The sequence below is a fragment of the Heterodontus francisci genome, chromosome 33, assembly GCF_036365525.1.
Source record: "Heterodontus francisci isolate sHetFra1 chromosome 33, sHetFra1.hap1, whole genome shotgun sequence".
NCBI classification, from domain to species: domain Eukaryota; kingdom Metazoa; phylum Chordata; class Chondrichthyes; order Heterodontiformes; family Heterodontidae; genus Heterodontus; species Heterodontus francisci.
The window spans coordinates 45,655,737-45,891,484 of record NC_090403.1 but is presented as its reverse complement, the minus strand read 5'-3'; the positions used below and the strand labels follow the sequence as shown (position 1 = coordinate 45,891,484).

The 235,748-nt window shown below is 43.8% G+C and overlaps 4 protein-coding genes and 1 long non-coding RNA gene across 11 annotated transcripts; 4 read left to right on the top strand and 1 right to left on the bottom strand.

The window, feature by feature from the left end:
• The first annotated feature begins 819 nt into the window (after nt 1–819).
• LOC137348167 (collagen alpha-1(XVIII) chain-like) lies at nt 820–81,461 on the top strand. 3 transcript variants are annotated; one of them, XM_068013459.1, is made up of 29 exons: nt 820–2,018; nt 16,986–17,533; nt 20,568–20,681; nt 22,336–22,392; nt 26,098–26,209; nt 28,871–28,935; nt 30,464–30,517; nt 32,125–32,286; nt 35,913–35,981; nt 40,389–40,451; nt 42,095–42,130; nt 42,791–42,841; nt 47,657–47,746; nt 49,281–49,316; nt 54,061–54,123; nt 55,827–55,937; nt 57,009–57,053; nt 58,191–58,259; nt 59,553–59,633; nt 59,716–59,757; nt 64,860–64,905; nt 68,619–68,668; nt 70,819–70,947; nt 72,267–72,314; nt 73,599–73,637; nt 74,659–74,697; nt 78,243–78,440; nt 79,814–79,929; nt 81,020–81,461. In XM_068013459.1, exons 1-29 carry the CDS (start codon nt 1,037–1,039, stop codon nt 81,234–81,236), a joined length of 3,732 nt encoding a protein of 1,243 aa, XP_067869560.1. In that variant the 5' UTR covers nt 820–1,036; the 3' UTR covers nt 81,237–81,461. The 3 variants fall into 3 exon arrangements, with proteins under 3 accessions (XP_067869560.1, XP_067869562.1, XP_067869561.1); XM_068013461.1 differs by lacking the exon at nt 47,657–47,746; XM_068013460.1 differs by lacking the exon at nt 74,659–74,697.
• Nucleotides 81,462–88,702: 7,241 nt separating this feature from the next.
• On the top strand, nt 88,703–126,328 carry LOC137348166 (ORM1-like protein 3). The gene is made up of 4 exons (XM_068013458.1): nt 88,703–88,875; nt 113,335–113,526; nt 121,741–121,892; nt 122,644–126,328. The coding sequence occupies exons 2-4, from the start codon at nt 113,353–113,355 to the stop codon at nt 122,777–122,779; spliced, it is 462 nt and encodes a 153-aa protein (XP_067869559.1). The 5' UTR covers nt 88,703–88,875; nt 113,335–113,352; the 3' UTR covers nt 122,780–126,328.
• Nucleotides 126,329–137,855: 11,527 nt separating this feature from the next.
• On the top strand, nt 137,856–165,055 carry psmd3 (proteasome 26S subunit, non-ATPase 3). Its single transcript, XM_068013457.1, has 12 exons — nt 137,856–138,260; nt 143,957–144,147; nt 145,489–145,626; nt 148,666–148,802; nt 150,459–150,649; nt 153,002–153,105; nt 153,266–153,380; nt 158,633–158,752; nt 160,431–160,534; nt 161,393–161,548; nt 162,773–162,823; nt 164,683–165,055. The coding sequence occupies exons 1-12, from the start codon at nt 138,071–138,073 to the stop codon at nt 164,758–164,760; spliced, it is 1,575 nt and encodes a 524-aa protein (XP_067869558.1). The 5' UTR covers nt 137,856–138,070; the 3' UTR covers nt 164,761–165,055.
• On the bottom strand, nt 148,766–178,625 carry LOC137348165 (uncharacterized). Of its 3 annotated transcripts, XR_010969082.1 has the most exons (4): nt 178,314–178,625; nt 177,973–178,206; nt 157,385–158,055; nt 148,766–149,111 (listed from the first exon to the last, which is right to left on the bottom strand). It is a non-coding gene; the product is annotated as an uncharacterized lncRNA (long non-coding RNA). The 3 variants fall into 3 exon arrangements; XR_010969083.1 differs by lacking the exon at nt 157,385–158,055; XR_010969084.1 differs by lacking the exons at nt 148,766–149,111; nt 157,385–158,055 and adding an exon at nt 168,672–169,692.
• A 5,677-nt stretch (nt 178,626–184,302) lies between these two features.
• Nucleotides 184,303–232,695, top strand: LOC137348163 (NGFI-A-binding protein 1-like). Of its 3 annotated transcripts, none has more exons than XM_068013454.1 (8): nt 184,303–184,707; nt 197,161–197,992; nt 214,405–214,538; nt 220,076–220,196; nt 223,619–223,738; nt 224,231–224,408; nt 229,804–230,019; nt 232,276–232,695. In XM_068013454.1, the coding sequence occupies exons 2-8, from the start codon at nt 197,198–197,200 to the stop codon at nt 232,329–232,331; spliced, it is 1,620 nt and encodes a 539-aa protein (XP_067869555.1). In that variant the 5' UTR covers nt 184,303–184,707; nt 197,161–197,197; the 3' UTR covers nt 232,332–232,695. The 3 variants fall into 3 exon arrangements, with proteins under 3 accessions (XP_067869555.1, XP_067869557.1, XP_067869556.1); XM_068013456.1 differs by having other exon boundaries at nt 184,310–184,707; nt 214,405–214,529; XM_068013455.1 differs by lacking the exon at nt 184,303–184,707 and adding an exon at nt 192,018–192,043.
• The last annotated feature ends 3,053 nt before the right edge of the window (nt 232,696–235,748 follow it).

Below are 235,748 nucleotides of genomic sequence, written 5' to 3'. Positions count from 1 at the left end.
GATAGGGCGGAGGGCAGGAGAAATTATATAATAAAGATGTCATGGAATAAAAAGCAAAGGGAGTAGTAATAGCCATAGTAAAAGACAAAGCATTTGTCCATAGAGAGTGTTAATGGCAGAATGATGAACAATTCTATCTGAAAGCAAAAAAAAAACAAGTTAAAGACTGGTACATGGTTAAAAAAAAACAATCAAAATGGCAATCATGGTCTGAAATGGTTGGACTCAATGCGTAATCTCAAGATGAGGTGCAGTTCCTTGAGTTTGCGTTGAGGTTCACTGGAACACTGCAGCAGGCTGAGGACAGGAATGTGGGCGTGAGAGCAGGGTGTTGAATTAAAATGGCAAGCAACCGGAAGCTCGGGGTCATGCTTGCGGACTGAGCATTTCTAGCATTTCTATGTTTCTAGCTTTTGCCAGCTCTCTTTAAAGGTCACGACCTGAAACGTTAACTCTGTTTCTCTCTCCACAGATGCTGCCAGACCTGCTGAGTATTTCCAGCATTTTCTGTTCTTATTTCAGATTTCCAGTATCGGCAGTATTTTGCTTTTATCTCTAAAAGCAGTGTCTGGTAGGTCAGTGATTTTATGTTTGCGTTTCTGTAGAATTCCTGTACTTGCAAATGGTTAATAAACAAACTCTTTGAACCGCTTGGCAGTGATTGGGAAGCATGTCCAACCAGAATATCCAAATTGCAATAATGGTTTTTCCTGTTTTGCACAACCAATTAAAACTCAAATTCAGGCTGTCCAAGATTTCTGTCATTGGTCCGAGTAAACACCAGCTAATCTGCTCAAGAGTACAAAACTGATAGTGAAAGGGTGTGTCTAAACACTCAGGTTTCAAGTATCAAAGGTTAATCTATTCGGCACAAACTAGTGGCTCAATTTGAATCAAAATTGTGACAGACGTCCCTCAACAAGGTCCCCCGATCTTCCTTTCAACCTGGTTACAAGTATATGTGCGTGAAGAGGAGACTGAATTTGTAGTTTGGACCTACCTTGTTTATTTCTGAAGCATCATTTGAAATTTAGGAATGGCTTTGGGGCTCTCAAAAGCCTTGCATTTTCTTGTGCTGTGTGCTTTGCTATCTCTGGGAAGCTCCCAGTGGTGGTGGGATGGAATATTTCAGGGTGGAAATAAGGCAACAACTACAACAACTCGACCCACAGAAATTGCAACAACGCAACCCGCAGAAATTGCAGCAATGCAACCCGCAGAAATTGCAGCAACGCAACCCGCAGAAATTGCAGCAACGCAACCCGCAGAAATTACAGCAATGCAACCCACAGAAATTGCAGCAATGCAACTCGCAGAAATTGCAGCAACTCAACCCACAGAAAGTGTAGCAACGCAACCCACAGATATTGCAGCAATGCAACCTGCAGATATTGGAACAACGCAACCCACAGAAACTGCAGCAATGCAACCCACAGAAACTGCAGCAACGCAACCCGCAGAAATTGCAGCAACTCAACCCACAGAAAGTGCAGCAACTCAACCCACAGATATTGCAGCAACACAACCTGCAGATATTGGAACAATGCAACCCACAGAAACTGCAGCAACGCAACCCGCAGAAACTGCAGCAATGCAACCCGCAGAAATTGGAACAACTCAACTCATAGAAATTGGAAAAACTCAACCCGCAGAAATTGCAGCAACGGAACCTGCAGAAATTGCAGCAACGCAACCTGCAGATATTGGAACAACGCAACCCGCAGAAATTGTAGCAACTCAACCTGCAGACATTACTATAACTGTGGAGCAAATTGGTAGAGTTACTGAACCTACCATATTCTTCACCAACTCTGTGACAAAAACCACCCAGCACATCCCTGGGACCTTAAAGATTCCCAAGTACACCAAAGATGATATGAGCAAAGAAGAAAGTGATCATGATTTGAGAAGTGAAGAAGAGAAAGAAAAAGTGGAACTTGAATCTCTCAGCTCTGTTTCACCATTAACTGGAAATGTCACAAACCCAGCACCAAGAGATAAAGCATCAACTCTACCAGGTCAGTGATATATCACACAAACCTTTCTCTTTTCCCCCTTTCTTGTCCACTTTCTTTACTCCAGATGCAGCAAGCTGCTTTCTGTTTGGATCATTCTATTTTGATATTATTGGGCTGAACAGGAATTTTAACTTTTCCCGGGATACTGCAGAAAACAGAACATATGACATTATTCTTGACATGATGTTAACCTCTTACTCCTCCCTTTCGGTGCCTTGTTTTGCAGCCAGGAGGTCATGCCCCAAACCCCACATTCACCCCGCCACCCCACCCAACTCCCAATGAATCTGACCTCTTTTCTTGTGTCCCGTCTTCTTTATTCACCTGGACATTTTCCTTTGGCCTCTTACCTGCTCTTGATCCTTTCATTGTGAACTGTCTATTTCTTTTCTTCCCTTACCCACTCTTATCTATTTTCCTCTGCAGCTGTAGCTCTAATTTACAAACTTAACATTATTACAAAGATGAGACCGTTATTTGGCAGACAGAACTTTAGCTGGATGAGGCTAAGTGCCAATTATTTAACAACTCTTTTCATTTCTCTCTGGATCACAGCAGGTTGTGGCTCAGATGGAACACTCTTGCTGCTGAGTTAGAAGGTTGTGTGGGTTTAAGTTCCACTCCAGAGCCTAAGTGCAAAAAAAACTACAATGATACAATCTACAAATCTACAATGGGGTAGAGTATTCACTAGAGTTTAGAAGAATGAGAGGGGATCTCATAGAAACCTACAAAATTCTAACAGGGTTGGACAGACTAGATACAGGAAGGATGTTCCCGATGGCGCGGGAGTCCAGGACCAGGGGTCACGGTCTAAGGATAAGGGGTAAGCCATTTAGGACTGAGATGAGGAGAGATTTCTTCACCCAGAGAGTGGTGAACCTGTGGAATTTTCTACCACGGAAAGCAGTTGAGGCCAAATCATTAAATATATCCAAGAAAGAGTTAGATATAGTTCTTAGGGCTAATGGGATCAAGGGATACAGGGAGAAAGCGGGAACAGGTTACTGAGTTTGGATGATCAGCCATGATCATATTGAATGGCAGAGCAGACTCGGAGGGCTAAATGGCCTACTCCTGCTCCTATTTTTTTCTATGTTGCACTGTCAGAGATGCTGTCATTTTGATGAGCTGTTGAACTGATGCCCCGTCTGCTCTTTCAGGTGAATGTAAAAGATCCCATGGCATTATTTTGAAGAAGAGCAGGGGAGTTCTCCTCAGTGTCCTGGTCAATATTTATCCCTCAATTAACATCAGGAAAACGCAGATTATCTGGTCATTATCACATTGTTGTTTTTGGGAGCTTGCTGTGTGCAAATTGGTGTTTCTTACATTACAACAGTGACTACACTTCAAAAGTACTTAATTGGCTGTAAAACACTTTGAGACGTCTGGTGATCGTGATAGGTGCAAAATGTAAGTCTTTTTTTCCACGACTGAACATCAAATTATTATTTTCCAAACTGTTACCATTCTTATATCTGCCCGGCACTTGTGTGGCATGAATGATACTTGTCAGCCCAAGCGGGAATGTTAGCCAGGTCTTGCTGCGTGTGGACACGCCTTCTTCAGTATCTGAGGAGTCGCGAATGGTACTGAACACTGTGCAATCATCAGCAAACATCCCTATTTCTAACCTTATGATGGAGGGAAGATCACTGATGAAGCAGCTGAAGATGGTTAGGCCTCAGACACTACCCTGAGGAGCTCCTGCAGCAATGTCCTGTGGCTGAAATGTTTGGCCTCCAACAACTGCAAACATCTTCCTTTGTGCCAGATATGACTCCAACCAGTTGAGAGATTTCCCTCGATTCCCATTGACTTCAGTTTTGCTAGGGCTCTTTGATGTCACACTCAATCAAATGCTGCCTTGATGTCAAGAGCAGTCACTCTCACCTCACCTCTGAATTTCATCTCTTTTGTCCATGTTTGGACAAAGGTTGTAATAAGGTGAGGAGTTGAGAGGCCCCTGCGGTACCCAAACTGAGTGTCAGTGAGCAGGTTATTGCTGAATAATTGCCGCTTGATTGCACTGTCGACGACACCTTCCATCACTTTGTTGATGATTGAGAGTAGACTGATGGGGTGGTAATTGGCTGGATTGGATTTGTCCTGTTTTTTGTGTACAGGACATACCTGGGCAATTTTCTGCGTTGTCAGGTAGATGCCAATGTTGTAGCTGTATTGGAACAGCTTGGCTAGGGGCGCGGCAAGTTCCGGAGAACAGGTCTTCAGTACTATTGCCGGAATATTGTCAGAGTGAATCGAATTGGCTGAAGACTGGCATCTGTGATGCTGGAGACCTCAGGATGAGGCCAAAATGGATCATCCACTCGGCACTTCTGGCTACAGATGGTTGCAAATGCTTCAGCCTTGTCTTTTGCACTGATGTGTTCGGCTCTCCCATCATTGAGGATGGGGATATTTATGGAGCCACCTCCTCCAGTTAGTTGTTTAATTGTCCACCACCATTCATGACTGGATGTGATATGACTGCAGAACTTTGATCTGATCCATTGGTTGTGGGATTGCTTAGCTCTGTCTATCACATGCTGCTTCTGCTGTTTTGGCATGCACATAGTCCTATGTTGTAGCTTTACCAGGTTGGCACCTCATTTTTAGGTATGCCTGGTGGTGCTCCCGGCATGCTCTCCTGCACTCTTCATTGAACCAGGGTTAATCCCCTGGCTTGTTGATAATGGTAGAGTGAGGGGTTTACTGGACATGAGGTTACAGATTGTGGTTGAATACAAATCTGCAGCTGCTGATGGCCCACAGTGCCTCATGGATGCCCAGTTTTGAGCTGCGAGATCTGTCCTGAATTTATCCCATTTAGCACAGTCATAATGCACACATCATGGCATAACATGGCCTAACCATCAGCCTCAAGAAAAGAAAAGGACATCAGAAATGATCCATTAACGACCACACTCTGGAAGTGGTTCAAGTGTTCACCTACCTAGGCTCAGCTATCATCAGTAACCTGTCTCTTGATGCAGAAATCAACAAGTGCATGGGAAAGGCGTCCGCTGCTATGTCCAGACTGGCCAAGAGGGTGTGGGAAAATGGCGCACTGACACGGAACACAAAAGTCCGAGTGCATCAAGCCTGTGTCCTCAGTACCTTGCTCTATGGCAGCGAGGCCTGGACAACGTATGTCAGCCAAGAGTGACATCTCAACTCATTCCATCTTCGCTGCCTCTGGAGAATCCTTGGCATCAGGTGGCAGGACCGTATCTCCAATGCAGAAGTCCTCGAGGCAGCCAACAGCCCCAGCATATACACCCTACTGAGTCAGTGGTGCTTGAGATAGCTTGGCCATGTGAGCCGCATGGAAGATGGCAGGATCCCCAAGGACACATTGTACAGCGAGCTCGCCACTGGTATCAGACCCACCGGCCGTCCATGTCTCCGCTTTAAAAATGTCTGCAAATGCGACATGAAGTCCTGTGACATTGACCACAAGTTGTGGGAGTCCGTTGCCAGTGATCACCAGAGCTGGCGGGCAGCTATAAAGGCGGTGCTAAAGTGTGGCGAGTCGAAGAGACTTAGCAGTTGGCAGGAAAAAAGACAGAAGCGCAAGGGGAGAGCCAACTGTGTAACAGCCCCGACAACCAATTTTTACTGCAGCGCCTGTGGAAGAGTCTGTCACTCTAGAATTGGCCTTTATAGTCACTCCAGGCGCTGCTTCACAAACCACTGACCACCTCCAGGCGCTTACCCATTGTCTCTCGAGACAAGGAGGCCAAAGAGAAGAGAGAGAACACACACACAACACGATGGACTGTATCCTCAGTTGGAAGATGGGACTTGTCTTCACAAGGACTGTGCAGTGGTCACTCCTACCAAGACTGTCTTGGATAGATTCATCTGCCACAGATAGATTGGTGAGGGTGAGGTCAAGGAGGTTTTTCCCTCTTGTTGGTTTCCTCATCACCTGCCACAGGTTCAGTCTGACAGGTATGTCCTTCAGGACTCGGGCAGCAGTGGTGCTACCAGGCAACTCTGGGCATTGAAGTCCCCCTCCCAGAGTACATTCTGTGTTTTGCTACGTTCAGTGCTTCTTCCAAGTGGAGGAGTACTGATTCATCATGAGGGGCGCGATAGGTGGTAATCAGCAGGAGGTTTCCTTGCTCATGTTTGACCTGATGCCATGAGATTTCATGGGGTCTGGAGTCAATTTTGAGGACTCCCAGGGCAACTCCCACCCAACTGTATACCACTGTGCCGCCACCTCTCGTGGGACAGGACATACCCATGGATGGTGATGGAGGAATCTGGGACATTGTCTGTACGTTATGATTCCATAAGTATGACTATGTCAGGTTGTTGCTTGACTAGTCTGTGGGACAGCTTTCCCAATTTTGGCACGAGGCCTCAGATATTCATAAGGAGAACTTTGCAGGATCAACTGGGCAGGTTTTGCCATTGGTTGTTTCTGGTGCTGAATGATACATCTGGTTTTATTTTTTTTTTCCAAAATACACTTTATTCATAAAAATCTGTAAAAAATGCATTACAAAACAGTTCAAAACAGCACCAAGTTGACATTACAAAGAGTGCAAAGGAAAATCAGTTTTCTTCGATACAGGAGTGAGTTGCCTCACAACCCTTCCATTCCATTTTGTATGCCATGTACATTTTACAGCAAAACCATATTTAGCCGAGGGGTTTCCCATGGATCCAGGCCCTCAGTTCAGCTTGGTGGGAGGACCTTACACAGTGGTTTCTTTCCCATTGAGCCTTTGCAGTGGCTGCCCCAAGCTTTAGTGCGTTCCTCAGCACTTGGTCCTGGTCCTTGAAATATGCCAGTCTGCAACACTTGGTCGTGGACAACTCTTTGCACTGGAACACCAGCAAGTTTCAGGCAGACCAAAGAGCGTCTTTCACTGAATTGATGGTCCTCCAGCAGCAGTTGATGTTTATTTCAGTGTGCGTCCCTGGGAACAGCCCGTAGAGCACAGACTCCTGTGTTACGGAGCTGCTTGGGATGAACCTCGACAAAAACCACTGCATCTCTTTCCACACCTGCTTTGCAAAGACACATTCCAGGAGGAGGTGGGCAACTGTTTCTTCACCACAGCCACCTCGAGGGCAGCATGCGGAGCGGGTGAGACTCCGGGCATGCAGGAAGGATCTGACGGGGAGGGCCCTTCTCACCATCAGCCAAGCTACGTCTTGGTGCTTGTTTGAAAGTTCTGGTGATGAGGCATTCTGCCAAATGACTTTGGCGGTCTGCTCATGAAACCATCTGACCGGATCCACCATCTCCTTTTCCTGTAGGGCCTTGAGGACATTCCGTGCAGACCACTGCCTGATGGATTGGTGGTCATAGGTGTTTTCCTGCAGAAACTTTCCCACGAAGGATAGGTGGTACGGCACAGTCCAACTGGATGGAGCGTTCCGCGGCAATGTGACCAGGCCCATCCTTCGCAACACCGGGGACAGATCGAACCTCAGCACATAGTGACACTTGGTGTTTGCGTACTGGGGCTCTACACACGTTTCTGGTGCTGAGTGATTCCTCTGGTTTTATTTTTTTTAATATTTCCAAAATATACTTTATTCATAAAAATCTGTAAAAAATACATTGCCAAACAGTTTCAAACAGCACCAAAAAATACAAACATTGCAAGGGAGATCAGTTTCCTTCAATACAATCATGAGTTGCCTCACAATCCTTCCATTTCATTTGTCATTCCATTAACATTTTTACATTTTACAGCAAATGAAAATTTTTCCGATACAGTTCGAGGGGTTTTCCATGGATCCAGCCCCTCTGTTCAGCTTGGTGGGGGGACCTTACACTGTGGTCTTTCCCCATTGAGCCTTCGCTGCGGCTGCCCCAAGCTTTAGTGCGTCCCTCAGCACGTAGTCCTGGACCTTGGAATGTGCCAGTCTGCAACATTTGGTGGTGGACAACTTTTTGTGCTGGAAGACCAGCAAGTTTCGGGCAGACCAAAGGGCGTCTTTCACCGAATTGATAGTCCTCCAGCAGCAGTTGATGTTTGTCTTGGTGTGTGTCCCTGGGAACAGCCCGTAGAGCACAGACTCCTGTGTTACAGAGCTGCTTGGGATGAACCTCGACAAAAACCACTGCATCTCTTTGGTTTTATTTTAAAACCAGAGATCCCTCTGGTTTTATTCCTTTTCAACTTTTTTGTAGCAGTTTGTTACAAATGAGAGTAGCTTGCTCAGCCATTTCTGAATCCAGTTAAGAGTCAACCACATTGTGGTGGGTTTGGAGTCACATGGTCAGGATAATGATGGCACATTTCCTTCCCTAAAGGGCATTAGTGAACCAGATGGGTTTTTATGGCAATCCGGTAGTTTCATGGTTACCATTAGTGAGGCTATCTTTTAATTCCAGATGAATGAATGAATTAATTGAATTTAAATTCCTTAGCTGCCGAGATGGGATTGGAACCTATGTCCCCACTATATTAGTCAGGGCCTCTGGATTACTAGTCCAGTAACATTACCACCACGTCACCATCCTCCTTGTAAAATCTACTGTCAATGTGCGTCATCTTATTATGAAGTGGATTTTATATATAAATAATGATAAGCGTCAAATAAACTAATGGGGTAGGGGTGATCATGGGCTTACTTCCTCTCTGACTGCACACCGCCAACAAGCTTCTTAAACAGAGCAAACTGCTGCGATGTTGTTGGGAGTGAGCCAGACAGTCATCCTTGACAAGTTATCAGGACTTGGGGACGATAACAAAATGTTTGCAAGGCGAATCTGAATTTGCTGCTGACATCAGAAAGCATTCCCAGCTTGAGCCACATTAGCAAGAGTATGTCGTGAAGAATAGGCTGACACGGACTCGTCTGAGTGATCCCCAGCAAGTTTTTTAAGCGGTAACGTTCCAGTTTCAAATCCTCCCTAAAGGGAGCCTTGACCCTACGATGGGTCTCTTGGGTTTCTTGCTTCTCTGTGGCCTCTTCCATCCGGCAAGATCGTGGTGGTGGGGCCCATCTGAGGATGGCACCTCGCCAACCACTCCGTCAACTGAACAGCCCCAAGTGACCACAGCCTCTTCGGCTGTAAGAAAAGATGACGTGGAGTTAATTCAAACTTCTGCGAAGACAGTTGGCAGGAGCAATGTACAAGGTACAGAGATTTCTATATCTCTTTTGTCAAGATCAGGATTAAAATTCTAATTGTGCAAAGATAGGGAAAAAACAGGCAGAACACAATTGCAAGTGGGTGGGATGCCAGACTTCAGGTCAATGCGCCTGGGCTGGGGAGGGCAAATTCAGCCAGCGTTCCTGAAATCCAATGTTCATTGCTGGAAAAATGCACTGTGTGTACGTCCATTGAGGAGAAGATTAGACTTGGCTGTGATGCCTCAGTGGCTTAATAGTCATCTGATGTTCACTGTTCCAGGCTCAAACATGAACAAAGGTCATTTTGGGTAAGTACTGGAGGGATGCTGGTGGTAGATGCCTTCAAAATGGGGAAAAAATGACACGGAGAGATAAATATAGGTATTCCATTAACTTAGTCTTGTTTTCCTTAAATATCTCAAGGATTCTGCTTCTGTTGAAAAAAAAAATTTTACTTGTTGCTTTTTCCAACAATGGGAATGATTGTGTAATCCAGTCAGTACAGTAATCAGGGAAGTAACATGTATACGATAGTCTGTCTATTGAGCCTATTACTGTTAGAAATGCTCTCCAGGAAACAAGATTCTTTGCGTCGAAGGTTTGCTTGCAGCCTGCTGGCATATCTCCCAGGAAACAATATGGGAGCTTTGAGAGGTCAAGAGATGGTGCACTTTGTAATTCATTTTGTTAATGGTTTTCATTTTTTTTAAAAACTGACCATTGGTATTATAGCAGCGTTAGTGATTTTCATTAATTTTTTGGGACTTTTTTGGTTGCTGCTCCTCAGTCTGAGGGATGGTGGTGCTTAAAGAATGTGGTGCTTTTGCACCCTTCCATGGTGGTCAGGTGTAGTATGGGGGTCAACCGCAGAGGAGGGCGCTCCGACACTGTCCAATTCAGTGTCAGTGGTTTGTGGTAAATCAGTCAGAGTTTTGTGATGCAGCTGACCAATTCAGCCTTGGTTTGAATCCAACCTAGACTGCTGGCTGGAAGTGTCACAAGAAATCATCTGTATGGAGTTTCAACACAGTCACTGGGTAACAACATTTCAACACTCCTGATCTGGTTAAATGTCTATAATGCATTAATTACTCTTTTACTATTTTCCTAATGCCTGCGATTCACAGAGCGAGTGACTAGGATTGGGAACTCAGGACCATTTCTTTCTTTCTTTCCTCCAGGGACACTGCAATTAGTTGTAACACCGATAATGTCCCTCCTCCTTGAACCTGGGTCCGTTCTGATCTCTAAGAAGTGTAGCTGGCTACAGAGTTCATCTAATCACTGAGCCATTGAGAGCATTAGCAGAGGCTCCTTAATGGAAGCAGTCCTACAGAGAATAAAAATTCTATTTGTTGATGTGCTCTTCGCGATCTAACATTATAATATTATATCTGAAATGACAATATCTGAGTAGGAGTTCCAACAGATCTCCCCATTATGATGTACAGAGTGTTTATGAAATCCTTGTGCAACATTATACTTTAATAAATGTGGAGGTGGACATGATAGATGCTAACTGTAAATGCTGTATGAAAGCACAATTCATCAAGTTTTTTAATGTTAATGGTGTTAATCTTGCCATGTTAATGATGTTGAAACTGATTGAAAATGGTGACAGTTGAAGAAAAGGTGAACCACTGGAAAATTGGATTGAACAATGTTATATAAGATGGCGGTTATGTTGAAGCCTAGAAATTTGTTCTCTATTGTGTTAGAACCTTATTAATTATGCTTTGATATGCTGTTTACAGTTTGTTTCTAGCATGTGTTACCCTAAGTTATTACAGTTTCAAGTTGCACAAGATCTTTATAAACACATTTATTGATTCACATTCATTATATCACGAGGATCTTCTTCCCCATGTTATTTTGTATTTTCTGTCTTTCCTTTTCTCCATTTGCACCCATTTCACACTGTTCCTGAGAGGAGAAACTAGTGGTTCACTTTCTTTCAGGTTTCTGCTAATGCTTTAAACAAAAAAATCATCCTATTATGTAGTATGCTAGAGTGGCTAAGAGTGACCCATGTCCCAAACCTTCCTCCCAGTCCACATGTGCCACTCAAAGTTGTCAACAGAGTTGAGGAGGTCTCTTTGGAGATTAGGGATTGATAAGATAATGTTTTTGAATTCCCAGTCTTCAGTTTTCAGTCCTCAGTTTACTTCTAGTTCTTGTTCTGTCAGTGGTTTTGTAGAAGGTGTAGGAGTTTTTTGCCTGGTAAAATCAGAAGTGCATCTTGGCAGAGGAAGTTACAGAAGTTAAGGTTATACAACTATACCAGGTAGCTGTGAGTGTGTCACTTAGATGTACAAGTTCCCCTGAGATCAAGGGAGGTGAGAATTAGATGTATTCAGATATAGCTACCTGTGCAGGAGCAGAGGGCCAAGAGAGAATGGACGGCACCTCTACAGAGAGAGGTTTATCACTCTGACCTGTCAGGAGGCGAACAGCATCCTCCTCGAGAAAGACAAAGAGACCAGTTCATCCACACATAAGGATGAGGCTTCCCAAATCCTGGAAATATTGCTAACTACAAGAGTATAGACTTTCCATACACTGGCTGTCTAAAGCTATTTAAGGAGTTTAACGCTAAATGAATCTCACCAATTTATATAATCTCAACTGTAAATTTATAATTAGCAAGAGGTTAATACTGAATTACTATGACATAACTGAATTTCCTTTGTAACCTCTTATTTATTTCATAATTAACCCCATTGACTAATTATTTGCACATTCAATGTTTAAGTGCTGCTACCTTTGATGGTTCACGATTTTGTTGTCTAACTTCTTTGATAATTGGCAAATAGGGGTTAACTCATTCACCCAGTAGCTTGTGTGAATCCTGATAGGAAGTTAGTAATGTAAAGGTGAACTGGTTGGTGCAAGACAGTTTTTTCAGACAAATTTAGACATCACCCACTCCGCGGCATAGACAGGATTTTTTTCTGTGCTTTCCTCAGCATTTCGAACTCTCTGGTCCTTCCCAGCAAACACCTGTGCTGGCCTCTCACAAATGAAAACTAAAAATAACAGATTTTTATCCCCAATTTCCTCCCTTTCCTTCCTCCCCTAAAGCCTTCGACTTTCTTGCTCAGGACCTGTTCTTTCATGAGGCGTTAATGTGAAGGGTTAATGGTTCACCTGGTGCCTTTGATGAATATTATTGTCAGGGTATCAATCCCAGTATTCCTACAGGTGCTGGAGGATGAGTGGGTGCCTGTGATCGTATGTAAGCAAACAACTGTACCGTAAGAACCTAGAAACAGCAAATACGATAAATGATGAGTTATTCTGTTTTGGTGCTATTGCTTGAGGGGTCAATTTTGTCTAGAACACCAGGAGAACTCCATGTTTTACCTGTAAAAGTGCCGTTCCACATCCACCTGAACAGGCAGACAGCCTCATTGATCCAAAAGGCAGCACTGAACTATCAGTCTAGATCGTGCATTCAAGTGAGACTTGAACCCAGAAGCTTCTGGCTCAGATATGAAAATGCTATCACTGAGCTAAGCTGACTTAAAACAGGGATGGAATTTGCAAGCAACACAAAATGAAAGAATCCCAAAGAAAATAACTTAGCTAGGAGGAAACAGAACATGCAATGTGTTGCAAGTTGAAATGAGCAATATTTTTACTCCATGAATTATGTTGAACTAGCTCGGGGTGAAGTTGAAAGAAACCTAAGAGGGTTAGCTTAATGCGCTGAAGCAATTCTCCAGAGTATGGATCCATGGCGGGCCTACCACGCACAAGTGGTCATTATTTATTTATTGTTTGTCGTTGGCTAGGCCAGCATTTATTGCCCATCCATAATTGCCTTTGAGGAGGTGGTGGTGAACCGCCTTCTTGAATTGTTGCAGTCCATCTGGTGCGGGTACACCCACAGTGCTGTTAGGAAGGGGGTTCCAGGATTTTGACCCAACGACAGTGAAGGAACGGCGATATAGTTCCCAGCCAGGATGGTGTGTGGCTTGGAGGGGGCATGCAGGTGGCGGTGTTCCCACGCATCCGCTGCCTTTGTCCTTCTAGGTGGTAGAGGTCGCAGGTTTGGAAGGTGCTGTCGAAGGAGGCTTGGCAAGTTGCTGCAGTGCATCTCTTAGATGGTACACACTGCTGCCAGTGTGCATGGATGGAGTGCCAATCATGTGGGCTGCTTTGTTCTGGATGGTGTTGAGCTTCTTGAGTGTTGGAGGAACTTCACTCATCCAGGCACATACTACAGAGTACATGTGAGAGCAGGCTATTTGATGTTTTCATCTGACACTTACAGTATACACTCCTCCCAGAGGTTGCTCAATAGTGTTGGGGATTTAATGATTTTCCCCCTCCTTATTGTGGGGACACCACCAATACTTTGTATTTAACAGTAAGCAGAGCAGTAATCAACAATGTAATTTTAAATCAGTGGAGAATAAATTAGAGGATGCCATGTTAAATCTATAGAGTGCTGTGGTCAGAGTACCGTGTTCGTCATAAAGATACAAGAGAAACATTTAAACTCTGGAGGTGGTATAAAGGAGAGGCATGCGATTTGCCACTAGTATCAGGAGGTGAGCTTAGTTTTTAAAGGTGGCCACTGAGAGGGGACCTTAGAGGAAGACATAACATATTAAACAGTATAGAATGTGAATCTGAGGCTCAGCTGCACCATAAATCACATTAGGATGAAGAGACAAATAGCTTCAAATTGGTTAAAGGTAAAATTTATCTGAAATCAGGAAACGAGTTTGTGTAGTGAGTGATCAATCATTGGAGGTATAGTTGCATTTATTTAACCAACAATCTGATGGGAATGTGGTCTGGAGAAGTGTGGAGGTTTTCCTGGATGGATGAGCCAATCTAGGCCAAATCGTTTTCTATCTCAATATTCATCTTGTGATCTGGGATGTAGCGTCTGGCTCCTGTCTCTCTTTTATCTTCATTTTCTTCCTAATCATTTGAGCCAGACAAACTATCTGGGACTGTTATCAGTTTTGCCTCTTCTTGCACTTTCAAGACATGGATTATTATTGTGACTCATTCAGTTTCTTTAATGTCAACTAACTTCTTGTTATTGCCAGATTTCCCCTTGAATTCACTTTTGTTTCCAGTTTATAGGCCCTGCTGTGCCCAGATAAATACTTGGTTGGTTTGTTGAAAAAAAATCGTGCTTGATTCAGGACCTTTAGAAGCCTTCAGATGGAAAGGCCAACTTGAAAATTTCAGCACCACATCTCAGTTAACCATTCAGACAAGAACAGCAATATTTGCTTAAGCAGATACTTGTCCACAAAGCTGCCTCTACCGATATGGCAGCACCCGTAACGCAGGCATGGGACATCGTGCCTGCAACTGGTCCTCTTTGCTGCAATTTTCCATCTTGAAATTGGGCATAATGAGGACCCTTGACTTATTTCTTCATTCAGCTGAACACTAAGATTGGGGTAAGACTCCAGTTAGTAGCCAGCACATTGAATCTTCAGCAGAAAAATGGGCTAATGATTCAGGATAATCACAAAGACTGTCCAGACATTTCTGGAATGTTCCCTTCAGGGAATCTTACTCTGCCTTGTTCCGGAATTAGGTTAACCCTTAATTAACGCTACGACCAGAGTGGAGGTGCAAAACTAAACCACCTTTTACCAATGGTATTATTGCAAAGTTATTGTGCCCTCAGATACACACATACATCTAACTTTAACCATAATGAACTGGCAGATGCTCAGAATGGTTCAGCAATAAGCTTTCTAAGCTTTCCCTTCAGAATTCTTTTTACTCTGGTGCAGTCGCCCTTTCTAATGCATCTGGTTTCTTCTTGTAGTAAAAAATGTTGCTCTGTGTACACAACAGAAAACCAAACATCAAAGACTGTGTTTATCTCCTTATACAAGGTCATTGGCAGGGATTAACCGCAACACCTCCAGTAAACTTTAGAACATTGTCCTGTCCTCTGACTGAGTACATTAAAGAAATGTGGTATTTTAAATCCTAAATCTCCATCTTATCCAGATAGGCTTTTAAAGCTTTTGAAAAGCTTGCTGTCCTTACCTGGTCTGGCCTCTATGTAACTCCAGTCCCAGACCACTTAAATGACTTCTGAGGTGACCCAGGAAGCCACTCAGGTGTCAGTGCAACTAGGGATGGGGATGGGAATGGGAATAAATGTTCGCATTGCCATTGGCAGCTGTGCCTTCAGCTACCCAGGTCCTAAGGTATAGACTCCCTCCCTAAACCTCTCCACCTCTCTATTCCTCTCTCTTTCTTTAAGATACTACCTCTTTGTCCCAAGCTTTTTGGTCACCTGTCCTAATATCTCCTTACGCCGCTCGATGTCAAATTTTTGTCTGAAACTCAGTCCTGTGAAGTGACTTGGGACGTTTAACTACGCCAAAAGTGCTATATAAATGCAAGTTGTTGTTGTTGCCAATGACGCTCACATCCGAATCCTTTTTTTAAAAGGTTGATTTTTGTTCATGTTGAGCTGTCTGGGATATTATTACTTTTTATTACATTTTTCCAAATTGGATAACTTAAATCTAACTTACATGTTGTAACTGCAGAGCCAGATCTTCATATAGTGCAGCTTCAGAAGTGAAAAAAACAACATAGAGAGTACACAGTAGGTCTGTGGAGGTCATGTGACCTTGTGTTCATGCCCTCCAGAAATGGATAACCTGCTGGCACTCATTGTCCCACACAGATCATGACCACTTGGGTGGCAAATGGGTTTGAAAACGTGCACTGTTAAGGTGCTTTTATATTCCAGTTCCGAATTCAGGAGAGCAGGGCTATTCCCGGCCTATGAGTGGGCAGTGGGGAGGAGGGAGAACATGTTTGCCTATTTCCATTTATATCAGTTGCTGTAGAGAAATGGAGCTAAGGAACATGGCGGCAGCTCGCAAGGTCAACACGAAATTGGGGTTACAATACCACGGGAACCAGGTAGATCAGGGCAGTTTACTTTTCCAACTGCAGCCCATGATGAAAGAAATGGGTGCCTTGGTGATGCCACACCTGGAGTACTGTGTACAGGTTTGGTCTCCTTACCTGAGGAAGGACATACTTGTCCAGGAGGGAGTGCAAGGAAGCTTCACTGGACTTATTCCTGGGGTGAGGGGATTGTCCTATTAGGAGAGATTGAGTAGGCTGAGCCTGTATTCCCTAGAGTTTTGAAGAATGAAAGGTGATCTTATCCAAAACATATAAAATTCATAAGGGACTTGCGAGGGTAGACGCTGGGAAGATGGTTCCCCTGTCTGGGAAATCAAGAACTAGTGGCCACTGTCTCAGAATAAGGGATCGGCCATTAAGGACTGAGATGAGGAGAAATGTCTTCACCCAAAGGATTATGAATCTTTGGAATTCTCTACCCCAGGGAGCTGTGGATGCTCAGTGGTTGAGTATATTCAAGGTACAGAGCGATAGATTTTTGGGTTCTAAGGGAATTGAGGGATAGGGAGATCATGTGGAAATGTGGAGTTGACGTAGAAGATCCACCATGATCTATTGACTGGCAGAGCAGGGCAGAATGGCCTACTCCCGCTCCTATTTTATATGTTTGTATGTTTGTCTGAAGTTTCTATAAAAAATATATAGAAATTGGAAGGTTAAGGAAATAAAAAAAGCCACAGTACAGGCAATGGTGAATTTTTTTTTACTAATTGAAAGGTAACTATGAGGTGATCTGTTTAATCCGCGTTCCTTTAAAATTAGAACATGGTGTTTCGTGCTACTCACTTGTAAGCCTCACCTCTTATTCTTCTGCTTTTACTATATTGCGTTGCATTGCTCGGGGCAATAACCATAAAATCTGCTTCATTCCCCAGGTCAACAGTTCCCTCACTAAAAGTCATGTTTACCTTGCAGGCATTGGATCACAGGAGAACATCAATCTGCTCCGTCTGGTTTCGGAAGACTCTCCATATGTATCCACAGTTAAAGCATTGGATGGAGAAACTGCATTTAATTTTCACCCGGGTTTCACCCCCACACCACATCCAATTGGAACCCTCTTTCCAGACCCATTTTATGAAGATTTTGCTGTCCTAGCCAGATTGAAGCAAACCAATTTGAAGGGTGGGGTGATCTTTGCTGTTGTGAATTCTGCGGAGGAGATCATTTCCCTCGGGGTTAAGCTGTCCCCAATAGAGAATGGCATGCAGACAATCGACTTTTACTACACTCCCCCTTACGCTGAGGTGTCCAGAAAAGCGGTTTCCTTCAAAGTGCCAGCCAGGATCAAACGATGGACAGGTTTTGGGCTCCGTGTCGAGGGAAACACAGTGATTCTGCATCAGCAGTGCCAGAGACCCCAGCGACTTAAGTTCAAAAGGTCATGGGAGCCTCTGGAGTTTGAGCCAGATTCTAAAATATTCATCGCTAATGCTGAAAAAACAGACAGGGACAAATTAACTGTGAGTTCTCCTGATGTGCAGATAGAGTTCATTTGATTTTAAGGTCTAGTTTAAAGTTTTCAAAATATCGGCAGATTATCTATAATTTTTTTTCATGTATTTAACTTGTTTAAGGTATTATTGTTAGATAAATAGATACTGTAATTCAAAAGATTGTCGACTAAGAATGCCAGATTAAATTAATTTAACCGTCATAATCTGTCAATCCAGCTGCTAGTAGACATTTGACACTTCTCTCAAATCCTATGATTTCAGCTCAGAAGTCTTGCTCAGGGATCCTAATAAGGATTGAGAGTACGGGAGCAATGGTTATGTGATCATGGAAGAGGTGCTTAGCGCCTGGAATCCATCTCCATTGCTTCCGCCAGAGATCACCGAGAGAGGAATGCTGGATGGCATCATTAACTGCAGAGTTAAAACATTAACTATTTCACAATTTTTATGTTGAAGAGCAGCTACTACACAAATAAAATAAAAGACACAGAGTCAATAGAGAGAAACCAGAGGACACCGATTTAATGTGCTGAGAGTGTGGTGGAGGTCGACTCAATTGGGGCTTTCAAAAGGAAATTGGATAAGCAACTGAAGGAAAAAAACAATCGCAAGGCGAAAGGAAGGGGGCAGGGGAGTGGGTCTGAGCTCCTCTTGCAGAAAGCTGGCATGGGCTGAATGGGCTGAATGGCCTCCTCCCGTGCTGTAACCAACCTATGATTCTGTAAAGGAGGTTATTTCTGGTTAACTGGGAATGGTTTTAAATCATAAGTCCTTAGGGAAATTACTTGAGGGACTTGAGCTTCTGACTGCAAAATTGTCCTGAAGCTATGAGGGTCATTTTAACTTGTCCACCCCTTATTTCCCACACAATTTTTCTATTGCCCTCAACGGTAAGGAAGATCAGGCAGAAGGGATAACAGGCGGTCAATTTGATTTTACCCGTTTTAATCCATCAGCCAAAGTTAAAGTGACCCTCCCCCCACCTATGAGTTTATTGTGACACTTCTATCAGACTGTGTGCAATTTATTTCATTATTTTGTCTGCTCCTGATTGTTCTGGTGTGAGGCTGCCATTTCAAAATCTTGTGGGTGCTTTGCAAAATGTGTTTTATAACTGGCCCCATTCGATTGAGAAAATATATTTAAAACCTTTATGATGGAAATTTTACAAAATGGTGTCAGTCTTACTTTAGAATTTTAAATATTTAAACTCTCTTTTGCTAAAGCTACAGAGAGCCCCACTTCTTTGTTAATGTCTGTGTATGATTGTTCCAGAATGAGGTGGACTCTGTCCCCCATGAATCCCCTGGTTTTGCAAAGGGTCCCATAAAGTAATTCAGCTTAAAGCTGACGAAACCCATTACACAAAGGACTGGAGGATTGGCTTGTAAAACAAGGCTGGAACCCAGATTCATAGTGAATGTGGCTGAGCAATCGGGGGCGTCAGGCAATGTTAGAATAGTGTCTGCTTTTTTTATATTCGTTTATGGGATGTGGGCGTCGCTGGCTAGGCCAGCATTTATTGCCCATTCCTAATTGCCCTTCATCTGAGTGGCATTTTTTAAGAGTCAACCACATTGCTGTGGGTCTGGAGTCACATGTAGGCCAGACCAGGTAAGGACGGCAGATTTCTTTCCCTAAAGGACATTAGTGAACCAGATGGGTTTTTACAACAATCGACAATGGTTTCATGGTCACCATGAGACTAGCTTACCTGCTTGGCTAAGGAATTGGCATGTTAACAATGCTGAGACTTACAATCACTACATCCATACTTGGGGGAATAGGGTGTCAGGCAATACTGGAACTCATATTTGCTGGTAGGTTATCAGGTAGGAACGGGATTGTAACTAGTGACACTGGCAGTGTGAAGCAAGTATATTACCAGTTACCTAGCTCATTCAGTTGGGTTTTACATCAATTTTAAAGGTTGAGAGAGTGATTCGGTTTGCAAGTACGATGACAGTAGAAACAATAACAGCCCTGTCCATCACTGCGTTAGAGATCATCGAAACTTTTAGTTCCAGGTTCAGCTTTGCAGACAACGTGAAATCAAAATTAAAAGTTTGACTTTTGGAAACTACAAGATAGCCGAGGAGACAAAAACAAAAGACTTTGTAATCTGTATGTTTAGACTTTCAGGAAATGGAAAATTAAATTCTAGGAAATATTTAGGACAACTTGTATCTTCTTGTGGTGATGTGGAGCAGGAATAATACACTGCTGGGACATTCAAGGTTGGTCCAAACATACAATAAATGTTTCACATTTTTCAAACCATTTTCCTTAAAAGTGGCCGTATCCAATATGCTGTCTAATGTGATACAAACTTAGAAAATAAGCACAGCAATAATGTTACAATTTGGGGCTTTTGTAGAAATGTTTTATTTCTCAACAGTGTCCAAAGGAGAGATCTGAAGCACAAAATGTTTGGCAAATACTAGAGTACCCATTAAAAAAATTATGCTCCTTAAGAACAGTCATTGTGGTTGAACAACAAATTTCTGAAAGGCAAATTGCTCCCACTTTTGTCTTTTTGTAACTCCCTTATTGTCATGCTTTGATTTTAATGTGCAGAACTGGAAAAGACTGTGATCCATCTGGCCAGTCCTAGTCCCACCATGCCTCTCAAACCTGTTGTGTGATTGCCTTTAAAAGTGATGTCTCTTTAAGATCTTAGTATGTTAATAAACCTTCAATCAACTGAATTCCAAGCATCTCATTTATGTTGCTTCAGACAACATAAAAAGCTTCTCATTACAACACCCTGCTTTCAGATTTTCTGCCAGGTACTTATCCAATTTTCTCTTGAATTTGCTGCAGGACTCAGTCGTTACTGCCTCCCTTGATGGTCCATTCCATTCATAAATGTCCCTTGCAGATTGCTTCCTTCTTCACCAATGAGATATTAAAATTCAGACTCTGAATTCAGATTCAAGAATGCCAGAATCTCTGAGGCCAAACACAATTAAACTTTATCTGCATACATCATCCTTACTTGTCTGTCCTGCCGCTAATGCCACGTTTTTGTTTTTCTCAGGGGGCCATTCAGCATTTGTCCATCACATCAAACCTTGAGGATGTAGAGAAGCTGGAATACATGAAGTGTGATGATAGCCCGGTTAATGAAGGTGATGATGAAGATGACCTAGAGGTATGAATTGCAGAATTATCACGACTGAGTGGTGCAGAGGGTTAGAACAATACTCTCTGATATACCAGATGGCAGGTCAAGAGGGCCTGGTTCTGGGATGTGAAAGTTCTTTTTTTAAAACGGTGGTTGATCAACAGCTGGAATGCATTGCCAAGAAGGATGGTTTAGTCCGGGTACTGGGCTCACTTAAGAAATAGATGCTAAAATGGAAAGTTGGCTGGGTTCATAATCCTGATGGGTGAAATCACATGGGCTGGAGGGATTTCTTCATCTGAACTTATCTCTTTGATCTTGCTGTTTTGTAAACACTATCCCTCCAGCTATGGATCTTGACTTCATTCCAGAATGGTTGAGTGAAAGCCTGCTCTTTGACAAAAGTTGGCACAGAACTGACAGTGGAACCAACACCAGAATAGTGTTAGAAAAGGAAGATTCACTCTGGTGTGGTTGTCCAAGTAACCCCCTCCTGAGGTTGAGGTTAAAGCTTACGAAAATCCCAGCAAAGCAGAAGGACCTTAACTGTCTATCTGACATGAATTACACCTAACCTCAAAATGCTTGTTGCTGGCATTGGTTGTTCTTTATCCTTCACCCTAACTAGCACTAAAAAAACATTAACTTGTTCCTCAAACAACAGCAAGCATTTCACAATTGTAGAATGATATGAAGTGCATCACATTACTTTTTCTTTTTATTTTTAACTGGTGAACCATGTATTGCCTCATGTCTATCAATTCTCTCCCTCAACTTCTGCACCTCTCTACTTTGCTATCTGCCTTTAAGAGGCTCCTTAGAACCTACCTCTTTGACCAAGCTTTTGGTCATCAAGCCTAATATCTCCTTATGTGACTTGGCATTATATCTTGTCTTATAAAGCCCCCATGATGCACCTTGGGGTGTTTTATTAAGTTAAATGCACTAAATAAATACAAGTAGTTGTGAAAACTAACTGAGCTTTGAAACAGTGCCATAGAAGTATAAACTCACTACAAATATAATGTTAGATATGGATGGTAGCCCTGTTGCACAGGTCATTGGCATACCTGTGAGTTTCTAAGGGGTGAGTTCCTGATCACAGCTAAGCCACAGGAGGAAGTGGTGCTGAAACCAATTTCTCTAGCAACAGGGGAAATCAGACGAAGAGCCACCCCAGGCCATCCCTATAGCACTCAGCTCATGACCATTGGAGTGGACCAACTCTTGTCTAAGGAATGGTGAGTTACATTGGGTAACCTGCAGTCACATAGACCTTACTACAAACAAACTATAAAGCAGCTTGCTTTCGTCTGTATTGGAGCTTTCTTCCTATCGTTTCCTGTGCTCAACTCGCATGAGGCAACTCATCACCAAACGTGACAAGGCACAACTGCGCAGGCAGCTGAAATTGACCACTCTGGGCCCGGGAACCAGCTTGTATTTTTTTCACATCATCTTGGCATTTAGTGTAACACTGTAGAACATTTATATAAGACATAATACTGTTATCAGTCGATGTAAATAAAGCGTATTGTTATAATAAACATTTGGGTTGGAGTCATGAACGGATTTATTGTCACCAGATTAAGAATCCTTTGTTGAGACATGTGCCGTAGGGAAATCTACAAACAGTGTATCTTTTTAGTATTTGACTAATTGGTGTCTTTTCCTACCATAGTTTTCTGGTGTGCTCGAGGTCACGGAGCCCAACATTCAGGTTACTACATTGCAACCGGTAAGTGGAGAATACGTAATGTAATCGACATATTTTGAAAGCCTTGTTTTACAGTGGGGTGTTGTTCAACCTTTTTCAGTTGATTATAGTTCTTGGACGTTGCTTGATAGGATCTGAATGAAAGCTCCTGTAATTTTAATGTAAACACAGCTTGAATAAAATAGCAGCCAACATATTGATCTAGAAAAGGAAGATTCTAGCAAATCAACCCGCTTGCCATCTTTGAGGAACTGACACCCTAATAAACAATGGAAACTCCAGCAATGTAATGTACTTTTAAAAGGCAAAGCTCAGCAGAAACGGCTACCAGTTAAGATCAAAGTGGCAGGTCATTCGGGTAAATCTTGGGAATGAGCAAGAAATTGATTCAAGGATAGATCTGACAGGAGTATTTTGAGGGCAGCACTGTGTGTGGATCGCTGTTGGAACCATTGATATTTGGAATTTACATCAGAGACTTGCATTCAGAAACTCAACACTAATTAGCAAAGTTTGTAGATTATATCAGACTATGAGGGGCGAGTTTATTATGAGGAGGTAGCTCAGGAACTACAAAATAAATTGGACAAAATGGGTGGAAAAATGGCAGATGTCTGTAAATGTGGATATCTGTAAAGCATTGCATATAGGAAGAAAAATAATGGATTCTGAGTGCAGGATGAATGGTGTCAGAATAACAAAGGATGAAGCTGAAAGCAAGTTAGGCATTTTAGTATACTCAGCATTTAGTATTTCCAATCACTGTTGAGCAACAGTCAACAAAGGAAATAGAGTGTCAAACTATATAATCAAAACAGGAGAACATAAGAAGAAGCCATGCTCAAATTGTGCAGCTGTCTAGCCAGAACTGACTACTGAGTCTAGTTCTGGCCACTTTGACATAAGGGAGACATTCAAACATTAGAAGCAGTGCAGAACAGTGACACAAATCCAATCTACAGTGACAAAGGAAAGATTGGACTTCTTGCATCTTTAGATAACATGGCAGTGGATACCTTACCAGATACCAGAATATAAAATAATTGACTGTTTAGAAATGTAAAACCAGATCAACACTTCAAATTAGACTGTGAAATGGGACAAGGGACAGAGGTTCAAACTAGTAAAAGGCAAATTGAGGACTTTAGTTCCTATGTTGATCACTTATTGAATGTGGAATGGGTCGAACAGTGAAGGCAAAAAAGCTAAATCATTTATGAAACAATTGGATGCCAGGTTAGGAAGACCCCAGGATGGACAGCTGGAGGTGGATCAAAATGTGTATTTATCTTGTGATCTGGTAAATTAAAAGGATCACTAAAGGCTAGAAGCAGAATTTGCTGTCCATGAAACCTGAATGAGGAAGCACCTGGTTCAGTAACATAAAAGAGTGAGAATTATAAGGACTACTCGGAGAATATATAGAGATCATTCAGATATGAAAGCTATGGTAATATAAAAGAGGCATACAAGCCAGCCAATTATGATTTTACTATCTGTTTTCACACTTGGGTGCTAATGGAATTCAGGCCAAGAAGTTCACTTTATGCAGCTGTGCAGTTCAACACTGCTTTCTTTATAATCTGCCATAAAGTTATGGAGGGCAGATAATCACAGCATACTCGGTACATAGTTCCAAGGTGTTGGATCAGATCAGTTGGATGATTAATTTACTGAAATATTCATAAGCTGGGAGGAATTGCTGTGTTTTAGCAGCAGGAAGAATTCCTTGTCATCACCATTTTTTACGCAATGGCAGATCTTTTTTGTTAACTGTTTTTACAAGTTTGCCTGTCAAAGTGATCAGCGGAAAGCTTTCCACTGGGTTGGCAATGCACTGACTCAGAGACCAAAGGGAACACCCTCTCCCCTGTACCCTCTCACCCACCAGCCCCCCAGGCCAGAGCTGAGCAGATGGGCTCTGAAGTGATATCACTGAGATTTTTAGATTTCCACAGTGCCTCCTAGTTTGCATAATTTGTATCTGTGAGAAATAATTAAATTTCTCTTTGACTTTAATTGTAGGCTTGGAACTCGGAACAAGGTCATTACAGATATACGGAGCTATGCTTAATGTCTAGATACCATTTATTTTCTTCTCCTACAATTCCACTCTTGCAGCCTCTTCATTGCTCTATTGAAGGTAGTCACTCCTGCTGAAGTATAGTCCTATGGTTCTCCAATGTCATCCATATGGCCTTTCGTCATGTATGAGCTCCAACTTCAACTGTTTGATCAAGAGGGGGAAATCATAGCTGAGCCTAATCCTACTCTCCTGGCTTGCATACACATTATACAAGAGCAATCAGGAGCAAGGAACACAGAGCTATTTTTCTACTTGCAACTAGGGCACCACAGCCAGTTGTAGCAACCCCACTGCCAGACCAGCCTTCGAACTGAAACCTTACTGTTCTGTATAACTTTGTTCCTTACGGGCAGTTTATTTATCCACTGAGCCGCTAGTAATCGACAATTTCTTCAGGAGTTTGAGGGTGTCTACTGCTTTGGCTTTCTAAATGCCTCAGATTGTTCTGCTGTTTTGAACCATTGATAAGTTATCTGTGTCTGATTACATTGCAACCTTTGTAATTATGCCTGTTTGCTCTCGGTTATTAATGTGAACAAGGTTGACTGGCAAATTACTGTAGTCAACAGCAACATGGCTGCCCTTCCCCCACCTTATTCCCAACAGAAGGTTTAATAAATTACCATTTACACTGACGAAACTAAATCTCCCATTTGTAAATTCGTGACAAGATCTCTTATCACAAAGCTTCTAATTAAGATTTATTTCTCAAGAGAAGCTACACTTTCAGGTTCAGATGTCATAAAACAATCCAGATAGAAATTCAGACAATTTGAGCTCTGAGGGAGGATACACACCCCTTCTCCATTATCGTTTTATTATGCTGTGGATTTTCTGTCACAAATTGGTATTCTTAACTGGAACTATTAACCCTCTGAGGGGTAAGGGAGATTTCACCAGCATTATAAAGAGGATTACAGGGTTGCCAATACCTCCGTTCAAAAAGGGAGAAAAGGGTCAACTAGGTAACTGTAGAACAGTCAATGTAATATTGTTTAGGGTAGGCTTCTAAAGGCCATAAATATGGAATAAAGTAAATATGCACTTCGAAAGACATGCATTAATGAAGGCCAGCTGCATGGATTTGTTAAAAACAAGTCATGTCTGACAAATGTAATTAACATCTTTGAGGAAAATGGGAGCAAGCATGAAGGATTGAATGGCCTCTCTCTATACTGTAAGATACAATAATTCTCAAATACCGAGAATGCTACGTGACGCAAAAATACATCAGTCGATACTCATCATCTCACTCCGTAGGTGTGAAATTTCATTAGGAGATTAAATGAATAGGATAAGATCCTGTTAAGGCAAATTGGAAGTGGTCTGTGCAAGAAACAAAGCTTGGTGGGTCAATAATGTTTGCAATTTGTATTGCAATTGTTGCTCAGTTACAACATGTAGTCATGCACATGACCCAGGAGGCTGAGATTAGTGGGTGGTAGACAGACATGCATTCATATAACTCCTGATTACATCACTCAGAAACATCTAAAATCACATCACGTGCAAGAAACTATTGAAGTGCAATGCGTGCTGTTGTGTAAGCAATTTTCATTTGCCATTTAACCACGCCTCAGTTGTATGTTGAAGTCCCTATTGCTGCTTCATGTACCTAAAGGATTTACTTTCTTTTATAGAAACCCTTCCATCCGTCAGAAGCGACTTCCGATCAGAAATCCATGCCAGGCTCTGGGGAGGAGGCTATCACAAGCCTGCCCACAAAGGTGGACACTTTAGATACTGGAACAGGTGAACACAGAATCCCTATAATGTATCAGAACCACTGGTGGTACCCACATGAATGACGTCTCATGTGAGATCAAGGCTGTAGCCACAAACAACAGTAATGGTAGCAGGAGAGAAGAAATGTACTGAACCAGAGGAGACTGTGGTGCCTTAACCGAGAGGAGCTTACCATCAAGGTGATAGTGAGCATGGGGCCCATTAGTGGTAGGGGATAGGAAGCCTCCATGAGGATGACATTCCCTGCTGGGACTCACATAGCTTACCATTCCTAGTGTCAGCTATGACTCAGTTGGTAGCATTCTTGCCTCTGAATCAGAAGATTGTAGGTTCAAGTACCATCTGGGGCTTGAGCACAAAAATCAAGGTTGACACTCCAGTGTTGCACTGTCAGAGGTGTCATCTTTCAGATGAGATATTAAACCAAGGCCCCATCTGTTTGCTTGGTTGAATGTAAAAGATCCCATGGCACTATTTGGAAGAAGAGCAGGGGAGTTCTCCCTGGTGTCTTGGCCAATATTTATCCCTCAATAAACATCACAGAAACAGATTATCACATTGTTGTTTGTGGAAGCTTGCTGTGTGCAAATTGGTTGCTGCGTTTTCTACATTACAACAGTGACTACACGTCAAAAGCACTTCATTGGCTGTAAAGAACTTTGATACGTCTGGTGGTCTTGAAAGGCGCTATATAAATGCAAGTCTTTCTTTATTTCATGTATATCAGTTTATCTTTAAGAATCACCCATCCTAATCTCTTGCATTTAAACAGGAAGCAGCGTTAAACAGGCCAACTTATTCTATTTGAGATACTGCTCCTTTGAACGAGCTGAAGTTGTCTCAAGATCAGGGCAGGACTGTAGACCCCAATGTAACTAGCTTGTGCTTCAGTAAGTTTGCAAAAAGGTGTTTTCTGCTGCTTTTTAGGTCCAGTCACCTTGGCTGTAAGCAAGCTGGAAGTCTTGCAGCAGAGAGTACAAACACCAGGCATCGGTCCATCTTACTCATCAGAAACATACACAATAGGAAATTCCTGTACATAGCAGGTGCACACAACAAAAAATTCGTACACACAGGAAGTATCCACAACAGAGAGTTCTTCGGGTGCCCTGCTCAACATTCTCATCTCAACCATCAACTGGTGATAATTGGTCATTTATCTCATTAACGTTTGTGGTAATTTCCTGCACACAAAATGCCAGTCAAAACCACCCACTTAAAAATAGTGACTGCACTTCAAACATAAATTATTTGCTATTAAGCACATTGAGGGGTTTGGAGGTATCGCATGTCTTCCTTTGTGACATCGGCTGAAAATACAATGTCAGGTTCCACATATACGCTGGTGGAACCCAGCTTGACTTCATCACCATCTCCCTCGGCCCCTCTGATTTGCCACGCTGCTTGAGTGACATCCAGCATTGGATGAGCATAAATTTGCTCCAATTAAATATTGGGAAGACCGAAGCCATCATAATTAGTCACTGCCACAAACGTTGTTCCCTAGCCATCCTTCTCCCTGGCCACTGTCTGACATTGAACTTTGGTGTGCTATTTGACCCTGAGCTGAGCTTCCAACCCCATAGACTCTCCAACACCCAGACTATCTACTTCCACCTCCATAACATCGGCCATCTCCATCCCTACCTCAGGTCATCTGCTGCTGAAACACTCATCCATGCCTTTGTTATCTCTAGATTTGGCTATTCCAATACACTTCTGGCTTACTTCCCACCTTGCACCCTCTGTAAATTTCAGCTTGACTAAATCTCTGCTGCTGCAACTCACACCAAGTCCCAATCACCCTTCACTCCTGTGCTTGCTGACTGACACTGGCTTCCGATCCTGTAACACTTTGATTTTAAAATTCTCATCCTCGTTTCCAAATTCCTCCATGGCCTCGCCCCTCCCACCTCCCTATCTCCGTAACCTCCTTCAGCCCCTACAATCCTCCGAGATCCCTTCACTCCTCCAATTCTGACCCTCTTGTGCATCCCCAATTATCATCGCTCCACCATTGGTAGTTGTACCTTTGGTCGTCTGGACCCTGAGCTCTGGAATTCCATCCCTAAACCTCTCCGTGAAGTTATTAGATTCTTTAGAGAAGGATACCTGCTATCCTTAGCTGGACTGGGCATCTATGATTCCAGTTCCACACCAGCAATGTTAACACTTAAGTGCTGTGTGAAATGTCTCGCAAGCACTCTGTTGTATCAAAGTGCTACGATCGCTACCGAACAACATTGTGGGAGCACCTTTACCACACAGACTGTAGTGACTCAAAAAGAAGACCTACTGCCACCATTTCTGGCAACCCCGAGATGGGCAATAAATGCCAACAACACCCACATCCTGTGAACGAATAATTAAAAAAAGGTATGTTACATTCAGTTCTGATGAGAGGCCACTGACCTGAAACGTTAACTCTGCTTCTCTCTCCACCGATGCTGCCAGACCTGCTGAGTATTTCCAGCACTTTTTGGTTTTATTTCAGATTTCCAGCATCTGCAGTAGTTTGCTTTTATGTTACATTCGTTGTTGCTTTAGAAATATGACAGTGAGATAAACACAGAGTGTTTGTAAAATAGAGACAAGTGGATTGTCTACAAAATTATTGATTGATAACCGTGAACAAAACTTATGCCAAAATGATTTATTTGTTGCTAGATGACGAAGGCATGCACATCAAATCTGAGGATGGAGAGAAGTCGCCATTGTCAAAAGGAGACAAGGTGAATTGAAGTAGAGAATTGTATAGAATGTTCAACAGTGGCAAAGGACCCCCTCAGATCATTAATTTTAAAAGGTCAACCGACAAGCAGGTTAACCTGCTACTGGGTAGAGACTTATTTTTTCCCTCCAAATTCTCTCATTTCCTTTCAGCCATAGGTCTTTTGCCACCATTAATCCTGCTCCAGAAGAGATTGTGGATAATGTTGTTCAGTGTCCAACTGGTAGAAGCAATGGTCCAAGTTGGAACTTGCCAGGCTTTTTTGATACCTTTGAGTTGGGACAACTCATTTTATTTCGCCAGGCTGCCTTCGTGAGCAGGAATGGATCTCACCAACAGAGGAAAGTGAATCAAACTCTATAGACTGCTACTGAGCTCAAGCTCACCACATTCAGATACATGAGCCAGTGTATCACTGCTATACAGGAGCATTGGCTCAAAGGTGAATAGCCATCGCTGTGGTTGTATTCATTCCCCCATCCCCAGCCGTGGCCACCATGTCCATTTCCAGTGCCACACCTGCTGCCCGGCTAAAGTTTGCCAACTCAACATCTTCCCGCTCTGTATGGCTGAGTATCATGGTGGGCAGTACATTTGCCTTCTGAGCTCAGGATTGCTACATTGGCCCAGATTTTGCAGTCAGCAGCAAAGCAAGGGCACTGCCCTTGAAGAAAGCTCCCAGAAAGATCAAGCAACCTCAATGGCGCAGACATCTCCTTCCCCAACATCAGTTTAAATCTGGTGCCAAGGCAAATGGATGTCTTAGCATGCAGCACAGTGATGAGAGCAAGCAGGTAAGTAGCCAATCCCATTTAAGTAGTCACAGACAGCCAATCAGGAAATTACAAGGGCTTAATATTTTAATTTACATTTTCAGATAGCAAAATAATTGATTCTGATTAGATTATGATAGAAGCTAAAATAAAGATAAACAAACAACTTTTTTTTGTAAAATGTGGAATTTTTTTTTATCACAATGGAAAAATTTGACATTCCACAAATACAAAACTAGCATTTCAGGGCCAGTGAGGGTGTTCAGCAGTAAGTATGAAGTTAGTATGCTGTTAAAAAAAAAAGTTACACTTCATTCAACAAGGTGTAACTTTATCAACATAAGAGTGCAAGTTGTTAACTATTCAGTTGATTTCCATTGATTGCAGTCTGGGGGAATCGCGACAGCGAACACTCTGGTGGAGTATAGAATCACTGACAGTAACTTCTGGATTTCTGCTTTATTCTGGGCAAGTGCGGACTCCCGAAGTTGCTGTCAGTCTCAGTGGAGTAATGATGGCGAATGCTAACAGTTTCACCATCATTACCACAGCAAAATCTGGGCCATTTATTCATGAAGATAATGTCCATTTAACTATTACCATTATAAAGGTGATTAATATTGGTGTAGTCAGAGATAACCAACAGAGTTATTGGTTGATATTCACTGCCATTGAGTTCTATATTTCTTTCTGTGAGACAAAGTAAAGTGAAAAATTCCAAATTCCAAACACCAATCAATTGTTATTGCTTTCCAGGATGAAGTTGGTCCATGTATCTGTCCTGTGTCCCCTGGACCTCCAGGGCCAAAGGTATGGAAATGATTTATGGCAGAATTTTCATCAATCAGAACTGGAAAATCAGTCAGTGGTAACTGTCAGTGTCTTGTATTCAGGGTAAAATGTCGATGACGGTTCTTCCCACTATGTAGTTTTGTTCAAGATTCGGCCATTTTAAAGTTGTGATTAACAGGAGGCACTGATTGGTCAGGTTTTTCTTATTCCAGAATCACATTAATCCTGCCATTTGAATTCTGCAAAATTCTGTAGCAATTGACAATGCACTTTGTGGATTTCTACTGAACTGATGATAGCCAATATTTGATGATCTGTGCATAGGGTTTTGTTTAAATAAGAGTCGCTTTCACTTTTGGAATGCTCATCTTGTAGGGATAAAGTGAAAAAGGTTGACTTGCATTAGTCCTGGAAAAGCTGATGACTGAAGTGAACAGAACAACTGAAAGAAATGTTGAAAGGGGCTAAGCAACATGGAGCTACACAGGTCAATGGAAGGGATTGCCTGATTGCCATTGTCTTCCTGCACTGTCTGGAATTGCAATGGTTCTTTGGGGACCATGGGTCTTTTTTTATGCACTCATGGGATGTGGACCAGCATTTATTGACCACCCCGAATTGCCCTTGAGAAGGTGGTGGTGAGCAGCCTTCTTGAATACAGCTGAGTGGCTTGCTAGGCCACTTCAGAGGGCAGTTAAGAGTCAACCACATTGCTGTGGAACTGGAATCACACGTAGGCCAGACTGGGTAAGGACGGCAGATTTCCTTCCCTAAAGGACGTTTGTGAACCAGATGGTGTTTTTACAATAATCCAGTCATTTCATGGTCGATCACCTAAACTGATACTAGCTTTTTAATCCAGTTTTATTTAATTGAATTTAAATTCCCCCAGCTGCCATGGTGGGACTTGAACTCATGTCTCTGCATCATGGTCCAGAGGTCCAAACCTCTGGATTGCCAGTCCAGTAACTTAATCACTATGTTACCATATCTACATGGCTGATGCTGCTGAATTGGAATTTTACAAATTTTTGTAAGTTGGTACTACCTTGGTTTCAGTGCCTTTAACTGGACTGGGGGTACAAATTCAGATCAAATTGAGCCAGGTTTGAACAAATTCTTCTTTAAGCCATTGTAGAAGACATATATAGTCATATAATTATTACTGATACTTTCCGGTCAATGCTAAGCAGTTTCAGGTATGCATGTTAACGTGAAGTGGCAGTATAATCCAAATGTGAGACACTGATCTGGCGTCCAATTGTTCTAAAACAAAATAGTCAGAGTCCTGGTTTGAATTTGCACTGGGTACAGTATAACTCCAATCCAGTATGAATCCAGGATTTTAAAAATGCCTAGGTCATTTGATGTCTCCTGTTTTATCTCCTATTGTCCCCGTGGTGGGCAGTAGAGCTGTTCCTGTGTATCTAAGTATATCCGCGCAGAGATCGGTTGTTACCGCAACTCAGCTTAAGGTTGACCTGGGGGCTGCTAACTGTATCTTACAGCACTCAGATTAGTAGCTTCACCAGATCTGTAGCATTCCACAGGTCTCTGGGATTTGGACACATAAATATCATCAAGGTGGGCTCTTCTTTCATTGAATTGATATATTTTTCTGGCAGGGAGATACTGGGCGTCCAGGCAGTCCTGGTCTACTTGGAGAAAACGGTCGACCAGGTCAAGCAGGTCCACCTGGCCCAGGGGGACCACCGGGGCCACCAGGGCCACCGGGACTACCGGGAGCACCAGGGTCTAAAAGAGGAACAGGCTGGTTTGGAACTGAGGTGAGTTCCTTTTATATTTACATGAATGTGGAGACATGGGTTTGTTACATTTGCATTTGATGTGTTGTTTATAACTTTCATTTAGTTTAAACCTATTTTTAGGGTACATTTTTATGAAGCATGTGGGCTATGGGGAATGGGAAAGATCCCTACGTTTACACCAAGTATTTCACCAAGCGCATGTGAATTAGGTGTGGGATAGAGGCACAGAATCAGTGCTGTAACACAGCAGGCATGGAGCCAGTGCTGTAACGCAGCAGGCGCGGAGCCAGTGCTGTAACGCAGCAGGCGCGGAGCCAGTGCTGTAACGCAGGAGGCGCGGAGCCAGTGCTGTAACGCAGGAGGCACGGAGCCAGTGCTGTAACGCAGGATGGATGGAGCCAGTGCTGTAACGCAGGAGGCACGGAGCCAGTGCTGTAACGCAGGAGGCACGGAGCCAGTGCTGTAACGCAGCAGGCGCGGAGCCAGTGCTGTAACACAGAAGGCACGGAGCCAGTGCTGTAACGCAGCAGGCGCGGAGCCAGTGCTGTAACACAGGAGGCACGGAGCCAGTGCTGTAACACAGGAGGCACGGAGCCAGTGCTGTAACACAGGATGGATGGAGCCAGTGTTGTAACACAGGAGGCACGGAGCCAGTGCTGTAACACAGAAGGCACGGAGCCAGTGCTGTAACGCAGGATGGATGGAGCCAGTGTTGTAACACAGGAGGCACGGAGCCAGTGCTGTAACACAGGAGGCACGGATGTGGTGCTGTAACACAGGAGGCACGGAGTCAGTGCTGTAACGCAGAAGGCACGGAGACGGTGCTGTAACGCAGAAGGCACGGAGTCAGTGCTGTAACACAGAAGGCTCGGAGCCAGTGTTGTAACACAGGAGGCACGGAGCCAGTGCTGTAACACAGGATGGATGGAGCCAGTGTTGTAACACAGGAGGCACGGAGCCAGTGCTGTAACACAGAAGGCACGGAGCCAGTGCTGTAACGCAGGATGGATGGAGCCAGTGTTGTAACACAGGAGGCACGGAGCCAGTGCTGTAACACAGGAGGCACGGATGTGGTGCTGTAACACAGGAGGCACGGAGTCAGTGCTGTAACGCAGAAGGCACGGAGACGGTGCTGTAACGCAGAAGGCACGGAGTCAGTGCTGTAACACAGAAGGCACGGAGATGGTGCTGTAACACAGGAGGCACGGAGTCAGTGCTGTAACGCAGAAGGCACGGAGATGGTGCTGTAACACAGGAGGCACGGATGTGGTGCTGTAACACAGGAGGCACGGAGTCAGTGCTGTAACGCAGAAGGCACGGAGATGGTGCTGTAACACAGGAGGCACGGAGTCAGTGCTGTAACGCAGAAGACACGGAGCCGGTGCTGTAACGCAGAAGGCACGGAGCCGGTGCTGTAACGCAGAAGGCACGGAGCCAGTGCTGTAACACAGAAGGCTCGGAGCCAGTGCTATAACACAGGAGGCATGGAGCCAGTGCTGTAACACAGAAGGCTCGGAGCCAGTGCTGTAACGCAGAAGGCATGGAGCCAGTGCTGTAACGCAGAAGGCACGGAGCCAGTGCTGTAACACAGAAGGCTCGGAGCCAGTGCTGTAACGCAGAAGGCATGGAGCCAGTGCTGTAACGCAGAAGGCACGGAGCCAGTGCTGTAACGCAGAAGGCACGGAGCCAGTGCTGTAACACAGGAGGCTCGGAGCCAGTGCTGTAACACAGAAGGCACGGAGCCAGTGCTGTAACACAGAAGGCTCGGAGCATGTGCTATAACACAGAAGGCACGGAGCCAGTGCTGTAACACAGGAGGCTCGGAGCCAGTGCTGTAACACAGAAGGCACGGAGCCAGTGCTATAACACAGAAGGCACGGAGCCAGTGCTGTAACACAGAAGGCTCGGAGCATGTGCTATAACACAGAAGGCACGGAGCCAGTGCTGTAACACAGGAGGCTCGGAGCCAGTGCTGTAACACAGAAGGCACGGAGCCAGTGCTGTAACACAGAAGGCTCGGAGCCAGTGCTGTAACACAGAAGGCTCGGAGCCAGTGCTATAACACAGAAGGCACGGAGCCAGTGCTATAACACAGAAGGCACGGAGCCAGTGCTGTAACACAGAAGGCTCGGAGCCAGTGCTGTAACACAGGAGGCTCGGAGCCAGTGCTGTAACACAGAAGGCTCGGAGCCAGTGCTGTAACACAGGAGGCACGGAGCCAGTGCTGTAACGCAGAAGGCTCGGAACCAGTGCTGTAACACAGAAGGCTCGGAGCCAGTGCTGTAACGCTGAAGGCTCGGAGCCAGTGCTATAACACAGGAGGCACGGAGCCAGTGCTGTAACACAGAAGGCACGGAGTCAGTGCTGTAACACAGGAGGCACGGAGCCAGTGCTGTAACACAGAAGGCACGGAGCCAGTGCTGTAACACAGGAGGCACGGAGCCAGTGCTGTAACACAGAAGGCACGGAGTCAGTGCTGTAACACAGGAGGCACGGAGCCAGTGCTGTAACACAGGAGGCACGGAGCCAGTGCTGTAACACAGGAGGCACGGAGCCAGTGCTGTAACGCAGAAGGCACGGAGCCAGTGCTGTTACACAGAAGGCTCGGAGCCAGTGCTGTAACGCAGGAGGCACGGAGCCAGTGCTGTAACACAGAAGGCTCGGAGCCAGTGCTATAACACAGGAGGCACGGAGCCAGTGCTGTAACACAGAAGGCACGGAGTCAGTGCTATAACACAGGAGGCACGGAGCCAGTGCTGTAACACAGAAGGCACGGAGCCAGTGCTGTTACACAGAAGGCTCGGAGCCAGTGCTGTAACGCAGGAGGCACGGAGCCAGTGCTGTAACACAGAAGGCTCGGAGCCAGTGCTATAACACAGGAGGCACGGAGCCAGTGCTGTAACACAGAAGGCACGGAGTCAGTGCTGTAACACAGAAGGCTCGGAGCCAGTGTTGTAACACAGAAGGCTCGGAGACGGTGCTGTAACGCAGCGGGCACCATGCCATTATTGTAATAAAATTAGGGCTAAACGTGTTATGTAGTTTACAATTAAAATTAAAATAAAGTTTGAAATAGAGGCAGAAGTAAAACTAAAAGTTATCTGTGACTACCAGTGTTGCTCACAACTTTTGGGAGAGACAAATAAAGGGAGATAAATTTGTCTTGTGCAGTGGTGCAAACGAGCAACATTGGATCAGCCTCCACTTATATGCAGTTGACGACAATGGAACTGAATATCTGACTGAGGATAATGGACAGTCTCTCTGATATCGCCCATTTTGCATCATTCCCTGAGACAAATTTTTACTCCGAAGTGTCCCAGTTTATTATTTCTGAACATTTCTTGTGATCTCACAAGTTGTGTGAGAAATAAAACAATTCAATTATTTCTAAAATACAAATTTTCAGTAATTTCAGAAAAGTCTCCAGCTAAAATGAAATTATTTTCGAGATTAGAAGTCACATATAACTAAAGAATGGCACTTCCTAAAGGGACTATAGGGCTGATGTTACCAAGTTCTTCTCCTGGAGTGTAACAACATTTGCTTTATTTGTCGATTTCTGCTGTGGGAAAGAACAGGAAGAGCTAGGAATCATTTTTTGTTTTCTTAGATATACAATAATATCCATTTTTCTTTTTCAGAGTGAAGAAGTTTCTGGAGCCCCTGGCAAACCTGGTAAACCTGGTTTAAATGGACCTCCAGGCCCAAGAGTAAGAGTTTGGCTTAATAACCCTTAAAATCTGTTTGTTTGTATAACAAAAGAACTTGCATTAATATAACTCATTATCAGGTCTCTCAGGAAGTTCCAAAGCTCTTCTCACGAGTTATTTTTGAACTGTGATGTCAGCAAAAGTGGCCATTTTGTGCACAGTATAGTCCTACAAACAGGAGTAAGTTGATTGTGCAGTTAGTCTGTTTTTGGTGGTGTTGATGGAGGAATGAATGTTGGCCACAGCACCAGGAGAATTCCTCTACACTTTGTATACATTGTGCCTTGACAATCACTAGATCCTTGGGATCCATAACTATCGCTGGACAGGCAGGGCTGTGGCCTACTATTTCATCCAAAGCCCTCCCCCACTACAGCTCTGAAGTATCAGCAAGATTCTAGCGCTTAGGTCCTGGGACAGGTTTGGGGACGTTTGACCCCACAACTTTCTGACTCATAGGCTGGGGTGTTACCAATTTGCTTTAAGGTGACATTTAAACCTGCAGGAGGAATTAAATGGGAAACTTCTCATGTCACCAAGCTCAATTATTGGATACTTAACCCTCAGGACGGTTGGATGGTACAGTGGGTCATCCTTATGTCAGCCTGTGGCTCAGTTGGTGACATTCTTGCCCCTGAGTCATAGGGTTGTGGGTTCAAGTCCCACTCCAGAGACCTGAACACATCATCTCGTCTGACACTCCCAGTGCAGTACTGCGGGACAGCTGCAAAGTCGGAGGTGCTGTCTGTCGGATGAGACGTTAAACTGAGGCCCCGACTGTCCTCTCAGGTAGATGTAAAAGATCCCATGGCACTATTCGAAGAAGAGCAGGGGAGTTCTCTCCGGTGTCCTGACCAATATTTATCCCTCAACCAACGTCACCAAACCAGATGATCTGGTCATTATCACACTGCTGCTTGCGGGAGCTTGCTGTGTGCCAATTGGCTGCAGCGTTTCCCATGTTACAACAGTGACTACACTTCCAATATAATTAATTGGCTGCAAATCGCTTTGGGACATCCTGAGGTTACAAAAAGTGTTATATAAATGGAAGTGATACACCATCCCTGTCTTTGGTCACTGTTTGAAGCTGAACTGTTTGCAATCTTGGCATCCTATTTGACCCAGAGATGAGCTTTCAACCATATATCAGCGTTATCCCTAAAGGCACCTACTTCCACCTCCATCACATTGCATGATCCTGCCCTGCCTCAGCTCATCTGCCGCTCAAATCCATAATCCATGCCTTTGTATCCTTTAAACTTGACTCTTCCTATGCTCCCCTGACTGGTCTCCTATCTTCCACAAATTTGAGCTCATCCAAAACTCGTACTGCTGGTATTCTGACTCACACCAACTCCCATTCACTCATCACCCCTGTGCTCATCGATCTACATTGACTCAGAGGGCTGAATTAATGGAGGCGGCAGTGACGAAGATTATTGATGAAGGAAGGGCAGTGGATGTTATCTATATGGACTTTAGTAAAGCCTTTGACAAGGTCCCGCATGGCAGACTGGTACAAAAGGTGAAGTCACACGGGATCAGAGGTGAGCTGGCAAGATGGATACAGAACTGGCTCAGTCATAGAAGACAGAGGGTAGCAGTGGATGGGTGTTTTTCTGAATGGAGGGATGTGACTAGTGGTGTTCCGCAGGGATCAGTGCTGGGATCTTTGCTGTTTGTAGTATATATAAATGATTTGGAGGAAAATGTAGCTGGTCTGATTAGTAAGTTTGAGGACGACACAAAGGTTGGTGGAGTTGCGGATAATGTTGAGGATTGTCAGAGGATACAGCAGGATATAGATCGGTTGGAGACTTGGGCGGAGAAATGGCAGATGGAGTTTAATCCGGACAAATGTGAGGTAATGCATTTTGGAAGGTCTAATGCAGGTGGGAGGTATACAGTAAATGGCAGAACCCTTAGGAGTATTGACAGGCAGAGAGATCTGGGCGTACAGGTCCACAGGTCACTGAAAGTGGCAACGCAGGTGGATAAGGTTGTCAAGAAGGCATACGGCATGCTTGCCTTCATCGGTCGGGGCATAGAGTATAAAAATTGGCAAGTCATGTTGCAGCTGTACAGAACCTTAGTTAGGCCACACTTAGAATATTGCGTGCAATTCTGGTTGCCACACTACCAGAAGGACGTGGAGGCTTTGGAAAGGGTACAGAGGAGGTTTACCAGGATGTTGCCAGGTCTGGAGGGCATTAGCTATGAGGAGAGGTTGGAAAAACTCGGATTGTTTTCACTGGAACGACGGAGGTGGAGGGGCGACATGATAGAGGTTTACAAAGTTATGAGCGGCATGGACAGAGTGGATAGTCAGAAGCTTTTTCCCAGGGTGGAAGAGTCAGTTACTAGGGGACATAGGCTTAAGGTGCGAGGGGCAAAGTTTAGAGGGGATGTGCGAGGCAAGTTTTTTACACAGAGGGTGGTGAGTGCCTGGAACTTGTTGCCGGGGGAGGTGATGGAAGCAGATACGATAGCGACGTTTAAGAGACATCTTGACAAATACATGAATAGGAAGGGAATAGAGGGATATGGGCCCCGGAAGTGCAGAAGGTGTTAGTTTAGGTAGGCATCAAGATTGGCGCAGGCTTGGAGGGCCGAATGGCCTGTTCCTGTGCTGTACTGTTCTTTGTTCTTTGTCCCAAAAATACCAGCGCCAGCAGGTGTGCCAGTTTCCCAACCCTGTTCCCGGTGCTGGCCATTTTTGCCGAGGCAGGTTTGGAGCCGGCAGCATTATCCGACCCCATGAGGCAGCTAGCCAATTAGGCTCATTAAGAGCCTTTGTAACCAGGTGTAAAGGAGGCCGAATGGGATTTTCCAGTTGGCCTCCAGTTTCCTGATGCGACAGGGCGACGGTTTTACTGCCTGGAAGCGGGCGCCCGGTGGCAGGTCAGAAGGCCATTGCTCCAGGTAAGCCTACAGGTCCTCCCTGCCTACCTGGGTGTGGATGCAGTTAAAGGCTGTCTTTTAGAGGGATTTCTCTGCACCCCCAACCCCTCCCCACAGTGGTGGCCTGGCTGCTTTTTCTGTTTGTTAATTAAATTTTTTAAAGTGTTGGTGAGAGGGTGCCTCCATGTTGAAGCCCCCTCTCAATTACTTACCCTTTACTGCAGCCTGCTGCTCCTCTCAAGCTACAAGGCCTCTGATTGGTCCTTCAGCTTCAAGACCCTTCCCATCGTCCTTAATTGGGGAGGGAACCTGGCCCCATGTTAATTAATGGTGAACCCTGGTCAAAATTCCAAAGAGTGACTGTTTCTCCCCCCAGGGCAGTTTCGGGACCTGGAAATAATCGCGACTCCTGTTTCCTGCCCCTGAAGCAAAAATTCAGACCCCAGTCTCGCAATGCCTCTCGTTTAAAATTCTCAACCTTGTTTTCAATTCTCTCCATGGCCTCGCCCCTCACTTACTCTGTAATCTCCTCCAGTCCTACAACCCTCTGAGATCCCTGCACTCTTCCAATTCTGGCTTGTTACGCATCTCTGATTTTCATTGGTCCACCATAGGCAGCCAAAACATTAGCTGCCTTGTCCTTGCATTCTGGACCCTTGACCTCCCTCCTAAACCTCTCTGCCTTTCTACCTCTCTTGTCCTTTAAGATGCTCCTTAAAACCTACTTCCTGTCCTATTATCTCCTTATGTGCTCGGTCAAGTTTTTTTTAATAAAGCCCCTGTGAAGTGCCGTGCGGCGTTTTACTACGTTAAAAGTGATTGCTTATGATAAATACATTCACTACAACATGCTGCTCAAACAGAGCAAGAAGCTGCTTTAATTGCCAGTCTGTACTGAGATGGCTGATCTCAGCTGGAGTGGGAATAGAGAAATTACAATCAGCCTCTGAAAATTGGAGGGGGTAGTACTATAAGTAATATTGTCCACTAACAGTTTTAATTACACTTCATTTTTAGCCCTGATTTTATACGAAATTAAATAATTTCTCAACAAAAACCTATGGACAGACCTGACCTGACGTGCAGTGAACTCAATTCCAGGAATTTAGACAACACACTCAGTAACAGCCGAATCTACATCGTTAGATAGTGCCATCTACTGGGTTTAGTCAATAACTAGTACCATTGTAATTCACCACGCGACAGTCCTTATATCCAATTAGCTTCTTAAATTCTTAAACTACCCTGTTTTGAAGCTCAAGATCCTGGAATTACACCTGACACATTAATCTCCAGATGATTAATGTGTCTGAAATTCCTCTCTCTGCTATTGTAGCACCAATATTAACTGGGTCACACTGTCGGATTAGATACCAGCCTTTCTTCTTTTTCTGCTGAGTTCAAATACAGCCCAGATATAGTTTTCCTCTGTCTGCTAGCTGCCATGGTGCTATGTCGAATGGTGTTGGGCAGTCTTAATTGTTTTCTGTTCCTCTGTTCTAGGGCTTACCAGGTGAGACTGGTTTAACAGGAAATCCAGGGCCCCGTGGACCAGTAGGACCTCTGGTCAGTATCACATGATATAACATTGAGTGATTAGACATTGATGTTTAACGGTGCTTTTCCCTCCCTAGTGTGTTAGTGCAGAAGTCAATAACGTTCACCAAATCACAGATTCCAATGCAGCACAATATCAGCATCAAATGTGCCGGCACACACATGCACACTCAAACAAGTAGGTACACATAGGTACGCAGAGGCACATACAAACACAATGGGTATTATCTCTAGATATCACCACTATTAGTTATACAGAGCCAAAATAAACAGACTATTCAACTGCAACAGCCATCATGTACATTGCCCACAGGATTCGCTGGAGGATGACCAGGCACAGGATATTCCGAAGAAGGGTCACTGACCCGAAACGTTAACTCTGCTTCTCTTTCCACAGATGCTGCCAGACCTGCTGAGTGAATCCAGCATTTCTTGTTTTTGTTACAGGATATTCCTCGCCATGGTCCATGACATTGAAGCCAATTGGAATGCTCTCTCAGCACAGAATTGCCTGATATGTACTCAGGAGCACATTACTGGCTGTATTTACCTTCGGTTAAAGGGCTGCTATTAAAGACCTGCTCGGGTATAAAATTGAAACCCGACCCGACCATAACCAACCCGGACCCGACTCGGGCCCGAGTCCTTTAATTTTTTTCACGCCCGACCGACCCGACCCGACACGAATATCGTTCATCCGTTCGGGCAGCAGGTTTCCCTGCAGAGGAGTTGTAGAGAATCATGGGTGAGGTTGATCACATGAATTCCCACAGGCAGCACTGTCCAGCCCGACCTGACCCGAGCCCGAATGCTGGACTCAAACATGTTGACGGGTCTCGTCGGGTTTGGGTCGGGTGCAGCCAAGCTTTAGCTCCTATCTCAGTTTCTATCTAGATTGTATAAAGGATTTTGACAATTAAGACTACACTTAATCGCTCCACCATTGGTAGCCGTGCCTTCAGTTGCCTAGGCCCCAAACTCAGGAATTCCAGCTCTAAACCTCTCTGCCTCTCTAACTCTCTCTCTTCCATTAAGACGCTCCATAAAAACTGCCTTAATATCATCTTATGGAGCTTGGTGTCAGATTTTGTTAAAGAACAGTCCTGTGAAAAGCCTTGGGGCATTTTACTGCATTAAAGGCACCTCCATATCATCGCCCAACTTTGCCCCTGTCTCAGCTCATCTGCTGCTGAAACCCTCATTCATGCCTTTGTTACCTCTAGACTTGACTATTCCAACACACTCATGGCTGGTCTCCCACAGTCTACCCTCCGTAAACTTGAGGTTATCCAAAACCCTGCTGCCCGTGTCTTAACTCGCACCAAGTCCCATTCCCCTATCACCCCTGTGCTCGCTGACCTATACTGGCTCCCGGTCAAGAAATGTCTTAATTTTAAAATTCTCATCCATCCTCCCTACACCTCTGCACCTCACTTTCCTCCTTCAAGACACTCCTTAAAACCTACCTCTTTGACCAAGTATTGGTCATCTGACCTAATATCTCCTTTTATAGCTCAGTGTCATACTTTGTTTTATAATACTCCTGTAGAGCACCTTGGGACATTTTATTACGTTAAAGGAGCTATGTAAATATAAGATGTTGTTGTGTTTAATATTATGCTGGTTAACTCACATTTACGTTACTTTGGTAGGGACAAAAAGGAGACAATGGGGATCCAGGGCCCAAGGTCAGTATCTGATTCATTCAGAGATTTAAACCATTCAATGGAAAGTTATACAATGGAAATTAGGATGCTGAGCATCAGTGCCTATAAATAGCAGCTTGATCTGGCTAAAAGAATGATTAAATTAAATATGAATTTCTGGAGCTGGAGTCTTGGTACTCGTGGAACATGGCCTGTGCAACAATTGGTATATTTTTTGTGTCTTATTACACTCCTGTGAAGCACCTTGGAATGTTTTACTATGTTAAAGATGCTATATAAGTGCAAATTGTTTCTAGTAATTGATTTCTTTATGGTGGGGGTGATGTTATAGAGGGCACACCTCACAATGCAATAACCCCATGTTTCGTGGGCCCAATTTACACCAAGGCCTGACAGTGACGTGTTTTTTAAAGAAAGTATCAGAGAACGCAGACTAAGGTTGGATATTGGACCAAATTCCCTCTGAACCAGGCACAACACTGGCTCCAGCAAAAGAAAAATGATCACCAGCAAAGTTGCTGCAGTCAACCCTCTACTTGTGTCCATTCCTGGGGTCAATTATATTGCTGTCGAATATGCACTTCCTGCCAACTAAAACGTTTCCCTTTTGTGTTTTACTTTTTACTCCCTCAGAAACACTGGATTAAAAAAAATATTTATCGGACCTTTCTATTTGTCTAGGGTGAAGCAGGACAGCAAGGACATCCAGGGGTTGGCTATCCTGGAGCAAAGGTAATGCTGACTGTTTACACGGAGAGCAATAATGGATATTGTTGTTGTTCTAGCCGTTGCCATAAGATTCTTTGTGTTATTTTAAGCAAAACAATGAGGTACGTGGATTCCAGGTCCTTGAAGATCTCTAAAGGGTTTAATAAAAGCTAAACTAGTATACACAATAGAGAGCAAACTATATACAGAACCTTTGTCCAGAGTGTTACAGTGCAGAGTGAACATGAGTACTAGTCACATGACTACATCATGGTACTTAGCACATTAACATACTGAGTTCTTAAAGGGACATCACTCTTGAAGCAATCATACAACAGCCATGGTCCCAAAGGCCCATAGGCGTCTCTCTACATTAGAGCGAGAAAGTTGGTGATATATAGCTTGAGGGGCACCACTCCTGAAATGTGGGGCAAGGCAAGGAGGCAGGCCTCCATGAACTACCACAGCTGGTAGGGGGATTGAACCCGCGCTGTTGGCAAATGGATATTTAGCGATGATTAACAAGGAATACTGGCGAGTGGTTTATTCAGAGAATAGTGGCTACTGGGGAGTGATTATAGTGAAAATGTCTGGGAATGATAATACTGATGACACTAGGGAATGATGATACTGAGGACACTGGTGAGTGATTATACAGAGAATAGTGTATATTGGGGAGTGATTATACAAGGAATAATAGATACTCAGAATGATTACATAGCTAAAGTAAATAACTCATCCTTTATTACAAATATACTCTTGATGGTTTTCTTGTTATGGAATAATAATCAATCTAACTGATAAAGTTGCAGTGCTTACTTCACAATCATTAATCTTCAGTCTTCACTGAGAACAACATATCAACATCCTGATATGGTCATATAGTTACATGACAACTGAAAGCGGTTGTTCCAGGAGCTGAGATACTGAAAAGTTTTTGAACTAAGCCATGAGAGGCCTGACAACCCATTCCCATTTTGGTTTCTGCAAAGGAATCTGCTGCTCATTTATCATCAAATAATTCACTACACTTCACATTCCTATCCAGTAACCAGCTTAAAGTAATAGTTGCTGCAACTGGAGAAGCAGCAGGTTAGTTTGGTGTGGAAAATTTCTGGATTATAGACAGATATCCCCTACAGCTGCTGCTAAACAACAGTCAGACTTTAGAAATGAGATCTTGATTATCAGACAGTGGCCACTCAGATGGAACCCTCTGTTGTCTGGAGGTTCACAGATGTTTCAACGGAGAACACGTTGACTTTTGTTGAACAATTGTTATGACATCAGTGAGACCGTTAACGTTAAAACATGCGTAATGAGCTCCCCAGACGAATTTAAAGAATTACACAAGATTTCATGTTTTAAGACTTTTATTATAACAACTAAATTTTAAAAAAACATTAACAAAATAGTACTTTGTAAGTAGTTGATACCCCAAATTACAGAGAAAGGTATTTTCTTCCCTTATTAAAACACTTGAAAACCTCACACCACACTTATACGTTACACAGTCCTCCTTGATGGCAAAACCGTTGCAGCTAAAAGTCTCAAACTGTTCCCAATTGCAATGGGTTGGATCTCCCAGCCTTTCTCAGAGTCAGTGTCCTCTCTTCTCACTTCCTCCGAGCACTTTTGACCTGGACATCTGTGAATAAGGGATCTCTGATGATCCCATTGGTCTTTTCTTCTCCACAAACCTTGACTTTCAAAACAGGTTCAAGTCTTCACAGCCTTTCACTGTATCAGTCTTCTGAGAACAGGTATTCCCTCTCTCTCTCCTCTCCGAGACTGCCACTCCTGGTCTTCTCCTGGTCTTCCTTACACCCTGTCTGTCTTTGGTAAATCTGTTGAATTTATCCGGAATCAAAAGTCAATAGCCTATTGTCTTTTCCAATATGCAAAGTCCACAAGTCTGGCTACAGCAAAGCCACCTGGGCACGTATTCGTAATGGCAATTCACACTTACATATCAGAATCACTGACTCCTTGTTTATGATCTGAATGTCTGGGAGGGATAAAACCATTGTTCTTCAGGTGTTATACCCCTGCAGTCTCTACTTTTCAATAAGATCTTTGATCTGGGTTCTTTGTGGTCCTGGTAACCAAGATTCCTGTCTCATCTTTAAGGTGATGAGGTCATAAGAACTAGCAGCACGAGTAGGCAATTCAGCCCCTCGAGCCTGCTCCACCATTCAATACGATCATGGCTGATCTCATCTCAGCTTCAACTTCTCTTTTCTGCCTGTTCTCCATAACCCTTCAACCCTTTATGAATTAAAAATCTGTCTATCGCCTCCTTAAGTTTACTCAATGTCCCAGCATCCACCGCACTCTGGGGTAGTGAATCCCACAGACTCACAACCCTTTGTTAAAGTAATTTCTCTTCATCTCTGTTTTAAATCTGCTACCCCTTATCTCAAAACTATGACCTCTCATTCTAGATTGCCCCACAAGAGGAAACATCCTCTCTACATCTACTTTGTCAATCCCCTTAATCATCTTATATACCTCAATTAGATCTCCTCTCATTCTTCTAAACTCTAGAGAGTAAAGGCCTAAACTGCTCACTCTCTCTTCATAAGACAAACCCCTCAACCCTGGAATCAATCTATTGAACTTCCTTTGAACTGCCTCCAATGCAACTACATCCCTCTTCAAGTAAAGGGACCAAAAATGTACGCAATACTTTAGGTGCGGTCTCACTAATGCCTTGTACAGTTGCAGCAACACTTCCCTACTTTTATACTCTATTCCTTTCACAATAAATGCAAAAATTCCATTTGCCTTCCTTATTACCTGCTGTACCTGCATACTAGCTTTCTGCGATTCATGCACAAGGACACCCAGATCCCTCTGCACTGAAGCATTCTGAAATTTCTCTCCATTTAGATAATAATTTGCCTTTCTATTCTTCCAACCAAAGTGGATAGCCTCACACTTATCCACTTTAACTCCATCTGCCAAATTTTGGCCCATTCACCTAACCTATCCATATCCATTTGTAAATTTCTTATTTCTTTACTATCCCACCTATTTTAGTGTCATCTGCAAATTTGGCTATAGTACCTTCTATCCCTGCATCCAAGTCATTAATATATATTGTAAGTAGTAGGGCCCAAGGACCGAACACTGTGGCACCCCACTAGTTACATCTTGCCAAGCAAAATTGATGTGCGATCACATGACTTCACTGACTCCATCTTAAACTACATTAAAAAATCACAGTTTTTAAAAAAAGCATAATCATGTTACAAAGTCCAGCATTCCTAACACAATGGAGACTTGTTAAAAGCGTCATACTGTGATTATTTTGCTTCTATTTGAAATTCTGTCACTTGTTCTCCCCTTCTGTCTTGAAAACATAGTTCCACAGAGGGCCCTGAGTTTCTCCAGGTGTAAGCTAAGACAGTGAATGATATTGGGCTGTTTGGCTGAGATTAGATAACTTTGCAAAGACAAGGAATTTATCCTGAGCCCGTTCTCGTCAGAATGGCTTAAGTTATACCACAGGGAAACTTTACCCACTAGACCACTCGGAGAGCTATGATGGAGTTTTTCTCACTCGGAGGCCCAAACATGTTTTTTCTCCACTTTTGATCTTTCTCCCTTTTCTGAGTTTGTCCGTGTCACTCCCCTCATCCAACACTGGCGGAAATCTCAGAGAGGCGCAGGAGCAGTTGGTTGGGCTCTCTGCCTATTTTTCACATCCGGTAGCTTCCTTTCTCAAATAATTCTGTTAACTGTCTCCATGCTGGTGAATGAGACACTCTTTTCACTTTTGGCATCCCATATCAGCATGAGCAGTCCCAGCGTACAAACAACATGAACATGTTTCAGACCAAATGTCCCTGTACACTGCCATCCCAACGTACCTTAATCCCGACCTCAGAAGAACATCCTTACTTACATAGTAAATATTTCTCCCCCGGGCTACCTGTAGCGTCACTGAGCAGGCTTGTCAATTTTGGTGCTGAATTATGTGCAGTTTTGTGCTGTGACTTCATGCCCACTAGAAAGAAAGATTTGCACTTAGAGTCTCTTTCATGACCCTCAGGGCATTCAAAAGTAACACAGCCATCATATTGCGCACAGCAAGCTCCCACAAACAGAATTAGGAACTGGATTGAGACTGACCAAAGCTCAGACATTTAACAGGGAGCAAGAGAGGGAGAGAAGATGTGCGTCCATTAGTATAAGCTGGACTTCAACTTGGGTCCCTGAGAAGAAGGGGACTATTGCAACTCACAGTCTCCTGTTTCATCCCTGATGCAATTACTTTGCTATGAGAATTCCCATTTTCATTTGCCATATAGAAAGCCTTGCATTTGTATAGCACCTTCATCTCCAGATGTCCCAACGTGCTTTACAACCAATTTGGAGTGTAGCCATTGTTGTAATGTAGGAAATGCAGCAATCAAATTGTACACAGCAAGGTCCCACAAACATCAATGAGATATATAACCAGATAATCGCTTCTGGAGATGTTGGTTGAGGGATAAATATTAGCCAGTTCATCAGGCAGAACTTCACTGCTCTTCTTTGAAATAGTGCCATGGGATCTTTTACGTCTACTTGAGAGGGAAGATGTAGCATCGGTTTAACGCCTGATCCAAAAGACGGCACCTCCGACAGTGCAGCACCCTCTCAGCACCACACTGGAATGTCAGCTTAGATCTCAACATAAAGAAACATAGTCATTATAGCACTGACGTTTCTTGAGTAGGATTTGAAGCCAGAACCTTCATGACTTAGAGGCAAGAGTGCTACCCACTGGGTCACAGTTCAGATTTGGATTGTCGTAAATTATCTGACTGAATTTTTTTTAAATTTTGATAGGGTGCAAAAGGTGACATTGGACCTCCAGGGCCTGTAGGTCCAGCAGCAGTATGTCCTGATGGTTCAGAATATCCCTGCCAAGGTTACAGAGTAAGTGATAGAAAGGAAAGTTTAGATCACTTTCTTTTAATAACATTTTCCCACCAAGTCATTTATTATTTTATTCCTCATCCAGTAGATCCCCCTCTCCCTCTCCTAGCAAAATAGACCATTCGCTGGTCAAGATGCCAGTCGTCAACCTGCTGCTAGGGATGCTACCCACATTAATCTGTAATCGCCAGCTAGGCAAAGCACAAACACTCTCCAATGTAGCTTTTCCGCAGATCTTTTTCTCGTCCTGTCTTAGCCTCCACAGTTTTATCTTACTCCACTAATTCTGGACTCACCAAGTGGGGGGGGCTTTTCAGTTTTGAAGGCACATCAAACAGATGTGGAGCAATCGCACCGCCTGCTCAATTCTGGGGAGAGGCCTGAGCTATTTCCATGGTTGGCCCTCATTACAATATCTTTGGAGAGCGGCCAACGATCACTGAGTTTGGAGCGGGGTGGGGGCAGGAAATCCAGCACCTTCTCTGCAGAGCCAAGCAAGAAGTAGACCCTTAAAGCAGGAATGGCGGGGGTTGGGGGGGGGGTGGCGGTGGGTAGGGGGGAGCTGGAGGAACCAGAACCAGGTGGGGAAATCAGTGCCACTGCTGCTTTATTTTGCCATTTTAAGGGTTACCTGCAGCCATTCCATTAAGATCAGGCCACTCTATGGCCAGTCAGTTCATGCAACGCCCATTGATACTTAAAAATTGAATTGGGCTCCCACATACAGCTTTGAACCCCATCTGTATGTTCAAGTGGACTCCCACCTGTTTTGACTGCTCACCTGTTTCCCAGCCTTGGCAGGGACAGGCTGGTAAGTAGGACATCACAATTTTTGGCCCACTGTCATGTCATTCTTGCCCAATATCTGGCATAAATCACCCACATTTTTTATCTAGATGGGAAGTCAGAACATGTTGGGAGACATCTTCCCAACTTTCACATTGCTCCAAGCCCATTGAACAGGAATCACACATGATGTGGTTATTCACACAGTTTGGGGCAATAAAGGAATCCTCAGCACTCATTGTACTGATTCATATCCCAGCTCCCGGCCTAATGCGGTATTGAAGCCTGAGGCCTGATCAGGACCCCATTCGGCCAGGACACTGTAATGTTCTCCGAGAGCCCCTGTAGCACTTAGAACCAGCGCAGCAACTGTGTGCTAATCTCACTACTACCCTGGCTTTCATTTCAATCAAGAGGTCATCCCCATAATGCAGCTGGTGGACTCAAACAGGATCCCAGATGCACCACTGCCCCTTTAGAACCAGAGACGCCAGTACAAAAAAACCTGAACCTTTTCCTGTCTGGCAGCTCTTGCACGTTACCCGTGGGATTGTGGCTGGCATTTAGATAGAGAGAAAGTGAACCAAGTAGTATAGACTGCAGATGAAGTAACCGGAGAAAAGAATCTCTTGTTTCCATTGGGATGGGTCACTGGTTCCAAGTAAACTAAGATTACCAGATAGGAGGAGTCTCTCAATTATGTTGGGTCTGTTGAGTTGTAATTATATCTCTTTTTCTTTGGCTATAGGCTGAAAAAGGTGACACAGGTCCGCCAGGTGAACAGGTAAATGTCCTTTTGTTACTCTTTCAGATTTTTTAAATTAAAACTTTTAACAGATGACTTGTATGTTTTGTTTCACCCGTTGCACATACACAACAAGTTATTTTTTTTGATTCAAGGACCAGGCCAAACACCATAACCTTGGCAAATAACACATGCCTTGGCTACCTGGTAATGAAGATACTGTTGTGTTGACTCGCAGGTAGATTATACAAAGATCAGCTTCCAGTCTTAGTTAATTATTACTTGTCCATGGATGCTATCACTTCATGGTGAACCCATCAATAGCTTGGCATGTAGAAGAGACAACGTCTTGGCTTTCTTTCTTCAGTTGGCCTATCCAACTGTTAACCACCTATCTGCGATGAAGGTAATCCAGATTGGATGTGTCTTTGGAGCTTCAGTGCTGAATTTTCTTGGCCATCAGGTTGCCATGTTTTATGTTATTTTTGAATAATGCAGTGAAACCAGCTCTACTACGCCAACAAATCCTACTAAATGGACATAGTGGTCCGCCAACCCCAAGTGCCGTGGAGCAGTAGAATGCTGCTTTTTGCTTGCAGTTGAAGATCTTGATCGTGCATTCCCGCTGAAAATGGCTGGACAACTGTTCCATTTTTAAAAAAAAGGACTGTAAGACTACTGAGAAAACACAATTCTTATTGTACAAGCCAAAAACGCAACAGAAAATTATAGAGCAATGGCTGATCTGATTTTTAACTCCATCCATGTGCCTTGGCTCCATGTCCTATTATACGGTTGGCTTGAAAAAAATCTATCAATCTTAGATTTTATTTATTAATTGAGCTAGTATCTACTGCTTTTTGAGGGAGGGAGTTCCACACTTCTACCAATCTTTACCTGAACTATTTCCTCTCCTGAATTCCCAGGCTCTGATTTTAAGGGTACGTCCCCTTGTCCTAGACCCGCCCACCAAGACAAAAGGTTTCTCATTATCTACCTTATTTATTTCTTTCAAAATCTAAAGAATCGCAATCAAATCACCCCATAGCCTTCTACATTCCAGGGAATGGAGTCTTAAGGGGGACTTTTATGCTCTCCCTTGCGGCAAGTTTGGAGGTGGAGAGGGCATAAAATTGGGTGGGATGGTGGCGGGGAACCCCTCCCCCCCACCAGCATCCCACCTCCGCCAAAATTTAGTCCGGGGCGAGAAGGCCTGTGAACGGCCTTCCTGCTCCACTGCCAATTGAGGCCCTTAACTGGGCAATTAACTCCTAATTAAGGGCCTTTTCCTGCCACAGCCACAATTAGGTGGCCCTGTTGCTGCACGGGAAGCACAGCACGTGAAATCATGTGGGCTACTTCCCGACACCAGGATGCGGGGGGGGGGGGGAGGTTCCCTTGTTAAAAGGGGGGAGCCCCGCTGAGAACCACCCTCCCTTTGCTGACGACCCCCCTCCAACACCCTTGCCCGCAACCTCCACCCCGCGAGACCCCTCCTGCCGTGACCTGCCTGTGGCCTGGGTCCAGTGATACTCCCGGACATATGGTAGGTGCTCCTCCAACAGCAGCCTCTGCAGTGGTGCTGCAGCTTCTGGCCTCTGAGTCCATTCAGAAGAATGCGGGCATAAGAGGGGTGACAATCCCAGGCAGCGGAGGCACTCAGGTTAAAACCTCCCTGTACATGGACGATGTCGCCGTCTTCTGCTCGGATCCGCTGTCCGTTCGCAGACTGATGAGCATCTGTGACCAGTTCGAACTGGCCTCGGGAGCCAAAGTCAACCACGGCAAGAGTGAGGCCATGTTCTTTGGGAACTGGGCTGACGGATCCTTTGTCCCCTTCACCGTCAGGTCAGACTACCTGAAGGTGCTGGGGATATGGTTCGGAAGGGCCGGGGCATGCACCAAAACCTGGAAGGAGCGAGTAGCCAGGGTACACCATACACTGAGCATGTGGGAGCAGCGATCTCTCTCCATTGTGGGTAAAAACCTGGTCATCAGGTGCGAGGTGCTCACGTTGCTGCTGTACATGGCGCAGGTCTGGCCCATACCCCACTCCTGCACCGTGGCAGTTACCCGAGCCATTTTCCGCTTCATCTGGGGATCTAAAATGGACCGGGTCCGGAGGGACACGATGTCCAAACCTCTGGATAAGGGCAGAAAAAATGTACCCAACGTCGCCCTCATCCTGATAACCACTTTCATGTGCAGCTGCATCAAGCTGTGCATAGATCCCCAGTACGCAAACATCAAGTGTCATTACATGCTGAGGTTCTATCTGTCCCTGGTGTTACAAAGGATGGGCCTGGTCACATTGCCATGGAACGCTCCATCCAGTTGGACCGTGCGCACCACCTATCCTTCGTGGGAAAGTTCCTGCGGGAAAACACCTTTGACCACCAATCCATCAGGCAGTGGTCTGCACGGAATGTCCTCAAGGCCCTATGGGGAAAGGAGATGGTGGATCTGGTCAGATGGTTCCCCGAGCAGACTGCCAAAGTCATTTGGCAGAATGCCTCATCACCAGAACTTTCAAACAAGCACCAAGATGTAGCTTGGCTGGTGGTGAGAAGAGCCCTCCCCGTCAGATCCTTCCTGCATGCCCAAAGTCTCACCCCCTCCGCACAATGCCCTTGAGGTGGCTGTGGTGGGGAAGAGACGGTTGCCCACCTCCTTCTGGAATGTGTCTTTGCAAAGCAGGTGTGGAAAGAGATGCAGTGGTTTTTGTCGAGGTTCATCCCAAGCAGCTCTGTAACACAGGAGTCTGTGCTCTACGGGCTGTTCCCAGGGACGCACACCAAGATAAACATCAATTGCTGCTGGAGGACCATCAATTCTTTGAAAGACGCTCTTTGGTCTGCCCGAAACTTGCTGGTCTTCCAGCGAAAAGAGTTGTCCACAACCGAATGTTGCAGACTGGCACATTCCAAGGTCCAGGACTACATGCTGAGGGACGCACTAAAGCTTGGGGCAGACGCCGCAAAGGCTCAATGGGGAAAGACCACAGTGTAAGGTCCTCCCAAAGTGAACTGAGGGGCTGGACCCATGGGAAATCCCTCGTGCTGTATACACCAAATATGGGTTTGCTGTAAAATGTACATGGCAGGTAAAATGGAATGGAAGGGTTGTGAGGCAACTCACTCCTGTATCAAAGAAAACTGATTTCCTTTGCACTTTTTGTAATGTCAACTTGGTGCTGTATTGAACTGTTTTGTAATGCATTTTTTACAGATTTTTATGAATAAAGTATATTTTTGAGAAAAAAAACTCCCGGCCTGTGGTTAGCCAGCAGCTCTACAAGGGCGGGACTTCTGGCGACAGGTTCCTTGATCTGTGGAAGGCCCACCGCTATCCACTTAAGTGCCTGATTGGCACTAGATTTGGCTGGCCTTCTGGAGAAGAGGTGACGCGGGGGATCTCAGCATCGCTCTTTCCAGACTTCGAGACCCCCGCCACCAGAATAAAACCCAACCTTAGTTCATGTAATCACCTCATAAACTAATCCTTGGAGCCCTTGGTAACATTCTAGTAAATCTGCACTGCACTCTTTCTGAGGCCAATCTATCCTTTCCAAAGTGCGTGCTCAGAGCTGTACACAGTACTCCATAGTATTTACAACACAGAAATAGGCCATTCAGCCCATCTGTCCCATGCCAGCATTTATGCTCCACTTGAGCCTCCTTCCACCCTTCTTCATCTCACCCTATCAACATAAAATCATGAAGGGTTTTGATAAGGCAAATGGGGCAAGACTGTTTGCTCTGTTTGAGGGATTAGTGACAAAAGGGTCATCAAGTAAGCAGAGAGCTGAGAAATTTCTTTCTGCAGAAATTTGCCAAGGATGGATGCTTTGCCACAGGCAGTATTTGAGGTGGACACCACTACTTTTTAAAGTTAATAAGTATTTGAAGTGGAGGAGGATAAAGGGATATATAGAGAGAGCAGGCAGTGGGATTACTTGTAGATTGCTCTAGCAAAGAGCTAGCACAACCACAATGGGCTGAATGGCCTTTCTCTGCTGCAAACGTCTCTGATTCTATATTCCTACCCTTCTAGAGCATTTCTTATGTTATATTAGAAATGATTCATAAGCACTCTGTGCACCATTGGAACAAATCGGTTAATGCTTCCAACAGCAACTTGCATTTATGTAGTGCCTTTAGCCTCCTATGGTACGTCACAGTAATTAGCGTAATTAGACAAAAATTAATGCTGAGCCAAAGAAGGAGAAGTTAAGAGGGGTGATTAAAAGCTTGAAAAGTGACAGTCGTCTGTTCAATTTTTTTTTAAAATAGCCCCTTAAAGAAAAGCTTGCATTTATGTAGGGTCTGACCACATCCTCCGAATGTTTTAAATTGCGTCCCTGCCAATGAATTACTTTTGAAGTGTAGTTATTATTGTTACAATAGGCAAATGCAGCAGTCAGTTTCTGCACAGCAAGGCCCCACAAACAGCAATGAAACGAATGACTCAGTGGTGTTTATTGGAGGATGGATATTGCCTCAGATACCAGGAAAACCTCTTTGAGTGGTGCCATTGGATTGTTTAGAGGACATTGATTTAATGTTCCCTCAGGACTGCACTGAAGTGTGAGCCTAGATTATTTGTTCAGGTCCTGCAGCGCGGCTTGAATTCACAACCTTCTGACTCAGAGGCAAGGGTGCTATCACTGAGCTGAGCTACACTGAATTGCACGTGACAATGATGTACAGCAATTATTTTAATAGGTGGAAAGATTTTGCCCTCAGACAAGTCATAATCTCTTCTTTCTGTCTCTCAACTCTAGGGTTTCCCTGGACCGATTGGTCCTCCAGGAATACCAGGCTCCATTGGACCACCGGGGCTCATGGTCAGTATGAATCTTCCAATTCTTTTTTCTTTACTTCAGTGCTCTGATTCATGGCTTAATCTTCTAAACTGTTGAGTTTAAATCTAACCCAGTGAATAGCTGGTGAACTTTTGGCTTGCACCAACAATGAATTATAGCATCCCATAGAGTTGGAACAGGTCTCAGCACTCAGCAGTATAATCCTCATTGGCTAAGGCACCCTGATATTGCATCATTTCTCCTGAGCCTGTTTGGTCAGTCTACACAACAATGACCAAGTGTCACCAATGCAGTAAAGTCCAGACAGTTCACATAGTGAAGACAAGAACTTTTATTTTCACTTGTGAGTGCTGTTGATGGGTCAGTACTTTCTTAATCTTCATTCCCCTAGGGAAATATTGTATCCAGTGCACCATTCCAGTAATGGTCAATATAGAGATCTTGTTTTACGTTTATTTATTTAGAGATACAGCACTGAAACAGGCCCTTCAGCCCACCGACCATCAACCACCCATTTATACTAATCCTACATTAATCCCATTCCCCTCTCACATCCCCACCTTCCCCCTATCACCTACCTACACTAGGGGCAATTTACAATGGCCAATTTACCTATCAACCTGCAAATCTTTGGCTGTGGGAGGAAACCTGAGCACTCGGCGAAAACCCACGCGGTCACAGGGAGAACTTGCAAACTCCGCACAGGCAGTACCCAGAATCGAACTCGGGTCGCTGGAGCTGTGAGGCTGCGGTGCTAACCACTGTGCCACTGTTTATAGTTTAAACTATAATTACACCCAATCATACTGGTTTTCCCTCTTAACTAAGATAAAGGGCTCCATATAGCACTCCATCTATCCAGGGGTCTGATCAAGAGCCCAAGGAACATACCCAACCAAGATAAGAGGCAGGGAGACCTGGTGCTCACACTATGTTCAGGGGTCTGAACTCATCATTAATAATCCAAGTGAGTTGGATTGATAGAACTCAAACCTGTGAGCCTCCTTAATAGGAGTCAAACAATTCTTACTCTTAGTTGACAAACTTCAACTTTTCCCATTGACTTTAGCATAGGGTATGGAGAGGCCAGTCTTATTTGTGCAAGAGCCTGCTACCCTCACCCTTATTCCCTAATGAACTAGATTGGTGCATGTTGAAAGTGACTGTAAGAGATTCCCTATGTTTAACAGGGGGGGTATAGCATTTTGGTGGTGTGAACACTCTTGGTCCTCCATGAGGTTAATCTTGCTCACACTGCTGTGGGGCCATGCCAAGCTAAAGTTAAGTATATTCCTAAAGGAAAGAGGAGAAATCAGAAGGAAAACCAAACCTACCTCCTTATGACTGAGTCAACATGGCATTGGCAAACACTGATGAGAAGTAGAAGCCTTTCGAGGGATGGATGGGAGACGTAACAATACTGGGGACAACAAAGAGATTTAATATCCTCATTAAAAAATAGAAACCACTTGTTATTGATATTGTCGATAATAAATCTGTGCCTGTTTTAAGACAATCTTTTTGTTTTCTTCTGACTGGCACTCAAAGGCTTGAGAAGCATCCTTGACCCAAGATGATTATTGTAAATATTTAAAGAGATTAAATATAGACTGACCACGAAAGCTGGTTTGAGTATCGTTTTCAAGGGCAACATTAGTCTACTGTCCCTTATATGCTATATATGTATTACCTTTTCTGTTTTTTTTTCATGATCCATGGAACAGGGTATCTGTGACCATGAATGTATCTGTATGCCAGGACCCCATGGACCACCAGGATCTCCAGGACCCCCAGGACCACCTAGTTCCCAGTTGTTTGACATTTCTACCAGCAAGGTAAATGTTATCATAAATTGGACTCACTTCAGGAACTATGGCATTTACTTTTATGCTCCATGCTTGGTTCAAGATCAGTCAGATTGATGGAATGAAAGCCTGCATTCTTTGTAAACGTTTTACATGAAATAAGTTTAGGCAACTTAGGCAGTGGACATGAGTCAACAGCACAGAGCTGGCTTTAATTGGCCAGTCTCATTCAGAGAGGCCATAGGTGGGGAACGGGAAAATGTCTCGATGATGCACTTGGGGGTGCTCTTCTGAACTTGCAACCGAGGTGCACAGTTGAGACGCGAGTTGCGGGAGTTTTACCCTGCCTTTAACTCATGTTATACTTAAACAGGAGTGCAGTTGGTAATAGTGCAATGGCAAGTGTCAAATTCCCAGTATTAACACCCTCCACCTTGGTGTAACAAATGACATCAATAAAAATGCAGTTTATGTACACATAATATGTTGAAAATTAAGTGTATTTTATCATAGGCTTTTGGTAGACATATATTACATCTAGTAATATATTAAAAATCTTATATCCGCATGCAGTTCTTAATCATTTTTTCCATTATAATGCTCACATTTGTAATGTAAGCTGCCCGTGTAAATTCGCCACAATGTAACTGCACCTCCCACATTGAAGGGGCTGCAGCACCACCAGTGGCGAAAAGATATAATTACAGTGTGACAAGTTTACATAGTTAATTTTCATTATAAATGTGGACATAAGAATTTATAATGGAAATATTAAAATAAGAACAGAAAGCATGACTTTAGAGACTGAATTATTTAAATCACCTAGCCTTTAACCTTCATTTATCTGAAGTATATAATTATATTTGCAATGACACGAGATCAAAAGGGATCCCTGAAGGAGTCTTAACTCTGGTCATCTGCAAGTAAATAGAAATTAGCACTCAACTCACTGATGCAAAACAGTCATTAATACACTCACAGGACAGAAGTATAACCACTGTATGCAGGAGGGTTGATTGGATGCTTAGCTGTTTTTTTTTTAGATGAATTAAATCAGTTTGGAAAATATTAATAGTGATTTTTGTTTTGCTTTTGACACAGGAGCTGGAGAGACTGAGAGGAGAAATTGGCCCACCTGGGAGACCGGTAAGAGATCCATCACCCATGCAATTAATTTCTCATATATTAATATAAAATTATGGTATAGGGTCTTATCTAAGAAGTTCCTAATAAGGACTATTTGATGTGGTGTTACACTATACAGATTAAGAAAGGTTCCAAGTTCAATCCCTAATACGTGAAGCACTTTGGGTTGTTTATCTCAGTTAAAGGCATTGGATAAATGCAATAATAATAAAAACAAGAAATGCTGGAAATACTCAGCAGGTCTGGCAGCATCTGTGGAGAGAGAAGCAGAGTTAATGTTTCAGGTCAGTGACCATTCTTCAGGTCAGTGACCCTTCTTCACTGACCTGAAACGTTAACTCTGCTTCTCTCTCCACAGATGCTGCCAGACCTGCTGAGTATGTCCAGCATTTTTTGATTTTATTTCAGATTTCCAGCATCTGCAGTATTTTGATTTTATTATATTGGACAAATGCAAGTTGCTGTGGTGGTGGATGAAAAAACACAGCCAGGAATCTGTCAAAGCATTGGCCTAGATTTACCTCGGAGCCAGTATCAATAGCAGCAATGGGTTGGTGTGTGGAGTGGAATCTCAGCAGTATCTCTGCTCTTCAGATCGATTTCATCACTGCTGGAGAGGGAATTATCTTGTTCCCTTGCTCCCTTGTTGCACCTCAGAAGAAAAAGACAAGGCTAAAGTTGGCAGAAACCTTAAATATTCAAGGGGCTTTGAGTGAAGCATTAATTGAAGAGCCATTTGGACAGTTCGGGAGATGGAGCAGTACTCCTTGGCTAAGTCTTGTGCTGCCACTGTAACTTTGCCTATCCCCCCCATCATCTCTCCTGTTCCCACTCTGAGATGTTGGAGAAAGCAATTATAATCTGAGAGTAAGTTAGTGTGGGCTGTGATCCAAGGCTCAACTGTTGATTTTGTTTATTCCAAAATGTTTCCTATTTTTGATTTAACTTTTCAGGTCTGTGACCTTTCATCAATTCTGACGAAGGGTCGCAGACCTGAAACATTAACTCTGTTTCTCTCTCCACAGATGCTGCCAGACCTGTTGAGTATTTCCAGCATTTTCAGTTTTTATTTCAGATTTCCAGCATCCACAGTATTTTGCTTTTCTATTTCTGATTGCTACTCTTCCTTGTTGACAGGGCCGTCCAGGACTGAAAGGAGAGAAGGGAGAGCCTGGTGATGCGGGAGGACATGGAGCAGTCCCTTGTGTAAGTCAATGTACAATAACATAAGGGAAGTTAGAGAGGAGTAAAGGCTTTTTAGACCTAACTTTGAAATTCCTATAGAGCATCCAGCTGCGTTTCAAAAGTCTGCACCAAGTCTGACAGGCCAGGAAGGCACTAGGTTCAATCCCTGTTCTGTATTGAGTGAAGTAATCTCAGTAAGCATAGCAATTAATGCATCACTGTTGACCTTTGGATTAAGAAAAGCCAGTTAAGTTTCTCTGGTCTCTATCTATTGTAATTTTATGGATAAGAATTTGGGTACATCTTTGTTTCATAGAGAAAAGTTATGTAGTTTTCATGTTCATGATATTTGTCATTGTGTTCCACACTTTACTCCCATCCAATCTGACTCAATGACTCTTGGCATGTCTTTATCAGAGACCAATGTGATGGCCATACCACCACAGATGGTGCAGTCAGGGCAGCATCATCTGAATTATGTTGCGCTTATTTTTTTCAACCCATGCTAGAAAGTGCACATCTTTGGGTGTTGGATAATCGGGCTTGAGGATGGCTACACTTCCTCCTATAGCTGAATACCCTTGACACACACACACACAGCCAAGTGTTATATGTACAAGCATAAATTCAGTGATGGTGGGTATTCAGCGGGGAACCTCAGTGGACAGAAGCACAGGTCAGAGACCTGTTGGAAGTAAATGAACCCGATTAAATGGGCACTTGGGCAAGATACCAGCCAGTGCTTTTGCAAAAGCCATTGGAAAAAAAATTGAATAAAAAGATCCATACATTGCCAGAATGTTGACTTCATCCCAAGCTGCTGGGGCAGAGATCTCTAGGAAAAAGCATTTCGCAATCAGTGGTAGATTATAATGCTGGCTCTGCATTTTATATCCAAATATCCATTAGAACAATTACTAATGCCAAGAAACAGGTTGAAAGCACCAAGATTTCTGAGATTGAAGGCCAGAGTGTGGGATAAGTCACGTGTTCAGCAGAGTTTACTGCAATTGAGGCAAAATGTCAGAACAGTTTGAGGGAGCTCTGTATGCATCTGACTTATGCTGGATTTGAGCTGGGAGATATTGAGTGCTATCAGAACATAGAGTCATTATGACACAAAAGGAGGCCATTTGGCCTATCAAGTCTATGCTGGCTCTCTGTAGAGCAATCCAATTTCCTTTTGAAATCGTTGATTGTCTCTGTGAGGAGGGCAAAAATGATTAATCCTCAAGCACTTTATTGACTTCAACTGTAAGGCTTGTTTCTTCTTAAATAAATTAACACCTTTTTTTTCTCAACGTTACATTTTAGGGCGTTCCAGGCACACCAGGCGTTCCTGGTATTCCGGGACCTCCAGGCCCACCAGGAATTCCAGGATCACTTTACTATAATGTAGGCCCATTCATTAATTGAATCATTTCCAGTCATAATTGTGTTTCTATTTTACTGAGGTTTGCTCTTTTTGTGCTTGCAGAGATTTTTCCCTGTTCCTCCAAGACCTCACTGCAAAATACCTGCAAGTATATGTTTGTATCATTTTCAATATCTAAGCGAATGACGCAAGTTGACTTTTATTTCACACTTAAACATTTTTTAAAGTAATGTTTCCATATATAGCAACAAGGACTTTCAATGCATGAGGGGCCATTGCAACTTTTCCTGTCTATTTTATTGATACCACGGTCTTTGAAACACAGGAACAGGAGGAGGCCATTCAGCCCCTTGAACCTGTTCCGCCATTCAATTATATCATGGCTGATCTGTACCTCATCACTAATTGCCAGCCTTATCTCCAGATCCCTTGATACCCTTTGGTCCTCTGAACTTTCCTCTCTTGTTCCTAATAAGGTCAATATGCCATCCTATCTGTTCTTCTCCTCCTGCATCTTTACTGCTTTCGGAACAAGACTCATTGCCCCGCCTCCTACCCCAGCTCATTCTCTCTCAGGACCTCAAAGTTGTCGTCAGTCTTTTCACCCTCCTACAAAGTAATGCCCTTCAAAACCCACATTCGGCATTATTTGTACTTGTTGATTGGCCTCGTCTTCTCTGCAGCTCTTTTCGTGATTGGTTGGTCATTGTCACTCTTCGCCTTGCTTTCTGAATTAGAATAAAACGCCATTAAAACATAGACCAAGGGATAGATAGAGTAAGAATGAAGAGAATGATCTCACATTTATATAGGGCCTTGGTTTTGTCCTTAAGCAATCCCAAAGTACCTTACAACCATTGGGTTACTTTTGAATGGTCATCACTGGTGTTATGTAGGCATTGGTGAGGCCATATCCAGAGTTTTGGTCTCCTTACCTAAGGAAGGACATATATGCCTTAGAGCGGGTGCAACAAAAATACACAAGGCTGATTCCTGGGATGAGAAGATTGTCTTATGAGGAGAGATTGAGTAGACTAGGTCTATATCCCTTGGAGTTTAGAAGAAAGAGACTTTATGTCATTGAAACATTTAACATTTCTTAAGGGGTGTGACAGGGTAGATGCTGGAAAAATGTTTCCCCGGCTCAGGAATTCAGAACATGGGATCACAGTCTCAGAATAAGGGGTTGCCCATTTAGAACTGAGATGATTACATAGGATATATGGCACAGAAATAGGCCAGTCAGCCCAACCAGTCCTGGGATTTATGCTCCATTCAAGCCTCCTCCCATCTTTCCCCATCTAAATCTATCATCGTAACCCTCTATTCCCTTCTCCCTCGTGTGCTTATCTAGCTTACCCTTAAATGCATCCAAACTATTCACCTCAGCCGTTCCCTGTGGTAGCGAGTTCCACATTTCCAGCATTCTTGGGGTAACAAATTTTCTTCTGAATTCCCTATTGGATTTCTTGTTGACCATCTTATATTGATGACCTCTGGTTATGCTCTTCCCCACAACTGGAAACATTCTCTATCAAAACATTTCATAATTGTAAAGATCTATATTAGGTCACCCCTCAGCCTTCCTTTTTCAAGAGTAAGTGTGGTCTAACCAATGTTCGATACAGGTTTAGCATCACAATCTTACTTTTCAATTCTATCCCTCTATAAATAAAGCCTTGCTAACTTGCGGTGCAACTTATAGTGATTGGTGTATTTGAAAAGTAAGATAGTGATGCTAAACCTGTATCGAACATTGGTTAGACCACACTTACTCTTCAAAAAAGGAAGGATGAGGGGTGACCTAATATAGATCTTTAAAATTATGAAATGTTTTGTACTCTGAGATCTCTTTGTTCCTCTACCCCACCCTTGACTCACACCTTCCAAATAATAAGTGACCTCCCTATTCTTCCAACCAAGATGTACCACTGCACATTTATCTGTATTGAACTTCATTTGCCAATTCTTTGCCCATTCTGCAAGTTTATTAATGTCCTCCTGTAATTTGTTGTAGTCCTCCTCAGTGTGGACTATTCCCCCCCCCCACCCCAATTTGGTGCCATCTTCAAATTTAGAAATTGTGTTTTTGATTCCAAAGTCCAAATCGTTAATGTAATTTGTGATCAGCAGTGGTCCCGGCACTGATCCTTGTGGAACACCACTTCCCACCTTCTGCCACTCTGAATTACTCACAGTCTCTACTTTCTGTCTTGAAGCCAGCTAGCAATCCATTCTGGCACTGTCCCCTGACTCCGCATTCTCTGACCTTATTCATTAGTCTGTTATGAGTCACCTAATTGAAGGCCTTTTAAAAATCCAGATAAATTACGTCTACTACATTACCATTGTCTACTCTTTCTGTTACCTCCTCAAAAAATTCAATAAGGTTGATCAAGCAGGATTTTCTCTTTTGAATTCCATGCTGACTATCCATTATCATATTTTTATTTCCTAGATGTTCTTCCATTCTCTCCTTTAGAAGGAATTCCACTATTTTTCCTACCACCGATATTAAGCTGACTTGTCTATAATACCCTGGGCATGTTCTGTCCCCCTTCTTAAATATAGGGATTATGTTAGCTATCTGCCAGTCCTCTGGCACTACAACATTTGATATTAAATATGTGTCGTAATGCCTTTGCTCTCTCTTCCCTCAACTCTTTCAAAATGCGTGGGTGCAATCCATCTGGACCAGGGGTTTTATCCTCTTTGAGTTTGATTAGTTTATTCAGTACACTCCCTTTTTTATTTTAAGTGCATTTATTTCATTATTCAACTCATCATTCAATGTCATGTCTACCTATTCTATCTCCCTGGTAAATACCAAAGTGAAATAATTATTTAATATTTCTGCCATCTATTATTACCTGTATTATCCTGTCTATCCCTTAATGATCCTATTCCCATCCCAGCCTTCCTTTTTTCATCAATGTGCCTGTAAAATATTTTACAATTTGTTTTATATTCCTTGATAATATAATTTCATAACTCTTCTTTGACTTTGTAACTTTTTTTGACTCCACTCTTAATCTCTTTGTATTCTCTCTTATCGCGCACTCCTCTACTATCTATGTACTTAATGTAAGCCTCTTTCCAAACCCTCAATTGTTTCCTTATGTCTTTATTCATCCATGGAGTCTCATTGGTCTTTAGTTTGTTCTTTCCTTTTAGTAGAATATATTTTTCCTGCACTCTGTTGAATTCCATTTTAAATGTTTCCCATTGTTGTTCTACATCATTGTTTGCCAATATTATTGCCCATTTTATTTTCCCAAGTTCTGTTCTCGGCCCCTAAAAGTCAGCTTCTCTCTAATCTGTTAACCTGGTTTTTGTCATACTCATGTCCTTCCCTATTATCATCTTAAAGCCTCTTATATTATGGCCACTATAACCTCGATGTTCCCCTGCTTTGACTTCTCTTATCTGGTTCAATCACCAACTAGATCCAATCGTGAATCTTCCCTTGTTAGGCTTTTTACATATTGGGTTAGAAAGGAGTCCTGTACACATTGTAGATGAGGAGAAATTTCTTCATTCAAAGGGTTATGAATATTTTGAATTCTCTACCCAGAGAGCTGTAGATGCTCAATAGTTGAGTACATTCAAGCCAGAGGTCGATAGATTTTTGGGTATTAAGGGAATCAAGGGATAAGGGGATAGTGCGGGAAGGTGGAGTTGAGTAAGAAAATCAGCCATGATCTTTTGAATGGTGGAGCAGGCTCGAAGGGTCAAGTGGCCTTCTCCAGCTCCTATTTCTTATGTTCAAATGCAGCAGCTAATTTGTACACAAAAAAGTCCCACAAATAGTGGACATTAATTAAAGTGGACCTTGAGTATTGCTGAAAATAGGGACAGGTTGTTGAAGCTTTGCATCTTGCACTCATCAGAACAACCCGCAAGAATAACCAATGTAAGGGAAAACAACAACTTATACTGTATGAAAAGAGAGTGCTGCTGGTTGGCAAGTGAAATTGATTGGTAGAGGCATTGCCATGGAGAATGCACCAGTTTACGGTGACTGACAGTTAACTGCCAAGATTTGTTTGAAATTTAAACCAGGCAGCTTGACTCTGATTGGTCAAGGCATTGCTCTGAGGAATAAACCAGCGAATGGCTGTCACTTATTTTGTTTAACTAAAACAGGTGCAATGTTTGTACATATTCTTTCCGTCTGCAAAGAACAGAACCCTGTGTATTAATATGATAATAAAAACAAAGCTTGGCAGTTAACTGTCAGTCACCGTAAACTGGTGCATTCTCCATGGCAATACTTCTACCAATCTGAGTTCACTTGCCAACCAATCAGCACTGTCTTCTCATACAGTGTAAGTTGTTGTTTTCCTTTACGTTGGTTATTCTTGTGGTTTGTCCTGATGAGTGCAAGACGAAAAGCTTCAACAACATGTCTCTATTTTCAGCAATACTCAAGTTCTGTACTACCAAACGACTAAAGTGGACATTATTAAACTACACAATGCACTAAAGGTACAAAGACAGTTGATTTAGGATTTTAAAGCTCATCCTTTGATTGCATTGCAGCCAAAAAAAATACCAAAGGTTCAGAGATTAACGGAAAGACAGTCCAGGCCAGTGGATAATACAAATAGCTTTATGCGAGGGAGTAGTCTAGCAAAGAGCCCACATCTGTATTGTGTGTCTGTTTGGTTTCAATGGTCACACTCACATCTTTGAGTCAGAAAGTTTTGCATTCAAGCTTCACTCCAGCATTTCAGTGCATACACTAGTCTGACACTTCAATGCAGTATTAAGGGAGTGCTGCATTGCTGGAGGTGTCCTCTTCTGCCTGTCCAAGTGGACATTAAAGATGCTGTTACACGTTTCAAAGAAGAGTAGGATATTTTACCAAGGTTCTGGCCAGCATTCTTTCTCTCAACCTACAGCCTTGATTAAAAAAGGATTAATTGGACATTCATTTTTGCTCCGCACAAATTGACTGCTGCATTTGTTAGGCCTGAGTGAAAGTGTGGAGACTCTGTACTTTGCTCTCATTTGCCTGATTGGTTACTGTCTTGCTTCAGAAATAAAGAATGGCCTTTCAATGAGATGCAAGGGGCACCTGGTGTTCATGGAATTCTATCCAAAGACTCTCTGCAGCTTCAGGAGAGGAGGGGAGGTTACACAGTCCATTTTCTCCCATGGTGTTTTTCTCATATGCTGCTGATCACCACCTTGCCTCCCTTGTTCTTGTCACCTTTACTAATTTGGCATTTTTCTTCCACCAGGTGATTCATGAACACCGCCATCATGATCAGCACTTCAGGACTCCAGGTACTTTCACTCGTTGCGAGATTACAGGAATATTTTTGCACCAAAATTGAAAATATATCAAGCTTTTCCCCCAAGAATTTCACAATACTTTAAATCCCATAATTTCTCTAATTTAGTTTTAGCGCCTTCATTGTCCAGATGCTTACATTTGCAATTTGCTGCCATTTTAGGCGCCCCGCTTTTGCTGTTGTTTAACAGTTTACCTCAGTTGTTTTATGTCGCTTCTGCAAAAGAAATTGAACCATTTAACCATAAAGTAGGTGCTGGAAACAGTAATCGGTGTGATCAATAGTCTTCAATCCTTTGGGCGTTTTAGCTTTTTTATTCTTTTTATTCCTTTTTCAATAATACTGTATCCGGTGAGGCATAAGCAATCTTTGGTGCCTCTCTTGGGAAATAGTTATTACTGAGAAACTGTTTCTACTATTATTAGAACATGCTGCATTAGAAAGTCTTTTTGTCGGTGTTACATGATATTGAAAAGACATTGGGGCGAAATTTATAGTCGCAGCGGCAGGCGTAAACAATGGCGGGCCGCACGCCGCGGACCCGCCGCGGTATGAAGTGCAGCGGCTCATTGAAATAACCGGGGCGGGCCCCCCCCCCCCACCACGGGGGATCCAAAGGGGTGGGAGTGGAAAGGTGATTAATTCATTTATTTAAATTTATTTAAATATTTAAATTGGGCTCCCATCGCCGAGCAGCAGGGGGCGCCGCCACAAGGCCTCGCCGCCACCAACAATATCGGGCCGGGCCTTTCCGGTGCCGAGGTCCAGGCAGGACTCTTCTGGAGGCTTTTTTCGGCCCCCCCACTTCCCCACCGCCGCCATGACCCCTAATGGCGGGGCTCTGTAAAATTGGCCCCTTTGAAAACTGAAAAGGATCACCAATTCTCATTATCAATAGAACAGTTAATTATATCATTTATATATATTGTATATAAAAGAAATCATAATTTAATTTTGTAAAGAGCTACTTCAAGTGGAAATATTTAGGGTTAATGAGACCGATTTTGACTTTTGATAAGAGGCCCCTGTGATTTTGTGGCTTTGGCATCATTTAAATCTGACAGGCAAGCTTCATTGCCAAACAGGCGTCCTGATCTATAGGCCTCAAAATCAGGCCGGTGCAGCCACTGGCAAGGTGCATTGCAAAGGAGGGGGCGGGGGGGGGAAATCACAATCGCAGAGGTTGGGAGTTACAATCTACTCCTGCTCCTCTGGAGCCTACAAAAAAAAACCCAACACTTAATCTTTGCTGGGCCTCTTCGGTTCCATCACCCGTGAACCTGGTCAAAGCCTGCACTGCACATGCTCCAATCTGTTCTGACATCCAATGCCTACTGGAGTCCTATTTATGTCAAATGACCCCGATTTTCATATTAAAACAGCCTATTGTCTGAATCTGGCGGGTGCTTTGGGTGCTCGGTGTTAGACCCCTTTCAAGATGGAGCCAGCCGCACCGCAGGTGTTAACAGGGTGGTAAGGCTACTGATTCATTTGGCATCCTGTTACAAGGTTATGAATTAGTTATTTATCCATGAAGTGGGTATCTGAATCCTTGTAAGCAATAGTTGGTGGTTGAAAGGATTAAAGGAGCACAGTGTTCATCAATAAATAAGCAACACAGATTTGCCAAGGGGATGAATTTCTTGGAACTTCTCCTGCTCCTGGATTTCCATTGCGGTTACAGCGGCAGGTAAGGACATTGCGGCCATTGACAACAACAACAACTTGCACTTATATAGCACCTATAAGGTAGTAAAACGTCCCATAGTGCTTCACAGGAGCATTATCACACAAAATTTCACTGAGCCACAAAAGGAGCAATTAGGGCAGATGGTCAAAGATGGTCAACGTTTTAAGGAGCATCTTTAAGAAGGTATTACGCCAATGTGCTTTGTTGAATGATAATTTTCTTTAATCCCCTGATTGGAGATCTGAATTTATTATTTTTTTTAACATTTTGAAAAGACTTGCTAAAAGGATGACTTTTCTAGCTGCTTAAGATGGCTATCTAATTTGCAACACTTATCGTACACTGCAATGCTTGTGAGGAGGGAAACTAAATGTCTGCCAATGCCCCAGCAAGAACCAAGACCCAGGAAATTTAAAGGAACTACCTGTTCTTTTTAGCAAGAGAGAATTACTGCTAACTGCTAAGTTTGAATGACTGAGTGACTGTCATGTGACAAGCCCCTCACCATCTGTGGTTTTAAGCTTGTGTCTTTCTGCAACAGAGAAAGGAGAAGCTTTTGGACTCTGACATGTGCAGACCCTAAGTGAGGGTCCTTCTCTCTCTCTCTCTCTGCATCCCAGCTTAAAAGCTTTCAAATCCTGCCTGTTGACCTTTTGCATACACCGGCTAAAATCAGTAATCCCATTGGAGGAAATCATCTGCATCGCTGTCTCCAAGAGACTCACCGAACCAGTCATCTACCTCTTCAAACTAAAAGCCTCAGGACCACCGAATTCAGTTAGAAGCCAGCTAAGTCACCAAATGCCACGGACTGTATACCTCTTTTTTCTATGGACTCTAACTCAACCAATCTACCTTTCCCCACTCTGTAACCTATTTGTGTCTGTGTAAACCTCCAGAGTGTGTGTGTGAATGAAAGTTGGCGCGTTGTTTATTATTTTTATTAGTTCGGTTTAGGTACAATAAAGTTAACCTCTTTCTTTGTTAACTCAAGAAAACCTGTCCGATTGGTTCTTGTTCTGATCATAGCAAGTAATCAAACACTTACTGAATTGGCCAGTACATCCACTTTAAGAAAGAATTAAACCTTTTGTAGTCAAATAAGGAAAGGGAAAAGAGGGAAGTCCTTCGACCCCTCCTCATTTGACCGTAACAAAGGAAAGAGAGATAGAGAGGCGGAGAGGTTTGGGAGGGAATTCCGGGGCTTAAGGCCTAGGCAGCTGAAGGCACAGCCGCCAAGGGTGGAGTGATTAAAATCGGGAATGAACAAGAGGCCAGAATTGGAGGAACAGGTGAAGACAGTCAACCTCACTGACTACATTTGGAAAACATTATAATGGGGGATAATTTCTTCAGGGATTCCCCTCCTCCGCCGTTGTAACTTCAATGGAAATCCAGGAGCAGGAGACGTTCTGAGGAAATTCATCCACTTGACAAATCTGTGTTGCTTATTTTCCAACAATTTATTGATGAATACTGCGCTCCTTTAATCCTTTCATCCACCAACTGTTGTTTACAAGGATTCAGATACCGACTTCATGGATAAATAACTAATTCATTACCTTGTAACAGGATGCCAAATCTTGAAATTCTACCGAGCACTATTTTGAAAGTAATGGGGCCAGCTAGTGTAAAACTCAGATGCATGCTCTTTGGTCAGTCCGGATCTGTAGAATTTACACAAGTTACGTATTGTGTTAAAAATAGTTCTTGATGAAATTTCAGCTCTTTAATGTCTTCACTATGGAAGTTCCCTATGAGGATATTAACAGTGACTTACTTGTTAACTAGATGTGTGATAACACTCAGGCAGGAGCGTTACACGACCATGCCAATTCCATGTACAACGTACACAAAGTGCTTCCCACTGAAACGGCACACCAGTATAACAATCATAAGAAAACTATCCTGGCATAATATATCCCATTGGAAATAGACATTCCCCCCGCCCCACCCAATCCCACCTCCCTTCATGACTCCCAGACATAACTAGACATTGTTTTGTTTCTTTATAGATTCTCAAGGTCCCAAAATCAATGACAATCTTTTCGACAGCAGCCTGAAGGTAAGCCAGCAAAATGATCCATACTTAGGCCCCAGTGATCTTCAATGTATAGTTTCAAGTAAAAATTGAATCTATCAGGATGAGTGAATATGTGAACACTAAAGAGAAAAATCTTATGCAAAGACGTGTCATTTGATAAGAACAGAAAATGCTTGAAATACACAACAATATCAGTCAACATCTGTACTGAGAATACAAGTTACGAAGTTTTGGTTGTGCGACCCCTTAAGCGGAAAAGCAGATGGAAACACAATGGAAATGTCTTCAACTGACTTTATTCTTTACAGATGCTGACTGTCTTGCAGTATATTTCAAGCACAAATGTCAAATTTCCGTTGATCGGTGGCAGGCGTATAAAATTCAGCCCATTAACTCTGTTTCTCCTGCTACAGATGCTTCCGGGCCTACTGAGTACTGATTTGCAGCATTTTCTGTTTTTATCACAGATTTCCAGCATCTGCAGTATTTTGTTTTTGTATTAGATCATAGATTATTGAAAGGTGATCCTTGGAGAGGATCCAGCTCTCTGATTGAAGGATCAGCTCGGGATGGGCCGGACCTGACTATCCGATGTACAGTGATTGATTGGTCAGCTGTTGCTAACGCCGCGGGTGCGCTACATCAGCCACAGTCGGTCAACCTTTCACCGGTTTTGACATCTGCTTGTTTTTGGTAGCCTCATCCCTCAAGTTTCGACCACATTGCAGAGCTAGTTCTCCGTTCTCCAGCCCTTGTCTGATAACAAGGCATTACCTCACTCCGCCAACCCCCCCGGTCTCCAAGCAACCCACCCACATGGCACACCTGTTACAAATTTAGCAGTAAGTTAGACGTGCCTTCATCAGACCTTGCAGGTGTTAGTACATCCACTTCCCCTTCAGCAGTTCATTTACACCACATTGTTGTCTCATCACATATCCTACGTCCCTGCTGTGGACTTGTTTACCACTTTTAGCCACCCACACTACTTTCCCCACATACCAGGTTACACGGGTTGGATGGTGGTCGCCTACACCACTGTGCATCGGTGGTGAACGGAGTAAATGTTGAAGGTGGTGCATGCGGTGCTAATCAAGCAGGCTGCTTTGTCCTGGATGGTGTTGAGCTTTTTGAGTATTGTTGGAGCTGCACCCATCCAGGCAAGTATTCCATCACAAAGTTAATGTTAATGTTGGTGAAGAACCGTTTAAAAAAAAAAATACATTTTGGGGCTAGGGGAGTTGCTACCAAGGCCAGCATTTATTGCCCATCCCTTGTGAGTGATTCACTTACTAACACTGTTGTGATTACAATCTGGCCTACTTCAGTCATAAGCTAGACTGCAAGTAGGTGCATGCTGACCACATGAGAAATCAGCAATTTCCAAGCGCCCCTTTGAACTGTTCCGTGGTCTATATTATCAACGTAACTCTTTTTTTTGTGGGAATTGACTGAAGACCTAAACAGTAGTTCGCTTGTTTTGGGTGAAGCACATAATCCTAGCTCACCTGATGGCTGTGCGAGTTTATCCACTCGGTAATTCAGCTAAGTGAACAGGAACGTCCCAGATTTGATTGCAAATTTATGCTAATTTTGGCAATCTAATCAGGATTACAGAGGGGACACGTGATATTTGACGTCAGCAACTTGCTAAGGTTGCCACTTGAGGCTTTTAATACTGGCTGCTGTTCAGCAAATGCTGCTCGATGTGGTGTTGGGGGGATGGGGTGGAGATGAGGGTTGGGAGGATGTTGTGGGGGGTGTGGGGTGGAGATGAGGGTTGGGAGGATGTTGTGGGGGGTGAGGGCAGTGGCTATCCTAGATAACAAGATTGGGTCAGCTGTGGTCCCCTTCATGATTGCTAAATACTCTCCATCAACATTCATACTTGAGTAATGACCGCTTGGCCAAGGTCAAGGAGGGTGAATGACAACCATAGAATTGTGCCGAGCAACAAGTCAATGCCTTCAAAAGAGGGGAGCAGAAAAAATTGGCGGGTAAAAGAAATTGATAACAGAAGTGCCCCATTTTGTTCATCGGCTTCTAAATACAAACTCAGCTCCTGTCTTTTACATGGAATTGCAACGAATCTCATTCCTATCATTTCTCCAATGTTGACAGCTCTGCCTATACTGCTACTCAGTAAGTTAAATGTATTTTATTTGTAACAGAGCCATGTGTTCAAGAATGTCGAACTCATGCTGAAGGCCACCCCGATGGTACCTGAAGGCTCCTTGGTCTATGTGATGGAAGGAAGTAAAGTCTTCATTCGACTGCTTAATGGCTGGAGCAAACTTTGTGTGAGTATGTCTGTTCACGGGATCTAAGCTGCATTTATGTTAGATAGAAGAACGATTGCATTTATATAATGCAATCATGGAATTACATTAATAAAGTGCACATTATATAATATATAAAACTTGGAGGGTCATTCCAGCCTAACCAGGAAGTATTTAGACTGCAAATACTCCTGCAATAATTGCTTCCAGTCCTGTCCACTTATAGTGAAATCTGTCATTAAACAATATATAGGAAAGTACTTTTTTGAAAATTTCAGGCATTTTCCTGTTTCTAGTTAAAAGGGGAATTTTCTTAAGGGAAAATGCATAAAGTTTTGGGCTGTGCTTCCTAAATAAGAAGCAAATAGTTGCTGCTAATGCAAGTCCATCCATCTGAGTGAGGTGAGTCAATGCTGCAGTTTCTATTAAAAGATCCACAATCCATGATCCCCTGAAGAGTGCATCTTGTTGGATTGAACAAGACACAATGTCGTGACTTGTTGGATTTTATTTTAAGATAGAATTTCATGAGCGTGCATTATTTTCGACATGAGAAGTGCAGCTGTGTTTGATGGGAAAGGATAAACCTAGTAAATGTAATTAATCAAATGTGAATGATTTATCAAAAGTAACAAGTACATCAGGTTTACTTCCTGTGATTTATGCAGCAAACCCCCTTTGAGACAGATTCAGACTATGTGCTGCATTCTCTCAGTCTGGCTCAGTGGGTCAGTACACTATTCAATGTGAAATTGAGCTAGGCATTAGACCAGGAAGGTCTCGGGCACAATCCTCAATCTGAATTGAGTTAGTTGCCTTTAACCAGAATGTCATCAAGGTGATTCAGGCTTGGGAGATCCTGAACCAGAAAAGGGAATTCAACTAATTCCGTTCAAGCCCCTGATCATTCTTTGGCGACTCCTCGTGTGTGAGGGTTGATAAAAGCCTGAATGAGGTTTCATTGTGATGCCTCTCACTGCTAAATAGTTCACTGACACAATTTGGGCTCATATATGTAGAACGTGTACTTGAACAAGATACTGGAGAGCCGGCAGGGCTGTAAAACAAGAGTTACTCATTTCCAGGGAAGTAAAGAGAAAATTGGCATTAAAAAAAACATTACTTTACATACAGAATAATTTAATGAGACTGCATGTTTGCTTGTGAAATATTTCAAATAGCCTAAAATTGATCGATTGTTGAGTAAACTATGATAGTGATATAACAACAGCAGCATTAATGATTTGCCTTTATATAGCGTCTTTAATGTAAAAACCAATCTGCTAAGGCTCATTACTATTTTTAGACTTTTTAAAATGTATTTCTGATCTCCCTGACAGCTTGAAGACTTCTTTCCTGGTATTGCTTCTGATGATCCTGCAGCATCAGTAAGTATACTGCACTCCAGCTATAGATAGCACTGCCTTCTTTCTATTAATGTGCATAATATCGGCTGACGCCAAGAATTTTGATGACTTTTACTCTTGCAAGTGAGTCATATGGAATGTTTTCCACAAATAAAATCTGATATTGTCACTGCATTTTACTTCTTTGCCATATGTGTGGCAATTAAAAACTAGAGGGCAGTATTTAGCTGAATGTGAAAACCTCTGTCTCTCTACAGTGTGGATCAAGGTTTAACCAGCTCCTTGGGATTTTCTAAAGAGTTGATTAAAACAGGGCGGCACAGTGGCGCAGTGGTTAGCACCGCAGCCTCACAGCTCCAGGGACCCGGGTTCGATTCCGGGTACTGCCTGTGTGGAGTTTGCAAGTTCTCCCTGTGTCTGCGTGGGTTTTCTCCGGGTGCTCCGGTTTCCTCCCACAAGCCAAAAGACTTGCAGGTTGATAGGTAAATTGGCCATTATAAATTGTCACTAGTATAGGTAGGTGGTAGGGAAATATAGGAATAGGTGGGGATGTTTGGTAGGAATATGGGATTAGTGTAGGATTAGTATAAATGGGTGGTTGATGTTCGGCACAGACTCGGTGGGCCGAAGGGCCTGTTTCAGTGCTGTATCTCTAATCTAATCTAATGGTGCAGTCACAAAAACAGATCTGCCTTTCCTTTACAAGTTACTATGCGCACAGACTGCAAATTACTGCTCCAGTCTTTGACAAGATAAATATTTCCAAACTTGGTGTCCTTGGACTATCTTGGCCTGAACACCTTGGGGTGTGGTGGGGCCGGCAGGACTCTGGGTATTGTTGGGTGTTGATACTGGAGACCTTTGTCCAAATGTGCTATTTTAAAGCTTGGAATAAAGTGTGACCAGTGCTGATTATTCATAACTCAGTGAAGTTACTGGTGCATTGGTTCCGTTAATTGTTAGATTCTGTATTCTGGTCCCAGTAGCAGCAAGGGAAATCACTGGCTCAGTCCAGCCCTGCGTCCTTGAGCACTCCTTTATTCTATGTCTTTTTGTCAGATTTTGCATCTCAGATTGTTGTAATCAATGTAGGATGTTTTGTAATTGCAGTCACCAGCTGGGAGTTGATATAGCATATCCTTTCCCCTTTACTGTTCTACTTTACATGGTCTCAAATTCAATGTGATTGTTTTTAAAATCTTTTAATCAGAATGCTAGATAGGTGTAGAATAGGGAAAGTCCGATTCCTCATTGGCCACATGGGTGATACTGGGTCTTATGCATGTTTTCTTTGCCTATAATTAGGTTAAAGTGACTGATGTCTCCCTGAATCAAGGACCAGCGGTAAGTCATTGGTTCTCTCAACAGGATTATTTCAGGTCTTAAAACCTACTGTATAACTTGAACTAAGAATCAATACTAATGAATGTAGTGAAAAAATCTTCTAAGTATTGGTCAGCTCATATCCCGTAAGCTTTCTAACCCCTGCAACCTGCTTGTATTCCAGAAGTTATTTTGCTCCCAAGCTGTCTGATACTTTTCTCAGTTTTAAAGTTCCATTAATTGAAACAAATAAAACTATTCTTCAATTGCTTGCTGCCTAAACAGTCCTATTAACAGCATTTCATATCAAATGCATTATTAATTCTTTCCCCTTCCCTGGTATTCCTGTGATGTTCATGGTCAAGTCGTGCCCAAGTCTCTCTTTGCCTGATTGCATCAACATATTTGTTCAATCATATGTATTTAGAAGTGGATCATTGATATTTTTAAGGAAGGGTGAGAATGGGGAGAGCTCCCTATAAATTTTGTCACAGTAACATTGCAGTGTTGTAGTGACATTTTAATGATCTGATGGCATCTTTAAAACTCAAAGGACACCGGAACGTTGCCTGTCGATGAGCACATTTTCTACAAGGATCAGTCTCCAAAGAATATGGTAGCACAATAGTTTAATTTTCCTCTGAATTCAGTGGAAGATTTTATTTTAATTGAAGAAATCTAAAACATCACCCTCTCACACTTCCAACTGAGAGAGAACTGCAAACAGGCATTTTTTAATGTAAGTCTAGTGTGTTGGCAGGCTATTTTGATATGTAGGGGCATCGTTGCTGAATTGGACACTAAAATCACTGGGGGGATCATGTCCCCATTTCACATCCACATGTAGTGAGTGTTGGAAGGGTACTTGAACTGAGGAAGGGCATCGCATGTGATACTGATCTTGCCCTCACCTGAATTCCACATAAAGGTGATTGTTTTTAAAATCTTTCAGTCAGAATGCTGGATAGGTGTAGAATAGGAAGAGTCTGATTCCTCATGGGTGATACTGGGTCTCATGCATGTTTTCTTTGCTTATAATTAGGTTAAAGTGACTGATGTCTCCCTGAATCGAGGACCAGTGGTAAGTCATTGGTTCTCTCAACAGGATTAAAACCTACTGTATAACTTGAACTAAGAATCAATACTAATGAATGTAGTGAACAAATCTTCTAAGTATTGGTCAGCTCATGTCCCGTAAGCTTTCTAACACCTGCATCCTGCTTGTATACCCGACGTTATTTTGCTCCTAGCTTTCAGGAGTGGGAAACCTTGTAGATTTTACCTTTTGAGATCCAAGAGTGTTGAGGCCAATTGTTGTGCTTAGTGCCACAGCAACTAATAGAGCACAAACCAGGAATTGAACCTGGCTCATTGTATTGCTCCATTATAAACTACCTTTACCATCTGAGTTAAATCGTGTGACCTTTTATTTAGTTTTTTTAGACATTAGTGGATCTCCCGTGACTTTTCTCACACTTAGTTGGACGAAGACAGCAGGAGCATTGCACAATCTAGTACACAATGTGTCATTCTGCTGCTAAATTATAGCTTGGTTTAAACTTGTCTGTCCTTTAAGGGCCACAACATCAAACTGCTGTAAATAGCAACATGCTGAGGCCAGTTAGAAATGGATAGCTGGTAGTGAGGAAATTTGGGAGATTGGCGGCTGCTTGTAAATTCTTGGCTCCAGGGTCAAAAGAAACAAGCATGAAAAGACAGCATTTCTTTTTTAAAAAATATATCTTGAGGCTTTGTAGTATGACGAACTCAAAGTTTTAAATGCAAGGATCATGGTAGAGAGTTATGGTGGTGTTGTAATCATGACCCACAATTGGGATTAATGTTGAAATAAGGTCAAGACTCCAATGACCATATAAGAGCTGCCAAGGTGAAAGCAAGCAAAGATTTTTGAAAGAAGCTTTTATGTAAAGGAACAAAGATGTCAAGTCTATGTCTGGCAAGCATAAGTTTGCTTTTGAGGGTAAATGAGTGAGAATAGTTATTTTCATCACAGCAATATCATGTGTGAGGGACATAATGGTATCATTGTGGTGTGATCTGTCATTCTGTTATGGTTTTTGTGAACATCAAATTGTTAATATAAAAAAATTAACATGATTAAATTGTCCTTGATTGGTACACAGTCTCCAGAGCCAAGTGCTCCTAACACTCTGTTCTCTTTATGGGCTCAATGACCCACCTAACTGCATCTAACATGAAACATGAACAGAATGTACTGAGTCCAAAGGAATGGATGTGCCTTATCACAATTCAGAAACATGTCTAACCAGAGAGCAGCGGCCAATTTCAATAAAAATGTTGCTTCCCATTACCATTGACTTAATAATTAAATACACTGTTCCATCAGAGTTGGCAACTCTGCTTGGACATATGCCTGGAGGTTTCATTACATGACCAACCTGCTTGCTGCCATGGTCTCACCATTATTCTCCCAGAGATGAATCATTCTTTCCTGGAGCGTCCATGGCAACCTTTTCTCCTACATGGCATTTCCCAGGAAGGCTCCATTTTTAATTCCTATTCCATGCTGAGCTCACTGACCACAGCTGAAATGGCATAAGCAGCAATACAGTTCACCGCTGGACAAGGGAAAAGGTTAAAAAAGTCCTCCGGGGTTCCTGCACTTAATTGCTATCCACTGACGGCTGCTGGAAAGTGTGGTGCAAGGATGTCAGGTCAGGGCACAATTGAGCTTGGCTGAGACATCCCCAATGCAGCTTCTTTTTACTTGATCTTGGGATGTGAGCACCGCAGGCATTTATTGTCCATCCCTAATTGCCCTTTGAGAAGGTGGTGGTGAGCTGTGGTGAGCTGCCTTCTTGAACCACTGCAGTCTGTGCACTGTAGGTCCGCCCACAGTGCATTTTTCTGTCGCAGTTTGATACAGCTGAGTGGCTTGCTACACCACTTCAGAGGACAGTTAAGAGTGAACCACATTGCTGTAGGCCTTGAGTCACGTGTAGGCCAGACCAGGTAAGGATGGCAGATTGCCTCCTCTGAAGGATATTAGGGAACCAGACGGATTATTATGACAATCTGGTAATTTCATGATTATTATTAATGTGACTAGCATTTTATTCCAGATGTAGTAATTAATTGAATTAAAATTCTCCCAGCTGCCATGGTGGGATTTGAACTCATGGGCAGTATTTTGTTTCCCCCATGGAGAGTTTGAAGGCGGGAGGGTATTTAATCGGGCGGGATGATGGTGGGGGAGGGGGGGAAGATCCCTGTCACTTTCCCGCCTCCACCCCAATTAAGACCGGTGCGGAAGCCCTATGGTAGCCCTTCCCACCCTGCTGCCAATTTGAGGCCCGAAAGGGGCAACTAATGCCTAATTAAGGGCCTCTTCCCACCGCTGCTGGTATTAACACAGCAGCAGGTGGCCCTGTTGCCACGTGGGCCGCATGATATGAAAACCCGTGCGGGGTTGCTGGTGGTCTCCTGGGGATGTCCCTTGTTCAAAGGTACTCAGTGCCTGATTGAGGGATGCGACATCGGGAAGTGGGGACCCAGTTGAGAGCCACCCCCTGCCCTTGCACCCCTTCCCCGTGACCCCCACCCTGTGAGACCGCTCCCACCCTGACTAACCTGTGGCCTTGTTCCAGTGTCGCTCCTGGGCCTTGGGGTGGCGCTGCCCAGTTAAAGAGATGCCAGCATCTGATTGGCCAGAAACTCTGAGGGCAGGACTTCCATTGTCAAGATCCTTGATCCCGTGGAAGGCCCGCCGCTATCCAGTTAAGTGCCTAATTGGCACTTGATTCAGCGGGCCTCCTACAGAAGAGGTGATGCGGGGTTCTCACCATCGCTTTTGTCGGAGGTCGAGACCCCTGTCGCCCGAATAAAATCCCAGCCAACCTCTTCAAGAGATGAGAGAACTTTTTTTTTTGACTCAGTGGGTTGTGGTTTAGAATACACTATCTGAAAGGGTGGTGGAAACAGATGCAATGGTTATTTTAAGAAGTGAATTGAATCTACTTAAAAACAAAACACTTTGCAGGGCTATGGGGAAAGTACAGGACAGTGAGACTAAATGATTAACTCTTTAATAGAGACTGCACAGGCACGAGTTGGCCAAGTAGCCTCATTCTGTGCTGTATCATTCTATAAATATTGGTTCTCATCTTTTAAAGAGATTTTTAATAACCCAATGTAACATTAGTGAAAATACACAATAATGAAAGGATAATGACTGGACCTGTAATGAGTTCTCTCGATCTCTGTAATCTTCTCCAGCCCTCTGAGATATCTGCGTTCATCTAATTCTGTCCTGTTGAACGTCCCCGATTTACACCACTCCACCATTGGCAGCAGTGCCTTCAGCTGCCATGGCCCTAAGCTCCGGTATTCCCTCCCTAAGCCTCTCCATCTCTCTCTCTCTCCTCCTTTAAGACACTCCCTTAAACCTAACCACTTTGACCAAGCTTTTTGACTATCTGCCCTAATATCATCTTATGTGGCTACGTCTCAAACTTTGCTTTAAAACGCTCCTGTGAAACAGCTTGGGATGTTTTATTACGTTAAAAGGTGCTATATGAATGCAAGTTGTTGTATTTACTCGGTTTGATTTATTTGCTATTGTTGATTTATTTCCTCTTTCTCCAGCTTCACATGGTGGCTTTGAATGCTCCCCTCACGGGAGAAATGGCTGGGATTCGTGGTGCTGATTTGCTGTGTTTCCAGCAGGCTCAGCAAGCTGGGCTGCAGGGCACTTTCCGTGCCTTCCTCACCTCAAGTAACCAGGATTTGATTTCCATTGTGAAGAGATCCGACAGGGCATCCGTGCCGATTGTTAACCTCAAGGCAAGTATTTGTCGTGAGGGAAAGCTATGAAATACCTAGCTGATGTGCCTGATACAGCAATACCATTGGAAAACTGTCCCATACGACATGGAATGTAAAATGTAATACACAAATTGAGTCTGCTGCATAAAAGGAGTAAATAGCCAAACTGCACCAAAACTGCATGTTGGATCAGAATGAAGTCTGCACAAACTGGATGCTTCTGAAAATCAAACTTAATAGTACGAATCCAATAAAGAATACCCTGGAAAGGTTCACTGGGTTATATACAGTTTGGTGTAAAACTGAGCCATCCCAATCAAGAAGTTCTCAAGTGGTGCACGTGATCAGCACCCCATTCATCTCCTTAAACATCCACTCCCTCTTCCACCGACACACAGTGGCAGCAGTGTGTACCATCTACAAGATGCACTGCTCCTTCAACAGCACCTTCCAAACCCGTGACCTCTACCACCTAGAAGGACAAGGGCAGCAGATGCATGGGAATACTACCAACTACAAGTTTCCTTCCAAGTCACAACTATCCTGACTTGGAACTATATCGCCGTTCCTTCACTGTCGCTGGATCAAAATCATGGAACTCCCTTCCTAACAGCATTGTGGGTGTACCTACACCACATGGACTGCAGCAGTTCATGAAGGCAACTCACCACCACCTTCTCAAGGGCAATTAGGGATGGGCAATAAATACTTACCTTGCCAGAGACACTCACATCCCATGAACGAATTAGAAAAAGTTCAAAGCAGCCCCACAGGCTGACTTTAATGGCAGTGGGATACAGTAGTTTTGTTAATGGACTGAGGCACTGAATCCCACCATAGCGTTTATTTCTTTTTAGTTTTTGAATCCTTCTTTCTCCCAAGAGTGTCTCTCTTCAATTTAGAGAGAGAGAGAGAGAGAGATACAGCACTGAAACAGGCCCTTCGGCCCACCGAGTCTGTGCTGACCAATAACCACTCATTTATACTGATCCTACATTAATCCCTTATTCACTACCACGTCCCCGCCTTCCCTCAATTCTCCTAGCACCTACCTACACTAGGGGCAATTTACCATGGCCAATTAACCTATCAACCTATTAACCTATGCAAGTCTTTGGCTGTGGGAGGAAACCGGAGCACCCGGCAGAAACCCACGCGGTCACAGGGAGAACTTGCAAACTCCGCACAGGCAGTACCCAGAACCGAACCCGGGTCGCTGGAGCTGTGAGGCTGTGGTGCTAACCACTGCACCACTGTGCCGCCCAAATTTGTTTATTTATCCTTTATTTCTCTCTGTCTCTTGTCTTCTCTCTTAAAGGGTCAATCTCATCAACTATTAGTAGCCTTAAAATGTTATAAAATCTTGTTTATAAACCTTGCCTTTCTTACAGGGTGAAATGCTCTTTTACAACTGGGATATGCTCTTCAGTGGCTCCGGGGGACATTTTAACCTCAAAGTGCCTATTTATTCATTCAGTGGTCAAAATGTCATGACTGATTCCACATGGTGAGTACAGAACATGTCAAAACATTGCAAACAGCCTGTAGTAAGATGAGGCCTAATGCACCGTGGCGTAGTAGTATTCCTGTATCATGTGGAAAATTGCAGCTTGGGCGGATGGGCTGAGTATTCAATGCAGTAACCCTCCCGTGCAGTGATGGACTTGTAGTGGAGACATGATTAGCTGTATTGTAGCAGTCAGACGTTGGAATGTGCCCCGATGAGATCAAGGCAATTTTGCCAAAAAGAAATTATCCCAGGGTAAACTTGCCCAGGTAAAAATGTAATTTTGTTCCCTCATTTGAAGCTTTTATTTACTTTTAGGATCCTTTTATACAGTGCTTTCCCTAAGAAAGAGGGTGATTGGGGACCCTACTCCCAGTCCTCTGAGGCCAACTCTTCACTATAGAGGAGTGGCCTACAGATTGGGAGGGTATTTGTCCTGTAATTTAGTTTTTTTAGTTTAGTTTAGAGATACAGCACTGAAACAAGCCCTTCGGCCCACCGAGTCTGTGCCGACCATCAACCACCCATTTATACTAATCCTACACTAATCCCATATTGCTACCACATCCCCACCTGTCCCTATGTTTCCCTACCACCTACCTATACTAGGGGCAATTTATAATGGCCAATTTACCTATCAACCTGCAAGTGTTTTGGCTTGTGGGAGGAAACCGGAGCACCCGGAGAAAACCCACGCAGACACAGGGAGAACTTGCAAACTCCACACAGGCAGTACCCAGAATTGAACCCGGGTCGCTGGAGCTGTGAGGCTGCGGTGCTAACCACTGCACCACTGTGCCGCCTACCTTCCCCACTTGGAAGCATTGAATATGTTGCATTACATTTGGATTTAGCTATTTAAGATTAAGGGACCCTGAGATGAGGGTAATGAAACTTTACATAGATTTAACCATCAGATACCTTCTAAATAACATGGTTATTGCCAGAACATATCTTGGAGCATGTAGTAAGTTCAGAGATTCACAGATATATGGCAGTCCACAATTGAAGGAGAGAACAACAAATTGGCCACAATCAAACTATAATGGCAATTAACCAATTTGAAATTTGCTTTCATTTACATTACTAGGCCTCGTAAATTAGTCTGGCATGGATCAAGCACCCGGGGGATTCGAGTTTCAGACAGCTTTTGTAATGAATGGAGAAGGGGATATGGTGTAAAAGGACTCGCAACATCACTCCTGAATGGAAAGCTGCTGGAGCAGCACTCGTATGGCTGCACCAATTCCTTTATTGTGCTTTGCATTGAAAACAGCGTTATACACAGGCATGCCAGGAAGAAATAATTGTTAGCATCTGTTATGTATTTTATGCTTTTACATAAGGTCAAGTGACAAGGATTCCCATTTTTGCACTATTGTGAGAAAGAAAGAATTATATTGGAAGTATTCCTCTTTCCAACATTGTGCCTATATTTTGTTCTCTGTAACATTTCCCAGTAATATATGTATTGCTTCTGCTGCTTTTTCCCATATGAAATGCTCTAATTAAATAAAAAAATCATGAAAAAACTCTTGTGCAGTTAGTGCATGTAATGAGTTCTTTATGTTGTCTGATGCAACATAAATGAGATGCATGGAGTCCAGTTATGCTGAAGATCTCAAACAGGTTTATTACAGCTAAACTATTATATGCAGTACAGAGCAAACTATTTACAGAACCTTCCTCTAGGTGTTACAGTTGCAGAGTGACGCTAGCTTGTAGTCACATGACTGCATCCTGGTACTAAGCTAACTGGCATACTAAGATCTTAAAGGGACATCACTCTTAAAGGCAATCATACAACAGTGCAGATAGAATTTGCAAGTTTTTTTATCAATGTATTTAAACAAGAACAATCTGAGAGTGCAGATGGTGTGGATCAGCTCCTGTTCCTTTCACCTCTGGTCCTTAGGTTTGGATCCATTCCAGATAGATAGCATTAAAGTCTCCTTTCTCTTCTATTGGAAGGCTGCTAAGTGAAATGAGTTTGGACAACCCAATTTCTCGTGATCGTGAACAACAACACAAGATTAACACTAAATTGGTCGTCTCTCTCCAAACAGCAAATGAAGATGACTGATGTGAAAAAATGGGAATGCCACATTGGCGGCGTTGGGAATGCTCTTCTGAAGTGAGCAGAGTTCTTTATTCTGCATCGAACTAAGCTCTTCCTGACCTCAGACTGTCTGATATTGGTGCTGGGTTGTAAAGATTGAGATATTGCAGTGGTTCCGTGGGGACTGTTTAGCTGAAAATTTGTTGAGTTAGTAAATTTTTTTCAGAGCAGATATTAAACACATTACATTTCTGAAAACTTATTAAAACAAAAACTTGTGCCGAGTCCTTTGTATGGCCACAAAAGACAGAAAAACAAGACAGAACTGGTTAGAAATTTCTCCATGCTTTACCTTTAGTTCACAAGTAAAGTCATGTACCCCCATGACATAGCTCAATGGATAATTGTCCAGTGTGAAGGGGTTTCGACCTAAAGCAGACCATTAAGTGAAATGAACCAGGTAACTAAGAATTGAAGCTGTTATAGTTATGTTAGCTGAGATACAAGTGCTTTAATTCTCTAAAAGTTACCTGCCTATTCTGTTTATAATACATGTTAATGTGAAGCTAATTTCTACTCTTATTAGTGACGTTAATGTAGTCCTTCACCCTGCAGAGGTCGGATGATGCCGTGGCTTGGAGTATCTTGTAATGCAGCCCCTTGGGATCACTCTGAACTGTTGGCTTGTGTACACTGCATACCTAAGAAGCTCTGAAGAAAGGACAGGGAACAGCGGATAGAATGATGGAAGGAATTCCAACAAGAATTATAGAAATAAATGTAGACAATCAGAAGTACAGGCCAGGAAAGGAGTGGTGATGGGTTAAGAGTGGTTGAGAGGGGGAATAGCAACACATGCAGACTTTAATAGTAAACTAAGGAGAAGAACACAGAGCCAGAAGGAGACAGCTTTGAGGTGGGCTAACGGGGCAGGCACAACTTCTTAAAGCAATGTCAGCAGAGTTGTCCATATACATAAATAAGGTGGCGATATTGTGTGGCAAATGCCATTTAACATGGACAAGTACAATGCCATGCTTTAGAATGGGAAATCTCTAAGCATGTTTGTACTATGTATATATTTCTATTAAAGGCAAGGACCTGGGTAATAGTTAAAAATGAATTAAACTGCTTAAGCAGTGTTTTGAGACTTTGGGAAGTCCAATAGGGTTTTACGGTATACTGAAAGGACTATTTAGTATAGAAAAAGAAAAATATAGGCGAAACAAGGCTTTGGTATGTTCATCCCCACATACGTTGATATTGAAGCTTTGGAGAATGTGCGGAAGAGAGAAACCTGATTGATACCTGGCCCTATAGCTCTGAATTACCAGGTTAGGCACTTACAATTAGGGCTATTTACTTTAGAGAAACACAAACCTAGAGGTGCTGCTGCAAGGAACTGTGGCAAGTAGGTGAGGAGCACACAAGATAAAGAACAGCAGCAGAAACTTGAGGAGCTGGTCCAACCCAAGATGATGGAGTTTTGAAAGATGAAGGAGCTTTGAAGGATCAGACACAGTTGTGATAGCCAACCATGGATTGAATAGCTGCTGAGACTTGCTTTGAAGAATCACTACTCAGAGAGTTACATAGAGTCGACAGCATAGAACCAGGCTATTCACTCCAACTGGTGTTTATGCTCCACAGGAACCTCTTCCCACCCCTCTTCATCTAACCCTATGAGCATATCCTTGTATTCCAACTGACCCATTAATGCATCTATAGTATTCATCTCAACAATTCCTTGTGTTGCCGTGTTCATCATTCTTACCACTCTTTGGGTTAAGAAGTTTCTTCTGAATTCCCTACTGGATTTATTCTTCCTCTCTTCTTCTTTGGCCTCCTTGTTTCGAGAGACAATGGGTAAGCGCCTGGAGGTGGTCAGTGGTTTGTGGAGCAGCGCCTGGAGTGGCTATCAAGGCCAATATTAGAATGACAGACTCTTCCACAGGTGCTGCAGAAGAAATTGTTTGTCGGGGCTGTTACACAGTTGGCTCTCTCCTTACGCTTCTGTCTTTTTTCCTGCCAACTGCGAAGTCTCTTCGACTCGCCACACTTTAGCCCCATCTTTATGGCTCCCCGCCAGCTCTGGCGATTGCTGGCAACTGACTCCCACGACTTGTGATCAATGTCACAGGACTTCATGTCGCGTTTGCAGACGTCTTTAAAGCGGAGACATGGACCGCCGGTGGGTCTGATACCAGTGGCAAGCTCGCTGTACAATGTGTCTTTGGGGATCCTGCCATCTTCCATGCGGCTCACATGGCCAAGCCATCTCAAGCGCCGTTGACTCAGTAGTGTGTATAAGCTGGGATGTTGGCCGCCTCGAGGACCTCTGTGTTGGAGATACGGTCCAGCCACCTGATGCCAAGGATTCTCCGGAGGCAGCGAAGATGGAATGAATTGAGACATCGCTCTTGGCTGACATACGTTGTCCAGGCCTCGCTGCCATAGAGCAAGGTACTGAGGACACAGGCTTGATACACTCGGAGTTTTGTGTTCCGTGTCAGTGCGCCATTTTCCCATACTCTCTTGGCCAGTCTGGACATAGCAGTGGAAGCCTTTCCCATGCGCTTGTTGATTTCTGCATCGAGAGACAGGTTACTGGTGATAGTTGAGCCTAGGTAGGTGAACACTTCCAGAGTGTGGTCACTTCCAGAGCGATGGAAGGAGCATTTCTGACGTCCTGTCCCATGATGTTCGTTTTCTTGAGGCTGATGGTTAGGCCAAATTCGTTTCAGGCAGCCGCAAACCTGTCGATGAGACTGTGCAGCCACTCTTCAGTGTGAGATGTTAAAGCAGCATCGTCAGCAAACAGGAGTTCCCTGATGAGGACTTTCCGTACTTTGGTCTTCGCTCTTAGACTGGCAAGGTTGAACAACCTGCCCCCTGATCTTGTGTGGAGGAAAATTCCTTCTTCTGAAGACTTGAACGCATGTGAGAGCAGCAGGGAGAAGAAGATCCCAAACAGTGTGGGTGTGAGAACACAGCCCTGTTTCACGCCACTCAGGATAGGAAAGGGGTCTGATGAGGTGCCGCTATGCTGAATTGTGCCTTTCATATTGTCATGGAATGAGGTGATGATACTTGGTAGCTTTGGTGGACATCCGATCTTTTCTAGTAGTCTGAAGAGACCACGTCTGCTGACGAGGTCAAAGGCTTTGGTGAGATCAATGAAAGCAACGTAGAGGGGCATCTGTTGTTCGTGGCATTTCTCCTGTATCTGACGAAGGGAGAACAGCATGTCAATGGTCGATCTCTCTGCACGAAAGCCACACTATGCCTCAGGGTAGACACGCTCGGCCAGCTTCTGGAGCCTGTTTAAAGCGACTCGAGCAAAGACTTTCCCCACTATGCTGAGCAGGGGGATTCCACGGTAGTTGTTGCAGTCACCGCGGTCACCTTTGTTTTTATAGAGGGTGATGATATTGGCATCGCGCATGTCCTGAGGTACTGCTCCCTCATCCCAGCACAGGCAAAGCAGTTCATGGAGTGCTGAGAGTATAGCAGGCTTGGCACTCTTAATTATTTCAGGGGTAATGCTGTCCTTCCCAGGGGCTTTTCCGCTGGCTAGAGAATCAATGGCATCACTGAGTTCCGATTTTGTTGGCTGTACGTCCAGCTCATCCATGACTGGTAGAGGCTGGGCTGCATTGAGGGCAGTCTCAGTGACAACATTCTCCCTGGAGTACAGTTCTAGGTAGTGCTCAACCCAGCGGTCCATTTGCTTGCGTTGGTCAGTGATTATGTCCCCTGATTTAGATTTGAGGGGGGCGATCTTCTTGATGGTTGGCCCAAAAGCTCTCTTAATGCATCATCCACTGATGTTTCCGGTGTCTGAGGCCAGCTGAATATGACTGCATAGGTGTTGCCAGTAGTCATTTGCGCAGCGCCTGGCTGTTCTTTGTGCAGTGCTTCTGGCTGCTTTAAGTGCTACGGATGTTAACTCGCTGGGGGCTTTCTTGTAGTTCAACAGTGCAATGCGCTTAGCGGCTATGACAGGTTCCAGCTCTTCAAAATGAGATTGAAACCAGTCTGCATTTCTCTTCACACGTTTGCCATAGGTGGTCATTGCTGAGTCATAGATGGCGTCTCTGATGTGGGCCCACTTGGTCTCTGCATCCCCCATGGGAGTGTTTTGAAGGGCTTTTACAAGTGAATTTAGAAATTTTTGTAACAGCTGTGGATTAGAAATTCTGCTCGTGTTGATGCGCGGGTGGCCCTTCTGCTTGGAGTGATGCAGCTTCTTTGGTTTGAGTCTAGCCTTGCTGCACACCAGGGAGTGGTCGGTGTCGCAGTCCGCACTGTGGAAGCTGCGTGTGACTTGAACACTATTTAAGGAGGCTCGCCTTGTGACGATGAGGTCCAGCTGATGCCAACGATGCGATCTTGGGTGCCTCCACGAAACCTGATGACAGGGTTTAGTGTGAAAGAACGAGTTGGTGATGCAGAGGTTATGATAGGTACACAACTCAAGCAGTCTCTGTCCATTCTCATTCATCCTTCCAATGCCATAGCGCCCAAGGCAGGAGGGCCATGAGTCATGGTCGGCCCCAACCCTGGCATTAAAGTCCCCCAGCAGGAACAGATATTATGGAGTTCCTCGTAGAACTGATCTTTAGCTTCATGTGGGGAGCAGAGTGTTGGAGCATAGATGCTGAGTAGGTGTACTGGACCAGAGGCGGTGAGCAGTCGGATGGACAGTATGCGTTCCGAGCCATTTGAGGGAGGCTCTATCATGCTCAGCAAGGAGTTTCTGATGGCGAAGCCCACTCCATGCTGTCTTGGTTCTTCAGGATCCCTACCCTGCCAGAAGAAGGTGTAGTCTTGCTCTGTTAGAGATCCACTCGCAGGGAGGCGTGTCTCCTGAAGTGCTGCAATGTCTACATTGAGTCTACTGAGCTCGTTGTTTATGATGGCAGTCTTCCAAGAATCATTGATTTGTGTAAGGTCTTCCGACAGGCCAGGACACATAGTTCTGACGTTCCAGCTTGCAAAATGAAGGGCTGGTATCTTCTTTCCTTTTTTCGTGCTGTTTGGTGCGGTGTTGCAGTCCACTTTTCGGGCAATGACCCCGAGCTCCAAGCACCCATTGAAGCAGGTGGACTGTGGCGGGACAGAACCTTATTGACTGGGGGCTGCCCGGTTTGAGGTGGGCGGTAGCTGTCCAGTGAGGTACGATGACCTCTCCACCGACAAAGGCAACCCGTGGCACCCAATCTCTACGCCAATTAAGCTGGACTTATAACCCGTAACTGCTGCCTTCCGTGTTGTTTCGGTCGCTGTGAGGTGACTATGGAGTGACCTCTCCATGGCGCATGCCTGGGCGAATGTATGGAGGTTGTGAGTTGCCCAAGCGTCAAAACCCCCCTCTCGGCCTTTCTGGTGGGGTCCAAAGGAGTGCAGAGCACGACGTTTGGCACCAGTATGGCTGCAGGAACTGCAGGAAACATGCCAAAAGTGACACATGACCGCCTTCGGGGTTCCGCTCTGGATTTTCTGTTAGGGTTTACTCCCTTAGCCTTGGTCTCTCCCGAGATGCCCACAAGGCAGTGGGGTTGTTAGGGCCCCTACACAGGGGTAGGAGGATGCCGGTGTGAGGAGGGGGTGTAAGGGGGAGGGGTGGAGGGAAGGGGGTGCGAGGAGGAGCTGGGAAGGGGGCTGTAAGGGGGGAGGGGTGCAGGGGAAGGGGGTGCGGGGGGGAGGTGAGCTGGGAGAGTGGAGCTGGGAAGGGGGGGGAAAGGGGGTGCAGGTAATAAACCATTTCATCAGTTCCCACCATCGACGCCGGGAAAGCTCATCCGCGTCCTCCGGGAGGTGAGCGACAGCCTCGGGCGCCAGTATCAGCAGGAATTCGGTGACATTACGCTGCAGATGCACTACGAGCCTCACATCTCCCATGGGCGCTCTGAAGTTGTGGCCGAGGAGCCGTTCGTGGCTTTTTACATGTTCGTGGCACCTTTTTCTCAAGGCTTCCCCTCTGTAATAGTCTTATTACCCTAGGGTTCCGCTGCTCCTTCCTCTCTACAATGGACTTACCGCACGCCGTGGCCGCGGACAATCTGGACGATGGACTTATTAGTGACTATCCTATATTAAGGGTCCCATTTTCAGGGTTACGAGCCATGGCCAACAGCAGAACAAGTGAATTTTTGGTGGTGTTGGCGGAAAAGCTAGAACCGCGAAGGACAATGGCTGCTTATAGGCCGATGATCCTTTGGGAAGAGGATTTGTGTTTCCTTTAAAGCACACACGAGGAAGCCGATAGGAAACCACCTCATGTACTTTTCCCCTTGTCATATTGCTCATTTCCCATGGATGTTAAAAAATGGGAGGTTCTTATGAGCAACTGAAGGGGAAAGCACAGCACCATGACCTGGGCAGATTACCATGACTATTTTATATTTATGCCCTCTAGTTTTGGACTGCCCCTTGCAGCAGCTCCTCTAGGTTTGGGTGAGGTACTGAAGGCCAGAAGCACCTATGGAACTGCACCCCAGCAGCAAGAAAAAAAAAATCAGTGGCTTGAGGAGAGGACAAGAGGAGAAAATTCAAAGGACATTGATTTCTGCCTTTGCAGAGAAGAGAGAAAAGGAAATCCTCGCATGTGCTGGCGACCTCCCACCACCGAGCAGCAGTGTGCTGGCTGACTGCCTCATTCGATGGCGTCATCGTGTGATGACGTCACAGAAGGGTGACGTCTGGGAATGGGGCGGGGCAGAGAGGCACCGAGCCGAGGGAGGGAGGCAGAGACCTAGAGTGGAGTTCAAGAGGGAATAAGTGGCGAAAGGTCGGGGAAGAGCGAGAGAGAGAAAGAGGCTGATAGGAGCTAACGCTCGACCTTAGGGGCGTCCCGTGTCAAGACATTTACAGCCCATATCCAGGTAAGAGACGGAGGGACCTGAGCGACGCGCGGTTGTCAGGGGCAGGTTGTCCATTAAAGTAACAGGCCCTGAGGGGAGGGGGAGGGGAGACTGACTGGCTCCCTGCAAACTCTCACCAGCAATACAGCTTTAACCAGAGAATGGTCCTGTTGCAGCGAAGGAGGGCCTAGTTATTTGAGAAGAAGCAAACCTGGCTGCAGAGGAATTTTAAGGATGGGCAGATGAACTTCATTCTTTTCCCTTATTAAAAAACAAGTCAAAAAGTACTGCAGACTTTGCAGAGAGTGCATTAGCAATGTAAGGGACGTCTTACTGGAAAGGCCATGAGATTCTCTAGTTTTAACTTTGCATTATATTTGTTATTAATAGCCACTTTATTAGTTTTTGCTTGAAATTGTTACTTTTGGGTGAGGGGGTGTTGCAAATTGCTGATCTGATGGCCCACACTCAGGGCAGTCCTTGAAGTTGCATTGCTTGTTGCCACTGGAATTTCTCAGTCAGGAGCTGGACTGCAGATAAATGATGAATTTTGGTTCAATCCCAAAATAACTTCTTGTTGCCAGCAAAAACAAAAAGCATTGAGTGAATGAAAATTAAATTGTACTTGAGCTTGCCAAGGATTAGATGGTTAAGCCTTCATCTCCGGATGTGACATTGAGAACTCTGTGAATCCTGTTAAAGGGGAGGTGTTTCATTGTTCCTGGCTGAATTATTAAGACCTACTGTGGACGAGAAAAATATTGAGTGTTCTTGGTGCTGAATTTTTAGAAATTTGTTATAGAACCATAGAATGACACAGCACAGAAAGAGGCCATTTGTTCCATTTTTGCCTGTGCCAGCTGTTTGAAAGAGCTATCCAATTAATCCTGCTCCCCTGTTCTTTCCCCATAGCCTGCAATTTTTTGTTTTTCAAGTATTTATCCCTTTTGAAAGTTATTGTTGAATCTACTTTCACTACCTTTTCAGGCAGTACATTCCAGATCATAACACTTTTTTTTCTCCTCATATCGCCTCTCGTTCTTTTAAGAGTAGAATATGTTCAAGCAGACATATGGACTCCGCTCTAGTTTATGGCAGCTCAGAGATTAGCTTTTGATGCCTTGCACTTGAGCTTCTAAGGTTTCTATCTTGGATGACAGTTGTTTGGTTCAGAATGTTGAGAGGTTTGGGTGTCTGAAAGGGATGGTGAAATAAGCTAATAAATGAATCAATACCAGACTGTAATCATTTTAATGTTAAAATACTGCCACTATGCTTAAGCGAGGTTGTTTATCTCTCAACCTTCTCATTTTGTGTAAATGTTTTAACTGGAGAGCTTGCGATACATTTTTCTTCTCCCCTTTGTGTCTCAAAGGGACATTGGGGTATGTTTCCACTGGTGCTGTTTGATGTTACATTCAGGTACAGTTCTTAATGTGTGAACAGATAGTGTTGACAGGATATTTGATTATGAAAAACAAGGCAGCTAAGCCTGATCCTTTCCTCCCAAGTTCATTTTGCAATAAGACCTTCTGGATAGATGAGAAATGAGCAGATTGTCCTGGGCTAGGCACAGGACAGAGAAATTGTAGTGCAGCAACTGCTGCCCGGCCTTAGCACAGACCATGAATTTAACCTGCCAGAAATTGTGCATATGTGAATGTTGGTTCAGGGTAGGTTTAAGCTTGACAGTGATGCCTGTATGGTTGAATAGTCTGTTAATATAGACAGTGTAGGCTCAATTATAAAGAGTGACTTGTGGAGGACTTGTCAAACTGTATTTTACTTTGACCATTATCTGACATTTTTAACATAATTATCTCCCCTGACCTCAACTAGTGTTTTCCTATCTCCTTTATTTTTAAAGCTGTCTCCAAGAAGCTAATTACCTTTTCCCAGTCATAATCGTTAATTCAGTAATGTCCAGCAAAGTTTGTGCAATTATTGAACATTGCTGCTGTTTCTGTGAGGTTCTTCTAGTACCTTTCTTGCACTCCTGGATAGGATAGTTAAAAATAATTGTTGCTCTTACTCCCAACCTTTCTGTGCAATCTTGCTGATCCTGTTGAGTCCATTGCTTCTCTTTACATCCCCATTCTACAGTTTTATATTCCAATTCATTATTTCTCAAGATGTTAAAATGTTCCCTTTTTGCTTTCTCCAACCTCGATGCTGACCTGCACTATGGTCTTCAGCACTTAGTCATTATTGGCACGGAAGGGTGCCATTCAGCCCATCAAGTCCATGCCAGCTCTCTACAGCAAACCAGTCTGTCCCGTTCCCCCGCTCTATCCCCATAGCCCTACAAATTTATTTAACTTTAATTATATTAAATTATAAATTTAACTTAAGGTTGATTTTTAAAAAAAGTAAATTAAGCATCAGTCCTGAGATTCCTGGTGCACGGAGTGGGATTTTGCTGAACATTTTAGGTGCTGCAGCTAGCCCCTCCATGCTAGGGAAAGAGAGGAAAAAACCTTATTTATTTAATACAACTTGCGTACAAGAACATTCCGAAGTCCTTTATAAGGAAAAAGGTGGACTCTGAGGAAGAAGTACAGGAATGATATGGTCAAAAAGAGAGGTTTCCCTCTCCAGTAATTCCTCCTGAGGTGGGTGAATGTTGTTATCCCATGAGAACTGGATCAGGTTTATTATTGATGCTTGCTTTGATTGAGTAACTTGCTAATTTGCCCTATCCAGACTCTCTCAAGAATGGTGATTTGAGTGTGGCACCAAAGAGTATCAACATATCTGAAACTATACCCTGGAAGAGTGACTGCCTTAAGGAAAGGAGCAGGGCAAACAGTGTAGTGGAAGAAGAGGAGGGGAGAGCTTGCAGACCCATCTGCTTCTTATAACCCTTTTATTTTTCTCTCTTTCCCCCACCGCCCCAGACCCTAGAAAAAATGGTCTTTTAGTTGTTGCTTGTCTAACTTGGCACCGGAACCACATACAAACACCATTGTTGTATGACAAACTTGCAGTACTGGCTACAAATGCTGAAATGTGCTGTCATTGGAAAGAAACGAGGTACTAAATCACTATAAAACATGCTGCAAAATTCGATTGTGAAATTTTCTATTTGCCCACATTTCAGTATAAAATCTAGATTGTGAAACCCTGCAGTGTGTTTATATATTGCACTGGGGTATTTTTTTCAGTTGTACGTTCCATTTTATGTACACTACGTCATTTTTTTTAAGGAGAGACTGTGCTATAGTTCAGGTTTTATTTGTTATTGAGCACCTAGCGAAGCACTGTAGTGCAAGATGTTACTAAGATTGAAAAGAGTAGGAGCAATGATGAGGTAAATCAAGAAATGATTAAGTGATGCAATCTATGGTTTTAAAAGCCTCTGCATTTTATAAAAAGGGGAAGATTGAGGGAAATAAGAATTCCACATTTTTGAGATCCTGGGAATTTGTTTTTAGAAATATGCAAGCCGGACTGTTTTATTCTGAGTCAGGATTGTGCTTGTGTGGACACTTTCTCACAGATAATAAGATTGCACACTCAGCATGCTTGCCTATTAGTCTGTTTGGAATGTCTCCACTCCCAGCAATATGCTTTGAATCAGATAAAGTACTGGCACAAAGACTAGGCGGCGGAAAATGGTCTGAAAGAAAGTGTATTGACAGTGCTGGGATTCAGAATCTGTGGTGCATTACTATGCTGTATCTGACCCCCAATGACCTCTGAGTCTGTTTCTTTGATCACTGTTCTAGTTGCTGAACTAGTTTTGAGGGCTTTTGTGCCAAAATGAAACTTCATGGTGATTAGAGGCACATCATTTTCTTCATGTTGGTGACACTGGAGTTCTCCAATGCTGTCCTAGCCTGGGCATTGATTTTTGAACAGCAATAATAGCTGGCTGTTCCTGACTACCAGGGAATTTACGATTATTGATGGATTGCAGGATTTGTCCTCCAAGTAAATTTGTTTCATTCGTTAAATTCTTAGTACAGTACTGAAAGTTATTTGTGGAGGATGCTATTTCATTGTATTCTGCAATTTCTTGTCATCTTTATTGCAGTTGTTAAAGTAGAAGGTGTATGCTGCAGAATTTTTGGCAGCTATTGTGTTGCTTTATCGTAGTCAGCTAAGACACACTTTTGTAAGTAAGTCTTTTGTCCATCACAGGGTACTCTCATTAAAGGGCCTACTGGGGAAAAAAAGTGGTAATGCCAAGTAAGTCTGCGCTTTCGGGACAGGAGTGCAGTTACAGTACAAGGCTGTCACAATAATTACATTATCTTTTAAAAGAATGAGTAAATTAATTTTATGAATGTAAACAATTATACTGTCTTTGTTTACTTTACCCTGATACTTCAAATATCACTCTGCAGTTTATAGTTTTAGTAAAGTTGTAGTTGGAGCCCGCAGATCCAGAATGAGTTGCAGGATGTGATACAGCATCGGCACTCTTGAGCATAAGTAAAATCTTTAAAGTCTAGTCAATCTAACATGACTTTGAGACTTCCTCACGTGTGTTGTAAGCTCAGTGTTCCTATTTTGTACTCTTTTTTTTTTTAGTTAGCAGTGTGATGGACCATCCATCATGTTCCTCTTTTTCACAGCAATAATGTTTGCTTTCCTGTTCAGAAATTGTATCTCTGAATGATTACGTGGAAGTGCAACAATTAGGTTGGTCACTAAGGGACTATTCAAAATATCACCAATTTTATTCCTTCCTTTTCCATTTTCCTCCTCTATGCAGTTTTCCTGAATGCGTAGAATCCTTGCTGGGGCCAGTTACCCTTCATTTGTGAGCCTAAAGTTGGGAACTAAGCAGCTCTTCAAGCACAGAGCATCAGAGCTGAGTCCAATCATGAGATCATTTGTTTACAGTCCAGATTGGGAACCATTGCTGATTTTTTTTTTTCTCTCTCCTCCCAAACCCAGGGGCTGCCGCTAACCTCACCTAACCTGGGACAGATTTGGGTGGGGAGGCCAAGCCTGGGACTTTCCTGATCTCTAACTCAGTGCCTTGATCAGCTAAGCACCTTTTTTTTGAATGCTGAAACTCCCTGCCCCTTCTAAGCTAATGGTTTCCCAACTTTTATGTTTCAGACCCCTGCAAATATTGAGACTCTTTCAAGATCCCCTGACACAATCCAATAGACCCCTAGGAAATAGGAGCAAGAGTAGGCCGTTCAGCCCGTCGGGCCTGCTCCACCATTCAAATAGATCATGGCTGATCATCTACCTCGCTGCCATTTTTCCCCACTATCCCCATATCCCTTGATGTCATTAGTATCCAGAAATCTATGGATTTCTGTCTTAAACATGCTCAATGATTGAACTTCCACAGCCCTCTGGGGTAGAGAATTCACCACCCTTTGAGTAAAGAAATTCCTCCTCATCTCAGTCCTAAATGGCCTGCCTCTTATTCTGAGACTGTGTCCCCTGGTTCTAGACTCACCAGCCAGAGGAAACATCCTATCCACATCTATCCTACGCCCTGTAGAACCACCACCTTTAGAGCCACTGATACCAATTAGATTCTTCTGTAGTTTGCCATCTCTGATGCCTCCTGTGGATAGAAACTACAGTTGCAGTTTAGATCACCAAGGGTATGCTCAGCCAGCCAACAGAACCAGCCTAAAGTAAAGGCCTGCTACCTGACCCGGACCCGACGGGACCTGACGACATATGTCGGGTTCGGGTCGGGCCGCTCTTCTGGGTCTGGCCTTCGGGGTTGGGCCAGGTCTGGGTCGGGGGGACACAGCAGGAATTGCAGGCAAGTTTTAAAAACTTACTTGAGCTGGGAGTCCGGGACGTCAAGCAGGGAAACTCTGAGTCTGCGCAGTGAGCGTGTGAGTGTCTCTGAGACATCATCATGTTCATGCTGCAGCTTCCTGAAGATTGGGAGTCAGAAGGTAAGTAAAGGGAACATTGTGGGGGTTGGGCTTGGGTGGGGTAGGGCTCGGGGGTGGGGGGGGGGGGTGGGAAATGGAGGGACTCTGGCTGGGTCGGCTCGGGTCCGATGTGGTTCCGTCGGGTTCGGGTCGGGTTTTTGTTTTGTGACTTGAGCAGGCCTTTAGTCTAAAGGCATTTTCTCCAGCTGCTAAAGAACAGTTCCAAGCAGAGCTGCTGATTTCTGGAATTGATCTCCAAGACCATTATCCTATATCTCCCCACCCACCCCCAATGCTTCACATGTAACACCACAGAGGCCTTGCAGAAAAGCCCCATTGTGTTCTCATCTGTATTTTGCAGATGATTCATTCACTTTTTGTTTCCTTCCCCCCCCCAATTCCTTGTGTCTCAGTCCAAGGTTGCTGTGTCCAGTCATTGCCATCCTGAGATTTGCTAACTCAGTGCAGGTTAGGTATTGAACCCTCCCACTTTTTTAATAGATTTATTTATTGTTTCATTCTTCTCTTCAACCTCATCCCCCACCCTAAAAACACAGCCCTGAAGTATATATCTTGTACTAGCTGCTGGTAAATGAGCTGCTGTAACTTTTTATTTCAAATATTTCTCTTCCCTTTGCTGGAATGTCTAGGTTTGGTGACATACAGAGATCAAGAACTACTATTTTGTGCAACTACAGATCAAACCCACATCCTGATACTGGAGCATAAATATGGCATGCTACGTGTCACTTCCATTAACTTTTCTCTGTGGCCTTTGTAGCTAGAGATGGAACTATGGCTGTGTATTAAATCCATCAGTTTCGTAGGAAATAGGAGCAGACAAGGCCCCTCAGGCCCGCTCCCCCATTCAGCCATATCATGGCTTATCTTCTACCTCAACACCATTTTCCCACACTATCCCCATATCCCTTGATATCTTTAATATCTATTGATCTCTGTCTTGGATATACTCAACGACTCAGCCTTCAGAAGCCATCTCTTCCCTCTTTTCATGAACTTCCAAATTGTTTTGAGTTTTTCCTTTTGGGGGTGAATAAAATTAATTTGCTGAATTTTTTCAATTAATTCTGCTTCATTTTGGTTTACTTTAAGATAGTAGCTAGCGAGAAGCTGGTGAGTAACTAGAAATATAAGCCATCACTAAGGCAAATCATGGGACAGGTTGTCAGAAATGCTCCATCCATCAATATCGGCGACCATGCTCTGGAAGTGGTTCAAGAGTTCACCTACCTAGGCTCAACTATCACCAGTAACCTGTCTCTCAATGCAGAAATCAACAAGTGCGTGGGAAAGTCGTCCGCTGCTATGTCCAGACTGGCCAAGAGAGTGTGGGAAAATGGCGCACTGACATGGAACACAAAACTCAGTGTATCAAGCCTGTGTCCTCAGTACCTTGCTGTATGGCAGCGAGGCCTGGACAACGTATGTCAGCCAAGAGCGATGTCTCAACTCATTCCATCTTTGCTGCCTCCGGAGAATCCTTGGCATCAGGTGGCAGGACCGTATCTCCAACGCAGAAGTCCTCGAGGCGGCCAACATCCCCAGCTTATACACACTACTGAGTCAACGGCGCTTGAGATGGCTTGGCCATGTGAGCCGCATGGAAGATGGCAGGATCCCCAAGGACACGTTGTACAGCGAGCTCGTCACTGGTATCAGACCCACCGGCCATCCATGTCTCCACTTCAAAGATGTCTGCAAACGCAACATTGACCACAAGTCGTGGGAGTCAGTTGCCAGTGATCGCCTGAGCTGGCAGACAGCCATAAAGGCGGGGCTAAAGAGTGGCGTGTCGTAGAGACTTAGCTGTTGGCAGGAAAAACAGATGCGCAAGGAAGGAGCCAACTCTGTAACAGCCCCAGCAACCAATTTTATCTGCAGCGCCTGTGGAAGAGTCTGTCACTCCAGGCGCTGCTTCACAAACCACTGACCACCTCCAGGCAGTTACCCATTGTCTCTCGAGACAAGGAGGCCAGAGAAGAAGACTAAGGCAAATGATGTGGAGTGGTAGCACAGAAATGTGTACCCTCTAGCATGATTTGTGGCCTGAGTATCACAATTGTGCATTAAAAAACTAATGATGCATGTGTAAGTAACAGTTTCTGAGTGATAAAAGCACTTGCTATAACAAATCACTTGTATTCTTGGTTTTTATTTATTTTGAAAATAATGTAAAAATAGCACCCAGTTTATCCAGGATTCTGGCATGTTCAGTCATGTCCTTGCTCAGTATGAGACCATGATAGAAAGTTGTCTGTCATTTTAATTGTCCACTCCACTCTCACTCTGACCTCAGCCTCCTGCACTGTTCCAATAAAGCTCGAGGGGCAAGCACCTCATCTTTTGATTCAGCACTTTATAGCCTTTAGGATTCTACATTTACTTCAACAATTTTAGATCATATCCTCTGCCCCCATTTTTTGGTGCAGCAGCTATTGGTAATGGTTCTGCTATTCCCATTTACACCCTCTATACCCATTAACATCTCCATTTGCCTTGCACCATCATCCCTTTTGTGCCTTCCACCGTTGACCTTTCCTTTAGTTCTTCCCTCCACTACCACCTTTTCCCTGCCTTTGTACTTGCTTAAAACCTGTTAGGCATGTCTAACCTTTTCCAGTTATGAAACCATTGACCTGAAACTTTAACTCTGTTTCTCTCTCTCTCCACAGATGCTGCCTGGCCTGCTGAGTACTTCCAGCATTTTCTATTTTAACTTTAGTTTACTTCATTTCTAAATCATTCTGGAATCGGCAGGAAAAGAAACACATTGTGGGTTTTTGGTTCTATGTGACGAACAGCTTGGTCCCAGTTTCCATTCCCAGTCTGCTGTGCCTGGATGATAATGGGCCTCTGCAAATAGTTTCCTTGCTCCTGGATCAGGGAGGGGAAAATCAGACTATCGGTTGACCCCTGTGCATGTATGTAGATTCCATAGGACAGGATTGGGTCAGATTTCATACCCTGTGCAGTCAAATGTCTTGCCCACCATCTAAAAGGAAGAATGGGAAGTGGGGCAAGGTACTGGAGGATGCATAGTGCCCAGGAAATCATCTTCCTACAAGAAATCAGTGCTTTAAGGAGATGGAGAGGAGGGTTTTCAAAAGCAATGAGAAATGGAGATGACATTCCACCTAATTGGGGAATGTCATTTAATGTCCTACTGAGGGTTGAAAGTTGAAAGTTTAGATGTGCATTTTTTAAGCTGCCAACCTGATGAAACATTCCCTTCTCCTGCCAACTGTAAGAAGCATTGTGTGTCAAGATCGTCATGCAGGGCCCCACCTGCCAAGAATAAGGCACATTAATTTCACCACGTGGACATTAAACTTCAAATTGTTGCTGAGAAGAGGAGAAGGACTATTACAAGGGTTTGCCAAGCCCCTGGCTGGAAAGACATTTTTTGCATACTAGCAGACAGTGTTGGAACAAAGGAGCTACCCTCTCTCCCAATACACAACTGCTGTGGTCAGACCAGTTTAGTCACATGATTAACTGGCTGTTGCAGGAATTTGAACTAACCACAGTGTTTTGAACTGAGACAGAAAGCTGCTGGCTCCTGGATTGAGAACATCTCTCTCCTGTCTGCTCATCTCTTTCTCTCCAGCTTTGGAATCCATTGAAGACACACAAACCTCAAGAGAGAAAAGTCTCCTACAGTGAGCAAGGTTTAAGAAGAATACTGGCCCCAATGAAAAGCAAGAACTACCTACAAAAGAACTACAGTAAGCTCGAAGCACTGTAACAAGAAACTCTTCAGAGATTGCCTCAAACGTCTCCACTTTATTTTTCTCCTCTTTTCTGTCTCTATTTGCATGTGCGTATCGCAAATGCATGCTAGCATGGGGCGCGGCGTGTATCTGTAGGCATTAACCAAATTAGAGTTTTAAGTTTTAGTAAATTTTGCTTTTTTAAACCTAAGAGAGCCTGTTTGTGCTCATTTCTGCATCACCAACTCATTCTTTCACACTAAACCCTGTCACCAGGTTTCTTGGAGGCACCCAAGATCATGTCGTTGGCACCAGCTGGACATCATCGTCACAAGGCGAGCCTCTTTAAACAGCGTTCAAATCACACGCAGCTTCCACAGTGCGGACTGCGACACCGACCACTCCCTGGTGTGCAGCAAGGTTAGCCTCAAACCAAAGAAGCTGCATCACTCTAAGCAGAAGGGCTGCCTGCGCATCAACACAAGCAGAATTTCTCATCCACAGCTGTTACGTAAGTTTCTAAATTCACTTGAGAAAGCCCATCCTACAGGGGATGCAGAGACCAAGTGGGCCCACATCAGAGACGCCATCGCTGACTCAGCAATGACCACCTATGGCAGACGTGTGAAGCGGAATGCAGACTGGTTTCAATCTCACGTTGAAGAGCTGGAACCTGTCATAGCCGCTAAGCGCATAGCACTGCTGAACTACAAGAAAGCCCCCAGCGTGTTAACATCCATAGCACCTAAAGCAGCCAGAAGCGCTGCACAAAGAACAGCCAGGCGCTGCGCAAATGACTACTGGCAACACCTATACAGTCATATTCAGCTGGCCTCTGACACCGGAAATATCAGAGGAATGTATGATGGCATTCAGAGAGCTTTTGGGCCAACCATCAAGAAGATTGCCCCCCTCAAATCTAAATCAGGGGACACAATCACTGACCAACGCAAGCAAATGGACCTCTGGGTGGAATACTACCTAGAACTGTACTCCAGGGAAAATGTTGTCACTGAGACCGCCCTCAATGCAGCCCAGTCTCTGCCAGTCATGGATGAGCTGGACGTACAGCTAACAAAATCGGAACTCAGTGATGCCATTGATTCTCTAGCCAGCGGAAAAGCCCCAGGAAGGACGGCATTACCCCTGGAGTACAGTTCTAGGTAATGTTCCACCCAGAGGTCCATTTGCTTGCTTTGGTCAGTGATTGTGTTTGGGATCATCTTCTCCCTGCTGCTCTCACATGCGTTCAGGTCTTCAGAAGAAGGAATTTTCCTCCACACAAGATCAGGTGGCAGGTTGTTCAACCTTGCCCCTCTTAGAGCGAAGACCAAAGTACGGAAAGTCCTCATCCGGGAACTCCTCTTTGCTGACGATGCTGCATTAACACCTCACACTGAAGAGTGTCTGCAGAGACACTAACCATCAGCCTCAAGAAAACGAACATCATGGGACAGGACGTCAAATGCCCCATCCATCAATATCGGCGACCACACTCTGGAAGTGGTTCAAGAGTTCACCTACCTAGGCTCAACTATCACCAGTAACCTGTCTCTCAATGTAGAATTCAACAAGCGCATGGGAAAGGCTTCCTCTGCTATGTCCAGATTGGCCAAGAGAGTGTGGGAAAATGGCGCACTGACACAGAACACAAAAGTCCAAGTGTATCAAGCCTGTGTCTTCAGTACCTTGCTCTACGGCAGCGAGGCCTGGACAACGTACGTCAGCCAAGAGCAACGTCTCAATTCATTCCATCTTCACTGCCTCCGGAGAATCCTTGGCATCAGGTGGCAGGACCGTATTTCCAACACAGAAGTCCTCGAGGCGGCCAACATCCCCAGCATTTACACCCTACTAAGCCAGCGGCGCCTGAGATGGCTTGGCCATGTGAGCCGCATGGAAGATGGCAGGATCCCCAAGGACACATTATACAGAGAGCTCGTCACTGGTATCAGACCCACCAGCCATCCATGTCTCCACTTTAAAGCCGTCTGCAAACGCGGCATGAAGTCCTGTGACATTGATCACAAGTCGTGGGAGTCAGTTGCCAGCAATCGCCAGAGCTGGCGGGCAACCATAAAGGCGGGGCTAAAGTGTGGCGAGTCGAAGAGACTTAGCAGTTGGCAGGAAAAAAGACAGAAGTGCAAGGAGAGAGCCAACTGTGTAACAGCCCCGACAACCAATTTTATCTACACCTGTGGAAGAGTCTGTCACTCTAGAATTGGCCTTTATAGCCATTCCAGGCGCTGCTTCACAAACCACTGACCACCTCCAGACGCTTACCCATTGTCTCTCGAGACGAGGCCAAAAGAAGAATTGGAAAGCGATGAACAAGGATTGACCAAGGGGGAGCTCAAAACACGATGTCCTTAAAATTAAATCCTGTTACAGTAAGACCAGGTGAAAGCTGAAAGGGACCCCTAGACACCTTTGTCATCTAGTCATAACAGGATGAAATTAAGTATAACTTCCACACTAGCCCAGTCTCTTCAGTGGGTCAGTAGAATGTGTGCAGTTTTCTAGAACAGTATGTCCTAGCTGTTGCAAAATCATTTTCTTTGGTTCTTTGGTACTGAAGGCAAATTGTATAAGTTTGCATTCACTAATTCAACTTAAACATTCCAAGCTAGAATATAATTGAATTCTGAAACTATTTTTCTCATTTTTTGCTTCATCATTTTTTGTTTACCATTACAGGCCAATGTATGTATACCTATCTTAATCCAATTAGAACAAAAACCACAGTAATGTGAGTTTGCATCCTAATTTCTCAAAATGTGTACATGAGTCTTGCTGCCTACTGGAAGAAGAAAAAAATGTGAGGTGAGACACCTTGCATCCCTTCAGCACATTTCTGATTGCCTGACCTAGGAGCAGCACTGGTAGAAGTCAGGGCACTTGTGGTCTGACTGGGGCGCCTGCTGATCCTCAGTTTGTTAATGATCCTAGCTGACTTTTGCGCTGTTTAGCCAGAATTTCCCACCAGTGGTTACTCTTGCTGCAGAGATTAAGGATGTTTCAGAATATTGTATGAATCGTTAAGATGACTTTCACATAATTGAACCCATGTTAAGGATGAAAACTTACGTTGAGGATACAGTTAACATTTTGCTGCAAAGTACCCACTGTTAAATCAACAATCAAGCCAAAAAGACTTCTCATAATTCGTGTTTTAGGAAACCCAGAAGATCCTGATCACAGTGCACTTATTTATTCTGACAGGCCTTTTTTTGTCTGAGCATAGCATCCTGATTTGAAAGAGCACATTGGATCAAGTTTGTTTAAAGTCTTAATTTTGCTGATGTTTATGGAAAATAGTAAGTAAGCACTTCATTCTGATTAATCATCTTTGAAATGTCTTGACATTTTTCTACAGAAAAAGCACTGTATAAATGCCAGTTGTTATACCACGCATCCTGCAATGCTTTGCAGTGATTCAGATGTAACTTCCCATTATCTCCTGTAGATTCTCTGCACACTTTTTGATCAGGAGAAGCTTCCATTAGCCTTGTTTGCTGCCTAGATCCCTTCCTCAAAGAAGCAGTCAGTGTCCATGACTGTAGAAATTTGTGTAAGGGAGTCGTCCAAGTGGACAGAAGGAGAAAAAAAATTTTCTCTGAGAAATAAGTTAAGTATTTCTAGGTTTAAGGAATTAAATAAGACTTCTGGATGTCAGGCGGGCTATGATGGACATGGTTCTTTATTAACTGAGCTTTTGGATGAGATGTTAAACTGAGGCTGCATCTGTGTTCTCAGGTGGACATAAAAGATCCTATGGCACTATTCAAGGAAGAGCACGGGGAGTTATTCCCAGTGTCCTGGCTAATATTTATCCCTCAGTCAACATCATTTAAATTGATTATCTGGTCATTGTCACATTGCTGTTTCTGGCAGTTTGCCGTGTGCAAATTGGCTGCTGCGTTTCCTACATTACATCAGTGACTACACTTCAAGAGTACTTTATTGCTTGTAAAGTGCTTTGGGATGTCTTGAGGCCATGAAAGGTGTTACATAAATACATTTTTTTTTCTTGATGAGGTGGAAACTTGTGTTTTGTATATATAATCTAGCATGCTTTACTTTTGGTTTGTACAAATGTTCATGGGTTGCCTTAAATATCATCAAAGAACCAAACATCATATTAATTTAAGAATAGAACTAAATGATCTGGGTGTCTAATTTACGTGCAAGGCTTTGTCACCAGGGTGTACTTAACTTTTGTATGTAATGCATTTAATATGGCTGAGCTAAGGACTTTGAGTTTCCATTGCATATAGGTTACGTGGAGATTACTGCCCTTGAAAGTATTTTATTACTTAACTGCTCTCAATATGGAAAAGGGAACAATTAATCACTATATATAAATAACTACGTACTTTGAGTTACATTGCTCAATTGTTAAACTGTTGATATGAGTGCTGTTGCATTTGACATTTCTTTCTAGATTACTGGGTGTGAGGTTTTGGGGAGTGATTGTGTAACTTCATTATGGCTAGCTGTGTACCTACCCATTGTTTTCCTGGAGGAAGTGCTTCTGGGTGGCCCTGAACTAACTGGTCAGGCAGATTGTGTTGGAGATGGGATGAGGACTTTATGTGCTCTTTATTTCTTTGTCCTCATGCAAGGCTACATTTGCTTGTTTTCATATTCCAGTGACTAGGAGAAATTTTAATATGCATTAGACTGTTCTCCTGGACAGTTTTTTTTAATTGATACTAGAGGTTGAGAGTTCATTGTGGCTAATAGTTATAGTGCTGAGCTGGGCTAGACACAAGGCAGCTATTGGGCTGCTGTTTGTCCAAGGTGAGTTTCCACTTTGGGAGATGCAACAGCTCTAGAGTTTTAATTTGTATGGGTGTCAAAGAGTCCCTTAATATTTCCTGAATGTTCATAGTCTCAGTTTTCCCATTGAATGACGGAAAGTACTCGCCCCTTGCTGTAAAGAGGGGATAGACATTGGCTTTCTCCAGAATGCCCATTTGTGTCCAGCCAAACATGAAAAGCTTGAATGGGAATGGGTAGACAACTGTCTTGATCTCCCCATTCATTTTCTGAGCCTTCCATTTTAGCTGAATAAACCTTGACAGATGGGCAGGGTTGATACATTCTATTTCTGTTGTGTTATAGGCAATAAACATTCTCTCTTTCTTCCCCCCCCTCCCCCCTCTCTTATTTATCACTGAGACTTTCTTGTTCTGGCTTCATTAATATGCCTACACCAAATAGAGATGGAGATTTTTTAATGCTCCCTGGTTAAGCCCCCTCCCCTACTGTAACTCTGGTGTTTATCTGGTGGATGAGTGCTGATTGATTCAAGTTATATTTTCTGTTCAGAAATCCTATTCAAGGATTGATTCTATTAAACTTCTGAAATCTGAGATGTTGAGGTTGGTTCTGTCAGGCCCTTTGTTTATGCTGCAATGATTTCTAAACCTGATGACGCCAGGGCGATGAAGGAGGTTGAGCAGATAACACCTTAATATGTCCTCCTTTGATCCTCAACTTTTTCCTCTGCTGTGGGAACATTTTGCAATTATCTTTAATACAAGGATATCTGTTAGGATAGCATTCCTTTTGCTCTGGGAATTGGTCTAATTTATTATTGTCTGCACCTCCAGCAAAAGGTACGGACTTCCAAACTTTGGGAGGAGCAGATTCAATTGTTCCAATAAGTCCGTAAGTTGAATCAGACACTAGAGGTCTTTGTGAGGCCCAGAAAGAAATAGCGGACAAATCAGGCTGCTGAATATGTCCTGAGAATGTAGCAGGGCAGTCAGGCCATCCAATAGATAGCTTAGCTGATTTATTCATCTGTAAGTTAGAACCCAGAGCATCCTCATATATTCTTCAGAACAATTCCCTGATGCACTGATGAAGCCGCTTTGGATGTGGCCATATATGTGGATGAGCTACTCCACAGCATAACCTCAATACTAATTAGACTCCTGACCAAGATAATTTTCACTTTTGACATTTACAAGATGATGCTCAATTTGGCTCCTCTACTCTTGAAACTGTCTATTGGGATTACTTGTTCTACCACCCACCCCCAACCACCCCCACATGCTGAGAGTGATGCTTTGATTGCTTTTGCTTTTTTTAAAAAGCAGATTAAAAACAATGTTTCCTGTGTGTGCCTTCAAGTATCATATTTCTCTTGAATCATGACTAATATTTTCTCAAAATCTTTGTAGTTCATCTGAATAATTGGGTTTCCAAATTATTTCATCCTGATAGACATCATATCTCCTGCAATATTTTATTCATTCACAGAATGTGAGCATTGCTGGCAAGTTATTTATTACCCATCCCTAATTGACCTGGAGAAGTTGGTGGTGAGCCACCTTCTTGACAGCTGCCGTCCGTGTGGTGAAGGTACTTCCCCAGTGCTATTGGGTAGGGAGTTCCAGGATTTTAACCTAGTGACAATGAAGGAGTGGTGATATATTTCTAAGACACGATAGTATGTGATTTGGAGGGGATCTTAGTGGTCTTCCCATGCATCTACTGCCCTTGTCTTTCTAGGTGGTAGACATCACAGCTCGAAGAAGCCTTGGCGAGTTACTGCAGCGCATTTTGTAGATGGTACACACTGCAGCCAATGCGTGCTGGTGGTGGATGGGTTACCAATCAAGCAGGGTGCTTTGTCCTGGATGGTGCTCAACTTCTTAAGTGTTGGAGTTGCACTCATCCAGGCAAGTGGGATCACATTCCTGACGTGCCTTGTAGGTGATGAAAAGGTTTTGGGGAGTCAGGAGGTGAGTCACACACTGTAGAATACCTAACCTCTGATCTGCTCTTATAGCCATTTATGTGGTTTGTCCAGTTAAGTTTCTGGCCAGAGGTGACCCCCCCCCCCCCCCCCCCCCCCCAAAACCAGGGATGTTGATGCGAGTGTATTTGATGATGGTAATGACATTGAATGTCAAGGGAAGGTGATTAGACAGACTCTTGTTGGAAATGGTCACTGTCTGGCACTTGTGTGGCGTCACTGTTGCGTCCCACTTATCAACCCAAGGCAGAATGTTGTGCAGGTATTGATGCATGCAGGCATGGACGGCTTCGTTATCTGAGCAGTTGAGAATGGATTGTGCAATCATCAGCAAACATCTCCGCCACTGACCTTATGGAGAAAAGGTCATTGATGAAGCAGCTGAAAATGGTTGGGCCTGGGGTATTGCCATGAGGAACTCATGTAGCGATGTCCTGGGGCTGAGATGATTGACCTCCAAAAGCCACAACCATCGTCTTTTGTGCAAGGTATAACTCTAGCCAGTGGAGAGTTTTCCCCGATTCCCACGGACTTCAGTTGTATCAGGTGAATATAGCCCGACCCCCTCTTTTATTGCTGATGAGGCATTTATTACAATAGAATGGCCTTTATTGCAAGGGATGCTGGAGCTTCCTGCTTTTTCTCCACTCTGGACATTTAACTGACGAGCAAAAAAAGCAGTACCTCCATAGTACAATACTGTTAACAAAAGTCACCTTTGCAAGAAGTTGCCAATGCATGAAGGATTATTCTAATGTTGGCTTGCTTATAATGTTACAAGTTTTTTGTGACAGAACTTTATCCCTCTCCTTTTTTATTTTCTCTTTTTCTGTGCATTTGGATGTCCCATTGCCATCTTTGTGCAGTGTGGTCACAGCCCTTTGTTAAGGCTGCTCCCTTTAGAGATCCACGAGCATGGACTGGATAACTAACTCCAATTTTTCCTCAGTCGGAAAGGAGAAGTGGGTGATGTATGTTAATACTGACCATCACACTGTTGAGGAATTATGGACAATAATATGAATACATCCTGCCAGGGCAATGGTAATTCAGCATACCTCATTGCCCAGTGTATTGAGCAAATAGAAATTGTTTTCCATTTACCTTTGCATTATAATCTTTAAAAATGTAGCTCATCTTGATGGTCTTTGATCTGATTTGGGTACTGCGACAGATTATGATAGTAAACCTGTACATAGTGCTTCAAGGAAAACAGTGGGTGGAAGAGATGAGAGAATGATGCTTAATCTCAGATTATAAACTTAATTCAGTTGTTACTACATCAGGATACAATTCAGCATAATTTTGTGCATTAGAATTCAATGCTAGTGTTTTTGGTGCGGGATAAATGCTGATTTCTGAAGCTACCTGCTCTATTCAGAAAGCTGGTACATTCTCAGCAGTTCTAACCTCTATTTGATGCAGCACAGAACTACTATGTCTTTGTTTTGCCACCTGATTATGTTTGTATAGGCACATTGTCTTTAGGAATTTGGGATTTGGAAACCAAGAGCAGTTTACAAAGCAGCAGAGCTTAGAGTATCCAAGGTAACGGCAGAAACGAGAATCGATTGTGAATTTTTATAAACAGCTGATTTTGGAGAGTTTCAGAAGAATGATTCCTGCGTAAAAAAGGTCTGGCTGCTGCTTAGCGTTGTCTAGGTCTAGCTTTGATCCATTTCCTTCTGGAGCAAACCAGACTCTTTATAGAGTCAAATATCCAAAGGATATCTTTGGCTTACTTTTCAAGTCTGCAATGTGTACTTTTTGATGTCTGGATTACTTAAACTTCTTGAGATTATTTAACTCTGTAAGCAGTTTTGAATTCCAGAAATAGCAGCTGAATTGTTCTGTGCTTTTTATTCAGGTATCATATGCAATTCCCACTAGAAAGTAGTGATAGGGTTTGAAATTTTAATGCTTATGTTCACTTGAGCTGTGTGCAATACACAGTTGTACAATGACAGATTTGGAGAGAGCATTTTGAGCCGTATTCCAAAGTATTGAATCCGACACGACTGTTCTACTGCCTATGAAAATGGATCAAGCTGCAGTCTGATCTTAAAATGGTGGCTGTGATAGGAATGCAGCTTCACTTGTAACTTTTTCAAAGCATTTTTAAATCAGTAGATGTCCGGTGCTAAATGAAGGAATGCAATTCCTTTAGAACTAAAATCTTCAGGAAAAATAATCCTAGCTACTGAAACATTAACATTTTGGTGTAGCTGTTATAGCCTCATGGATTGTGACTATTTTTATTCTAAATTTCAGTATTTAAACTGAATATAATCTAGGCTGGAGTGCAAGTCCAGTGAACCTACTATCTGTTCACAGTTGACTTTGAACCCATGAATATATGGGATATGTCTCTGCTTGTAGTACACCCTGAATATTTAAAAAAAAAACTTGCATTTATGTAAAAGCCTTTCATGACATCAGGACATCCCAAAAAATGCTTTACAGCCAATGATGTCATTTTGAAGTGTTTATATATAAGCATGTGATACTTGATCCCCCGGTGTACCATAATAGGCTTCCTTATTTTATCTACATTTTTCTTAAATCTCTGTGGCAGAAAATTAGAATGCTGTGACTCATTTTAACTCGGCCCAGATTATAGAGTAGAAGTCCCCTCTCCCTGTTGGCTGCAAGAATCCTGTGTCATGTGTGCACAGTCCAATTCAATATCATCAAATTGCCTGAATCACCACTAAATCCAGTCAGGCCTCCACAGCGTTGGATGTGGAAAATGGAAATGTTACAACAGGAGGTGATTTATGTGATTAGATTGTGGCATGCAATAAGTGTTCGGGGTAACTTACAACTTACTTTGCATTGAGCCAGCTGAATGCTGGTATGCTGAATGTGGAAAGTTTTTCCATTTCCTCGCCCTAATGTTCTTGGATCTTGAAGAGTATTCATTCAATCCCTAAAGAGGGAAAGTTGTTAGGCAGCAGAACCATAGGTAAGGTTCAAAGATGTAGATGAGTATTAAGAATCAGATAATTTTGGACTCTTAACAATCTAAAATATGGAGTTAGACTTTTGAACTAAATTTCTTTTCACAGAGGGTTTTAAAAAAAGATTGTGCAACATATTTTCAGCCTTAAAATGGTCAATGCAATGGATAATGGGTATAGGTAGATTTCATTAACTTTAGTAATTTTTAGACAACGGGACGTAGATTGAAGACAGGCCATGTTCCTTGTCAAAAAATCATCATGCTTTTAAAGTGATACTTTATAGCATTTTATTCAGTTTCTGTCAAAAATAACTGAAGGATATTCATTGTTTGTTGGCTATCTTAAGATAAATTGCTACCCTCAGAATTTTTGAGTTGGTTTAGTTGGAGATCTTGACCTTGTTGTGCATCATATATTGAAGGGAGTAGGTTTCATTGGCTTAGTCACTTTTTCCTTATCTAAGATTCCAGTGGTGGGGAGAGAGTAAGGCATCATTACCCTCATTTCCTAACTCTCCTTTCTCCCCCTCCCTCTTCCCTCCCACCCCCCCCCCCCCCCCACGCCAAAACAACAAAGGAGATTGCTCCAAATTTGTGCGTTTTTGATGATGTGGACAGTTCTTTGGGTACAGAATTACCTTCTTAAGCAGCTGTGCTAGCATCAAGTGTGATATGTTCTAATGTTCATATCTTTGTACCTTGAAGATTTCCCTTTAATCGAGCTTTCAGATTTTAGGAAACTTTCCTTGATGTGATTTAAACTTCCTTTCTCACCTACCAGGGTTGAATGCATCTAGCCACAGTTCTAGCATTGATCTCAGTTTTCAGGGCGGCACCAAGCAGACAAACAGATGCTTTCCCTGTAAGAAATTAAAAATAAGGATATATGAGCTGGGCCATTTTTGTATGCCTCCTAGCAACCAGTCACAGAAAGACAGAGTCCAATGAATAGGTGGCCTACCTCACCCCTTGGCGAAGGTGTGATGTATGGTCGAATGAAGTGCAAATCTAATTTATCAAAATATAGCCTTCCTGTGAAGATTGTTGCATTTCAGGACAAATGATATGCAAAATAGCGAAAATGTTTGTATAGGATCAGAAAATTCTACATTGACAGGTCACTAGTCCATAAAAAAGAAATTAGATTTGAAGGTTGTGATGCATCGTTTAAATATCACTGCACAATTAATTATCATACTTTGTAATGTAGGGCAACATTAAAATCTTCTAAATTAGAATCACTGGTAGGGTACAGGTTTATCTTTCCTCTGTAAAAGAGCTTATGATCTCCAAGTATTGCTATGACACGATACTGAGAGGGAGACCAGACACCTTTCTGCAGTGAGATTGAAAGTCATAGGAGGCTGCACTACCTTGCCATTATGTACTTCCTATTATCTCACCAAAAGCATGTTGGCAAACTGGGTCATCAGTATCAGGCGAGAGAAACTCCTGGAAGCTATCCAACTGCAGCCTACTTGCTGATAATTTGAAGTCTTTTTTTTTTGCACTGAAAAATATTTGAATTAACCTGTAATTTTAATTAAGGACTGCAAATAACACATAAAAGGGGGAATTTAATACTTATAAAATTGAATAACCAGATCACTTGAAATAAGTGACTGAATTAAAAGGAGTATTGGATTCTTTGATTCCAAGCTAGACAAATCAATTTTGGAAAACTGTAATAAAAGCAAAATACTGCAGATGCTGGAAATTTGAAATAAAAACAAATGCTGGAAATACTCAGGTCTGGCAGCATCTGTGGAGAGAGAAGCAGAGTTAACGTTTCAGGTCAGTGACCCTTCATCAGAACTGGCAGAGCCAGAAATGTAATAGGTTTTAAGCAAGTAAAGCAGGGGTGGGGCAAGGGAGAACAAATGTGAAGGTGTTGATTGGACAAGGTCACAGAGAATAACTGACCAGAAGGTCATGGAGCAAAGGCAAATGGTATGTTAATGGTGTCGTGAAAGACAAAGCGTTAGTACAGAGAGGGTGTTAATTGACAGAAAACTGAACAGCCTGGCCCTAAGCACAAACATGAAAAAAGTGGGTAGGCACAGCAGAAACAAACTAAACAAACTAAAATAAGATAAACACATAAAAATACATAAAGAAAAAATAACTAAAAATAAAAAGAGGGAGCCTGTCATGCTCTGAAATTATTGAACTCAATGTTTTTATTAGAAAACTCTGTGCTGTCCTGTCAACAGTGTAGATTCCCGAAAGCCCCAAGTTAATTCCTGAAAAAATCTGTGTTCCAGAATTTAGGTTTACCTCCTGAAAAGTGGTGTTGGAATTCCAGAGCATTTTAAGTTAGAGTTGCAAGTTCTTTCACATTTTGTTTTCACCACTGCTCCCTAATTGTTGGAATTAGGATTTGTTGGTGCTGTAGGAAAGTGAGTCATTGGGGATGTACAAGAGCAGATATCTAAACATGGCCCACGTGCCATAGTTTGGACACCTCTGCCTTATATTTGGTACTCTGCAAGTTAGTATAAATGTACAATTTGATGCATAGCAGTTGCTATCTGTGCTAGTGATTGTGACAACAGAAACTGGCAATTGTTACATTCAGATATTATTATGTGACATAACTGTCTATTGCAATGTCAACTTAAACTTGAGTGTAAAGTATTGTGTAAGGAAGAGCTTCTTGCAGATAAACTTTATCAGTAAGTTTACTTATTGAATTGAACCTTGCTTTAATAGATAGAGATGAGGAAGGCAGATTAGCCTGTCCAAGCTCAAATGTTCGCAGTATACTACTTTTGAAACAAAAACTGCATGATTGCTTTTCACCAAGGCAGTTCCAGTTTCTTTTTCTTGGTCCACTTTGTCGGGGTAAAAATTATAATCATGTAATACCTTCCGTGTTCAGGAAAATTGACTTATTAGCTCTGTTGTACCAATAATATGAATGCAGCTATGTCTAGATTGTACAGAGCAGGCTAGTACAGAATTTTCTGTACAAGGGAATTCGATTGTATTTAGCCACTTAATATCATTGATGCTATTTATAGTCTGTTCTGTAGAATTTAATTGCATATTTCTCTGCACAATACCAATGGCAATTTTTTATTGGTATTCTGTAGATCAGATCAACCGTGATATTGAATGGCGAAGCAGGCTCGATGGGCTAACTGGCCTACTTCTGCTCCTAGTTCTTTTCTTATTTACTTATTCCATGAACAGTAAAGACCTTATGTGAAAAATTCACAAAGTGACCATGATTCTCAAGTTGAATAACCTAGATACTGCTGTGTTACCAATTGTGTGTATCTCTCTTTAATTGATCATAGTTGGTGTAAATTGTGCATGTGGCTGGCCAACTGACAAAATGTCTACCACATCAATACATAGGATATGAAGATCACAAAAACTGACCCAAGTGTGAGTTGTGCACTGCATTTTACAGTACCGTTGTTTGAGTTCTGAAAGTGTGATTAATTTCAGTGTTGCTGGGCTACTGAGGGTGAGAAAATCAACAAGGATTTCTGCTTTTGATCTCTTTGCCATGACCCTTGATGTGCATATGTATATGTTGAGTTAGTGCTTGATCAGACCCCAGCTGATGAACGCTGCCTAAACTTTCTCATGAAAGGCTGTTTTGTGGGAAGGTACCAATAATACCTCCTCATAAGTCATTGCCTTCAGGAGAGAGGGAAATTGGATAAACTGGGCAAAGAAAGGAAATTGGAGAAAATATTCTTGCCTTCCCAGATGTGTCATGTGAACTTAGTAGTTTAGATATTTGTAATTGCTTAACATACACATCCAGTTGATAAGACAATTGAAGAGATAGAGGCATATCTTAATGTGTGTAATGCTGGACATTGAGACCAGGTCTGAATATTATTCTGGGGTGGGGCAGTTCTTATCTACACCTAAATGCCATCCTGATTTTATTGCTGCGATTAAGTCAAATGTGCTAGTGATTAAATGTGTTTGAGATGTAATGCTAAATCAAAAGGAAGGGGGGGAAAGGGAGAACAGAAACACTCCCCTGAAAACACCACCACCTACCTCCCTTCCCAGAAAAATATGCTGATGTGCAATCAGTAGTTCCAGCTACATTTTTTTACTTTGGCAGGGATCACATTGCTCCTATTGATGACTTGCTACTAAAATCTCAGACAGTCTCAGATTTGCAGCACCTTTCAAAGCTGGGTGTCTCTCCAAAATTGTTAGTAGGCCATTAATTCTGACAAAGTATTTAACTTCCTGCTGGATTTAAAGAGCTTTATTTGTCAGTGTTTTCGAAAAAAATTGTTGAACATTTATATGATGTGAATTTTATATTTTTATGTACATGATAAAACATTGTCCATTGAGAGAGAATATTTGCCAGTTTAAATGGCTCACTTTGAGTTCATGTGCAAAAATGATTTAATTCTTTCTCTCTCTGCATCACACATTCTTCCCTTCTGTCGGATGGTGTGGGAAGAGTGGGTGAGATGATGGAATTGGTTAAATATACTAATTTAGACTGGAAATATTTTGTGGGTCTCTGTTAGTTATAAATTAATGTATTGATATTTCCCAGATGGATTCACTTTTGCTACTGCAACTGTCAGATGTAGTTGCAGGCTCTGGCCACTAAGTAGCTCTGTGAATTGGGTTGCATAAAGTCAGAAGAAGGAGGCCATTCGGCCTATCAAGTTCTTGCCGGCGCGTTCTCAAACAATCCTGTCAGTCCCATTCCTTTGCGCTATTACTAATAGCCCTGCAAGTTTATTTTCCTCAACTGCCTATCCAGTTTCCTTTCAAATTCATTGATTGTCTCTGCTTCCACTACCCTCATAGGCGGCGAGTTTCAGGTCATTAGCACTCTCGCATTAAAAAAAAGTTTTTTTTCTCATGTCCCTGCCCCCAGATCTCTTGCCCAAAACCTTAAAACTATGTCCCTTGTGCTAAATAACAGCAAAAACGGCAACACATGAATGCTGCTTGCAAGAGTAGTAAAAATTGAGTTTTACCTCTTTATCCATTTTCTGTTTCTGGTGGGGAGGACTGGGGTTTAAATTCCTCCTGCCTTTATTATTTCTGTAGCCAGCAATGTAGTATCACCTGTTTTTGCTTATAATAAACTTTTCTGTGTTTCATTATCCAAAGTTCAGAAATTGTTAATTCTGCATTTCTCTCTTCCCTTAGGTTGTAAAGAAACAAACCATGAATGTGGGCACTGCTCACAGTGAAGTTAATCCGAATACCCGGGTTATGAACAGCCGTGGGATCTGGCTGTCTTATATCCTGGGAATTGGTCTGCTTCATATCATTCTCTTGAGCATCCCGTTCTTCAGCGTGCCGGTGGTATGGACACTCACTAATGTTATTCACAATATGGTAAGGCTAGTTGAAATATGGAAGCAGATTAGTGATAAAGATGCAGTAATGCTTTTCAGCCTGTTTGATGTTGTATTTAGGCATGATAAATGGTTACTTAGACTTTCTGATACTTCTATTTTCAGTGTTTTATTTTACTTCCATTTTGTTTCACCAGATTTAGTATTTCCTGTGTTTTAATTTTTTTCCTCCTTTTAAGTCAGTTGCCATAAAATAAAGTTTTAAAAAGGCGGAGGTATGATCACAGTAAATCTCTATCATCGGCTTCTTAGTGTAATCATGTAAGTAGAATGCTTTAAAATCAGCCTGGATATGCTAAGAGTTCCTGTTGAAATTTTCTTTCTTCATTTTTTTCCAAAATCTCATTAATTAATTGGGTTCAAAACAAATACAGAATTTAATGTTTGGTGAGGTGTTAGTATTTGAAGTGGAAACCCTTGGCTTCTCCTTATAAATTACTTTTTAAAATTCAAAAATAAAGAAGGAGCCCATTTACTGTATAAAAATTGAGCATCATGAAATGGTAGGGTGCATGTTTTAGTAAGTAGATTCCCAATGCAATGGATGCTGCGTCAATACTTTTTTTTTCCTCAAAAAACTTGGCTGAGAAGTTTTTTTTGCTCTGTTTTGATCCTCCTGCGCTTCCCTGTCTTGGAGAACTGACGAGAGACCCATTTGGGCTTAGACTAATGTGATCCATTCTAACAGGGTAATAGTCAGTGTTTGAGTTGATTGGATGACTGGTTCCTTTTCATCCCACTCCCCGCCCACTTCTTTTCCAATAGGCAAATTGGTGTTCCATATTTGTTCATGCTTGAGATTGGGCACTTGCCATATGTAAGAAACTACCACTCAACGTTTTGATCAGAATACATTTCTGTTGCAAAAAGAACTATGGGGACGAGTATGGTGATAGTAGTCCATTAAACAGTACAAGCCTTCTCCTCATGGCTTAAATGTACATTTATAATGAGGTTGAGCATATAAGAACCTTGTAGGGGCAAGAGACAGAATCTTGAAACTGATTTTGAGCTCCTTTAACCCATTAAAAAAAACTCACTGAATGTGTCTCATCACTAAGACCACCTACTTTCACCTCCATAACATTGCCCAACTCCGTCTCAGCTCATCTGCTGCTGAAATTCTTATTTATGCCTTTGTTTCCTCTAGATTTGACTATTCTGGTACACCTCTAGCCAGTCTCCTGCATTCTGCTCTCTGTAAATTTGGGCAGCAGCATTTTGGATGAACTTGTGTCCTTACTGGCACCAAGTCCCTATTACCCCTGTGCTCGTTAACCTAAGTTGGCTCATCCTTGTTTTCAAGTTCCTCCATGGCCTCACCCCTTATCTCTGTAATCTCTGACAACCTTGTGAGATATCTGTGCTCCACCAATCCTGACCTCTTGAACCCCCACGATTTTATTCACTCCACCATTAGCAGTTGTCCTTCTAGCTGCCAAGGCCCTAAGCTCCGCCGTGCCTTCCTTAAACCTCTCCCCCTCTTTACCTCTTTAAGGTGCATCTTAAAGGAGAGATAAAGCCAATCTCTTGGGCTAAGCTTTTGGTCATTTGCCCTGATATCTTATGTGACTCAATGTCAAATTTTATTTGATAATGCTCTTGTGAAGCACTTTGAGACAGTTCACTATGTTAAAGGTGCTATATAAATACAAGTTGTTGTATTGTCTAGCTTTTCCATGAAGAGTTGACGGATAAGTGAAGTTCAGTATACATCAACACCAATACTGCTTATATGCAATTGCACAGGCTACATAAACAAATTCTTACCATTATTCTGTCTGTCTTATGTTGGGGCACTTGATTGGAGAAGTTATTTCAAAACAAGAGAGGTTTTTTTTTTAGGTAAAGGTATTTAAGGATATGCAACCAAGGCAGGTAAATGGAATTAAGATACAGATCAGCTTTAATCTAACTGACCAGCAGAACAGGCTCGAGTGGCTGAATGACCTACTTCCTATTCTATCTGAAATAGTTGAACTACCTGTCCTGTGCATTTTAAAGCAACCTGAGCTAGACACTTGGATCTCTACCGAGTTATTACCTTCACAGCTCAATACTGGTAAGCTTCTCATTTTCCCACTGACCCCCAGCCTAACTTCTACAAAGATTAAGCAGAAGAGGTAATACTAAAACACCTCAACCTCAATATTTGAATCAAGGTGACTGACAAGTAGAGAAATCATTGCCATTGTGATGTTCTATGGAACTTGCAGTAAAATAACTCGATGTGAATATTTACTGTCTCTGATCTGTTGTTCTGTGAATCCATTATCTGGTATCATTTTCCAAAACCTGGAGTTAAATTCAAGCACTCTTGTGGCAGTAATCTACAATAGCACTTTAGAGCTTCATTGGCTTGTGTACTGCTAGCCTACTTGTTTTGTTAAACCTCCAGGATTTATTTTATCCTGAAGTTGTGAAAGATGCTATTTAAATGCTTTAAAAAAAAAAAAAATTGCCCATTCATGAGCTTTCAGGCTCTGCATGTTTGTTCCTCTTCATTCACATCCTCTTTGTACTGTGTGCATGGTAACTCAAGGATACTGCACCTTTGAGTGTTTTGATGGCGAGATGTTGAAATGTTGCGCCACGTGCCTCTCTTTCCATTCTGAACAAAGTTGCATGTCCTGGACTGCTGTACAATTCTTCTTTCCCACTGGCAGAGAGAATTTCTCTTTCAGTTCTACAATTGAAAAAATTCTACTCTTCTGGCTGTCGATTTCTGACAGTCATGTTATCTGGTTGCTGAGTCTCTTGTGTAAGTCTGTGTTTGCTCAACTTTTGTAGCCATCGTCGCTGAGCAAAATATGCACAAATTCGCAGTCTGTTACTGAAATGTAACGTGAGAGCTTCTCTGGTCTTACTGATCAAGACAATTCCTAAGTGGGAGGCCAGCCTCCGTTGTTGTGATTCATTGTGGAAAACAGCTAACTGATGTTCTGTATGTACTTGCTAGCCCTCGCAAATAGCATCCACTAATCCAGTTTGCTGCTGTTGGCACTCTTTCTCTTGCCCTTTTCCTGCAATTGTTTCCAGCAACCAGTGCAAAAAAGCCACCTTGGGGACCCGATAATGCTGAGAGGCAAACTGATAGAAGTTAATTACTGGAAGCCCTTGGAGCAGCCCATGCCTGATGCCATCTTGTGCCTCCTGAACATCAAGCCCCTTCAGAGATTCTTTCAGGCTAGCTGAAAAAATTTCAGAAGTGGTTGGCTGAGCAGGTACTGGATAATTTTGCTCACCTGTGTCATTCATGTACCTGGCACGTGTAGACTAGTGCTAGGGTGAATTCTGGCCTTATTTAGAAACTGTTATAAGCAGCATCCAGTGATGTGGATTCTCATTTTCTATGGGATACTGTTGTACATCTGGCACATCAGATTAATTTGGGCTTTGATACAGCCTATACTTAGGTTTTTATATTCTGGTCCACATCCACTAAACTGTTTTAATGTTGAGAAGCAGTGTTGTGTAAATATCCTTTATTTGCATGAAATTCTTTAAAAGAACGATCAAATGGTGTAAAATTGATATTTTAGCACATAGCCAGCTTTTGTTTTAACGGGTTCATTGTCTAGACTTGTAAAACCAAGAATATTCTGCCTCTCCAGGGTATTGGCCAAATATGAAGTCAATTTTCTTTTAATGGGGTAGAATAAAATGCTGAATTACTTCAACTAAAGCTAAAGGTATGGGTAATTCATTGGGTTACTACACTTCTAGGAACTTCTGGACATTTCTGACTGCTACTTTGTTCCCTCCCTGCCTCTTCAAAATCAGTCTTTTGGATCATGTTTTCAGTCATCTCTCCTACTTTATTACTACTCAATGTCACTTTCACTTGTGTAGAATGCATTGCGTGATATATAGATGTGAGTTATTTACATCCAGTCCAGGTTGATGTGACCATTACAATCAACACGTCTATCCCAAATATGTTCAATCTAAACAAAGAGAAAATGCTGGAAATACTCAGCAGGTCGGGCAGCATTTGTGGAGAGAGGCACAGTGTTAATGTTTTAGGTTATGACCGTTCATCAGAACTGCCTTTGCTGGGACAGATCGTTCAGATGTGTTCTATCTAAACTCCGTTTTAATGGGTACAGATCGACAGTATGGAATTTGAAGTCCTGCTCAGAGAAGCCATGTGGTGGAAGTTCCACACTTCTCCAATGGGGGACACTCCTCTGAAGTTGAGAGAAGTGGTTTAGGATAAATAAAAGTGGAGTCTACTTTATTCCATTTGCTTTTTATGCTGGGCCTGGGAGTTCTTAATGCTGACAGGGTGCCAAAAGTGGAAGTGCTCCAATCCTGAAAACGCATCCTTCAGTGTGATTACCACACATAAAACAGCTTAAGGGGAGCCTAATGTAATTTAAGACTTGATTCTTTTTGAAGAAATAGACCTTGATTTTCTAGTTGAAAGCAACTCTCTTAATTGTGAACAATAGATTGTAGGCAAAGTCTGTTTTGAAATTTTGGCACAAGTTAGGCTTATATAATACTGATATGCAGCTCCAATTTGCAGTTGCTGAGCCCCAACACGCACACTGCACAGAGCCAGTTTGGATTTATAAAAAGTAAACTCTCGCTGTTTGCAGACAAAATATTTTTTGGTGAAAAATTTACCATATTAGGTTGAAATATGCATTATACATTTCCTGCTATTTCATTATTCATCGATCTGTACTGCATATATATCATATAATAAATGGCTAGAAAATATTGCCCCCCCCCCCCCCCCCCAACTTATTTCCTAATTAGACATTCAGGAGACACTTTTGAAGATTTTTTTTGTAAGAAATCAGTTCAGGCAGCTTTGTGACCTTGCTTTGTCATTGCAGTTTCATGTCCGATTATTGACTTGTTTGTCATGTGATTACCAGGGATCAATGAGCAGCAGTTAGTACAGGACAATAGCTTAAGTTTTTTCAACCATGTGGTTCCCGAAGATTCTGGTGGAAAGCAACATGAAAAGTGTCATGTGATCACTGTTGACCAATGGGATTACTCAAAAGGAACATGCCAATTTTAAAATATTCTAGAAAACTTCCCCAGCATTGTTTAGAGAGGGGCATGGGTGTATGCTGGGGCGAAAAGTTGTTGCATATTTGGTCTGATGAGTAAACGGAGTTGATGAACTGAGGTTTTGTGAAGTGAGGTAGCAGTGTTGTAGAAGTGCAAGCAGGAGGGTGACAGTATAAGTATGCACTGAGGGATGAAATGAGTTTTGAAAAAGTCATGCATGTGAGAAGAACACTGGCTGTTTGCACCAGAGAATGTTTGACCTGGAATGTAAATGTACATTGTAAACATAGTCTGTAATGTCAAGTGTAGTGAGGCACCTCTTGTAATATATTAAAATAAACTGATCTGTATTGCACTTTATGAAATGTCAAATTTGAATTGTTAAGTATTTTTACAAATTTTATGAATAAGGTATATTTTGGGGGAAAGAATAAGTGTTGAGTAGCACAGTTAGCATGATAGTGAATGCTGAGGCAAAAAATGGAAACTCCTGAGACAAGTGGGAGGCAAGGCTGAGGCTACTGAGAAAGGAGAGATCTATAGAGGCATATATTTGCATGGCAACATGTGTGTTGTAAGTGTTAATTGTAAGGATATGTAGTAGAATGGTGAAGAAGCAAGAAAGTTGCTTGTAGCTGTTCCTAGCTATTTGAGAAACTCACACTTGCTGTTATGGACATATTTACAATTGATGTGTTCTAAGCAACACTCTTCATATTGTTATAATAAAAATTATTAGAGAAGATACCTCGTGGACAAGGGATATTTAATGGGGATAATTTACCTGGATTTTTAGAATGTGTTTGAAGCCTGAAAGATGAAACTCGTGGAGTTGATGGCAAATTAGCTGGATTGAAAACTGACAGGCTAACACAAAGAAGCAGGTGTTGAGAGATGGAAAAGGGCTCTGCCTTGGGGGAGGGAAGGTCGCAGTGATTTGTGGATTTCTGCAAGTATCTGTTTTTGGGAGTATGGAGGCAAATACACAAAGTACAGTAATAGTAAATGAGCTGATAAACTGTGGCTAGGTGAGAGGTATAATGGAGATCCTTCAAAAGGATCTGGACAAGTGGGTATGCTAAGCGATGGCAGGTGGCATTTAATGTGGGTAAATATATGGTTTGCACATTACAACCATGAATCTCTGCACACAATGCAGTGCTGCTTGACAAGGGTAGAATTTCAATATGTTTACAGAATATTCACAAAGTATATAGTAAATGTGAAGCAGGGGTGTTGATGGGGATAATCAATTACTGGGGTTATTTGAGAACATTTGATAAGTACAAACAGAATTTTTTTTAATCCACTCTGGTCCGGTGAGTAAAAGTACTGCCTAGTGTAGTATTAAGGCATACAGACTCAAAGGTGTTGGGTTAAGATGAATGTGTAATACAGAGCACCATACCCTTTAAAAGGATGTAGGTGCATTGGGAAAATTTGGGGGAAAGTAACAAGAATGGTTCTGTGACTTAAGTCTGTAACTTAGGAAGCAACTCGGATAAACTTTAATGATTGAATGAATAAAAGAGTTTAACAACTGATGTGTTCCAGATCTTCAGACTGTTGAGCCACGGATAATGTGCATATAAGCCATCCATTTAATTTACAGCTACTTGCATTTATATTGCCATCTTTAATGTAGAAGAAAAGTCCCAAGGCGCTTGAGTACAAAGAAAAAATGGATGCTGAGCCTGAGGAGGAGAGATTATAAGGCGAGACCAAAGACTTTATCCAAGAGTAGGTTTAAGGTGGGTCTTAAAGGAGAAGAGGGAGGAGGAAGGATTTAGTGAGGGAATTCCAGAGCTTGGTGCCTAGTTGCCTGAAAGCACAGCTGCCAATAGTGGGGTGAAAGAATGGGGCTGCATAAAAGGCCAGAGTCAGAGTTTGCAGCTCTACAGCTAGAGGAGGTTACAGAGATAGGGAGAGGTGAAGCTATGAAAGGATTTGAAGACTAAGATGATATATTTTAGGTTTTGGAATACAGGCCAATGAGGCCCAACAATGGGTGGTGAGTAGGATTGGATACAGGCAGCAGAAGTTTGGATGAACTGGTTTACGAAGGGGAGGATGGGAAGCCACTCACGAGAGTATTGCAAGTCTGGTGTTAACGGTTATGGTTGAGGATTTCAGCACCATACAGCTGAGGCAGGGGAATGGGTGGACAATAATATAGATCGGAAGTAGTCAGTCTTGCAACAGCACGTGTTGAAAAAAATGTCTACACAAGACGCTTCCTAACCGTAGGTCCTCCTGCCTCCGCTCAGTGGGTAAATGTCACACAGTGTGGACCTAAGTCATGCAGACCAGGAAGGTCTCAGCCTCATCTCTGTTCAGTTAAAGCTGCCCTCGAGGATGGCAGCAAAGGTTCCACAGATAACATCAGTGTCCCAAGTCAAGAAGGGAGAAAATGACCAAGGCTCCTGTTTGCTGCTGAGTGATCAAAAAACCTGGCTCCCCAAAAGAATAAACCTGGAAGCACTGATGTATGAATGCTGCCTGAGCACAGGATCAGGTTTGTCTTTACCCTTCTATTGATGGTCTTCACAATCAAATGGCATGCTGATGCTCTTTAGTCTTGTACATGATGAATAGGCACCTGCGTGAAATACCAGATTGTCACCAGCACTTGAACTGTACCCCAGCATAAACCTCTGTCTTTAGAAGAGCAGAAAAAGTTGCATCCTAAATGTTGAAACACAGTGGAGTACTCATGTAGCAACTGGGCTAGTCGCATTGCAGAATATGCTGATCCGTGCTGGTGGAACCAGCGTGAAAGTTGAGTTCTAATGAAGATACACTTTTGAGATATTTTATAATTGTGGCAAAATGTTTAAGGAATTAATTTCTCTAATCCAAAAGACCTCTCACCTTCCAAAGTTATAGACAGAATAGCAAAGCTATTGCAGCCATTGCTTTATTAAAATGTGAAAGCTGCAGAGGTCAACTAACTAGAAGCATATTACAATTTGTACTGGATGTTTTTTGAACTAAAAAACTAACATCTTGTTATATAATGTTAGTGTTGGCTGTCTCAAGTTAGTTAGTTTAGCTACATTCTAGTATTTGCTGTAAACTGGATTCAAGGAATGTTCCATTGTTAGCTGGGTTACAGCATTGAATGTGTGTGTGTTTGTGTAACTCTTTTCCTTTCTGTCTCCAGGGAATGTACATATTCCTGCACACTGTAAAGGGAACGCCATTTGAAACTCCAGACCAAGGAAAGGCTCGGCTGCTGACACACTGGGAGCAGATGGATTATGGAGTGCAATTTACAGCCTCACGCAAATTCCTCACAATTACACCTATTATCTTGTGAGTCTGAGAAGGAACTATTAAAGACAAAGTCAGCCCTAGGAGTAGTGACTGATCTGGCACTTACAAACTTATCTTCCTTTTAATATAACCTTTATAATGCATCATCCCTGAAAAACAGTAGGAAATTTCCCCTCTTTTTTTTTCACCACCCCCAAAGCACAAGGTCCATCTTCTATGATCCTGATCTGTACACTTCAGAAAGCTACCAACTTCTGACTCAGCCAGAGCACCATTGGTTTTCCTACAATTTGCTTCAGGCACTGTTATCAAGGATGAGGGGGAAATTGGCCAGGATTCACCTTATTGGTAGTTAGTTATGATCTCCGGAAGTCCCTGGTAAGGTTGCACAGTGACCCTTTAGTTGTAATGGCCTTCAAGATCACATAGTCTGGCACTTGTTATCCAGTATTCGACATGCTGAGCCATTGAAGGACTGCTGTCGCCCAGAGCAGCACACCCCAACATAACTCACTGCCTTCAAGAGAAATAAGGGGGTGATATAGAGGTCAAGGAAATTGTTTCATTATTGGCCTTGCTATTGATGTCATGTTTAAATGTTTGTACAAAATTTGAAAATGTAAGCGAGTCAAAGTAATAAACCATATGAGTTATCAAAATTTAGAATCTTTTCAGTGTTAGAATCCTAAAAGCTGTAAATAAACGTTAGTTTTTTGGCTTTGTTGTGAAAATGCTGATGAGTCTTCAGGAAGGTTTTGATGCTTTTTTTTGTCTTTTTCCCCGAAAACAGGTATTTTCTTACCAGTTTTTACACAAAATATGACAAGTTACATTTTATGATAAATACAATTTCGCTGATGAGCGTCCTTATCCCAAAGCTGCCTCAACTTCATGGAGTCAGAATCTTTGGCATCAACAAGTACTAAATACAACATGATGGCAAGTTTGAAAGAAAACGCTATTGGAACAACCATCAGCAGCAAGGATGTTCAGATATTAGGACATACGCTCTGCACCCTTCAATCTCTTATCGTGGACTTTTTATTATGAGTAGTATATTTGTGAATGAAGCAGCTCATGTTGGTTGCTCAGGTATCACATTAAATATTTGCAGTGCTCTGAATAGAAAGCCTGCTTTTTCGTTTACTGCCTGTAGATCCTATTTTCCCGAACAATATTTTTGATGCCTTGGTTGCCATATTAAGTGAGGAGACTTTGGTATTGTAGATATTTAGTTGATACAGTGCACGAATTTTATTGTCCATTGTCACCAAGCAGATGTAAAAGTATAGCATAATTACTGTAATGAAAGTAGATTTATGAAGGTATGCAGTTCGAATGATGTTGCAGAAGATTTGTTTTCAGTGTCGCAATGGAAGCTGTTGCTGAACGCTGTAATATCAACATTTGTGTGCATGCTCCAATATGGCAGGATTAGGTGTCCTTCACTACTTTGAGGTACTTGGAAACATGGTCTATGTGGCTTAGTAGCCTAGCTAGCCCCTTTGAAGAAACAGTGCTGGTCTTACTGTACATTTTTAATTGCTATCTTTTGCAGTTAATTTTATTTATTTTGTTTTTCTTTTCTCAATCTCATACGTTTGGTGTTGTGCTTGAGAAAATTTACTTGGGAGAATGTAAAACACTAGTGAGGATGTGTTTTGAAGCACAGCTTATGAATGTTTGATTTAAACAGGTGTTTTTTGGATTTTTAAAAAAACATAAAGTGTTAAATAATATAGAGCCTGTGTTAAATGAGGACAGTGATTGAGGCTGGATACTTAAATTTGTCTACCCAGGAATTGTTTGTACAGAATCTCAATGTGATTATTTTTTTAACATTCAAAAACAAATCAAGATGTTAATTGTTGGAATACTGCAAAGCATCAGCAATCATGCAATTTTCCTGTAAGTTTGCCATGTTGCCTAACTGTTCCTTTTATTTTTGAAAAAATTCTGGTTGTCTATACCTGGTTTGTCGTTATGTCAGCATATTGTAAGTTGACTGGCTGAAGAAAAAATGTGTACGAATATCATTTGATTTTTACTGGATGGTAGCGATGTATCTGACTTTTATAGTCTATAATATCCTACTGCATACTTGAAGCACAGGCTAATACAGTTGGTCCTCCTTGCAGTCTGCTAGGACTACAAAAGTGATAGCACTGTGAATCATGATTTTAAGCAATAACATATGAAGACATGTAACATAGCAAGGGATTGAAGATATGCCTGGGTGGTGAGGCCTTGCGTGGTGTAATGGGTTAGATTGCTGAACGTTTGCTTTGAGGAACTGGGTTTTGAAACCAGCTCCTGCTGGTGAGAGGAAAGAGCTGGAGTTAATTTTGAAATGGTAACCTAGTTCCTAAAATTGTGCCAAAGTCTGTAGGGGTCATGAAGTTAGCTGTTCTGGGAAGTGCTATCGCAGTGATGCAATTAGGGTTAAGACCTATTGCTGTGATTTCAATGAACATCTGGTTTGTGCTTTCCCTGATCTAGGAGTACCTGATGCTGATGTAGGAAGCTTTAGGAGGTGTAAAGTATTACTTTCCCCAGTGGTAGACAAAGAAGTTGTCAGCCACTCAGCCAGTTGGTTCAATGGGTTTATGTAGTGAATAGCTGAGCTGCATGGATCAGGAAGGAGGAAGATGCCAGGAAAGTGTCCCATTTTTAATTCCTTTTGAGTCAGCTAATTTCATCTGGGGCAGTGGTAGAGGCCCGTGAAAGTAATTGGTCTAATTACCTCCGGTTTACAGAGGGGAAAATCAGTCTTTTTGTAAACCCCATCTAGCAACCTCTTCTGGGGATGTGTTTGTTTTTGATGTTGGATGAGAAGATGATTGAACAATGCTATAATTTCTCCTTATGACTGAATAAGTCACTCTGGAGGCTTACATATAAATAATGAGGAACAAAAACAGCAATTGATGGAAATAGTGAATAGTCATATATAAATAGTGGGCACCTGGATGAGCTGCTTGTGTTTATGGAACCTGCAGGGGGTTCCTGCTTTCCGTAGAGAAAGGGAGTGGATAAATTGGCATGGGCATTGGGAGGGGGAGCTAGAGAACAAGTAAGACGGTTTTCATTCCAATGTTTAATTCCCTGCTGAGGTACACGTGCAAATATGTTACTCCTTTTCAATCAGACCTTCAAAATGTTGAAGAATCCAGATCTTTTAAAGAAATCTGCCATATTTTTGTCTTTAAAAATTATGCTTACACTGGGAAGAGTATCCAAGGGTGTTTATGGTCAGGAGCCAACATGGAATTGTCGGCCAGTATAATTGAATGAGAAGAATGCTCCTTTATTGGCAATAATTGAAAGTTTACAATTTTTAAAAATCTTGGAATTTAATCATAAACCTCTTTCTTGCACTATTACTCAATTGTTGAAGAAATGTTAAAGTTGCACTTTTTTAAAATGTTTACAAGCTAACACCAGTCTTCTGCAGTGAAAAGGAAAGTAATTGGACTACAGACTTTTATTAAAAGTCCAGTGCAAAATTGGACAACTTTCATAAAATTAATTGTAATTAAATCTGAATCACGTTACTTATCAAACAAGTTACTGCTTGCAGCAGTTAACCCTGTCACTGTTTTGATCCTACAGAAGCAGAGATTATGAGTACAATCTTCTGCTTTTTTTGATTATTACTGAAGCCTGTCTATTGAATTTTATTCACAAAATGCTACAGGACGTGGAACATTTAGGTTTGTGTCAAGTTGTTCAAACTCAGTGTAAGGGTATGACCGTAAAAAGGTTAATCTGCTGTAATCAGAAATTGTTAAACATTTTAAAATATTGCTTTACTTTACGAATCTGATGCCTTGTACAAGATGATTAAAGCCTTGAGTTTATATATTTTTGAATGCTGGTAAATAAAGACATCATGGAAGGCTGTTTTTATAGTATTTTGATGGGTTCTGGATTGTCAAAAAGTAACAAAACTTTGAAGTGCAGTATATTTTTTTTGTTCGACTTACAACTTCCTTCCACTTTCAGTATGTATCTTAAATAAATGATAATGGGTGACGGGTTGGTGCTGATGCAGTACGAGTGCTAGCCCCAATGTAGCAGATGTGGGAATTGATGGAAGTTCAGGATAACCCAGGGTCAAACTCCTGCGCTATTTTTATAGTGGCTATAAGTGGTACGAATACCAAAACTATTTTGGTGGAATCTGAGTTAAATATGTGCCAGGGTGGGCCTTTTGAATTTTATACCAGTCTATCAGTTATGATATTAACCATTGAAGAATTATTTGCGTTGGGGACTAGTGATGTTTGTGTGTTTGAACATGTTGTAAATATGAGTTAATTTAGCATCTGGTGGCAAAAGGGTTCTGTAAGCCAACTGCCCTTCTGCACACAAAGATGTTTTTCATCTGGATCTTTATAAGAAAGTGTGAATAATATTTTTATTACTCCTTTGTACAGTATTCTGATATTTAATAAAGGTCAGTATTCATGTAACACTTATGCAGTCTCCTCCTTTGTTCACATGTCATAAACCTTTGTATACTAAGACAATTGTCAGAACTTTCAACTTTGAAGGGGGAGTTGTGTAAGACGGAAGATATGATTGACCCTCACTTTTCTTTTCCAATATACATATCCAAAAACAGACTAAAACATAAGTGAGAGATCCTGTCCTACACCACGCCCCCAGAATATTGCATGGCCTATTTCTGCAGTCAGAATATATAATAAACTAATTGCCACTGTGTCCCCAATCTGACATTCACTGAGTCTTGTTCCACTTAGTAGCTGCAGCTTTACTAGTAAGACTTGGTAGCATTGTAACACCAATTTGTTTATGGTAAATGTAGAACTTGTAAGATTTTTTATTATATTGCATAAGGTGCAAAATCTGATCATATACCTGTTTAATTTTCATTCTTGTGGTTTATGATGAAGTCTTGAGCATTGCAGCTTTAGCACTGAAGTATCTGTTACCATGTAGAGAGAATTTCTCACTCGCATTGTACTTGGTGAGATGGGAGCTGGCCAATCCTTTTCACCAACACTAGTTGCTTTCAGACTAGTGGCTGTTGAAATCATTTTGTGTAGTGATTACAAGGCATTAATTTCCACTGAGTCATAAAATCACTCAAAAGTATATGATGTACTCAAGTTGACCAGAGAATTTTAAATTCATTTTTGGGCCTTTTGTGTGCTGATAATCAATACCTGTGTTTTTATCACTGCATCTTGATTACACCTTGTTACCCAGTTAAAACTGTTAGCTCAGTGGATAGAGTAATGATACGGGTATGAATCACAGAAAATGCTGGAAATACTCAGCTGGTCAGGCAGCATCTGTGGAGAGAGAAACAGATCGATGACCTTTTATCAGATCATATTGTTAGCATTTGGCTTTCTTGGTCATATCTGTTTCCAGGAAAGGTGATTGACCTGAAACTTGAGCTCTGTTTTTCTCTCCCCAGATGCTGTGTGACCTGCTGAGTATTTCCAGCATTTCAGGTTTGCAGTATTTTGCTTTTGTTTGGGTATGAGTCATGATTGTGGTAAAAGTTTCTGGCTGTAAGGATTCTTATGGAATGAGGTTGGACAGGTCCAAACCAATTGTAAACTGGGTGTGATACTGCAGCACAAAAGTGTCCTTTGCAGTTTGACTGGGAGGAACTAAAAGCTTTTGTGTGATGGGGGCGAGGGGGAAGGTTCATCAAGGTGCTGTTCCATGTTTGGTATTTAAGGCATGTTGGGACAAAGTAGGGAGAGCTTTACTTTGCATCTGGCTGGTGTTCGGTCTAACTTTCAAAAACACTTTATGCTTAACATTGGGGTAATTGAAGTGGAAAAAATATCTAATTTCCCTGCACTGCCTTCAGCCAGTCTCTCTCAAGCCCAAAATTCAACACCTGACCAAAAGAAAACTACCCCAGGAGCTGATATGACCAAGAAAACCAAATGCTAACAATATGATCTGTTCAGTATTCTGCAATTTCTGAAGTAAATGTGTTGGCACTGCACAAAAGCTTGTTTAATCTCTCTCATATGCATATTACGGCCAATAGGTTAAAAGTTAACCCTATAAGTCATGCAACGAAGGACAATTTACTGAAAAGGTGCAGTTACTGAATTGTAGGGACAATGTTCACTTGACAGACCGCTGTGAAACCATTGAAGGAGAAAAGATTTTATAAGAACAGGACACTGTCTGTACAGTATCATTGTTTGTGCTAGCCTTGTTAAAGATTTCCACTTAGTTCAACTCGTTCCCCTCCCCCATACCCTTTATTTTTTTATTCAAATATTGATCTACTTCCCTTTTAAAATGAATTCTTCTACTTCCGCCAATGTTTCTGGTGGGATGTTCCACTGATGGAAAACATTTTCCAGTTTCTCTTTTGGTAATGCAAACTATTTCCTACCTGATCACAGGAAACTTTTTACATTACAACCTGTATTTACATAGCAGAAGGTAGAACATTGTCCCAAATGCTTCACAGAGCTGTATGGAGACAAAGAAAAATGGTGGCTAACTTGAGTTTTAATCAAAGGTGGGCTATAAGGAGGGATTTCAAAAGGCAGAGAGGGACTTGGAGGGATAGAGGAGTTTAGAGAGCAGATTCCAGAGTGTGGGGCTTGGTGGCTAAGGGGGGGTGGGGTGGGGGGGGGAAATGATGCATGAGGTCAGCTTTGGAGGAGCAGGGTGTTATTGATGCGGGCAGGGGTGTGGGGATGCTGGAGAAGGTTATAGAGATGGGGAGAGCAAGATCATGAGGGTATTTAAATGAGAGGATGAAAATTTTTTAATTGGAAGCATTAGGAAACTTGGAACCGAGTGTAAGTTAGCAAGGACAGAAGTGATGGCTGTGTGGGATGTAGTGCGAGATCAATTATGTTTAAACTAACTTTGGCATCCTTTTATCTATGAAAGATGATGGACATGCAGCAAACAATCCATTTAGGTGGGATGTTTCCTCTTGGTGTGCTTTTGATGATGCTGATGGCTGTGAAGGCCAACCCTTGAGAGGCAGGTTCTGCCGCAAGTGAAGCTGCCAAGTTATGCTGTGAGTTGTTGGTGCCTGTTGCTAAGCTGCTGTAGCCACTGGTCGTCATGGTAGTGCATGGATGTGTTGCCATTTCCCTCTTTTGCCAGCTAGTAACTCCCAGGTGTGATAGTTGACTTTTAGGGCCTTCGTGTCACGCTCGCAAGCATCCTTGAAGCGGAGCTTTGGGCACCCCACTGGTCGTCTCGCCCCGTCTACCTCATCGTTCGGAAGGTCCTTGGGTATTTGACCGTTTTCCATCCTGAAGACGTGTCCGATCCACAAAACTGCCTTTGAGAGGATTGCCGTGTTTGTGATTTTAAACTAACAGAACTGGAAACGAAAAGGAATGCATTTGGAAAGAGATTTTAAAAAGTTTGCAAAGTCACAATCTTGCCAGTAGCTCATCTGACTTCTATCATCAACTGCACATTTCAGCAGTTTGTTGTGCACAAGCACCTTTCATCATCCTGCTTCCCTGTATTCCGAACCCCCCCCCCCCCCCCCCCACCTGTTGGTGTTGGAATTAGCTGGCGTAGCTCAGAGACTCTGAATTAACTGACACTAAATTCAAAATAACAACCAATGGTTTGATGTAGGGGAATAAAGCATAGGCTATAATCCACAAAAGAACAAGGAGACCTGCTGCTGAGGCTGGGACGAAGAGGGAAGCCTGCAGCACCTGGGTCGGGTGGGAGATGGGAAGTCGCAAAGAGATGGTGTAAGTGAGACTGAATGCTGGATTATAAGGGTGCCTTCGAGCAGACCGGTTGAGAGCAGTCTCGACCCGGGAGTCAGCATGGATATGGATGGTTTCTTTGCCATGGTTCTCCGTAACCAACATTAATGTGCAATTTCCATGGAGGATTCATTCATTCAGAAGCGATGATGTTAGCAATATTCAACAATCAAATTAAAGTTTTAAAAATCTAAACATTTTCCCAGCAATTTCATCCTCTCATTTGATTTTTTTTTTGTACACTCAAAACAACACATTTTCTAATTGTGCTTTTCATTTGCCATTTTCTATCAAAATTGTTGAATCTCTTGTGACGTTGCTGATTGGTCAGCTTAACGTTTTGTTGGTTTAACTACTCGGATGAATCTTGCCCTGTAACCTGTACCTCTGTGATGAGGGTCGAGGCGTAGGAAAACAGATTGAGTCAGGGGTCATGAGATACTGACCCAGCCTGGGAAGGCAGATAAGTACGTGGCATCTTTTGTAATTGGGCTGGTTAAATCATAGCAAGTCGATGATTGGGTTAAAAAGGTCTCCACAGACTTTGTTGTGCAGAGAGAGTATAAGAAAGGATTCCCTAAGCAATTAAAATGTAGACATATTTGGTCAGGGGATTGGGACTATTCCACAGACGAACCCTTGCAGCGGGACCACACGTGTCACAACAATGGACAATGGTGTCTGGGGCACAGCCATTGGGGGTAATCACGTTATGATCGCACTTTTACCCAGGGCATAAAGGGTAATGCAACTGTTGCATCTTGATACCGCTGCTCAAACATTAGAAAGTATCCAGTGTTGCTTATACTGAATGAAACACAACTACTGTCCCCAATATGGATATCACCAAAACATTGGGGAACTTAGAAGTGAAGGTCCATATCAGGACAGTGGGAGTCATTCAAAAAGGAAATAGAGTTCAGGGCCAACATGTTCCTGTAAAGGTGAAGGGTAGGACCAACAAGTCCAGGGAACCTTGGATGTCAAGGGAAAGAGAGGATTGGATAAGGGGGAAAAAAAAGGAGGCTTATGGCAGATTCAGAGTGCTGAAAACAGCGGAGGCCCCAGAAGAGTATAGAGAGTGTAGGGGGGTACTTAAAGTGATCAGGAGAGCGAAGAGGGGGCATGAAAAAACACTGGCGGGCAAGATGAAGGAAAATCCCCTGGTGTTTTATATTAAGGGCAAGAGGGTAACCAGGGAAAGAGTAGTGGCAATCTGTGTGTGGAGACAGAGGACATAGGTGAGGTTTTAAATGATTACTTTTCATCTGTGTTCACTATGGAGAAGGACGATGTAGGTGTAGAGATCAGGGAGGGGGGTTGTAATATACTTGAACAAATTAGCATTGAAAGGGAGGGGGTATTAGCGGTTTTAGCAGGCTTAAAATTGGATAAATCCCCAGGCCCACATGAGATGTATCCCAGGATGTTATGTGAGGCAAAAGAAGAAATAGCAGGGGCTCTGACACCCATATTCAAATCCTCTCTGGCCACTGGAGAGGTGCCAGAGGACTGGAGGACAGTGAATGTGGTACCATTATTCAAGAAGGGTAGCAGGGATAAACCAGGTCATTACAGGCCAGTGAGTCTAACATCAGTGGTAGGGAAACTATTGGAAAAAAATTCTGAGAAACAGAATTAACCTCCACTTGGAGAGGCAGGAATTAATCAGGGATAGTCAGCATAGCTTTGTCAGGGGGAGATCATATCTAACAAACTTGATTGAATTTTTTGAGGAGGCGATTTGGTGTGTAGATGATGGTAAAGCAGTTGCTATAGTCTACATGGACATCAGTAAGGCTTTTGATAAGGCCCCACATGTGAGATTGGGTAAGAAGGTAAGAGCCCATGGGATCTATGGCAATTTGGCAAATTGGGTCCAAAATTGGCTTAGTGGAAGGAGGCAGAGGGTGATGGTAGAGGGTTGTTTTTGAGATTGGAAGCCTATGACCAGTGGTGTACCACAGGGATCCGTGCTGGGACCCTTGCTGTTTGTAGTGTACATTAATGATTTAGACATGAATATAGGAGGTATGATCAGTAAGTTCGCAGATAACATGAAAATTGGTGGTGTCGTAAATAGTGCGGAGGAAAGCCAGATTACAGGAAGATATAGATGGGCTGGTAAGATGGGCAGAGCAGTGGCAAATGGAATTTAAGCCTGAGAAGTGTGAGGTGATGCATTTTGGGAGGACTAACAAGGCAAGGGAATATACAATGGATGGTAGGATCCTCGGAAGTACAGAGAGTCAGAGGGACTTGGTATACTTGTCCATAGATCACTGAAGGCAGCAGTAGATAAGGTAGATAAGGTGGTTAGGAAGGCATATGGGATACTTGCCTTTTATTAGCTGAGGCATAAAATATAAGAGCAGGGAGGTTATGATGGAGCTATATAAAATGCTCGTTAGGCCACAGCTGGAGTACTGTGTACAGTTCTGGTCACACTACAGGAAGGATGTGATTGCCCTGGAGAGGGTGCAGAGGAGATTCACCATGATGTTGCCTGGGCTGGAGCATTTCAGCTATGAAGAGAGACTGGATAGGCTAGTGTTGTTTTCCTTAGAACAGAGAAGGCTGAGGGGGGACCTGATTGAGGTACACAAAATTATGAGGGGCATAGATCGGGTAGATAGGAAGAAACTTTTTCCCTTAGCAGAGGTGTCAATAACCAGGGGGCATAGATTTACGGTGAGGGGCAGGAGGTTTAGAGGGGATTTGAGGAAAAATATTTTCACCCAGAGGGTGGTTGGAATCTGGAACATACTGCCTGAAGAGGTGGTAGAGGCAGGAACCATCACAACATTTAAGAAGTATTTAGATGAGCACTTAAAACAACATAGCGTACAAGGCTATGGGCCAAGTGTTGGAAAATGGGATTCGAGTAGATAGGTGCTTGATGGCCGGCACCGACACAATGGGCCTATTTCTGTGCTGCTTAACTCTATGACTATGAAAGGTTTAATTGGATCTTACCCCAAACTCTTCAACACCTCTAAGGTTACTCCTATGGAGAAGTGATCTAAATAGCCTAGTGCAGGTAAATTTAGCTGCTTGTTACCACTTGAGGTCAATAACAGCTGCTTGCAAATTTCAGGCTCAAGGTCAGAAGAACCAGCATTTTGAAGATGATTTTGCATCTATAACAAAGCGTGACTCCTCTCTCAGCATATTTACTGTATCCAGGATACCGTCCACTTCGTATAATGTGGTGCTGTGTTGGAATAATAGATAAGGGACATTGAACAACATTGACACTTTATCTTTCTGGATATTATTTAACTGTGTGAAATGAAGATTTATCTAAACTGAGAAAATCTGAAAAAGGTAACAATTTTCTGATGGTTTAATTAGCTTTACGTCACTTTGCAAAGTAGCACTTGTAAACTTCCCTTAGGGGAAAAACTGTAACTGGTCCTGTCTCAGATTATGATAGAATCTGTAGGGTCGTAGATGATATGTTGGTTTACAGGAGCATCTGCTGTTTACTGTTCACCCCAGCGAGTCAGGAAGACAAAGTTAAAGGAATTAGGAAAGTTGACAATATTGAGTGTCTCGCAAAGAGCCTGCACTGTGGGTAGAAGTCGTTCAAGAGAATTGACATTATTTTGTCTGAGTCTTTTCACCAATTTTGCTACTACATTTGAATGACATGTGGATGGACTATGTTGTGGGGGTGGGGGTGTGTGGGCCCAGTGAGGAGGACACAATGTGCTGACACAGGGTACATAATGGCATGCAATTGGGTATCCGCCAGTTGAGTGTGTGGTGAGGGAGCCCAAACAGGAGCACAGCATTCTGTAACTGACTAACAGAGTGCAAGATCAGATGAGTGTTAAAGTGGAGGCATTTGCTACCAGGCAGAGCCAGCAAGTTTGACGATTAGATTATTTTGGGTTTTGACTTACTCAGCAGTTTTCAGTAAATTATATTTTTAAGTTAGTGACAGGTAGAAATTGACGCCCAAGTAAACAAGGCGGCCAACATGTTTATGAAGTTGACTATTTAGGATGATAGTGAGTTCACAGGAATCGCTAGCATTGTGCAAGTGAATGCTGGAGGTCACAGTCTTTGTGGTACTTGGTTGAAGGTGCCATTTCTGCCAGTACTCCCTGGCATCGGGTATATCATTAATGAGTGTGGTCTCGGTGCCAAAGTTATTAATTTGAGTAACAAAGGCACTGACATTATCATAGATGAATATTGACAATCTTGATCATTTCTGTGCAGATTTAAAAAGGGATGGTGTTAGAACTGATCTCTATGACACTATTTTAAGGATACCAGTGTTACAACCTCAATGAGGTCATCAACGTGAAAATTATGAGATGTGAGCTCCCAGACCAATTTCAAGAATTACATGACTAGATTTCATGTTTTAAGCCTTTTATTATAACAACTAAAGAAAAAGAAATCTCCAATTAACTGAATATTACTTTGTAAGTAGCTGATGCTCCAAATCACAAAGGTATTTTCTTTACTGATTAAAAATACTTGAAAACTTCACACCACACTGACACATTATACTGTCCTTTCTGATGATGAAATCCTTTGCGGTTAAAAGTCCCAAACTCCTCCCAGTTGCAAGGGTTGTATCTCTCAGCCTATTTCAAAAATCAATGTCGTCTTCACTCACATCTCCGAGCACTTCCAACCTGGACGTCCACGAATAAGGCGTTTCCTGGTAGTCCTCTGGTAGGCCAAGAGAGTGTGGGAAAATGGCGCACTGACACGGAACACAAAAGTCCGAGTGTATCAGGCCTGTGTCCTCAGTACCTTGCTCTACGGCAGCGAGGCCTGGACAACGTATGCCAGCCAAGAGCGACGTCTCAATTCATTCCATCTTCGCTGCCTTCGGAGAATACTTGGCATCAGGTGGCAGGACTATATCTCCAACACAGAAGTCCTTGAAGCGGCCAACATCCCCAGCTTATACACACTACTGAGTCAGCGGCGCTTGAGATGGCTTGGCCATGTGAGCCGCATGGAAGATGGCAGGATCCCCAAAGACACATTGTACAGCGAGCTCGCCACTGGTATCAGACCCACCGGCCGTCCATGTCTCCGTTATAAAGACGTCTGCAAACGCGACATGAAATCGTGTGACATTGATCACAAGTCGTGGGAGTCAGTTGCCAGCATTCGCCAGAGCTGGCGGGCAGCCATAAAGACAGGGCTAAATTGTGGCGAGTCGAAGAGACTTAGTAGTTGGCAGGAAAAAAGACAGAGGCGCAAGGGGAGAGCCAACTGTGCAACAGCCCCAACAAACAAATTTCTCTGCAGCACCTGTGGAAGAGCCTGTCACTCCAGAATTGGCCTTTATAGCCACTCCAGGCGCTGCTTCACAAACCACTGACCACCTCCAGGCGCGTATCCATTGTCTCTCGAGATAAGGAGGCCCAAAAGAAAAAGGTAGTCCTCTACTCCTCCGCAAACTTCAACTCTCAAAACAGGTTCAAGTCATCGTAGACTTTTACTGTAATAGGCTACCAAGAGCAGGTGTCTCCTTTCTCCTCTTGGGCTGCTACTGCTGGTTCCTTCTCTGCTAAGTTCCCTTCTTCTGGACTGTCTTGAGGCCACAACCGTTGATTTCTTTTCTTAGAACCCCCTGCCTTTGGAAAGTCTGTTAAATTTATCTGCATTGACAAGTCAAGAGCTTCTTATTCTGCTCCAAAATGCAGAGTCCAGAAGTCAAGTTTCTCAAGTCCTTTGGGCCATCCATTGTTCCCAGGTGCTAACAGCTGCCAGGTACACTTACATTTTCAGAATTACCGATTCCTTGTTTTACGACCTGCAAGTCTGAGATGGTGAAACCCATTGTTCTTCAGGCGTTAGTGGCAGCAGTCTCTGTTTTTCAGAAGACAGTCTTTGATCTGTATACTTTGTTGTCCTGGTAACCTTTCACAGAGTGGAGATGAGGTCACCTGACTGTCCGGGCTCCACGTCGAACTTTTAAAAATCTCAATTTTTAAGACATAATTATGTTACAAGATCCAGCGTTCATAACACCAGGCAGGTTATCCTTGCTGTTCTGGCCATTAATTATTCCTCAATCAACAGCACAAAAACAGATCATCTGGTCGTTATCACATTGTTGTTTATGCGAGCTTGCTGAACAGCAATTGGCTGCCACACTTCCTACATTACAACAGTGACTACACTTCAAAAGTATTTCATTGGCTGTAAAGTGGTTCGGGATGTCCTAAGGTTGTGAAAAGAGCTGAATAAATGCAAGTCTTTTAAGCAAAGGCACTGTCATCATCATAGATGCATATTTGCAATCTTGACACTATTTGAAGGAGAGCAGGCAGGTCTCCTTGGCAACGTAGAATGATTAGAGCACAGAAAGAGGCCAATTGACCCTAGAGTCCATGCCAGCTCTTTGCAAGAGGTAGTCCCACTTCCTCGGCCTTTTCCCGTAACCTTGCAAGTTATTTTTCTTCAGTGCTTATCCAGTTACCTTTGGAAAGCTATGATTGAATCTGCCTCCACTACCCTTTCAGGCAATGTCTTCCAGATCATAACCAGTCGCTGGATAAAAAAAACGTTTTCCTAAAATGCCAGTTATAAACCGACCCCACTAAAACACAGATTATCTAATCATTTATTGACTCATGTCCTTTTTAATGGGACCTTGCTGTGCATAAATTCTACTGCCAAGCTTTGTCTACCTTCAAAGAGAAATCATTGCTTTGAGTGGAATGGATCAAAACGTCTTTGGAAACATAGAAAGATTTACAGCACAGAAGGAAACCATTTGGCTCATCGTGTCCGTGCCAGCTTACAAAGAGCTATCCGGTCTAAAACAGGGACCCGGGTTCGATTCCGGGTACTGCCTGTGTGGAGTTTGCAAGTTCTCCCTGTGTCTGCGTGGGTTTTCTCCGGGTGCTCCGGTTTCCTCCCACAAGCCAAAAGACTTGCAGGTTGATAGGTAAATTGGCCATTATAAATTGTCACTAGTATAGGTAGGTGGTAGGGAAATATAGAGACAGGTGGGGATGTTTGGTAGGAATATGGGATTAGTGTAGGATTAGTATAAATGGGTGGTTGATGTTCGGCACAGACTCGGTGGGCCGAAGGGCCTGTTTCAGTGCTGTATCTCTAATCTAATCTAATCTAATCTGAATTCCACTGGGGAGGGTTGCAGAGGAACCTCATTAGGATGTTGCCTGGGCTAAAGTTGTGTAAAGGAAACCCGACCGAGCCCGAATGCCAAAACCGGAAGTCCGAACCCAACACGTGTTGTCAGGACCCGTCGGGTTGGGTAGCAGGCCTTTACCCATGTACTTATGTAAAGGCCTGCTTGCTACCTGACCTGACCCCGACGGGATCTGACGACATGTGTCGGGTTCGGGCCGGGTCATGTCGGGATTCCGGGTCCGGCACTCGGACTGGGGTCAGGTTTCCTTTGCACACCTTTAGCCTGGACTGGAGCATTTCAGCTATGAAGAGAGACTGGAGAGGCTAGTGTTGTTTTCCTAAGAACAGAGAAGGCCGAGGGGGGGACCTGATTGAGGTATACAAGATTATGAGGAGCATTGATAGGATAGATAGGAAGAAACTTTTTCCCTTAGCAGAGGTGTCAATAACCAGGGGACATAGATTTAAGGTAAGAGGCAGGATGTTGAGAGGTTATTTCAGGAAAAAGGGTGGTTGGAATCTGGAATGCACTGCCTGAAGGGGTGGTAGAGGCAGGAACCCTCACAACATTTAAGAAGTATTTAGATGAGCACTTGAAACGCCATGGCTACGGGCCAAGTGCTGGAAAATAGGATTAGAATAAATAGGTGCTTGATGGCCAGCATAGGCACGATGGGCCGAAGAGCCTGTTTCTTGGCTGTATAACTCTATGACTTTATGACTCCATGACTTCTAGCTCTTGGTCTGTAGCCCTGTAGGATGGGACACCTCAAGTGCACAACCAACTGTTCTTTTAAATGCAGAGTTTCTGCCTCGAGCACACTTTCAGGCAGTGAGGTCCAGGCCCCCAACAACCTCTGGGTGAAAAAATACTCTTCCACCATCTAATCCTTCCACCAATTAATTTAAATCTTTCCCCCCCTGGTTAATGACTATCTCTATCTAAGTGCCTCATAATTTAAAGCAGCTTAATTAAAAATTTGGAGTGGGTGAGCTTCTTGGGCTGAGTGGACTTTGTCCCATCGATGATGGTCGAGTCTGCGCTCGATGCTGCGGGGCTGCGAAGGATGATGCGGCGGTTGATTGTGAGTGGCTGGCGGCTTCCCGGCGGCCAGTGCGGCGCGGCCTACTCGCGGTTTATGCTCAGTCATCGTGGCGGCGGCGGAGAGATAGAGAGCCAGGGAGCCGCAGAGAGAGAGCGCTGAACCCCGGCGGAGCAAAGAGAGAGAGAGAGAGAGAGACCGCAGCTCAACACCGGCCCGCCCTGCCGCGGCCGCCCTCCTTCCCATCCCCATCCCCGGCTCTCGGCCCCGCTCCGGGATGAAGGACACGGCGGGGAAGCACAAGCCCAAGGAGGCCAAGGACCCGGGCCCGGACAAGGCCAAGCTCGCCGCCGCGCCCCCGGCCCCCGATGTGGAGATGAAGGACGTGTCCGCCGAGCCCGAGAGCGAGCAGCCGGAGAGCGGCGGCGAGAAGAGTCAGAAGGAGCTGGATCTCATCACCCTGGAGGGTAAAATACCACAATCAGTGTAACTTAAACCCACTAAAGTCAAATAACCCAGATAATCAGTGGGGGTTAGGGGCAGAGAGCTGGATCTCATCACCCTGGAGGGTAAAATACCACAATCAGTTTAACTTTAAACACATTCTCCCAGATACAGTATCCCTGGGGCTGGGGGAAGATCACTCTTGCACATCAAATACAAATCGATCATCATTATAGAACATAACCTCACTGATAGAAACATTGGGGTGGTAACATGTTCAGGAAATGGGGCTGAAAGTTACACGGATCTCATCACCCTGGAGGGTAAAATATTACAATCAGTGTAACTTTAAACCCACTAAAGTCAAATAACCCAGATAAACAGTGGGGGTTAGGGGCAGAGAGCTGGATCTCATCACCCTGGAGGGTAAAATATTACAATCAGTGTAACTTTAAACCCACTAAAGTCAAATAACCCAGATAAACAGTGGGGGGTTAGGGGCAGAGAGCTGGATCTCATCACCCTGGAGGGTAAAATATTACAATCAGTGTAACTTTAAACACACTAAAGTAAACTATCCTAGATAAACAGTGGGGGTTAGGGGCAGAGAGCTGGATCTGATCACCCTGGAGGGTAAAATATCACAATCGGTGCAACTTGAACACACTCATCTAAAGTCAAATATCTCAGATAAACAGTGGGGGTTATGGGGCAGAAGAGGTGGATCTGATCACCCTGGCAATAACAGAAATTATGCATCATTATTAGAAAATAGAACTTGAATGTTACATAATATATAATATCAAAACAGCAAGTGCTGGAAGTACTCAGCAGGTCTGGCAGCATCTGTGGAGAGAGAAGCAGAGTTAACGTTTCAGGTCTGTGACCTTTCATCAGAACTTGAATGTCTCATACTCTGGGGTAATACAATGTTCAGTCAGGGGCGTAAGGGGCAAAAATGAATCTGATCCCCTTGGAGGATAAAATATTATAATCAATGTTCCAAAAATTAATATAAACTAATGTAATATAAAATATCCAATATAACTAATGGAACCAGAGACACAGAACTGGATGAATCTGATAAATATGGTTGATTAATATATTTAATGAAAATGATTAAGTAATGTAAAAACTTAACATTAATTAAAATGTCCTGTATAAATAGTGAAGATAGTGCTAGAGAGCTGGGTCTGATCTGAAGAAAATTGTAACTCATACATATAAATGGTAGCATACTGGTTATCTTGGCCATGTCAGCCGCATGGAAGATGGCAGGATCCCCAAAGACACATTGTACAGCGAGCTCGCCACTGGTATCAGACCCACCGGCCGTCCATGTCTCCGTTATAAAGACGTCTGCAAACGCGACATGAAATCGTGTGACATTGATCACAAGTCGTGGGAGTCAGTTGCCAGCATTCGCCAGAGCTGGCGGGCAGCCATAAAGACAGGGCTAAATTGTGGCGAGTCGAAGAGACTTAGTAGTTGGCAGGAAAAAAGACAGAGGCGCAAGGGGAGAGCCAACTGTGCAACAGCCCCAACAAACAAATTTCTCTGCAGCACCTGTGGAAGAGCCTGTCACTCCAGAATTGGCCTTTATAGCCACTCCAGGCGCTGCTTCACAAACCACTGACCACCTCCAGGCGCGTATCCATTGTCTCTCGAGATAAGGAGGCCCAAAAGAACTGGTTATCTTACTGGAGTAGTAAATCAGAGGCCTGGACTAATAATCTAGAGATGTGAGTTCAAATCCCACAATGGCAGCTGGGGAATTTAAATTCAATTAATTAAATAAATCTGGAATAAATATTAATCAGTCATGGTGATCATGAAACTGCTGAATTGTCATAAAAATCCATCAGGTTCACTAATGTCCTTTAGGGAAGGAAATCTGACATTCTTACCAGGTCTGGCCTGCTTGTGACTCCAGACTCACAGCAATGTGGTTGACTCTTAACTGCCCACTGAAATGGCCTAGCAAGCCATTCAGTTGTACTCAAGAACATGGCTCACCACCCACTTCTCAAGGGCAAATAGGAATGGGCAGTAAATGGATGAAAGTAGTGGGAGTGTATGCAGAGAGCTGATTTATACACCTAATTGTCTAAATACTTGTGTCCTGTTCGTGTCCTAACTCACACCAACTCCTGTTCGCACATTACCCCTATGCTCCCTGAGCTATATTGGCTTCTGGTTTTCAGATCCCTCCAAGGCCTCACTGTTCCCTATCTCTAACCTCCTCTAGCCCTATAACCCTTTGTGATATCTGCGCGTCTCTAATCGTGGCCTCAAGTAAATTGCACTGTATATTTTATTGTTTTATTTATTTATATAGAGATACTGCACTGAAATAGGCTCTTCAGCCCACTGATTCTGTGCTGACCAACAACCACCCATTTATACTAACCGTACAGCAATCCCATATTCCCTACCACCTACCTACACTAGGGGCAATTTACAATGGCCAATTTACCTATCAACCTGCAAGTCTTTGGCTGTGGGAGGAAACCGGAGCACCTGGCGAAAACCCACGCGGTCACAGGGAGAACTTGCAAACTCCGCACAGGCAGTACCCAGAATCGAACCCGGGTCCCTGGAGCTGTGAATTCTTAAAAATATTATAAAATTGCATTGATTGTGGCAATTGATCATCTGCAGATTATCAGTCAGTCAACATTTAGTATCCAAATCACTAATCAATTGCGTGGAGTGGCCCAGCTGTTGGTATTTTGTTGTCTGATGTTGTCACTAGAACTCTATGCATGTATAACATAATGTGAATAGATTCCACTGTAGTGTAATTTGAAGGCTTTAAGGACAGGAAATAGGAGCTGATCATGACAAGAACAAAAAAACTTACATTTCTATAGCAATGCAAAAGCAAAATGCTGCGGATGCTGGAAATCTGAAATAAAAACAGAAAATGCTGGAAATACTTAGCAGGTCTGGCAGCATCTGTGGAGAGAGAAACACTGTTAACGTTTCAGGATGGTGATCTTTCATCAGAACGCATGAGAATTTAAGTTCTGCTGAAGGGACACAGACCTGAACTGTTAATTTTCAAGTTTGGTTTAACGTTTTATCCAAAAGTCAACAGTTTAAAACAATTTTTAATAGGCGCTGATTTATTTCTTGGCAATCAGATGAAGATTATCATTTGAGAAACCTGCCCCAATCTTACAATGTGGTTGTCATCAAATGTAACTTGCATGGAGCAAGCTGGCTATCATTGCTTTACTGCCATTTCAACTGAATCCTGAGGTTACGTTACAGCCTTGAAGTCATTTCAGCATGCCTGTTATTTTCTAATGTATACATGTTTAATTGGATGTACTTTATTCAAATTTTCTTTACAAAAGTTATAGCTACAGTGGCTCTAAGCTCACTTCTGATGTGCTCTATATAGCTGTACGGGCTTGTTCACCCTAAAGACTTGGTGTTTGTAATGATTTAATGCCAGTTTATAATCTAAGTTCAAGAATGATGGAAGTGCTCACCTTTTTTCCCTGTCATTGTATATGTTCTACATTATACACTGATGAGGAGGAGAAGGATGGGCATTTAGAAAAAAGACATTGACAGTGAGGTTAACAGAGCTGTGTGATTTATTTGTTAATGTAAATGTAACACTTCCTTATACTTTAAAAATAAGTGCTCTGTTGTAAGTGTTCAATTTGGCGGATTATTGGTAGCTGAAACAAATGGTGTGACAAAAAGGCATGGTGCGGGTGGGTTTTTTATTTGTACTGTGGGCGATGCTGGCAAGGCCGTGTTTATTGCCTTTTTCTAGTTGCCCCGAGAAGGTGATGGGCCACCGCCTTGAACCATTGCAATTTTTGTATTGATCTTCCCAACAGATTTTTAGATAAGGGATCCCAGCCTAGTGACCCAGCAAAGTGCTAAAGTTGCAGAAGCATCAGCCTGCAAATCTATTAGTGCTTGGTATGTCTGCCTGCTACTGTTTGTTTTTGATTGTTACTTATTGCTGTATTTCATTGTGTTTTATGTTTGGCTGTGTAGTTGTTCAGAGACCAAAGAGTGAATGTTGCAAGTGATAGATGTGTTGTGAAACCTGCAGCTTTTTGTGACTGGCATAGTTACCCTGTGATTTTTGTATGTTAGCAGAGTATAACAATTCTGTATGGCAAGACAACTTGTATTGCCAAGTGTAGTGGTTAGGACACTTCTGATCTACCCACTCAGTCGGCCAAATTAGATGGGTTTATTTCCGAAAATAACATTTTGGGATGTTATGAGTATTTTGAGACGTGAAGTGTTAAGTGTAGCTTGCTTGGGTGGAACGGCTGATTTTGGGCCATAGTTCTCAGAGCCCTCCACCAATGGGGGTTTCTTTACATCATGTCTGGGTCTGTTGTAGACTAATTGCTTGACATTGTTTGCTTCGTCAACAGCTCCATTATCATCATGTCAGATGGACCTTGGTCTTTTTGCATCTAGCAATTCCTATGTTCAGAGGCCATTCAGAATCAAATCTCTATGTGACTGGTGTTTATAGGCCAGATCAAGTTCTCTTAGTCAGCCAGTTGGAATTTCATGATAATCCAGCGAGTTTTCTTGGCCACAGCCTCATATGAATGCAGTAAATGTCTCATCCTCGTTGCAGGTTACAACAGCTGACAAATTACTAGATTTGGTGACTTCTGTTTTGCACTTGCCACAGTGGCATTTGATCTCATGACCTCTGGGTTGTTCGTCTAATGCCTATAACAAGTACACTATATCTATAATTTCTATCAATACTACATTACTCCATTAATAATATCACCAGGCATGATTTTTCAGTAGTGACAATGTACAGGAGATATTTTTCACCTCATTTTATGTTTGTATAAGGTCTGTGGAGAAAGAGCAGTGGAAATAATCCCGTTCCCATCAGTAACAACTCACATTTATATAGAGCCTTTAGTGTAAAAAAGAAATGCCCAAGGTGCTTCAGAGGCATGTTCAAGAAAATGGACACCAAGTCGAAGAAGGAGATATTAGGAAGGTTGACCAAAAGCTTGGTCATACAGATTGGTTTTAAGGGGCTCATGGAGACAATGAAGCTGAGGGGTTTTGGGGGAGAATTTCAGAGTTTGGAACTCAGTCAGTTAGATGCATAGATGCCATTGTTGGGGCAAAGGCATGGGAGGATGCATAAGAGGAAAAAGAAGCGTGGGGCTGGTTGTAGGACTGGATGACGTTATCGAGTTTGGTGGGTGGGGACAAGGTTACAAAGGGATTTAGATTTGAGGATGAGAATTTTTAATTTGGTATATGTTTTAATGGCAGTGAAATCATAAGATAGACAGCTTCTTTGAACTTCAGTGATTTCTAGAAAACTAGTTAAATTCAAAAGTCTTGTTTGCAATCTTTACAGCTGTTTCTAAATTCAAATATTCATGTATTAGGAATCTGTGCAGTGTGTTAGATCTCTCGTGGAGTTGCTCATAGTGCATTGCAACAATAGGGATCTTATCAACAAACTACGATGGGAAAAATGTTACAGGAAGCAAGTATGATTCCTTTGTAAAATTACGTCTCCCGTTGAAATCTCTGGAGTGTGTTTGTAAGATGCAATTGGGAATGGGTGGGAAATTCTCAATGATGTCACTAGTGTACTGGAACTAGGTGGTAGGAAACAACAAGGATACTGATGCAATTCCTGTTAGTTTAAAACAGATCGTCTTCAAAACATTCTTTATTTTTCCTCCAGATATTAAAGAACACGTGAAGCAGATTGAGAAAGCTGTATCGAGTAAAGAGCCACGGTTTGTTCTGCGGGCTCTGCGAGCACTTCCTTCAACATGCCGCAGATTGAACCCCACTGTCCTTTACAAGGCCATCAATGGCTTCTTCGTGTCAAACACTTCAACGCGGGATTTCCTGCTGGCTTTTCTCGAGGAGGTTAGTGTTGAGCACTAAATGTTATAGAAATAATTTACTGGGTGTTAATGTGTGAATCAGAGGCGATTATTCAGTTGAACGAGGAATTCATTAAGGCCGTCAGATGAATTATTAGAAATAGGAGCAGAAGTAGGCCTTTCAGCCCTTTGAGCCTGTTCTACCATTCGATAAGATTAGAGCTGATCTTTTGTGTACCCTCCCTATCCCCCTATTCTTGATTTCTGTAGTTTCCAAAAAAGAAATCCTTAACTCGTTCATCTTAACTTATTGAAAAGGAATTATCTGGGGTTTGCCATTCAGTCTATGCCTAGGAGTTAATGGTGCCTAAATTTGATTCGCCAAGCTGTCTTGCATTAAATGGTTTAGATTATACTAACATTTGCAACACCAGCCTCCTGTCTGGATCTACACGCTCATTGAAATAACTTTCTTGCTGGTTATCAAAGGCATGAATTAACAATCACTTATTAACTTTAGAGCTATAGATGTAAATATTGATAGTATTAAAATAACTAGTAGTTTGGGTTGATGAAATAGAATTTTACAAAGGCAGTTTAGTTAAGTCATTAACTGCTGAATTTACAGTTATAGAGTCATAGAGAGATACAGCACTGAAACAGGTCCTTCAGCCCACCGAGTCTGTGCCGATCATCAACCACCCATTTATACTAACCCAACATTAATCCCATATTCCCTCTCTCATCCTCACAATTCCCCTACTACCTACACTAGGGGCAATTTACAATGGCCAATTTACCTGTCAACCCGCAAGTCTTTGGCATGTGGTAGGAAACCGGAGCACCCGGAGGAAACCCACGCCGTCACAGGGAGAACTTGCAAACTCCACACAGGCAGTACCCAGAACTGAACCCGGGTCGCTGGTGCTGTGAGGCTACGGTGCTAGCCACTGCACCACTGTGAAATCAGCAGTCTGAGATTGATGTAAATAAGAATAATTTAGGATCCAACTTCTTAGATAGCTGACAAGTTAACATGCATTAAATAGCTAAGCTATTGAATAAAATCTATATGCTTATAATTAGCAATGTTTCCAGAACTTAGACGACCTCGTCCATGTGAGCCAATGCAGATGAACTGGTCACCTCATCTTTCTCTGGAAGGTGGATGTTAGCATTCTAACATATTATTGGCTTCACCCGCAAGGTGTACAATACAGAAAAGCAGTACCATGTGGAGCCTTAAATCACCCAAAGAGTTTCGGGAGGCTTGCATAGCCTGTACATTTTAACTGGTCGAATAAAAGTGACTGCTCTGAAGACAGCATAATGCATTATGTGACAATGAAAACAATTCTATTTTTTAAGTATCGTTCTCTTTTAGCCCATGGATACAGAAGGAGAGGTGCAGTTTCGCCCTCGAACAGGGAAGGCAGCCTCGGTACCTCTTTTACCTGAGGCAGAGGCCTATCTTCAGCTTTTACTAGTCATTTACTTGACAAACAACAAACGATACACTGAGGTGAGTGAGTTTCAACTGCAGAGATAGTCACCCAGTAGAAACTTTTAAGCTGTAAAACTTTAGATGAACAGTAACACAAGTCCCGCTAATTTGTAAATTGCTTAAAAATTAGTTTAATGACTTTATAACTTTTGTAGCAGTTAAAGAAAATAAGCACTTGCATGTATATATTGCCTTTCACGTCCTCTGGGTGAACCAAATTCGAGCACAGTCAACGAATTGCATTTGAAGTGCAGTTACTGTTTTGTAGGGAAATATGACAGCTACTTTGTAGATAAAAAAGTTTCACAAACATCAATGCAATCGATGACTGGACAATGTGGTTTATTGGCGATGGTTGAGGAATATATACTAGCCAGGTCAATAAGAGAACTTCCCTGCTCTTCAATAGTGCAGTGGGATCTTTTATTCCCACCTGAACTGGTAGAACCTCTGTTTAACGTCTCATCCGAAAGACTGCACTTCTGACAGTGTAGTACTCCCTCAGTTCTGCATTGAAGAGTCAGCCTGGAAAACGTGCTCAAGTTAGAGCTCTGCACAGGGTACTTACATGGAGATGAGGTCTGCATAGGAAACCTGACCTGACCCCAAATGCCGGACCCAGAAGTCTGACCTGACCTGACGCATATTGCCGGGTCCCGTCGGGAGCGGGCCGGGTAGCAGGCCTTTACAACAGTACGTGGGTAAAGGCCGGCTACCCGACCCGACCCCGATGGGACCCGACATCATGTGTCAGGTTAGGGTCGGGTCGGACTTCCGTGTCTGGCATTTGGCCTCGGGTCGGGTTTCCTATGCAAACCTTTAGCTCAAGTCTCTGGAGTGGGACTTGAACGAATGGTCTATTGACTCAGATGTGAGAGTGCTGTCACTGAGTCAGAGCTGACACCTAGTTGACAGTTATTCTGTGGTTGGCTAATTTGACCAGGTAATTGAGTATATAGTCTGATTGATCAATGAATACATTGAGCGCCAAAACATACTTCTTGCATTAAGGGATTTTTGAAACTGACTCCACATTTGCATGAATAAAGTGCATAAATTACAATTTTGCAATTAGAAAATAATAGAAAGTTAGCAACTTGCAATGCAGAGAATTTAAAATCTCTGTTTCCTTTGGTAGTTTAATTTGAATCTGATAGCTTTAAAAATTCTAAATGAAAATAAAAGTGGCCAGTCTTAACTTGCACTAGTTTTGCCTCAGTTTGACGCTAAATTCACAGGCCAGGATTTTGTGCTAGTAAATATAGTGAAACTGTCAGTCTTTGCCATCATTACTTCTCTGGAATGGACAGCAACTTCTGGAGTCTGCATGTGCGCTGTTAAATGTGGAAATCCAGAAATTACTGTCAGTGATTCTACGCTTTTTCCTCAGTTTGCCCTGTTGAAGTCCCCGCAGACTGCAATCAATTGGAAATCACTGAACTGATGAGAACTTGCCCTTTTATGCTATTAGTCATGCTGTAAAAATCCTTGAAAAAGTTACACCTTGTTGAATGAGGTGGAACTGGGTTTGTAATTGGGTTTTTAATAACGTACTAAGTTCTTAATTACTGCTGAAAACCTTCTCTAGCCCTGAAAAAACTATTATATTTGTGGAGTGTCACATTTCTCCATTCTGATAAGAATTTCACATACTTTTAATTTTTTTTTTGAGGTTTGTTTATGATAAATCATTTGTATGCCCGAATCATTTATTTTGCTCTCTGTAAATGATAATTTAAAAAAATGCAAGATAATCAATGGTTTTTACTTCCTGGTTTGCTGTCTGTGAGAATATTTCATTGTGATTGGGTGCTTATCCTGCTTGATGACATCGCTGTTGCTGGATGCCTGGAGATCTCTTTGACACGGCACCAGATTCAAATTAATGTCAGGATAGGAGAAAATCCACACCACAACCATCTCTAGATCTTTGTGGGAAGCCTTTTTCAAGGTCAGCAGCATGCCACTGCCAAATCCAGGCCACAGTGTCACTCAGAGAAGTCCCAAGCAAATGAAAAGTTCAACTAGGTTAGAAAGTTTCTCACTTTTGAGGTGAGAGTTACTGTAAAGGCTGGAAAACAGTGGAAGGAGCTTTATCCTATTCCTGGTGTACGCTTGATGCATTTTGTCTTCTGAGCTCTGACGCTCCCATGTTGATGAGAACAAAACATTGGAGCATTGTCTTTTGGCAGCTTCTAGTCCAGCATCTGCTTCAGTTTCTCAGCCTGGATTTTAAATGTGGTCAGTATTTAAAAATAAATTTGGTGACAGTTAAAGTTTTAGTCAGGGGCTAGTTGTGAAAAAGGTGACATTTCAGCTTCCCCAGAGGCCTGATGGATAAAGGCACCACTTGGTGTAGCATTAAACCATAGGTCCCAGACCAGGGAGCACCTGGCTGGATTCAAAGTCTTTATTGAGTTAACTGATCTCAGTCAGGACAGCAATTGCCAGACTACGTTTGACCTCAGTGCCCTTGACAAGGCAGGGGTAGTCATCCAGGGATTCCCACTGTCACGAAACATTGTCCATTGCTCCTGTTGGAAAGAGTGTGTACGTAGATGTCAAGTGAAAACAACTTGCATTTATATAGCAACTTTAACATGGTAAAAACATACCAAGATGACTCACAGGAGCGTTATCTGATAACATCAGATACCGAGCCACATAAAAACCTATTGAAACAGGTGTCCAAAAGTTTGGTCAAAGAGGCAGGTTTTATGGAGCGACCTAAAGGAGGAGAGGGGGGTGGAGAGGGTTAGGAAGGATATTCCAGAGCTCAGGCTCTAGGCAACTGAAGGCACAGTTGCCATTGGAGCAGTGAAACACTGGGATGGCAAGAGGCCAGAATTGGAAGAGTGCAGTGATTTCAGGTCAGTTTCAGCTGTGAAAGCTGCAGTGGTTGAAGATGGTCGCTACTGTTTACCCTTGCATTTGAAGAATACTGACTTGCAAGTGACATTGGAAGGCTCTAGTAGGATATAGCACCTTCAGAATAGAGTGAAAGTTGGTACTAAAGAAAACCCAATGCTCATGGCATTTTCTTTTTTTCTAATACAGGCACAGAAATGCTCAGATGATCTGATGCAAAAGATCGCTGCTCAGAATCGGCGGGCTTTAGACTTGGTTGCAGCTAAGTGCTATTATTACCACGCTCGTGTGTATGAGTTCCTAAATAAGCTCGATGCAGTCAGAAGGTAAGAAAGTTGTTTCACTTTATACCTTTGAACACAATAGTAAAGATTTGTTAACATTACAGTTAAGGATATGACAATAATGAAAATGCAGGAATGTTTTGGGGATTGGTACATCTCGATACAGCCATCAGCAAAAGTTACTACATTTGCTCTCAGATGATGGGTACTAAGCCAATGGCGACCCGCAACGGTCCAGGTTTAATCCCTGTGCTGCATTTGCCGATCTAGTAGTTGGGAGTGCCACAGCTGGAGCTCATTCCACGAGACGAGGAGGAAAAATTTAGACATAGTCCCACTGCTGGTTGCCACCTGCTTAAAGTAAATGTATGTACTTAGAATTATAGAAATATCAGCACAAGTCCATTTGGGCTATTATGTAGGTGCAGGTTCAACATCAGAGTTAGCTAATAAAATTCCGTTTCCCTGTGCCTTTTGATCAGAGCCTCCAGAGATCAGTGATCCTGAAGTGTGAGTATATTTATCCTGCTAAGTTTTCCCCTTTTTGTTCCAAATAGTATCCCCAAAGTAAATGTAGTAGAAGTGTTGCAGAGGTGGAAGTAAATAGGCATGGTGATGGATAGGCTGTGGGGTTTAAAACTCAGCTCGGGGTCACACTGAACACTAAGAATACAGATGGTGTGTTTCAGCTTATGAGGGGTTGTGGAGGGAGGAATTAGTGGCAAAGGAGTTAGGTGTGTGGCAGGCGCTGAAGATGATGGATACCCTAAAAAAATAATAAGACTAAAATGTCCCAAAATACTGGCAGATTTGCTTCAGAGTTTGGTGGGATTGCTGCAGAAATTGGCCTTGAAGTGTTGCAGAATTTAATATTTTCCCTTAAGTGTTTAATTAAATGATCAATTTGCCTTCAGTAGCCACTGAACATAATGCATTTCATAGTAACTCTTTGTGAGAGTAAGATTCTTCTAACCTTCTGCTCTTGTACTTTTAATACCAATCCTAAACCCATAGCCACTTGCTGTAGATTCACAGACCAGGGGAAATCTTTCACTATTTACTCTCTCAGACCCTTTCGTAATCTTGGAACACTTTTACCTCCTTCATGTTCTCCTTTCCAGTGAATACAGCCCAGTTATTCAGGACTCAACTGTATGCTGTCACCCGTGGTATTGTCCCCATGAGTTTAATTTACATCCTCTCCTTGGCTGAGATATCCTTGAGGGGAAACAGAGCCAGCTGCTCAGGCTGACATGTGGAAACTGGCTGTCCAGGCAAGGTTTCAGGGAGTTTTTTTCTATTCATTCATGTGATGTGGGCCTTCCATAACTGCCCTGGCGCAGGTGGTGGTCAGCGGCAATTAATGATGGGCAATAAATGCTGACCTTAACAGCGATGCCCACATCCCATGAGCGAATACAAAAGAAAAAACCCTCTGGCTATAACCCACTGTATCTCCATGATGGGTTAGTCCTCTGATACTCAGTACCTAAGTGAGCATTGGCTGAAGGTCTGGAAGCCTATTGGTGACTGTGGATGCAAACCCCAGTAGGAATTGGTGCTATCAGTGGAAGGGATTAAAATAAAAATAGATGCTTATATGTACTGTACTATGGAAGACCAGAGTGGTGAGTATCTTCACTCTGGCCCTCAGTGTAGTTTTAAAACTTTGTGAATAATTAATCTGTTTTTCCTAAGTTTCTTGCATGCACGTTTGAGGACAGCCACCCTGCGCCACGATGCTGACGGTCAGGCCACTCTGCTGAACCTGTTATTGAGAAACTACCTGCAGTATAACCTGTATGATCAGGCCGAGAAGCTTGTCTCCAAATCCATTTTCCCAGAGCAGGCTAATAACAATGAGTGGGCAAGATATCTTTATTACACTGGTAAGGCTCAGTCCAATCTTGCAACATGAAGTAAATGCTAGACAGTTGTGCCCTTTTACAAGAAAGACTTGCATTTATATTTTGCCTTTCACAACCTCAGAATATCCCAAAGCACTTGACAGCCAATGAAAGTACGTTTGAAGTGTAGTCACTGTTGCAATGTAGGAAGCGCGGCAGCCAATTTGCACACAGCAAGCTTCCACAAACAACGATGTGATAATGATCTTTTTTAGTGATGTTGATTGAGGGATAAGTATTGACCAGGATACCTAGTCCACGTGATTTCACAAATCCAACCCGGCCAATTACTGCCCTATCAGTCCACTCCTGATCATCAGCAAAGTGATGGAAGGGGTCATCGACAATGCTATCGAGCGGCACTTGCTAAGCAATGACCTCACTGATGCTTAGTTTGGGTTCTGCCAGGGCCATTCAGCTCCAGACCTCATTAGTCTTGGTCCAAACATGGACAAAAGAGCTGAACTCCAGGGGTGAGGTGAGAGTGACTGCCCTTGACATCAAGGCAGCATTTGATTGAGTATGGCATCAAGGAGCCCTAGCAAAACTGAAGTCAATGGGAATCGGGGAAAACTCTCCGCTGGTTGGAGTCATACCTAGCACAAAGGAAGATGGTTGTGGTTAGTGGAGGTCAATCAGCTCAGTCGCAGGCTGTCACTGCAGGGGTTCCTCAGGGTAGTGACCTAGGCCCAACCATCTTCAGCTGCTTTATCAATGACCTTCCCTCCATCATAAGGTCAGAAGTGGGGATGTTCGCTGATTGCACAATGTTCAGCACCATTCGTGACTCCTCAGATACTGATGCAGCCCATGCCTATATGCAGCAAGAGTTGGGCAACATCCAGGCTTGGGCTGATAAGTGGCAGGTAACATTCACGCCACACAAGTGCCAGACAATGACCATTTCGAAACGGGAGAGAATCTAACCATCTCCCCTTGACGTTCAGTGGAATTATAATCGCTGAATCCTCCACTATCAACATCCTGGGGGTCACCATTGATCAGAAACTTAAATGGACCAGCCACATAAATGATGTGGCTATAAGAGCAGGTCAGAGACTGGGAATTCTGCAGCAAGTAACTCGCCTCCTGTCTCCTCAATGCCTGTCCACCATCTACAGGGCACAAGTCAGGAGTTTTTTTAAATTCGTTTCATGGGATGTGGGTGTCGCTGGCCAGGAGTGTGATAGAATATTCACCAGTTGCCTGGATAGGTGCAGCTCCAACAACTCCCAAGAAGCTCGGCACCATCCAGGACAAAGCAGCCCGTTTGATTGGCGCCTCATCCACCACCTTCAACATTCACTCCCTCTGCCACCAATGCACAGTGGCAGCAGTGTGTACCATCTACAAGATGCACTGCAGCAACTCACCAAGGCTCCAGAGCACACCACCTTCCCAACCTGCGAACTCTACCACGTGGAAGGACAAAGGCAGCAGATGCTTGGGAACACCACCACCAGCAAGTTCCCCTCCAAGCCACACACTATCCTGACTTGGAACTATATTGCCATTCCTTCACTGTCGCTGGGTCTAATCCTGGAACTCCCTTCCTAACAGCGTTGTTGGTGTACCCACACCCCAAGGATTGCAGCAGTTCAAGAAGGCAGCTCACCACCACCATCTCAAGGGCAAGTAGAGATGGTCAATAAATGCTGGCCTAGCCAGTGACACCCACATTCCCCGAACAAATAAAAAAAAACCTGCTCTTCGTTGAGAGAGTGCCACGGGATCTTATACATCCACCTGGGAGGCTTTGGTTTAATGTCTCATCCAAAAGATAGCACCTCCGATAGTGTGGCTGTCCCTCAGTACTGCCCTGGAGTGTCAGCCCTGATTTTTGTGCTCAAGTTTCTGGAGTAAAACATGAACCCACAAGCTTCTGACTCAGAGGTGAGAATGCTACCTACTGAGTCACGGCTGTTCAATCATTTGGGAATGTAAGCAATATAAAGACATTTGTGAGATATTGCATCTTTTGAAATACCAATTCAATTATTTCCCAGTCACGACACAGCCTTTTCTCTTCTTGTGAATGAGTCACAGTTTTTGAAGTGCTACCAGTAATTACTGTCCATGTTGGCAGATTTTCCATCACTCTCGATGCTGGTGAATACTCCTGTATTACTATCGTGCATTATGCTGTACACAACTTCCCAATGGCTGTGACAGAGATGTTTTGAGTTCCAGCAAAACATCAGTCCATGAATAATTTGTTTGCTCTGCTGAAATCTTTTCTGTAACTGCACACTTTAAACATGCTGATTTGGATATTATTGGTCTTTCCAAGTAAGTTTTTATGATTTAAAAATAAATTCCATTTGTTGCTTTCAGGTCGCATTAAAGCAATTCAGTTAGAATACTCAGAAGCACGAAGAACCCTGACTAATGCTCTGCGAAAGGCACCACAGCACACCGCAGTTGGCTTCAAGCAAACAGTGAGCCAAAAACTTGCAGCTTTGTTTAAAAAAAAATTATATCTTAACGTTGTAATTTTAAAAAATACTCCCTTAAATATTATTCCTCTTAAATATACTGGTGGCTGCATAAATTTGTTAACAGAAATAATTTTATGAGGAATGTGTATTTCATTACTAGGTTCATAAGTTGCTGATTGTGGTGGAGTTACTATTGGGTGAGATCCCAGACAGGCTACAGTTCCGACAACCATCGCTCAAGCGGTCCCTGATGCCGTACTTCCTGCTCACTCAGGGTCAGTAGAAGGCAGCTCGACATTTTAATTTTAAAGCAGATTTCAGGTTTTCTTCCCTAGGAAACTGATTACTGTGAAACTTGCTTGTGAGTTAGGGAGGTGAAGATTGCCTTGTATGCAACAATAATGTATCACCAATGCACTTATTTACAACCTAACTGACAGTGCCATTTAGTTGAAGTAAATTGTTTCACCTCTTCAGCCATCTTAAACCACTTTTTTTTTGCAACTTTTCACAATATTGCATAATGCAATACTGTAAGGAGGAAGTATTCATTCTTGGTAGTAGTTTAGCCACACTGCAAAGATGTGGAATTCAGCATTAAGGCAAATTAAATTAGCAATTAATTTTGTTGTTGGTATCGACTCGATGGGCCGAGTGGCCTCCTCCTGTGCCGCAATGACTATGACTTTAATAACTCTATGTTTTGTCGTTTGAGACAGTCAATGTATGGTACCAACAGTTGCAGTTTATGTTCAAAACTTATGCTTTTTAAAAATTCATTCTTGGGATGTGGGCTTCGCTGGCAAAGCCAGCATTCGTTGCCCATCCCCAATTGCCCTTGAGAAGGTGGTGGTGACCGCCTTTGAACCGTTGCTGTCCACGTGGTGTTGGTACACCCACAGTGCTGTTAGGGAGTTCCAGGATATCGACCTGGCGACAGTGAAGGAACGGCACAGAAAGAAGCCATTTGGCCCATTGTGTCTGCACTGGCCGAAAAACAAGCCACCCAGGAACAGCGATATAGTTCCAAGTCAGGATGGTGAGTGACTTGGAGGAGAACCTGCAGGTGATGCTGTTCCCATGCGTCTGCTGCCTTTGTCCTTCTAGGTGGTAGAGATCGCAGGTTTCGAAGGTGCTGTTGCAAGAGCTTTGGCGCGATTAACTCAGTATGATTATTTTGATCTAATCCTGTGAGTTGAAGTTGAGTGTGCTCCTGATTTCATAAACTTCCATAAGCTTCATTTTAGGCCCTGTGCACTATTAGCAACACAGAACTTGGCTATCTGCTGTTTTGTTAAAATTACAACAGTTTTTCCATTACTAAAACATGGAGCTGTAGGCACAATGCTTTAGTATCTCTGTCTTCTGTGGTTTTGAAATCAGCCGAGGTCAAATTTTTGGCCAGACGTGAGATGATTTAGAGCAGCCTCAATCAAGATCACACTGAATGTGAAGAACAAACAAAAAATAGTACAGAACAGGAACAGGCCATTCGGCCTTCCAAGCCTGCGCCGATCTTGATGCCTGCCTAAACTAAAACCTTCTGCACTTCCGGGGTCCGTATCCCTCTATTCCCATCCTATTCATGCATTTGTCAAGATGCCTCTTAAACGTCGCTATCGTACCTGCTTCCACCACCTCCCCCGGCAGCAAGTTCCAGGCACTCACCACCCTCTGTGTAAAGAACTTGCCTCGCACATCCCCTGTAAACTTTGCCCCTCGCACCTTAAACCTATGCCCTCTAGTAACTGACTCTTCCACCCTGGGAAAAAGCTTCTGACTATCCACTCTGTCCATGCCGCTCATAACTTTGTAAACCCCTATCATGTCGCCCCTCCACCTCCGTCGTTCCAGTGAAAACAATCCGAGTTTATCCAACCTCTCCTCATAGCTAATGCCCTCCAGACCAGGCAACATCCTGGTAAACCTCTTCTGTACCCTCTCCAAAGCCTCCACGTCCTTCTGGTAGTGTGGCGACCAGAATTGCACGCAATATTCTAAGTGTGGCCTAACTAAGGTTCTGTACAGCTGCAGCATGACTTGCCAATTTTTATACTCTATGCCCCGACCGATGAAGGCAAGCATGCCATATGCCTTCTTGACTCCCTTATCCACCTGTGTTGCCCCTTTCAGTGACCTGTGGACCTGTATGCCCAGATCTCTCTGCCTGTCAATACTCCTAAGGGTTCTGCCATTTACTGTATACCTCCCACCTGCATTAGACCTTCCAAAATGCATTACCTCACATTTGTCCGGATTAAACTTCATCTGCCATTTCTCTGCCCAAGTCTCCAACCGATCTATATCCTGTTGTATCCTCTGACAATCCTCATCACTATCCGCAACTCCACCAACCTTTGTGTCGTCCGCAAACTTACTAATCAGACCAGCTACATTTTCCTCCAAATCATTTATATATACTACAAAGAGCAAAGGTCCCAGCACTGATCCCTGCGGAACACCACTAGTCACATCCCTCCATTCAGAAAACCACCCTTCCACTGCTACCCTCTGTCTTCTATGACCGAGCCAGTTCTGTATCCATCTTGCCAGCTCACCCCTGATCCCATGTGACTTCACCTTTTGTACCAGTCTGCCATGAGTGACCTTGTCAAAGGCTTTACTGAAGTCCATATAGATAACATCCACTGCCCTTCCTTCATCAATCATCTTTGTCACTTCCTCAAAAAACTCAATCAAATTAGTGAGACACGACCTCCCCTTCACAAAACCATGCTGCCTCTCACTAATAAGTTCGTTTGTTTCCAAAAGGGAGTAAATCCTGTCTAATAATTTCCCTACCACTGACGTAAATCTCACCAGTCTATAATTTCCTGGATTATCCTTGCTACCCTTCTTAAACAAAGGAACAACATTGGCTATTCTCCAGTCCTCTGGGACCTCACCTGTAGCCAATGAGGATGCAAAGATTTCTGTCAAGGCCCCAGCAATTTCTTCCCTTGCCTCCCTCAGTATTCTGGGGTAGATCCCATCAGGCCCTGGGGACTTATCTACTTTAATGCTTTGCAGGACACCCAACACCACCTCCTTTTTGATAATGAGATGACTGAGACTATCTACACTCCCTTCCCTAGGCTCATCATCCACCAAGTCCTTCTCTTTGGTGAATACTGATGCAAAGTACTCATTTAGTACCTCGCCCATTTCCTCTGGCTCCACACATAGATTCCCTTCTCTGTCCTTGAGTGGGCCAACCCTTTCCCTAGTTACCCTCTTGCTCTTTATATGCGTATAAAAAGCCTTGGGATTTTAATTAATCCTGTTTGCCAATGACTTTTCATGACCCCTTTTAGCCCTCCTGACTCCTTGCTTAAGTTCCTTCCTACTGTCTTTATATTCCTCCAGGGATTCGTCTGTTCCTAGCCTTCCAGCCCTTACGAATGCTTCCTTTTTCTTTTGAACTAGGCTCTCAATATCCCGTGTTATCCAAGGTTCCCGAAACTTGCCAAACTTATCCTTCTTCCTCACAGGAACGTGCTGGTCCTGGATCTAATCAAATGACGTTTGAAAGACTCCTCCCACATGTCAGATGTTGATTTACCCTCAATCAGCCGCCCCCAATCTAAATTCTTCAGTTCCTGCCTAATATTATTATAATTAGCCTTCCCCCAATTTAGCACCCTCACCGGAGGACTACTCTTATCCTTATCCACAAGTTCCTTAAAATTTATGGAATTATGGTCACTGTTCCCGAAATGCTCCCCTACTGAAACTTCGACCACCTGGCCGGGCTCATTCCCCAATACCAGGTCCAGTACGGCCCCATCCCTAGTTGGACTATCTACATATTGTTTCAAGAAGCCCTCCTGGATGCTGCTTACAAATTCTGCCCCATCCAAGCCCCTAGCACTAAGTGAGTCCCAGTCAATATAGGGGAAGTTAAAATCACCCACCACTACAACCCTGTTACCTTTACATCTTTCCAAAATCTGTCTACATATCTGCTCCTCTACCTCCCGCTGGCTGTTGGGAGGCCTGTAGAAAACCCCCAACATCGTGACTGCACCCTTCCTATTCCTGAGCTCCACCCATATTGCCTCGCTGCACGACCCCTCCGAGGTGTCCTCCCACAGTACAGCTGTGATATTCTCCGTAACAAGTAATGCAACTCCCCCACCTCTTTTACATCCCCCTCTATCCTGCCTGAAGCTTCTAAATCCTGGAACATTTAGCTGCCAATCCCTCAACCAAGTCTCTGTAATAGCAACAACATCATAGTTCCAAGTACTAATCCAAGCTCTAAGTTCATCTGCCTTACCTGTTATACTTCTCGCATTGAAACAAATGCACTTCAGACCACCAGTCCCGCTGTGCTCTGCAACATCTCCCTTCAGGACAAACTGTCCCTAATTTGGTGGAAGCACTCAGGCACCACAGGAATGTCTCTTCTGGAGACTGATCGGAGGTTCAGGGTAGAATGCACTATTGGGACAGAATAAAACAAGATGTTGAACCTGCGACTACCTGCAGCCCTGGAAATTCAGCCTCAAAGCATAGAAATTGTGTCCTATTTGTGCGACTTTTTTATTAGTTGATTTGTCTCATTTGAATTTTGCTGATCTGGTGTTTTTTTTTATTCATTCATGGGATGTGGGCGTCACTGGCTATGCCAGCATTTATTGCCCATCCCTAATTGCTCTTGAGAAGGTGGTGGTGAGCTGCCTTCTTGAACCGCTGCAGTCCATGTGAGCTAGGTACACCCACAGTGCTGTTAGGAAGGGAGTTCCAGGATTTTGATCCAGTGACAGTGAAGGAACGGCGATATAGTTCCAAGTCAGGATGGTGTGCGACTTGGATGGGAACTTGCAGGTGGTGATGTTCCCATGCATCTGCTGCTCTTGTCCTTCGAGGTGGTAGAGGTCACGGGTTTGGAAGGTGCTGTCTCTGGAGCCTTGGTGCGTTTAGGGCGGTTTTACTGATGTTACCTCCCTGGCGGATAAATGGTACATCAGAACACTGTCACTATCATCAACTTAAGATGCAAGCAAATTTATGAGAACATAGATTTAAACTTTGTACCCCCTGCGGTTCCATGGTACTTAACTGAGCCCACAAAGACAAAAAGCTTAGGCACCATGTGGAAGTTTTAAACTGCCTCGTGCTAGAAGCATATGATGCTGGCACACTGGGTGCCACAAGCACACGCCATCAAATTTCAGAAATGCTAAATTTAAAGTTTTGATCTTAGAAATGCAATTATATTATTGTAATGACTGGCAGTAATTTTAATTTGTTTTATTGGGTCTTAAGATAATTCTTTTGTGCTGTTCATTGAATTTGCTTTGGTGTTTTGCAAAGAAAGGTTTGCTCTCTTTTCTTTCTGTATACTGCAGTTGCCATAGTTTAATAGGATCTTTTCCTTGAGCTGCTTATATTTTAATTCTGTTTAAAATCTATTGCATTTAAAATGAAATCATTTACCATTTGTCCTGAACAAGCTGTACTCACACTGTTCTCGATAAGGGCAAATAGCTTCACATTTCTGTCTTCCACCCCCCACCACTAGCTGTGCGAACTGGGAACTTGGCCAAGTTTAACCAGGTTTTAGAGCAGTTTGGAGAAAAGTTTCAGACTGACGGCACCTACACTCTGATCATCCGCCTGCGACACAACGTCATCAAAACAGGTCAGAATACGGTCTTGAAATATTAACCATTGCAGCTTTTCATCTGCTGTCAGTTCATTTATTTCACCTGCTCCCAGGGCAGCAAATCTTGATTGACCTAATTTGGGAATTCCATATTCTGGTTCATGTTTTGTGTACACACTTTCTAGCAATTCTGCTTGCACTTCTAGGAGTCGAGTCAGCTGTTGAGCTCCCTACTGACTCAGTAAGTAGATGTTCTGTATAGTGTGGTACTGAGCCACACAAACCACAAAATATGATCTGGTTTGATTCTCAGTCCATGCTGATCTCAGCTAGGGTTGGAGTAAGGAAACAACAGTTGACTTCAATGTTCCTGAGTTGGGAGAGAGAAAAATAGTCCGTGTTCCTGTTCCTGTTTCTACCCACTACCCAGTGACCCCAAAGCTGGAAAGGGCACATGTGTAAACAGCAGAAAATGCATGAGTCTTCGTCATCACTGCCCATTTGCTCCATCTGATTGATATAAGGTTTCAATAAGTAATTTAAAGGTATTGCTAGTTATATAAGCCCAGATCCTGGTGGATGAGAGACCACAGCACAGCTACTCTAATTTGGCATTACAGTGGCAATTTCACTCAGAGAACACAATTACCAATGGTGTGCGAAATGGAAAATTCACATTAGTGCAGTAGTGTGTATCTGAGGCTTACGGTGCACTGTCAGCATGGAAGAGGGTGTCAGTTATACACTCACATTTAAGGTGACCCAGTATAAGACAAGCCCCTCTGTTTTGCAGTGCAAAAAATAAATGACTGGTGTATAAGGCAGTCAACATTTCAACTGTATTGAAACCCTACCTTCAAACAGCAGCACATGACAGAACATCACGTAGTTTACCAGTTTTATAATGAGGTCTCAAGGTTAGAAAGAATTAGCTTGTATTTATATAATGGTTCAGGCTGGTAATTGACTCTCGAGCTTCTGTTCCCCTCTATTGGGCTTTTGCTTTATTACTGTTTTCTCTCTCTTTCATATTAAAATGTTGTCTGACGTTGGATCCCTATCCTTACTTAAAAATTTACTTAAGATTTGATTTCTGGTCACCTATTCCTTCCTGTATTAGTGAGCAGCAGCAGGTGTGACAGTCAGCAAATTAATGTTCTGCTTTTTCAGGAGACAAGGTGACATATTGCCCAGAATGTAAAAAAAAATGGACTTTAATACATGTGTATTTTATGCACTGTCACTGCAGCACAAGGATAGAAACTGGCATCTTTTCTTTCAACAATGTGGCTTTTAAGGAAGGATCGCCTTGCAGAATTGGCACAGTATTTTAAAATATCCAAATATTAGAGAAAGGACAGGAGCAGACCGGGAACTGGAGAGGCCAGTGGCACATTGCGAACCTGAGAGAGGGAAGCAGTAGACTGGGAGGGCAAGAGTCCAGAACTTGGGGGGGGGGGGGGGGGGGGGGGGGAGGTGGAGTACAGGAACAGGCCGAAAACAAATGCATGCGTTCCTAGAGTGAGCTACAGAACTATTTATTACAATGATTCTCATAATAAGATTGCCTTCCTCTGTTTAGTCCACTGCCCTCATAAAATAAAAAGCCCTGATATCTTTGGTATGTTTTGTGAATGCTTGCTATATAAGTGTAATATCTAAAAATTAAATATTTGATTCTTCAGTTTTTAAAATCTCTTTTATTCTCCTACAGGTGTAAGGATGATTAGCTTATCATACTCCCGCATCTCTCTCACTGACATCGCACAGAAACTGCAACTGGACAGCCCTGAAGATGCTGAGTTTATAGTTGCCAAGGTAACTTGAATAGGAGAGGCTGTCAGAATTCTAAAATTAAAAACAATAAGTACCGCGAGCGCACAGCATATTAGTCAGCATCTGAAAGGTATAGATTAATATTTCAGGCTGGCGTACTTGCTTTACATTTTGTATTTTTAACTTTCCAATAAAAATATTGAGTTTTATCATTTTTCTCAAACCAATGTTGACTTTATGATCGATTTATAATGTGGTGGGTGGAAGGCCAGTGTGCTATGAAGTCCAGATATATGAAGTCCAGATTTCAAGGGGATAGTACTTCCCTGTGGGTTGGGGAATAGCTTCCCTGGGTCAGTCTTAGCAACACCTAGCTCCCAGGTACAAATGCCCATCGACCTCCTAGTTGGAAAATGGAATGTGATACTAAAACCCGAGAAGGAGCGATGGGAAAATTAAAATAACGTTTGAAAAATGTGATTGGCACAGTGGTGGTTTTCATCTGGTGACCTATGAGGTCTTGAACATCAGATGAAGTGGAATTTAATCACTGAAGAAGTCAGCATAAGCAGGGGCTCGGCTACACTTTGCCTGTTTTCCCTGTACATTGGCTATGGCAGCTGAGTTGTTGCGACTCAGTGCTTTGCTGCCCAAGCAGTCAACTCTTGCTTTAAAAATCCTGGAGCAGGTAGTGATTAGAATAAGCACAGCACTGGGGGTCTCGGCAGGTAGACTGAACTGAGGTGGAGGAGAAATTCTGATGTGGGGAGTATTTGGAGGGGCTCTCTGCCAGAGTGCCAAGAACCTTGTTTTGAGTGGCCTCGGATTAAGCAGGAAGAAAGTCGTCCGATCAGTATCCAGTGAGAGGAAGGGAGAAACGTTCTTTTTTTTTTTATCCAGGCCATTCGCGATGGAGTGATTGAAGCCAGTATTAACCATGAAAGAGGATATGTCCAGTCCAAAGAGACCATCGACATTTATGGCACACGGGAGCCTCAGCTGGCATTCCACCAGAGAATCTCCTTCTGTCTGGATATCCACAACATGTCTGTCAAAGTAAGAAACACAACTGGCTGTTTTCATAGTTGATTGAGTTTAATTTTTGGATAAGAAACAAACAACTAAGACTGGCATTGGTGAATTATCTCTGGTCCCATAGTTTTCAGATTGGAGTGATACATAATTCAACCTTTTTTTAAGCTTAAGGTTGGATTATATTGCTTAGCTGATCTCATTCAGATGACTGGGTCGATAGTCACGTAGACCAAATGCTTTTCTCAGCAGCACTTGCTCTTTCACATTCTTTCTACTACCCTGTCTGGTTGTGCAGTGTTTGTGAGGGAGTGAAAGCAACTTTTTCATTCATGGGATGTGGGTGTCGCTGGCAAGGCCAGCATTTATTGCCCATCCCTAATTGCCCTTGAGAAGGTGGTGGTGAGCCACCTTGTTGACAGCTGAGCAGCTTGCTAGGCCATTTCCAAGAACAGTGAAGAGTCAACCACATTGCTGTGAGCCTGGAGTCACATATAAGCCAGACTGGGTAAGGATGGCAGTTTCCTTCCCTAAAGGACATTCGTGAACCAGGTGTGTTAACGACAAGGTTAATGGTCACCATTACTGATACCAGCTCTTTTTTTAAATTCCAGATTTATTTAATTACCTGAATTTAAATTTCCCAGCTGCCGTGGTGGGATTTGAACTCATGTCTCCGCCTCTGGATGTCTAGTCCAGTAATATAACCACTATTCTGCTGTTCCCGATGAGGAATGAACTATGAGCGAGGAACCCATTCAAGTGGTGCAGTTTATATGGGTTTGGTAGAATCTGATTCTCTAGCAACTGCCTTTATTCTTTAGCTTCTGATGTATAGTTCACAAAAATATTCCTATTCAACAAAAGGATTATGTGGCAAGATTATTTTCCAACAATTGATGCCATTTTCTATAAATATTGTCTTATTTGAAGGCTAGCATTGTCTGGCCCAGTGCCACATGTGTGTGGCTGCGCTGGGATTATTGACTTTCACTTCTCTTTGAAGTGAGTCAAAAACTCTGTAGCCATAAAGTGCTCAATGTACTAACCCATTTTAGAGCCAGTAGAGCTCTGCGATGGAAAGCATTCAGGTTTGACAAACTATCACAGTTCAGTATTCTGTCTCCAGAGCTAATAGGATGTCCCTGAAGGCAATTCTATTGTATCGGAATATAAAAAAGGACTTCTTATTTAGAACTTATAATTTCTAACCCCAAGAAATCTCAATTGTCTGCCTCTGCTTTACAGGCAATGCGATTCCCACCTAAGTCATACAACAAAGACCTGGAGTCAGCCGAGGTGAGGTTTCCATTGATGAAAGTAACAAATGTGATTATGGGGAAAGTGTTTGATGCTTTGATGATGGGGGGGGGCGGGCAGCAGAATAGATCACCTGGAAGGACTGATCAGAGAGGCTGCTTCAGAAGGTAATGTTTGACCAATTCAGTGAATTTCTTTGAGGAGGTTACAGGTCTGTTGGGTGAAGATCAGGCAGTGGATGTTATCTGCCTAGATTTTGGGACGGCATGTATGCAACAGACTGATTCCCATGTATTCCCATGGGATAGATGCCAGAGTAATAGGCTGTGTTGATGTGTATCTGTAGACTGCAAAGTTGGTAGAGTGTGGAGAGGTGCCATTGGTTGGGGATCAGTGTTGGGATTACTGCTTTTATGTTTTTTTATATATAAATTAGAGGACAGAGTATTTCCAGGGTGTCTACGTTTGTGGATGCCACCAAATTGGATGCAGGGACTAGTATGATAATGTGTGATCACTTAAGGAGATTTGTCAAGCTAGGTAAATGGGCATAGAGGTAGCAGATGGAGTTCAAAATAATATGGTCAAAGTGATGAAATAAGTTAGAAGCACAGATGTGGAATGCAGATTAAATGATCGCCTGGAATGCACTGCCTGAGAGTATGGTGGTGGCACATTCAATTGTGGCTTTCAGAAGGGGATTGGTTAATTATCTGAAGAGAAAAATTTGCACGGCTATGGGGAAAAGACAGGGGGTGGGACTCTTAGAGAGCCCGTATGGATATGACTGGCCGAATGGTTTTTCTTCTGTGCTGTAGCCATTCTGTGACCTGCTTCAGGTGACAGAGCAGGAGTGAGATCTAGGAAGTTTGTTGGTTAAATTGTTAAAATGAGTTTCATGGGCAGTAAAGAAAACAAGTAGAATATTGGACGTACAGCTCAAGGTTCTAACTTGTAAGACTGAGGCTGATGTTGAAGTTTGTTCCGACCTTGATAAGGCCAAATCTGGATTAATGTATTTAATTTGGGTGTTCAGTGTTATTAGGTGTAGAATTATTGGTGGGGATATAAACGGTGGCTATGACGTTAACTCCTGAACTTGAGGGAAATTACGCATAAAGTTTTGTGTTCCCTGGCATGTCACTGAATGAGACATAGTTGAGTTTGTCTAGATTTTCACGGCCGTGGAGAATATGGATTCAGGAAAGTTCTTCTGGTGGCACAGAATCAAGAACACGATTTAAAGTTAAGGGTGTCAAATGAAATTAGGAGCTTTAAGGAATTGTTAAGTTAAAATAGGATAATGGAATTACGGAATAGAAAACCATGGTAAGGTTTTAAAAAAGGACTGGATAAATTCCTATTGGGAAAGGTGATGGAGGCCCATTAATTTTGGAATCTCAGTGACATAGCACTTTTGCATCAAGAGGTTCTGGGTTCAGCTCCTGCTTCAAGACTTGAGCTTATAACAGTGACAAACAGCCCAATGCAATCCTTAGAGAGTGCTGCTTGCTGGAGGTCCCATCCTTCAGATGGGACATTGAGTCAACGTCCCATTTTCTTGTTCCAGTGATTCAGATAAATTTTAAAGATCTCATGGCACTGGTTGAAGAAGAGCAGGGAACTCTCTGTCCTCGCCAACTCCTTAATCCAACTCCACCAAAGGAGACTAGTCTTTTTAGCTGCTTTTGGGATCTTCCTGTACACAACCCAGCTGTGCTTACTTAACAGGAGTCGTTCACTTCCAAGTAATTAATTGTATTGGAGGTTTTTTTTAAACATTAGTACGATACATGATACAGATCTATAGCGCTATATACATAAAAGCTGCTTTTTTTTTTCAAATGAATTTGCATGATAGTGTTGTACAGACTTTCAAATGCCCGTCTGCCTTACAGGAGCGGCGAGAACGGGAACAGCAAGACCTGGAGTTTGCAAAAGAAATGGCAGAGGATGATGATGATGGATTCCCATGAGCCTGTATGGGATTTTGATTCTGAAATGTTTGGAGTACTGTAACTGCAAACAGTAAAGATAAATAAAACCAGAATCGTGACTTTAAAGTATGGTGGAAGCCCTTTAATAGACTCAAGTCTGTCAGCATGTTTGAGAATGGGAATGTTATACTCTGTCCAGGTTTGACACATGTTTACCTGCTTTTATTTCTCTTCATTCACTGTTGTTTTCCTAGGAATAGTTACCTTTGTCCCTTTAAACCTTGTAAACAATAACTTACTGATAAATATATGGTCAATAAAACTGATAAATACTTGTGATTTATTATTTTTCCTTATGTGAGTTACTAAAATGACAAGACAGCTGAGCCCAGTCGAACCAAATTTTAACATCTTCACTTGCATGTTGCTTTCTGAATGCTTCAAACAGTACAGAAGAATTATCTATTCTCAGCCCTCGACAGTGAGGAGTTTTTGATAAGTACATAGAACACACTGAGCTTCACAACACCTCAACTTTAATTTTTACCAGTGGTCCATGTTTATCAATTGAAAGTATTGCATTGACATTACTTTGCAATAAACATCAACTTTCTGGATGTGTATATGTGCTGGGGACATCAGAAATGGTAAAGCTTTAGACTTCTGTGATGGCGCAGTGGGGAAAGACAGTCAGCAGGAAAGCTCTAGGTTCAATCCTCAGTCTGCTGATGCAACTCATCTCGGCTGTGGTGACGGTAGGGTCGCTACAGTTGGCCTGAGCATCTCTGGACCAGGAATGAAACTCGCATCAAATCATTATCTAGTGACTCGTGTTCAAAAATGCATGTGTGTGGGCATCATCAGGTTAGGACAGGATTGGTCTTGACTGTCAATACTCACTGTTTAGATTAACACATGAAGAATACCCAGTGATCAGATGAAGGTGCTAAACCCATTGACAGCTTTGACCTGGATCTGTATTTGATGACAGGGTATCACCTGCTGTCTGCGCCCTTCCAGCATTGGTCCGTCAAATAGTAATTAGAAATGATTCCTCTCATTCCTTTATAGCCTCATTCCATATTAAGACCAGTTATAATGCCCCTGTTGCTGACTAGCTAAGATGTACTATCAGCACAGATGAGGAATAAGGACTTTCCTGGTTTGACTGCTCATTAGATACACCTGTTGAGTTATGCAGGGAGTCTTTCAAAGTGACTTTAGCATTTGAAACACAGCTTGCATGTTCACTGCACATACCTAACTCAGGGCCATTTTAAAAAATCCAAATCATAAGAATATAAGAAATAGAAGCAGGAGTAGATCATTCAATCCTCGAGCTTGCTCCATCATTGAATAAGATCATGACAGTCCTCTGCTGCCCTCTGAGGACTGCAGGCACATCTAGAGGTAGCAACCAATGGCACAACAGTGAGAGACACCACAGGTCATGTACTTTGTTCTTATTTCCATTCTGACTCTGGAAAAAGCACATCACCATTTAGAGCTCAGGATGTCTGCGCGGCTGTCCCTTGATTCGAGTATGATGTCTATTTGAGGTCATGAGTTTCTGCCATGGGTCTTTAGGCGACTGAAGAGGCTGATTCTCGACCCACAGATCTTTGGGCATGTGGCAGGATGTCCCACGAGGTAGTGGGATCCGGAGTGCCGGATTTGCTTCCTTTTCTTTCCTTCTCTGCCGCCACTCGGCCTCATCGTTAAGGCGTTTGGACTCAAAGCATGATGCAGCTAGATGGACAAGTTGTTGCCATTTTGAACAATTGATAGTAAGTTCCTCCCAGTCGTCAATATCAATGCTGCTGCACTTCAAAGAGAGCTTCAGAGTGTCTTTGAAGCATGTTCTTTGTCCTCCACTGGAACGCTGGCCGTTTGAGAGTTGAGAAAACAGGACCTGACGGGGGGAGACGGTTTTCAGCCATCCAAAGTGTCCAGTCCATCGAAGTTGGTTTTGCAGGAGTTTTGACTGAATGCTTCTGAAGCTGGCTTCAAGAAGGACACCAGCGTTTGAAACAGAAACATAGAAAATAGGAGCAGGAGTAGGGCATTCTGCCCTTCGAGCCTGCTCTGTCATTCATTATGATCATGGCTGATCATTCAATTCAGTAACTTGTTCCCGCTTTCGCCCCATACCCTTTGATCCCATTTGACCCAAGAGCTATATCTAACTCCTTCTTGAAAACAATGCAATGTTTTGGCCTCAACTGCTTTCTGTGGTAGCGAATTCCACAGGCTCACCGCCCTCTGGGTGAAGAAATTTCTCCTCCTCTCAGTCCTGAAAGGTTTACCCCCTAGCCTTAGATTATGATCCTGGGTTCTGGATGCTCCCCACCATTGGGAACATCCTTCCTGCATCTACCCTGTCAAGTCCTGTTAGAATTTTATAGGTTTCTATGAGATTCCCCCCTTCACTCTTTGAACTCCAACGAATATAATCCTAACCGACTCAATCTTGCCTCATATGTCAGTCCCGCCATCCCAGGAATCAGTCTGGTAAACCTTTGCTGCACTCCCTCTATGGCAAGAACATCCTCAGATAAGGAGACCAAAACTGCACACAATATTCCAGGTGTGGCCTCACCAAGGCCCTGTATAATTGCAGCAAGACGTCCCTGCTCCTGTACTCGAATCCTCTCGCTATGAAGGCCAACATACCATTTGCCTTTTTTACCGCCTGTTGCACCTGCATGCTTACCTTCAGCAACTGGTGTATGAGAACACCCAGGTCTCGCTGCCATTCAGTTAATAATCTGCCCTCCTGTTTTTGCTACCAAACTGGATAACCTCATATTTATCCACATTATACTGCATCTGCCATGCATTTGCCCACTAACTCAACTTGTCCAAATCACCCTGAAGCCCCTCTGCATCCTCCTCACAACTCACCCTCCCACCCAATTTTGTGTCATCTGCAAATATAGAGATATTACATTTCGTTCCCTCATCTAAATCATTAAAGTATATTGTGAATAGCTGGGGTCCTAGCACCAATCCCTGCGGTACCCCACTAGTCACTGCCTGCCATTCGGAAAAAGACCCATTTATCCCTACTCTTTGTTTCTTGTCTGCCAACCAATTTTCTATCCATCGCAATACACTACTCCCAATCCCATGCGCTTTAATTTTACATGCTAATCTCTTATGTGAGCCTTTGTCGAAAGCCTTCTGAAAGTCCAAATAAACCACATCCACTGGCTCCCCCTCATCAACTCTACTAGTTACATCCTCGAAGAGGATGTTCGATCGTCCTCCCATTGAATCAGGAGGATGAGGCAGAGGCATTGCTAATGGAATTTCTCTAGCGCTCTTACAGGTCGCTGATACTTAGTCCAGGTCTCACTGCAGTACAGGAGTGTGGTGACAACAACTGCGCTGTACACTGATCTGTAAAACAAAGGCCTGTAAATGGAGCAGGAGAATAATAAATACATCCCACTGCTGACACAGCCAAACTATATTGCGTGCTCACAAAGAATAGTACTTGTATTTACATAATGCCTTCTCTTGTCAACATTGCAATGCTACATACAGTGAGTTGCTTTTGAAATGCAATGACTTATGGTGGCAAAGAAACCTTGTGCTGGCTTTCTACAAATTCCTTTTGACAGCGTTCTGTAAAAAACATATTTTTTTTCTTATGTTTCCTTATTCTGTTTTATCTTGGAGTTTTGATGCACGATGAGTGAGAATATTGTTCTTTTGACACTGGGACATTGGTTTAAACCCAGAGGGAATGAAAGTTTTTATTAGTTTGTAGATCCAGTGTACAATGACTTGCCAATGAACATCAGGATGAAACTTCTTGCAATTTGGCAGTAAATTCTTAGTAACACAGGGTTAGTTTGGGAAATGGAAACATCATACATGTGGAGTAGAAAGTGCTGTCCTGGAGCTTGGTTAAAGCATATTAAGGTAGTTTAATGCTGCACCTAACTTACATTTTAATGTGTCCTGGGAGTATTTGGTGCAGATGGAAAATGTGAGAAGCAGAAAATTCACAAAACTTTGAATGCATTTAGCGAGTTTCAGGTCAAAGACTGACTTCAACATTGAAACGATCAGACTCCAGCATCTAGGCCATTTATTGACAGCCATGGGCCTTTGAAGTTGAGCTTCAGCCAATGGAAAAACCTTTTATCTTCTTTTAATACAGTACATGAGGTCACAGGGTCATATAAGGCACAGAAGGAGGCCATTCGGCCCATTGAGTCCACAGAGCTATGCTGTCAGTCCCACTCCCAGCTTAATCCCCGTAGCCCTGCAAGTCGGTTTCTCTCAAGTAGCCATCCAACTTCCTCTTCAAGTCATTGATTGTCTCCGCTTCCACCACCCTTGTGGGCAGCAAGTTTCAGGTCATTACCACCTGCTGCGTAAAAAAGTGCTTCCTCACATTCCCCTGCATCTCTTGTCCAACACATTCAATCTGTGTTCCCTAGTCCTTGTATCATTTGTTAATGGGAACAGCTTTTTCTTGGCTAACTTATCTAAGCCTGTCACAATCTTGTACACATATTAAATCTCCCCTCAATCTCCTTTGTTCTAAGGAGAACAAACCCAGCTTTTCCAACCTAACCTTGTAACTAAAATCCCCCATCCCTGGAACCATTCTGGTAAATCTCCTCTACACCTTCTCAAGGACCCTCACATCCTTCCTGTACTCTCTCCTATCTGCTGACTTATCACTCCCCCAGCACCTCCTCTACGCTTTCACAGGCCTCCAGTTATGTCACCCAGACGACTCTGCTTTCACGTTGCCTACATTGATGTACAAATCTCAGAGTGCTGAGGCCAATTATAGTGTGACCACTGCCATCCTGGATGAAATTGCGCCACTCATCGCAAACTGATTGTACCTGGAGCCTTCCTGTTCTGCATGGCTAGGTTCCTCATTCATTTAAAGCAGCTGAGCATTCAGGAGAGTCAGTGACACTTTTTTTAAAATTACTTCCGCCTCTGTAGGAATAGTGAGAAAAGTAAAGGATCTTAATTTTTATCAGCAGAACAAAAGACCAAAATAGATGGAGAGAACAGGATGAGTACAGGTAACATTTTTAATTTTAACATAAGATTGTGTTTTAGAGGTGTTTGGGGTTAGTACGCAGTAATAAAACCATTTGCGATATTTAAGCTTTACTGATGTTATAGTATTTCTGTATTTTCAGTCTGCCGGGGATTTACAGAACCACCAAGCTCCTGCAGACAGAATCTACCGGCAAGTCTCCAGTTGGAAAATGCTTGAGGGAATATACTGTAATATAAATGGAGGGGGGTTAAAAAGAATGCTATGGAGAAAACAAAAGTGAGGTAAGGTTAAACCCGAATAATTGTAAGGTCACTGCCTCAATTAATCAGTATTGATGGTTAATCCTCAATGCTGGGTTCAGGTTCAGCTGTTGCTGCCTCTCCCTGGTCAGTTACTCCATTCACTGACTAGGCTTACACGCAGGGAGTGGCTCCTTAATTTTTTAACCAGTTTTCGAAGTTCAATAGATTAATATATGTCACAGGAGACAAAGTGAACTTCAATTTCTGAAACGAATAAATGGTAATGGAGAGACTGTACATTTGAACAGAATATTGTTTATGTCTTTAATGATGACTTTAATTTCCACAGCTAAAAACTGGTAAAGGCAAGACTGTATGATACAAGGAATGATTACAAAATTGTAAATGTGTTTCATGTTGAATAAATCCAATTAAAAAAGCAAGGAAGTCAGCCTGGTGAGCCATAGCAGTGAGTCAATGTATGGCTGACAATTTTCCAGCAGAGGTCAGTAGACACTGATTAGCAATGGGAACTCCAGTCGATTTACTCCTTCCTAGGCCAGGGTTTGCCACATCCGATTGTGCTACCTCCCAGCTGACAGTAGCTAATTCAGCACAAGCTGGGAGTCAAATCTGGTCTGTACGGCTCAGTATGACACCAAAGAATTCCACTGCTACCTAGACCACTGTGGGAGTCTACTCTGTGACCATCTTTGTGTTGCTATCTCTTCTCAACTGTGTCATCAGTTTTCGGAGAGCTGATGCCATTTGTGATACAAAAAGACATGATTTATTCAGGAAGCAGATAAACTGCCCATTGTCTTCTCTATATTATTGCAGAGCTCTGAAATTGGCCAGGCAATTACTGGGGAATGGGAAGATGATGTGCTTAGGCCATAGTCATTGAGTTTCTAACAGCTGCCTCATAGAGGTTTTGGTGGAGACCTGGGAGAAGATTGGCTGGGGGAGGAAGGCAGGGGCTGGGGCCTAGTGGGAAGGCCTGTTCCTGGGACAGGGGAGTAGGGAAGTTATGGGAATTTGAAACAGACCAAGACTGGGATTTGATGGAGAACTAACAATATTATTGTGATTTGCATTCATATAGCATCCATTTCACAACCTCAGGATGTCCCAAAGTACTTGACAGCTAACGAAGTCACTTGTAATGTAGGAAACACTGCAGCCAATTTGTGCACAGCAAGACCCCACAAACAGCAATGTAATAATAATCTGATACTCTTGTTTTAGCAATTGAATAAACATTGGCCAGCGCAACTCCCCAGCTCTTTTTAAATTGATCTTTTACATCCACCTGAGGGCAGATGGGGTGTTACTTTGACATTCTGAAAGGCAGCTGCGAGGTTGAAGTGTCAGTCTGGATTACATGCTCAAGTTTCTGGAGTAGGAATTAAACCCACAACCTTCTGACTCAGAGGCAAAAGCACTACCACTGAGTCAAGACTGACACATAACAATCAGTAACAATTTAAAGTCAACCTCTTCAAAATATAAAGAGACAATAATCAGTAATTCCACACATTTGTGGCCTGCACTTGTCTCTCACACTCTCTAACCTGACAACAGGTGTTCTTTCGGCAACACCTGCGTAATCCCAATGGCAAGGGTCAAGAAAAAGGGAGAGAAACAATTAATTTGAACACCAATGTAATTATTTAAATTATTTACTTTTTAAGAATTGATCACCTTGGTTGATTTTAAGCATCCGTTTAACTTTTTTAAACCATTTTTCCTTTCATTTAATATGTTTTAGGGTTGGCCGTGGGTCAGGGGTCAGGAAGCCAGTGCTGAGGCCAAAGGCTGAGGCTGGGCGAATTGCAGCCAACAGGATCAGAGGAATGGAACAGGACTGAGACTATCTGGGAACACGGCTGAAGTACCTGGGAATGGAGCTGAGCACCGAAAAGCCAGATTGAAGACCTGTCACCCTGTTTTCCCTGTCACTGCACAGCCCAGGGCACAGAGCAAATGGCAACTGGCATGTATAATCATGTGATCAATAATACAGGGACACTTGACTATTCCAACACACTCCTGGCTGGCCTCCCACGTTGTGCCCTCTGCAAACTTCAGGTCATCCCAGACTCTCCTGCCTGTGTCCTAACTCGTGCCAAGTCCCATTCTCCCATCACCCCCTGTGCTGGCTTCCCTATATTGGTTCCTGTTAAGCAAAGCTTCACTTTCAAAATGCTAACCCTTGTTTTCAAATCCCTCCGTTGTCTTGTCCCTCCCTATCTCTCTAATCTCCCCCAGAACTACAACCCTCTGAGATATCTGTGCTCCTCTAATTCTGGCCTCCTCAGCATCCCCAATTTTAATTGCTCCACCATTGGTCACCATCCTTTCAGCTGCTGAGACCCTAAGCTCTGGAATCTCCTCCCTAAACCTCTCCGCCTCTCTACCTCTCTTTCCTCCTTTAAGATGCTCCTGAAAACCTCTTTGCGGAATCTTTTGATCATCTGCCCTAATATGTGGCTCAATCTCAAATTTTGTTTGATAACACTCCTGTGAAGCACCTTGGGATGTTTTACATTAAAGGCGCTATATATACATGGGGAGGCAGTGGCGTAGTGGTAATGTCACTAGACTAGTAATCCAGAGCCCAGGATAATGCTCTGGGGACATGGGTTCAAATCCCACCATGGCAGATGGTGAAATTTGAATTCAATTAATAAATCTGGAATTAAAAAGCTAGTCTCATGGTGACCATGAAACCATTGTTGATTGTTGTAAAAACCCATCTGGCTCACTAATGTTCTTTAGGGAAGGAAATCTGCTGTCCTTACCTGGTCTGGCCTACATGTGACTCCAGACCCACAGCAATGTGGTTAACTCTTAAAAAGTGCCCTCTGAAATGGCAATGGCACTCAGTTCAAGGGCAATTAGGGATGGGCAATAAGTGCTGGCCTAGCCAGTGATATCCACAAATCAATAAAAATAAGTAATTAATGGAGACTAATGAAATGTACAGCAATTACATACAATTTTTTTTTACTTAAGTGGATTAACATTGAAACATGTAGCTCAGGAATGTTAACAAGAAATGCAGGTCTGGCAGCAGAGAGAAGCAGAGTTAACGTTTCAGGTCAGAGACCCTTCTTCAGAACTGGCAAATATTAGAAATGTAAAAGGTTTCAAGCAAGTAAAGCGGAGGTGGGGCAAGAGATAACAAAGGTGAAGGTGTTGATAAGACAGGGTCACAAAGAATAACTGATCAGAAGGTCATGGAACAAAGGCAAACAGGATATTAATGTTGTGCTTAAACACAAAGCGTTAGTAAAGAGAGGGTGTGAATGACTGTAACGCACAAGGCACTCCAAGCACAAACATAAAAAAACACATTAAAAAAAAACCAAAGCAGTGGGTAAGCACAGTGGAAACAAACTAAACAAACTGAAAAATCTAAAATAAAATAACCAAATAAAAAAAGGAAAAAGAAAAAAAAGAGAAAAAAATAACTAAGCATAAAAAGGGGGACCCGTCATGCTCTGAAATTATTGAATTCAGTGTTCAGTCTGGCAAGGAATGTTCGACATATCCCACAAAAAGACAGGCATAACTGGGACCCGTGCGGGTACCCATAGCAAAACCTTTTACTTGGAGGAAGTGAGTGGAGTTGAAGGAGAAGTTGTTCGATGTGAGAACAGGTTCAGCCAGGAGGGTGGTGGTGGATGGGGACTGGTTGGGCCTCTGTTCAAGGAAGAAGCAGAGAACCCTCAAACCGTCCTGGTGGGGGATGGAGGTGTAGAGAGATTGGACGTCCATAGTGAAGAGGAGGCGGGTTAGGGCCAGGAAACTGGAAATTGTTAAAATGATGTGGGGCGTCAGAAGAGTCATGGATGTAGGTGGGAAGAGACTGGACCAGGGGAGAAAAGATAGAGTCAAGACAGGAAGAAATAAGTTAAGTGGGGCAGGAACAGGCTGAAACAATGGGTCTGCCAGGACAGTCCTGTTTGTGGATTTTGGGAAGGAGGTAGGAGCGGGCTGTCCGGGGTTGCGGGACTATGAGCTTGGAAGCTGTAGAGGGAAGATCTCCAGAGGAGATGAGATCAGTGACAGTTCTGTGGACAATAGCTTGATGGTCGGTGGAGGGGTCATGGTCCAGAGGGAGATAGGAAGAAGTGCCTGAGAGTTGGCGCTGAGCCTCTGCAAGGTACAGGTCAGTACGTCATACAACAACAGCACCACCCTCATCTGCAGGTTTGATGACAATGTCGGGCTTAGACCTGAGAGAAAGGAGTGCGGCAAGTTCAGAGGGGGGCAGGTTAGCGTGAGTGAGGGGGGCAGAGAAATTGAAACGGCCGATGTCTCACCGCCAGTTTTCAATGAAAAGATCAAGAGCGGGTAAGAGGCCAGACACTTCCCTTCCCTTCCTCGACTTCTCTGTCTCCATCTCTGGGGATAGGCTGTCTAGGAATATTTATTATAAGTCCACCGACTCCCACAGTTACTTCAACTACACTTCTTCACACCCTGCCTCCTGTAAGTACTCCATTCCATTCTCCCAGTTTCTCCGTCTCTGACGCATCTGCTCTGATGATGCTACCTTCCATGACAGCGCTTCTGATACGTCTTCCTTTTCCCTCAATCGAGGATTCGCCCCCAACTTTGGTTGACAGGGCCCTCAACCGTGTCTGGCCCATTTCCCGCAGCTCTACCCTCACCCCTTCCCCTCCCTCCCAGAACCACAACAGAGTTCCCCTTGTCCTCACTTTCCACCCCACCAGCCTCCAGTTCCAAAGGATCATCCTCCGCCACTTCCGCCACATCCAGCGTGATGCCACTACCAAATGCATCTTCCCCTCCCTTCCCCTGTCAGCATTCCGAAGGGATTGTTCCTTCCACGACACCCTTGTCCACTCCTCCATTACCCCCACCACCTCGTCCCCTTCCCACGGCACCTTCCCCTGCAATCGCAGGAGGTGTAATACCTGCCCATTTACCTCCTCTCTCCTCACTATCCAAGGCCCCAAACACTCGTTTCAGGTGAAACAGTGATTTACTTGTCCTTCTTTCAATTTAGTATACTATATTTGCTGTTCACAATGTGGTCTCCTCTACATTGGGGAGACCAAACGCAGGTTGGGTGACCGCTTTGCGGAACAGCTTCACTCAGTCCGTAAGCATAACCCCGAGCTTCCGTTTGCTGGTCATTTCAACACACCCCCCTGCTCTCATGCTCACACCTCTGTCCTGGGATTGCTGCAGTGTTCCAACGAACATGAACGCAAGCTTGAGGAACAGCATCTCATTTACCGATTAGGCACGCTACAGCCTGCCGGACTGAACATTGAGTTCAATAATTTCAGAGCATGACGGGTCCCCTTCTTTATGCTTAGTTATTTTTTCTTTTTTTTTTCTTTTTCCTTTTTTATTTGGTTATTTTATTTTAGGCTTTTCAGTTTGTTTAGTTTGTTTCCACTGTGCTTACCCACTGTTTTGGTTTTTTAATGTTTTTTTTATGTTTGTGCTTGGAGTACTCTGTGCTTTACAGTCATTCACACCCTCTCTGTACTAACGCTTTGACTTTCAGCACACCATTAACATACCGGTCGCCTTTGTTCCATGACCTTCTGATCAGTTATTCTCTGTGACCCTGTCCTATCAACACCTTCACCTTTGTTAACTCTTGCCCCACCCCCGCTTTACTTGCTTGAAACCTTTTACATTTCTAATATTTGTCAGTTCTGAAGAAGGGTCACTGACCTGAAACGTTAACCCTGCTTCTCTCTACACAGATGCTGCCAGACCTGCTGAGTATTTCCAGCATTTCTTGTTTTTATGTCAGATTTCCAGCATCTGCAATATTTTGCTTTTATTTATCTCAGGAATGTTGTTAGCTTTGACATAGCACTGCATAATAATAGAAAACAGATTAGCCGCAGTTCTTTACACTGTCTACTCAAGACCTCTTATTGTCACATCTTATGATTTTAAAATTTCTGCTCAGAGGCAGACTGAAATTAAACACGACAGATGAGGTTCGCCACCTAATGTTCACTTTTCATCCACGATCGGACTGGAGGAAACCAGAAAGAGAGATTTTCTCAAAATGGCAACTCCCAGACCAGTCATTTTAAAGCATAAAGCTCAGAATATATTCAAGACTGAGGTCAATAAAGCTGAAGACTCTAAGGGAGTCAAGGGATATGGGGATCAAGTGAGAAACTGGAGTTGTAGTTGAGGATCAGCCATAATCTTATTCAATAGTGGAGGAGGCTCGAGGGGCTGAATGGCCTAATCTGACCCGTGCTCCTATTTCGTATGTTTTTTTGCTCATAGAAAAATATCAAATGGCATCAGTCAGTCAGATATTTCTGCATATAGTTTAGGGTTTTGCTATTCAAATATATACAGCTCACTCCTTGGGACATTTACGTTCAAGGCACTATTTCGATGCAAATTGTACTGGCTTAGGTTTCTCCTTTGTGTTGATAAGATCACTGCCTGGTGCTGAATTAAGTCCACGGATCAAGTTAAGACTGTTCCCATTGGCGGAAGGGTCAAGAACCAGAGGACACTGATTTAAGGTGATTGTTTTATGACCGTGCTTCTATTTTTTTTGTTAAGTATATTTTTTGAGGACTCATGTATTTTAGAATTATGGACATTGTCTTATTTGGGAAAACGGAAAAGAATTCCATGGATTTTTTTTTTAACTGGGGTCATTGAAAGGATACTGAGAGGACTTGGTTGTAAACAACCCTTACTGGAAGTCACCAGTCTTCAGATAAATACCCAGCAGGGGTTTTTTGACTTGGAGAAAATGTTTACAGAGAAGTGACAGGTCAAGATTTATTGGGGTCAGGAGGCTTGACCAGAGATTGTTTTTGGTTTTGTTTTGGATAGTCAGTTGGGGTTTGGACAGTGTTCTGAAAGGAGTTTAAGAATCAACCTTCCAAAGAAAGAACCCCCCAGATCAGCCTTATTCCATCTCTTTGAAAAGCCTGCCAGCTTTTCCATCTCTTTGAGAAGCTCTTTGAAGTGAGTGTAAGAAATAGAAAAATTGATGCTGCATTCTTCCTGGAAGGCCTGCCAGAAACCCCTGATGCCACATTTCACCTGGAAAACCTGCCGAACTGATCTTCAACATCACCTGAAGAGAACTGTTCTAGAAAGATCTCAGTGACAGCCATCTATGCGTATTTGGGACGCCAAACCAAAAAAGGGACAACTAACATCTTTCTATATCTTCTCTTTTTTTCTTCAAGAATTAGCAAGTATTTGGCTAAAGCATTCTTTTTTGTCTTCTTTTTGTAACAGAGCTCTAAAAAGAATTTTCTTTTTCAGTTAACCGGTGTATGTGTGAGGGGCTAAAGTTAAAATGGGAACTTTCACATTTCACTCTGTGTGTTAATGCTGTGTTTCATTACTGGTTTTGTCTTGATTTATAATAAACTGCTAATTTTGTTGTTTATTAAAGAAACCTGGTTGGTGTATTTTATTCTGGGATAAAGGGTAGAGTCTATGATTGACCGTATCAGTAACTGGGTAAACATTTAAATATATGTTGTGACCTGTGGAGAAGTGGAACTAGAAAAGACAGTGCACTCCTCCCACCTCGGTCATAACAATTGGCAAAAGAACCAAAGGCAACATGAGGAAAATCTTTTTACACAGTGTGTGGTTAGGATCTGGGATGCACTGCCTGAGAGTGTGGCAGAGGCAGATTCAATTGTGGCCTTCCAAAGGGAATTGGATAATTGTCTGAAGAGAAAAAAGTTTGCAGGGCTATGGGGAAAAGGCAGGGGAGTAGGAAATGCTGAGTCGTTCTTGCAGAGAGCCGGCACAGACACGATGGGCCGAATGGCCTCCTTCGGCAATGTGACATAATTGTATAAGTCCCAAATTAAAGGTTCGGACTGGGTTAGCTGATCTGAGTCAGTGCAGTGGGAAGCACGCTACTATTAACTTCAGCACCGTTGGGCTAAGAAGTGGTTGGAAACTTACCCAATGTTCTTGGTCCTGATTGCTATACAGTGACTCCTGATACATGAGTAAACATTGGGCGAGGACAGGAGTGAGCTCTCTGCGATGCACGGCACAGTCGAACAGCCTGATGGCACTCACCGTACAGGTTCATACGTGAAGAACAGCCTCCTGGCTGTGGCGACAGGCAGCATGTCAAGGAACCCCCGCCACAAACACATCCTGAAACACGTGAGGAGAAAGAGCAAATTTCTTCTTTTGAAAAAAAAAAGTAGAATTAGCACACAATCTGTCACAATACCACAGAACGAGGTAAAAGCTTAGAAGGATAAATAGAAGTTATAAAAGACCAGGAATTTTACCAGAATGTAGTGTACTGTTTATAGTTGCAGAATAATCCTGACTCTCACGTAACAGACCCTGACTGACTGACAGCTTCCCTGTCCCATTGTGCTAGTGAAGCTAAACTAAATATTTCTCATCTCTGATTCACTCCTGGGTCAGCGGTTCCTCTTCCCACGGCTGTACTGCCGACTGATTAGCATGACTAGTTTGAAAGTGCAGATGAGGGAGGAAGTAGGCAGAACATCACACTGCTTGAGCTCAGTGCCATGCACAGGATGCAGTGATGGGTGGGGATTACTCATGCAGAAGGCCACTTGTGCTGCTAATCTTTTCCTGTGCTTTACCACCAAACTAAAGCTTCAAATAACTTCCAACAACTGAGAGCAAAGAGTTGTGCCCACCCTCCTCCCCCGTCCCACCCCCACTGCAACTCCCCCCCCCGCCCCGCCACCCCGACTCCCATCACGCCTACACTGTGCACGTCAGTTCTATCTGGGCCTTTCCCCCCCCCTCCCCCACAAAGCACTGGCATAGATCCAAAAGCTGCTCACTGACGAAAGCCTGGTGTCTGTCTCTCCCTTTGTCTCTCAACGAGGATCAAATATACCAGTTACTTCGGACAATGAGAACATACGGCTGTAAATTGGCACATTATAGACTCAGCCCGAGAAATGTTCACTGGACACGGCAACAAAAATGATTTTTTAATAACTTTTCCTTCTGTCCTTTTTCCTGACACACAGGGTTGCAGCTCCACTGGTGTCTTTCAGTTTCCCTGCCACAGGAGCACTCTTCACTTATCAGCCTGAATCACAGAATCATGGAGTACAGAAAGAGGCCATTCAGCCCATCGTGTCTGTGCCAGTTCTTTAAAAGAGCTCTCCATATAGTCCCACTCTCCTGCGCTTGCATTCCACTTCATAACTTAAGTAAAATTTTTCTTCCTCATATAGCTTCTGGTACCTTTGCCAATTCCCTTAAATTATCTACCCTTCTGTCATTGTGAACAATTTCTCCCTATTAACTCAATCAAAACCCTCCAAGATTTGGAACACTTGTATCTAATCTCCCATTAATCTTCTCTGCTCTAAGGAGAACAACCCCAGTTTCTCTAGTCTCTCCAATGTAACTGAAGCATTTCATCTCTAGTACCATCCCATCCCAGTAAATCTCCTCTACACCCCCTATAAAGCCTTGATATCCTTCTTAAAGTGCGATGCCTAGAATTAACCATCATACTCCAGATGGGGCCTAACCAGGGTTTTATAAAGGTCTAGCATGTGGCTTTAGGTTGCTTTTATACTGTATTTGTACTCTAACGCACTCCTGGCTGGTCTCCCACATTCTAATCTCTTGGGTAAACTTGAGGTCATTCAAAACTCTGCTGCCTTTGTCTTAACTCACACCAAGTCGCAGTTCCCTATCACCCCTGTGCTCGCTGACCTGCATTGGCACCCTAGCAAGCAACGTCTTGATTTTAAAATTTCCACCCTTGTTTTCAAATCCCTCCATAGCCTCGCCCCTCCCTATCTCTGGAATGTCCTCCAGCCCCACAACCCTCTGAGATATCTGCGCTCCTCTAATTCTGGCCTCTTGTGCATCCCTGACTTTAATCACTCCACCATTAGTGGCCGTGCCTTCAGTTGCCTAGGCCCTAAGCTTGGGAATACCCTCTCTAAACCTCTCTGCCTCAGTTTCCTCCTTTAAGATGCTCCTTAAAACCTACCTCTTTGACCAAGCTTTTGGTCATCTGACCTAATATCTCCTTTTGCAGCTCGGTGTCATACTTTGTTTTATAAAGCTCCTGTGAAGCGACTTGGGATGTTTTATTACATTAAAGGCGCTATATAAATATAGGTTGTTGTATGGGACTGGGGAGTGTTGGATGGCTATTTGATGTGAGCGACATTGCAGTCAGGCCCTATCCTATCCTTCCTCAACATTTACAGACACATTTACAGACACATTGCTCCTAGCAGGGAGTTGGGAGTTTTAAGTAATTCTTTTTTGCACTCCCTTGTATAGGGGCACTGACAGGGGCAGCGTTTGCCTTGTGGGGGTTCATTATGGAGCCCTTACATTTTACGAGACAATGATACTACCAACTTAATCTGATGTCAAATCTGCACTTGTATACTTGAAAAGGAAAAGTTTACAGGACCATGGGGAAAGAGCAGGGGAATGGGGCTAATTGGATAGGTCTTTCAAAGAGCCAACACATACACCATGGGCCGAATAGCCACCTTCTGTGCTGTATGATTCTACGTATGATCGTGTTTGAAATAGGTAATATAAAATATAGACATTGACCAGAAGTCACGTCCGAATCTTTCTGATCTCTGTGACCGAGTTCCATACTGGACAGTCCACTTACCCAACTCTGTCTCCTCCTTTAAGACACTCCTTAAAACCTATCTCTTTGACCAAGCTTTTGGTCACCTGCCCTAATATTTCCTTATGTTATTGTCAAATTCTGTTCGGTAACGCTCCTGTGAAGTGCCTTGGGATGATTTACTCTGTTACAGGCGCCATCTAAATGCAAATGGCGTTCTTGTTACCAATTAGGCCGTCGGACATTTCATATTCTGTTTAGCTTTAGTTGTTGACTCTTAAAAAATATTTTTGGGGTGGACTGAAGACAAAAGATAAAGATCGGGGTAAAGTGTTAACTGTACAGGTTTAATTTCATCTGAATGAAATGTCTGCATCTGGTATGCATTCCAAACATGTAACAGTAACTGCTGGGCGTGGGTCAAATCTTACAGATGGTAATCACATTTCAGTGTTGAGGCAGTGAGCATGAGAAAAACTTGTATTTATATAGCACTTTTCACAACTTTACAGCCAATGAAATACTTTTGAAGTGTAGTCTCTGTTGTAATGTAGGAAATGCGGCAGTCAATTAGTGTACATCAGGCTCCCACAAACAGCAATGTGGTAATGACCAGATTATCTATGTTGGTTGAAGGATAAATATTGGCCAGAACGCTGGGGGGAGTTCCCCTGCTCTTCTAAATAGTGCCATGGGATCTTTTACATCCACCTTAGAGCGCAGATGGGGCCTTGGTTTAACGTCTCATTCAAAATACAGCACCCCTGACAGTGCAGCACCCCCTCAGTACTGTACTGGAGTGTCAGCCTAGAATTTGTGCTCAAGTCTCTGGAGTGGGACTTGAACCCCCAACCTTCTGACTCAGAGAGGTGAGAATGCTACCCGTTTGAACCATAGCTGGCACCAGAATCAGGCTGTGATGGCCTCAAGGATTAATCCTCACTGCCGAAGTACCCGTGATGAAAGGATGGCTGGCAGTGATTGTAAATCCATAATCCAGCACAGGTCAGCATCATGGAGAAAATTTAAAAAGCACTTGAAAGGTGAAGGAGGGAGACCATTGTTTGTAGGATTTCCAGCCGTTGGTCTGGCTGCCAGTAGAGATTTGCTATCTCAGCTACAAGACCTGACTTCTGCTCTTGGTTTAATTGCCATTCACACTAAGTGCCTCCTTAGGATGAGGACAGAGGGAAACTGGCTCTACAGCGACACCACAGCAGTTTCTAATAGTGTGACCATGGACTGGCATTGCTAAGAGTCCAGGGGATGAACTCTTCCTTCCTGCTGATCAAAGAATTGGGGGGAAACTGGGGTGGGGGGGGGGGGGGGGGGGGGGGAGGTTAAGAGGGAGGAACTAAGGAACCAAAAAAAATACAAAAAGTAGAAATAATTAAAAATTACAAACTATATTCAATAAAAACTTAAGTGTTGGAAAATATATCTTTTTGTCAATTAGTTCAAAAGAAGAGCCACAAATTGTCCCCCGTCTTTCTTTCTGATGCAGGCATTGCTAATATTTTTCCCTGCTATTTTCAACTGACTGCAACTGTTTGCTTGTCTCTGTCTCCACTTTGTTTCACACTGTACATTAATCTGATCAGGATTTGCAAAGCCAGTGGATTATGGATTTCAAAAATGACTAAAGTCCTTACAAATCTTGCTTCCTTGTATTCTGCCTTTTCTACACTCTCCTTTTCACTGTTTTTTTAGTGTCTTTCTCTGTAAATCTCAATGGCCCCCTCCCCCCAGGTCTAACTGTGCTGTTGTCAGCAGTGAATTCAAACACTGCTATTGATTCATGTGCCTGTTCATGGTGCCTCTCCTACTAAACACACAGGCACACATTCATTCCTGCCCTTGTCTCTGAGTCTGTCTGGGTCTGATGGAAACTTACAGTTCTATCTGTGTATGCCTGAATGCCTGGCACTGTTTCTTGCTTTCTCTCTCTGTCTCTCTGCCTCCTCACTCCCAGCCTGGCTCAGACGTGCTTACATTGTCTGTGCTCGATTGTCTCTCTGGGTCTTGTTCACTCTGTTCCTCCCCCAGCCTGAGGGAAACGCGTCACTATCTCTGAGAGTCTATGCAAAACCACTCAGGGGGTGGGGAAAAACACTCTTAAGGAGGCCCGTGTTACTTGAAAGCACCATATTCATTAGGATCAGATCTCTTTATAAACTTAGATTAAAGAAATATAATGTATATGTCTTTAAACATTATCGACAAAATAAATGAATTTTATACATATTCTACAACATTATAGACAAAATATTCTACAACAGGAAGAATATTTTACTCATATTTTCACCAGGAGTTTAAAAGTAAGATCCCTACAGTTTGATTCGCTTTTTAAAAAAATCAAATATGCTGGAAATACACAGCAGGTCGATTAATGTCTAAAGTAAAGTTTGTGTTTGTTGGGTGCAAACCATCAATACTACACCAATTTGTAAAAAAATATGTACAGTATGAGAACAAATAGTCCCTGGAACTTCATATTTCTTTTTTATCCCAAGTTTTTCCCTCCTTCAAAACTGAAGACAATAATTCACTCTGGGTTCAGCTCTATCGCCCCATGATACCCTCACAGGTGATCATTTTTCATGTGTGTGCCCATATGGAGAGTTTCAGAAGTCGCATCCACACCCAGTCTCCACATCTACAGTCTCTGCATCTTCGGTTACAGGTGACTGCTCAGGGGCGAACCCTTGACGGCTTGTTCAGTTTCTTAAACTGGGGCAGTGCAGTTAATTACTGCATCCAAGTGGAGTTGCCAGCTGGTTTACACAGATTGGTAATGCCCCAACCTGCATCAAGTCCCATTCACCCATCATTGCTGTGTTCACTGACCCCCATTAAGCAACACCTCGATTTAAAAATTTTCATCCTTGTTTTCAAATCCGTCCATGGCCTCGCCCCTCCCTATCTCTGTAATCTCCTCGAGCGCCACAACCCTCTGAGATATCTGCGCTCCTTTAATTCCAGCCTCTTGAGCATCCTCGATTTTAATCGCTCCACCATTGGCGGCCGTGCCTTCAGTTATCTGGGCCTTAAGCTCTGGAATACCCTCCTTGAACCTTTTGCCTCTCTAACTCTTTGCTCCTTTAAAATGCTCCTTAAAACCAACTCCCTTTCTGTCCTAATTTCTCTCCTTATGCAGCTCAGTGTCCTGTGAAGCATTTTGGGATGCTTTACTATGTTAAAGGCGCTACATAAATGCAAGTCGTTGTTGCTGGCTGCCAGTTTTAACCAATGCCCACCACTCTTCAAAAAATAAAATATAACAGTTGAGAAAAATCAATCACTGCGCCGCCTACTAAAAATATCTGCCGGCAACGACTCCAAACAGACAAAACTGGGCTTGGTTGAAAAACCCTACCAAACCCCATGCCCCGACCAACAGCTCGACCCAAATAGGCAACTCAGCACCTACTGGAGACTGAAAAATGACCAGTCAGTGCCCCAGCATCCAGAAAGATGTGGCATTTACAATTCCCCTCCCCATTTGCAGAGTATCTGTTCAGGGCTTGAGGAACCCAAGGGGGTGGGAAATGTTGCAATTTCACACAGCTGAGTGAAATTGCAACAAAAGTAACCAGGGTGAGAGACACTTGCACCAATAACTTTGCTTAAGGTTTTTTTTTTGGGGTGGGGGGGTAATTATTATGCTGGATGTGGGAGGTTTTGATTTTTTTTGCTGGGTTGCATGGACCACCTTAAACGCCTGCAGTGTGACCCAGCTCCCCACCCTCAGAGGGAGCCAGCACCAGGGTGGGGAAGTGCTTTGCAGACATTCACTCTGCACTGTCGCCATTGCTCGTAGCCGCTGCTTTATTTGGGGAACAGTTGCATTGGGTTTTTTTTTGTTGTTGTTGTTACTGCTGTGGACCCTTCCTGTAGCCACCCCACCCCTCACTCCCAGACATCCCCCCCTCCCTCCTCCACCCACACACATCCACCTCCCCCCCCACCCAGCCTCCCTGCCCCAGGCTCGGTAACATTGCAGCCGCCTGCCTCCCCTTTCACTCTGAAGCATAGAAGCCGGAGCAGCGCTGCTCCGTCCATCGGCCGCCTCTATCCAGGTAAGCAGCACCTCCCGAGTACAAGCTTTGAACACTTGGCTTTTAAAATAGAATCTGTAAACCCAATGCATTAATTCCCTGTGCCAAATATTTAGCGTGGGGGAGGGAGGGGAGATCTGATCCCAGATCCTTCCTCCTATTTCTCTCTCTCTCTTTCTTAGAATAGGCATGTGTGCTTTCAAGCTTAAAGCAGCAATGTCTCCTCTCCCACTCCATTTAATTTGGTGGGCCCCACCTGAAGTTGGTGGCTGCCATGGTAAATTATCTTTCTTCTGTTGTGGACAGTCTTTTGTTTCTTGGCACTGATTTGCCAGCAACTTTGTGGGGGGGTGGTGAGTGAGGCGCTCTCCGCCGGTGCAGTTAGTACCCCCACTCACTGTTAACGGGTGGCCCTGCTTCGTGGCAGATGATGTGTATTAAAATGAGCAGGTTTTAATTTTCTCATACTGGGGAATGTAAGCTCCTCAGTTATGTACATGATATATTGGGAAATGTTGATTTAGCAAAACAATTTATGTCACCAGCAACATCAGTAGTTTCTTTTTCACTTGTTGGTTGTCAAGGATATTAGCAAAGCTGCATGTCCAGTTGATGGAGAAGCTGGTGGTGTCTCCCGAAATGATTGTTTGTACTATTGAGCGGCTAATTCAGAGTGCATTAAGAGTCAACCTTGTATCATGGAGTATTGCATTATGTTTATATGTTGTGATAGTTTCACAATCCAAACATGTATCCTGTTTGACCAATAATTGAGCCTCAAACCAGCCTGTCCAAGCTCATCATTTCCATCGCCTGCTTCTGTCCCAACCTCATCTCTCCCGCTGCTGAAACTTCCACGTGCATCTTCATCATCCCCAGGTTTGATTTCTCTAATAATGTTTTTGTTGGGTTCCGAAACTCCATCTGACACAAAGTCCAACTCATCCTATCCAACCATTCATCTCATTCACCCCCCCCCCCCCCCCATCCTCAACGACGTCCACTGGTTCCCCATCCCCACAACACATTAATTTCAAAATCCTTGTTGGCTAATCACTCTGCAGCCTTGCTTCACTCGACATCTGCAACCTCCTCCAGCCTGGTATCGCACCTCTTTTGAGTTTGGACTGTGATGCAACTCCTTTTCCCTCTGTTCTACCATTCATGGTAGAGCTTCAGCCATTCCGCTCCTGCTCTCTGCAACTCTCTCCCTAAACCCCTTCTCTTTTTATCCTCTTAGAGCCCTCCTCAAAACCTAGCTCTTCCACTTTGCCATTGGTCACTTCCTGTAGCTCGTCCGCCAGTGTCTGATTTTTCCTTTCCACCCCCTGTGGCCTCAACTCATGAAGTGCCTTGGGATGGTTATAGAAAAGGTGTTTTACATGCACTTCTTGTCTTTATTTAGTCAATTTTACCAATTTTGTGACAAGTTACATTCTGACGCTGTGTAATATGTCTGGTCCTGTGCACCTGTGGATATTGCTATATTCCCATCCTCTGGCGATGGCTGCACAAAGTCTATAATTGTTCCCAAGGTTTTATGTGGTCCTATGTATGCTGTTAGCACCAGTTTTCTTGCCACGTGTTAGTTGAACAGTTCTGGCAGTGTCTTAGTGGAGGCATTAGCAATTGAGAAAAAACAATCTTAATACATGGAAGTATTGTAACTTTTTGTACTACCTACTAAACTGTCAGGAAGGCAGAAGAGAATAAAAAGATTGTAGAGACTCTATGGCCAATGCTGAGTTAGCTCGTTTTTTTTATTCATTCGTGGGATGTGGGCGTCACTGGCTAGGCCAGCATTTATTGCCCATCCCGAATTGCCCTTGAGAAGGTGGTGATGAGTTGCCTTCTTGAACCGCTGCAGTCCATGTGGGGTAGGTACACTCGCCGTGCTGTTAGGAAGGGAGTTCCAGAATTTTGACCCTGCGACAGTGAAGGAACGGCGATATAGTCCCAAGTCAGGATAGTGTGTGGTTTGGAGGCGAACTTGCAGGTGGTTGTGTTCCCATGCAATTGCTGCTATTGTCCTTCGAGGTGGTAGAGGTTGCGGGTTTGGAAGGTGCTGTCAAAGGAGGCTTGCCGAGTTGTTGCAGTGCATCTTGTAGATAGTACACACTGCTGTGTGTCGGTGGTGGAGGGAGTGAATGTTGAAGGTGGTGGAGCACGGGGATGACGGGCTGAATGGCCTCCTCCTGTGATGTAATTTTTCTATGGTTCTGTGGGGTGCCAGTCAAGTGGGCTGCTTTGTCCTGGATGGTGTTGAGCTTCTAGAGTGTTGTTGAAGCTGCACCCATAAGGGAAGTGGAGAGTATTCCGTCACACTCCTGACTTGTGCCTTCTAGTTGGTGGACAGGCTTTGGGGAGTCATTAGGTGAGTTACTTGCTGCAGAATTCCCAGTCTCTGACCTGCTCTTGAGGTCACAGTATTTATGTGGCTGGTTCAGTTCAGTTTCTGGTCAATGATAACCCCCAGATGTTGATAGTGGGGGATTCAGCGATGGTAAAGCTGTTGAACGTCAGGGGAGCTGGTTAGATTTTCTCTTGCTGGAGATGGTCATTGCCTGGCACTTGTGTGGCGCAAATGTTACTTGCTGCAGTGCCAACTGTAGAGGTGTCACAGTTGGTTTCGGCACCTTTGAAAGGAGGAAAGTTACTCATTCCTGGCCACTGCCCGATGAACATTCAAGTGAGGACAGGACCAGACTTGACTAGCTGGGAGCAGGAGGGTTGCTGATGTCCAATAGCCTGCCATCGTCACTAGCGAGGTTTACATGTGAAACATCACCACTGGGAGAAAGACCAGGGCCAGTGGCAGTGCACTGCAGCTTAATTTTATTCCTTCCTTTTTCTCACAACACAGCACTGACTATGTGCAGCAAACATCTCAGATCACAGTCCTCCCTAATTGCAATGAAATGAATTCACCCCTGCCCCACATTCAACCAACTTAGTTTAATAGAAGCCTGAAAGGACTTTCCAATCGGAGCCAAGCTGAATCCATATTGGATCCACTCATTTTGATTTTAAAAATGTATTAATGTATCTCTCCTAAAAAAAAAAGGAATTTCGGCTCCATGTGTTTAAAACGGTTTGCAATTCAGCTCACTCTTTGATTATAAATCTCACATTTTTACAATTTTCCTCCCTCTCCTGTACCTTGGTCAAGTGGCCTTTATTGATCTGTCAGCCTTGACGGTAAATGTAGGTAGGCCATTTGACCATGGGAGGCATCACAGTTGAGCCCATCCTGACCTGGTGCGTTGGGAGATTAAACCTTCAGTTTCTAAGGGTTAGTTACTGAGTGGATAAATTACTGAGCTATAGGAGAGCTCTTAAATCTCATTTCTAACTTTTGCCCTGATGTTGGGAACTCTGCTTACCCCATGCTTTGTCTAGGAATCACTGTTTTTCAAACAGCTTGCTTATTAAGTAGAAAGTGGCTTGTAAATGTGCTTCTGTGGCTGATGCTGCGCTGGTTCTGGGTCATTGGGTCCATGTGGTTTCCTGGGCTGTTTTTTGATCACCTAAGGAGGATCAGAGGGAAATTTTTTGGAGTATTTTTGTTGTTGTTTTCTTTTGCCTCTCTCTGGAAATTACATGGCTGAGGAGGTGGTTGAGAGGTGGAGGTTAAAAAGAATGGTTTAGTCATGAGGCTGCAGCCACGTTATGGTGTGGGACAGGCCTGATAGACCAAGCTAGTCTTTTCCTGCCCATCCATTTCGAATGTTCGTATTTCTGATATTCTAAAGACTAATGTTTACAACTGATATGATCTAGCAAAGTCACTGTGTTGTGTTGGCACAGAGCCAAGGCATAGATCGTGGTAGGAGTTAGAACTCAGGGCAGAGAGGCCTGCTGAAAAAGGCTCCAGTATGGATTGCCACAGGTGCTTTCACTCCTTTATTTTTGTTGCTGTGGTTATGCACAGCTGTAGGAACTTAAATGTGTAATTTCCATGAGTTAGAATAAAAGATAGTTCAATAAAACTTCCGTAAATAATTCTCATTGTTTTTAAATCCCTCCATGGCCTCGCAGCCCCCTCATCTCTGTAATCTCCTCACAATCCTCCAAGATATCTGCGCTCCTCTAATTCTGGCCTCTTGAGCATCCTCTATTTTAACTGCTCCACCATTGGTGGCCTTGCCTTTGGCTGCCTAGGCCCTAGGCTCTGGAATCCTCGCCGCCTATTTACCTCGCCTTCCTCCTTTAAGACATTCCTTAAAACCTACCTCTCTAACCAAGCTTTTGGTCACCTGACCTAATATCTCCCTATGTGGCTCGGTGTCATACTTTGTTTATAATGCTCCTGTGAAGCGTCTTTTGACATTTTATTACATTAAAGGTGCTTTATAAATATAAGTTTTGTTTTAGAGATACAGCACAGTGGTTAGCACTGCAGCCTCACAGCTCCAGGGACCCGGGTTCGATTCTGGGTCCTGCCTGTGTGGAGTTTGCAAGTTCTCCCTGTGTCTGCGTGGGTTTTCTCCGGGTGCTCCGGTTTCCTCCCACAAGCCAAAAGACTTGCAGGTTGGTAGGTAAATTGGCCATTATAAATTGTCACTAGTATAGGTAGGGAAATATAGGGACAGGTGGGGATGTTTGGTAGGAATATGGGATTAGTGTAGGATTAGTATAAATGGGTGGTATGGGTGGTTGATGGTCGGCACAGACTCGGTGGGCCGAAGGGCCTGTTTCAGTGCTGTATCTCTAATCTAATCACTGAAACAGGCCCTTCGGCCCACCAAGTCTGTGCCGACCATCAACCACCCATTTATACTAATCCTACACTAATCCCACATCCCCACCTGTCCCTATATTTTCCCTACCACCTACCTATACTAGGGGCAATTTCTAATGGCCAATTTACCTATTAACCTGCAAGTCTTTGGCATGTGGGAGAAAACCGGAGCACCCGGAGGAAACCCACGCAGACACAGGGAGAACTTGCAAACTCCACACAGGCAGTACCTGGAATTGAACCCGGGTCGCTGGAGCTGTGAGGCTGCGGTGCTAACCACTGCGCCACTGTGCCGCCCATTGTTGTTGGTGAGGTTCGGGATGTGGTGATAGTGGGAGAGGACAAGATGAAGGCAAGGGGTTTTTGAGGAGAAGGGTAATGAGGGGTTCTGAAAGCAAGGGTGATGCCTGTTAATAATACCAGCAAGCCGGGTTGATTCCCCATGTTGAACGCTGATTTCAGGAGGGGCAGCAGTTGGGAGCTAACATTGGCTTCAGTGTCTTTGGGGTTGAGAGCTCCCCCCTTGGTTGCTATCCAGGGAGCCCTTACTAGAGGCAAGACTGAGCTCAGCTGTGTTGATTGAATAGGAACAGCAGTAGGCCATTCAGCCCCTCGAGACTGTTCTGCCGTTCAGTTATTATCCAGGCACTCTCATATATAATGGTACCAGGGAGAAAAGACTTCAATTTATGTGGAGAGACTAGAGAAACTGGAGATTTTCTCCTTCGTGCAGAGAAAGTTAACGGGAGATTTGACAGAGCTATTCAAAATCATGAAGGGCTTTGATTGAGTAAATCGGGAGAAACTGTTTCCACTGGCAGAAGAGTCAGTCACCAGCGGACACAGATTTAAGATAATTGTCAAATGAACCAAAGATCTCTAGACTTGACTGTTCTAACGCACCCCTGGCTGGCCTCCCATCTTCTACCATCCAGAACTTGAGGTTATTTAAAGCTCTGTTGCCCCTACCTACCTCACCCACCACCCCTGTGCTCACTGACCTACATTGAATCCTATTCCCGCAAGGCTTCAATTTAAAAATTCTCATCCATGTTTTCAAATCCCTCCATGGCCTTGCCGCCTCCCTATCTCTGTAATCTCCTCCACCCCATAACTCTCCGAGATGTCTGTGTGCTTCCAATTATATTCTGTTGAGTAGCCCTGATTTTAATCGCTCCATCATTGGTGACGTGTCTTTAGCTGTCTAGGACCTAAGTTCTGGAATTCTCTCCCTAAACCTCTCCACCTCTCTCTGTCTCTCTTTCCTCCTTTAGGGCGCACCTTAAAACCTACCTTTTTGACCAATTTTATTTGATTACACTCCTGTGAAGTGCCTTGGGATGTTCTACTAGGTTAAAGGACCTACATAAATACAGGTTGATGTTGTTGTTTGGTGCACTGCTCAGTTGCCGGATTCCTGACCTGATAAAACAAGCAATGGCACAGTGCAAGGGTGGCGCAGTGGTTAGCACCGCAGCCTCACAGCTCCAGGGACCCGGGTTCAGTTCTGGGTACTGCCTGTGCGGAGTTTGCAAGTTCTCCCTGTGACTGTGTGGGTTTTCGCCAGGTGCTCCTGTTTCCTCCCACAGCCAGGACTTGCAGGTTGATAAGTAAATTGGCCATTGTAAATTGCCCCTAGTGTAGGTAGGAGAATGGTGGGGATGTGGTAGAGAATATGGGGTTAATGTAGGATTAGTATAAATGGGTGGTTGTTGGTCGGCACAGACTCAGTGGGCCGAAGGGCTTGTTTCGGTGCTGTGTCTCTAAATAAAATAAAAAATAAAATGGCAAAAGACAAATAATGGCACTCAGATTCTGTTGGTGTCAAGCTGCGTGTGACCTTGGAGAATTGGGAAGGTGGAGGGGCAGGATGGGGGAATGAAGAGGGAATAAAGGGAAGGGGGAATGGAAATAGAAATGGAAAATAACTAAGTTGGTTGTTCTGTGGGAAATTGTAGCGTTGCATATATTCTAAAATATAATAAGCTTTGCCAGATAGCACAGACTCCTGCCATGGTACCAGGCACCCTCAGGCCTCTCTCCGGTAACCATTATTCGGAGTCTGCACAGTGCCAGCCGTTACGGGCAGCACCACAGACAAACCCAAGCCTGCTCTGTCCGTCAAAACTGGAGACAGAGGAATAAGAACACGTTAAGTAAAAGAAATGTTTACGCAGTGAGTTGTTATGATCTGGAAGGCACCACCTGAAAGAGTGGTGGAAACAGATTCAGTAGTAACTTTCAAAAGGAGATTGGATAAATACGTGAAGTGGGAGAACTTACAGGGCTATGTGGAAAGAGCAGGGGTGTGGGATTAATTTTATAACTCTGTCAAAGAGGCCAGATAGCTGAATGACCTAGAGGCCTGCTTTAGGTGGGGAAAAAGAACCCAGACCGAACCACAGCGGACCCGAGCCCGACCCGGCCCGAGTCCCTGCAATTTTGCCCTGAGCCCAACCCAACCCCAACCCGCCATTAGTCGACCCGACCCGACCATCCTTTTACTTACGTTCCTGACATCGAACCTGTAAGAAGCTGCAGCGCATGCGCGAGACATCATAGTGACATCACTCGCTCAGTGCGCAGACTCAGTTTCGTCCCGGACTCCCAGCTCAGGTAAGTTTTTTTTTTTTCTTTTTAATACTTACCAACAGAGCATTTACCGTGTGTGTCCGGCCCGGCCCGACCCGACTCGATCTGGACCCAACCCGACCTGAGCCCGAAAGCCGGCCCTGGAAGATGGGTCCGACCCAACCCGAACCCGACACATGTCATCGAGTCCCGTCGGGTTCAGGTCGGGTAGCAGGCCTCTAGAATGACCGTCTTCTGAGCTGACTGGTGTTCCACAATCCACTCTCTGTAAACTTGAGGTCATTCAAAACTCTGCTGCCTTTGTCTTAACTCGCACCAAATCTCATTTCCCCATCACCCCTGTGCTCGCTGACCTACATTGACTCCTGGTCAAGCAACATCTCAATTTTAAAATTCTCATCCTTGCTTTCAAATCCCTCCATGGCCTCATTCCTCCCTCTCTCTGTAACCTCCTCCATAACCTTCCGAGATATCTGCACTGCTCTACTTCTGACCACATGAATATCCCCAATTTTAATCGCTCTACCATTGGTGGCTGTGCCTTTCGCTGCCTAGGAATACCCTCCCTACATCTCTCTGCCTCTCTACCTCGCTTTCCTCCTTTAAGGTGCTCCTTAAAACCTATCTCTATATCTCCTTATGTGTCTCAGTAACATATTTTGTTTTATATTGCTCCTGTGAAGCCCCATGGGATATTTTATTATATTAAAGGTGCTATATAAATATAAGTTGCTGTATTTTGTTGTTGTTGAACGGCAACATTCTATCATTCTACGGTCACTTTTGAGCACCTGGTGCCCAAAGAAATGTATCCCAGCCTGAGGGAGGAGGGAAAAATGGGAATGAATGCCCTGCTCTTCCTCAATGGATTTGGGACAAAGACCCAGAAACAAATAGAATTGGTGATGTTTCCTGCTTTAAGTCATCAGTGGAGACACAACGTGAGGGTCTTCCCATTGCCTCAGTACCAAACAAATGCTCCCTATTACTTGTACAAGGCCAGTTATATCAGCCAATTCTTGTGAGTTATGCAAGGAATTTAAATTACAGGCCAATTGACATCAGAGTGCCCCTCTCACAATAGACTACAACTGGAGATTACTTTGGTCGTATTAATGAGATGAATACTTAACGTGTTCTTATTCCTCTGTCTCCAGTTTTGACGGACAGATCATACTTGGGTTTGTCTGTGGTGCTGCCCGTAATGGCTGGCACTGTGCAGACTCCGAATAATGGTTACCGGAGAGAGGCCTGAGGGTGCCTGGTACCATGGCAAGAGTCTGCGCCATCCGGCAAGGCCTATTATATTTTAGGATACATGCCACAGTGCGCATTCCCACAGAACAACCAGCTTAATTATTTTCCATTTCTATTTCCATTCCCCCCTATTACTTTATTCCCTCCTCATCACCCCCACTGCCCCTGCACCTTCCCAATTCTCCAAGGTCACACGCAGCTTGTCACCAGCAGAATCTGAGTGCCATTATTTGTCTTTTTCCATCTCTTTTATCTGGTCGTGAATCTGGACCTCGATGCCTTCTGGAAGGTGCACAGAATCACTACAGTGTAAAAGGAGGCCATTCGGCCCATCGTGTCTGCACCGCCTCTCCGAATGAGCAGTTCACCTAGGGTCATTCCTCCGCCTTCTTCCCAAAACCCTGCGTATTCTTCCTTTTCAGATATCAGTCTAATTCTCTTTTGAATGCCTCGATTGAACCTGTCTCCACCGCATTCTCAGGCAGTGCATTCCAGACCTTAACCACTCTCTGTGTGAAAAAGTTTTTCCTCATGTCACTTTTGCTTCTCTTACCAAATACTTTAAATCTGTGCTCTCTCGTTCGCGATCCTTTCATGAGTGGGAACAGTTTCTCTCTATCTACTCTGTCCGGACCCCTCATGATTTTGAATACCTCTATCAAATCACCTCTCAACCTTCTCTTCTCCAAGGAAAACAGTCCTAACTTCTCCAAGCTATCTTCACAACTGAAATTCCTCACCTCTGGAACTATTCTCCTGAATCTTTTCTGCACTCTCTCCAGTGCTTTCACATCCTTTCTGAAGTGCAGCGCCCGGAACTGGACGCAGTTCTCCATCTGAGGCCGAACTAGTGTTTTATACAAGTTCAACATAACCACCTTACTCTTGTACTCTATGCCTCTATTAACAAAGCCTGTCTGCTTTATTAACCACTCGGTCAACCTGAGTGAGCACAAGTGAGTAAAGGCCTGCTCGGGTCTGCAAAAAAAAAAAACAACCCGAGCCCGACAGCAGCACATTCGACCCGAGCCCGACCCGACCATCAGTTAACTTACCTTCCGATTTTCACTTTGCTGCTTAAAATAACTGTAACAAAACCACCTTTCTAGTCCAAAGATTAAATTAACAGTGGAGCCACTCACCTGTGATAGAGCGTGTCCGACCCGAGCCAGAATGCCGGACCCGGAAGCGCAACCCAACCCGATCCGAGCCCGACATGTCGTCAGGCCCCGTCGGGTTCGGGTCGGATAGCCGGCCTTAACAAGTGAGTAGCGCACCAAACAACAACAACAACTTGCATTTGTATAGCACCTTTAAACTAGTAAAACATCCCAAGGAGCTTCACAAGAGCGTTATTGAACAACATTTGAAGCCTAGCCACATAGGGAGAGATTAGGACAGGTGAACAAAAACACGTTACATTATGTTTGATGTTCCAAATGTAAAGGAAAGCTGAATATGTACATGAGGGAGAAAGGAATAGGAGGACGTGGTGAGAGGGTGAGAAGAGGTAGAGTGGGAGGAGGCTCCTGTGGAGCGTAAACACCAGCATAGATCACTCTGGCCGGTTCCTATACTGTAAATGCTTTGTAAATTTTAAAAATGATACCACATTACCAAGACACTGATTATAATCCAGATCAAATCTGTTCCGAGAGTTATACAACATTAAGGTGAGATCCAGGTGTTTATTGGACACCGGAGGTGATAGGTTGGGGAATCAGTTTCAGCTGATCAATTAAAGACAATGTTAACGTATATTGACTGAAGTCTGTTATTTGTTCCTGGGACCCTGTTTCTCCCAATGCCAACACTGGGATTCTAGGTACTGACTATCGAAAAGAAAGACTTGCATTTCTATAGCAACTTTCATGACCAGCAAAGCACTTTACAACAGTGACTACATATCATTGGCTGTAACGTAGCAGCCAGTTTGCGCACAGTAAGATCCCACAAACTGCATGAGATAATGATGACCAGATCGTCTGTTTTTGTGATGTTGATTGTGGGCTATATATTGGCCAGGACACCAGGGAGAACTCCCCCGCTCTTCTTCAAGACAGTACCATGGGATTTTTTACAGCCACCTGAGAGGGTAAATGGGTGTCTCAGTTTTACACCTCGTCTGAAAGTTCGAACCTCGGATGGTGGCATGTCAGCCTTGATTTTTGTGCTCAAGTCTCTGGGGTGGGACTTGAACCCAGAACCGTCTGACTCAGAGGCAAGAGTGCTACCCCACTGAGCCACAAATGTGTTTGAATGTACAGGGGAAATAGACCTTTAGCTTATTATCGGTGTAGTTATGCACTGCATCTCAGAGGGATAGAGGAGACTTTGTGGCTGTGATGTTTCTGTACACTATGTTTCCGGTCTCAGTCAGGTCATTAGTAGGAACTGCTGAGGGGAGGAATGTATCCAACTGCATTTGCCTAAAAAAATAACAGTGACTATACTTCAAAAGTAACTCATTGACTATGAAGTACTTTGGGACATCCTAAGGCACTATATCAATGTAAATCCTGCCCCCCCCCCCCCCCCCCCATATGATTTGCTCCTTTCTGTAAGATCACAGTGTAGGTTATAATTAGAACTTACAGTTTCCTGTTTGTATTTTTAAAGAAAATTTATTTTTTTTTGCTCTTTACCTGTGCTTATTCCTGGCAAATTTTGAACCTAAATTAAAATTCCGTCTGAGCAGCAGAGCTTGAAATTACACAGATTTCAAGAGTTTCCTTCACAGGTTAGTTGTGCTGCTGGCAAAGTCAGTAGGTAAATGTGGCACACAGGTACATTTCTATCCACCATCTTTGAAATGTAACTGTTTAAATACCTTTATCACACCTTCCATTATGTTCAGCGACTGCCCCTGATGAAGAATGATCATCTCGGTTGAAAATCTCTTAAGGGAGCGTGGGAGTTTTCATTCTAAAATGCTATTTCTTGTAGTCTGTACTAGAATGTTTACTTGACAAAGAAAATAAAGATGATTTCAGAGTTTTTGTTTCTATCAGTTGTTCTCCCTTTAAAGTACAATCTGTTAATCTTGGCGTGAGCTCGAAGGGGGATCAAAGGGGGAAGATGAACTGACAAGTTTAGGTTGAACTACTTTGCCTAGAAAGTGGTGAATAATATGCATTTATAATGTGTCCTTCACAAACTCAGAATGGTCCAAAGCGCTTTACAGCCAGGTAACTACTGTTAACAACGTATCACTGTTGTAATGTAGGCAAATGCAGCAGCTAGTTTTTGCACAGCAAGCTCCCACAAACAGCAGTAAATGACCGGAAAATCCGTTTTAATGATGTTGGTTGAGGGATAAATGTTGGCCAGGACATCCGGAAAACTCCTCCGCCCTTCTTCAAAAAGTGCCAGGGGATCTTTTACATCCACCGTAGAGAGCAGATGAGGCTTTGCTTAACATCTCATTGGAAAGTTGGCACCTCTGGCAGTGCAGCTTGTTCTCAGCACTCTCTGAATTCCCTCCCTACACTTCTCTGACTCGCTTTCCTCCTTTAAGACACTTCTTAAAACCTACATCTTTGACCAAGCTTTTGGTCTTATGTGGCTCGGTGTCTAATTTTGCTTTATAACGTTCCCGTGAAACACCTTGGGATGCTTTATTATATTAAGGTGCTATATAAATACAAGTTGTTGTTGTATGTGAGAGTTCAAAGAACATTATACTTCCATACTTTTGATTTGTTTCCCAATAGACAGGAGGCTGGAGCAGAAAACGACTGCCAAATTGAACAGTTAGAAGCGAAGAGCAGTTTTTGTCATCACTGTCTGGGTTGCCCTTGAACTCGAGGCTCGAGAAGCAAAAGATAACGTTTTCTTTACTCATCCTGCTGAAGGATCTGAAAATGTGTTACTTTTTTTTCCAGGAACTGCTTACTGGCTCCGACATAGAGAAAAGGGGCCATGACCACATCTCAGCCGTCCACCCTGGGGGAGCTCCAGTTGTACCGGGTTCTCCAGCGGGCCAATCTGCTTGTGTATTACGATGCTTTTATACAGCAGGGAGGGGACGATGTCCAGCAGCTCTGTGACGCCGCAGAGGAGGAATTTCTGGAGATTATGGCCCTTGTGGGCATGTCCAGCAAACCACTGCATGTCAGGCGCCTTCAGAAGGCCTTGCAAGAATGGATCACCAATCCAACTGCCTTCAATCAGCCCCTCACCAAACTGCCGGCCAGCAGCATTCCCATTGCCAAAATTTCGGAACTGAACACTGCGGCGACGAGCCCCAACTCCACCAGCTCAGTCCAGGAGCAGCAGGCGCGGCTAGTGCAGAGCCTGGCCAGTGGGCATGAGATGGCCAATAACCATGCCTCGGCGCGGCTGACAGAGACATCGTCCCAGACGGAGGCGGTGGCCAGCGGGCATCCCCTGCCCAGCATCTCCAACGTTGTGACGGTGACCAAGGAGGAGCCCCACTCTCCCCCCAAAGACGGCCCCTCCCTGCCCCTGACCCAGGACGTCATCCAGATCATCGGAGCCTGCGCCGAGCGCCTCATCCAGACTGTGCCCAGGATGGAGCCCAAGGAGCTGGAGTGCGTCTTCATCAGCAACAAGAAAATGTCCAAATCCCTGGGTCACATCTTTGAGATGAGCGATCAGGAGCCTCAGCGGGAGGAGGAGATCCGGAAGTTCAGCGCGATCTACGGGAGGTTTGACTCCAAGCGGAAAGATGGAAAAAATCTGACGTTGCACGAGGTACAGTCACCATTTTGTATATAGAATAGAATCATAGAATGGTTACAGCACAGAAGGAGGCCATTCAGCCCGTCGTGTCTGTGCCCGCTCTCTGCAAGAGCATCTCACCTAGTCCCACTCCCCTGCCTTTTCCCAGTAACCCTGCAATTTTTTTTTTCACCTTAGGGAATTATCCAATTCCCTTCGAACCTGCCTCCACCACACTGTCGGGCAGTGCATTCCAGATCCTACCTACTCACTGTGTAAAAGAAGTTTTTCCTCATGTCGCCTCTGGTTGTTTTGTCATACACCTTAAATCGGTGTCCTCTGGTTCCCGACCCTTCGGCCAATGGGAACAGTGTCTCCCCATCTACTCTGCACAGACCTCTTATGATTTTGAACACCTCTATCAAATCTCTAAAGAGAACAGCCCCAGCTTCTCCAATCTGTCCAAGGACCTGAAGTCTTTGATCCCTGGAACCATTCTCGTATATCTTCCCTGCACCCTCTCTAATGCCTTCACCTCCGTCCTCACATGTGGTGGCCAGAATTGGACACAGTACAGGACTGCAATTTCTTCTCCTTTGCTCAAAAAAATGATGCCCTGTGTGTAAATCGGGACAGCATTCACGTTGTGCAAATCCTAGCCAGTTGACTTGGTTATATGTTTGGCTAATTAAATGTAAGGGGTCCCAAAACAAATATCTGGCCGGCGAAGGGAACATAAGTGCTGTTCCCCCACCACGCCACCCAACAGTGTTCATACCTTACAATATGTAGTCACTAAAATTACACTCTGCGTATTTCCAGGATCAATCTTCCCTCCTACAAAGAATGTTTAAGACAGCACCAGACATCAACAACACTAGAGAATCTCTCACAGTATTGTGTCCCTCATAGGTCAGGTGTTGCCCTGTTTCATGACAGCAGCCCTATACCATGTAAGGCACAGTATTTTGTTGGCCTGCTAAACAGAGCTGTTTTTATGTTGTTTTTTCTCTGTTTAAGGATCTAAAGTCTGATTGTCATAAAGAAGCATGAGATGAGGGACAATTAGCGTTTCATTTCTGTTTGGGGAGGAAAACTGTTGAAGTTGCTCGGTCTTTGTAAATTTCAGGGTCTATCTGCCGCATTTTCTCAGCTGTAGCAAATAACCTGTAGTTGTCCTCAGCAAGAAATAGTTGAGTTTCCTCTTCCTAGCTCTAATTTCCTCCAGCCCTACAACCCTCCGATAACTCAGCCCTCCTTCGATTCTGGCCCCTTGTACATTCCTGATATCCCTCTCCTCTAGATGCTTCTTAAAACCTACCTCACCTAATATCTCCTTTATGTGGCTTGGGTGTCAAATTTAGTTGGTAACACTCTATGATGTACCATGTTTGGTTCTGTTAAAAGCATTATAGAGATGCAAGTTGTTGTTGAGTTTCTCTCTCAGTCCTGTGCACTTTATTTTTAAGATTGATTAATGTATTCATTGATTTTTAAAAAAATTTTTTGACATACACTTGCAACCCTCGTACATCAACCTTACTGTATTCGGCAAGTCTAACACACGGTTCTAATACTGATATGACTACAAGCTTTTCAACAGTCACTTAAATAAAAGCAAAATACTGCAAATGCTGGAAATCTGAAATAAAAACAAGAAATGCTGGAAATACTCAGCAGGTCTGGCAGCATCTGTGGAGAAAGAAGCAGAGTTAACGTTTCAGGTCAGTGACCTTTAATCAGAACTGGCAAAGGTTAGAAATGTAATAGGTTTTAAGAAAATAAAGTGGGGGTGGGGCAAAAGATAACAAAAGAGTAGGTGTTGTTAGGACAGAGTTTCACAGAGAATAACTGACCAGAAGGTCATGGAGCAAAGGCAAACGGTATGTCAATGGTGTGCTGAAAGACAAAGCGTTAGTGCAGAGAGGGTGTTAATTGACAGAAAAATGAACAGCCCTGGCCCAAAGCCTGTCATACTCTGAAATTATTGAACTCAATGTTCAGTCCGGCAGGCCCTGGCTCCATCTCTGGGGATAGGCTGTCTACTAATATTCTTTATAAGCCCACCACTCATGGACCCAGCAAGAGCCTAAAGAAGAAAACTTGAGCTGTTCCAAAACTCTGCTCCCCTTGTCCTACCTCCTGCCATGTCCCGCTTGCCCATCACCCCTCTGCTGGCTGATCTATTAGCTCCCGGTCTGGCATCACTTCAAGATTAAAATTCTTTTGTTATTTCAAACCCTTCCCGATCTGTGATGGAACCTGTCGTTGCAAAGCTTGCTTTTTTTTTGGACTCTAACTGAGAGGGAAACTAGATCTGAAACAGAAACTAAACTTCAAACAGAAACGGAAACCAAAACTGAAACAGAAGTGGAAAAAACAACTTCAGGTTTCTGGAGAAACTGACACTGGTTAGAACCAGATAAAAGGAGACAGAGGGCTGGATCTTCTTGTCCCACCGCCAGGAGTGCTTAAAATGGTGGCCCCCAAGCGCGGGCCCTGCGCCGCCGCGATTCTGCGGGGGGCGGCCACTTAACATACTGACAGCGGCTGCCGCTCCCCCCCACTTCCCGGTCATGTGGCGAGGGTGGCACCAGCGATGCCACGAACAACGTCACCTGATGCAGGAGGAGGTGCTGGTGCCATTTTTAAAAGGCTGCCAGCCCTGCAAACAAAATGCAGAGTTGACCCCTTCCCCACTCCCCCCCCCCATCTATATACACAGAATGAAGAGTTAACCTGATCCCCACCTCGGTGCCGCCAGCTTCCCGTGGACGGGAAAGCGAAGGCGCGTGAGTGCCGCACGTCGAGATCGGGAACGGATAGGCAGATCGCGGCAGATGAGATTGGAATTTATACAAAGGGGCATTTTAAATATTTAAATCAGGGTCCCGTCGTAGAGTGGGGGAGGTGCCGCCACAGAGCTTCTCCTCTGCCGGGAAGATTGGGCCCAACACTCCTGGCGTCGGGTTCCGTGGCGGCCACTGCTGCTCCGATTCTCTTCCCCCACCCCCCCCAATCACGGAACTGGCCCAAAGTCCTCCCCAGATCAGGCAGGAGTGAAGTGCCAGCAAGCAGAAGAAAGTGAAGACTGAATCCAGGAGCTGTTTCTGTTACTTAAAGTAGCCGACTAACCAGAGCCGGCCGTACAGTGCACAGGCTGTCATTGAAGGACTCGATTGAAGTCACTGTTGTAATGTCGGAATCACGGCAGCTTGTGCATAGCCAGGTTCCACAAACAGCAATGTGATAATGACCACATAATCTAATTTTATTGTGATGTTGATTAATTGATAACTATTGGCCAGAACACTGGAGAGAACTAGCCTACTCTTCAAAATAATTCCATGGGATCTTTCACATCCACCAAGCAGGCAGTTGGGGCCTTGGTTTAATGCCTCATCCAAAAGACAGCACCTCTCACTGAAGGAGTACGGCACTGGGATGTCAGCCTTGATTCCTGTGCTCAAACCCTGGACTGAGACTGGAGCCTAGAGCCTTGTGACCTAGAGGCGAAAGTGCTACCCACTGAACCACAATATACATTTAAATTCACGTCAAACATTCTCTGGTGGGTACAGCCCGAGGGGTTTTACATGCGTTCTGGCCCCTCGGTTCACTATGGCGGGAGGACCTTTCCCCATTGAGCCTTTGCAGTAGCTGCCTGGGACACTTTGCTCTTTCCTGGATGGGAATGAGCAGCAATATATTTTTATTTTTTAAAATGTTTTTATTTTAGAGATACAGCGCTGAAACAGGCCCTTCGGCCCACCAAGTCTGTGCCGACCAACAACCACCCATTTATACTAACCCTACAGTAATCCCATATTCCCTACCACCTACCTACACTAGGGGCAATTTTTACAACGGCCAATTTACCTAACAACCTGCAAGTCTTTGGCTGTGGGAGGAAACCGGAGCGCCCGGCGAAAACCCACGCGGTCACAGGGAGAACTTGCAAACTCCGCACAGGCAGCACCCAGAACCGAACCCGGGTCCCTGGAGCTGTGAGGCTGCGGTGCTCACCACTGCGCCACTGTGCCGCCCTATATTTGGATTTGTCACTCCAATAAATTCACTGTACCACATTTCAGGAGTGTTGTGACATCTCGGGGTGGTGTGGGTATGTGCCACATTCAGAACTTTTGGGGTTAATGCTGCAGCAGTTTGAAGGAAATTGTGAGGTGGCAGTGGTAATTTATTTCACTTCAAAGAATCTTTTTAAGTACTGATTTACTTCAATGTCGCCACCTCTCACCTAACCTTCAGTGGGGGATGTCCAGAGGCCCGACACAAAAGGATGTCACATCTCATGTGAAAACCGATACTGTTCTCTCTTTCCACTTCTAAGCTTTTGCGAGGAAGAATAAGAGAGGCCTGTGCACAGTTTCCATCCTCCAGGCTGTTGCCAAACCTTTATAATACGTTGAATCGGCCATTTTGAAATGCAGTTCCCAAAACTGAGGAATTCTTGAGGCAATAAAAGTAACAATGGACGCAGGGAAATGAGTCAGAGCATCCTGGAAAATTTCCACACTGTGTGGCACCGAGTGCATTGAGAAACACGCTCAATATGTGCCTATTTTCAGCCTGTATTCACAGCCCAAGATTGAAATAACTCCTCCTCCTTTTCTTCTTTTTAAAGTCATTTACTGTCCTACTACCCCCCCCCCTCCCCTCCCCTCCCACCACACTCCAGAAAATAATGTCACCCTTCTTCAAGGCACTGATTTTGTTCTTTCACCCAAATAGCCATTTTTCATGTGCGAGTTTCGACAGTGAACATTTGCAGGCTATTTGACCAGGGAAGGCATCACAAAATGGGATGAGCCTTTTGCCAGCCGTCGGGAGGGATCACTGGAAAGTAATCAGGAGCCCAATGTCTGTCTGATCTTTGCTCCCCTTCCCCATCCTGGAGGTACTGAGTGAGAGCATTTCAGAGCAACTAGCCCAGCACCATCTTGGTCTGTACAGCTTGCTAATACACGTGGTGGTGCATTTACAAACTGAGCCGTGGGGCTGCTCCCATTAACCAATGTATGTTTTGTGTTCTCTTTGGGTTCAAACCTATCAAGCCTCAACCATTTCCAGCCATGATCTTATTGAATGGCAGAGCAGACTCAATGGGCCTTATGGCCTACTTCGACTCCTTATGTGTCAGCCACTGCAACCTTTGAGTCTGATTTCACTTATGTTAATGGATTTGCAATCTATCTTAGCACTTTTTAAAAAAAACTTATTGCAGTAGCTTGACCTTGCCGGGACTGTAGAAAGTCAGACAGCCAACCTGTATTCTAGCCCTTTTACCAAAGGCTTTCTTGAACTAGCTCTGCTGGAGTTGCCTTGGTTGAGCCGTCCTCTAATTCTCTCAATCTCTCTGGGGTAACTGGAAGCCATTTTCTGATCCCTAGTGATAGAAGATTGAGTTAAGAGGAAACATTGGACTTTTTCAAGGTTGTAAGGAGGTGACTCAGAGGGGATCCGATATGCTATATCAGTATCTACTGTGGCTCAGTAGGCAGCAGTCTCACCCCTGGGTCAGAAATTCATTGGTTCAAATCCCACTCCAGAGACAGGAGCACAAAATCTGGACTGACATTCCAGTGCAGTGTTGTGGGAGTGCTGCACTGTCAGAGGTGCCGTCTTTCAGACGAGATGCTAAACCAAGGCCTCATCAGCGCTCCCTGGTGGATGTAAAGTAGCGTTACCTTGAGGAGGAGCAGGGGAGTTGATTTGGAACTGAGGCTGATTGGTTTTGTGACACACAAATGGCTGCTAAAATCTGATGACGGGTCACAGACCTGAAACGAGAACTCTTGTTTCTGTCTACACAGATGCCGCCAGACCCAGTATTTCCAGCACTTTGGTGGCACAGTGGTTAGCACCGCAGCCTCACAGCTCCAGCGACCCAGGTTGGGTTCTGGGTACTGCCTGTGTGGAGTTTGCAAGTTCTCCCTGTGACCGCGTGGGTTTTCGCCGGGTGCTCCAGTTTCCTCCCACAGCTAAAGACTTGCAGGTTGATAGGTAAATTGGCCATTGTAAGTTGCCCCTAGTGTAGGTAGGTGGTAGGAGAATTGAGGGAAGGTGGTAGGGAATATGGGATTAATGTAGGATTAGTATAAATGGGTGGTTGGTGGTCGGCACAGACTCGGTGGGCCGAAGGGCCTGTTTCAGTGCTGTATCTCTCTATGACTATGACTTTCTGTTCTCATTTCAGAGTTCCAGCATCCGCAGTATTTTGCTCTTATTAAAATCTGAGGCACATAGACTCATTAGCATATTTAAATTACTCACCCATTCCCACCAACCCACCGTGGTTAAACAGAAAGTTGATGTGTTTGTAGCAGGTTGGGGTCAGTTTCAGATTTTTCAACATTTAAATTCCACCAGAAATGAATTAAGTCAAAAGTTGTTTTTCGATGGTGAACATTGGCTGATTGATATGTTTAATATATGTAGGTTCATGGCCCAGGGAACAGACATTTCCACATACTCCAGTTGCTGGCCTCATTAAAATGAGATGATTGTGCGAAGACAATGATACCCAGCAGCTGCCACCTTGCTTCATAAGGTGTGAGTCCTGTTGGGTTCTCAGGTGCTCTGTAGACTTCAAAGGCATGGCAGGAGCTGGAGCTGAAATGCAAGGGTGTTAAGTAGCCAGGCTGAGTGACTCCAGTACTTCAGAAAGAAATCCAGCAATGTGACATTTGAAGATTTATCAGTGTCATACAGTCAGAAATGAAAAGAAGGAACTTGCATTGATTTTTAGATTAGAGATACAGCACTGAAACAGGCCCTTCGGCCCACCGAGTCTGTGCCGAACATCAACCACCCATTTATACTAATCCTATATTCCTACCAAACATCCCCACCTGTCCCTATATTTCCCTACCACCTACCTATACTAGTGACAATTTATAATGGCCAATTTACCTGTCAACCTGCAAGTCTTTTGGCTTGTGGGAGGAAACCGGAGCACCCGGAGAAAACCCACGCAGACACAGGGAGAACTTGCAAACTCCACACAGGCAGTACCCGGAATCGAACCCGGGTCCCTGGAGCTGTGAGGCTGCAGTGCTAACCACTGCACCACTGTGCCGCCCTGGGATATAGTGTCTTTCGTGACCTCAGGATGAGTCAAAGAGTAATTTTCTGGGAGTGTGATCACTGTTGTAATGTAGGAAACACAGGAGCCAGTATGCACATAGCAGACAGTGGCATAATGGTAATGTCGCTGGACTAGTAATCCAGAGCCCAGGCTAATGCTCTGGAGACACGGGTTCAAATCCCAGCACGGCAGATGATGAAATTTGCATTCAATTAATAAATCTGGCATTAACAGCTCGTTGAATGGTGACCGTAAAACCATCGTCAATTGTTGTAAAAACCCATCTGGTTCACTAATCCCTTTTAGGGAAGGAAATCTGCCGTCCTTACCTGGTCTGGCCTACATGTGACTCCAGACCCACAGCAATGTGGTTGACTCTTACGTGCCCTCTGAAATGGCTGAGCAAGCCACTCAGTTTCAAGGGCACTTAGGGAGGGCAATAAATGCTGACCTAGCGAATAAAACAAACGAATAAAAAGGAAAGCTGCCATAAACAGCAATGAAATAATGACTGGATAATCTGTTATTTTTTGTGTGATGTTGGTTGAGGGATAAACAATGGGCAGGACACTGGGGAGAACTCCCCTGCTCATCTTCGAACAGTGCCATGGAATCTTTTTTTGTCCAGCGGAGAGGCCTCGGTCTAAGGCTTCCTGTTAGCCAGGCTTCATTGCAGCCTTCATCTGCGAGGCTCGTCTGGTAACAGGAAAATGACAATTGGAACGGGCCCTTAAATTTGAGGCAAACATTCATTTGTTGGAACGTCACCAGTAAAAACTTAGCAGGCTGGGAAGAAAATGTTCTGTGTTTCCCTTTGGGGAGAGGAAACATTCTTACTGTGGGGTGTAACTTAATCCCTGCTTAATTGGGGGAGGCATTACATTGTATTGACCAGGTTTGTCCAGTGTACTTGTACCAACTTACTATAGGAAAAATAGCACTGAAACCAATATGCCTTAATGTTTGATGTTAGTAATTAGTTATGTCACTACCAACAACAACTTGTATTTATATAGAGCCTTTAGTGTAATAAAATGTTCTAAGACACTTAACATGAGTGTTATAAAACAAAATTGGACAGCAAGCCACATAAGGCAATATTAGGGCAAATGGTCAAAAGCTTGGTCAAAGAGATAGGTTTTAAGGAGCGTCTTAAAGGAGGAGATCTGTAATGTTTAGTACTTCAGCTGCAGCCTGAGTTTGGAAGGACACAATCTATAATTGTATTACTGGCCGTTTTACACCTAGTTCAAGTGAATGTAGTGTGATAATTTCCTTTGGAAGGGAGGTCTTGCACTTAGATCACATACGTAATAAAGGTCTCTAAGTAGTTTCCATTTGGCTATATTAAAACTCTACGTGACGACACTGCATTCATCTTCCTGCTGCTGGCTTGCTTTGTTTGCGCTGTGTGTTTTCTGCTTTCTGAGACCCGGACGTTCCCATTGGGAATTCTTTTTTCAATTATGTTTGTGCTGTTGTGGATGATCGGGGAATTTCTCTTTTTGATGATGTATAGGAACAAAATAAATCTTGGGAGCACGGAACAGGCTCAGAATCAGAGTCAGCGGGATACAGGCAAGAATTGGTACCAACATGGGATCTCCAGCTAACCGTGCAGGCCATCATCATCAGAGGGAGAGAGAGGATTTTGCAGGAGTTTTACCTGGTTTATAACCAGCCTGACTATCTGTTCCTCACCGTGTGGGGACTAATTTTCAGTATCTCGCTGTACTCCTACACGCCTGAGGGAAAGTTCCTTCCTGCTTATGGGGGCTCAATTTCAGTCTCTTTGCTTCAGTTCCTTACTAACTCCGTCTGGGAGCTCAGTTTCAGCTCTGTATTCTAAGCCTGTACCTTTTCACAAGATCACAAAACACATAATGGATTAGGATGGCCGTCCGACCTGTTTGAATTCAAAACCCCTCCCATCCCCTGCGTTGCTGCATCGAATAACATCTTGAATAATTCCAGGGTTTTCACAACCAACATTGTGCTTGGAAGTCCATTCCAAATGTCGATCATCGTGTGAGTCAGTCCTAAAGTTACTGGTTTGAATCTACATCTCATTCTCCTACGCCCACTGTCTAATTTAAAGCAGTATTTTGGACTTAACCTATTCCATGCCATTTACTAACTTATATATTTCCATAAGATCACCTCTCACTTCCTATCCAGGTTGACAAGCCCAAATCTAACCATTCTTTTGCCTGAACTCAGACCCCTGACAGTAAAGTCTTGACTCTTTCCTTATTACCCTGTTTTCAGGTCCCGCAGTACTAACCAGTCTTGAGTATCAGTTCCGCAGAGTCTCTTTGAAGCTGGTTTTAGTATCTCTCACAGCCTGAGTATCTGTTCCTCAGACTCTGCTCGCTGTCCTACGTTGGCTCCCAGTCCAGCAACACCTTGATTTCAAAATTCTCACCCTTGTTTTCAAATCCCTTCATGACCTCGTCCCTCCTTACCTCTGTAATCTCCTCCAGCCCCATAATCGTCAGAGATCTCTGCAGTGCATGAATTCTGGCTCTCTTGTGCAACCCTAATTTTAGTTGCTTGGTTATTGGTGGCCGTACCTTCAGCTGCCTGGGCCCTAAGCTCTGGAATTTCCCTCCCCAAACCTCTCTGGCTCTCTCTCCTCCTTTACGACGCACATTTAAACATACCTCTTTGCCTATCCTTATATATCCCCTTATGTGGTTTGGTATCCAAATTTATGTGACGCCCCTGCGACGCACCTTGAGACATTTTACAATATTAAAGGCGCCCTATAAGTTGAAGTTGTTTTTGTTGATTTTAGTGTCTGTTTCCCAGCCTGCGCATCGGTTCCCCACATTACTGGGTAGAAGTGACTGTCTTTTGATGTAACCTATAGTTACCACCCTATCAGTGTTTTGGCTATGCGGTGATGTTCTCCTTTCAGTGCAGAAGGAATTGTTATTGAGTGGGTAAAATCTGGCACATTTAACGTGGCTGTGCATTGGTGTTTCAGTGCATTGTACCATAAAGTGGAAGGATACTGCCTGGGGCCTCTGATGCCATGTGTGATGGTTTATGGTAGTGCCTCGGCAGCCTCCTCTTTAGGCTTTGTGCCCGTCTGCTAATCCCAGCAGTTGCTGAGTGGAATGGGAAGAACTACAGTTTTATTTTGACGGGTAGATAGAATCCAATGTCAATGTAGATTAAAAGTTACAGAAAAAGAGAATTGGAGAATCACCTGAAGAGGGAAAATGTGCCGGGGCTCCGGGGCAAAGGCGGGGGAGGGGAACTAGGTGAGTTGCTCTTGCAGAGAGCTGGCACGGACACGAAGGGCCGAATGGCATCCTGTGCTGTAAACAATTTTATGATACTATGATAAATAGATCGAGCGGCTGGTATTTCTACAAATTTCCTTGTACCATTTTAAGCTGGATTTTCAGTGCCACAGTAATGTTAGTTTTTTTTATTAGGAATAAAAACATACTGTATATTGATGTAAAATAAACACTTAAAGAGGGATGTCAAAGCACATCAACATGATGGAAACTACACCAAAATGTGTCAAAATTCAAAACTTCCTGCCCCATCAAAGCTTACACAATAAGGCCCGGCTGCCCGACCAGAACCCGACTAGACCCGGGTTCGGGAACAAATGAAGGAGATTCGTGTCGGGTCGGGTTTTAATTTTATACCTGAACCAGTCTTTATTGTACAATTCCAAATCCACCACTGCAAAAAATGTACTTTTGCACACTTCGGGTTTCCCCCCCCACTTTTAACGCACATTAGGTTTTTCTATTGTTCTCGCGTCCAACTGTATGCTCATTGTAATCCTTTTCACAGGCCGATTTTCATTTTCCACAGAAAAAAATTGTAGAATTGCAAGTGTCAGCCATGGCTTAATGGATAACACTGTCGTCTCTGAGTCACGAGGGGACTGTGCTCAAGTCCCACTCCAGGGTTTGGGCACAGCTGACACTCTGGTGCAGTAGTGAGGGAGTATTGCGCTATCGGAGGGGTCACGTTGTGGATGAGACAAATGCTCCATCTGCCTGCTCGGGTGAAGGTAAAAGATCCCATGGCACTGTTTAGAAGAAGAGCAGGGGAGTTATCCCCGATATCTTCGCCAATATTTATCAATCAACATCACACAAAAAAAAACAGATTATCTGGTCATTATCGCTTTGCTGTTTGTGGGATCTTGCTGTGCGCAAATTGGCTGCTGCTTTTCCTGCATTACAACAGTGACTGCACTTCAGAAAAGTACTTCATTGGCTGTAAAGCACTTTGAGATGTCCAGTGGTCCTGAAAGGCGCTATATAAATGCAAGTCTTTCTTTAATCCTGAAATCTAATAAAAAAGATAAAAAGGAATTTAACTGATTCCGTCACCATGAAGCAGGGATGTAAGACATCGCCCTGAATTCAGGGCCATTTTTCAGCTGGATAATGTTCTTTGAGTTATCAGCTTTATTTTTAATCTGTGTCAGCTTCTTTGAAGCTGTCCAGCGTCTTTTCTAGAAACTAATCAGATGTTAAATGGCTTTCTATAAAATCACTGTCTCTGCTATTTTAATAGAGTTGTTAACCTGTTTGTTTTGACAGCTACTGCTCTCTTAAAATAGCAGAGAGAGGAATCTCAGACAAACGCATTAGAATGAGAACATATCTGACAATTTCTGCCTTTAAATCCTACTCCATTCTCTCCCAGTCCTACTCCCCCCTGTATTTTTTGTAGTTGGTTTCCCCTGACCTCAGTCCTTTTCTCTCAAGTTTTTCACTGTTTCTGTTCCTTTATCTCTGTGTCACTTGTCCCCTGTTCCTTTTTTGAGTCTACGGTTTCTAAATAAAGGCACCAATCTATCTGCCAAGCCTTACCCGTTACTGAAACCAAGTTCTATAACTTCAAAGGAACACACAAAAACAGGCCGCTTTTGAACAAGAGGCGTGATTCAGCATTCCCAGAAAGAGAGAGAGAGTGCAGCTTGGGAAATTGTATGCATGTCAGTTGTGATTGGTGTGGGTTTGCTGGATCACCCCTATTAGTCACAGCTCAGCAGAATGCCTGTGTACTTCAAAGAATAGTTAGCACAGTGTTACATAAAACTGCATGACTCCACAACTTATACTTTGGGGACATTGATTAAAGTAACAAACTGCCAAAAAGAAACTCCTCCAACCCCTGCCAAAAAAAAAGTCTTGCTTCTGTTTTTCCAAAGACTTTTCGGTTTTATTTACGGGCGGTATTAACTTTTACCAAATGGCAGATTTCAAAACAGGAATTCTGTGCCAGCCGAGTATGTGCAGGGGGTGGGGGAGGGATGGGGTAGGGGAGGTCAATGACGTGGGGGGGTGGGTGGGGATGTTGTCTTTAATTAAACTAAAGTTTGGTGTAAGTAACCCTGGAGGTGTGTGTAAACATGAACAGTCACCCTCGTCCCCTCTAACAAACGAAACCAAACCAAACCATTTCCCTGGTCAGATAAAGTCCACTGCTCTGCGGAGATAAATTTCAAACACTGGTTGCTTGTGAAAATGTTTCTCGTGTCCAAGCACCCTCACCCAGGACACTGCTGGCCCCATCTTGACGATCTTCCATAAATTCAACGGCAGTAATCTTTTTACTTATTGTTTGAGTTCCTTAATTAAGGAACTAATTAAGGAATTAACACTGTCTTGGATTGCACCTGTTGAGACACAGAGATTAAAGTGTGAGTTTAGACAGTGAGCATTCGGAGCTGTTTGGCTATGGCAGGCATCAAAGCTGAATCTGTCCCTGTTCTCATCTGATATCCACACAAGTGCACAATCCAGTGAGATTCACTGGATAAAGATCAGGAGCGGGGAGTTTGGTTGAGTTAATTTTATTTTTTTCCGCTCGCTCTAATGTGAGTTTACAGGCCACGTGTAGCCTACTGAGATCCCGACTGAAACGAGTTAACACAGCGCAGAGCAGATATGGGAACCTAGGATCTTCATCGCCTGTGGAGAGAGAAACAGAGTTAACGTTTCAAGTCAATGATGAAAGGCCACTGACCTAAAACATTGGGCAGAATTTTCCCACAGCCTATGAGACTCGGAGGTTGGGACCAAATGGGGTCCCGAGCCCACACGATACAGGCAGCAAGGTCGGCGGAACAGTCGTTCCCGCGGCGGCCTCCTAATTGGCCGCCTGCGAGCTTGCCGTTGATGCTGCCGGTCCAATCAGAGGGTCAGCAGCTCGAGAGCAGCGGCTGCCCCACCACCGGGTGCAGTGGGCACTGCTGAGGGAGCTCGGGGAACACAAGCGCACCACAACATGGAGATGCCCTTGCAGGTCTCCACATCAAACATCAGGTAACCAGCATCTAGACCGGTAGGTGGAATAGGCCTGGGGTGGGCGGGTGCGGGGGATCTCCTCCATTGGTTCCGTCTCGGCCGCGATTGCAGCCTTTTGTTAATTCAGGATCCTCGTTGCAGCATGGAGCCGCTGGCTCGGATGCTCCCTGGCCCACAGCAGGGTCACTGCCTCCATCGAGCTGACAGCTTTCGCACATGGCGGGATCGGGGGGGGGGAGGGGTGGGGGGTGGTGGTGATGGTGGTGGTGGGTTCAGTCTGTGGGAGAGCAGCACCCACAGGGAGGACCTGCAACTTCCGAGTGCTTTACCAGTCTGTCATTGGGCCCACTGGAGAGAATCTTACTGTTCATCCAGTCCCAGTGAAGCTTGCGACTTTCATGTTACTGCAATTGTCAAAATCACATTCTTTATATTGTTAGTGTGCCGTTTCTTATGGAAGTACCAAGTATCTGCCACCAACAGCACACTACTGATAAGAAAGAATGAACTTGCATTTATGTAGCACCTTTCTTGGCCTCAGGATTCCCCAAAGTGCTTTGTAGCCAAATTGAATTGCTATTCAAATGTAGTCACCCAGTTTCTGCACGGCGCAGTCCCACAAACAGCGAAGAGATTCAACTTTTTATTTAGTGATGTTGCTTGAGGGGTAAATATTGGCCAAGACACCAGGGAGAACTGCCCTGCTCTTCTTCAAAACAGAGCCGTGGGATCCTTTATGACCACCTGAGTTGGCAGACGGAACCTCAGCTTAAAAAAAAAAGAAAGACTTGCATTTCTGTAGCGCCTTTCACAACCGCAGGACGTGCCAAAGTGCTTTACAGTCAATGAAGTACCTTTGAAGTGTAGTCACTGTTGTAATGTAGGGAATACAGCAGCCAGTTTGCACACAAACAAGCAATACAATGACGTCAAGATCGTCTGTGTTTTTGTGAAGTTGATTGAGGGATTAGTATTGGGCCAGGACGCCAGGGTTAATTCTGCTCTTCTTCGAAATAGTGCCTTTTACGTCCACCTAAGAGGGCAGGCAGGGCCTGGGTTTTAATGTGTCATCCAAAAAAACAGTGCCCTCAACTGTATAGCACTTCCTCAGTACTGCACAGGAGTAGCTGTCGAGATTACATGCTCAGGTCCAGGAATAGGGATTGAACCTACAACCTTCTGATGTAGAGGCAAGAAAGTCACCCACTGAGCCACAGCTGGCATCTGTTAAAAATGTGAATATTGGCCAACTGGGAGTAAACAGTGAATGTTTTAGTGTCAGGCGTGTGGTGAGAGTCACAGGTTGCTCCCCAGAGTTGAAGCCAAAACATGAAAACCATAAACCACAGGTGTACGTGCCGTAACACAACAATCTGACTAAATATTTATTTCTGGATCTGATTTTTAGGCTATCGTATTACATGAAAGACAGTTAGTTTTATGACTATTTAACTCCATAAAATTGTGGACATTTTGGACTGAATCTTAGCTCCCAAAAAGGGGTAGATTGGAATCAAGTGAGATGTTAAAACTTTAAGAATGTCAGACTCAATCCCCACCCCACCCACTTCCAGGTTGAACGGAGGCAAGGCGGCACAATGACGCAGTGGTTAGCACTGCAGCCTCACAGCTCCAAAGACCCGGGTTCGGTTCTGGGTACTGCCTGTGCGGAGTTTGCAAGTTCTCCCTGTGACCGCGTGGGTTTTCGCCGGGTGCTCCGGTTTCCTCCCACAGCTAAAGACTTGCAGGTGATAGGTAAATTGGCCATTGTAAATTGCCCCTAGTGTAGGCAGGTGGTAGGGAATATGGGATTACTGTAGGGTTAGTATAAATGGGTGGTTGTTGGTCGGCACAGACTCGGTGGGCCGAAGGGCCTGTTTCAGTGCTGTATCTCTAAATAAAAATAAATAAATAAGACAGGGGGCAGCAGCTAATCCGTGCCAGTAGGCAGCTTAGGTATTTAAATACTTTAATGAGACTGGTAGCCTTGGATTTAACCTGCTTTGCATGTTTTACCGTCTGGGTTTCCCAGGGCTTGGGGAGTTGGCAGCTGACGGGAGGTGAGGACAGCTTCGGAGAGAATGCAAGTGCCTTTCCAGCACTGCTTGTGGGCCAAGAGGAGCAGCACCCATCCTACAAGCCACCCATCGGAACCCTCTCCATACAAACACCCCCAGGGGTCAGGGATCAGACTCCCTCTAGCAGCAGCAGCAGGCTCCCTACCTGTTCCTGCAGCCTGTCGATCAGGCTGACTTCCAGAGTGGGGAATCTAGAGGAAAGAAGACTACGCACACCGTGGAGTCAAAACTCTGCAGCATGCGAGAAGACCCGGACATCCAGGTCTCCCTACTGAGACTCCCCACCCCCACCACCTCCCTCCCCACCTCCATCCCTGCTGACACAACCCGCCCCTGTCAAGATCATGGCCTTTGCCTCTGGGCTTTTAACCTGTTGTGTTGAGGCAATGATCAAACATTTAGATCGCAGCCTGTCAGAGAAAAAACCCCAAAAAACAAAATGTGAAGAATGATACAACTAAAGAGAATTGATAATATGGGGAATAATCTGCTAACTGTTATTCCTCGGCTCCGTCATGAAGATTAGCAAACCTCAGTGAGGTATGGGGGATCACTGGAATTATACCCCAGCAAGAGAGGGGTAGACCATGGCACTGTGCAGTCGTGTAGAACGGGTGATGGTGCGTTGGCAAGCCGTTTTTCATTTCTCCCCATTCTGTTTCCATTGAAGTCAGTGGCTGCCGACTGACACAACGTGTCGATCTATCCCAGTGTCTTTAAAGGGGCTGGGAAATAAAGAGGGATAGAAAATGCGACAGGTGCTCAGACCAGTCAAAAAGCATGTTCCTCACTTTACTCTGAACATCTCCGTGATGGCACAAGCGAGATTGGAATCCCAGGTGCTGGTGTGACTGGCCCCGGGGTGCGGAATGATGCACGAGTGTGACCTTGAGTTTTTGTATCGCTGCAGTCTTCCATGCTCAAGTAGTGACCCCAGTTTAACCGTTTCATTTGTTTGCTCGGCAGGTAATGGTTAACGAAGCAGCTGCCCAGCTTTGCCTGATCGACACCACTCTCCTTGCCAGGCGGGATGAGCTTTTCCCACTAGCTCGACAAGTGGTCCGAGACTCCGGGTACAAATACAGTCACAGGTATTCCAGGTAGGGAAGGTGGTTTAACCCAGTCAGGCCCCCGCACCCCCCCACCCCCAGTCACAAACCACAGAACCTGACACCACCAGGGCTAACTATTAAAACCACGCAACTTGTGGTCAACCCTGAAAGAACTGGACACTACAATGCTGTACCAGAAACTGTGTGTGTGGCAACATCTGTAATTTCTCACCGTCACCAGGGATTCGATTTACCAGCTGTACCATAGCAAGAATTATTTTTCTGATGTAAAGATTTAAGAAACAAAGTGGAATTAATATGAATATATCACAATGTATGCAGAGCAGAAATATTGAATTTATAGCATCGATATATATGGAATTTAATTCTGGGGATGTGGGCATCGCTGGCTCAGCCAGCATTTATTGCCCATCCCTAATTGCCCTTTAGAAGGTGGCAGTGAGCCACCTTCTTGAACCGCTGCAGTCCGTGCGGTGAAGGTATTCCCACAGTGCGGCTAGGTGGGGAGTTTCAAGATTTTGACCAAATGACCATGAAGGAGCAGTGGACGATATATGTTCAAGTCGGGATGACACTGAGCCATTACAGACCAGGACCCACCCAAGTTCCAGCCCTGGTCGGTGTTGCATTGGCAGATGCCACCTGGGCAGAAGTGGGCACTGTCATAGAGTGAGTCATTAAGGCACAGAGGGAGGCCATTCAGCCCATTGAGTCCACGCTGTCATTTCCCTGGGCTTAAGGAAGGGTACATAAATCAGGCAGGATTCCCACTCCTGCTGGACATTGCATGTCAGGATGTAATGTTCTCCATGTTTAAGGAACCTCCTGACACAAAAAGGTAGGTTTTCCAACTGCGCACTCCCAGGTTTGAGCCTCACCCGTGGGGAATATTCTCTGGAATGTGTCCCGCCCACCCCATGACTTTACGTCCATTAAAATCAACAGGCGTAAAATCGAGGGCTTCCCAAGCACGATTTCCGATTTGTTCTCCAGTTGGGCAAGGGAGCAGATAATTGGAAACTCCTCCCTTAACTCTCTGTGCTCACGTGATGCATAGCCACTTGGGTGCGGGGCTCTGAAGGGTCACTGCCACCCTGAAAGCATGTCATACAAAGGTACGAATTAGGAGCAGGAGTAGGCCATTCAGCCCCTTGGAGCCTGCTCCGCCATTTAATAAGATCATGGCTGATCTGATTTGGCCTCAGCTCCACTTTCCCATCTTCCCCCCATACCCTTTGACTCCCTTGTTAGTCAAGAACTTATCTACCTCTGCCTTAAAAATATTCAATGACTCTGCCTCCACTGCTCTCTGGGGAAGAGTTCCTTTCTCATAACTCTCACTCTGCCTGGGACTGGAGAGGAGAACAACAAATAGATTTGGCCAAACAAAATGGAGTCATTTGAATCTGTTCCTTTACCGTTTTGAAATTGGAGCTCTTTTTCCCGCCAACACCCCCTCCCCAAATTCTTTCATTTGCTTATTAATTCTCCGATGACAGGGAAAGCATAAAAAATAATGTTTTTGCAATAATGAATCTCCTTCCACATCCTCAGCCATCTTAAAGTGCTTCACAACCAATGAATTACTTCCGAAGTGTTATCACTGTTATGTAGACAAGCACCATGGCCAGTTTCAGCACAGCAAGATCCCACAGATCCACAGTGGTGTCCTGACGGCAAAAGCCATTTAAAAAATTTAAACTTCAAAAAAGTTGGGGAGAGGTCACCTTCATTCTGAAGCACCCTCTCCCTTACTTACCTTCCATTGCAGCCTACTGCTGCCTTCAAACTGGAAGGCCTCTGATTGGCCCTCCAGGTTCGAGAGTTTTCCCGCCATCCTTAATTGGACAGTGAGCCCGTCCGGTGGCCATTAATTGGCTGCTCCGGGGAAAATAGAATCATAGAATGGTTACAGCACAGAAGGAGGCCATTCAGCCCTTTGTGTCCATGCTGGCTCTCTGCAAGAGTAACTCACCCAGTCCCACTCCCTGGCCTTTCCCCATGGCCCTGCAAATTTTCTTCTCTACAGAGGGCGGCACAGTGGCGCAGTGGTTAGCACTGCAGCCTCACAGCTCCAGGGACCCGGGTTCGATTCTGGGTACTGCCTGCGTGGAGTTTGCAAGTTCTGCCTGTGTCTGCGTGGGTTTTCTCCGGGTGCTCCGGTTTCCTCCCACAAGCCAAAAGACTTGCAGGTTGGTAGGTAAATTGACCATTATAAATTGCCCCTAGTATAGGTAGGTGGTAGGGAAATATAGGGACAGGTGGGGATGTTTGGTAGGAATATGGGATTAGTGTAGGATTAGTATAAATGGGTGGTTGATGGTCGGCACAGACTCGGTGGGCCAAAGGGCCTGTTTCAGTGCTGTATCTCTAATCTAATCTATAATTATCCCCTCTAATTCTTCTCCAACAAGAGCAACCCCAGTTTCTCCAATCTATCCATGTAACTGAAGTTCCTCATCCCTGGAACCATTCTTGTGAATCTTTCCTGCATCCTCTCTAATGCCTTAACATCCTTCCGAAAGTGTGGTGCCCAGAATTGGACAGCCTCCAGTTGAGGCCGAGCCAGTGTTTTATACAGGTTTATCATAACTTCCTTGTTTTTGTACTCTATGCCCCTATTCATAAAGCCCAGGATCCCATATGCTTTATTAATCACTTCCTCAACCTGCCCTGCAACCATCAATGATTTCTGCACATATACACCGAGGTCCCTCTGCTCCTGCACCCCTTTAGAATTGCACCCTTTAATTTATATTGCCTCTTCTCATTTTTCCTACCAAAATGAATCACTTCACACTTTACTGCATTAAATTTCATCTGTCACTTGTCCTCCCATTGCTCCTGCCTAGGTCCTCTTGAAGTTTATTACTATCCTCCTCACAGTTCACAATATTTCCAAATTTTTTGTCATCCACAAATTTTAAAATTGTGCCCTGTACACCCTAGTCTAGGTAATTAATATCTATCAGGAAAAGCAGGGGTCCCAACACCGACCCCAGGGGAACCCTGCTATATACCTTCCTCCAGTCTGAAAAACAACCGTTCACAACTACTGTTTCCTGACAATCAGCCAATTTTGTATCCATCTGGCTACTGTCCCATTTATTCCATGGGCTCTAACTTTGCTGACAAGCCTGTTATGTGGCATTTTATCAAATGCATTTTGGAAGTCCAGGTACATCACATCAACCGCATTACCCTCATCAACCCTCTCTGTTACCTCCTCAAAAAACTCCAGCAAATTAGTTAAACACGATTTATCCTTAACAAATCCGTCTTAGCTTTCCTTAAGTAATCCACATTTGTCCAAGTGACGATTAATTTTGTCCCAAATTATCCTTTCTCAAAGCTTTCCCACCACTGAAGTTAAACTGACTGTGGCCTGTAGTTGCTAGGCTTGTGCTTACATACTTTTTTGAACAAGGGTGTAACATTTGTAATTCTCCAATCCTCTGGCACCACACCCGTATCTAAGGAGGATTGGAAGATTATGGACAGTGCCTCCGCAATTTCCACCCTTCCCTAAGCATCCTTGGATGCATCTCATCCGGTCCTGGTGACTTATCAACTTTAAATATAGCCAGCCTATCAAGTAATTCCTGTTTATCAATCTTTAGTCCATCCAGTGTCTCAACTACTTCCCCTTTCACCATGACTTGGGCAGTATCTTCCTCCTTGGTAAAGACAGATGCAAAGAACTCATTTAGTATCTCAGCCACGCCCTCTGCCTCCATTTGTAAATCCCCTTTTAGGTCCGTAATTGGCCCCACTCCTCCTCTTACGACCCTTTTACTATTTATGTGCCGATAGAAGACTTTTAGATTCCCTTTTATGATAGCCGCAAGTGTCTTCTCATACTCTCTCTTTGCTTCTCTTATTTGTTTTTTCACTTCCCCTCTGAACCTTCAGTATTCAGCCTGGTTCTCAATTGTATTATCCACCTGACATCTGTCACATGGACCCTTTTTCTGCTTCATTTTACTCTCTATCTCTTTCGTCATCCAGAGAAATCACAATGAGTGAATGCTTCCCACACAGTGCAGACTTCTGACCCACATTTGAGCCTGATGGCAGGGTTCAGCAGCCCGCAGGGAAAATGCAGCCCATGACCTTGGTTTATCATCACATTGGAATACCATGCTGATGCTCACTCCCTATTCTCGTGCATGAAGATTGAGAGTTGTGGGAGGCACTAAAGAGCAGCTGATGCCTATAGCACAGGACCCAGCGTGGCACAGGGCCTTCAGAAGAGATGGGGAATATAAGGCTGAAGTAAATGGTGTTTTCCCTGTGTGTCAGTCTTGGCTCAGTGGTAGTTTCCTTTCCTCTGAGTAAGAAATTGTGGGTTCAAGCCCCACTCCAGAGACCTGAGAGCATAATCTAGGCTGACAGTGCTTGGAGAGTGCTGCACTGTTGCAGATGCATTCTTTACGATGAAATGTTAAACCGAGGCCCCAGTCTGCCCTCTCAGGTGGATGTAAAAAATCCCATGGAACTATTCGAAGAAAGGCAGACATGGTGTCCTGACCATTATTTAATCTCTCACACAACATCGCTAATAAACAGATTGTCTGGTCACTAGCTCATTGCTTTTTGCAGGAGCTTGCTGTGTGCAAATTGGCTGCTGTGTTTCCTACATTACAACAGTGACTACACTTCAAATAAGAAGAACTTTGTTGGCTTTGAAATCCTTTGAGGCAACCTGAGGTTGTGAAAGGTCCCTATATAAATGCACGTTCTTTCTTTGTTTCTTCTTTCTTTGCTTTAACGTATCATCCCCAAGGGACGGCAGCTCCGGAAAATGCAGCACGCCGTAGTACTGCATTGAAGGGCCAGCCTAGAACATGTGCTCAACTCTTCGAGTAGGAGAGGGGCGTGGATCCATGACATTCTGACTTGGAGATGAGAGTGCTGAGCCACGCTTGTGTCTGTCATTGAAGGTAGTTCCCATTTCTGACAAATGTCAAATATAAAGAGGGCGCAGGCTCGGTGAAACCACTTCCTATAAGTTATTCTATCTCCAACTCTTGGCTTCCTAGAAATAATTAGTAGCTATCAGTAAATTCATAATGTTATCTGAATATCTGTGACAAGGTGAATCCAAGGGTTGCCAAACTCCCACATCCCCACGTTGGACTGGATACTCCAAAACTGAAGGTTAATTTCAGGGAGCAATTCGGGAGAAAAATCATAGGAGCGTTAAATAAAATTTGTGTATTTTTCATTTCATTTGAACACTTCTGTTTATTAGTTATAAAAATATAGGAGATGGGAAAACAAGGCTGTTTGCCTGACTGACAAACATCATCCAATTGGGTACTGAAGAGTCTTTTTGCTTTCCAATTGGCTGGGAATGCAGTGCACCACGAACGAGGTCAGATGTGTTGGGCCACCAATGGCAGGAGTGTGGGGGTGGGGCATTTGGAGGAGGCAGGAGGCCCTGGGATGAAACCTCCCAGAATACATTCAACCTGAGTTGGCAACACTTGTGGATCCTGAGCAAGGAAATGATTGTTAGATCGTTTCCAAAGTGATTAGAATCATCTTTAAATATTTTTTAGATCCAAGTTTGTAGATGCACCAATGCCTAAAAGGCCGAGACTGGACCCCAATGGGCAGTACCTGCGTGATGAAGTTCACACTCGCACTGTGCAAGCAGAATTAATGAAACTGAAGAGACAGGTAAGTGTTATTTGCTGCTTAATTTTGAGTATTGTCCCGTGGGCAATAGGGGATAATTTATCCCAGCCACTGTCCAGTAATCCCTGCTAGAAAAGTCCATGCTGGTAGATGTTGGATGAGGACAGGGTCAGACTTGGCTGTGACGCCCTTCTTGCACTTGTTGCTTGCTGGCATGTGCCCGTTTTGCGCTTTTGCCCAAGACAACTTTCACTTGCTGTGCCGTTGTCGCCAATTGAAGAGGGAAATTGACTCAGCATGGGATACATGGGAGAATCCTTGAAATCCGGGGAGAGTCACAGGAGTTGTTTATTCCAAGATAATGAGAAATGATTGTGTCTGGCTCTTGATTCTTTTTTTTTCATTCATGGGATGTGGGCGTCGCTGGCTAGGACAGCATTTATTGCCCATCCCTAACTGCCCTTGAGAAGGCGGTGGTGAGCTGCCTTCTTGAACCGCTGCAGTCCATGTGGGGTAGGTACACCCACAGTGCTGTTAGGAAGGGAGTTCCAGGATTTTGACCCAGTGACAGTGAAGGAACGGCGATATAGTTCCAAGTCAGGATGGTGTGTGACTTGGAGGGGATCCTGCAGGTGGTGGTGTTCCCATGCATTTGCTGCCCTTGTCCTTCTAGTTGGTAGAGATCGCGGGTTTGGAAGGTGCTGTCTAAGAAGCCTTGGTGAGTTGCTGCAGTGCATCTTGTTGATGGTATACACTGTTGCCACTGTGCGTCGGTGGTGGAGGGAGTGAATGTTTGTAGATGGGGTGCCAATGAAGCAGGCTGCTTTGTCTTAGATGGTGTCGAGCTTCTTGAATGTTGTTGGGGCTGCACCCATCCAGGCAAGTGGAGAGTATTCCATCACACTCCTGACTTGTGTCTTTTAGATGGCGGACAGACTTTGGGGAGTCAGAAGGTGAGTTACTTACCGCAGGATTCCTAACCTCTGACCTGCTCTTGTAGCCACGGTATTTATATGGCTACACCAGTTCAGTTTTGGGTCAATGGTAGCCCCTAGGATGTTGATAGTGGGGGATTCAGCGATCGTAATGCCACTGAATGTCACGGGGAGATGGTTAGATTCTCTCGTGTTGGAGATGGTCGTTGCCTGGCACTTGTGTGATGCAAATGTTACTTGCCATTTATCAGCCCAAGCCTGGATATTGTCCAGGTCTTGCTGCATTTGGAACACACTGTCATGTGTGTCGCTGTTGAGAACAGCAGGAATTCTGCTGAGAAGTCTATTGTATTGAACATTCATTGCACCTGGGAGTATCTCAGCTTAGCAGCCAGATATTTGCTTTATCTTTTAGATTCCATCCCCCCACCCCCACCCCATGGTATTCATACAGACTGTACACAACATGCAAGTGACAGAGAAATTTCATCTATATAGCACCTTTCACATCCTCAGGATGTCCCAAAGTGCTTCACAGCTGGTGATCTACTTTTGAAATGCAGCGACTGTTGTTTCACAGGCACATGTGGCAGCCGATTTACATTCAGCAGGATAGCACAACAACCAAATAAGATAAAGAGCCAGTTAATCTGTTTTGGTGGTATTGGTTGAGGGATAAGTGTTGGACAGGACAGATACCTTTTACATATACTTGAACAGTCGGACGGGTTGTTAGTTTAACATCTCATTCCAAAGACAGCACTTCTGTTTTTGTGGCAATGATCTTAAATTTGTCCCCTTTGGTTACCATTTCACCAACCAGTGGAAATAATTTTTCACTATTTACCTCTTAGTTTTAAACATTGCTATTATATCTCTTTACCTTCTCTTTTCTAGTAAAAGGAGCCCCAATTTCTCTAGTCTTTCCTCATAACTAAAGCCTCTCATTTCTGGTATCATCCCTTCTGTACTCTCTGAATGCTTCTTAAAGAACAACACCCACATTGGGTACGAGATTGTAACTGCAGTCTGATCAATGATTTCTACGGGGTTTTTTTTCAGTCTTTCGTGGGATGTGGGCATCACTGGCAAGGCCAGCATTTGTTGCCCATCCCTAATTGCCCTTGACAAGTGAGTGGCTTGTTCGGCCATTTCAGAGGGCAGTTAAGAGTCGACCACATTGCTGTGGGTCTGGAGTCACATGTAGGCCAGACCAGGTAAGGATGGCAGATTTCCTTCTGTAAAGGACATTAGTGAACGAGATGGGTCTTTACAACAGTCGATGATAGTTTCAAGGCACCATTACTGAGACTAGCTTTCAATTCCAGATTTTTATTAATTAATTGAATTTTTAAATTAATTAATTGAACTTAAAATTCCACTAGCTGCCGCAGTGGGATTTGAACCCGTGTCCCCAGGGTATTAGCCTGGGCCTCTGGATTACTAGTTCAGTGACATTGCCACTGTGCCACCATCTCCCCGTTATCTCTGCACTTTGTGTCCGAGGATTCTAATGCTTCTTTTACAGCTTCATCAATTTTACCTCCCATTTTTAAAAAATGTACAAAAATCGCTTTGAGCTGATTTAGGTGATTCGGGTGATTTACAAGGTTCTGGGGTAATGTTCTGTGGGCCCTTTTGTACCTCACATGAAACACCAAGGCAGCCACACCCAACTGTGCCACACGTGCCAGCCCCACCCCCCCCAGGCACTTTACAGGAAGTCTCACTGGTTAAAGAGCAGGAGGAGTAAAGCCTGGCTCGGGTATAAAATTAAAACCCGACCCGACCACAGCCAACCTGACCCCGAGCCCTTCAATTTTATTTTCATGCCCGACCTGACCCGAACCTGAAATATCAAACATGTTGATAGTCCAGAAAATAAATCGCGTCAAAACATAGACTAAAATGAAAACAATACAAAACGAAACAAAACCCGACCACAGCCAACCCGAACGCTGGACACAGAATATAGACACAACCCAACCTGAACTCGACACGTAGTCGCATTTGGGTCGAGTTTGGGTCGGATAGCCAGGCTTTGAGGAGGAGGACCCTTGACCATTTTGCCTTCATTCCCAATTCCCCAAATTGATTGGGGATGTGGGAACCAATCGTCGCTCCCCGGTTTTGGCTCAGATCAGCTAAAACAGACATGGGATTGAATCTGGCACCTCATTGCCTGTTTAGCTTAGTTGGGACACAGGAGGAGACCATTCAGCCCCTCGAGCCAGTTCTGCCACTTAGTGAAACCATGGCTGATCTGTGACCGAACTCTATGTACCTGCCTTAAGGGGATACTGAACCATCAGGGTCTTCTATTTTGTGATGCTTCAGACAGAATTGGTTGTCTGAGCTCAGGCCAAAGTTGGCTGAGATACTGGTTAATATCTGTGAACATTATTCATTTGGAGATTATGCAGATCAGTCACTTTGTTACCACAAACAAGCTTGACCGCCATCACTCTGTTAGCGGTTCCCCTGCAAGCACCAAGGGGAGGTCACATGTTTTGATTCTTTCTCTTACAGGAGCGACTGCTGGAGATTCAGGCCATACTGGCCGGCATTTACCAGAAACAGGAGACCCTAAAATCCAAGATTATCCAGGAGGAGATTAGCCACAATGTGGCCGAGGTCCATGAACTTCAGGTAAGCTTTTATCCTGCGATGTTGCAATGAAAATGCTTCTGTTGTGTCGCAAAACCCTTTGAGGGGGGGGGGGGGAGGGGCTTTAGAGGTTTACATACTAATGAGCCGATGACCCGAAAATAGGTTGTCATTTGGTGATGTGACATGCCGGAGAGACGAGGGTAAAGAAGTAGTTCGTCAACACATTGAGCTGGGTTTTATGTTGCCGCTGTGGCGGGTTTGGAGGTGGGGAGGGCATTTAATCGGGCAGGTTGATGGTGGGTGGGGTCCCGCCACATTCCCGCCTCTACCCCAATTAAGTCCACGGTGGGAAGGCCTGTGCTCCCGCTGTGACAGAAACAAACTGCTCATTCCTACAATAAGCACCCGTGATGGTGCTTTGCCGCTCTGTGATTTGGTCTCATCTCTATGTTTATCTGCTCTTGTCTTCAGTCTGGTTGTTTTTGCTTCACCCGGTCTCTTTTTTTTCTTTTTTGCTGGGACTCCTTGCAGCTGGAACTGGAGAAGGTCACCACAGAACAGCTCTCCCTGATGCAGGAGCAGAATGACCTCATCAAAAAGCAGAAACGTTCCGACAAATATTTCTCGGCGAAGGCTCGCAGCCTCTCCCTGCTCGGGATGCATCCCGTAGAAGAGGAGGACGGCGGGATGTCAGAAGGTAGTGGCGACGGTAAGTTCACCATCTCATCACTCGATGCCCCTCTTAAGTTCTTTGAGCGCTGTCGATTAGGTCAGAGTAGCTTGGTGGGTTTTGGAGCTCCACTGCACTCGACCACAGTTTGACAGGAGGCAGGCTTGTGGCCTGTAATGGTCTCACACAGTCCCAGCTATACTATTGCAGAAGCCACTAAGAAAAGGAAGCACATGCACATATATAAAGCCTTTAAAAGTAAAGTGAAGTGCTTTTCAAGTGTAGTCAGTGTCGTAGTAAAGGGAAACCCGACTGCCAAATGGTGCAAAGCAAGATCCCACAGATAGCAGTGGCATAAATGACCAGATAATCTTTTTTTAGTCATGTCAGTTGAAGGACAAATGTTGACCTGAAGACTGGGAGAACTCTCCTGCTCTTCTTTGAAAAATGCCATGGGATCATTGACATTCATATGAGAGTGGCCTTGGTTTAATGTGAACTGACTGAAAGACAGCCCTCCCTCAGGACCGCACTGAACTGTTCGCACTAGATTACGTGCTCAAAGTCTCTGGAGTGGGACTTGAACTCAACTTTGCACCAGCTAGTCATTTTCTAGAGTGAGGAACTCAAAATCAGGGACAGTGCCACACTTTCCTCTTCTGTTCCTCTGACTGAAGCAACATGTACTGCTCTGGAACCTGGACGCCAATAGGGGTCTCTTGCCTCGTGTGACAACGGAGGGGAAAATGGAATCTTTTTATGTAAGAAAATCATTTTTTATTCCCGTTTATTTGGATCATAAAGTGCTGCTATTGTCTCAGTTGGATTGAGGGCCAAAGGCTGAATCCTGACTGGGTGAACGCAACCATCCATGCTTCAGAAGGGGTGGAGGGGGGGGGGGCGCACATTGAACCCAATTTCTTAGTCAATAGGGATGGAAGCAAAGTGCTACGTGGACTGCATGCAATGCTTGTCTACTGTCCAAGTCACCTGGCTGTTGGCGGTGGGAATATCAGCATTCTGCCATCTGGTGGTGAGGAGATCATGTGTCCTCCCAATTATATTAACATTGATCTGTTGTTTTAATTAAGCTGTTAGGACAAGAACCTTTGTCCCTTTGTCTTTCTGCACCTCACTAATTGGCCCATTGCACTGCCTCCTTCTCCAGCTGAAATGATCTGGGTCATGAACCTGGCATCAATGCCCCCTTGAAACCCCCCTCCCCCCCCCCCCCGCCCCCCACCCTTCTCATGATTGATTGACAGGAGGTTATACAACAATGATCTTTGGCCTCCTTGTCTCGAGAGACAATGGGTAAGCGTCTGGGGGTGGTCAGTGGTTTGTGGAGCAGCGCCTGGAGTGGCTATAAAGGCCAATTCTAGAGTGACAGACTCTTCCACAGGCGCTGCAGATAAAATTGATTGTCGGGGCTGTTACACCGTTGGCTCTCTCCTTGCGCTTCTGTCTTTTTTCCTGCCAACTGCTAAGTCTCTTCGACTCGCCACACTGTAACCCCGCCTTTATGGTTGCCCGCCAGCTCTGGCGATCGCTGGCAACTGACTCCCACGACTTGTGATCAGTGTCACAGGACTTCATGTCGCGTTTGCAGACGTTTTTAAAGCGGAGACATGGACGGCCGGTGGGTCTGATACCAGTGACGAGCTCACTGTACAATGTGTCTTTGGGGATCCTGCCATCTTCCATGCGGCTCACATGGCCAAGCCATCTCAGGCGCCTCTGGCTCAGTAGGATGTATATGCTGGGGATGTTGGCCACCTCGAGGACTTCTGTGTTGGAGATATGGTCCTGCCACCTGATGCCAGGGATTCTCCGGAGGCAGCGAAGATGGAATGAATTGAGATGTCGCTCTTGGCTGACGTACGCTGTCCAGGCCTCGCTGCAGTAGAGCAAGGTACTGAGGACACAGGCTTGATACACTTGGACTTTTGTGTTCCGTGTCAGTGTGCCATTTTCCCACACTCTCTTGGCCAGTCTGGACATAGCAGTGAAGCCTTTCCCATGCGCTTGTTTAATTCTGCATCGAGAGACAGGTTACTGGTGATAGTTGAGTCTAGGTAGGTGAACTCTTGAACCATTTCCAGAGTGTGGTCGCCGATATTGATAGATGGAGCATTTCTGACGTCCTGTCCCATAATGTTCGTTTTCTTGAGGCTGATGGTTAGGCCAAATTCATTGTAGGCAGCCGCAAACCTGTCGATGAGACTCTGCAGACACTCTTCAGTGTGAGATGTTAATGCAGCATCGTCAGCAAAGAGGAGTTCCCTGATGAGGACTTTCCGTACTTTGGTCTTCGCTCTAAGACGGGCAAGGTTGAACAACCTGCCACCTGATCTTGTGTGGAGGAAAATTCCTTCTTCTGAAGACTTGAACGCGTGTGAGAGCAGCAGGGAGAAGAAAATCCCAAACAGTATAGGTGCGAGAACACAGCCCTGATTCACGCCACTCAGGATAGGAAAGGGGTCTGATGAGGCGCCGCTTTGCTGAATTGTGCCTTTCATATTGTCATGGAATGAGGTGATGATATTTAGTAGCTTTGGTGGGCATCCAATCTTTTCTAGTAGTCTGAAGAGACCACTTCTGCTGACGAGGTCAAAGGCTATGGTGAGATCAATGAAAGCAACGTAGAAGGGCATCTGTTTTTCATGGCATTTCTCCTGTAGCTGGCGAAGGGAGAACAGCATGTCAATGGTGGATCTCTCTGCTCAAAAGCCACACTGTGCCTCAGGGTAGACATGCTCGGCCAGCTTCTGGAGCCTGTTTAAAGCGACACGAGTGAAGACTTTCCCCACTATGCTGAGCAGGGAGATTCCACGGTAGTTGTTGCAGTCACCGCGGTCACCCTTGTTCTTATAGAGGGTGATGATATTGGCATCGCGCATGTCCTGTGGTACTGCTCCCTCATCCCAGCACAGGCAAAGCAGTTCGTGCAGAGCTGAAAGTATAGCAGGCTTGGCACGCTTGATGATTTCAGGGGTAATGCCGTCCTTCCCAGGGGCTTTTCCGGTGGCTAGAGAATCAATGGCATCACTGAGTTCCGATTTTGGCAGCTGTACGTCCAGCTCATCCATGACTGGCAGAGACTGGGCTGCATTGAGGGCAGTCTCAGTGACAACATTTTCCCTGGAGTACAGTTCTAGGTAGTGTTCCACCCAGCGGTCCATTTGCTTGCGTTGGTCAGTGATTGTGTCCCCTGATTTAGACTTGAGGGGGGCATTTATATGGGGCCTTTAACAGAGTAAAACACACACCCCCAGATGCTTTGCAGAAGTGTTAGCAAACAATCCTGCTAGTTTTATTCTTTCCCAGAAGTTCAATCTCAATTAACGGACGCCTGTGGGGGAAGCATTGGTCGGGGGGACGGAGGGGATCTCCCCTCTAATAACTCAGAGGTGATACTATTGTTTGTGTCCCTGATTAGGGAGGGACCGTTAACTCTGGGTTCCTGCTCCTGATTGTTATCCTGCTGATAAGTGGCATGGGTGTGAATGTCTGGTGAAGACTGGATCAGCAGTGATGCCCTCCACAGTTGAATATCCAGTGAGCAATCAATAGTAAATTTTATGGATTGGCACTCCTGACTTGGAGCCTCACCCACTGGGAGGGAATATTGCAGGTGTGGTTCCCCCGTCTCTGCAACTTATGGGTAGAAAATTGCCGCAGAGACTGCCTGTCGTTGGGAATCTGTGCTGGAAGCATGCATTCATTCATCAAGTTTCACCACTGAGTGTCAGAGCTCAGAATAATGGCCACTTGGGCAAGACTCAGTACCACACCCCTTTAGGAAAGTTAACACTCTCAGGACAGAGGGGGAGAAAATTGCTGAACCTAGAGTTTGCAATCAATAGTGGCTGGAGTTTCCCCACTTGCATACCTTAACAACCCCCGATTTTCCACATTCACTCGCACAGGTGTAAAATGGGCAGTATCTCCCCCACTACAGTCCTCAGTGGCTGCATCCTCATTCCTTCTTAACTTGACCCCTTGTGACTTCCCTTCTTGCTGGAAGGTCAAGTTGCAACTTTTGGCCGATTTTAGAAAGGGGCGAGCAACTTTTCAACCTTTTTCTCCCATACGGTCCCACTCACTGTGTGCATTGCCCCATCTAGTGGTCCCATTGAGAACTGGCAAAACTCATCCAATCAGACTGTGAATTGAAAGATCAGTTGAGTTACACCTCCAAACTCATTAACTTTTTTCTGGTTTTCTTTCGCCAATCACCTTAAATCTGCGTCATCTGCCACTGGATATTATACCCAACGTGTAGTGGCGCAGTGGTTAGCACCACAGCCTCACAGCTCCAGCGACCCAGGTTCCGTTCTGGGTACTGCCTGTGCGGAGTTTGCAAGTTCTCCCTGTGACCGCGTGGGTTTCCGCCGGATGCTCCGGTTTCCTCCCACAGCCAGAGACTTGCAGGTTGATAGGTAAATTGGCCATTGTAAATTGCCCCTAGTGTAGGTAGGTGGTAGGGGAATTGAGGGAAGTTGGGGATGTGGTTGGGAATATGGGATTAATGTAGGATTAGTATAAATGGGTGGTTGTTGGTTGGCACAGACTCGGTGGGCCGAAGGGCCTGTTTCAGTGCTGTATCTCTCTATGACTCTAAGGTTAAAGCTTGGATTGGGCAGGGCAGTGACCCGGAGAGGAGTGTTACCTCCTCCAAACCATCCCTGCCCCATTCTCCCTGCCTCTGCTGTGCACCTCCCTCTTATTCCCCATCCTAGCCTGTTTTCCCCTCTGTGCCTCACTCTGCTACCATTGACAGTTTCTGGTCCCAGTTGTGCTTCCTGTCAACATTGCTTTGTGAACACTCTGCCCCGCCCACCTCATTGCTGAATGGGGGCCTTTTTGCTGGTGGTGTGGAGGCTGGGACACTTTAGCCTCTAATAGAGTTGCTTGCTTTTGCTTTTATTTTTGCGTGTTTTTTTCTCCAGAGAGAGAGTCAAAAAATACTGAATGCTGGTGTACTGGCTACTCACAGCTGCAGTCAGGCAAGCCAAGAAATGGCATCAAAAGGGAAGAGATGCAGGCACATGAGATCTTAAACATCTGTGAAATAAAAATATTGCCTTAATGGTAAAGCAATGACCTTGAGCTTATGGTAGAAAAGCACTTCATCTCTGTCAATAGCTTACTGGTGCAGTGCTCAATGGCGATCAATATTAATCAGCAACAGGACATAGATTCCTACATAACTCAGCTACACATCTAGTTCCATAAGCACATACAAACATCTGTGTGTGTATGTATATCCCTCCAATTCTCATCCATCGTAATTTGCTCTTCACTTGAAATATTTACTCGTGAATGAGAACAGTTAGTAAAGTAGGAAAACCAAATGGTATTTGCATTGTAATCAAACATTCATGCAAAATTCTGCTGTTGTCATTTTTCTAAAGTTGTCCTTCTGCTACAGATGCATCTGAGGATATGACTTCAAACTCCAGTCTAGCGCCATCTCCGTGCCCCTCAGACATTCCCAGCACGTTCAGACCGTGCCAGAGCAAAACAAAGCAGATGATTCAGCTGGCACTGATTGATGAGGGGCTACGGGTGGCACAGCAGCACGCCTCACCCAGTACCGAGGAGTGCGAGAGGATCAGCCCCAGAATCAAACAGGAGGTTTTTTCCGGTAAGTAAACTTTTTATACGGCACAAAGATCCACATATTGTCGGTCTGTGTGCTTTCCTCGCTCCAAGGTAACATACCATAACGTGCGGTCAGATGTCTTGGGTGAATACTGTTTGGTTCTTAGAGCCGAGTGGTTCTTAGAGCCGAGCCCCCTTCTGTTTCTGCACCCCCTTCCCCACCCCCATTTTTTAATCCATGTGCTGTTTTTACTGGAATCACTGGACAGAGATTTACACTGAGAGTCCTGGCTGCTTCACCACCCCCCCCTCCCCCCCCACTCCTAACAATACCGTCATTCCTACCCCACCCCCCACCTACCTGCAAGGTGGGGGAATTGAAACCTCCTTTTCTCTTCGCCCAGCTACACTCCTGCATCTTGGTGACCTCCTTGCTCAAGGAGATGGAATGTTCCACCTCATGATCTTCGCCATCTACGTTGGTCACACCAAATTCTCCACAAATGATGCATGGTTGATCTAGGAAGGTATTGCTGTCTGGTAGGTTTTCCCATTGGATCGGGAAATCTGCCCCAGGGTTTTTGTTTAAATGTCAGCTGTGACTGGGATCAGGAATTTCGTAGGTGAGAATCAGGACTCCAGTGAACTTCCCAAGTGGAATATATGTTCAAATAGTTTTCATCCTGCAAAATTATCATTTTATCTTTTTTCACTGAGAAGCCCAGTCAAAGGGTTGAAGCCTGAAGTGCAGAATACCAGGATTCAAAGGGCTCTTGCTAATAGGTTGAAAAACTGACTCGCTCCAGTGTAAAGCTTGGCTACCCAACCCGAGTCCAACCAAACCCGACTACGTGTGTCAGGTTCGGGTGAGGTCTGTATTCTGCGTCCAGCATTCGGGCTCAGGTTGGGTGGGGCTGGACTGTACTGTTCTGTTGCATATTGTTTTCGTTTTAATCTACGATTTTTATCTGTTTCAATAATATGTTATTTTTGGGTCGGGCATTTAAAAAAAAATAAAGGACTCGGGCCTGGGTTGGGTTTTATACCCAAGCCAGGCTTTACTGCAGAGGCAGTAACAGAGGGGATCTGTATGAAGCACACTGATTCATGTCTATGCTGTCAGTATCGGACACTATTGTTGATCAATGTCACTGGTGCAAGTCTGCTTTAACTAAATGCTGTACAAGTGCTTCAAATATATATTTTTTAATCTGTTGTCAATTTAAGCTCCCTGTTGTTTCCCCTTCACTGAAAATGTCATCATATATTATTTGGGGCAAGGGATACTGATTGGGTAATAACTAAGAGAATTAAAAATAAAAGCCACATAAGGGAGTACACAAGAACAAATTTGCAGGTATACAGCGCCTAATCAAAATCATGAGGAAATGTGAAAGTTACTCACAGCCTGTGACCTACTTTTGAAAGAGCTGATAATTGTGACATTTCAGCACCTTCTGTTTGTGTTCCAGCTTTGCAACAGTTTCAGGTTTTTTTAGCTGATTACTCTCAAAGTGTTACATTCGCTGTGGTGCAAGAAAGGACGATCCTTAACCATTATCTTCTCCCTGAACTCAATACTCTGACCAGTGTTTTGCAATTCCTCCATTGCACCTGTCTTAAGGCAGTCCCAAAGGGGGAAGAAGGGGTGGAAGTTGTTCTTGAGAACTTTTTCAGCTTACAAAGCATGTACACCTGTCCTTTGATGCAGCATTTTGCAAACTGTAAATTTTAATGCTGAATGTTACAACAGCTTGCACTCTCTAGCAGCTTAAACGCAGTGAATGATCGCAGGGTGCATTTACAAGCTGGGGAAAGGAGTTCGGGGGACCAAAGGTTTGGATGAAGGTTTTGAGCCTTTTCGAGAGGGAAGAAATGTGGAAATGTGGCAAAGTTTAGGAAGAGAATTCCACACTGCGAGGGCAAAGATTAACCAATAGCCAATTCATCGCAGACCAGTTACAGAAGACAGCATGTAGACTTGAAGAGTGCTGCAGTGAGGAGTGAGGAATGGGACGGCGGTTGCAGGTATAAACCAAGATGTTCTAATACTTTACAGGACATCATAGAACTGCAGGGAGAGGGAATGTTCCATGTGTCAAAAAGCAGGCCAAGGAAGATGTGAGGGTGCTGAATTTTCTGGTATTTTGCTTTTGTGGATCAGGGATTAATTATTACAGGACTTTGAGACTATGATGGGGTGGGTTTTACAAGGCCTATGGAAGGAATGAACTCCATGGTTCAAATGATCTTTTCATGTTTTATGCCTTTATTTATGTTTCTTTTTCTCTTGTTGCAGAAGATGAAGAGAATTATAAGGAGGAGTCTGACATGACACCGAACCGCAACTCATGAACTTTCACCTAGTGACTAGACATTTTTAAAAGTGTAATGAATTAGATTTCTTTTTTAATTCATTCAGGTACAAAAGTATTTATTCATTTTTTTCTAATTAAAAGAAAGTCTTTTTTTTTTACTTGTGTAACTTTGAAGAGTTTCTTTTTGGAGTATTTCAAAGTTATTTCTGTATATACTGACGTTTGCTAAACCAGCGACCGAGCAGTTAAGTGACAGTTCCTTTTTTATTACACACAAATTCAGGAATTACAGTGTTGTTTTTGCTTTTTTTTTTAGTTTCTGTCACTGTGAGTGTACGTCATACTGTGATTGTCCAGTTTCAGACAGCAATAACACAATAAATATTTACTGCTTTGTGAAACTTGCCATTTAACATGTGTCTTATTGTTTTCTATATCCCTCACCGAGTCAGTGGGGAGTTCCTGCTCTGGTGTTTTCTGATTGGCATTATGGGTTTCCCATTCTGAAGCTGTGTCTCTAAGGTCACTTGTGGCAGCGGGCCCAAGTTGCAGTATTGCACTGTGAACGTCAGTCATTATGGACAACCCCAATTCTGTCTGCACTTGTTGTCGACACTTGTGCACCTTTGGAGAGCGATTGGGATCGAAAATTCCAGATCAGTCCATGATTAAATTGGAATGAACTCCAGTGTCTTTGCCTGAGCTGGACTTGAACCCAGAGATAAGATTCTAGTCCACCCAGGATACCAATTCCACTTCAAGAATAACAACTCAAATTTAAGTCGAGACCTTCTGGGGGAGTTTTAACCCCAAATAACACACGGATGTGGTCAGGTGGGAGGTTAAAGAGTTCAAGATCTGGATCCTAATGCCAACCTACCCACTTCCAGTTTTAACGGAGGCAGGACAGGATGAGGTGGGCCAACCAACCAGCTCCCAGGAGGCAGGTTGGCAATTTAAATATTATAATGAGACTGCATTCCTCACTTTTATCCACCATTTCAAATTTAACCCTGGCTGGCTGGGTTTCCTGGGCCTCAAGAAATCCATCAGCGAAGGGGAGGTGCACACTGCCGAATCCTCCTGACTCCTCAAAGCCTGTCCACCATCTACAAGGCACAAGGCAGGGGGTGTGATGGAATACTGTTACACTTGCCTGGATGGGTGCAGCTCCAACAACACTCAAGAAGCTCGACACCACCCAGGACAAAGCAGCCCACTTGATTGGCACCCCATCCATGAACATTCACTCCCTCCACCACTGATGCACAGTGGCAGCAGTGTGTACCATCTACAAGATGCACTGCAGCAACGCACCGAGGCTACTCAGGGAGCACCTTCCAAACCCACAACCTCTACCACCTAGAAGGACAAGAGCAGCAGATGCATGGGAACACCACCACCGGCAAGTTCCCCTCCAAGCCACACACCATCCTGACTTGGAATTATATCATAGTTCCTTCACTGTCGCTGGGTCAAAATCCTGGAACTCCCTTCCTAATAGCACTGTGGGTGTACCTACACCACAGAGACTGCAGCGGTTCAAGAAGGCAGCTCACCACCACCTTCTCAAGGGCAAATAGGGATGGGCAATAAATGCTGGCCTGGCCAGTAACACCCACATCCCATGAAACGAATAAAAAATATCCAGGAGGTAAATGCTTTCCCACTTGTTACGACTGAGACAGGAGGAGTGCACTGTTAATTCAGTCCCACTTCTCCACAGGTCATAACATATTCTTTAAAGTTTTCCCACTTACTGACTTATTTTTCCCCAGAATAGAACACACTAACCAGGATTCTTTACTGAACAACAAAAGTAACAGTTTATTATAAAAGAAGTCTTAACTAGAAATGAAGTAAAACAATATCACATAGATCAAATTTTAAATATCCAACATTAAATTTTAAAAAGTCACCTTTCCCGTAACCAATTTTTAAAGTCCCTTTTTACCTTCGTCCCTTCACACTCACACACGCACATATATATTCCAGTTAACTGAAAAAGAAGCAAAAAAGGATTTTTACATCAGAGCTCTGTTACAGACAAAAAAACACTTGGGCAAATCACTTGCCCACCCCTGAAAAATAGCAGATGAGACTCACTGGACCAAACTAGCTCACAGTCCAACCTCCGAACAACTGTTAAAGAATCTTCCAGAATTAGCTCTCTTCAGGCGGTGATGAAAAGCAATTTAGCAGGTCTTTTTGAAATGCAGGAGCAAGACAAAATGACACACTAAACTTCACTGAGTCTTTTAGGGAATTGTGAGAAAACGGGCTGAGTTGTAATCTTCTGTTCTTCCTTGGAATTCTCTCCTTTTTCTGTCCTTTCTTGACACTTTAGCAGCACTTGACTTTTGTCTCCTTCCATAAGGTATCACACACATGCACTGACTAACAACCAAACAGCTTGGCAGTTCTCTGCCCACCCAGATGTTCTCTGTTGCTACCGGGCTTGTCTAATCAAAGGAGTGCTTGTCGTTTTCTGCCCCTGTTGCCATGGCTTCTGCTTTAAGCCTAGTCCGAGCCAGGTGACAAACAGCAACACTGTTGCCAATTAGCCCTCATTTTCTCATGATGAAAAAACATTTATTTAGCTTAACTATAAATTCCTTTTTTAAAAGAATATTTTTAACAAAACAAAGTCACTTTCATAACACACTTAACTGCTGAATCCAGCGTACTTGTCTCGCCAATCCCCGCAATTGGTTACGCCCCCTGAGACCTCTGCGCTCCCTCCCCAACAGCCTCTGATCCCTCAGGCCTCCAATCTCTGCCCCACCATCCTCAAGATTGAACCCTCTCCCACTGGGGACAGGGATTGGTTCCCTCCACAGGACAGTAAAGCTTGCGGTCAGGGCTCATAGCCACCTGGTCCTGGGGACTCTTCTCCAGCGTTCTCCATCCACTGAAAACTCCACAGCGTGCAGGGGTAAACCCAGACTAACAGGTTTCCCGTGCGCTATTGGGCAATGCACCCCACCCCCCCCCCCAACCGCCTGGATTGGTAGGCATGTGGACTCTAAGCACTCTGTTCGCATACAATATAAATTTGTTGCTTTCCCTTACATTGGTATTCTTGCAAATTGTCCTGATGAGTGCAAGATGAAAAGCTTCAACAAATGTCTCTGTTTTCAGCAATACTCAAGTTCTGTACTATAAAACGACGATTTGCAAATTAATATATCTGGGATTATTTTCCTTTAACAGAGGCCATTAGTCTTGCCCTCATCTCTGCGTCTGTCCACGTTAAAAACATTGCACTTAAATAACAGTACGTTTAGAAATAAAGAACACAATCTGCTTGTACGCATCTCTTCAGTGTTCAACTTTGTAATATTGGGTTCTGCTTGTATGCAGTGTTTCAATGTGCTGCTACATTTTATATTGGAAGTACTCCTCAACATTTCTTTAATGGAATAGTTCGGAATGAGGCTCTGAAATCAGTTTA

Coding starts and splice junctions, on each gene's coding strand:
- LOC137348167 (XM_068013459.1), top strand. CDS start 1,037: ATGGCTTTGGGGCTCTCAAAAGCCTTGCATTTTCTTGTGCTGTGTGCT. Junction 17,534..20,567: donor CAGACAGGGACAAATTAACT/GTGAGTTCTCCT, acceptor TGTTTTTCTCAG/GGGGCCATTCAGCATTTGTC. Junction 28,936..30,463: donor CATTGTCAAAAGGAGACAAG/GTGAATTGAAGT, acceptor ATTGCTTTCCAG/GATGAAGTTGGTCCATGTAT.
- LOC137348166 (XM_068013458.1), top strand. CDS start 113,353: ATGAATGTGGGCACTGCTCACAGTGAAGTTAATCCGAATACCCGGGTT. Junction 113,527..121,740: donor CTAATGTTATTCACAATATG/GTAAGGCTAGTT, acceptor TTCTGTCTCCAG/GGAATGTACATATTCCTGCA. Junction 121,893..122,643: donor ACAATTACACCTATTATCTT/GTGAGTCTGAGA, acceptor CCCCGAAAACAG/GTATTTTCTTACCAGTTTTT.
- psmd3 (XM_068013457.1), top strand. CDS start 138,071: ATGAAGGACACGGCGGGGAAGCACAAGCCCAAGGAGGCCAAGGACCCG. Junction 148,803..150,458: donor AAGCTCGATGCAGTCAGAAG/GTAAGAAAGTTG, acceptor GTTTTTCCTAAG/TTTCTTGCATGCACGTTTGA. Junction 153,106..153,265: donor CAGTTGGCTTCAAGCAAACA/GTGAGCCAAAAA, acceptor TTTCATTACTAG/GTTCATAAGTTGCTGATTGT.
- LOC137348163 (XM_068013454.1), top strand. CDS start 197,198: ATGACCACATCTCAGCCGTCCACCCTGGGGGAGCTCCAGTTGTACCGG. Junction 220,197..223,618: donor TAATGAAACTGAAGAGACAG/GTAAGTGTTATT, acceptor TTTCTCTTACAG/GAGCGACTGCTGGAGATTCA. Junction 230,020..232,275: donor CAAACAGGAGGTTTTTTCCG/GTAAGTAAACTT, acceptor CTCTTGTTGCAG/AAGATGAAGAGAATTATAAG.